The 287,066-nt window shown below is 47.2% G+C and overlaps 4 protein-coding genes across 7 annotated transcripts; 2 read left to right on the top strand and 2 right to left on the bottom strand.

The window, feature by feature from the left end:
- The first annotated feature begins 68,038 nt into the window (after positions 1 to 68,038).
- RGMA (repulsive guidance molecule BMP co-receptor a) lies at positions 68,039 to 93,330 on the top strand. Its single transcript, XM_066558811.1, has 4 exons — positions 68,039 to 68,264; positions 75,236 to 75,351; positions 87,440 to 87,951; positions 90,160 to 93,330. Exons 1-4 carry the CDS (start codon positions 68,251 to 68,253, stop codon positions 90,853 to 90,855), a joined length of 1,338 nt encoding a protein of 445 aa, XP_066414908.1. The 5' UTR covers positions 68,039 to 68,250; the 3' UTR covers positions 90,856 to 93,330.
- A 2,228-nt stretch (positions 93,331 to 95,558) lies between these two features.
- CHD2 (chromodomain helicase DNA binding protein 2) lies at positions 95,559 to 195,777 on the bottom strand. Of its 4 annotated transcripts, XM_066559007.1 has the most exons (43): positions 166,685 to 167,063; positions 164,009 to 164,081; positions 163,259 to 163,345; positions 159,083 to 159,143; positions 150,599 to 153,771; positions 150,130 to 150,263; positions 137,014 to 137,221; positions 134,139 to 134,225; positions 128,406 to 128,467; positions 127,005 to 127,127; positions 126,549 to 126,695; positions 125,577 to 125,710; positions 124,734 to 124,959; positions 123,906 to 124,006; positions 123,186 to 123,230; positions 122,856 to 123,031; positions 122,038 to 122,162; positions 120,828 to 121,044; positions 120,132 to 120,221; positions 119,082 to 119,272; positions 117,899 to 118,087; positions 117,237 to 117,399; positions 116,712 to 116,864; positions 116,164 to 116,235; positions 114,945 to 115,094; positions 114,204 to 114,352; positions 113,602 to 113,698; positions 112,779 to 112,871; positions 112,130 to 112,303; positions 111,022 to 111,197; positions 109,519 to 109,560; positions 108,419 to 108,558; positions 107,565 to 107,703; positions 107,276 to 107,426; positions 105,869 to 105,991; positions 105,417 to 105,545; positions 104,530 to 104,670; positions 103,261 to 103,395; positions 102,215 to 102,393; positions 101,565 to 101,664; positions 100,883 to 101,099; positions 99,820 to 100,069; positions 95,559 to 99,052 (listed from the first exon to the last, which is right to left on the bottom strand). In XM_066559007.1, exons 6-43 carry the CDS (start codon positions 150,189 to 150,191, stop codon positions 98,719 to 98,721), a joined length of 5,490 nt encoding a protein of 1,829 aa, XP_066415104.1. In that variant the 5' UTR covers positions 150,192 to 150,263; positions 150,599 to 153,771; positions 159,083 to 159,143; positions 163,259 to 163,345; positions 164,009 to 164,081; positions 166,685 to 167,063; the 3' UTR covers positions 95,559 to 98,718. The 4 variants fall into 4 exon arrangements, with proteins under 4 accessions (XP_066415104.1, XP_066415102.1, XP_066415100.1 ...); XM_066559005.1 differs by lacking the exon at positions 166,685 to 167,063 and adding an exon at positions 195,560 to 195,777 and having other exon boundaries at positions 150,130 to 153,771; XM_066559003.1 differs by having other exon boundaries at positions 150,130 to 153,771.
- Positions 195,778 to 210,268: 14,491 nt separating this feature from the next.
- Positions 210,269 to 226,614, top strand: FAM174B (family with sequence similarity 174 member B). Its single transcript, XM_066559008.1, has 3 exons — positions 210,269 to 210,543; positions 217,531 to 217,662; positions 222,814 to 226,614. The coding sequence occupies exons 1-3, from the start codon at positions 210,269 to 210,271 to the stop codon at positions 222,815 to 222,817; spliced, it is 411 nt and encodes a 136-aa protein (XP_066415105.1). The 3' UTR covers positions 222,818 to 226,614.
- A 23,069-nt stretch (positions 226,615 to 249,683) lies between these two features.
- On the bottom strand, positions 249,684 to 279,892 carry ST8SIA2 (ST8 alpha-N-acetyl-neuraminide alpha-2,8-sialyltransferase 2). The gene is made up of 6 exons (XM_066558748.1): positions 279,732 to 279,892; positions 266,134 to 266,196; positions 264,095 to 264,223; positions 263,321 to 263,578; positions 260,372 to 260,665; positions 249,684 to 250,101 (listed from the first exon to the last, which is right to left on the bottom strand). The coding sequence occupies exons 1-6, from the start codon at positions 279,827 to 279,829 to the stop codon at positions 249,816 to 249,818; spliced, it is 1,128 nt and encodes a 375-aa protein (XP_066414845.1). The 5' UTR covers positions 279,830 to 279,892; the 3' UTR covers positions 249,684 to 249,815.
- Between the last annotated feature and the right edge of the window lie 7,174 nt (positions 279,893 to 287,066).

Raw genomic sequence — 287,066 nt, 5'->3', positions numbered from 1 at the left:
TCTGGCAGTTTTGCTGCAGTGAAAGGGCTGTGAGGGAAAAGAAAAAAGAGAGAAAAACTACATGATGTATTAAGATGCTTCATTAGAGAGCAGGTACTCAAACTTTCCCTGGAAGAAACAAATCCCCCGAGGTGAAGGGACCAGATTTTTTGTCAGTTATGCCAAAGTGCTTTCTTTAAAATTAATGTAAGCTCTGGGAAGTTCACAGAGTTAAAGGAGAGCAGAAGTGCTGTCCCTGCAGGATGCCTCCTCCCAGCTCTGCTGTTCCCCCTCTCTGCAGATGTTTGGGGAGGGGGAGAGGCTCAGGCTGTGGTTGCACATCTATTAATATCACATCTGCTGTGCTCTGAGGTTTTGTGGCAGGACAGATTCGATCTGGATCAAGCACAAACACATTTTTGCTGAATTAGCCCGAGCACATGATGTGATGTGCTGCAGCTTTGAGTTAGCTGGCCACATTATGTCAATCTGACACACAGCTCTGGACTTGGCAAGAAGGTTCCCAGGATCAAGGTATGTCACAGAGCTGCCAAATGCATTTGAACCAGGTGCTGAATTTGTACCAGATCAGGAGTTCCCATCACAGGGATCAAGCTCCTTTGATCCACTGCTGGGCACCTTAAATCCAGGCGTGTCAGCTTGTGAGAGCAGCCTCTAAATCCCAAACCCATGTGTGTGAGATGGTCACCATTCCCCAAAACCCAGAGCCCAGAAGTTAAAGGAAACAAACTGGGGCTAGATCTAAGTTTTATAAGTCTTCCTTTTGCTTTTCCTTGCTGCAACAGGGGCTGGTTCCCTGTGGGCACAGGTCAGGGCAGGGATGCTGATGCCTTCACTGTGCATCTCCCCACGAGCCTCTGGCTCAAGGGCTGTCTCAGGGTAGGGGCAGCACACCAGAGCAGTGAGAAATGAATAAATATTATATTTTGTCGGAAGGATTTGGGGTTTTAAATTATATATTTAGCGAAAACACAAATAATTCATGAGTGTTTTCAAAGACATGAATAATTCAAGCTGGAACCGAAATAGCTAAATCATCAGGGCCATCATCCTCATAGAGGCATCTAGGATAGGTTATTTCAAGTACATTTCACTGCAGACTGGCACGTGCACAAATTCACTAATAAGCAGCTGCATCCCTGCCTTTCAGCTCCCACAAACCCCAGCTAGTCCCAAATCCCTGACTCAGGGTGCCAGCCCGAGAGCTCAGATGCATCTGAGCCCTAATTGAGCCATGGCTTTAAGAGCAGGGACAGAACCAGTTTGAAATCCCATTTTATAGCTCCTCAAACCACATCTGAACCGTGTGGTACATGTGTGGCATTTAAAGAACAAATTATCTGAGCACCATACAAATGTTTCACTAACAGCTAACTCCAAGCTCTAGAAACCAGCATTCTTGCCTGCATATTTGTGGCTGACATTGTGTAGACTTTGAGGCATGTATATTTGTTAATTTGAATTCTGTGTATTTTGTGGGCATTGAGGGTGCAATACTGAAACCATAACTTCATTGTGAAAAAGTTTGCACTTTTGTAAATATATGGAAATGTGGTATGAGCTGGACAGCCAGATACCTTAGCAAGAATTCTCAGAACAAGAAAAATCTCGGGTTTTTAAGTAATTTTGTGGCATTGAGGGACACGGTTTAGTGGTGGACTTGGCAGTGCTGGGTTAACAGTGGGCCTTGATGACCCTAGAGGTCTTTTCCAAATTTAATGATTCTATAAGTCTAAATATCTTTTAATGACAGTTGCCTTTACCTTTATCTTGACACCAAGAGATTTAACATTTTTTATTACTACTTCTCAAATTTTGTTTTCCAAATTAACATTTAACTTCAAATCCATTTCAATTAAAAGCTGCACTTTAAATTTTCACAGATCCTAGCCCATCCAACAGCATCACTTAAGGTCTCTCCTAATTTACTGATATAAATTGAAATCCTATGGTTGTGTTATCAGGCAATCAAAGAAATGTTTGGCCTGCTAAAAGTGCAGTAGTTTATAATTAAGGTTTTAAGGTTAAAATGTTTGCCAAAAAACAATCCTGGCTTTGACATTTCACTTATTACTCATTAATGTGTAACACCAGAAGTTTATTCCAGTGCATCCATCATCCCAGCTCCAGCCTCCCTCCTGCCCTGGCCTTTACACCACACCTGGTCATCCTCCTGCCAGGGAGAAATTCAAACCCCAGCCCTGGAGAGCTGGGAATTCAGCAGCAGGCTGAGAGTCAGTAGCTGTTGTCACCTCAAGCTCTGCAAACTCTAATCCCAGAGAAAACCCCCACCCCCTGGCAGGGGGGTGGAACTGGATGACTCAAAGGTCCTTTCCAACTCAAATCATTCTAGGAGTCCACAATTCTGGGAAAAGCCAGCCACATTTACCAGGAGCTCTGAGCAGGACCATGATGTCAGCTCACCCAAAGTGCTGAGGCAGGACCTGGATGTCAGCAGCCACCACAGTGCATAACCCAGTGAAAATGGGGCTGAGCATTGCTGGCTGTAAGCATTTTGACAAAGAGCATCATTCTGGTTCTTGCAGTCCCAGTGCATCACCAAGAAACCCCCGTGGCAACGGGGACATGGTGACAATGGTGACATTGGTGCACCCCATGGGCAGCACCCCCAACCCCCCTGTGTGGCTACAGCCAGAGCCCTGAACAATTACCAGGGAGCACAGGCAGCTTTTAGAGAGCAATAATTCAGTGAACAGCTGTCCCATGTGCCCTCCTGCATCCCACTGCAGCAGAAAGTTATCTGGCATGGGTTACACAGCTGCTCTTTGGCCAGAGACAACAGGGACAGCAAGAAAGAGTTTTTGGAAGGAAGTTGTAAGTCTAATATTTCATTGAGAGGAAATGAAGGAGCTACATTGTGGTATTGACTTATATCTGATGGCATTTCACATTCTCTGCTTGTCACCCCAGCTGTGTCTCTGCTTTGGGAAAACCTGGGGCTCAGAACCACCAAGAGAAAAGCATTACATGGCAAATGCCTGACACTGAGTGTGCTGGAGGCACTTCTCTAACCCTCTGATCTTGGGACACATAACAGCTCATTCATTCTCTCTCTGCAGGAATTTGCAGGAATTCCCCCATTGTAAGGAGCACTTGACCTTACCCCCATTCCTTCTGCTACTGCCTGACATCTTCCCATCACATGTTCACAGTGTGTGTGTGTCTTCAGTGAAAAGCAAACCATTGCTGCTGCTCTTGGGCCCCAGAGAAAACCTGGAGGAGAGAAGAAAGAAAGAGAAACCTCAGCCTCACTGGTTCTTCCCAGAGATGTGTTGCTCCAGCAACTGGAAGTCAAACAATGATGTCAAGAAGACAGAGCCAGGCACTTTGAGTGCAGCGTCCAGTTGCCACAGCAACTCCTTCTTAAAGCAAGTGATGCAGGGAGGTTTTCTTTTCTCAGTAGTAGAAAAATATGGGCGAGTAAATGAGTGTAAAGGATGTTTACCTGGGGCTGGGGGTGTTAATTTAGGGGGTTGGGATGCAGCACCCTGCCAAAGGGCCAGGGCAGGGAGGAGGAGGAGGATGCAGTTCCCTCCCAGAGGAGCGGAGCAGCTGCTTGGAAAGGAATTGCTTTGCTCTTCCTTTCACCAAAGGAAATGCCAGAGAAGCAAACTCTGCTGCCAGATGCCACATGGACACCAAATGTTCCCCACTGGCTCCCCCCAGCCCGTGCTGCTCCGAGGGGAGGGCTCCTGCTCTCGCTTTCCTCCCTGAGCTCCCTCAGCTGTTGCAGACCCATCTGTCCCACACTGGGCAGCTCCAGGCTTCAGAGAGGGAGGACAGGTGCTGGGGGGGTGGGGGGACCCTCGGGCCACCCCTGAGCTTAAGCCCTTTCCCAGCTTCCTGCATGGATCTTTTGTTTGGGACCATCACTTTGTGGCTCCCCAAGAACTGAAATCTGTGGCAAAGAAATAAAAGAAATGCAGCTTTTCAATTTCACTGCAAATAAAAAAAACCTCCCCCAACCTCTGCCCCACAAAGGGCTAAGAGAGGAGGTGGAGTGAGAGCTGTTGGTGTTTCTGGGGGACAGGACATGGCAATTTTGGAGGTGACAGCCAAGGTTTTTGTTGACAGAGCATTTGCTCATATGGTTTATGCACATTGCTTCCCAGAGCTGCCATCCATCCGTGTGGATCTGGGAGACAGGGGACACCTCCAGCTCTGGTCCCTGCTTGAAAGACACCACAGATCTCCTGAGGAGCTGCTTTATCCCCACGTGCCTGTGAGGAACAACCTGATTAACTCTTACACTAATTCATCCTTATCCATTTATCTAACACAAACCATTCCTTACTCCATTAGGCCCTTGCTCTCACTGAGTAATCCCCGGTTGTATCATGCTTTGGAATTAGCCTGCAAGGTCCTCAGGGCAGGGATCATGCCTTGGAAGGTGCCTCACAGACTTTAGGGCCATTGCTAAATTAATAAGAATGTAATAAAAGTATTAGAGCTCTACTGAGGGAAGCATTGTTATGCCCCAGAGGCAGCATATCTGGTTAACAACCCTGAAAAGAAATGCCAACAACATTAGCCTCTGCCCCTACATCCCTCCACCTAATGTAAAATTAAATAGCTACAAATTACCTATCTATTTTTCTATCTGCCTAGGCAATTAGCCCATGCTCATTACTGGACATATGGGGATACATCCAAGCTCACCAAGATGGGAGGCACGACACACAACGAGGCAAGAGGAGATGCTTTGAGGCTTCTGCTGCCTTGTAAAACACACCATTAAACCACAGCACGTTGGACCATCAGCAGAGGTCAGAAAAAACCTGCAAAGTCTGGCAGGAAAAGTGTCCAAAGAGCAAACTGAGAGCCAAGGGCAGCAAACAGGCTGTGAAAGTTTTCTCAAGGGTGTGGGCAGGATGGAGAGGAGCAGCCAGGGATGTTTATTCATATGGGAAAGGCAAACACCAAGCTATAAGCAAATGTGGCATTTATTTGCAGTTAAACTGGTGCATACATCTCCATGAATTTGAGGTGCACCCCACTGACAGGGAGCCTGCTGCCAGTGGGGCATTGTCAAGGATAAATCCATGGAATTGCAGCCAGGGCACAGCTGAGCATCAAACAAAACACCCTGGAAGGAAATTCAGGGTGAAGTTTTTTCAGTCAGCAGCACAGACAGGACTCCCCTAGGCCTGAGCTGAATTTGGGAGCAGAGGAGCCCCCACACCTCCCTCCATGAGCCAAGAACTCTGCCTCTCCAGTGCTTTAATCCAGTTAAGTTCAAGCCCTCTGCTCTGCTTGACAGCAATGCCATATTTTTATTCAGGGCAGGGTCAGAGGTCTGATGAAACCTCATGTTGCCAGCATAAAAGTGGAAGGAGCTTTAGGTAATCCCAAGGAAAATGAAGCCCACCTCTTTCACCCCACACCCCTCCTGGAAAGAGAGAAAATGCACACACCCCACATTGGACTCTCTTGGAAGAGAAAATTTCCTGCTGTCCTCAGATGGTTAAAGCATGCAGCTTTAGTGGGCTGCAGAAGGAACAGCAATTACACACCCTTCACCTCCTGCCAGCTTGGGCTCTTTTTTTTTTTATTTTTTTGGGGGGGGGGGGTGTTTTGTTCTAAATCTTTAAACTGTTTTTGTTTGGTTGGGTTTTTTTCCAACCCTTCTTGTGGGGGGAAACATTCTCACCCTTCATGAGAAAGGGTGGTTTAGAAGTGGAAGAAAACAAGAGAAGGGAGTTCACAGGCTGCTTCAATGTCATTTAACAAATAAAATAAGAGAGAAAAGGAAAGGAAGAAAGAGAGGGAAGGAGGAAGGGAGGGAGGGAGGGAGGGAGGGAGGGAGGGAGGGAGGGAGGGAGGAAGGGAGGAAGGAAGGAAGGAAGGAAGGAAGGAAGGAAGGAAGGAAGGAAGGAAGGAAGGAAGGAAGGAAGGAAGGAAGGAAGGAAGGAAGGAAGGAAGGAAGGAAGGAAGGAAGGAAGGAAGGAAGGAAGGAAGGAAGGAAGGAAGGAAGGAAGGAAGGAAGGAAGGAAGGAAGGAAGGAAGGAAGGAAGGAAGGAAGGAAGGAAGGAAGGAAGGAAGGAAGGAAGGAAGGAAGGAAGGAAGGAAGGAAGGAAGGATCTTCAGTGGAGTTAGCCTGGCCATATTAAAGGAGCAGGTGTTGTACTGAGTTAATTTATCTGGGAGGGGACCTAGCAAATCCCAGCAGCCCTGCTGAGAAAAAAGCTTTGTGTGCTGACACAAAGCCCTCCCTGCTGCAGCTCTGCTCTTGCTGTCTTCCCTTCCCTCCTCCCCAGCTTCTCCTAATTGCAGGGCTAATGTCCTCTGACAAGTGCCTCAGATGGTCTGACAACAGCCCTATCACCCATTCCCCATCCCTGATTATTATTATTATTGTTATTTTCACAGCCCGAATCCCTGCCGACCTCAGGCTGCTGCTCTTGATTATTCTCCAGCACAACCCTGTCAGCTGAGGAGCTGCAAAATCCTCCCTGTGCCACGCTGAGCACCCAATTGCTTGGCTGTGTGACGCTGCTGCAATTTCTGGCATGAGGAACTAGTGCAAAGGGGGTTCCAGAGATTCCTCTTTTGAGGCTGCAGGCCCAGGAGCCACATCAAAGCTGGGTGTTTGTCTGATGTTTGCTTGGAATGATGGTGTTGGAGGGAGGGGGCCTATCTGCCTGCCATGCCTGGAATATGTGAGTTATTGGCACAGCCCCCAGCCACACCACAAGCTGTGTGTCAATTAAAAAGGGGATCTGGAGAGCAGCAAGCCCAGGCAAGCAGAGATGGGGAGCAAGTTTATTTATGAAGTGATTAAAATAGGTAGATGGTCTTCATATGAGGTCAAGAGGAACAACCTGACAAAATATTCTGTTGACAATGAAAAGGGAATTGCATAGTCTTGGCATTTCTCACTCCCAAATCCATGCCCAAAAACCAGCATTGCCCTGAGATCTCTGGTTTTTACACAAAAATCACAAATTTCCACCAGGGCCACACCATCCACCCTTGATGCAGACCACTTTTACAAAGCCCAAAACACAGAGCAAATATCTCCAGCAGCTCCACTGTGCTTTGAGGCTTCTCTTCTTCTACTTGGAGGACTTTCCTCTGGGAACAGAGGCAATCATGGCAGCAGAAGGGAAGCCAACACCTTCAGGAGCTGAGCATTGAGATGTGCCACAGCTTCTCTGCTGCTTGGCACCACAGTGAAATGGATGCTGTGGGAAGAGAGAGGGAGCAGACTCTTATCCCTGCTCCCAATACCTCCAGAAGACGCATGGAGTGTTGCTGGAATAACCTCATATCCACAGCAGCCACGGGAGGGGACAAACAGGGTGGGAATGGGGTCCCCTGGCCATCCCCAGCTGCACACACCCCTTCATGCTGCAGGGACAGGAAATTTATCACTGTGCTTTGCAGGGAGAGAAGGTGCCCATCAGGCAAGAGGAAATCATGCCCTTGCATCAAAGGATTCCTTCAATGGGAAGGAGAGAGGGAATCTGGGCAGGGAAAGATTTCAGGACACCAGCAAGCAGCAAAGGGCATCTCACTCAAAAAGCGCTCAGGGGTTTGATTGCACAAAGCTAAAATAAAAGGCACCCTTTTAAAGTACAGTGAAAGGAAAATCTTGTTGGGGAGGAAAAGGAGGGGCTGTGGAAAGGGATGAGAGCAGCTGGAGAGGAATTCCAGCGGGACAGATAGACAGGCAGTCACACAGCCTCTTAATTATTTAAAAAATAAACTAACACAGAAAAGGACGTCCTGGGGAGGAGGGGGAGGCAGAACCTCAGGGTACCCATCAATTATGCACAAACCAGCTCAGGGGCACTGTGAAAAAGGGTCCTGTGGGCACCATCAGGGCAATGTCACCAGGAGCTGGCCCCAGCCCAGTGCCCGTGACACAGCACAGCACCTTGGTGACCCTTGGTCACCCCTGCCTTATTGTGCTGTGTAACTCGAGTTGGTGTCCACAAGAGGAAACAAAGGAACACAAAGGCTTGGCAGAGGTTTGTGTTTCTAATTGCAGCGCAGCCACGATCTCACCTGGCACTCCCCTGGCACGGCAGGACCGGGACAGCCTGGAGCCCTCCTGCTTTTTGAAACTGTGACCACAACAAACAGTTGGGTGTTGAATGGGAGCCAACTGCATCCAGGTTGGTGCTGCCAGATCAAGGTAAGCAAAGCTACACAGGAAATAAATCTGTCCTAACTGATCATTTCTCCTGACTGGAGCATCTCCTCCAGAGCTGCAGGTTCCAAGTTCTTAACAGGATCATGTCACACACACTGCTCCTGGGGACTACACAACATGATTTTTCTTGGCTGAACAGCCACCTACACTGCTGGATTTCAGATCTTTCTTTTTCCAAGAGTTGCATTAACAGAAAACCACCAAAATATGACAAAGTGGAAAAAGAATTTCTTCCCAGTTTTAATATTTTTCTTATAACCTGAGCCTTGAAATGATATCCCAATATCTTTTATAAAGCTCTGGCCCAGAAAGTCTGAAGCTTAAGAGGGGAAGAACCATGTCAGGTTCAGAGTAGTAATCCTGCATCCTGTGTACACTGCTATTGTTTCTTGCTATGATGAGAAAATACAAATTATTTCCAAGAAACCAAAAGCATTAACTTGCCTCATGCACACCATCAAATAGACATTGAACAGTAAGAGTTTGGCTTACAAATGGGTGCTTCTAGAATTCCAGTTTTCATCCTTGTCCTGGTTTTAAACCACAACAAGCTTGTAAGTATGAAGACCCGAAACCTTACAAAATCTTAACCCACCCAGGTGGTCCTGATTCCTCCTATTCCTCCAGCCTTTGTTTATCCATGGACAAAATAGCTTTTCTTTGCATTGATCTACTCCTTAAATCCTACAGAAACTTGCAGCTTGCAAGCAAGAGGGGTGATGTGTGTTTGATAGAAACCACCCATAGAAATGAAACCACAATTTTTACGATAAATCAGCAGATGGGCAAGCACGCAGAAACTGTATCTGCCATAATGATTTATTTAAAATAAACAAATCCAGCTGTGGAAAAATAACGACTTCTCTGCAAATGCACACACAAATTCTGGCTATTTCATTATGAACATATTAAATCTAGTCCCTCAACTCCAGCTCTTGATGATAATTAAATACACATAGATGTACTGCAGTGGATTTGCTCCTGGTAATTTGCATAGCAGAAAATAATTACTCTGGCAATTAGATACAGTGCAACGTGCTGCTCCTTTATGTGCACCACAAATTTCTTCTGATGTTTTGGCATCACCATTTAAGAAATTAATGAAGGCCCCCTTCCTATTAATAGCATGCTACAGTGGGTTCATGGTGGCTTTGCCTCATGTGTTTGGAATAACTTTTGTCCTTGTTGCTAGGGCTGGTGCTGCAAACCTCTTGCTGCCTTTAAATAGCCAGCTCCTTTGCTGGCAGCAGTGCTTTCCATTTGTTAGCTATTAGATTGGTCATTTGTCCAATTGTGCTGCTCTTGTCCACTGATCAACCACACAGGGCCAGGGCATCCTTCAGTTCAAGGGAAATAATCAGTTTGTTCCCCTCCTGTCCAGGCTATTTGTCCTGTCATACACAGGGATGATGAGTCTCTGACCGAGGAGAAAAGACTTGAATCTGTTTAGGTGAGATTCCTCATCCCAGGCTAAGCTTTAAAGCCCCCAGGTTGAGAAAAGAAGTCCCCAGCCATCAGCAGGAGCAAAGGGAAGGATTAGGCAGAAGAGAAGCATCAGGGAAAACAAAGCCACAGAGCAGATTTGCAGGTCTGAGTTTTGTACAGCCAGAAAGCCCAGCCTTTTCTTCTCTAAAGGCATCTCCCTTTGAACATTGGTCATAAAAGCCTGTGAGAAAGCCTTCTCTCCCTCTGGAGGCTGCTGCCTGAGCTACAGCTGGTCCTGCCTGCAGCCTTCCCTGCACTTCAACCTGAGCCTGTGCTGAGAGGAGGGGATGCCTTAGGTTACTTCCAGTAGCTCCGGGTCTCCAGAGGGTATCACAGCTTCATTGTTTAAAAATGGGAGGCATATATAATAAATTTTCATTAATCAAGTCAAAAATTTTGATATTTTGAGAACAAAATTTTGATATTTTGATGCTGCCAGTGCACATCTAAAAATAAAGGGAGAACAGGGAAACATAAAAGGCAAAACAGACAACAAGAAATGTGTGTGAGAGGTGAGACCATCACCGTGGGGAACTTCTCTCCTCACCCAGACAGCTCCTGGTCCTGCTTCCTTACAGCCTCAGAGCATTTTCCACTGGTGCTGCCACTGCTCTTGCCCTGCTGCCCTGTGCTGTCCCAGCTCCTCTCAGCTCTTGCCCAAAGCCATTTCTCTCTCCCCTGAGCAACACCTCCTCCTTTCTGTTGCCCTTCACACTTTGATTTTGAGTGAGGTTTAGTCTACTTGCACAAGAAAAGATGGCCCAGAAGTGAGGGTGACAGCCTGGGCAGGGGAGAGCCACGTTCAATTCTCTCTGCCACCGACTCCTCCCCTAACCCTGGGCATCCTATTTCACACCTCCTTTTGTCCACGACCGCCTTCTTCAAAGTACTGCTCAGAGATATTCATGTTTTATTTATGAACATCTATTAAACATTCCAAACACTCTGAACTTGATGTTGGCCACCAGCCACTTCAAAAAAAAAAAAAAAAAAAAAAACCAAATCCTGTCAATTTTGGCTGGATGCTTATCCTTAGGTGAAACTGCAATTCTGCCATCACCCACAGCCAGACTCTGCCCTTCAGCAGACTGGGGCAGGTTTCACCCTGCCTTCCTAAGGGCCAGCGCTGCAGTCTGAGCCAGCCCCCAGGGCACAGAGTGGGAGATGAACATGAGAGATGCCCCAAAGCCACCTGGAGGCCAGGCAGAGCTGGAAGGGTGGGACACGGCCACCCAGCACTTCCCAGAGACCCCCAGGCTGCTGCTGCTGGGGCGTGAAAAGGAAGAGGAAAAATGCAACAAAAGGCAAGAATAAAAAGACTTCCATTCCAGAGCACAAATAGGAAGAATGCACCCCTTTTTCTCTGGGTTAGGCTTTTTTTCCTTTTTCTCTCTTTGGCCTGGCTCATGGCTGCCTGCAGATCCCTTTCCTGGTTGCCTAGCAGGGCTAGCATTCATGGCAAGCTGAGGTACACCATGGATGCTCCCTGGAAGCAGGCTGCTATTTCCTACCCAGATGCCTTTTATTTCAGTCAGTGTCATTGCTTGAAGAGCAACAATAGCACTTTATTTCCATGGCACTCATCTTTGGATAGTCTAGTAACAACCTTGCCTTACCTTCAGGTCTGTTGTACCCTCCATGAATAGCTCATACAGAATAATTCAAAACAAATCAAGAAGGCTAAACCTGTAAATCCTGCCATTCTGCAGGGCCAAATGGTTGTTTTACAAAGCACAAGCACTCAGGCTACACAGTTCTGCTGAAGGGCCCTGTAACAGTCAAGAACAGCTGAAGCAATTATCAATGCCCCATCTCCTCCAAAAGGAACAAACTCCAGGGAAGGAATCAATAGGAAAACTTTACAATAGAGAGCCCTTAACTCAAGACACATTTTAGGGATAAAGCCTTTAAAAGGCAGGGGATAAGATGCTAGACTAGAACTTAGGAAAAGACTGAACTCCATCCTTGAATATCTGACTGTGCCACAGGCCCGTGGGTTCCCCCATCCAAAATGTAAGATACTGATATTTGTTTCCTTAATCAAATGATTTGGACTCTGCTGACAGAACAGGCTGAATAAGAACTAAACCTCTGAGCTATTTATACCTTCCTATTATTTAACAGAATAGTTTTAATGCTGAGATGTGCCAGAGCAGACACAGGGATAAAAGCTTCTGCAAACTTCTAACCACATTTGCAGGTCTCTGGCAGGAGATGATCCATCTCCTCCTGATCAGTTTTGGAATGGGATTTGTGACATGTCCACTTGTCCAGGCAGGAGAATCAGTTTGCTGATTCTCACATTCCCATGTCTCTAAAAACTGCACTTTTTACAAACTAGAAAGGGGAAATGTTCTCCTGCACCTGCTGGCTACATGATGGATGGAGAGGCAGTTCAACCTCTCAAAATGAGTTGTCATTAACAGAATTGGAGTGCAGGTTTCCAAAATACTGCCTGAAAGGTGAAGCTTACCCAAAGCTTTCAAATTTAGAAATTTCACCTTAGCCTGTATTTCACCTGAGATGTTTGTGATTTGTCTGTGCCTTTCATCATCATACAAGCACTAACACCTCTGCCACATAAGGCACTAAGAACGGGACGTAGAGAAATATTGTGATTATAAAACTGATTTATTGTTTACTCTCACAGGGCCTGGTTGTTACTTCCACTGAATTCAATGGGAGTTTTGCCATCGACTTCAACAGGGTGGAGCAGAGCCAGGGATTTTTGTCTGTTAATTCCTTGTGGATAATTTACAGCTTTCCAAGCACCACTGCGAAAATAAACTTCAGATTTTTAAAAAACCACACGCACACACAACAAAAAACCAACTGGAGTTAAAATGTGTATAAAGACCAAAAGAGAACCACTGGCATAATATCCCTACAGTATTTCAGAATAATTCATTATTTACTCATTAAATCAGCAAGCAACAGCTCCATTCCTCAGGATCAGCAGCGTGTGCATTTCTCACGCTGGCAATCAAATCACTCACAAGCCATGTGCATAATTTGCTCTTGAATATATATAAACTTTAGATATAATGAGTTGGGCACAGAGACATGGCCAAAAGTGAGCTGGATAAGTGACAGTGCTCTGAAGGAGCCAAGCAAAGACATCCAAAGCAAGGGAGGGAAAGTCTCCTCTGGGTACCTTTCTGGTGTGGTTCAACGGACCAGCTCTAAAATGCCCAAGGTCCTGGTAAAGGACAGAAAGCTGCAAAAAACAACCAGCCACATTAAACAGATAAACAGGGAGCCAAAAAAAGGGGGAAAAGTTGAAAACTCATGCAGCCCTTATTTCTTTCACCTTTAAGGTGCCTCTCCAATCTTAAGTGACAAAACTCAACGTTAGGATTGAATTTGTGCATTTTGCACACTGTTGTCACGTGTTTTCAGACAGAGCTCATCTGAAACTAAATAATTTGCTCACAGAAGCATGGGAAAAGTCACTCTTTTCCAAATTTCCACCAAAGAGTCAAATACTGCAGCCCTGGACTAAAATGGGGCAATGGTCCTGGATGAACCTCCACCATCTTTCTGAACTAATTCTCATGTCAACTGCTTGGGAAAAGTAGGACCTAAGACAAAGGGGAGCTGAAAGCCTGGGGCTTGAATGGAAACTATAAAAGGAACAAAAGTAGCAGCAACAAAACTCCAAGGACTCCTTTGGCACCCAAGGAGGGAGCTTAAAATACAGCCAGCATCTCTCAGCCTTTTTTCCCCTATCTTGGTCTAAAAAAAAAAAAAAAAAAAAAAAAAAGAAAGAAAGAAAAGAGACAGCTCTTCGAAACAATCTCTTTCTGTGTAAGCTGTTGCCAGAGTCTGAGAGAATAAGCCAGGGTTTCTGTGCCAGCCCATTCACATGGCCAGGTGAAAAGAAACTCATTCCTTTAGAGCCTGTGCTGCCCCACACAACATCTTCTGAGAAAGTGGGATGGGAAACACCAAAAAGGGGAGAAGAGAACAGCCGAGGCCTTCAGGTTAGAAGGGCAGCCCGTTCCCACCAGGGAGTCCCTCTTTCACTCGCAGACAACTGCTGCATTTGACATTTCAATGGGAACTGAGGCAGAGCAGGAGGGAGGGCACGGAGGAGGGGGCGGCGGGAGAGCACATAAAGGGACCGGAGTGAGAAAGGCAAGGAGACAAAAATTCTGCATTTTCTCTTTCATTTCTGCTTTCAGGGCATTTCTTCTATAACATGACAGCCAAGAGAAAGAGGAGAGTTTGTTTTAAAATCACACAGATAGGCAGAGAGGGTTGGTCCTGCTAAAAACTTCTTCAAGATGAATCAATTTTATGGGGCTTACAGAGCAAAACTTTTTTCTTTCTTTTTTTTTTTTTCTTTTGGTCATCCCTTTTTTGTTTGTGTTTTCAATGAGAAGGAAAAAGGATTTACATAAAACAAACAAAAAGAATGAATAGCAGCAAACCCTGCCATGGGCACCAACAGTGGATGCTTTTAGAAGAGTTACATGAATATAGTTTCAGTGTTCAGCATTGTCTGAGGGTTCAACACAGACACATTCATCCTGGGAAGTAATTCTGGGGTCCTGATCACTCCATACAAACCCCTCAATGAGAGCTGCATGCTTTTTTAAATCTGCTTTAGAGAAACTTTCATCCAAACACATCAGAGTAATTCTGTACAGGCTTCAAAGCAGCCCTGTGCCATGAAAGGGTATTATCTCCATTTTACAGAACAGGAAACTGAGGCCCAGAGGGAATCACGCAGGCAGCATCCAGAAATGAATCACTGGCAAGGCCTGGAATAAAACTGGTTCCCTGGAGCACCACGCTCATCTGCAGTGAGTGCAGCAGTGGCCTTGGCCAAGGAAGAGTCTCTCTGCTGGGTTTTATGTCAAGCCCAAATATGCAAACCAAAAACAATACAAACGAGGCTCAAACCAAAACAAGGCTTTCACATCTACAATCAGTGGATGTGGATTCACAGAGAACACCAGTCCATGTGCTAGAAAGAACAGAGGAACCTTTCAGGATCTGGAGAGGGGATACCTGAATGGCCAGGTGTGACAGTGTCCACAGGGACCTTAGGATGAGGGAAGAGACGAGGATCTGACTCCATGTTGCAGAAGGCTTGATTTATTATTTTATGAGATATATTACATTAAAACTATACTAAAAGAATAGAAGAAAGGATTTCATCAGAAGGCTAGATAAGAATAGAAAAAGAAGGAATGATAACAAAAGTTTCTGTCTCAGACAGAGTGTCCAAGCCAGCTGACTGTGATTGGCCATTAATTAGAAACAACCAGCATGGGCCCAATCCCAGATGCACCTGTTGCATTCCACAGCAGCAGATAACCATTGTTTACATTTTGTTCCTGAGGCCTCTCAGCTTCTCAGGAAGAAAAAATCCTAAGGAAAGGATTTTTCATAAAAGATGTCTGTGACAGCCAGGGAGGGAAAATGACAGAGGAGAGCCCAGGAACAGCTTCTCTGATGGGAAACTCAGGGAGGTTAGGGCTGTCCTCAGGACAGTGAGGTGAAACTGGGGTTCTGCTTCCACAAATCCAAATGGGAAATGAGAGATTACATCCATAGTTCATAGATCACAGAAAGTGGTTTGGGTTTGAAGTAACCTTCAAGATCATCTTGTTCCAACCTCTCTGCCATGGGCAGAGGCACTTTCCACTATTCCAGGTTGCTCCAAGCCCCATCCAACCTGATTGCTTTTCTCTGTCAGAATTCCCACGGATTCCACTTATGGTCAGTGAGGGAGGCAAGAAAACCCCAGAGTTTGCAGGATTAGCACCATGCTCAGCACTCAGCACATGCTGTGCAGCAGCCAGGGGTGTGTTTTTATTTGCCTGGGACAAGGGTCACACGCAGCAGAGGATCTCCAGAAAGCCACAAAGCCCTCAGTGTGGGGGCTATAACTCAGAAGTGAGGATTAAGAGGTTAAAATGCTTTGTGTTCAGCTGTAATCAGTCTAGAGGGAGTTCAGCATCACTTACCCTTTTGTGTGTCAAAAATAGCCAATCTTTGATCCTTCTTGACTGCTGTGACTCAATATTACTTCCTTTCTGTCTCTGCTCCCCTCTAGACACACGGCAGTGGGTTCCTGTTAAAGGGCCAGCTTGCTCTGGGGCAGGTTTAAGGGTGATGGAACAAAGCCATGGGTGCTTCTCAGCCACCCTGGTCAGTGTGGGATGTGTCACATCTCAGAGAGCAAGGGCAACCTGGACCTTCTTCCTACCAGCCTCACGGCTCTACCCATGGCTCTCCAACCTCTGCAGTGACCATTTTCACTTTCATGCATCACAAGCGTCCATAAAAATAATCCATAAGGTCCATCAGAAGGCATGGAGAGAACTTGACAAGTTATTTTGGAGCAGTTTGAGGGTTTTGTTTCAAGGCAGAAGACTCCCTACAAACACCTCTGAACTGCATGTCTCTATTTTCCGTCTGCAAAACAGAAAAAGAAAAAAATTCCCACAGAAGCTACCCACATTGAAACCCTGTGGGGAAAACAAAGCTGCAAAGTACCAGTAAGAGGTTAAATTTCTCCCTGGTGCCTCACCACCAGCTGTCAGGGAGAAGACAGCAGGAGATAGGAAAAAATGAAAGTCCTTCTCTAGCTATAAATAAAGTTTCCCATATCATTATTGCAGTTTATAAGGCAAGTTAGGAAAGTTTCCTATCTCACAGCACATCCCCTCCCCAGAAGAAGTAAATAATTGAGTGAGAACAGAGCAGAGCCACCGAGGGTCTCTCAATTCAGGTGATGAGGACAAGCCCAGAGGACAAATCCATCCAGCTCTTACCAGGTGGGGCTGAAGCCACTTTTCTGTGCCCAGCACTGAGAGGTCTCAGTGCTCTGTTCTGTAACACACACTCAGACACCAGATATCCATGGGGTAAGGCTGAGTAATGTGCTGGCTGCTATCTGCCTCGCTGAAAGGGTGATAAGAGCCGGCCAGAGATAGTCCTGCTTCCCAAATTAGATAGCTAAATGATCAGGCCCTTAGAAAAGTAACACCAGCAGCCCTTCCCCACCATTGCCTTTCTACTCACAGATAAATACTGAGCATTGCTAAGGCAATGTTAACTGCAGCCTCAGCCCCCAGTCTTTAAAAAGTCATGACTCAAGATAATGAAATTGGTTTAGATTTAATGTGACTTTTTCCATTAAAAAGCTCATTTGAATGAGCTTTGGGGTTTTTTCTCCTCGCTGCTGGACTAGAAATGGGTTTTAAAACTGAAAACGTGCTCAAGAGGCAAGTTGCTGTTCCTGCAGCTGTTGGGCTTCAGAGAAATATTTCCATTTGCAGGAAAGGTACAACTTATTCCCAGCCAAGAGATGTGGCGACAACGAGTCTCTGTCAAAAGCATTCCTCAGGCTAAGTGAGCTGCCTTCTCTGCATATATATATATATATATATATATATATATATATATATATATATATATTCCCCCCAAAATAACTGCCTCAGAGACACACAAGTGTGTCAGCTCAAAGCACTGCTTGATGATAAATTTGCTTTGCTGCAGCAGTTGATGCACGTATTCATATTCACACCCACAGCTTGGGGGTCCCTTCCAGCTCAGGATATTCTGTGGTCCTGGCCAATGATTTCTGGCAGAGGCAGGGCAGGTGCCTGTGTGGGCACTGAGGAGAGGCAATGACACCTGCACCCATCACTGCTGGCTGATCCAGGGCACAATCAGGGAGGGACCCTCAGATGGTTCAGGCTGTTTGAAATCTTGTTTGTGTCCAAGGTCCTGTCCCCACTGACCTCTTCCACAGCAAGGAACACAGACATGCCTCGAGAAAGCACTGAAATAGGGTGAAGGGTTTGTTTGGGGGAAAAAAAGGAAAAAAAGGAAAAAAAGGAAAAAAAGGAAAAAAAGGAAAAAAAGGAAAAAAAGGAAAAAAAGGAAAAAAAGGAAAAAAAGGAAAAAAAAGGAAAAAAAGGAAAAAAAGGAAAAAAAAGGAAAAAAGGAAAAAAAGGAAAAAAGAAAAAAAAGGAAAACAAGGAAAAAAAGGGAAAAAAAGGAAAACAAGGAAAAAACAAGGAAAAAACAAGGAAAAAACAAGGAAAAAACAAGGAAAAAACAAGGAAAAAACAAGGAAAAAACAAGGAAAAAACAAGGAAAAAACAAGGAAAAAACAAGGAAAAACAAGGAAAAACAAGGAAAAAACAAGGAAAAAACAAGGAAAAAACAAGGAAAAAAAAAGAAAAAAAAGGAAAATATCACCCCCACACATCCAATTTGAAAATCATTAAGAATTTGACAATAAAAAACCCCTGGATGTGGACTTCTTGTGACACTCATCAGCTTTACTTGCCCTGGATATAAAATACTGTAGATGCACAACTCCTAAAAGCAATGAGATGAAAGATCTGGGGTTCATCACTCACTGAGGACCACGTTGATCACAAAGCTGAGATCAGACTTCAGCCAAACCTTCCTGTGGGCACAGGAACATTCATGCACTGCACCAGTGCTGGTACCAGCAGCTCCTGGAGCAAGGACCATTTTTGCACAGCTCTCAACAGCAGCTGAGCACCATTCCCATTCTCCCATCCCAAAAGGAAAGCTCAGGTTTGCCAGGTTAGTTCTGGGCAGTGCTGCACCACTGGGAGCCCTGTGAGCTGCAAGCACTGAATTTGGAGCCCTCTCTCCCTATGGCTCCTTATTCACACACTGAGCAATCAAAGAGTGGGAAGAAAAAAAAAAAAAAAAAAAAAGAGAAAAAATTTTAAATAAAAATGTAAAGTCACCTGTAAGATGTACATGGGTACCTTGCCTGCTTGCTCCTACAAGTAGCAATATTTTCAACTGAACTTAAAGCAGATGAAAGCCCTGAAGGGTAAAGCCTGCTAACTTTGCCTCCCACCTACCCACCAGCTCCAGAAATAAATCTTGTGGGTTTGGAAACAGCTCTTTCCCCACCTCTAACCACAGCCTTGACAGTCCCCGCCAAGCCTCTCTATTTCATTAGTCTCTGGATCTCTCACACACACACAAGTATTCCCACATGCTCCCAGAGCTGCCCACTTCCAAACCTGACAGGTAAAATTATTCCCTCCCTCTCCAGCCCTCCTAATTGCCTCCCTTGGGTTCCCATGGAGTGCAAACGTCACTGCTCAATATGAACTTCATGCAGTGGCACCGGGAGCCTTTCCTTGGAGCACTCTGTGTCTCACAGCTCAGCCTCCACACTGCCCCCCATCCCACTGCCAGCACCCACAGGCAGCCTGCAACCTCCAGCCCAACTTTAAATCATTACACCAATTGCCCTCTGCCATTTAAAGATAATTTTCTCAGGGAATAGTTTGAAATTGGATGGTGATTTTTTTTTTTTAACGGTATTTTTTTCTAGAGCCCGTTTTGTTTTTTTTCTCTTGGCAGCTTTCTCAGAAATTATCGGTAATTCAAGACCAAATTCTTTCAATATCATCAAAACAGAGTCATGATATATGGGTTATTAAGAGCTTTGCAATATTTACCATCTTAAATCTTCACTGCTGGAGGCTTGTGATAGCTCCACAGTCTCTGCATTTCTTTTCCTTTTTTTTTTTTGGAACAAAAGTGAATTTCATGGTGAATTTTCAAAAGTGAATTTACCCTTCACAGAAGCGTTGTCTTCACAAGCTGCTGCTGTTTATGAAAATCCAAATGAAGATCCATGCCACCTGCAAGGAACAGCAATGATTTTAATTGGATTGGAGGAACTATCAAGAGATAAACAAGCAACAAAAATAATTAGTATCAGCAGCTCCTTTTTTCAAACTGGGACCTGCAATACTTGCTCCTGAGTTCAGGACACAAACAAGGTCTCCCTGAAGACCTTTTGAACCTTGGGATCTTAAAAATCAAAGAATCAGCAGAGAGACAGAAGAAACTGCCCAAGAATTAGACTTAACCAGAGAAAATGGAAAAAATAAATGAATCTGACTTCTGCTGGCTGTGGGTTACTCAGAAAACAGCAGGAACAAATTAAGATTTATTGTGTTAATGTACAGAAAATTTCTTCAGCCTGATATTTTGCAACAGAGTGAATTAACAAACAGAATTAATTGACTAATTAATAACAAAATAAACTAACTTCAAGTTGCTTGGATTAATGATAGTGTTGAGCAGCAATTGTATTTGTTTTCCTATCTTAAAGGTGCAGATAATAAAAACAAAGTATGCAAACCCAGGTGCTTAAACCTGGGCTCCTGAGGATATATTTGGGAACCCAAAGTCCTTATTTTAATTTTCAAAATGTTCTTAACAGCTCAGCAGCTTTGAAAACCAGACCATACTGTTTGTAGCCAACCAGGAATTTTTGAAGTTCATGATGTAAAAGGACATGACAAAAAGCACTGAAAATGAACAGCTAAAATATCAAAGCACCCACTGACTTCCCAACTGATTTCTTTCAGCAGTTGAAATCTGTTGGTTGCAGATTGAACAGGGAGTCAAGAATTCCCATTTCTATTTCCAGCTCTGTCAGCAATGATGTTTGGCAGTGTTTCTTCTGGGAAAGATCATCTTCAAATCCTTCCATAGTGGATATCAATTGGTCAGTGCTGGTTTGTGGCAGTGCAGCCTTTGCATGAACAATCATAGAATCATTTAGGCTGGAAAAGACCTCCAGGATCACCGAGTCCAACCAGCTCTCACCACTCACACTCCCAAGCACCACATCTGCATGGGTTTCACACACTGCCAGGGATGGTGATTGCCCCAACTCACCCTAAGGTAAAGGCAGAACCAACCTCTGGAGCTCAGAGCGTGGACTGGGTGTAGGGACAGGCGTCACAGACATCTTTCAGGAAAAATCCGTTCCTTAGGATCTTTCCTCCTGAGAAGCTGAGAGGCCTCAGGAACAAAATGTAACCAATGGTTATCTGCTGCTGTGGAATGCAACAGGTGCATCTGTGATTGGTCCATGTTGGTTGTTTCTAATTAATGGCCAATCACAGCCCAGCTGGCTCGGACACAGAGTCCAAGCCACAAACCTTTGTTATCATTCCTTCTTATTCTTTTCTTAGCCAGCCTTCTGAAGAAATCCTTTCTTCTATTCTTTTAGTATAGTTTTAATGTAATATATCTCATAAAATAATAAATCAAGCCTTCTGCAACATGGAGTCAGATCCTCATCTCTTCCCTCACCCTGAGACCCCTGTGGACACAGTCACACACAGGAATTTTCCAGCCCCACCACCCCAAAGCTTGGCCATAGGGGATTTTTATAGCCCACCTGTGCTCCTGCTGCCAGCATCCTCTCTCAGACTCTAAACCAGCACCTTGGTGACTGCACCAGACCATTTAGGATACAAGCAGGTCTAATAAAACCAGCTGCTACTGCTGTAGTAGGTAGCTATGAATTTATATTCTTCCTCTGCATAAAATGCACGACCCTTCTCCAAGAATATGGAAGCACTTTTGCTCCCCCAGACAAATACCTAAAGCTAGTCAAAGGTGCAGGAATGCATACATTTATCCCAGCTGTGGGCTGTATCTGCACATTAAACACCATTTGTTCTGGGCCTGACAGAAAAGTGAGCTGGAGAAAAACGTGTCAAAGACAAGAAAAAACCCAAACCAGTCAGGCAATGGCTAGTAGCTAAAAGCTGATTCCCACCACAGGTGTTTTATTTCCCCTCAGGGCCAGCTCTTGCTCAGGGTACCCCTCACCCCAGATGCAGCAGGATGGATGATGCACAGACTGGAGCAAGCCATGCTCCCCTTCCTTTCCCCCTCCTCCTGCTAGCAGAGGCAGAGCAGCCACAAAGCCACTTTCCTCCACCACACCTCACTTCTTTCCCCCATCCCAGCTGTATAATGGTGCTTAAAACACCCCCAGAAGATGCTTTTCAGTGGGCAGTGATGGACACATGCAGGACACTGCAATTAGCAGCTGACTCCCCACCAAGGGTAATGAATGAAAGAGAAAAAGAAGAAGAAGAAGAAAAAAAAAATCCTTGTCCTATGTGTCTGAAAGGTTGGAGAAGGTACAATTTGTGCAGACACAAAGGGAGCCACAGCTGGATCCAACGTGTCTGTACTCATCCCTTTCTTGTAAGCACCAGGGGAGCAGAAACCTTTCTGCAGGCTTGTTCCCACCCCCCAGCACAGGTTTTTCCTTCCCTCCTTGCTGCAGTCACACCTTGGCCACCCTATTATGTGATGCTCAGCCCCACCAAACTGGGATGAGCTGCTGCCATACCTCCACAGAGGCTCTGGAGCACATCCTTCCCTTTTCTGAAGGGAGAGACACAGCCATGCAGTGATTTGGAAAAGCAGAGGCACCCAAAGAAACCCTCTAACTGCTTTTGGTTAGTAATGTGGAAACAGGAGCCTGGCCAGCTCTTACAAAATCCACTTTTGACACTGATCTCCCAAACAGGAACAGACTTGTTCTGGCTGCCTCTACGTGTACACACACCCACACGCACAGATGGGAGAGGAGAGCTCAGCTGCACTAACCCAGCCTCCATCCATCACCCACCACTGCAGCTGGCACAGAGCCCTCTCTGGATAACTCCTGGGAGGCCAAACTGCTGCTCCTGCCACCAGCCTGGGGTGGGACCTGTCCCCATGGCTGGCAAAGGCTGGCAGCACCAGGAAAAGCAGGGAGGAAGGGATGAGATCTACATCCATCCAGCAAGGCAGATGAATGAATTGCCCTTCTGGAGAGCTCTGAGTGCTCCAAGTGCAAATCCTTCAGAGTTTGTGACAATAATTTCCCCCCCCCCCCTCCTTCCTATTAATAAAATATAATAGCAACTCTGAGAATAATGGCCTATTATCTGAAGGCTTAAATGACAGAGCCATCAAAAGGAAGGTGAAATATAGGGCTGGGGAATCAGCTTGGGTGGGGAGTTACAACATCCCTGCGTGGCACGTGGGCAGAGCACGACAGATTTAGTGGTTTCTCAGAGAAAAAACAGCACAAAACATCAGTGTCTTATAATTTAAAATCTATCAAGTGCACATTTTGAAGTTGTTCTCAATGCACATATGTCAGTTGTTTGCTCAGCTCAGAGAAATGCCCGTGACCTGCCATCCAAGCCTGTGGAATAATCAGGTTGGATGGATCCAACTCCTGCCCCTCCTGCACTGCAGCTGTCACGAGGTTTGCAGGATCTGCCACCTGGAAACCATGGCACAGGTGGCAGCAAGGACAGCAAGGATCATGGAGCACAGTTTGGTCTCTGCCACTGCTAGAGCAGGTGCAAAATGCTATTTTTAAAGATTTTTGCCTCCTAGAAATTGATAGAAAACTAAATTCAGCTTAAAAGGTTAAGTGCACTTAGAGGCTTAAACTCAACCAGGACTTAAAAGTCTTAAAGTTTTGAGACCAAAAATTCTGTCTGACCTTTTTTTTTTTGCCATTGAGGGGGTGGAAGTTTGGAACTAAACTATGACTAGTCTACATTTTACTTTCCATTTTTGCTACTTTTGCAAGAATTTGAAATTTAAGAAATGTTGTCCAAAAAGTTAATCCTTTTACCCTTTTCCTTTTTCTTCTAATGATGTCATCATTCTTTCTTCTCCTCTTTTGTCTGCCTCTCCTTTTCACTCATCCAAAGGTTGAATTCTCTAGAACAGTCGCTCAGTTACACAAAAAAGCAAAAAAAAAACCCAACAGATCCTTCCTTGCATCCAGTCTCAAATGCAAAAACTGCTTATGGCTTAATGATGCTCTTTCATGCTTCATTAGCTTTTATCAGTGTGGAAATCAGGTTTCAGAGCTGTCACTGGAGTTGGGTACAGGAGAGCAGGGTGTGTTCCTGGTTTCCTCAGTGTCTAAATTCCCTCCAAGCTGGGCTCTTTGCCATTGATTTTGGAGGTGTCAGAAACATCACCCACGGAGATTTTCAGTGATAGGAGGCTGCTGATTTTCTGACCCAGCCCCCAATTAGCAGCTGCCTGATAATTGTTGACATTGGAGAGCTATGAAGCAAATTGGGGAACCTTGATCCAATGAACCATAAAAATAAATAATAACCATAAAACTACATCTGTGCTGTGAAACCTCCCAGGGCGACTGCCATAACAACCATGGTGACTTGGGACTCTACCTGGAAGGGAGAGCTCTGCACCTTGACAGGGACCAGAAGCTTTTTGGCCATCTCTGTGGGAGGGTGAGGGGTTGAGCACCCCATTATCCTGCCTGGCCCCAAGAATAACCCAAATCAGGGCTGGGATGCCGTGGGTGGATCAGCCATTGTATCTCTGCCCATGGGGTCTCTCATAAAAGCAGGTTTTAAGCCTTTCTACAAAGTTCCAGGAATCCTCTCCTCAAGCCTGAAATGAGCTATTAAATGTGGTGGCAAATCCAGGGAATATCTCTGCATTTTCTTTGAGCACATCTCTGAAACAAAACATGACCCCACACAAAGAGATTTTTTTGCTTTGATTCACCTTTCCCATCACCTTATCTTCCCTATTGCTTTTGCATGCATAAACTATTAAAAAAAGAACATATCTGCCAAAATAATTTTCACATCAGAACTTCCTGAGTTATAATTGCCTTTTCCCAGAAAAGCAGACTGTGACAACTCACTTGAGTCAATCTCTGCTTGTAAAACCAATCTTGATCTTTGCCATCCCCTGGCTGTGGCCGGTTCTTAATCAGCCACCAGGCAGGGAGCAACTCAACATTCATCTAAAATCTCCAGTGCTGAATAACATGGAAATCTGGTCTTTTCTTTCCATCTCTGAGGCCAATCCTGTGCAAGTTGGTGGCGACCAGAAAGGCTTTCAGGGGCTTATTTAGGGTCCAGTCCTCCACACCCCTAACAAATTCCCATTGCTTTGAACTGCAGAGGAAAAGCCTGAAAGTTCTCTTAGTGCTGCTCTAGCTTGTGCAAAAGGGAAATTTTAATGATTTCACTGCCTCTACACCAAGCTTAACAGACCAGAAGTTGCAAGGAGCTGTGAGATGCTAGGCAGAAGCTGACAGAGTATGAAGCTGTCATCCACAAACAGCCTATTGATGTTTTCTCCAGAGCAGCCAAATTAATACAATACCAAGTCCTTGCCCATGTTCTACGTAATTAATTCAACACTGAGATGACATTTCATTTAATCAAGACATATCATATCTTCTGTTTCAGCTGAAAGAAACACTGAAGTTATAATGAAAACTGGTCAATATATCAGCTATCAGCAATTTTCCTCTGTATTTCTGCTGGTCCCTAAAAGCCAAAAAAGAGCTGATGCTTTTCCTTCTTGATCTCCTTACTCCTCATTTCATACTCCTATTGATACAGCATTCAAACAGGCAGGGAGTTTGTCAGAATAGAGGAGCTTTTCATTTTTGTTACATTTCTTCACAGCAGAATTGGCTACATTTTCTCCCCACAACAAAAAGTGTGTTTTCATGTAAATAAAAAATAGAATTTTCACAGGAGAGATGACCATCTGGTCCTGCATCCTGACTCTGATGGGGATCAGCCCCAGATGTTTCAGGGAAGCTTTGTTCCCAATCCCTTTCTGTAACAAACCAGTTTGCATCCCAAAACAGGAGGGCTTTCCCTCCTCTTTGAGGTTTAAAAGGGAATTTGCAGCTTTCCAAATGGTTTGGGGGTTTTTTTGCATTTTACAAATAATTTTACAAATAATTCCTAAATATTTAGCACTGTGCTCCCAGAAGGGGACTGCAGTGAACAAGGGTCAGCCAGCTTTAGTGGATAGCAAAAGAGCTGACTCTGGCACCCCCAAAGTTTTTCCAGCCTCCTGGAAATATTTAACAAAAGCTTCATGCTATAGCAGATACATCAATATTTGCCACATCTCAGCCAAGTCTTGATAAGTTCATGTGCCTTCATGTCACACGTGAAACACCCCAGCCCATTTCCCAAATGAACAAATTTGTTGCTGGAATTGCCATTCTGGTCCCCTGATGAGGGAAGGAACTGGAACACTGCAAACTTGCATCTTTGCTTTGTGTAAATCAAATCACAGCTGCAAAATTTGGGAACAGAAAGAAAGTGAAGATGGGAAAAAAAAAACAAACCAAAAAAACCCCAAAAAAATCCCCAAAAAATTCCCACCACACACATCCAAAATATAAATATTCCTGCTGGCCTCCTCCCACTAGTAAAGTCACTCTCACATCAAACCTGTCATCAGCTTGAGCATTTAAAGAAAAGCACTGCTGGGGTTGGCCTAACAAATCTGTCCCCAGCACCAATTTACAAGTAACCCCTCTATATTAATTATTCCTAAGTATGCCACAATGACACATTAAATTTGCATGCTGAAACCTAGTTAAAGCCTGAACAAGCCAAGACCTCTGAGAAAGCACTGCACAGAAGAGAAATGTATTGTTTTAAATAACTACCTACTGCTGAGCAAGGGCACAGAACATATTTGGAAGCAGTAAAACCGCTGGAGAGAAAAGCAAGGATGTTTTGAAAACAATACATTTGGGTCCTGCTAACACTGGAGCAAATGAACAAACATCCATTGAGGTTGCTGTGAGGTGGTTGCATGCAGATATTTGCACAGTCTGGTGGTCCCTGGAGGGGGGAGCTCTCTCTGCCTTGGTCTCAGCAAACCTGTGCAAAATGCAGGTAGCAGGAACCATCCCAGCCCCCAGAGGCTGAGCAGCTGCAGAGGCTTTCCAAAGCTCAGTGAAGCTCTGAATCAAGTGAGCAAGGGCTGGCCCTGCTTGGCTTTGCACGGACCTGGGACCGTGTTCACAGGGGTCTCAGGCTGAGGGAAGAGATGAGGATCTGACTCCATGTTGCAGAAGGCTGATTTATTATTTTATTATATGTATTACAATAAAACTATACTAAAAGAAGGACTTTCTCAGAAGGCTAGCAAAGAAAAGAATAAGAAAATGATAACAAAGGCTTTGTCTCAGACTCTGTGTCCGAGCCAGCTGGGCTGTGATTGGCCATTAATTAGAAACAACCAACATGGACCAATCACAGATCCCCCTGTTGCATTCCACAGCAGCAGATAACCACTGTTTACATTTTGTTCCTGAGGCCTCTCAGCTTCTCAGGAGGAAAAATCCTAAGGAAAGGATTTTTCATAAAGGATGTCTGTGACACAGACCTTCCCACAGTGCTCCAGGATGATTTTACCTCATAGCAGACACCATCAATGCTAAGCAAATCACTTGCATAATTATGTGTGCTTGCACAGTGCCATCCATTGCAGCTGAGGTCACTTGCTAATCATCATTTTCCAATTTTTTCATCAATGGAAGCTTGTGTTTTTATTTGTGACTCATTTTGAGGCAGTTGTTAAATGCAGTGCCATGCCAGGTGTATTTTTAACACGTGCTTTATTGCCTCAACATGTTTCAGACAGGGTGGGAAAGGTGTCTGCCTGCCTTCACCCTTCCCATCACATGGGATGTTGTTATTAATTATAACTTCTGTGTCATTAATCACGTGATATTATTATTTATAAAGCAGTCCTCCACATACCAGTTATAAAAGGATCAAATCTTATCATGCCCTGATGAATCAGAGTTCAGTATATTTTAGGTTCCTCATAATCAGCTGGCAAAGGCTTGCTTCTAAGCAAGATGCTGTTTATTTTTAGGTTAGTAATGAACAAACACCAGGAGTCCATAGGAGAAATAAAGAGCCACTTCTCTGGGAAACAGAGTGACCCTGGAAGCAGCAGTGTGGGCACAACACCTGCTCGCCACATCACACCATCCAGCCAAAAAATGGAATTCCATACAAGTTTGGCCTCACTGCCCACCCCCCTTTGGGCATGGTGTCACCAAGATTCTTCCTCAGGGCACAAAATCACAGGCTCATAGGTTGTAGCTACAGAAGGAAAGGCTGGCAGGGAACGGAGAGGATCCATGGTCTCTATTTCATGAGGTGATCTCTGAGAGGAGCTGATGGGCTGATCCACCACTGGGTAGAGCTTTACACAAGCCACAACAATTTGGGAAGAAGGTGAGAGAGGAAAGAACCATAGATGCCGCTTTGTTAGCCTCAAAAACCACAGTGTGAAAAGCTGAAGTGTGACAGGGAGGGGACACTGAGGAGCTGCACACTTGGCTCCCAAAGCAGCAGTCACTGCAAAATATGTGAGGCTGCAGCTCAATGTCCCCAAATCTCCAGGGACTGCACAGGGCACAAAGCTTTTGACCTGCAGGTCACTGCCCCCAGACCCAGACAGATTTTGTGAATGATCCAGAGTGATTCCCATCTGTGCCTTTAAGTAAAATAAATAGGAAATTACACTCTTAGCTGACAACAGCCACCCTCCAGTGCTCAGCTGCAGGATTTCCAGCAGCAGCCCTGCACCTTGGAGAAGAACAGATCCTGCAGTCCAAGTGAGACACAGTGGGGTCACCAAACCCAGCTCTCTGTCAGCAGCCACAGCCATGAAATACTTCCCTGCAACCAGCCCTGGTATCTACAGGAGTCTGAAATCCATCATTAAAATCATAATTGAAATAAATCCAGGGAAAGACCCCATTTAGTCAAGCTGGAGCAGGACTGGGAAGGTCCTTCCTCCTGGGAATGGGATGTTTGCACACTCCCAGCCCACAGCACATCAGCCTTTATCCTGCAACATCACCAGGTCAGATCCTCCAGCACCTGCCTGAATGAATCATTGCAGTTGGAAAAGACCTTTAACATCATTAAGTCCAATCTTTAAAAAGGGAGGTAAGGTAATAGCCATGTCCCAGGAACCTGGCTCCTCCAAGAGCATCCTAAATTTAGGGCTTCTTGCAATAATCATGTCCATCAAAGCTACTCTGGAACCTCTTGCTGCTCCCAGCAGCCCATGACTCATCCCTCAGAGAAAGACACACACAATTAGGAGCATCTGTCAGTAAAGCCACTGAAAATGACTCCCACAGCCCTCAGCACACACACTCTGGTCCAGAGCCTTGGCAGCTCTGGAGTGTTTGGGAATTACCCCCAGCAGGCTCCCCCCAGCTTGTTTATCCATAGGAACATTTAATAAGGAGCCTGTTAAAAAGGCCACAGTCACAGAGCACTCCTTGTCTGTCAGGCAATCAGGTTGGATTATGGTGTTGATCATTAATTATTGGGGAGGAGAGGGGGGAAGAAGGGCTGGCTTAAATTAAAAGCAAAACCAGAGCTCATTAGGTCCACAATAAACATGGAATAAAGACAAAGGCACACATCTCCCCCCTGTAACCATACCTGGCACCAAGGGATCAGGGCTCCCCTGCCAATTCACAGTGCTGCTGTCTTGGAATAGTATTCCAAATTCAATTGCTTGAGAAATTTATCCACCCCTTTTTACCATCCTTAATGTTGCCTTCAAGACCTCCTTGATTCCAGAGATTTAGCATGGGATTAGCAGAGTTCTGGGCTTGGCATGGTCTCTGGAGCCTAAGCCAAGAGTTCTCATCCTTTTTCCTCCCCCCATTCCAGCACCCTCTCCTCCAAACAAACTTGCCACCACTCACTTGTTTCCAGCCTGCACAGGTGCAATGCAGGAAATCCCCTGGTAACAAAAATAAATTAAACTTTTTTTTTTTTCCCCCAAAGCCTCCCAGGAGGAAGCACTGCAGAGCACAGCAAACTTTTGGCACGCCCAGGCCTTTCAGTGACCAGTCCAGCAAGGACATTTGGCCAAAGAGTGAGTTCAAGCTCACCTCTGGACAACCCTTGCACAGATGGAAACCTCTGACTCAGCCCCAGGTTCCCTGGCTGCTCTCCCCAACCCAGCCACTTTGTCATCCCCCTGGAGCCCTTCAGGACTCATTTCAAGCCTCCCACCCTGTTCTCCACACTAAGATGGGATCCTCCTGGCTAATTCCAACAACAAGAACAGCAAAATTCTTCAGCACAAGTCCCAATATCTTGGCGTGTGAAGCCAAATCTCACTCAGTACATGTGCACACCTCAGGGAGATCTCAAGGGAGATCTTTGCTGCCCAAGCCCAGGAGGAGCTGCAGCATTGCTCAGGTCAGTGCAGAATCCCTTTCTATCATACCACCTTCTCCCAGGGCTGCAGGGAAAGGAAAAAAAAATTAAAAATCAACAAGAGCAAAATCACAGACAGGTCTTTTGTCTCTGAGCTGCCTGTCCCTGTGCAGCCAGAGGCGAGCAGAGTTTAAAGGGAAGGATTTCTGTGACTGCCTTGCCAGACAAAGCTGAGATACTTTTGCCAAGGTAAGACATAAGAAAGATCCGTTTTTCTGCTCTACTTTTACTCACAAAAGAAAAATCAGGTTGGTTTTAATAAATTTTGCTCATGAACGAGCTGCACTCCCTGGGTAAAGCTCATAGAAATTTATCATAAGGTTAACAGAAGCAAACCTGTGAGTAGCTCAAGTACAACAGAGCTGACACCACTGTTTCTTATGGGCTCTCACTTGAAAAATAACCACAATTCACTGCCCACCATCAGCTTGAAGGGATCACTTTCCTCCTAGACACCACTGCCTCCTGCCCTGACCATACACAAGTGTCAGCAGAGACAAATCTGAACTGAAATTTAATGAATCTGGCTAATTCATTATCTGAAAGACTCATGTGTTTCAGTTTTCTTTCATCCTGATCTTTTTTTTTTTCCCTTCCAAGCCGAGCACACCAGATGGCCAATACCACTCTCATTGCTAGCTACTAATCAGCCACTTCCATATGATATTTGCCATGAAGAATTAATACAATTAGGTCAGGATGTAAAGACATCATATTATTCATGGCAACAAGCCCAGATTCACTTTTTATTCCTCCTGCAACTGCCTGCAGCCCGGGTGAGGTCAGAATCCAGGTCCATTTGCACTGCAGGAAGCTGGGCTGCTCCAGGTCCCCTTGCACAGCACTTCTGCAGATGCAGCTCTGGCTTCCCTTCCTTGAGAAATGCAGTCAAATTCAGTTTCAAAAGGAATCCTTGCTAAAATATCTCCAAGCACACACCTAACCAAAAAAAGCGTCACCAAAAATACAGGTGACTACACATCTGACCAAGTACACACCTAACCAAAAATACAGATGAGAAATGTTACAAGAACATAATTTTTAATATTTCCCGTCTGTGTTTTTCAAGACTTAGTTTCCCTTTCTTTCCAGCCGCTACAATGAATGCAAGAAAAAAATGAGAACAAGAACGAGAGCGCAAGAACGAGAGCGCAAGAACGAGAGCGCAAGAACGAGAGCGCAAGAACGAGCGCAAGAACGAGCGCAAGAACGAGCGCAAGAACGAGAGCGCAAGAACGAGAGCGCAAGAACGAGAGCGCAAGAAATGCACTCCTAAAAAGCGATGGACAGAATTCTGCTGGCCAAACCCTCAGAGCTGGGAGCTCACAGAGCAGAGGAGGGAGAACTTTGCCATGTCCTTACAGCCCATCATGGTGCTCCTCCCAGACAGGAGCAAGTAGATCAGCTATTTGTCACAGATTTGTTATTTTTCTTTTTAAACAATTGCTGCTTTTTCCTTCCTTTTGTTTCCCATATCTAGGTAACTGAAATGTAAATAATTTTTCCTCCAGCAGAGGTTATCTCAGTGGCAGGACCCAGATTTGTCTGGGAAGGATAATTCCTCTCTGTTCCCTTCTCAGAGCACATTGCCAGTTCTCACCCACAATGCATTTGATTTTCAGGGTCCTCTTTCTCATGGTTTAAAGCTGTGAGCAAAAGTGGGATTGCCCAGTGACACGTGAGGTATCAAATCTTGACTCCACTCTGATAAAAACACCCAACAATGACTCTGGCCAAGTTGGTGGCTTTTTTCCCCCATTCCCTAAATTCCCTGCCCCTAACCAAAACTCAAGCAGCCAAGAGGCCAGGACAGGAGAGACCCAGGCAGGGCTGCCATGCCTGTCCCAGAGCTCATCCCTTTGCAGGGATTTGCTGTCTCACCCTGCAGCATCCCCCACGCAAACCCTCCCAGCACACCAGGATGGCTCTGCTCCTTGCAATTCCAGACATCTGTGTTTACTCCACAACCCATAACAGAGTTGTTTTCCCTGGAAAGGCTCCATCACTGCCTTTTTCCTGCTGCCTACCATGTGTCCATTTCTTTATATTTATTTATTTATTTAATTTTTTCCCCCAAAGAAAGTCTGGATGCTGCTATTTTCAGCACCCTCACCATGTGCTGGAGGCAATTCATGCTTTGGGACACATGGCAAAGACTGCAGAAATATTTCCTGTTGGTCCTGGGAGAGGCTTCCCTAGCAAAAACACATTATAGTGCTTCAAAGACCCCATTCCCCACGCACAGCCCAGCACATGCAGTGCTCAGAGCTTGCTTTTGACACTGCACAAACCAAAAGCCCTGTGGAGACCCAGAAAGCAGAACAAGGTCATCATATCCTCTGCAACACGATTTCTGAGGCAAAATACTCTCCTTGTTACCATATTCATGCTGCTACAAAAGGGGAATGTGACCTTCCTGATCCCTCAGAGAGCGCAGTAGCCAAAATTCACTGGGAATGGACCTAAAGCCCACACTTGCACCTGAAGAGGAGTTCAGTCACAGCCTCCATAGCTGGCTGCCAAGCAGTTTAGGGAAGGCATGGACCTTCCCAGGACTGCCAGCCTTCACTCCTGCCCCAAATACACTCATTTTTCTCCCATATGACAGCAGGATGACCGAGCTGTCATCTCATCACCTCCCTGTAGCAAGACACCAAGGGGCACTAATTCACTGAGCAGGACCAACCTCCTGAACTAACGTCCTTCACATTCACATAAATCCTTCCTTGTGCTCTCCCATTTCACTTCCTGACCCTGGAGGGACACAAAGGTTAGTTTAAAGTGTTTGTTATTATTATCATTATTACACAGCAGGGGAGAGGAGGAGACTGAGGCAGCAGTGGGGGCTGAGTGGAACATCCCAGCTGGGTGGGTGGGGGGTGGCAGGGGGGATTAGGGGTCTGCAGGGAGATTGCAGAGGGGGACAGTGGTGGATCCCAATGAGCCTTTGTGGAAACAGCAGCTTTTGCTCTTTCTAAGGGATGAGATTCCTTCTGGCCTGCACTGAGATTCCCCCAGTGCCCTGGGTGAACTGGGAGCTGCTTGGCTGGGACTGGAGGGGCCAAGCCCCAGAGCAGCACGTGTGTGCACCACTCCCCTTCCCTGTCCCAGGAGAGGGGCTTTGAAGGCTGACAGCCTCAGGTGTGAGCCTGTGACTGAGACATTCCTGCACAGCAGGGGCAAAAGATTTGTTACCTGGAGAGGGCTGATGCTTGACGAGTGATATCTTCATCCAGCTGTCCAAAAGCTGCCTGCAGGCAGCTTCTGCTTCATCAGGGCCAAGAGCCTGAATGTGAGACTTAGTAAGGTCCTTAAGACATCTGTGAAAGAGGGAGAGGACAGAGGGGAAAAAAAATATTATCTGGGGAAAGGGTGCCTCTTGTGTTTCTGTGTCAGCTGGCGAGGAAGGCTCGCAGAGCTCCTGCTCAGCATGGGACCTGCAGGAACGTGTTCCCCTCCTCAGGAACTGTCACTGATCTGGCAGCCAGCCCTCAAAAGGGGGATGGCCAAGCAGCCACAGCTCTGGAAAACAGAGACAGTGGGACCTATGGAGTCAGCAGCATTTTTCTGATTTCCAGAACTCTTTTTTTTCCTTCACTGGTGAGGAATTCCTGGACAGAGAACTCCAGGTTAACGACAAGCCTGTTTTTCTGAGGAACCTATCCAAGGCTAGCCACAAGTACCCCATGTGCTGCTAGATGAAAATCAGAGGGGGGATTTTGGAAGAGAATACTTGGGTTCATTTTGGCAAGGAGCAAGAGCCTGAAGGAAAGCCCATTGTGCAGGAGAGATGGACTCCTGGGTGTCATCCCACCCACACTGCTGGAGAGCCCTGCAAGCACAGGGAAATGAGCACATTACTCTGTGCCCTGCTCCCCTTATCTGTAAATCCAGGCTGGTTCATTACCACCACGTTTTTAGAGTCAACACATGAGGTTTAATTTATTAGTGCCCATAAAAGCTCTTGCATTCCAGGGTGGGAGCTCTCTGCAGCACAGACCTCACTGCTGCCAGAGCACGCCTTCGCTTCTTGGTGCTCACCAGACCACAGCACGGCTCTTCAGGGCTAGCACCAAATCAGGATATTCCACCAGGGTGTAGTTCACTTTTCCTTCCTTTCACATGGCTTCTAGGCCTCATAAAACACACCTCAGGGAAGCCCCTCTCCCCTCCATGCAACCACAGCGACAAGACTTGGCACTAGGCAGATCCAGCCCAAATTGTGGCACCTCTGCTGCGAGCGGGAACAAGAGCAGTCCCCAGGGCTGAGGGGCTCCTGCTCATCCCAGGGCTGCTGGAGATCACTGGGAATGGGATGGAAGCTGCTGATAATTCACAGTGCTGGGCCATCAGATGGGAACTCCTTTCTGCTTTGCTGCTCATCCAGCCCAGCCAGGAGCCCAGGGCTGAGGGGCTCCTGCTCATCCCAGGGCTGCTGGAGATCACTGGGAATGGGATGGAAGCTGCTGATAATTCACAGTGCTGGGCCATCAGATGGGAACTCCTTTCTGCTTTGCTGCTCATCCAGCCCAGCCAGGAGCCCAGGGACACCAAAAGGAGCCTGGCCAGAGAGAAGCTGAGAGACACCAGACAGGCACTCCCTGCCTGCTCTGCTAAGGTGGAGCTGTTCAGGAATACTTTCAGGTTTGGCTAATCCCCTTTCAGAAATAACATTTCAAGCTCTGTTTCTGAAGGTCCTCGAGGCAAGACAGCTCCAGCCCTCAACCTCTGGCTACAGAGTGAAACTTAACCACGCTCAATTTACCTCCCCACCCGAGGGCATGTCAGTCTTAGACTGCCTTCTGGAGTTTCAGGTTTGTGGCTCAGCAGCACAAAGGACAGGAAAATGGATGATCTTGCATCTTGGCTGAAAGACCCAAGGTCAGAGGGGGTTTCCCACTCTACATCAGGAAGAGGGATTGTAGATGGTGTTATGGGAAAGGGTAATTCCATTTGTTTGCAGCACCAGAGATGCTGGGAATTTGCTTTCCAGTACATCCCACATGGGGACCAGAGCAGGGTAAAGATGCATGAGGATCACATGGAGATGAAAGGAATCAGATGCAGCCTTGTGCTCTTCAACTGGATGCCAGTTACAGGTCTTCTGCTCCTGAACACACCCAACTCTGCCCCAGCAAACACATTTCCACTAGATGCAGTGCCCTGAAAGCCATGTCTGGAGGCTCAAAAAACCCAAAGCATCCCAGGATTTGCACAACTCACCCCCAGCCAGGCTCACCACAGGCCACAGCAGAGGGGTGAAAAGGCTCCACATATGGCTCTCATTGCTCTTCCTTTTATCCTGGTCATGCCCAGCAGGCAGAGGGATGGAGGAGGTGGGGAGAAGGAAGAGGGTTGGGAGAGGGTTAAACCTGAGGGAGGCAGGGAACAGCCTGGCCATGGGGTTTTAGCACAGCCAGGAAGAAAACTGGGGGACTATTAGGGGACTGGGGTGACTTTCAGCTCCAGGTCAGTAGTTCAAATCTGGCCCACAGCAGGGACAGCAAAGGTATGATATGAAATTAATTGCTGCTCTCACATCCAATTCCTCGTACATGTGTGTCCACTTGCACCAGCTAAAGGCCACTGGAGCACAAGGGCAGAGAAGGGAGGGGTGGGAAGCTCCTGCCTCATTCCCAGATGGAAACCCCCCTTTGGTGAAGGTCAGGGTGACCAAACAGGGCTTGTCCTGCTCTCTGCACGCCCAGAGCTGTTGTTCTCACACCACACGTGCTTGTGCAGAGAAATAACTTTGAGATTTCTCAGATTCACATTTATCAAGTCAATAATTCAGAGCCATGAGCATGCCTATCGTGATGCTGCAATCTTTCTTTTCTGAGGAAAACTGCCTGAGATAGCAGGATGGAGTTAGACATGGAGATTTATAGGGCAGGGACAGACTTTTTGCTCCAATTTTTCACTGCCATTAGCACAAAATTCCCTCCCCCATGAGCACAGGACTAAGAACCCATCACTGCTCTGAAGCATGGCCAGGCAGCATCACTGTGCTCCCAGTGAGAACCAGTGCCCACCTTCAAAGAAAGCAAATTAAAACTTCTGAGGGAGAGCCACTCACTAAGATGTTTAAAACAGAAAGTGAAATATCAAAATACTTGAAAAACAAAAATCACATTCATGGAAAAAATGACTCAGCTGTTTTGGCAGAGCAGGAAACTATCGGACACAAATGAAAACAAATTGTCCATGTTTGGCAAACCAGCAGTTCACAGCAATTGTGTTCTAGATGGTTCCTCCATCTCCATCTACCACTTGGGACTAGGAGAAAACACACCAAAACCTGCCTTGGCTGTTTCTGGAGTGTCTTTAGGGTTGCCAGAACCAGCTGTACATTAAAAAAAAAAATAAATAAAAAAAAAATTACATTTTTGTTTTCAATGGCTGAGCAATGACTTCAAGCATTCCCAGCATTTGTTTTCCACCTTTAGACTGGACAGCTCAGAGCTCTGCCCACCTCCCACACCAGGGCAGGGCTGCCCTCAGCCCCCAGGACAGCGTCACCCGCAGCTAAAGCCCCCTATGACACACTCCTCATGCCATCCAGAGCCATCACCATCGCTAATTCCTCTGTCCAAAATGACAGCAGAGGTCTCAGCTGGGAAATGTTCACTGTCCCTGGAGTTCCAGCTGTTCCTCTCCTGGCTGCTGCCTCTCCCAATTAGGGGCAAATCTGCCTCCTGTCAGCAGCAGCTCATTCTGCCCCTGCAGCCCACCCCGTATCGGCTCCCATTTGAAAATAAAAGATTGCCTTTTCTGAGCTGCTCATGGCTGCCTGCACTGACAATAACTCTGTGGAAATTGGTCATTGCCACCGCTGATGGCCATTAGCATGCTGACCTGCTTTGACTTCGCCATCAGCTTTGAATATCAAATCCGTGATTAACGACTTCCAGTAATGACCCTGCCAGGAGCATCCCTGTGTTCCTCCAAGAAGGTACCCTCTGAACTAGATCGTTACAGGAGCTTGTCATTTGTCAGCAATTTAAAAGCTGATAAGTCAGCAGCAGGCACTGGGGGATGAGGCTATGCTGCTTTCCTTAATGTCTGTTGTGCTTTTCCTTTTTCACCAGCAGAGACAGATAAAATTCATATGGTTATGGCCAGCGTTGTTTGCTTAACAGCACCTGAGAGAATAAAATGAGGAGAATCACTCCTTGCTTGCTCCCTTCTGACCCTCTCTGCAAAAGCCTCTAATACTGATCATCTAAGGCTGGGATTCAAAAGAGCCACCTCAAGCCCAAAATTTGTTGTGCAGGTATAGCTCAAAGACACAATAAGAACAAATTAGTGTCATGCATTATTTCAACAGAAATGCATTTTTCCAGCTCCAAAAATATTGGCAGGATAATTCTGAGAGCTTAGGTGTCTATGTTGTGTTAAATATGTTAAATAGCATCCAGCTCCTCTGTGCCTGCTTCCCCCAGCACACAAGGGTAAAACCAGTGCAAGTCCTGCACTTGGCTAAGATGATGCAGCTCAGGTGCCCCACTGACCAGTGCAATGCACAAAGCCAGAACTAATGAGTACAAAACACAGCCTCAGACACAGACACACACCTTTGGTCCGCCCAGGTACCTTGGCTGATCACAGGAAAACAAAACTTTCACAAAACCTGGGCCAGAAAACCCTATCCAAGGGTTTTAAAACATCCACTCATCCCTTTGATACTTTTACAGGGCTTTCTAAAGAGCTCCCTGGAGCTGCATCAAGCCCAAGCACTGCAAAGAGCAGGTGAGCCATGCTTGGAAGCTGCCTTCACATCTGCAAGTGCTTTATGGTCCTAGAGAGGAAGAAAGATGAAGAGGGGATCTTCTAATGAGGTTATTACCAGTGTCTGGCACTGCAGCAAGGCTGTGCAATGCCTGCTGCACTCCTTCCTCCTGCAGGAAAGGAAAACCCTTTGTGGGAAGGATTTAAAGGGCTCTGACTGAGACACCAAAGGTTCCACCTTCTCAGAAGAGAGCCAGGGCTATGGAGCAGTTTGGCAGGCAAAGGAAAAGTTTCAGGTATTCTCAGCAAACCAGCAGCAAAATAAACAGCAGAGAGTGCTTGTGTGATTACAGGCTGAATTTACCTGGCACAGTGGAGCTAATTTAGGTTTGTTGGACTGCACTTGGTGCAGGGCCTCTCCATGCCTCAGTTTCCTTCTCATTTACAAAGGGTTAACTCTGACTCCAAGACAGCCAGAAGTTCCTATTTCCTCCTATTTCCATCTATTCCAAGGGTAATAAGCAGGTCCCAGGAGGAAGGAAACCATCAGGCAAAAGCCATCACTCACATCAGCATTGCCAGCAGACACACAACAAAAAGCTGCTCTGCCTGACCCCTTTTCCCCACACAACACTGACACAAAATCTGATGCAGCAGCGAGTACAGAGCCATCCCAAGCTCCAAGAGGCACCCTCACCTAGCACAGGGATGAGCCAGATCCTCCTGCAGGCCCCCAGAGTCCCACCTTCCATCAGAGCAGCCCCTCAGTCCCTGCACACAGCTCTGCATCTCACAGCTGCCACAGCAAGGGGGGACCAGAGCCACAGAACCATCTCCTGACAGCCTGAGCTTCCACACACTCCTCTCCCAGCCCCACTCCCTTGTTGGGAAAGTGTGGGAATCCACAAAATCAGAGGGTTTTGGGAAAGCTGCAAAAGGCAGGCCTCAGATACAGCAGAACTGTGATTAGAGCTAAGCAGCAGCCATGAGATTGGTCAGCAGAAAAATTATTTAAAAAGTAGAAAAGCAAAGACAAATAGAACAATGGTCTGTGTATTAATGGTTGTCTAGAATAACTCCCTAAGCTACAGAAAAGTTTATCTAGCAAGATATTAGGAAGTTTGAAGCTTAATAATGGAGCTCTGTGCATTGTGTTTTAAGGCTCACAAGCAGGTATTGTATTTGAAATAAGCAAGCATTGTTTTAACCAAAGGTACCTGTGCTTACAGTGGTTGGATAGAACTACTGTCAATGTGCTCTTGCTTTGTGTGATTGGTCAAAAAACTTATAAAGTGAGTTGTAACATTAAGTTCTTAGTCTGCTGCCTGGGATGTGAGCTGGTGGCATCTTCCCATTGTCATAACCATGTAATGAGACTGATGCTGGAAAATCAAACAGCTCCAGGCACGTCCCACAGCAGCCCCGTCCCGTTTGTGATTTGTGCACAGCCCCCAGCCGGTGATAGGAAAGAATCAGAGCAGAAGAAGAAAGATGCAGCTCTGGTTTTTCCTTACAAGTAGCTGAACAAGCAGACACCCATCAGGATGCCCTGCCAAGGCTCCCTTCTCTTACCTGCTTTTGGGAAACCTTCTTCTGGGTATCTTTGCTTGTTTCACTGCAACCTCAACCCACAACACAGCTCTCTTGGTTCTGTTTTTCAATTCTTCCACTTGCCTAATAGCGCAATTCCAAATCACGACCAAAAAACCCAAAACAAACAACACCAAGCAAACAACAACAGAAAAAAAGGAAATCAATAACCAAAGCCTTCCCCCTTTCCAACAGGAGCTATTTCCTTTTCCAGCCTCCCTTTAGTAAGTTCGGTGAGGAGCCAGCTTCCTCCAAGGCTCCCATCAGAGCTTCTTATCAATTAGGGTAATTGGCACCCAGCTGAGCCTATCTCCCAGCTGGGACCCATTAACACTCAATCAAGCCCAGCCCAGGTCCTGCTCTCCTCTCTGTCAGCGCCCAGCTCTGTGCACAAAGCCCTCTCGAGGCACTGGGGCTTTGCATCCATCCATCCATCCATCCCTCTGGAAGGGCAGGATGATGGTAATGAGTGTGATGAGCAGGCAGTGCTCTCGGGGAGCTCTGCTCGTGGCTGCTCTCAGCACCAGGGCCATGCAATTAGCCTTGCCCCCGTGTCACAGGCAGGACAGCACCAGCTTTGTGAGGGGAAGGTGGAGATCTGGGAATTGTGGGCTGCCTTGCTCTTGGTGGCATCAGGTGGGGGATTAGTCCCTGGTGCCCTCTGCTAAGCTCTAGGTCCAGTATCTCGTGCTTGTCAGAACAGCAGCTCTAATTTCCATGGCCCTGAGTACACCTAAGTCACCTTTTCAAGGGCTTTTTTCCTTTTATCTAATCACAAGGGTCAGAAAGCAAATAGCGGCTACCCGACAGGAAACAAAAGAGCTCCATAATCTTCTTTAACCTTGTGCTTTCTTTAAAGTCTGGATTTACTTTGCTTGGCTGTTTGGAACTGATGTCCTGGGACACTTTCAAGTGGTTGTAGGAGGCAGAGGGCTGGCCCAGGTGTTTTCTGTGTCCTCTCCTCTACCACTTCCATAGAGTCCCCCAAGGCTACAGCCACTCTTAAACCTTGTAGCCATGAAAACCAGAGAAACCAGCTTTCTTCTCCCCTCTCCTTGCCATGAACCCTCTCCCCACCTGAAGCTGTCAGCATTGTGCTGACCCCCCCAGCTACTCCCCGAACACCCTTTGAATCTCCTCTCAAACCCACAGGCTCACACGGTTTGATCTGCTGTAGGAATGTGCTTTTTGTTGAAGGAGTGACAAAACCATCTTTTGCCTTTCAAGAATTATTTTTAGTGATTTGTGTGCTCTTTCTACAATAGATTGACTTGTGGAAGAACGTAGAATACTTGCAGTGTGTTTGATACTTTAGGTTTTTAAAAACTCTTGTGGTTTGTTAGAAACGCAAGCCAGTCTATTGTCTGGTTTAACTTCTTAAAGAATGCCTAGAGATGCAAATGCTTGTAAAAAATGTTTAATTACATCTATCTGCATCCACCTGCCTCTTCCAGAGCCTTGTCTTGAGCAAACCCAAGCTGCCAGGCAGCAGCACATGTTCCTCCCTTGCTCTCCTCTGTGCTTTATTCCCGTGCCACACATCTCCAAGCAGCACACCAAGGTCTGGTCTACTTTGAGTACATATAGTCAAAATATCCATGTGTGTACAAAAGCAGGGGGGACAGGGAAAGGGAAATTTGTCACATGGCCTTGCAGCTCAGAGCCAGCCAGAAAGCATTTCTGCTCCCTTGTTTCTGAAAATAACCGGCGCACATTTGACTTCAAAGCAATAAACAGTACAGACATTTCCCAGCCATATTTTTATCACTCTAGGAGAACGCAGCAGGAGACTGGGTTAGTGAACCAGTTTTTCTCTCAGCTGCTCATGTTCTGGATGAATTGAAGCAGTACTTGCAGAAAAATTATCTGTTCCCAGGCAAAAATTGCTTTTCTTTACCCCTTCTCTGCTTTCCAGGAGGCTCAGGGAATTCACATCAAGCAATAGTCCCATCTCCCTGCTGCTCTCCAGCCCACAGGAGAGGGAGGGACTGGCACTGCTCTGGGAGATGGGCTCTCTGCCTGGTGTGTGGATACCATCTGTCTGGAGTGTCTGAAGTAATTTACTTCCCATTTTGAGGTGTTTGAGCTAATGATACTAATTTATGTCCAGCATATTAGACTCCTAGGGATTCTTGTTGGGACTGACCTTCTGATCACTCTGCTATTTAAGCCTGACTGTATTCTGGTCATGTTTTTGAGACCAGCCCTGTGATGCCTGAAGCCCTTAATGACTGTACTGCTGCTCTTGTGAGCAATCTCCTGACTGGTCAGTCACACACAACCCTCCTGTGTGCATCATGCCTGGCATTCCTGGGGGTGCTGTGAAGGGGATGTGGGTATGCTCAGGGTGTCCCAGACCTCCCCAGCACACACAGCAGTCAATCCTTACATCAGGGAGTTCATTCACAGGGAACAGACTCCCCCCTGTAAGAGCTCTCTGAGGAATTCTGCACCAAACCGTGGGTCAGGGAGTGCTAACTCAGCCAAGGAGAAATGCACAACAGATCTGGGACCTCATCTGGGCTGTGTGGGCTCCATTATTTCCATCCCATACAGATAATAACAAGAAAAGATGACTAAAGGTATGGCCACACTGGCCTGGAAGTTAGAATCTCTGGAGATCTATGGCCATCCTCAACACTCATTCTTTCAGCAGCCTCAGGAAAGATATTTAACCAAGCCTCTCTGGTTTCCCTCCTGCAGCACAGCTCTTCTATCACACAAAAAAATTGTGGCAGCTAGGTTGTCCCTCGGGTGACTGTAAGCAATGCACCCCACTTTGCTCCCTCTGAGTTGCCCTCCATCAGCCTGGGAGCCTGAATCTCCCCACAGGGCACATAAACCATGATTTATGGCAAGGCAGCAGCATTTTCTAAGAGTTGTGCCCTAAAATTGAGCCAAACAGTCATCTGTCCCATCCATAAAAACACAGGTTCTACATAAGGTTTCCTTTTAAATGAGTATGGACCAGGGAGGAGCAAGTCTACACTTTTGGATGGAAAGTAAAAAAATTATTTCTATTCTTCTAATTAGATAATTTTGGTATTTTAAAAAAATAAATCATAGCCTCATCTATTGCTGAACTGCAGCGATTTTTAGGAAGAACTTGGCCAAAAAGGCAGGCAAAAATATCTCACCCAGGGGAGGAACATCTCTTCCCAAGGGAAGGAACAGGTGAAGGGGCCATCCAGCACCACATCAAAGCAGAGCTCCCCGCTTTGTAGTGCCATGAATGAGACCCATTTTGTGCTCCTCACAAGTGGGTCCCGTGTGCAAGAGGCTCACACTGATTCTCCAGCCCACTTTTAAGGCTGCGGCAAAACCAATCAACTTGATGTCATCCACGGCTTTTGAGAGGCTGAGCGAGGATCTCCGGAGGGAACAATACAACCTGGAAAGCCCTTCTTCCTTTCAGCCTGCCCTGCACTTCCCCTCTCGCCTTGTTCTCCCTCTCCTCTTTATTAAACCGCTTTTGTGGGGCTTTCACCCATTCTCTCCAATAGTGAAAAAGTCCAAGCGAGCGAATCTCCTCCTCCTTTTTTTTTTTTTTCCTTTTTTTTTTCTTTTTTTCCCCTCCCTTTTCTCTTATCCTTTTTCTAAGTGGGCTTTCAGAGCCCTGGGGTCCCTGCCTCGCTGCTTTGTTGGCATTGTGCTGGCCGGGGCTGTGCAGGTGCAGGGGTTTTGTCCGGCTGTTAAACACGGGATAATTAGCAGGAGGGAGGGGAAGGGGCATTGCAGCGGTGCCATTCATTACACTGAGACATTCAGGTTCTGCAGGATCCGGGATCTGCCCCATCCCGGCTGATTTCTGCCCCTGCTGTAAAACAGGAGAGGTTTTGGGAGGCAGCATCGCACCCGGTGTGGTTCCATCGCCTCCTCTCTGCTGGTGTTTGCCACAATCGGGGAACACATCTCTGGTGGGAAGGATAAATTGCCATCAGCTCTCCCACACCCTGGGAATGGTGAAATGACATATTGGCTCAGGAAAGTCCTGTAAAAGAAACCCTGGCATCAAGGGTTAATGAGTGAGGGTCCGTCCTGACTCTCTGATTGCAGTTTTTCTTTGCAAGCTCTCGTGAAAATAAATCTATAATGCACACCATATGCAGTTGACATGGCATTCGGTATGGATATTTATTTTGAAAGACAAGAGTCTTCACTTGGTTTCATTTGTCACTATAAAGAGAAAGAAGAGGCATAAAACAAGCAAAAACGGGAAAACTTTGACCCAAGCCCAGGAGAGGTTTAGCAGCAATTCCAGAAAGCAGCAGATATAGATTTCATCCCAGGTATTGCTGTGTGCTTGCTGCGAGGTGTTTGGCACCAGCTGCCTCCAGAGCAGCCCTGGAACACTCATGGAGCAAACCCCAGCGATGGCCCGAGCCCAGGAGAGGGGCACAAACCCCCGGGAGCTGCTGGAAACAAAAAGGGAGCTTGTTGGGAGTTGAGGACTCTACATCCCCTCGGGTCCTCCGACCTCATTTCCAGGGTGTGAGCTCCTCCTTATCCACACCTCCCATCTGTAAGCCCAGCCAGGTCAGAGCAAATCCCGTGTTGATTTAGCAGCATTTTACATTTACTTTGGACTCACATTGTGCTGGTGTGAATAACTGCATAAGTGTCAGGCAATCAGGGGAGCAAAGATGTGCAAGTAAAGCAAAATAAACCGTACAAAAATCTGGAAAGGAACAGTTCCAAGAAGTCACTCAAATATTTTTGATCTGAAGAAATTAAGCATCTACATTAGGTCTGTGTCTATGTGACAGCTGCAGATATTTCTCCCGCAGCCCAGGTCAAAATTTAAAATCTCATCTTTTATTTCCCCCATCAAGCAAAGGATAGTTCAGCAGAGTCCATGTTTGTGGAACTTTTCCACAAAGGGTTTCAGGCAACATAAAATGTTCCTGGCACCATTTTCAGCCGTGTGTCCCAGAGACACTTAACTCTGTACTTAATTCAGGTTTAATAGGCTGCGATTATATTAAATAAATACCAGCTGAACTGATTATTTAATACCCGGTTATAGCTGTTTTAACAGCCATGCAATTGACTGTTACATCTCAATAAACGTATGTTTTTCATCGATCACCTAGTATTTTATTTCACATCCCATAATTTTCCTGTATAACTCTATGACTTTGAAAGCATCGCCGGGAGTTGCCCCAGCTCTCCACGCTGGTCCCGTTGGCAGCAGGAGTGAGACCAAGAGCTGCTGCATTTCCAGGGCCTCACTGCAGCTTCGGTGACTCCTTCCCAGCTCCTCCCTGCGTGTTCAGGTGATGTAAAATCCCTCCTTGCATCCCTCCCAGCCTTGTCCAGCTGCTCCAGGCCGGTAACACAGCTGCATCCCTCCACCCCTGCGCTGGCCTCCCCGCAGGAAGTCAGAGATCATTCTGCTCTCAACAGGCTGTAAAGAGTTTAAACCTTCAAGAGCCTCTAGAAACGTATAATCCGGATTTCATCCTTTAAAATTCATAGTTCCTCGCCCACTGATGCTTCCCAACTGATATCTGTGCTCTCCCCTCCTTGCCTGCAGCTCTTCCCAAGGCGTTTACTCAGCTGAGTGGTGTCTCCATCCCGTTGCTGTCAGGCTTTTGGAATGATCATAAGATACATAAATAAGAAATTGTTTCTAAAAGCTGCATCTCTTTGCAGCCCAGGGAGGGGAGTAACAAGCACATTTTATAAAAGCACATTTGCTGAGGTCTGACAACTGCACCACAAAATACACACGGGTTGTGTGCAGGGCTGGTTTACCCCAAGTAATCCCTGCACTTCTCCAAAGACGGTGTCAAAATAAAAATTATTTATGTGCACATTTAATTACCTGCTGGTGTTGCTATAAACAAAATGGGTTTTTTAAGGGATACATTTCACAAAGGCTTTTAGCCGAGCATCCACAGAAACTGCAGGCAAAGCCATTTCCATGTATTATAGCAGTGGAATTTCCATGTTCCAACAGAAATTTCAGGGGGACACAGCAAGTAGCAGGTTGTTTGTCTGATTTGTGTGTGTCACTGTAAGGTCAGTGAGCCTGAAAATACAAATGTGATTCAAAAAGTGTCAAGGAAAAGAATAAAAAGATGTTAGGCACTGTTTAGCACTGCCTGCTCTTTCAGAATAAAAAAGACAAACCCCTCTACATTCCTGGCTGTCACAAGCTGCACTTTCCTATTCAGATCCCAGCCCACCAAAGCCAGTAGTTATAAATGCTCAAGAGCCAATAAACACTCCTCAGGATTTAGCCCTGGAGAAGCACATGATAAGGAATAGACAATTCTTTGTTATTACCATACGTAGCCCCCTCCTTAAAATGCCCTGACACGATTTCTCAGGCAATAAATCAGCTTTCTTCTGCTGATGTGCTAAAGCCCATCTACATACCATAAAAGCTTCTTTTTGCCCTCCACATTCAATATCCCTACGATGGCTTTAATCAAAAGCAAGAGCACGTGCATGAGAAGAGAAAATGCAGATCTTGCATTTCTGAGAAATAATTTTTTTTGCAACTTAATACTCCTCTGAGCAAGTGGAAAAGTCCCATCCTCACCCAGCCAACATGATCTTTATTTGCTTTATATTTTCCTGACACAGTCACAGCTCTGCACCGTTCCATCATATGGTAGAGGTATTAATTCACTATTTCCTGCATTATACAATCCCCACTTCCTTTCCAGTTTTCTCACTATAACGATGCTATAATAAAAAACAGAGGTAATAATGAAGTTGGAAAATAGTGTAATTTCTAGCTGGCTGGAATGGAGCAGAGCTCTGGAAGCTGCCTTGCTACTAACTTATTACATGAGGTTTTGAACAGGGTCTGAATGACTACACGTGAACTGCCTGGAGAATCTGCCAACACAGCATCACTGGATCTGCAGAGCAGCACCAAGGACTGACTCACTGATGGACAGAGCCAGGTAGACCAAAGATTCAGCAGCTGGGGGTTGTGTTCAATTCTGACAGCAAAATTCCCCCAAATGGGGCAGATTTTGGGGTGGGTTATAGCTGCTGTGTGCTCCAACACAGTGAGGAGTCCCAGGGGCGGGGACTGCCTCTGCTCCCAAATTCCTCCTGCTGCACCACCTGGGTACTGCCACATCCCTGGCATGAGCTGTGCTCCTCCTGATTGCACTGGAATAAACAGGATCTGAATCAGGACATTAAAATGAGGTTTTTAATGAGCAATTTGGAGATAACATTTCCTTTCAGCACACCCAGAGACACACCTTTCCCCGTAAGCTCTGCCCCTCATCTGATTTTCAACACTTCATTCATGCATCCATGACAATTCCTTATGCAGTTGCCTTTTCCCAAAATAAGTCCTCATGATATAAAGATGCTGATCTTCTGGCTGCCTGCAGCTTCCTGCCTGCAGGGGAAAATGGCATTTCACAAGCTGGATGCTCCTGGGAAATGCAGAAATACCAAGGAGACAGCTTGGATGCTTTTCTCAACCAAGCAGAAGAAATACCCTCGTGCTCCCACTGCACAGCCACAGGAGCAAATGTGAGGAAGGAAATGCCATCTCCAGAAATCGTGGCAATGACAGCTTCTTGTAATCAGCTGAATCAGGAATGGAGAATTGGCAGGTATCAATGGAGAGCAGGCCATGGAGAAGGCTGTCCTCAGTGCCAAGGATGCAGTTTTCAAGGTCTCTGCTCCGTGGGCCCCTCAAGCTGCACCTCTGGGGTCACTCCCATCTTCCATCATCCCCTTCCAAATGCCTCATTTTATGCCTCACCTTCCACCATGGGAGAGCAGAGTCAATCAGGACAGGCCTGGCCTTACCCTTCCCTAGCAGAACAGTGGGTTTGCAGAGGAAAATTTACCTCTTCAGCTCTGCAGAGAACAGGACAGAAACACAAAATGTGGGATCTCTTTTATGGACACCAGCTGGAGCCTCCCTCCAACGCAAGGGTTACCCCTTCACTACCCATGAGGAAAGGCTGGGCAGAGATGAAGAGGGGCCAGGGGCTCTTGCCAAGCTCTGTGAGCTCACACTGAGCAGCCAGACCTGGATCTCATGCAGAGACACAAAATCCTCATGTGGAAGAAAGCATGAGAGCAAAACTGCTGTTCTCATCTGCCTGCCATGAAACAGGAGCCTGCAGCCCAGCCCTGCCCTGCTCCTGCAATTACAGAGAGCTTTGGGGGCAATAAACAGCACCCAGCTGGTTGCAGCACAGCCCAGAGCACTTGGGTTTCCGTGTCTGGAGTCTCTGCAAGCTTTGCAAGCAGGGATTTAATGGGAAAACACATTTGCACAGGTGAAGTTGAGCTGCAGCTGGGAGGAAGTGGTGGATGGCTGATGGACAGAGTGGGATGGATCCAGGGACACTGAATCTCTCACTGATCAAAATGCTGCTAACCCTGACTGCTAGCACAGCTGGGACTGAGCTCCTGGGGAGCAGGAGGGCTACAGTGCAAAGAAAAGTGGCATCCTGCACCCCCTCCCCACAATAAAGAGGTGCTGAGTGTCCTGCACGGTCAGAACTCAGCACATCCCTCCAGGAGTCTCGGAGACCTTGGCATGCTGCCCTGAGCACCTGGGGATTTGATTTTGACCCCAGTTGCAAGTTGCCAACTTTGTATGAGGACCTGAAAGTCACACAGGTTTGAATAGTGTAATACCAAAATGATCACAGGGTGAAAATGTAGATTTTAGGATTTTTGGTATGGGGGTTATGGGGACAAGATGGAGGAATTTGGGCATGTCCAGCCTTTCTCCTTCTTCTTCTTGTTCTCCATTTTCTGCAGTGATGGTGGCACTTTGGGATTGGTTTAGAGTAGAAGTGCACTGTCTAACTTAGGTGATGGGTATTGGGAATTAAATGTAAATATGTTCTATGTAGTTTGTAGTATAAAAGGACAACACCGCCTCGGGGGCGGTCAGAGTGCCTGTGGCTGCCCTGCTGAGCAGACCTCAGCTGGGCAGAAAGAAAATTTTATAGATAAGAATTAATAAACAACCTCAAGACCGAAAAGTGAAGAGTCCAAACTCATTCTTCAGCCGCGCGGGCCGAAGCAGAGACACCCTGCACATCTTGGGGCAGCAAATATCAACAGCAACCCGAGACTGCACCCCTCACCTGGCTGCCAACACTCTCCACAGGACTGTGCACCTGCAGAGACAGTTCCCCACAGCAGGAGCAGGTCCCAGAGTGCATCAGCTACTCCATGCACTGAACAGAAATGCACACCATCCATCTTCCCTCGGAGGGGGATTTCATGCCACCACTTCTGCTTTTTGATCCAGTGGCTGTCACCTGAAGCAGCCAGTGCTGCCAAACACAGCCACAAAGAGAGAGACACCTGCTTGATGCAGCACTATTCAAAATATGCCCAAACACATGATGGATACAGTGTCTGAGTGTTTTGACCTTCAAACCTCTCCCTCAGCTTTTCCACAGTCTGCAGTCAGATGTGATGGTTGTTTCATTAATTTGGGGTGTGTGGGCAGAGATAGGTGTCTGTTGACTGATGGTATCAGGCTGCATAATTTGCTTTTAATTTATATCTGTCCTCCCCAAGTGTCTAGTGGGGAGAATAAAATAGATCTGAGGATAAAAACAATGGCTTTGGGACGGGAGGGATGCACAGAACACACAGTCCTCCTCTCCCCACACACACCAGCCTCTGCTGAACACCTGAACAGACATTAACAGCTCCTGTGGGCTTCAAACTATCATATGAGCTAGAAAATTATGCCTAAGTGGTTAGAGCCCAACTAGAACTGGTTTTGGAGCAGATGTCAGAACACAATAATCTGGGATTGCACTAAGCTGCAAGCCCATGCTAAAGAGATGCTCAGGTAAGCCCAGAGCCAAAGAGGTAGAGAGAGAGCAGTGTAGCCAAGCAAGAGAGGTCAGAGACAAGCTCAGCCACACCACCTGTGAACTCCTTGGCTTTTGGGAGGCAATGCCAGCCCCTGAGCAATGTCCTGGCCTGGGACAGTGGCTTGGCTGGGAGTAGGGACACGTGGGGAAGCAGAAACTGGCCATGGGGCAAAAGGAGCAGGAACAGGACCCAGCACAGGGCACCTTGGAAAGGTGGGAGCAGCTGCTGGGATTGCCCAGCATCCATGCCAGCCACAGGGACTGGCAGGATTGGTCTGGAACTCATTCTCCAGACAATCTTTTTGAGACTTTGATTAAGACAACAATCTCTTCGTTTGTTGTTTCATTTACAGCCCCTTCTACTCTGCAAACACGAGAGCAGCTTGTGTTTGCAGGGACTGGCAGAATGTGTTAATTAATCCTGAGATGCTGAGAATTCTCTCAGCCTTTGTAGTCACCCCTGACCTCTGCATCTGCAGAAAAGCATTTTAATGCACTTTTCACCAGATTCCATTGCAGTCATACTCAGCCATGCTGGCTGTGGCTTGGCCCTCTGGAAGCAGGCAGATGCCATCTCTGCCCTCCTAACCTACCCACACCCATCAGCAGCTCACTTTTCTCCACATGGGGAGGAGGATACAGGCACTGCCTGCCACCTTCACTGGGTGGCCACCTGTTTGCACTGGCATATGGGTAATGCTAAATGCAAGCACAAGGGCAAAGGATCCCTGTTGGTCCCTGCCAGCCTCCCTGGCTGCTCACAGGAAAAGTATCCATGTCTTTCGCAGCCCAAGACACTTTTATATGACAGTGGTGATTGGCTGACTCTTTACTTTCTCTATAAAACATGTACCCAGATTTAAATTGTCCCTGTGCACAAAGCAGCACTGGTGCATTTAACCCCCCTGGATTCCCCTCTTTGCCATTCGAGGTTTCCCTGGACTCAGGACTCAGTTTATGACAGGCAAGAGCCCTTAATCATTCACACACTGAATTAACTTGTCTGAATCCAGTGAAGATGAGGAGCCAGTATGTAAAAATGCTCCATGGAAGCCAAATGTTCATCCAGTTTGATTTGTTTTTAATGCCTCAGCTCACATCAAGTCTCAGCTGGGATCTGACTGCTTATTTCCACTGACTGGGGTAAACCCAAATATCTCAAAGAGGCAGGGAGAAACATTCAACATCATTTTAATAAGAGCGCTGGTCACTCCCAGCTCCATTGCTCACATTGGAAGGAAGGAACTCTTTTTCTTATCTCCCACTGTTTGCAACCTGGTCCTGCAAGAAAAGCATGGCCAGCAAGGAAAAAATATCCATCCCAACATCTGAACCTCTCCATGCCTTTGATAACTGACTTGACTCACTGCCTCATTACAAAACACAGCAAGACTGTGAGCAAAACTGAAGGGGAGCCTGAGATCAGCAGAGAATTTGAGCTCCAAAAAGTAACAGCTGCTTAGAAAGAAAGCAATTTGGAAGTAAAATAAAATAATTTAGCAGTCAAACCACATAAAGAAAGAAACAGTAAGATCCAGAGTGGGATCAGAACCTTTTGAATGTCCATCAGAATTTGAATCCTGATCCAGCAGGTGAATGAGCCATCCAAGGACGAGGCTCTGTGAGAGGGTGAGCAGTCCCAGGAGCCAGGACAATGCTCAGACAGAGAACAAAGCTGTAATTTCAGCAGAGCTAGACAGAAAGTCACATTTGATCATATAAAAATGATCTCTTTTGCACTTGCTGAGTGTTGGATCCCAGCAGAGGGTGAAGGACCTCCAGGCTTTCAGGTTTGCTCCCTACACAAGTGAGTCTCAGGAGAGCTGGGATGGGGTGAGCCAAGCTCTGTCCCAAATTCACTTGATAGCCAGCATTTGTTATTCAAGGCTGGCAACTGTGGGAAGCCCTTAGAGACTTCTCCCTGGGCTATCTGCTCTAGTTACCTAGAAACCCAGGCTGAGTTTTATAGGCAGAAAATATGTTGGGAGGCATGTTTGCCTCATCTGCTCTAAAAAAGAGCTGTTTTCCCCTTTTCCCTACCCAGCAATTTCATTAGTTGAGAACTATTTATGGGCTTTAACTACCCCTGGATTTCCCAGCCTTAAGAACACCCCATCCCCTTCCACTTCCAGCATTGTGGCCTCACCCAGAAGCAATCTGAGCAAGCTTCCATGGCATCCACAGGACTCTGTGTGAATAACAAACCCTTTATGAGCCTAATACCTCTGCCTGCTGTGCTGAGACCTCAGAGAGAACTCGTGAGACGGGTGGGGAGGGGTGGGTGGCAGTGGTTAGGGCTGAGGGCCGCCAGCCCATGGTTGAACCAGCGAGTTTTCCAGTTGATTATCCTCTCCCTTTGTCCAGGGCGGAGCTGAGATTTCCTTGCGGGCTGTTTGCTGACCATCAGAGAGCAAAGAGCCCGCAGCCAGCGCTGGTTCTCCCCGCGCACCGAGCCATGGGCTGCGCCTCGCAGGAGCGATTTCCCAAAGGCAGAGCATCGCTTTAACAAAGCACAAGGCGGGCTCGGCGGCTGGGAGGGAAGCCGGAGCATTAGCCTTTCACCTCTGGAGGCCGTGGCTCACACCCTGGCTCAGGTTACCAAAGGAAGCGGCCCCGATGCGCTGCTCCCTCCGCAGCGGATGCGCTGCACGCCGCGCTCAGCATCCCGCATCCCTGCAGAGCATCCCCATCCTGGGGCTCCATTCCCGGGAAACCCGGCCAGGCTGGCAGGTCCACGGCTACAAATTGCCACTGCAAAGCCAGCAGCACCCAAGGATGTGAAGGTGAAGGCAGGCTGGGAAATAGTTCCCCATTTATTTTCCTTGGGTTTGCTGATCTTTCTTCTCCAGTCCAACTGGACCAGCTAAAAAATTGCTGACCTTTTCTCTCTTTGGCATTCTAAAACTTTCTGTGGGTAAAAATATAGAAAAAAAAAATAGTTTAACTACAAACGAGCGAGGATCACCACTTTTCTGTGGGGAACTCTGCTTTACATGAGCTGAGCTGCTGCGGGATTCATTTCTTTAATTACATTAGAAAGAAGCAAAAAGAATTGATTCTGGAAAAAAAACCCCAAACCCTGAACTCAAAAAATCATCTCAAGCTCCTCAGACTGTTCCTGGAGATAAGGCTGAGCTTGGCACTCAGAAATGTACTTTCAGAGAGGAAATTTTTTGCTATTCTTCCTTATATTTAACCATAGCCACCAGCTGTGAATTTTTGCAGCAGCCTTCTGGGAACAGTATCAAGGACAAAAATACAGCTTTGGAGATGGAGGTAGAGCAGTTTAATGAAAGTTTAAGAAGTGACTACCAACAAGAGAGATGGGGTTTTAGTTTTATCTGAGATGGGGTCTGACATAAGTTTAAATTATTTGCATCTAGGAAGTGCTCTGGTTTGGTTCAGGAAGAAGTGAAGTTGAGGTGTTCTTCCAAACCAGCTATCTCCTGGCAAAGAGGACATTTTACAGGGACAGTAGACTTCTCAGCACTTCTACATTTCCTGCTTCCTCACTTCAAGAAATGTTGGATTGCTGAGGTTTGATTCATGGTGAGGTAAACATCCAGATGCTTTCAACACCAGGTTGGATGGGACATTAACCTGGCTGGTCCAGTGGGAGGTATCCCTGCCCATGGCAGGACACTGGAAATAGGGGAATTTTAAGGTCCCTTCCAACTGAAACCATGCTGTGATTCTCTGTGCAAGTGTCAGTGAAGGATGGGGCAGGAGGACAGCTGGAAGTGAGCTGCAAATTGAGTTACCAGAGAGTTCACCCATTTTCAAGGCCAGCCTCATTGACCATGCCCAAGATCAGTCCCCACACTTGTGTTCCAGGAGAAGACAATTAATCTCAGGTAGATCAAGCATACCAGAGGCTCATCCCTCCACCAGCACAAACCTCCAGGGGCTTAGTGACCACTGCCTTGATGTCCTGGGCCAGCTCAGACCTTACACAGCCCACTGTGGGTGCTCCCAGCAGACCTGCACGCTGGATACAGACAGCCTAGAGCCAACCAGTGTGAGCACAGATCTGAATTTGGAGCTCTGGGCTTTTGAACCCACCCATGTGTCCATGCAGGCACCCCACAGGGGCTCAGTGAGTTTTCCCTGCTCACAGGAAGCAGGGACCACCATGGCTGTCCAGCAGACACGACCCACTGGTGCTATTTTAACTTTAAGTATTTCTTTTCCCTTCAGGGAAGGAAAAAAACAAATACAAGACCTTTTGCACCTGGTGAGGAAGGGCTGTTTGTTTAGAGAGCCAAATGAAGTCATCGCTGAGACACGATGCCCTCACACCCCCTTCAATACTCACTTGCCAGAAACCATAATGGAGTGAAATGACCCATCACCATCCACAGCTGTCTGATACAGGAATGTTTCTCCTCCAGGAATGTTTCTGCCTCCTCCTCAGTCTCCTCCAGCCACACAAAAGCCAAACTTATCATTGCCACTAAGCACAAACAAAAAAGTCATCTCCCTAGAATGAAAAGGAGGTGGAAATTACTGCACAACCAATTTTTCCTGCAGATTGCCCTGTGAACCTTCTAATGAAGGCAGCAGCACCCGAACCTGCCCTGCTCTGGGGTCTGGCCAAAGAATTACACTAACCCCCAGCCCAAGCAAAATTACCCTAAAGAAGCTCCACTCTCCTCAAGACAAATGGAAAACGAAGCATTTTTAATTTGCATTTTCAAACAAAGGCTGCTAATATCCAGACCATTAACTTGGCTGTGAGGCTTTCACAGCAAAACTTGTTACCCGGTGTGTGCTTTGTTGTCACTAAGGTGTATTAAACACTATTAATTGTGCTGCCTTGCTATTATGCTGTTTGGAGACTTGCCACAAGCCCTCATCCGCCCAACCTGTATTATGCTGTGAACCTTGGAGGCATTTTAAACATCTCCTGCAAAATTCATGAATGTGAAAAGGAGCCTGTCGATGCTTCCAACATCTTGAGGGGCTGGGGAGGCTTCCTGAAACACAGCTCACTTCAGGGCTCGTCCTTAGCAGCCACTACATCTCAATCCCAGCAGCCCAGCCCCATCTCAAGCCCTGATTGTTACCAAGGTCCATATGCACCTTCCTTCTAATGAATCTAGGCTTAGGGACATCTCATGCATTATTTACCAAGGGGTGCTTATTATGATTGCAGTGATTTAAGGCAGTTTGTTACAGGCACAGCTCTGAGTGATTGCGATCAATAGAAGAAACAAGAAGGAGCCAATCTGCATAGAACAACAGCCCCGTCCTCAGGGGCTGTGCCTCCCTGTTAACCCTTCCCAACCTGGCACCAAAGACAGACACAAAGAGTTGCTTCCCTCTCTCTTGCACTCCGTTCAGGGGTTCTGCAGCTCCTCCAGCTGTTTTTTAGGCAGGATCCCACGTGCTGGCACAACATTCCATTGGTATTTGAGGTGCACCGTGGATGTGGCTGTACTCCACTCATTAGCAGAGATCATGCCCCCTCCTTGAGGCCCCACATACAAAACCTCAATCTCTTTTCCCAGACACCAATTCAGAAACAGTGGCTTTTGCTGCCTGCTGGGGAGATCCCAGGTTCAAGCCCTGAGGATGGCTAAGGCAGCAGGTATGAAGCAATTACTGCAGACAGGTAGCTGGACACTGATGCTGCCTGCCTGAAAGGTGGTGGGGGGAGCTTCCTCAGCCAGAATGTAGAGTAGTTTTGTGACTTTCCAAGTTTACAGACTGAGAGGTCAAAACTCTTTGCACCTGATACCTCCTAATGTACAGAATTATGGTTCAGCCTTTGCTCTGTGCACCCTGGGAGATGGAGCAGATCTCTGGGCCAGCCAGGATGCCCCAGTGATGTTGCTGCAATGTCCCAGCACAGCAGCATGAGGTCCCAAATGCCAGAAGCTCCTTCCCTGTAGCACAGGGAACAGGTAACTGTGACCTCTGGGCAGGGCTGGAGTGTGGTTTAAGGACAACCCATAAACACTGCTGTATGTTCACCCAAAGCTGCTCACATGAGGTGACTCTGGAGGTGTCCTTCCCCAATGAGGACAGGACTGGACCCAGCTCTCTTTGCTTCTCCATCGGAGCTTTGGATCGGACCCGGCACAGGGGAAATATATTCATTACTTCCAAGGGGAAGCAAACAGGATGTCTGGACAAAGCACCAAATAAAAGGCTAATGACACAAATGGATATTTAATACAATGACTTCCTCTGATTATCCTATAAGGAAACACTTCAAATGCTGTCCATTTTCTACATCCTGCATCATTGCAACGTGCTTCAGAGGCTGGGAGGGAGTTTTCCACACCACACACTGGTCAGGTGCCCTTACCTGCCTGCTGCAGACAGTTTGGTACATCATGTACAGCCTGCACAAGCAGCTCAGGGCCCTGGGGTGCTCTGCCAAGCAGCAGGATGGGAGCATTTTCCCCCCTCACCATCAGTGCTTGGCATCCCCAGCACAGTGAGCAGGGTGACAAGGCACTGCTTTGGTGGCTGATCACCTCACAAAGACATTCCCAGTGATGCAGAGGAGACCAGAGTTACCTCTCCCCCTGCTCTCCATCCCTGGGATAGCCAGCAGAGCACCAGGAGCTGGGGATAACGCTGCCCTGCCTGGGTTCAGCCCCCAGCCTGGCTCTCCAAAGGTCTGTGCCACAGCCTGAGCCATCCCCAGGGCACCTCTGTGCTGGGGAGTCACTGAACAAACAGAGTTTATCCCAAATCCCTGCTTAGATTAAACCAAGGCAGGATTTCATTAGCACAGCACTTGTTCTGCTGCTGCTGAAATCTCTGGAGAACAGACAATTGAAGCCTTTTGCTTCATAGCAACTGGAAGGAAGAACAAAGTAGTTCAGTTAAAAAAAAAAATTGTTTCCAGAGTCACCATGACCTGATGATTACTTTGGGTTAAACTAAATCCAACCCAATTGGCCAAGAGGCCAGAGACATCAATATGTAGGATTAAGCTTAGATTTCTTTTTGCTGGCGAAAGAAGCCTGAAAAACTTCTCTGTAGAAATTACCTTTCATTTCTCTGTAATTTTTGATGTGAAAAATTCAAGTGAGAGTTGAGCTTTATATGGTTACTAAATAGCAAAATAATGACACCATTAGGAACACAAAGCTGAATGCAGAAAGTTCCTTTCTAGTTTAAACTCATAGGTTTTGTTAACAGTTATTTCATTCCAGTGTCTGGCCAGCACTTTGTTTAAAAGAGGTCTTTGTTAATATTTTGATTAAGTTAATAAACATTATTAGGCAAACTTGCCTCTACACAGCTAAGGAAGACCTAGCAAAACCAGAAGAGAACATTTGACAGTCCTAGAAATTCTAAGATAAGGAAATACACAGGAAAAACAAAAAGGAAATTCCCTCAACATCAGTAGTCTTTAACCATCCCAGCAAAATTAAATACATAAATTAAATGAAGTCTAATTAAACAGCAAATTTTATTACAGGCTATTTTCAAGGCACTGTTCTTCCAATAAAGGAAATCTATCGTCTGGGGAGGAAGAGGAATACTTTCTAATGTCTTTTGAAGTCTGACTTTCTTCCAGCAATTTATACACTGTTTGCTGGGATAATTCCACTGGGAAAAAAATGAAAAGGAAAAACCAAACAAAACTAAAACCCCTTTTTCATTTCTCAGCAACATCCTTGGGATGTAACTTGCTTTCCTGATGCAATGAAGAGACTTGTGACCAATACAGCCATTGCTGGTAGTAATCAGACTCTGGTATCTTTGTACATGGTGTGAATTATAGTTATTTCTGTACCAGTGATGCAATAGCAGCTTTCTACCCATCCTGAGTTGTTCCTAAGCTCAAGGGAAAGAGGTTCATTCAATCCCATCTTTGCTGTACAGCTGCTTTGGGAAAGAAGCAAGTTAATGTTCCATCCCAGGCCAAGAAAAATAATTTTTAAGGATGAGATAAGACAGAATTTGATCCTGTATTTACAGCCCCCATTGCAACAAAGGCCAAGCCAGCAGACCTGTGGGAAAGCCTCTCAGTCTCACAGAGCATCAGTGGCACCGAGAAATGTTTGCCCCAGAGCAATGCTCCTCCCAAACACCTTTCTGGAGCAGCACAAGGGATTAACCAGCCTCATTATTTGATAGCTCAAAGCTCCCTATTGATTCCCAACTGCTGCTGACACTAAGGAATCACAATTAGCTGTGGTCAGTTTTCCTGCTGGGACAAAGCTGCAGGCAGAGCTGTGCTCCCATCTCCCGCTCACACAGCCCGGCACCAACAGAGAAACCAAGATGCAAAATCAGGAAAACACCTTCAATCAGATTCGAGGCCCCCTCTTTTTCTCCCACAGGAGCCCTGGGCTCCATCACCCCCTCCAGCCTGGGAACAAACCCTGCTGGCTCCCAAAGGAGCTGTTTCCCCAGGCAGCAGCTGATGCTCAGCGCGGACTCAGGCACCTCCAGCTGCTGGCGGCTGGCTCGGCACAGGAGGGGAAGTGTCACTGGGGCTCAGCAGCAAGATGGGACCTGCCCTTCTCCAGCTGCATCCGTTGTGCTCTTGGGGCCGGGCCAGGCTCGAGACAGAGGATCTGACGGGGTGGAAAAGGAAATTCTGTGCATTCCTCATCCAGAGCCTACATGCCAAGTGAAATGCAGCCACGGAGCGCTCGCCTGAGGGTTGTGAGAGCTGCACATTGCAGTGGTTTAAAGCACTGCTGTTGAGCTGGGTCCAGAGGAACCAGGCTGCTTGGGGTATGAAATCATTAGCCTTCCAGTTGTGCTGCTGCAACAGGTGAAATATCAGGAGGAATGTAAATCCCGGGATACACCCTTCAAATATTGAATTCTGGCTTAGGAAAAACACCTGCCCCAAAATGTTCTGAGCATGTGATTTTAATTTTCTATGACCTTTTTACGTCTCTCCTTAGCCAGGCACAAAAATATCCTCCTCAGAAAAATTTCTGCCTGGAAATGATGGTCCTTTTTCCCCAAGTCCTTTTAAAGGGAAGAAAATGACTTGTCTTCCAGAAATATGCTGCTATGAACAAGCAGTGCATGAACTGCCTGTTTGGGGGAAGGAAAAAAAAATTCTTGTTCTGCATGGGGAATTCTCTCAATGCTCATCCATGCCCATCCCAGCTATATTCTGAGCAACCTGATCTCATGGAAGGTGGCCCTGCCCATGGAGGTGGGATTGGAACTGGATGGTCTTTAAGGTGCCTTCCAACTCAAATCATTCTGTGATTCTATCCTAACAAACATAACTGTAATGAAATTAAAACACAACAGCAGGAAAATCTAACATAAATGCAGTGTGACCTTGCTAATTAACAGTTGAAAATATCAGCCTTTGTTGCCTTCTGCCTCCTACCAGTGCATTATTAACTTTCTAAATGGAAATGTCCCAGGAGCAGAGCCATGGCATGGTGATAAATGCCCTTTAGTGCCCCATCTGCCTTCAGAGGGTTTTGGGAGGGACTGTACTCATCCCCACAAGAACACCAGCTCCTTTTCATTCCCTAAAGCACTGAGTGGTTTGCTGGGTTGTTCCAGATCCAGTCACATCCCCTCAAGGACTGTTCACCCCAGGAAATTTTGGTCCCATGGTGTAGCTGGGGATCTGTAGGGATGAAGAACATAAAAACCACACAAAATATGTTCCTTTCATAAGAAATGTTGGAGAAGGGTCTGTTCAATATTCATGTCCAGGAGTGCCTGTTCAAGTATCCCATGGACTCAATGATCCTTGTGGGTCCTTTCCAGCTCAGAACATTCTAATATTCTATGTGCACTCAGACCTTTAAAACTTCCAGCATGGGGGAGCTGGAGCCAGCAACACTCATGCCTTGGGGAGAGAAGACTCTTCCCTCCTAAAACATAACCTGTGCCTTCCCACCCCAGCCTGGCAGCCAAAATATCAGCCAGTACCACTTCAGCACCTCACCCACTCCATCCATGGCTGCTGACTTTGATGGGCCAGCAGCTCAGGTCCAGGATGGCTTGGACAGAGCTCCCAGCCAGGTTTGGGTCCAGACATTTCTGGCAAATGTACCTTTGATTCAACAACTACACTGGGTTTGGAGACCTGGCTTTGAAAACACACCAGCTCAGCTGAAATCCCTAGGGAACAGAATGGAGAAGGGTGCCAACAGCCAAAGGGAAACAAATTGCTCAAAGACTCTTCCAGGAAGCTGGATCATGCTCTATTGGCATTGGTCACACAATGTTTTCTTCACCACAAAAACAATGTTCCTGCCACTGCTACCACTTATTTCACTCCAGTACTAGGAAAACACTCCTGTCTTTGTAAATCTGTTTCCTGAAAGGGTCCATAAGCCTCTCACTTGTACCATTCAGTGTGGGACTCATTCCAGGTGTGTGGCCCAGGTGCACTCAGTGGTCACCTCTGGTGGTGGCTGTGTCACATCTGCTTGGAGGAAGGTGCAACCCTCTTTGGACACCTCTCCATTACTGTGAGCCAGGAAGGAGGATGACCTTCAGCATGGAGAAGCCAAGAAAAGCAAAATGTGAGACATCATTATTAGGGAATTCTCCAGAGCTCTTAATACCACACCCACAAAACTTGAAGTGCCTAGAAATATAGATGTATACTTCCACACTTCTTCTGGTGTACTAGAGGTATAAATTACCCCCAAGCAGCTGATCTAAAAGCACTTCTGCTTCCACATGAGGAATAGTTTCAGGCTGAGATGACTCTGACTCAAGCAGGTCAAGCTGGGGGCATTGGCCCCACAAGAGAAATGGGTCACAGATCAAACATGCAGGAGGTTTGTGGTGGGGATGTCACTGACACTTTGTCCATCAAAGGGCTCAGTTAACAGCTGTACCTGAGGCCAGCAGCAATGTACCAAGGCTGCCTAAATGGCTTTTGGTGTTTAAACTTGCTCACATGGATGCTTCTTTCAGCTGGATTTCTTACTCTCAACATCCTTCCTAAACCATGCCATCAGTGCTCTCTACAAACTGAAGAAAGTCTCCTCTCAGGGCTGATTTCTGCCAAAACTGTTTAAACTCAAATTCGCATTCCTCTAGCCAAAATGGCCAATGAAAAACTTTGGGATCAATATCAGCAGCAACTTGTATTTCTTGGGTAGGGCAGAAACCTCCCAAGGCAGGATAAGCTACATGCCTGTAGGTGCAGCAGATGGAGCTTGTGCTGAGCTTGCACAGGGCTTGCTCTCTCGTTGAAGGACAAGTGACACAAGATCCGCAGCTTTTCTTCCACATTTCTTCACAGGAAACAGTTGGGCTCCAGGAACAGCCTTGCAGCACATGTGCTGGGGGTAAACAACTGCACTGCTTCTAAAACAGTGCAAACAGGGCTACAGTAACAGGGCCAAAATCCTTGCCCTAAAAGGGTTTTTCCAGCCCTGTGTCCTGCGGTCCTGTTCCTTTGACCTTGCCTTTCTAACATTAACACATACCACACATTTTTCAAAAAGCAACCAGCAAAATGAGATATTTCACTGCATCTGATCCTCCCAGGGAGAGATGAGAACAAAACCTCCTAATGCACGTTAATCCCATCACCAGAGCACTGCTGAAAGATGGCTGATACTTGGGACAGGAGCACTGGCAAGGGATAGGAAAGCCCAGATCAAGGCTCCCACATCCCACCCCAGCAGTGGCTGCCCATCAGTGGCTGGGGAAAATATTCTCAAATATAATTTTTTTCCAGCATAAATAAGTCTGCAGCAAGGCTCACAAAGCAGGCAGCACCATGGCTCAGGCTCTGCAATCTGCCTGTGTAAGGTGTTGCATCAGGCAAGGGGTGGCCTGGCAGTTTTTGGGTGATGGGAAGCAAACCTCACTGGTTTTTTTTGGGTGATGGGAAGCAAAACCTCACTGCTGTGCATGTTTTGGGTCAAATCCCCTCCTCAGCAGGAACCCTTGTGTGTCCATCTCAGAAAAACCCAGAACAAGACAATTTGCATCCATGGGACTCTCAGCCACTGGTCTGGGGGAGAAGAAAGCCTCTGGCAAATCCATTGAAATACAAAAAGAGCCTGGATGAAGGGTGAGACCTTCAACAGGAGGAAGGGAGAGTCAAGCAGCAATTTCCATCCTGGGGCTGGGGCAGGTGGCAGCAGCAGCAGCCAGGCTGAGCACAGACTTGTTCTCATTTTTGTCCTTTGACCTTCTCCCCTCAGCAGCTGAGCCTTGTTTACTGGCATTTCAGCAGCCCATCTCCTGTTTCCATTAACCCTCGGAGAGGTGGGAGGCACAGAAAGGAACGGGTTTGCACACTGGGTGGTTGGTGCTCGGTGTGAAGGGCAGTGAGCTGCCCTCAGGACACACCACAGGCACAGATTTATCCATGGGGGAAGCACAGGGACAGCAGCCTGGCATGGGCTTGCTGCTTTGCCTGGTCCACAGCACGCTGGGAGAGGCACAGCTGTTATGAGGACTCTGGAGCCACCACCTTTGCCTCTGATGCTGCACATCTGGGGGGCTTCACTCTTCTGACAATTAGACAGACAGTGTCAAAACCAGCCCTGCTTTGCCCTCAGGCTGTGTTTATTCAGCACAGAGATGAGACATTTCCAGCATTCCTCCATCGAGCCTGACCTTGTAAGAGAATAAAATCTGAAGGATCTGTCCCCCGCAAATGACACCGTGGAGACTTCAATGCTCCTGAGCAGCCATGCCCCATGGGTTAAATCCAAGAGTTTAACAGAAAAACAAAGGGAAAATATTGCTCTGCTGACACTGAGAGCCACTGAATGCAACTGATCTGAGCCACTTCTGGCCAAACAGACCAGAGATTAAAGATAGAGGGAGGAAGGTACATCACTCACTCTCCCTCTTGATAACACTGCAGTTACTACAGCATGGCTGGTACCTGGGTTATAGATCAGGATTTTTTTGTGGGGACAGTCCTGAGCCATCCTGGCTCTGAGCCAGGCCAGTTAATGCCCAATTAATTAATGCTTCAGGAGCACACGTCCAGGAAAAGCCCTCCCAGGTATTCACATTTTCAGTGCATAGTGAGAAATAAGCTCTGCTTCCCTGCAAAATGATTGAGGTTTAGTTTTGGGTTATTTATGTTTATGGATTTTTGCTTATCTCTTCTCTTTTCCCTTTATGGAATCTAGTAGTAGCAACAAAGAAGAAATTTCATCTGTGCACCACTGCCAACTGCAGGGCATCAGCCCTTGGTTTGGAGAAACCCCACAACCATTCTCCAAGATAAATCTGATTTTAATCACAAGCTGTTATGCAGTTATTCAGGATGGACAGACAGACAGACAGACTGAACCTCCTTCCACTCCTAAAGTGTTTCAGCCAGGCCACAGTCAGCCAGCCTGGCTTAGCTGTAGGTTTATTTGCCATACAGGGATGGTGAAGGGCACAGATTTATCATTATTCCTGCAAGCACAGGCTCCCCACCCTGTCCCTGGGAATTAACAAATGGCACAAAGAACAAATTGAGGATTACAAGGACCCCTCAGTCCCTGCAATGTCCTGCTCTGCTGCTGGCCCCGGGGACTGAACGCTCCCCTTCCCTTTGTCTGATTCACACTTGGGCAGGTGGCAGCCCCTGGCTGGACTAGACACCCTGCAAGCATCAGGGTGCTGATGAATATCCATCTAATTAGAATTAGGGATTCTCCAGACCAGCCCTTGGACTGCAGAAATTAGCTAGTTTATTCCAATAAAGATGCTAATTCGGGGGGCTTTGTGAAGGGCGAGAAATTCCCATTGTCATTCAGAAGCAATTTGTAGCGGATTTGAAGCCTTTGAAAAGGTGACGTGCTGGTGGCTGGGTTTGTATAATACCCATCCCTGAAACTCACAGCTGAGCATTCTTCCCCTCCATATGCTCCAGTGCTGCCCAATTTGTATTCCCCCTTGTGTTCCCCCGGTGAGGAGGCGCTGGAGCAGAGCAGGGAGTGAGAGGGGGTCACCGGCAGCGGCAGAGGGGAGGGTGGCTGGTCCCAGGGAGGGGGGACATCAGCCCTGCACGGTGGGGCACAAGGGTTTGGGTAACCTCAAACTTGGCTAATCTCCCCACAGTGCATAGCCTGATACAGGGAGAAAGGTCTAAGGTGCCTTCAGACATTTGTATTAATTATTTAATGCTTCTTCGGAGTCTTCGCGCCATTTTGGTGGTATTGAGACTCTCCACATTGCTCCTTTGCTTTTTGGAGCTCAGACCTTCATTAGTCTTTCTTTCTAGTGATTGATGTTGAAGTTAACACTATCTCTCCAGAACAATCCCAAAATCCTTGGCTGAACTTTTCAATTTAATTTAATTTTACCTCACCACTCACTCTCCAGATGCAGCCTTCCGAACTGGAGACTCTTCTGGTGGTGTCCTGCATGAGTCACTTGATGGAACTGAATTATCTGGGGAGGCCTAAGCTCTCCAAATTGCTTGGCAGGTGACTTCTTCCTCACCTTGTAGCCAGACTTGCCTCTAACGCACCAGTGTCTGCAGCAAAACTAATCAGCATTTTAGGAACAAAGCACTTTTGCAAACTGCAACCTAAACTCACATAAAACCCTAATGCCTCCCTAAGCTCCTCTTGGTGGAGGCATACATCATTCTCTAGGAGACATAATGATGTCAAAATGTTTCTCTAACAGCTGCCTGGAAACGGAGGTAGAGCTCTGCAGCACAGCAAAGGACTATTTTTGTGGAGAGGGCATCCTCTTGCCACTGACCTTCCATCCTCTGCTCTTTCCATCTTGTGACATCGAGTCAAGGAATGACAGCAGAAGCCATGAGCAGCTGGGGCTGCTCTCCAGAAGCCCAGATGCACTTGACTCCTGTCCATCTCCCTGTCTCTGTAGCTTTATCCATGCACAGCCTGGCACTGAATCTCACATTTGCTGTGGATTGCATTGCTCTATTAAGTCCATTAAGTGCCAGGGGTTGCTCTACTGTAAATGTCACTCCAAGGCTCTCAGTCAGGTATTTCAACTTGTGCCTAAATTTAAACACAGGATGGCCATGCTGAACCCAGGAGACTACTCCCATGCCTGCTGCAAATTCTTTAAGGTCAGACAGTTCAGAGGCACAGGTGAGGGAGGAGGAATCTTTCCACCTGCTTAGGATCCTGCCTTTGCCCATAGGCCATGGCCCTGCTTAGGACAGGACACAACTGACCAGGTCAGAGCCCGTAAATGCTTAATTTCAGCCACAGTGAAGAGCTTCACATCTCTGGGAATGAGCCCATCAGCAGCTGCAGCTGAACCAGTACCAGTTTTGATGCTTGAAGCAAGCATCATTTTAAAAGTAATAGGTAGAAGAATATTAATAAATAGCTGCCTAGGCAAAAAGGAGGTTTGGTCCCCAGCCAGGGCAGCTGATGCATCTGTGGGATGTTGTTGGCTGTGCAGCCTGGCTTGCCATGAGTCCCTTGTGTGACCAGAGCACAGATGAGGATCATACAGAGTAGGAGAGCAGTCTTGGCTGAGCTCAACTTTGTACTCTGAAATAAGCTAAATTCAGCTCTGAAACCCCCTGAGTAGGGATTACAGAATCTGTTTGTGATCACAAAGCGCTACATAATTGTAACTGAACACTTCTTTTCTTATCTTATTTGCAGTGTTAATATGAACTTTAATTAAAAGGAGGGGAAAAAATGTTTCTCAGACATTTTGGCCAGCACTGAAGCAATGCTCTACATTATCTACCCAGAAATAATAGCTTCACTAGCACAATAAATTTTTTAACCTCTTGAAAAACAGAGCAAAGATAGAATTTTATTTTTGGTTTCCAACTAGCTTCATTTTCCATGTGGGGCTCAGAACTGGGGAATTTTCTCTGGTGCTGGATGAGAATGGGGCCATGGTACCTTCCTCCCAAATGCAACAGGGAAAAGAGAAAGAAACTAATATCACCAAAATGTCCCAAACAGGTCAGTCAGGCTCAAGCCACAGAAAAGTGTAAAGATCAGGACAGAGACCCAGCAGCACATGGTCACAACACTTCCACACTGAAGCTTCTACAGGGAAGAGGGGAAAGGAAAGGTTACATTGCTCCAGGCAGCAACAGCATGGCCTTGCAGTCCATCCCTCACTCCAGTCTGGTGACATCCACACCCTTCCCATGGTGAAGAAACCCCACCAGACACCCCACAAAACACAGGTGTGACCTGTGAGTGTAGGTGTTGGTAGCTTTGTGCACTGGAAGGATGAACACATCCCCGTGCTCCCCAGCTCCTCCTCTCCTCAGTGGCTCCAGCTTTAGCTCTGCAGTTCAGGCTCTTTGGGCCTCCATTTTAGTGCAGCCCACGATGCACTGAATGCAGGAGAGGGGCTGGAAGGAAGAATGCCCTCCCTTGGGGACACAGGTTTCCCAGTGCCACCATCAGCCCTACCAACACAGCTGGGTTGTCACCTCCTGAATGGCGCCATTGTTCCTGCCTCCAAAATAAAACAGACACAGGAGGCGTTTCCACCCAAAGAAAACCAGTTTCCACTGGTGACTCCTTCTCCCCTTGCTCGAGAATCCTCCCTCCCTTCCAGGGCCCCCGCAGCTTTCCTTTGTGCCTCTTCCAGGATGAAAAGAGGTAGTCATTGATTGTATTAATAATTCAGGGCCTAATCTCACAGACGGGTGTTCACAGCCCGTGAGGTGGCAATCTTTCATCTTGAGATCAGGATCAGCCAGATCTTTTAGAGGTCAAGGAAGATAGCTGCAGCATGGAAAATGCCTTCAAAATAATAGGTTTAGGCAATCCTCATGCATGGATGGAAATGGCAGATGAAAAGCTCATATGTCTCACACTCTCAGTTGCACCTGCATGTCAGCCTGGTGATGCCCAAAAAGTATTGAAGATGATTTCCATCAGTGTCAGTGAGCTGTGATCTCTGCCACATATCCCATGGCAGGGGGGCTGGAAGTGGATGATCTTTAAGGTCTCCTCCAGCCCAAACCATTCTATATTCTACGGCATAGCCCACCCCATCAATATTCCCCAGGTCACCTGAGTCCTCCTGCTTCTCAGGACAGCCACCTGCCTCCTGATAATGGGTCTCATGCTCCTCTTCTCCCATGGCCAAGCTCCTCCTTTAACTGCCTGTTCACTTGCGTTGTCTTAATCATATCTGGAAGGACAAACTCTACTGGTGCTGTTTGCTTTGTTTGGTTTGCGGCCAGGAAGGTCCCTATTCATGCTCACAGGCTCTAAACTGGGGATTCACCAGACAAGCAAAGAAATGGGAAATCTGAATATGCTGGATCTAATTTTAACCTGGGGACCAAGTTTACATCAGTACTCTCGGAGTTTCCCTGCAAGGACAATGAAGGCCTTCTCTTGCCCCAGGACCCGCAGTCATCCCCACCCCTGCCCTGCCAGCTGGCTGCTGCTGTCCCCACAGGGGCTGAGCTCCCCAGAAGGTGCCCATGCAGGGCCGTTGCTGCTCTCACACCTCGCAGGGAGTTTATGGAGGAAATGGCAAGGTCAAAGACATGCACCTTGCACCTGGAACTGGAGGTGCCAACTCCTGTTGCGATGCCAAAGATTAACGGGCGCGCCGATAAGAGCCAAGGGGAAGCGGCCAGCGGAGACTTCTGAGAGTTCCCACGAATGCAGCTGTGCCTTGGTGGAGCCTCCCCACTCTGGGGCTCCTGGCTCCCAACAGGAACCGGGCTCAGCACCAATTTGCTGCCGCCGCAATGCTCTGCTGCTGTTACCAAGGCACCTCAGCGCCCCGTGCATTAGCATTCTTCTGTCTTGTGCTTTGTCTTCTGAGGGAAGCCCTTCCCCAGCACAGCCAAAGCTGCTGTGGTGGCGGTGGCAGTGCCCCCCCAGCCAGCAGGGGCACAGTCCTTGAGAGCTGGGATTAGTAACGCTCCAGTGTACAGCATTTTACAGCCTGGGACCCGCGCCCGACCCACTGTGCACACCTGCAGGAAGGCCTGGCCTTGCCATCACTTCTCCCCCCTCCTCTTTGTCTGCTGCATTCACTTGGGCTCCTCTGAACAAGCAGTTTACCTTCTCCCAGGCAGGGTCTGTGCCTGGTTTCCTGTCTGTGCAGCATCCCAAGCCTGACAGAAGCTGCTCTGTCTCTGCTGTGGTGTCCAGACACCAGAGTATCCAGAACTGAGGACTGATTTGCAAATAATTATTACGGAAGGAAGCTGTTCCTTCTATAACTGATAACTTATCTGGTATACATCAGGCTTTCCCCAGTCTTCTCTCTGTTCCTGCTTTAATAACTCACCCCAAACACGTTGTTCCTTTGTCAGGACTATACACTCACTGTGCCCACATTTAAGAGAAAGCCCTCTTTGATGGCAAGGTTTCTGTAGCAGGGCTGTTTAGATTTGTTGTGATTAAATCACATCCATTTTCTAATTTGTACCTTACACACACTCAAATCCCTCCTTAAGCCTGAGCTGTACAGGCACATTTTGTCTTCACTGCTGACTTAATCAAGCAGTGGAGAGCTGCTGTGTGCTCTCTGCAGTCGCTGTCTCTTGCACACAGAGGAGAAAGGGGAGAAAGAAACACTTTGCAAAGAGCTGCTATTATCCACGGGCTACGGCGACAGCATATTTAGTGTTTGTGGCTCTGGGGCTGCAGTAATTAATTGTGTGTCTGACACTTGGATTGGCACAGCCCGGCACCCAGAGCTTTCCCATCGCCCTGGTACCCGTGCCTGCCAAAACCAGCCCCCACAGGCCTCTCACCAGTAGTGCTGGGGAGACTTGAGGGCAAGCTGCCACACTGCCCAGCTCTCGGCAATGCTGGGTGCTGGGGCAGCTGGGGTGGGCAGCTACACCGAGGGGCTCTGAGAGCAGCCTGAGGTCTCCATCCCTTCCCCACCACACAGTCCTGCTGAGGGTCCTCCTCCCGCCCCAGTCCCAATCTTTGTCACCATCCCCCATCAATGTAAAGATGCTCTCAGCACCTACACACACCCCAGGGGCTGGACAGGGGGGGTGCCCCCGAAACCCCACTTCCCCTTCATCTCCTCCTGCTGCAGGTGGAGCATCCCCGCCGCTCCGGGAAAACCCTGAAATCCTCCTCCATGTCCCCCAGCCCTGTCTGCCTGCACACGGAGAGGGGGTGCTGGGGGTCGGGGCTGTTGCAGCGGAGACCCCCAGCCCCCCCCTTTCGCGGGGCTGCGCCTCCCTCCCTCCGTCCCTCGCTCCCTCCCTCCGCCGCTCCTTGCGAACGACGCTGCTCAGCGTGCGCGGAGGGAAGGAGGGAGGAGGGAGAAGGGAAGGAGGGAGGAGGGAGGGGACCTCCCTATCTGGCTCTATCTCCTCGGCTGCCTCTCACATGCTCCGGGAGGGCGATGCGGCTCCCCGCGTCCCGCTGAGCGAGGCCGCCTGCACCCCGCCGGGGCTGCCCGCAGGGCGGGGGGCTGCCCGCGCCCCTCGGCCTCCACCCCCCCGCCACCCCCGCTTCGACCCGTGGGGCCTTTTACTATTTTATTTCCTTTGGGTTTTATTTTATTTCGGTTTTTATTTTTGTTTTATTTACCCCTCTTGGAAAAAAGAATATATTAAAAAAAAATAATAATAAAGCCGCCGCTGCCTGCACCGACCCCCGCGGGGCTGGAGAGGCTGATGCGGCCGCCAAGGTAAGCGGGGAGGGGGCTGGGGACCCCCCGGCCGCATGTCCCCCGGTTCCCTGCATGGCCCTTCCTCCTCCGGACCTGTTGAGGCTCCCGGTCCCCTCCTGGCTCCCCTTTCCCGGCCGTTTTTATAAAGAACCTGGATTCTTCCCGCTTCCCCCTGCCCGGCGCTGCCTGCCCGGCTCGGCGCTAGCTGGCATGCATGAGGTTATTCATTTATCCTCCCTTCTGATGCTTGCCACTAAAGCTGCTCCCTGCTGCGCTAAGTCAGTCGAGTAATTCCTTGCAGACCACTGATGAGAGCTGTAAACATCCTCCCCAATATTTCCCCCTTTCCCTCGGGTTGCTCATCCCGGGGCTGATCGCGGTTATCGAGACCGGAGCGGGGACACAAAGCTCTCCCCTGGTTCCGAAGTGCTTGGGGGGTTTAGGAGCCCCGAGGGGAGGAGGGCGGGAGGGGACAGCTGGACAGATGTGGGACATGGCTGGGACGGGCACATCTGTGCGCAGGGAGAGGATGGGCAGCTGGAGTGCGGCAGGGCAGCGGGAGCGACTTCGTTCCTGATGTCCTGAGCCCGTAAATAGCCCAAAAATCTCTTCCAGGAGACGGGGGGGGACAGAATAAAGCCCCCAGACAGGACAGTTCAAACGCACCAGCCAGAGCAGCCCCTGTCCGAGCTTCCACTCTGGGACATGCACGTTGCCCTTCCTAAAAATTGCATATATTTATGGAAACCGGGCTGCGTTTGCAAGACAGGTGCTTTTTGTTGTGGTGGTGGTTGTGAGGCAGGAGATGAAAGTTTGGTGTTGTTTTGATGTGATTCTTGATTGCTGCCTGTTGGAGTAATTGCATCGCAATTGCTCAGAGGTAGAATCAATTTCCCCAAATTGAGATTTTAATGGGAGCTCGCAAGCTGCTGTTATGTCATGTGGTTTAAGGCGGCGTTGGATTGCATTTATTTTATAAACTGGATACTTTTGCAGGCGGCGCAGGGATAACAGCACCACCCAGTGGGGCCGCAGCCCCGGCCCAGCCCAATCCCAGTCCAGCCCAGTACCAGCCCAGTTTATCCCAGTCCCAGCTCAGCTCCAACCCTGCCTTAGTCCCAGCTCAAACCTCAGCCCCAGTCCCAGCTTTAATCCCAGCCCAACCCTAACCCAGCCCAGCCCAGCCCGAGCCAGGCACGCCCGGGAGGACTCCTGGTGCCAACTCCAAGATGCTCCCCCTTCACAAAAACTCCCATTTTCCTCTGCCAAAATACCCACAGAAGTGCTGGATTAAAGTTGTTTGGGTTTGGGGGTTTTCCCCCCATAAGAAGGAATGTCTGTTTCTCAGATATTCAGGACAAAGTTTTAAATCAGCTGAGGTCACTGTCGCTCAGTGTCTCACAACTGAGAAGGCAGGAAAGGCATCCTGTGTTGGGCTGTATTTCTGGCCACTGCTGCTGCAAATTGACAGAAGGAGACCTGGCAAGGCTGATTGGGTTTCACAGAGCTTTTTCCAGAGGATCCTTCAAACAGCCCTTGCTCAAAGGGCTGCTGCAGATGTAGGCTTGCAAACACTCGATGCCATCTCCCACCTTTAAATAGGATCGAGGAGATGTCCTTAGCTGACCTGTCAGTCAGAGGAGGAGAATTAGTGAGCTATGTTTGCACTTTCTGGATATGTCAGGAGCTTTTAAAAGCAGCAGAGAAAAACTGTCCCATCACACAGATGAGCTTCTGTCTCTGCTGATAAGCACCCAGTTCTCTGCAATTCTTCTGGTGTCCCTGTTCATGGCAGGGGAATCAGAACTGGATGTTCTTTAAGGCCCCTTCCAACTCCAACCATTCTGTGATTCTATGATTCTGATCATTTTTTGGCAGTTCAGACTTATCCATCTTTTCTGCTGAGCTGACATTTGGCCATTTGAACTCGCTCTAGGCAACCTCCCAGCCCATCTTCTATTTTTGCTTAGAGGGGAGCCCAGATGTGAAGAAGATACACTACAGAGATGTTGCTTGATATCTACCCCAAAGAGGAGACTGGGCCAGGCAGACCAGCTCCCTGCAGAGAATGAAATATACAGATGGTGAATTCCAGCCAGCCCTCCAAACGCTGCCTGCCGAACAAGGGATGGTTACATGTTCCCATGTGGAGGAATTAGGCCTCGCCCCCCCAGGGCTTTGCAGGCTAGGGAAAGGGAGAGACACAAATGAGTGTTAACAAGTCCAAAAAAAAAAAAAATAAGTCAATGTGATGAACTCTATTTGCCTTAAAATAACCCTGCTTGTTTTGTTTTCTGTCATGGGTAAGACTGGAAGTTTTCCACCAGCCCATCTTCCCTTCCCCTTTTGCAGCCTGGCTGTTTTTCAGCATTTAGAGGTGATTTTTATGGGGCTCCAAGCTGTGGGCTTGGAGCAGGCAATTTGAGGGGAGAAGGTTACCCACTGTGACTTCAGTGGGGGTTGCTGATAAATAGTTAATCTGCAGATGTAAGGATGCAGGTCAACAAAAGAGTTCTTACATTTCATTTACTGGTGGCACAAAGCTGTATTTTTTTTCCACCTTTCACAACTGGCCTCTTTTTACACAGCCAGGTTGGTGAGGCTGATGTTCACAGGGGCAGCTGTGGGAAGGAGGGTTTAGATAAACCAACAAACCCCTCTCTGCACTTCGCTACGCAGGAGTGGGTCACTCTTCAAAGCCCAGCTCTGTGCCATCCTCTCTGCCTGCCCCATCCAGCTGATGCCAAAGTTCAGTGCAGGGCCCTAAGGAGATCTCAGGGGGACATTTTCCTGCTCTACCTGGTAGGGAAAGGGGTTTAGATGCGGATTTGGCAGCTTGGAATGATGAGTAAAAGGAAGGTCTTTAAATTTAATTGCAGATATCAGAGGTGGCTGTGACTGCATAAGATGTTGGGGTATTTTTGGCTCTTCTTATTCAGAGGGGTTTTTTTCTTTAGTAAGGGAATTGTTCAGGGCACAAATGTTTGCTTGTATTTTCACAAACATTTTGGGATCAGTTGTCAAACCTCTCCAGGCAACAACTTGGGGGTTTCCATTCCAAAATTCCTTTCTTCCTCCTTTAAGAAGCAGCTTGCTTTTTGCTGCTCACCCCAAACACACACATATCCCTGCATAACATTTCAGGATTAGCTTCCTGCAGGAGTGATTATGGCTTATCCCAGACAAGCCATGAATTGAACACTGTGTCCTGAGGCAGAGCAGGAGTGTGGAGATAGTGGTGTGAAAAGTGGCCACACAGAAAGTTCACGGGAGAGTCAGGAGCAGACCAGGAGCCCCGACATCCACTCCTCTAACTACTAGTTGCAGCCCTCAGAAATACCCATGTTTACTATTTTAGCCATATAATTACAGGTAGTGAATGATTCCATTAGGAAGGCTGTAAGGGCAGCCCTCATCTGCAAACCTCTGGCTTCAAATCAGCCACATTCACTCAGCCCCACTGAAGCCCACAGCCACGCAGGGCAGAGAAAAGGAAAGTTCAGCCCAGCTGAGTGTCCCATGAGAACTGTGACTCCTCCAGCATCCTGCAAATACCTCGGAGAAGGCTGTGATTTGCATGTGACACCAAACACAGCAACAAGGTGCAGATGACCACGGAGGTGCCTGTGCCCCAGAGCTGAGCCGCTGCAGTGGTTGCATGTCAGCGGTGGGTGGTTTCCCACATTCTGTTTGCAAGGAGCATCAGGCTCAACCCTGCCTGAACAGGGAGTCCTGCATGGGCTTTGAGAAGGAAAGAAGTTGGGGGAAACGCAGTAGCTCCACATTTCCAAGCCTAGATATGCCCATAAAGCAGGACACAGCTCCGAATTTCACGCAGCCTCTGATTCAGTAGGCGATTTAAAGTCCAAAGCTTTCATTCAGCTGAACAGAAAGGTGAAGTTTATTTCAAAAATGTGTAAGGGGGAGCAGGATTTCAGAAACACACCTTATTTGGGGCCTTTTCCTCCCCGAAGTTATGGTTTGGACACATCTGTTGTTTTCTCCAGCGAAATCCGCTGCTTTGATCAGTGCCAAGAACAGCAATCCCATTTGCAATGCATGATGCAACGGAGCAAAATCAAGGAGAAATTTTTACAAACTGGAGCCAGGGGCATCCGACCGTTGCTTTATGGCAGCACAGTTTTCCCTACAGCAAAGGCAGAATTTCCATCAAGGGTCTTATTTTAACTGTAATGCCTCAGACTGGATTCCAGGCTATCGTTGCAATGTGTCAGCCTGCCCCAAAACGGCGATACCAAAGTGGTGCTTTAGGTCAAACCATCAAAGCAGCCTCGCAGCAGCTATTTAACAGCTGGCTTTTAAAAGTTCGTAATTCAGATGGAGTTTTTTAGTTAAACAGATTGTGTTAGATGTCATCAGCCAGGATAACAGCAGAAATTATGTGTTTTTTATTTTGAAATAAAAGCAAAAGTCGCATTGCAAGAGGAGAGGGTGGGAGAAAGAGGAAAGGATTTGAGGTCTGGAGCCCCATCCCCTGGATCTCCCCCCCCCTTCCCTGGGCTCTCCCCGGCTCACAGCCCCTCTCTCTCCTCCCCCTAGGCCCCTTCCAGCTCCAGCTGCCTACACATCCCATCAGCAGGCATTTCTTCTTGGGTGGTAGGAGCAGCTGGCAGGGTTTGGACATATTTGCCCCTGTTTGACATCCCCCACAAAGAGGTGCTTCGAGTCGGCGTTCCTCCCACACTGCCTCTGCTACAGGTCTGGATCCGGCCTGCCAGCTTTCATCTCCTGCCCAGCTCTGCCCACTCTGGCAGCTCCTCTGCACACAGAGCTCCCTCTGACTTTAGTGGACACCATCTGAGCGCAGCTCTAGGACCAGCAGGACCAAGGCAGATATTCCATTAGGCAGGCAGGGTCACAGGATTTTTGGATCCCATCTGGGTCCCAGATGGAAAAGCTGCAGTGTTTTAATTCCTTTTGCAGCCTGGATAAAGCCCCAGAGGAGCTCCTCCTTCTTTGGAGGCATGGAGGCTCAGTCCCCTCATAGAGAAATAGATAGGTGTTAAAAGATATCTTTGCTTCTTGGATATTTATTCCCATCTCCTCTTCCTTCTTCTATGGAATATTTGTTGAACTGGATCACAGATTCAATCCATGACAGGGAGGAGATCACAAACTCTTATCAGAGATTTTAAGCCACAGTCACTCAAAAAAGCATCCTTAAGGATGTTTATGAGCTAGAAGAGGAGGTTTCCAAGAATAATTAAAAGAAATGTCAAGGAGTATCCCAGTCTATACCAACCTGCAGGAGGAAAGAAGCATGGTCTTACAGAGTTGGGAGAAGGGTGGTGTAAAACAACCAGCATCCTCTTATTCTTTGCATAAGAACCTCAAAAGAAAGGAGATGAAACATCCGGATGGCAAGGGGACACGCCATCAAAGGAGAGCTAATGGTCCAAAACAGGGAAGTCATTAAAGCCTACACCCCTGGGCACCCTCATTCAGAAGTGGTCTTAGTTCACTATGGCTGAAACATCCCTCAAAGGAAATTTTTAAGAGATCCAAGCTAAGTGGATGCTTTCCTCCCAGCCTAGCCCTCTCATGGGTGGCACAGACCCCTGGGATGGTGGGGATGCAGATCCAATCTGCTCACCTCTACACGCTGTGGCATTGCCGGAGGGAGAAAAGAGCAGGATCTTGAAACCCAGCAGGCAAACTCCCGTGTGCTCCAAGCTGCTGTTCCATCTGATGGTCTGTGAGCAGGCAGGGCTCTCCCAGGGCTGGTGCCTGCCTGTGACTGCCCAGAGGGTCTCTAAGGGAGGCTCAAAAGTGAGACCCTACCAACATAATTGGTGAGACTTTCCCCCAGTGAACATCCAGGTCTGTAAGTGCAGAGGAGGCAGTGGTGGTGGCCCTGAGTGAGTTTAGGTATTGTTATTCATCTCCATCAGTCCTTGGTGGGCTGGCAGCTGGATTTGGGCACCTGACAGCCGTGCCCCTATGTAAGGAGTGCCAGTCTAATGATAAGGATCTATGAGAGTTGCTGTTTCTGAGTCACCTGGGGTTACTTCACCGCTGCCAGTGCAGGTGCGGGTGAATGACCTGGAACTGTTGTGAAACTCTCACCTACCATGGTGCCAGGGCTGGGAAGACATGGAGGAGCTCCATGTGCTGGGGGAACACCATCCCCTAGAAGGCTGGAGACCTCAGTGTCGCTGTCACAACCCCTACCCCACACCAGCTGCCTAAAGCCTCCCTGCCTCAGTTTCCCTCCTGTGCTGTACGACAGCCCCTTTACCCCAAACTGCTTAATTTTTTGGACCCAGGATCCCAGGGCCAGGTTACCTTGTTCTTTGAATCAAAGCGCTCTTGGAAGGCCCATGGGAGAGGGGCAGGGAAGGCAGAATGGGCGTTGAGACCCGATGGAGTGGGAAGAAGCCCCTCTCCCGAAGTGCCACCGAGCTGCGATGCCGGCACACATCAAGAGCCCCTCCCGTTACCCATCCTGCGTGAACCAGTGCCACCCCCTTCCCTGGGGGCACACACACAGCAGAGCTTGGTGGCCCCATCGCCATCTCCAGCCCCCTCTCCGGGCTCTCCCCGGCTCTTTCTCCCCGCTCCTCCCAGCCGGGCTCCCATGGCCGCGGCCGCTCCCGCCCCTTCCCGCAGCATGGCCGGGGAGGCGGGCGCGCTCGGAGGAGGAGGCGCAGCGGAGGATGCAGGCATTGGGAGCCAGCGGGATGATTGATGGCTGGGGCTGGGTTGGAATGGGAGGGGACGGAGAGGAGGAGGAGGAGGAGGAGAAGAAGGAGAAAGAGAAAAAGTCTGTGTAATCTTTCAGTGCAGAGCCGGGAGCTGGGGCCGCCCGTGCCTGCCGCGCTCCGCGGAGCCATGCGGGGCTTTTGATTTCATTTTTTTCCCCAAGTTCTTTCGATTGATTTATTTTTCCCTTTTTTTCTCCCCTCTTCCTCTCTCCCCTTCTCCTTTTTTTTTTTTCTTTTTTTTTCCTTTTTAAACTCTTCTTCCAGGGAGAGGATAGTGGTTAAAGCTCGAGCTGGATGGATGGGTATGGGGAGAGGGGCAGGATCCACAGCCCTGGGACTTTTCCAAATCCTCCCTGTCTTTCTCTGCATCTTCCCTTCAGGTAAGGAACAGCCTCTTTATTTTGCAGACTTTTTCCTTGTGTTTCTGGCAGCCCTTGGATCGCCGCCCCCGTTCCCCTGTCCCTGGGCCTCTTTCCCTCTCCCTCTCCTCGCAGCAGTTTGCCACATGTTTAAAATAAGCAAGTGGGGCTCGGTTTTGGTGCGTGCACCCCCAATTCCCCGTTCCCCAAGCAGTTGCGGTGGGTGTTTCTCCTTGACCTCATCTTCTTTGTCTCCCCGCTCCTCATCCCACAAGGAAGGAGATGGTGGAAATCAAAGCGGCGAAGGCAGCCGGGAGGAGGGAGGTGTTCCTGACAGCGCCAGGTTACCTTCTTCTGCCCTTCCCGGCTGCCGCGGAGGGAAGGGGGGACACTGGTGGGGTGACCCACGTATGAACCCCTCCATCGGAAATTTCTGCCGTCAGAGCGGTGTGCTCCACGCTGCGAGCCCCCGCGGAGGGCAGAGCCGGGGAGCGGTCTCGGAGGGGCTCGGGGGGTGTTCGCGGTGGGATTTGGGATCGATGGGGGCCCGGGGGTCGCGCGGCCCCGGCGGGGGAGCGCGGCCGCGGGGCGCACCTGGGCGGGCGGGCGGGGGATGCGCGGGCGCTCCGGGCGGCCGCCCCTGCTCCCTCATCGCCGCACGGCTCTGGGGGCTCGGCAGCCTCGTTTGCTTGGAAAACTTGTCCTGGCTGGGCCGGGAGCTGTTGTGCTGTCCGAGGGCGGGATGGCAACCAAATGGTCCCGCGAGCATCGGCACCCCCGGGCCGGCCGCTCGCACCCGCCGCGGGGCTCGGCCCCCCCGCCGCCCCCGGCCCCGATGTTTGTATTGTGTCAGAAAAGGGGAGAATTTCAGAATTACAGCTGAAAACGCCATCTGTTTCCAATGAATCCCCCATAGTTTTTCACAATGTTTTTGGCAGATCTCTGCCTGCAAATTCCTTCAAGCCCTGAGTGCTTGTTTTTGTTGGGGGAGGGGAAACCCAGTCCACAGAGGCGGATTTGTTCCTTCCAAAACTCTCCAGTTTCTTTACCTCTTTTTTTTTTTTTTTTTTTTACTTGCAAAGGGGGAAAAAATTGAGAGAAAGCAGGAGGGCAAAAGAAAAACTCTAAGGCTTAAATCTCCGTATCTCCCTTTTTATTTTTGTAAAACTTTCATTTGTAAAAAAAAAAAATCTAATTTGTTAATTTTAAAATCTCCTCTGCCTTTCTTTTGCATAACCGTAGGTGAAGTAGTCTTGCACACACATGTAGGAAATAAATAAATAACTGCTTTACGCCCTTCCTCCCATCTTTGCCCTCTTCGCCCTCTTCCAGGAAGACCTTTTCAGCGCTGCCCTTAGCACTGAGGTGTCTCTCTGGACCCCCCTCTTCCCATGAAACTTCCCAGCAGGCTGGAAGCTGAACCCCCTGTTTTTTCTGTTTTTTGTTTTTTTTTTTTTTTCTGGAAACTCTGGAGCTGCTCCCGTATGTGTTGCTTAACGCCCTTTTTGGAGCGGTTGAGTTGCAAAGCGTCGAGGCTGTGAGATTTACGGTGCAAGAAAGAACTTGATAGGAGATCTGGCTGGCTGCTTTGTTTGATTCTCCCTTCAGCAGTCAAATAAGGTGCAAAGAACTGGCAGAACGAGGCGATCCAGAGCCCGCGGGAGCGGGGCGCAGGCGGAGACGGGGCTCCCCGTGCCGTGGGCTGCGAGCAGGCTGGGGGCTTTTAAAAAAGCTTTGTGGGTGGGAAGGTGGGGAAAAAGGGGGATTTATTCCCTGCCATATCCTTTTTGCCCCTTTTTTCCCTATGCTTCCTGGGAATTTGTGGGTTCCCAGCAGGTTCCCAGCACCAAGGAGGCTGGGGGCTTGTTTTGAAAGCTTTGTGGGTGGGATGGTAGGGAAAAATGGTAGGGAATAAATCCCCTATCCTTTTTGCCTATGCTTCCTGGGAATTTGTGGGTTCCCAGCAGGTTTGCAGCACCAAGGAGGCTTCGCAGCCCTCCTGGGAGCCCCAGGTGAGCAGGGCCGCTGGAGGCTGCCCAAGCGGGTGCTCGGCGTGTCAGATCAGTGCCTCGCCGTGTCCTGCCCTATTTATTTATTTGCTTAACCCCCCCTACGCTCGCAGCCCGGGCTGGATTCCCACTTGTGCTGCTCTCACACTGGTGGCTTCGCCCTGCTGCCTCCTGGGCAGCCCCCAGCATCCAGTGCCCTTGGGCTGGGTGCTCTGGCCGTAGGTCAGGGTGACCGCGAGGCAGCTGGGGAAGGATCTCTGGGCAGAGCACGCCACTGGCTCACAGTTTCCTTGGCAGAAATTCTCCTTGGAGCTTGTGCCAAGTCCCAGTGCTGGATGCTCATGGGTGCTCTCCCAGCTGAGACCCTGATCTCCTGGGTGAACCAAACCTGTGCCTCCCAGTACAGGCTGTGCTTAGTTTTCTTGCAAATCCTTTTGTACTTCCAGAATCTGGCCCTGGGTGTTTTTTGCTCCAGGTGTGGCAGGCTCAGGTTTGCTTTGGCTTTCCCTGTTTGTTTCCAGCTTGGCTGTTTTGTCTGTAATACACTTCTGCCTCCATAAAAATTTGGAGCTTTCTGTTCTTGGTCCATCCAGGCAGCACAGTGGATTCCAGATAAGGATCCAACCTTATTGGAGGTGTATCAGGGTAGGCAATAAATGGCTTTTGTCTCAGCGGCAAGAAGGTGATGGCAGCATTAAGCCAAAATTGAGATGCTTTAGAGGCTAAAATATCCCCCACAGTGCTGTGAACATCCTGGGGAAGGTGGAGGCAGGGGAGGAACGCGCCTGTGCGGGATGTTGTCAGGGCAGAGAAGAAGGGAGGGATTCAAACGTAAACCTGGAAATATTTTGGCTTCCCTGTTTTGTTGCAAGCTTGGAGCTGGTCTCGTACTTGGAACGGGGAGTTCTCTGCCATTGCCAGCGAGGCACGTTGTGGGGCTGGAAGGATTTGCCTTGTTTTTGTTGTAGATGGGGTGGATATGTAGCTTTTTTCCACAGAAAATCGTGGAATTCCTGGCCCTTGGTTACTGGGCACAAGGCAATGTTAAGAGTGACTTTGGGTTTATCATGGGAACAGTGGAGGCTTCTTTCTCTGTGGCCTGGACAGCTGTGCTGAGTCGGATGTGCACATGAAAGTGCTCATAGGGCTGGGCAACCATAAAAACTTCCTGACCTGGGGGCTCTTCTTGGGCTCTGTCCTGACCTGCTGTCCCTGGAGAGCCAGGCTGTGGCCCCAGTGACAATGAGTTTTGTGGTCTCTCTTCTGGCTCCCTGATGGGCACATCCCATAAAGCATCCGTAGGCTCTGGCGTGGCAGTGTGTGGCCCAAGCAAGCCCCTCCCCAGCCCGTCAGTCCTTCAGGGGATCCCACAGCCAAGCCCTACTGCTCCCAAGGGATGAGTGTTGGTGAGACAGTGAAAGAGGTCAAAGATGAGGGCTTTTGATCCATCTGGATAAGTTTGATTGGTCTGATTTGCTTTTCCTGTTGGAGCAGACACCAGACTTGGAGTAAGGGGGAGTGTAGGAAGCCAGGACCAAAAGAGCCTCAGGGTCCCAGGTGGTTGGAAGAGGGCTGGGGTGAGCTCAGGGCTGCTGGAATCCAGGAGTGATGTGTGCTGGGGTGATGGAGAAAGGGTTTTGGGGAAAATGGGGCTTGCATGGAGGTGCAGCTGTGGTGGGCAGGTGAGGGGTGCCCTGACCTGTGTCTGGCTGTCCTTGCAAATCCCATCCTGATGCCACAGTTCAGGAGTGAGCTGTTCAGGCAAGGTCCTGCCTGACCGTGCACAGCATCCAGAGTGCACTTGTTAGAGGAGAGCTCCTAAATGCCTTTAAAAAGCTCTGTAGCCTGCACTTGGCAGCTACTGGGATGAAAAGAAGAGGATATTTATTCCCTTGTCTGTGAGCTCTCAAAATAACAGTGCGTTCGATTGTAGCCTCAAGATTGCTTTGCACTCAAGTGCAGCCCGGCTGAGTAAATCACTGCTCCACCAGCTGAAATTCCTGCAGCAAGGGGGAGAATTGAATTATAGCCAACTGCAAAACCAGATGCCATCCCCTTGATGAAGTCATCAGGCTCTCACTGCAGAGAACAAGCTGGCTCCGACACACACACAGCCCTGGTAGGCGCAGACTGAGCCGCTCTGTCTGACGGCCTGGCTGTGGTGTGTGGGGTGGCCAGGGTCTCATGTCCCCACAGCTGCACGGAGAGCAGGTCCTTCAGAAGGGTGTCGAGTCCCACTTTGTACTACATGAGCATCCAGAAGTGCTTGGCCATTCAGTTCCCAGCAAGCAGAGCTGTCCCTGACGTGCAGGTTTTATGGGTCAGGCAGAGAGCAAGCTTCACTTGAGGCCAAAGAATTTTCTCCTCCCTTGGTTTCCTCTCCTTCCTGGACAGCTGTTGACTTTGGTCCCCAAAGCCTTAGTAATGATCTATGGCATTTTGGGTTTTGGACAAGCTACCTTTTTCTCCTGCTGCGTGACACACTCCAGCTGGCCCTTTCTGAGGTGACAAGGGCATATGGCAGGACATGACTCCAAACTTTGCCAGCCCACAGTGATGAGAAAGCATTACTGTGCTGGTATACAAGTGGGGGGAGCAGTGGGACTGGGGGAGTGGATTCCAGTTAGAAAGTTACTTTTTCTTCTTAAATTTAAAACCTGAGTCCAGGAGAGGCAGCATTTAAAAATAAATAAACCACTGAAGGTCTGTGGCCGTGAAAGATGAACAGACTCTGTGGCTTCCATGGGGTATGAGCGATGGGGAGGAAATCTGGTGCTGGGTAGGAGCCCAGCCTGCAGCAATGGATCCACAGGGTCCCCTGCATCCCCAGGTGGGGCTCCAGCATCAGTCAGGTGTCTTGATGGGCTTGTGGGGCTGCCACCTTCCAGCCGGGCAGCTGCCACCCCACGCCCTGCACAAGCCAATGCCTCCGATTGTGATGCCGCAATTTTTTGGCAGACATCTAATTGTATAAATTTGCCTCATCCAGATTTATGTGCTCCGGGCTTTTCTCCATCTCCTCGTTTTGTATCTCATTTACCTCTGCGTTTGAAGGGTTGAAATTTCACAAGAGCACAGCGGGGATGATTATTCCTAGAGGGAATCCACACCTGTGAGCAGAAAGCGTTTCCCTGCCAGCCCTGCCGCGGCCCGGGCGAGGGGGAGGAGGGTGAGGGACCCGCTGCCACACCTGGGGGGCCCCCGGGCACTGGTGGGTGGCAGCGCTGCCTTCAAAGGCAGCCTGGGAAAGCAGCTTTGGCGTGGGGAGAGAGATGTCTGCTGGAAACCTGAAACACTCGGCGGTGAGGGTGGCTGGCAGAGGTGACCTTATCCAGGGACCGCTGCTCCAGAGGGATGGGGACATGAATGGTGGTGGCTGAGGAGCAAGGTGAGGGTGATGCTTCATGCAGGGCATTGGGAGTGCAAATTCACCTCTCTTCCCACGGTGCTCATCTTGGGTGAAAGCCTTAACATCCTTCAGTGTCCTCATCTCTAAACTGGACCATTTGCCTGAGGACATTTACCAGCCCTTGGGAACTGTTGGTGAAAGTGTCCGGGTGCATTCCCAACGGGGAAAGTAGGTGTGCAGCCCCAGTACGGCTTCCTAGCCTACAGCACACTGTGCTGCTGAGAGCCAGCTTTGTTAGTGCCCTTCTGCAGAGGAAGAGCCAGAGATCACTGCCTTATCGTTTCCCTCCCTGCTCATCCTCCATCCGCCAGCTCGTGGAGGAGTAAAACCTGCATCTCCTGAACCACCCACTGGCACCACTTCCTCTGAGCAGGCAAAGCTCAACAGCTGAGGCAAAGGCAGCACTAAGTCCCAAATCCCAGGAGGAAGATTCAAGAACAAAGTCTGTGACTCTGTTGCTGTGTTATCTGTTGCGCTGGTTCCCCCTCTCAGCCCATCCTGCCGACTGAACTCCCCAAGGTTTGCTGGTAGTTCTCAGAGCAGCACGGCCCTGGCTGGCAGCTCCATGGGTGGTGCCCTCTCCCATGGTGTCTGCTCACCCTTCTCCCTGCACATGGATGCTGAGGTGAGCCTGGAGGAGCAGTGCTGGCTGGGGGCTGGGGAGAGCTGCCTTGGCTGGCGCGGAGCATGCCGGGTCAGCCGTAAGCTGAGTCTGGAGCCAAAAGAGCTGACTAAGTGACAGCAGTGATCAAGAGCTCGCTCCTTCGGCAGCGTGCAGCAGTTTGTGCTGGAGCTGGTGAAGACACTGACTCTGCTGGTTTCCTGCCTGTACTTGCCCCGTGTCTCTGTGATGCCTGCAGAGGAGAGATGGGGGGCTGTGAACTCGGGGCTGAGGACAGAAAGGAGGTGGCCATGGCAGGTCCTCCGGATGATTTAGTGATTGACATGGGCTGAAACGAGAAAAATCCTTCTGTGTCCCTCTTCTGACTTCAAGGAACTGGTTTCTCCTTCCCCCAGCATCCTCTTGAGCAAGACTGGGTTAAAGGAAGCTGCATGGTTTGAGGTGTGCTCTGAGGTACATCTAAAATCACTCTATTGTACACAAAGTAGGGCCTTTGCCTGGATTTAATGCATTTGCTGCTTTTGCCAGTGGAAATGAGCACATAACCCCGGCCCCAGCGTGGAAGGTGGCCCCTCCGCCCCAACTTCCCCATGCACACCCTTGCAAAATATGAGCCCCAGCTCTTTAAGAGAGTCAGGTTTATTTTTCTCCTTCAGTCCCCTCCTCCTGGTCCTCCCCCCACTTCAGTGCAACTGAAACCTGATCTAATCCCTTTGCACATGGGTAATTTATTGGTCTATTGGGCTTTTCTTGATGGCAAATTGCATTGTCTTTCTTCCTGGGTTGAGGCTTTGGAGCAGTTTGCTGCATTCCTGCAGCTCTTTTCTCAGGGCTGATCTTTCACACCCCCTCTGAGCACAGTCAAATCAGTTTTATTGGGCCTCTTTGTTATGCAAACAAGGCAATAATAACCAGGCTATTATTCTGCAAGATTGTGCTTGATTAACAGTTCAAAGGAGGTCTCTGGAAGAGCCCGGCGCTGCCTTCCCGCACAAATCCTTTCACCGAGGCTGGGTCAGGTGGCCCTTGGGTCTCGCTCGCCCCACGGTGCCCCGTGGGGTGCGGGAGAGCTGTCCCTGCCCGTGACATCCCATCCATCAGGGCTGCACCGAATCGCTCCTTTCTCTCCCTGGTGTGACAAGGCGCTGGCTGATCCGTGTCATAAAATAGAATCACACAATGATTTGGGTTGGAAGGGGCCTTTAAAGGTCACCCCGTCCAACCCCCCTTCCATGGGCAAGGACTTCTTGAATGTCTCTGAGGATGGGGCACCCACCGCCTCTCTGGGCAAGCTGTGCCAGTGTCTCAGCACCCTAATTGTAAAAAAATTCCTTCTTTGTATCTAATCTCATGACTCTCATGGGCATCAAGATGTGGGTCCAGCATTGCCATGAGGAATGGCTCATGGGGACACCCCTTGGGACAGGAGCAGCATGAGGGGCTGGATACAAAGCACAGTGTTCATTCCCTCAGTTTTTGCTTGGGACTCCTGATACCTTGCTGGAAGCAATCTCTTGTGCCGTGTTTTTAAGGAGCAATGTGATTTTTTTTTTAATTTTTCTTTAACACTTTTGGGGTCGTTTTCATGCTGGTGGTGACTGCTGTCTGCCTGTGAGCAGAGCAGCCCACATCTCCTTGAAGCTGGCAGATGTTGCTGGTATTTAGCACCTTGGAGAATCGTGCCTTTCCTATTGAGGTGTCAGCATAAATATGTTTATTTAGATTACTTAAATAAATATGTGTTTAGGAGCCTAAGTCTGGGTGCTCAGATCTGAGGCCAAAGGTAATTACGTTTTACTGTGTTCTCCAAAAAGGCCCTTTACTGCATGTGTGAGGCTTGCACATCTACACTTCAATCCATGTATTTGGAAAAACGCGGGATGATGTATTTGCATCACATGTGGGTGATGAAATACTTTCCAGCCCGTTAGGAACCAAGAGGATATTAAAAAACATTGCTTAGCAGTGAACGCTTTAAAATTAACAGGTCTGGTGAATGTGCATTCAGGAGTTTTAAAAGAATTGGCTTTTGCTTACAGAAATTAATTTCCAGTAATTCTCTTTGTTACAGGAATTACAGGAGAACAGATGAAATGTTGGTTTTGTGCTAGTTTTCTGTAAGAGCCTGATTTGGGTAAATGAAACCCAGGTTACTTGACACCCGCTGAAGGGAGAATAGGGGGGGGGCACTGATAATTAAATGCTGTTAAAGTTAGATGTGTGCATATGTTTGAACACTTAATTTGACATCAGGTAATGCAATGTACTGATGATGAGGGCATCTGGTACCCCAGAGCCCTGAGTGTGTGTTTGGTGGTCCATGGGATGTTGTTGAATGGAGGACCTGGGCTTTCCAAACCAGGAGCTCAGGAAAAGGTCACAATTCATTCATTGCCTGCTCAATGGGATGTCCTGGTTAAAGGGCTGACCTCGGGAGAGTTGTGAGTGTGTCTTTGTCCTCGTGTCCTGTCAGGGTGGTAGGTTGTGCAGGAAACAAGGCTGCTGGAGGGAGATCTGATGGTGGGGCTGGGCAAACACCTTCCAGCGAGAACTTAAAAGTGCAAACCATTTAGCTTATCTGGAGGATTGACAAGGGACTTGCTTGCAGTGTGTAAATATCTTTGTGGGAAACACACTCGTCACTAACGGACGTTTTACTGCTTTGGAGAAAATCGCTGGTTCTTTTTATGTCCTTACAATGAAGTCAGATAAAATCCACTTAGAACCAAGACCCGTGTTTTGTAAAGGTGATAAACTCCTGAAACAGCCTGCCCAGGAACAGGGTGGCTTTTCAGTGGGCACAGACCTTACAGGAAATGTATGTCCCTGAACAGATGGGGGATATGGGAGGGGGCTGTCCTGGTCCCGGTGGTTTTCTGATTTTTTTTTTCCCCCCTGGCTTTAGCTTTCTGAAACCGTTGGTTTCAAGATAACAAAGGAAATTTTGTTCGTTGGTTTGAGTGGCACCTTTCAAGGCCTTGAAAGAAGATCATGGGGAGGGTTGGGAGGTGGCTTGGAGGGGTTAAAGTCACCTCTGTGTGAGATGAAGGCTGCTCTGCCATGGACGAGAAATCACCCAGACCTGGGGATGTCTCACAGATCCCAGGAGAGCCTTGCTAGGTTCCTGCTTGAGAGGGATTTGTTTCCATGCTAAGTCATCTGTGGTTGAAAAACAGAACCATTGTGAGTCGATGGAAAATAGATTATGCGAAATTGAATAAACATCGTTTCTTGGCCAGGGTACAAATGAGCCTGCACCACTGTGCCAAAGCTGCTGCCAGAGGGGACGAGGCAAGGCTGCTTGGGAGGGGTGAGGGTCGTGTTTGCTTTTCTCTACAGCCTTTGTCAGCTGTGGTCCCTCCCCAGCAGCATGAGGGGTTTGCCGTGAGGGTGGCTGGGGAGGTGTCCGTGGGAAGGCCAGGCACGCACAGGCCCCTCTCGCACAGGGCCGGGGCACCTGGATTGGGAGATCTGGCCTTATATGGGGCCCTGAGCGAAACAGCCAGAAGGGGCTCGGTGCCAAAAGTGCAGCGATAACATCGCAGAGCAGAACGCTCCCCCTTCAGGCACAGGGAGGAAAGAGATGGGCTTCCCTGCCCTCCCTTCGGTTGGGATTTTTTTAATTCAGGACCTTATAAAGTCATGTGTGACCCCGGGCAGGGCAGCAGTGGGGGATGCTCAGCAGCAGGGTGTGCCCAGCACTGGGTGTTGGGGGGCTGTTCAGCAGGGCACTCTCTGTCCCTACGCAGCCTGCATCTCCGAATCCAAGTGAGTGAACCAAATCCTTAAAGAACAAGAGGCAGTGGGTTTGTTCCTACTGAAAAATCCTCTCCACACAGCAGCTGAAGGGCTGGAGCAGGCCAAGTGCTCTGCAAGCTGCTCCCTGGATGGGATACTTTGTGTAGTGCATCCTGGTGCCTCGCTGAGCTGTGGGGTGTGTGATGCTTTGTGTAGTGCATCCTGGTGCCTTGCTGAGCTGTGGGGTGTGTGATGCTTTGTGTAGTGCATCCTGGTGCCTTGCTGAGCTGTGGGGTGTGTGATGCTTTGTGTAGTGAATCCTGGTGCCTTGCTGAGCTGTGGGGTGTGTGGCTCCTTCGTGTCCAGGGATGTGTCCTCCAGCTTGTCCTGGGGCTGCAGTGACAGCACCTTCTGCCACACGGAACCCCAAGGCATCCTCAAGCTGCACATTAACATAACAACTAGGAGAGCAATGACTTTAATTGCCTGATGCCACAAGGGTTTGGGATAACCAGCAGTGGTGGCACTGGTCACACTCCTGCCGTGCTGTTTTGACTCGGACCTTCCATTATGACAGTCCTGGAAAACCACACTCCTGGGATGAACAAGAGAGGGGTGTGAAATAATAAATATCTTTAAATTTGACCCCTGTATGCAGAAATATGAGCCCTTGTCCCAGGTCAGAACCTTATTGTTGAGTCATCTCTGGTCAATGATGAGTTAAAGGCTTTCCACAGAGCTTCTTGCAGGTTTAAGTGGGATGCTGCCAAGACCAAACAGCTCCCGGGTTCTCAGTGCTGTTTGCTAGCATCTGAGTTTATTAAACATGAATTTTAAAACTGTGAGGAACCTGTCACCGTTTCCTATTTGCACTTCAGTCTTCTTCAAAACAGAGAGGAGACTGGCTTGTTTCTCACAGCTGAACTGCTCAGTGTTTTATAGTCTTAAGTCTCCCTTTCTGATTTTCCAGCACCAACTCTGTTTAGGTTTCCAGCACTGTGATGTTTAAAACTCAAACATACTGTTTTCCCTGAAACAATACTGGCTTTTGTAACTTTCTTTCTAAACAAATCTGAGATACTTTTGGCACGGATGCCCTGCCAAGCTCCTTCTAAACAAGCCCCAAGACAGGAATATATGGGTTCGCCTCCAAAAGGCACCATGAAAGCATCTGGAAATGGTGGGGCTTGTCTTCTCCTCCTCCTGCTGCATTTTCTGCCTGAACCCATCCTGTTTCCAAGCGCTCCAAGGGGGTCGATTAAGAGGAGAGGAAGGAAAATGCCATGAATTTTAAGTAGTATGAGCCTGGGTTCACCCAGCAAGACTCCAAATTGGCAGGGGCAGAGCAGCGTCTCCGACATTCAGCAATGGCCGTGTGCTTTTCGCACAGCTGCTTTCAAGTCTGCTCCAGGGAAGCCACACTGCCCCAGGGAGCAGACGTTGTGTGTGGGGGGAAGAAGCAGGATCTGAATTTTCTTTGCCTTCCTCTGCCTTGCCAGGAAGCACCAGGGCTGTGGCTGAGCCCGGCAAAGGCCCTGCAGCCTCTGGCTTTGCCTCCGCCTGGGCAGCACACGGCGGGTGGGAAGGGAAGGGAAGGCAAGGCGGGGGCTCGCTGGCATCCCTGCACCTGCTGTGCCGGTTTTTCTCCTCCACCTCTTCTCTCTCAGCGGGCCGTGGTGGGGAACGGGCTCCCAGGGCTGGGCAGAGCCGCACAGATGTCAAGGAAGAGGTGGTTTGGTTCCTGTTTCTTTACAGAGGCACAGGGACAAGCGCTGCAGCGTCACTGCTGTGGCGCTGGTGATGGTGGATGGCCTCTGGCTGTGCTGCAGGGTCCTGGCACTGCTCTAACCTGGGCAACAGGGCTTGTGATGCTGCTGTTTTCCCAAGCCCATGAAGGAGGAAAAGGGAGAGAGCTTTGTGCTGGTAGAGATCAGTCTGGACACAGTGCCCAGTAACTCACGCAGCACAGAGCTTAGAATGTCAAACCCTAAAAGGGCATTAGAAACCCCATTGCATTAATGATCCTCCCTCATCACTGCTTATGAATATATCCCATTCTTCCACACCACGGTTTCCCCCCATGATCATTCATCTAAAGGCTGCATGTTCTTTCCCTTTTTGGCTTCAATTGGGGCAGATCCTGTTGGTTTCTTTGGCTTTGATGCATGAGAGTTGGGTCATGTGAGAGGGTCACGTCTGGTGAGCGAGGCCCCGTCACGCGGCCGGGCCGGTGTCATGAGTTTGGGCAGCGGGAGGAGGACGCGGCCTCAGGACGGGCTGGAGTTGGGCAAGCCAGCACTGACCCCCTTGTGTTCTCCTGCCCTCCCACAGTGACATCTCCATGCAAGATCCTCAAGTGCAACTCTGAGTTCTGGGCGGCCACGTCGGGCTCGCACCACCTGGGCGCGGAGGAGGCGCCCGAGTTCTGCACGGCGCTGCGGGCCTACGCGCACTGCACGCGCCGCACCGCCCGCACCTGCAGGGGAGACCTGGCCTACCACTCGGCCGTGCATGGCATAGACGATCTCATGGTGCAGCACAACTGCTCCAAGGATGGCCCCACGTCCCAGCCCCGCCTCCGGACATTGCCCCCCGGGGACAGCCAGGAGCGCTCCGACAGCCCTGAGATCTGCCACTACGAGAAGAGCTTCCACAAGCACTCGGCCACCCCCAACTACACCCACTGCGGGCTCTTTGGGGACCCCCACCTCAGGACTTTCACGGACACTTTCCAGACCTGCAAGGTGCAGGGGGCTTGGCCGCTCATAGACAATAACTACCTGAACGTGCAGGTCACCAACACGCCAGTGCTGCCCGGCTCCTCGGCCACCGCCACCAGCAAGGTGAGCCTTGTCCCCCTGGGCAGAAAGGCTTCAGAGCAGCCTTTCTTTCCTCTGTGTCTTCCTCCATTTCCACATCTCCTTGGGGAGGGTAAGACAGAGCATAAGCTCCTCTGAATTTGAATGTCTGTCCCTCAATATCCATCCTTTTTTTGTCTCCAGCCTTCACTGAAATGTGGTTCTTGTTGAGCACATCCAGCCCCATCACAGCGAGCAGGCTGAGGTGCTGCACCTCAGTGGGCCTTCATGGCCAAGCCAGGTATTGCAAATTAAGAAGACTCCCACCTCAGGATTGCTGTGAACAGCCAGGTCAGGAATGATGCTGGCACCTCTTGGGGACCCCCAAGGCCTAAACAAACCCAGAACTGCCCTCCAGTTCTGGGAGGCTCCAGCTTGCAGGAAAAGCCTGGAGAGAGCTGAGCTCCTCACACTGCCTTCTCCTCTACCCAGGCTTGTAATTGTGTGGTTTGCAGCCAAGTGAAGACATATTGTGGGGAACAGTCTGTTCTGGAGGTTCTTTGACAGACTAAATAAACATCCACAAGGTACAAGGCAAACACAGAGAGCCCAAGAGAAAATGTGCTGCTGTGATACAGCAGGACCTGTGTGTCACAGGCTCAGCTTCAGGAGGGACCTGGAGCTGAGGAACTGGTGTGCTGCCCCTGGTGCACAAGCTCTGAAGCTAACAGGGCACTTTTTGTGCTAAAGAAAAAGGGACGCTCAGCAGGAGGCATGCTCTTGCTTTTGGGAAATGTCCTGTCCCACCATGTCTGGGAGTTCTGCTTCTCCCTGTGTGTGGGGAGAGGAGAGAGAGAAGCACATGTAGGACAGGGGCTGCTTCTCTGCTCTGGATGTCACCCCTTTATCCTGAGCTGGAACTGGCAGTGAGGTTCTGACCTGTCCCAGATAAACCCCCTAAAAGATATTCAATGATACTCTGATGTCCTTATCTGCTAAAACACATCAAAACCTGCTGAAGGTTGCAAGGAAGTCTGGCTTGAGGAAGGTCCTTAAGGATCCCAGGACCTGCTGGGATCGCAGGATCACCATCTTAATTGAGCCTTTTCTCTTCTTATCTGCCTCAGAGGCTTGTGGTGAGGAGGGATTAGTCATGAGATCTGCAGCGTGAGCTGTGGGAAGCGCTGCTGTGGGCACTGCGCTGCTGGAAACGATGGGAGCACTCAGTCCTTGGGGCTCTGTGTGTTCTCTGCTCTCTTCTCCAGCCCACCCCACTCTGGCCAGATCTCAGTCTCCCCCTTCACAGGGCCCAATGTGGCTGGAAGTCCCCTTTGCCACTTCTCCCTCATGGGCAGAAAGGTGCGAGAGCAACTCTGCAAGAGCTGGGAGAGGAAATGTAGTTTGTACTGTTTGTACATGCAAATTCTACTCATTTTCCTCCCCGGGTCTTCCCTCCAAAAGCCAGGCCAGCAAGGGAAGAGCAAGCACAGTGAGGTCCTCCCTCTGGAAGGGGCCTGTGTTTGAGCCCAGCCAGGGGTGAGGAGGCATGTTGGGCTATGTTTGTGTCATAGAATCACAGAATCATTAAGGCTGGGAAAAACCTCTTAAGATCAAGTCCAACCATTAACCCAGCAGTGCCAAGGCCACCACAAAGTCACCCCTTGAAGGGCCACCCCACTGGAGCAGGCTGAGCACGTGTGCCTGTGGGGTTGAGATGGAGCAGGATGTGTTTGAGGGCCCATGGGAGAAATCCTGTTGGTCTGCAATTGGTTAGGGAAACAAATTGGTCCAGCCCTTGGGATGTAAATGTCATGGGAGTCAGAAGAGAAGCTCCACCGCCTCCAAGGGAGTCAGGGCTCATCCCTGCTGCCATCTGCCAGCCCTGGAGGCGAGGCAGTGCTGCGTGCACGGGCATGCTGCCACAGGCCTGTGAGCAGGGATACTCCACCCAGCTCCAGCTGCAAGGAAGCTCCTCTGCTGGGCCTGGAGATAACAGGCAGATCCAGGTGGTGCATTCAGTCAAGCCTCTGGGTCTTGTATCCCTACACAATGTTCTCACCCTTTGGCTGGTGCAGGATCCCCATGTCTGGGGGGGCTGAAAGTCAGGGCCACTTCTTAGGATGAAGGACTGTGAGAATGAAGGTCATGCTCCTGTCTGGAGTGAGCATCCAGCCCTTCCACCTCCCACCCTACTGCTGGGTGCTCTCAGGTGGTCATCACTGGCTGTAACCATGCTCCTTTCCTCCCCCACAGCTCACCATCATTTTCAAGAGCTTCCAGGAGTGTGTGGATCAGAAAGTGTACCAGGCAGAGATGGACGAGCTCCCCGCCGCCTTCGTCGACGGCTCCAAGAACGGAGGGGACAAGCACGGAGCCAACAGCCTGAAGATCACGGAGAAGGTGTCGGGCCAGCACATCGAGATCCAGGCCAAGTACATCGGCACCACCATCGTGGTGAGGCAGGTGGGCCGCTACCTCACCTTCGCCGTGCGCATGCCGGAGGAGGTGGTCAACGCCGTGGAGGACAGGGACAGCCAGGGCCTCTACCTGTGCCTCCGTGGCTGCCCAGCCAACCAGCAGATTGACTTCCAGGCCGTCCGCTCGGCCCAGGCCACGGAGGGCCGTGCCCGGAGGAAGGGGCCCAGCCTGCCCGCCCCGCCCGAGGCCTTCACCTACGAGACGGCCACGGCCAAGTGCAGGGAGAAGCTGCCCGTGGAGGACCTCTACTTCCAGTCCTGTGTCTTTGACCTCCTCACCACGGGGGATGTCAACTTCATGCTGGCTGCTTACTATGCCTTTGAGGACGTGAAGATGCTTCACTCCAACAAAGACAAGCTGCACCTCTATGAAAGGACACGGGTGCTGAGCCCGGGCAACACGGCGCCCACGGGAACGCATCCCACCCTCTGGGTAGCACTGCTGTGTTTGTGTTGGTTGTGCTTGTTATAGAGGTTTGCTCCTTCACACCTTGGAGAGAAGGGAAAGGGGAGCAGGAGGCAACCAGAGATGAGATGCAGGTGTTGGAAAACAAGAGGTTGGACATCAGAGCCACATGGGTTGTCCTCAACTCAGTCTCTCTCTTGGTGCAAGTCCTCCACCTTCCCAGCTCCTGCCTGGGAGGAATGTGCTGCCAGTGGGACCAGACAGGAGTTTTTGCTGGACTGTACCTTGTGTGGACCTTGCTCACTTCCCCCTCCTCCTGCTGCCATTTGAGGGGGTGCTGGGGAGCCCTTGTAGCTACTCTGCTTGTAGCACTCCCCTGGTCCCAGCCGTGCACGTGGTGACTGTGACACTGGCGTGTGTGAACATGGCTTTGTCTTCAGAGAGCAAAGCCCACGAGGAGGGCACAGAGCAGTGAGACAGGACCAGCACAGCAGGGCAGGATGTCCTGCTCACCAGGGCTGGGCTCTGCTTTTCCTGCTCTGCCCCACAGCCCTGCTGTTGCATAGGGTGGTGCAAGGGGCCGAAATGGTGGGCAATGATCCCACACTTGCTTGGCTGCTGGCACCTTCTGGGTGGAAGGAGGACAGGTTTCTCAAGCCTTGGCCTGCATTTTTTTGTGGTTCAAAGGCGTCCCCTATTTTAGCCAGTTCACCTGGCTGATTCACTCAGTAGTTTGACTCCTGTCTCCCTTGTCTCTGCCTGGACCCACTGTGGACTCTTGATGGCAATGGGAGAAACCTGGCCAGTATTCAAGGGGTTTCTGCTACTTCTGCCCAGCATTGGATGAGTTCCTCACACCGTTCACTCCCTGGTCCCCTGAAACTGGCAGCAGGGTGGCTGCTCAGTGGGAGACCCAACTGCACCTCCCTCCAGCCCTTCCCTGCCTGGCCCAGCCCTGGGATGGAGCAGGAGCATGGTGCTCTTTATTTTTGCTGCTAGGTCTCTGCTCTGCTCCCCATCCTGGGGCCACGACTTGCAACCCCATTGCAGACCAGTTGCACCTTAAGCCCTTTAGGGCTTGAATCAGAAATGGGGCAATGTCAGAATTCAGCCAGGAGATGGGATGCAGCAGAGGACCCCCCCCAGCTGCCTCCAGCTGTCTGTTCCCTGCCTTGAAACCATCCGTAATCTCCTTCCCCCTCCATGTAGTGCTGCCCATCTCCTCCACTCCGTGCTCCTCTGTGGTTCACCCCATGGCTCACTGAACAAACATCAAGACCACCTTTGGTCTGCGCCTTCACGACTTCCTGGTGGGTTTCCCCCACCTTTCCTCAGGGGGAAGTTCCCAGAAACGAGCCCCAAAACACGTGTCACACTTGGGGGCACCTCCTGCTCTCAAAAGGGAGGTCTCTGGGCGTGATGAGACAAGCTTAGCACCAAAAGAGGTGGGAACAGGCTTGGTTTGGCAGTCTGAACTGGTGCCAAGAGGCAGCCTGGTGTAAATACTGAACATGACTATTCATTGTGTCCTTACAGCTCTAGAGCTCCATTTGTAAAGCAGCAGAGAAATGCAAACTTGTGTCAATTGATGTAATTTATATTGTCTCTTTAATATATAGAGCCCTGGCATTGATCTCGTGTGACTGTACAGATGAAAAGATGTAATTGGTTTTTAAATGTTTAAGGAAAGAAAAGAAACAAAAAGATGTGTTTACTACTTTGCTCCTTGCTTTGTTTGCTAATGCCCCAGATACTCTGTTTAGGGAGATTTTGAAATAAGGATATCACAGTTTGGAGGTGCTGAGGGAGCAGCCACTGGACCACAGCACTGGACAGTTTCATTTCCCAATGCACTAATGCTCAGCCAGGCTGATTTGGACTTTCTGTTCCCTTTGTTCTAGAGAAGACAAATTTTTATCTTCCCTAGGAGTTGAAACACACTTTTTAAAAGCTAAAATCTGTCTCTGGGCAAAGAAGAGGTTTATCCCACAGCTAAATGCAGCTGTGCACAGCCTCCCTCTGAGCACACAGTGCTGCTTGAAAGCTGCCTGAGCTGGCCCAGCCAAAGCATGCCAACAGGTCAATAATTCCCTTAAGAGCTCCCCTTCCTATAAAACAATCACCCCACAGCATGGCACGCTGTGGTTTAGGGACAGTTTCCATCCAAGGAAAGTCTGCTTATGGCTTGGCTCATTCCCTCTGTCCAGGTGGGTGCTCCAGTGGTGGCTGATGGTGTGAGGTGGTTGTTGGGGTATCCCTGTTTTAGAAGCAAACAGTGAAGCACTTTATTTTGGTTGTGTTTGACCCAGTTCTGGTTAAAGGTGAAGTGTGGCCAAGAAGGACCCGATACTTGGAAACAAACAAAACAAAACAAAAAAACATAGGCAAAGGGGGGGCATGCTGAAAATGCCCCCCCAGCTCCTCCCTGTGCTGAGACCCACGGGAGTATCACCGCCTGTAAATACTGTAAATTATTTATTGAGAGGAACACAAGTAAAGTTTGAGGTTTTTTTGACAATAAACGAGTGGGTCTCGCTTTGTTCCCCGTGTGTTGCCTGGTGCTGTTCCCCACTCAGGATGAAGTGTTGCCCCATTTCTGCACTCACTCCAAAGCAGCTTTCTTCCACCTGAAGGACCCTCTGACAGCTCATTTCTGTCCTGAATCCTACTGAGAATTTCACTCTGGAGTTCAATTTATGAGAAAATTAAAAAGGGGATGGGGGTGAAAATGTAGATAATAAACCATTAGAGCCTTGCCTCTCTGGGAAGGGGGATGTGCAGCAATGGGGTCCAGGTGGGTGCCACCACCCTTCCCCTGCTCACCACAGCACATTGGGGTGTGCATCCCAGTAATGGTAATTCCTCCCTTTGTTAGGCAGCTCTCCTGTCCCAGCTGGGTTTGTTGCTGCCCTCTAATGAGGAAAAACAAAATTGCATTTTTTTTTTCTGTTAAATTTTCCGGTTTTGAAGAGAAGGGACTCAATGTCCCAGCAGCTGGGGACAGGGAGATGCTTGAGGGCAGGTGGGACACCCACAGCAGCTCAAAACACACATTATTTGGGTGAAACCATGCAGTGGTGCCCAGCACCAGAGATGTGATTGACATCTGGCCTTCCCCTGTTCAAAGCCCAGAGAACTGGCAGTGTTTGGAAAGATCCAAATCCACTGCCTCTGCCACCCCTTGCATGGGAGAAATGACTAAATCTGAATATTCATCTACAAAGTGCCCAGAGTGGAGGGGCCAGGGGTCTCCCTCACTGTCTGTTCTGCCAGGAGGTCACCAGGAGGTCACTGGCCCTGCTGTCCAGCCTGGGACAGTGAGCTGGCAGCCCCTGCAGGTTCCAGTGGCACAAAGTGCTGATGTGAGGGAATGGTGACCCCTGATGCACACGGATGCCCTGTCCCCATTAACCACACAAGGCAGTAAATCATCCCCAGGAGGTAAGTGGGGATGTGCAGGGACATTGGTGGTGGCAGTGGTGGCCTTGTGGCACCTGGGAGAGGTTCAGATTGCTCTCCAGACCATGTTCAGGGCTGCTGAGGGGGCAGCCCCTGAGGGATCCAGGGTCCCATCCCATCCTCTGTGAAGGGCAGCAGCTCAAGTGCCACCACCTGGGGCCTGGGGTGGGTTTCCAGCCCCACTTTGGCTGTGCCTGCCCATCCCCTGGCCTTTGGCCACTGTCTTGGGCTCTGAGTGCTTGGGGTGAGGCAGGACCAGCTGTGCAGGAGCAGCCACAACTGCAGAGTGATGTTGCTCACCAGAAATGAGCTTTTTGCTAGGAACCGGCTCCCTCTAGAGGGTCTGCCCCTCTGTAAAGCACAGCCCTGTCCCCTCACTGGGGTGGGTGCAAGGCAGGGCTGGGGGAGACACCTGGCATCAGGGTGCTCACATCCTTACCTGCCTGCTTAAATCAAAATAAAAACATTTAAACTTTTAAAAAGTTTAAATGTTTAAAAGTTTAAAAGCCTCAGGTAGATTCCCCCAGGCACGTAACAGGCAGCCCAGCTCCCTGAGCCCCTGTGCCTCCCTGCAGCTGAGCCCCATGGCCAACAGCCAGTCACTCTTTCCATTAGGAAATCCATTTTTCAGGAGCATATAACTCAGCTGTGAAATTTCACTCTTGGCTGAAACTTGGCTCAGCAGCAGAGAGACTGGGAAGGGCTGGACCCAGTGGCCACAGGTGTGAAAAGTGCTTTTCACAATGAGCTTTTATAACTTGGGAGAAATGGCTCCAGTCCCTGCTCTGTGTGGGCCTCAGTGTGAGCAGTGGAGGGTAAAGACCAAACCAAAGCAGCCACTGGATGCCATCACATCCCACCTGGGGAGAGGCACATCCTGCCCAGGAGGGGCTGGGAACAGACAGGGGAACTCACTGATGGCAGCAGGAGCAACACTTCTCCCAGAGAAAGGGGAATTCTCCCCAGAAAATGTAAAAAAGAAAATTTACACATCCTCAGAGATCCATAAAACGTGGAGGTGGGATAAACACATAATCATCAGTATCATCCCAGTGAAATCCTGGTGGGTCTGGGTTAGAGAATGTACAGCTCCTTCTGATCAGGTGGAAATTCCCATCTGAAGAAGCTTCCAAGTCTCTATCACCACAGACTGTGAAACTATGGAAAAACAGCCAAGCAGAACATGCTTATTCCTGCACAGTGAAAATATCCATGGTGACTTGGCTGTGGCTGGCAGGAAAGGGCCCTGTGATCCTAAACCAGCCCCCAGACCTGCCAAAGGACCCCCCAGAGACATCACACTGGGGCCCTTCTGAAAATCTCAGTAACACTTTTTAATATACAAGAATCAAAAGTACAGCAGTTTTACAATGTAGGAAAATTTCATACATACTATATAAACAACATATTTACATCAGAAATCACTAGGACAGTGGCATTTCTTTCACAAATATAAATTAATATTAATTACTGTTTTTAGTCAACAGGTTTAAAAGTCCGTATTTTTACAGTAAGAGTCCTTCTCTCCCCAGAGGGGAGGCAGAGGTGGGGAAGAAATGGGTGAAAGCAGAAAAATATTTTTGTGTGGATCACAAACCATTCACACAAGGACTTCAGCACTCGGTTCCGTGTCCATTTTGGCTGGGACCACGTCGCCTGTCCCCACAGCAAGTTTTGGTCTGCAGGATTTCCACCATGTGAACTCATAACTTTACACCATTTCCAAAGAGGTCAGGTTGAAAAACTCTTTTTTTTTTTTTTTTTTTTAATTGAACCCCAGCAAGTTACTGCTATTTTCTGCAAAGAGGCCGGAGGGAATCCCACAGGTGGTTAGGAAGGAAGAGCTGTACCAATGCTGTCACAAACACCACAGAGAAGTTTATGGCTGTGGATGTGTCCCCTCTGATCCCACTCCTGTCCCCGTGACTGTGTTTGGTTATGGTCCCTATGCTGAGGGGACATTAAATGCATAAGTGTGTGTGTGTGTGTGCTCAGGGAAGACTTTCTCCCAAATCTCCTTCTCCAGCTTCACTAAAGCCAAAGCCAGCAAACATTCACCCATCATGAGTGGACATGATGTGACTTCAACATCAGGCTAAAGTGACAGTGGGGACAGCTCTCCAGTGGATATGGGTAAAGCTTTTGCTGTTGCACAAGAAGGAAATCCCAACCAACCTCATGCCTGGGATGAGCAGAAACCCCCGTATCTCGACACAGAAAATGCCTCTTGCTGGGACTCTCCTGCACCAGCCCTCACATTGGTTGCCAGTATTGCCTTTGCTACACGAGTATGGCACAGACTTCCCACCGTGACAGCACCGTGACAAGAACAGCAATTCTTTTTGCCCCTCTGAGGCTGCCTCCATTTTCACATTAAAAGCTAATACCTCTGAAAAGAAAGGACCTCTTTGTTGAATACCACAGCCTGCAATCACAGCTTAGTGGGAAACACCACGGAAAGGTGCTCTCTCCACACCTCCCACCCCTCCGAGGGGACTGTGGAAGACTCGCCTTCACCTCACCCTGCACAGGTAAACACAAGTGTAACACTTTATCAGGGCAGCAAGTGCCCCTAAGGAAACAAAACTGCCCTGAATTCGGTGGAAATCTTGCAACATAAAAACAAAAGGGGAACAAAACACTTCCAGTGTGTCCCCTTGGAGCAGCGGGATGGGGAGGAGTGATGGCAGCAGATTTCCAGGGACACACACTGCATGGAGGAGTTTTAGTGTCATTTTGCATGCACCTTCCAAGGCACTGCCTGGAGTCAGGAAGCCAGCCCTGAACACCCATCTGCCCTCAGTCCTTTGGGGAAGGGACATCACAGCTTATTAGAGTCAAATACTGGCATCTTAATAGGAGGCCCAGCTTCTGTGCCCTGCCAAACAGGAGTCTGGAACAGCCTGGTCTTTAATACTGAGCTCTGGGTGGTGATGCAGCCCCAGACACCATGCTCAAGGAAGCCTTTGTGGTCTCCAGGGAACTCCAACCTGAAAAATAATCACCCAAGGTGCTTCTGGCCAGCAGGATGTGCACAACCAACCCCTCAACACACCAGTGTCCATGCTGGATGCTGGTTTGCATCAAATACTGTGGTTTGAATACTTGGAGTGTTTGCCCTGAAGTTCACTGAGCTGGGCTGCATATTCCTCTTTTTCCTCTGCCATGCTAGGCTCTAAGACATTTGCTCCAAGGATCTTTACAGATCAGTCCTGAATTCCTCATTCTGTCCCTGCTCACTGAGGTGCTAAGTCCTCAGGTTCATTTCCAATTTAGACAAACAAAAGGTCTGTAATTGCAGGTACTTTTAGCAATTCAGAGTCACTGCTGACTGCTGGAAAGGTGGCAGGAAGGTGACCATGCCCTGAACAGTGATCACTCCACTATATTCCTATTTCACTTTGCTCTACCATCCCTTACCTTTCACTTACAGTAAAGGTTTGTGATCACTGCTTTGTGAAGCACAGAGAGAAATGATTTTCCCAAAGACCAGAGACTTTAGTGGCAGGAAGATTAGGAGTTCCAGTATCCCCAGAGCCATCTTTTGATCTTGCACCTCCCAGCCAGCATCTGTTAGTTCCTGGACCACTCAAGCTGCCCATGACAGAAGAGAAGAGTTTTCTTATGAACTCCTGAGCCCCGTCCACTGGGAAATACTGTTCTCACCTCAATTTCTTTCCTGATGGTTAGAAGTGAACTAAGCCTTTTGTTGGCCTTTTTTTCCCAGCTCCCACTTACTCCCAGAGTCAAGATTTGCCAGTTCCAGCTCTGGAGATGGGAGGAAGATCCCCCCACCTCTTCTGTTGCAGGGGACACAACAGCAATCAAAGCAGAGCCAGTTTCTTGAAATGGATAAAGACATGAAAATGGTAACACGGCCAGGAAAGTGATGAATTGTCACCAGCATGGCTCCAGCTCCTTTGGAGTCATTCTGCAGGGACATCAAGTCCCTCTCTCAACCAAGTTTGGCTGCTGAGGGACTTTCCTGTCCCTCCTTGAACATATCCTCCCATTGCCCCATGCTGGTGACACACAAATCCCAGCCCAACCAGTTTATCCCGACCCTAAAGCAGCATCTGTCACATAACATCAAGTCAGAGCAGGCACACAGCCTTCTTCACCATCCTAAGCAGCATCAATCTGCCTTCTCCTTCTGAGGAAACACTGGCTGGGGAAAAACTCCCTTGGGTCCATTGGACTGAGGAAAACAAAAAACAAAACAACAAACAAGGCAGCAAGGCTGGTTCCATGACAGAACAGTTCAATGGTAAAAAAAGAGAAAGGAAATGGGAATCTAAACCAGAATCAAGAACTAGGGAAAATCTTCCTTCACCCACTCCCCCAAATTCCTCCTTGACCCAGCCAGATGATAGCAGCATGTTCAGAGTTTCTGGTTGCTGGCTTGGAGAAAGCAGCCACCGTCGCACCCATCTCAGTATCTCGGGCGTGCCCTTCGCCCTCTCCGCCGCTTTACGCTTTCCGAATGTTCCAGTTATAATCTGGATTGTTTTTCTGTTCCAATGACCTATCCAGAGGTGACCTGTGATCGAGAGGTGATTTGGAATCGTGGGGGGATTTCTGAGAGGGGGGCGAGCGAGGGTCCGACACCGGAGGGTGAGATGGAGGGAGGGGCTGTTTGTAATCGCCCAGTTTGTCTGTGTGGAAGGACCGGTAGTGGTCCGAGGGTCCTTGGCCGTGGTAGCCCATGGGAGGCCTGTGGTCAGACATCCGCCTGAAATCCTGCTGGTGGTAGTTCTGAGGCCTGAAGTCCTCGGACCGCCGGCGTTTGGAATCGTGGTGGTGCCTGTGCAGAGAAAAATGGACAGAGATCAGCACCCCAAGCCCATTGAGGTGAGGGCAATGTCTTAGGCTGGAAATGGGTGTGTGCATTCTATTCCTATCTGTGGAGCAGTTCCCTTCTTAGTTACCTTCTTAGTTTTTCTTTATCTCTTCCACAACCAATCCTCCCTCTGGGAAATACCTTCTGTTAATGGCCAATGAGTGTCACTGTATGACTGATAAAATTACATCATCCCATTGGGAGAAGCTCTGGCCAGGGGGAGGAGCCATGCATTCCTACCTGGATATAATCAGAGATTTGGAACACCACAGGCAGCCTTTTTCCCTCTGGATTCCCAGAGGGAGCAGCCATTTCCCACTGGATTCCCAGAGGAAGACCAGGCTCATCTATACTACCACTGGAGGTACTACTACCCTCCTTCAGAGGAAGACTACACCCTTCTACAGGATCACTGCTCCAACAGAACCACACCTGGCACTCCAGAAGGGCTGTAGCCACCATTTCACAGGACTGCTGCCAACACCCTGACCCAGAGGGTGTCGGGTCATATTCTGACCCTGTCAGTGTTGTTTTGTATTACTACATTGTTTATTTTACTTTTTTCATTTTCTCCCCTAACAAAAAACTGTTATTCCTGCTCCCGTATCTTTGCCTTAATCTCAAAATTACACCAGTTCGGAGGGAGGGTGTTTACATTTTCCATTTCAGGGGAGGCTCTGCCTTCCTTAGCAGACCCCTGCGCGTCCAGACCCAGTCAGGCCGTCGCTCACCTGTCGTAGTAGTCGCGGTGGCCGCGGTGGTCGCGGTCGCTGTTGTACTGCTCGTAGGGCCTCTTGCGGGACAGGTTGTTTGGTCGGTAGTTGCCGGAGCTGCGGTGGGGGTCCCCGCGCGACCGCCGCTCCCCGTAGTGGTGGTCCTTGTACCAGTGCGGCTCGTACTGGTGGTGCCGCTCCCCGCCCCACATCTGGTTGCTGTTGCCGCCGTAGTTGAACTTTCGATCCCTCTGCCAGTCTCCTCGGTCTGCCGCGAGCAAAGAGCACCTCTGAATCTCTGTCATGATTTGGTTTTACTGCCCTGAATTCTCCAAGAAATAATAGCTATTGACACTCCTTTAACTTTCTCCTCCCTAAACAATGTGGGTCCATTTTATTCTTTGAATTTCTTTATCGCTATTTCTTTATCATCCTCACAAATCTCACTCACATTCTTTTCCTCACCACATCACCACGTTTTCTAGCCCAGCAGTAAGTACAGTGGCAGTGCGTGTTCTCTCCCATCCCCTTTAAACCTGAGCAGTGTTTTGCGGAGATAAAAAAAACTCCACAACTTTTGTGAAAGTTGTAAAGCCGGTACGTTTATTACAGTGCTGGGCACATGTGGGAATCATTCCCCTAAAATGACATGTGTACCTCTGGGAACTTCAGGTCTCTTTTTATACCCCTCTCAAATACATATGCATACAATTTCACAATAGGTTCATACATATTCATTTTTACGAATTTTTTGTGACATTTGCCGCTAGCTCTTCTTTATCAGAAAGAATTCCTAGATCAGGTTGAGCTGCTCTCACAGCAGTCTCTGTCTCTCTCTATCACCTTCTGTCTCCCCCCACCCTTATCTCTGTCCTTCACTGAAGCAGTTTCTCTGAGCCCAGGCTTTTGCAGTCAGACTACACAGCAAGCTACATACTTAAAGATGTACATTCTACCTAAATCAAAATGGATTTCTACCCTGGAAGATTTCCACTCTGCCTCAGCAGCCACACCCAGAAGGATGTGTGTCCAGGAGCATTAGGTCAGAAGGGAAGGTTTCTCCAGGCCTCCCAGTGCTCACCTGTGTTGCTGAAATGTCTCTTGTTTGGGTGGCCATAGTTGTCCCGGGGGTGGCCGTGCATCTGCTGCTGGGTGTGGGAAGGGGGCATGTGGATCTTCTGGGAGTGAGGATTGTGAGGCACGTGGGACTGGGACATCACAGAATCACGGCTGGAGCCGGAAGGCTCTGGGCGGAACGGCTTCTTCATGCTGGACATGTCCTCCTTCTTCTTCTGCTCCTGCAAGGTGGAACAGAGGGATACAGCTCAGCTGCTCTCTCACCAGAAGAGCAGGACTGTGAGCAATGGCCTTGTCTGCCAGGCTCTGGATTCTCCTGCCTCTTTGAGTTGAGCCAACTCTGTGCTCAAGAACGGCACAAACGTGGTGGAGGACAGGCACAGTTTGGCAGCTCTGCTTCTACACCTGATCTCTGCAGGGCAGCACGCCCAGGCTTTTCACTCCACAGGGCAACTGAACATCACATGCCACACCAAACAATGCTTTTGCTTGGTCAGGACACCAGGACAAAGTGACCAGAAATGCCACATGAAAAAGAAGGCAAATGCAATCAGACTGTTTAGATGTTGAGCAAATCACAGTGCCAACAACAAAGAACACCCACAGTAAGAGGCAGAAAGAATTGGTACTTCCAGTGCAGCAACTTTTAAGGACAGAAATCAAAGGGAAAGCACTTCAGGTCTCACCTCCTCTTCCTGTGATCTTTTCTTATGAGCCATCTTGTAGAGTTTGTGTAGTTTTCTGGCATCAAATTCTGTGAATTTTGACACAAATATCCATAGGTTCCTAGAAGGACATGAACGTTTTCTGTTAAGTGCTACAAGCAGCAGTTTAACTGCCAATGACTTCCAAACCAACATCAAATTCCTTCTACCCTTTCTGGAAAACAGTCTCAGCTCAGAACAGGATGATCAGGAGGGCTGGAACCACATTCTTCAAAGTAAAATAAAGAGGTTTGGAGTGGTTTGTGTGATTTAGCTTTGAAATAAATTTTAATGAAACCAGGACAACTTGAAGAGAAAACATTTGCCTGGGACTGGTGATGGAAGACCATCCCTGGAAGTGTTCAAGGTTCAGGCTGAATGGAGCTCTGAGCAACCTGGTCTAGTGACCTGTGTCCCCGCCCATGGCAGGGGGTTTGAACTGGGTGATTTTTAAGGTCCCTCCCAACACAATCCATTCCATGATTCTGTGATTCTGAGTGGACCAGAAAACACAAGATTTCGCAGGTTAAGTAAGAGGCCAATGGCACATCCATCCACAAAAAAAACAGAAGCCTCTGACTACCATTTCAAAATATCCTAGACCAGCTAAGGAAAACAAAATGATCCCTCACCTTCTCCACAGCTTGATGTGGTCCTGGTCAGTGTAGGCTTTAAGGCACTCAGAGATGCGATCACCGATTTTCAGGAGGCAGTTGCGTGTGTGCTCCAGCTGTTCTTGGACTGTCAGTCCCTTATCAGGCTTATCAAGTTGCTTCAGTGCTTTTTTGACTGGTCTCATCCTTTCCTTGCACTTGAAAGAACAACAGAGAGGAGAAAGTGATTAATTTGGTGGAGGGCTCTACATCATTGCCCCGTTAATCGAAAAGAAGCTCGTTTAGCTTTGTCTGGCCATTAGGCAAGGAGAAATCAGCTATAAAATAGCAAATTGTTAGACAAGCTGCAGACAATCATCAGTAAAAGACAAGATTTTCCCCACCTCCACTGCCCCTGCCTTTTAGGAGGGAACAATTTGCTTTGCAAGCAGTAACCACACATGGTCTGCGCCTGCACAGATCCCATGGCAGGCAGGGAAGTGTATCCAAGCCTCCACACACTGAACCAGCCACTCCAGCTGAAAGACTGCTGAATTCAATCCTGTCCAATCCCATCTTTGGTCACTTTAATGCTTGCTTTTACCAAAACTAGCAGACACGAAACGAAAGCACCGTGTTTTTCGGCCTGGGCACATCAACACCACGCAGAGATAAGGAATCAGACAGGGTTTTTGACTGCTTGCCTGGATCTTTTGTGCATCACAGAAGCAAAGTTAAAGACAAAAAACCCCACAGGACCTGCAGCAAATACAGAATTCTCTCAAATTGCATTGAGAGAACTGCTTTTAAGAAGTGATATTTCAGCCAAGGAGAATCTGCCATGACAACTTTGACTAAAAGGCAATTTTTACAATGAGCCTTGTGGGCATGTTTGCTGGGAGAGCATTTACACAGCTCTGCACCTCCAACAAGGTCACCCTCAAAACTCCCCTGCATTTCCTTGCCTGAAAGAGCTTCAGTGGCTCCTTGGCTTCTACAAGAGAGGGAATGTAAGGCTACAGGGTGTTCTGTAACTTCGCTGGGCTCTCAGCACTGCCCTCCCATTTCCCAAGGAAAATACTCACTATGCTGAATGTTTCTTGGTCCAGATCATCATCCTCATCTTCTCCAATGGGGATTGGCTCACTCCCTGCAGTGATGTGGACAGGACCCTGTGATCTCTTCCCTTTACTTCCAGATTTGGCCTCGCCACCTTTAGGCTTTACAAGGACAAATTACACACATCACACGATGAGCCAGGATGGAGGATCCCCAGTGACCCAGCTAACAACCTCCACACTGTTGTTACTGGCACTTGCTAAACCTGGGCACTGTTCCTACAACTTTCCTCCCAAAATCTCCAACTGTTGAGCTGCAATGGCTCTGTTTAGCTTTATGTCATCCATGAGGGAGCAGGGAGAAGTCAGAGCCAAGAGTTTGGACATGAATACGATATTCACACTCATGGGGAGAAACCAATGTTGAAGACTTGGAAGAGAGGTTAAAATAAAGAGTATCTCTCCCCTGCAAAGGACAGAGCTCAGGGTAGTCTCATATCTACAAGCATCTGCAATTTTATGTGATATCACTAGTTCTCAAATCATGGCCTGATCATGTACATTTTTAACTATATTACTTACTTGCAGTCAAAGCCACACCAAAAATCTCTGGAAAGCAAACTTTCCCCTACATAGGCAACAAAACTTCTTGGTTTGCACTTATGACCTCAGTGTCAAAACACACTGGGCATGTAGTACATACCTGTTCCTTGGACAGGTACTTCAGGTCATTATTATGGAAGCTTTTATCCCCCTTCCAATTTGCACCAAGCCTCAGGGCAGTTGTACCCAAAATTCAAGAGACATTTGAGTCTCCAGCATACCAGTGATGTTGAAATACTCATTCTGTTGATTCCTGAACAGTGACAATGACAACTTACAGTCTTGATGGTGTGGACACTTGGGTCATTTGGGTGAGTTTAAATTAAAGGGGAATACAGACAAGGACCTGCCAACCCTGTGATAAATCACAGCTGGACAGAACTTTGATCTGAGTGCTCCAGGCTCTTTCCTTAGCATCAGCTCTGTGGCCATACCCATGTCACAGGGACAGCTGTACTTTAAAGGCAGCCTGACAAAAATCTCTTCTGTTTTGGTCACATTCCATGAAGCTTTAGGACGTATTGCCTTTTCTACTTTTTATGGCCATTCAGAAGGGCTGAAAAAGGGATACCCCCTCACCCCATGGTGCTACACTGATGTCTCTTCACACAGGGCCTTTAATTAATCCAAAGTCTCACAGTTTGTCCTGCTCATGGTCTTCCCTATCATGCTGCTCCTGTAAGTACCACATACCTTCTCTTTCTTGTCTTTTGTCTTCTTTTTCTCTTTATCGCTTTCCTTTTCTTTCTTAGACGATGTCTGTTTTTCCTTGTTCTCTTTGTTCTCTTTCTTCTTCTGTTTCTTTTTCACTGGGCTCTTGTCCAAGCCATCCTCCTAGAATATCAGTCATAGCACAAAGTTGGAGTCCCTCACCTCATGTACATTTTCTTCCATAAAACATCCTTAAAACACAGGCAACTTTTGAGGTCCACCCAGATTTACCCTCACACCTCTTTAAGCAGACATCGGGCCCTGCTCAAGCAGCTGCCATCCCCCCAAAGGTGACAAAAGGGTATGAAAACCAGAGCAGCCCCACTCTGTGACAAGCTGGCAAGCTGCAGAGCAGCCCTGCTCTCCTGTGCCAGCTGCACTCCAGAACGATCAGCCCCTGAGGTAGATACTGATCGGCACACGAACAAAAAGCCTCAGACTGCAAGCCAAACCACTCAAAGTCTGAACATTTTCTAAGCAACAGCATGACCTTGGTAAACTCCAGCTTCACCACGGGCTGACGTGCCCAAAAGGAGAGGGAAACAATTCTTCTTTCTCTCCTTTATAAGGGCAACAGGCTTTGTCCTGAGACAACCTTTCCCCTGAGTCAATGTGTGGATGTTTGTGGCCATTCTGGGATGCCCCAAATCCCTTAAAGCACTGAGCTAAAAGAATAGGTGGGATAGGTCCTTCTTTCACACCAATAGCTGTATGGGTGGTTTTGTGAGTTTGCCAATCCTGTGGGAACTCAATCTTAGTGCCTCTGACTCTGGGGGCTTTGCTGGGAATATTTCCCAAGGTGAGGTGGGGCAGTAACAGCAGAGCCCAAGGAAACCTGGAAAAGCCCCTTCTCACCAAGGCTGACCCACCTTGACTTCACCCTCTTCTGACTGGTTGTCGGAGTGCCGAGGAGAGGAGAGTTCATTCCCATGCTCATCTTTGACTTTGGGAGCCTTGTTCTCTTTCTTCACTCGTGGTTTCCTCTTCTTTAGCTTGCCCTGGTAAAAACAGAACAAGTCAGGGAAAGCAAATAGCTACAGCTACTTCCTGAGGACCATTCCCATCTCCTGAACATTGTGCAAACAGCTGCAGGTCCTGCAGGCTGGCAGGAATCCTGATGAGCCCAAATCCTTCAGTAAGAGCAGTAATAACCTGCCCCTTATTAATTATCATTTAAATGAGAATTATCACAATGTAATCAGATAATAAGTCCATATTCCTTCATAGAAATGATATCTGCTGACCTGGGAACATAGGGTGTCTCCTGCCATCAGCCAACCACTCCCCCTGAAACCCTCACAATCAAGCAGCCACATCTCACCTCTTCCCCATCTTTCATGTTTTCTTTCTTGTCCAGATCTTTTTTCAGCAGTTTCAGTAGATAATCAACTCGGGTCTGGAGCTGTTTTCCCTGAGGTTTCTTATCTGTCTCAACTGGTAGGATCTTTGATAAAGCAGAAAAAGAAAAAAAAAAATATATATATACCTGTAGGCACAAAGCTTGACAAAAGATTTACACATTAGCAGCAGCCCTTCCAGGCCCAGCAAAGGGCAGAAGATGCTGCACCTTCTGGGGGAACAAGAAGGCTCAAGCCTTCCTTTCCCCTGTCCCTGTTTGGCCAAAGGCAAAGCTCCTAGCAAGCAAGCATCCCTCCCCTTGGAATCCTGCACAAGTTAAAGGATACCAAGGCTTGCTCAGCCTTGCAAGCTTGCTAAGTTCTCTTGAAGGAAAAAAACCCTTTACAAGCTATATTTGGGACTTTGAGTTGCAAAACTGAGTCCACTCGCCTTGACACCTCAGATTTGTTTGTGGCAGCTTGGTCACAGCAGCCCAGTCACTCTGGTAACCTGAGACATTGCTACAGCAGGGGCACAGATGCACAATTTTTAGTGGAAAACAAGGCTGAAAGGTGACACTTTGTGGAGGAAATAGCTCAGCTTGCCAGCTAGGTTTACTTCATACTTCACTGGAAAATGGGTGGCGTGTTTCAGGCAGCTGTTTCCATTGCAAAATGCCTTCCGGAGCTCCACACATGGAGAGCTCTCAGGCAGAGCCTGATCTTTGCTAAAAGCACCAGCAGGGATGTCAGGGGAATGCTGCAGGCTGGCAGCAAAGCTGATGTGGAGACTCCCAGTGCTCCTCAGCGCTGTGCTGCAGTTTCCACACTCTTTCCACCACACTGACACAACGGATGGTGGATTATTTTTAACCCAGATCATTTCAACATGGTGCCTGTAAACTGTTCTTGTGGGGATGACTGAGGAACAGAGGAACTAGATGGAGGCTTTCCAGCTGGCTGTGCTGCCATTCCCAGTCGTGTAACCATACCCTCGAAGCTAACATGGACCAGCCTTCACATAAGCAGTGTCAAATCTGTGAAAAATTATTTCCACTCAGAAATTCACACTCAGCTTCTTGTGAGATGCTCAAGGAAACATCAAGTCACACAGCCTCTTCCACCCTGTGCATGGAACCACACATGTCAGCACCGCCACTTTCTGCCTGCATCAGTTCAGTGTGGTTCACCTGGTACTGCCCACCAAACGACACAACTCTGCTTTCCATCCAGCATGCAACATTCCATGAAGGCCACTGTTCTCCTCATTATCATTGATCATGGTTTTTGGAGTAGTTACAAACACAAACATCTGTTTCTGGAATACACGAGGCGTGTTTGCTACGAGCACTGCAATGGACCCAATGGAAGCAGCAAGCAAAGCCACCTACCTTATCAGACAACTTCAGCTCCGGGTCTGTTTTAATCAGCTCCCAGTTTCCATACCCATGCTCGTAAATTCCCACTAACAAGCGAGAATCCTCCTCCACTCCCCAGTCTACATCAAAATGAGCAGCTTTGACACGGCACGTCAGGCGGTACCTAAAGACATTTCAAACACGAGCTGCTTTTAATGCTGTGGAGGACAAAGCAAATCCACACATCCAGGCTATTCTCTTCCCACTACAAAATCCAAATTCCCTGAGCCTCTTTCTGCATTGCCTACTTAGCCAAACTCACTTCTTCCTTTCCTCTGGGTCCGAGGGAATGGACTTGTGCAGCATTTCAAACTCCTCTTCGTGCTGGATGATGGATTTCACATTGACTTGGACACCAGAAATCTTGATGGTAGGACCTCGTCTCTTTCCAGGTCCTTTCCCTGCTCAGCAATAAAACACAGCATTAATTAAGGGAAGGCTTACAGAAGGAAGTGTCTCTGTAAAATGGCTTCACAGACAGCGATCAAGACCTTGCCTGCAACCTCTTATTTAAATATAAGGCCCAAAATATAAGTTTTCTTCCACTAACTCGCTTAGATCTGCAATTTAAACACCTCCCAGTACCATTTTCTTAAAAATACTTCTAAGTACACTGTAGCTGTTGATTCTGCAGTCTTGGTCAGCTGCAACAGGCAGAGACCCAGCAGGAAATCTATCCCTGACTCTGTATGTCCAAACAAACAGCAAAGAGCAGCCAGACAGAGAGTGGGTGGTGATTCCAGCTCTGGGAATTGCTGTGGACCCAGCTTTACTGTGGAGTACACAGCACCAGTTTGATTTCCAGTTAAAATAAGATCTGCTTTGCTTTGTGGCCCAGCATTCAATGAACTGGTCACTGCAGCCTCTCCTCACAAAAACTCATGTCCAGCAGAAGCTGACAGACCCAAGAGGCACTTCCAGGCTGAACAGAAAGCTCAGGGGCTCCTCTCTGAGGGTGAGAGCTGCCTAGCAGAGATGGGGTGGTTTAAGTGTGTTCTTGTTCATTGCTTCACAATGTGGCCTCCCTGTCCAGCACTGGAATGGTTTCCTCACAAGCTCCATGGAACACTCCCAAAACCACCCTAACAGCAGCACCCTAACAACCCCCTTGCCTACCTTCTGCTGGATTTTCCTTCAGCTGCTCCTCATATTCCTGCATTGCTGACACACAGCTGTTGTGGATGAGCTCCCCTAAACGCTTCAGGTCAGCCACAGACTTGTCCACCAGCTCAGCATCCCGGGCAATGCACTCCAGCCTGGGGAACAGGGACAGTTTTGTGTGTGATACAGCAGCTCTTCTCTCAATCATTTCCTATTCCATTGTTTCACAGCTCAGTGCTGTACACATGTGAATGCATAAAACATGCACAAGTTGAGTTCGTGCAGGAAACAACCCAGGTGTTGTCTTTTTTTTTTTTTGTCTAACAGCTGCAGTGCAGATGGAGAAAAACTGATCCAATCCTCTGGATTTTTTAGTACCAAAGCAAAGGTGAGAACTGTCTCTCCTGGGGACAACAGGGACCCTCTGTGACTGTCCAGTACTCCCTCAGGCTTTTCCAGGTCCACATTAACTCCATTTGATGGTCCAAAGCTGCCATCTGCTGTCCCTTTTGCCTGCCTGAAGTCAGTAACATCAAGACTCACATGCAAGCCTTGCATTTCATACCAGGAGAGCAGAACCCAGCTAAAAAGGCACTGAAGTTCTCCTATAATACATTCAGGGAACTCTGCCTCAGCCCTGAGACCTTTCCAGAGCCAGGGCCCTGCAGATCCATGTTTAAGGATGATGCCTCTCTTTGTTTCCCTTCAGGAGGGACAGAGCATGGAAAGATGCTCCAAATCCAGTCCTGAGGCTAACGTGCATAGAGAAGCTTGGCAAGTGTTTTGGGTAGCATTTGTTGTTCTGACAGCTGCTCCCTCTCCTCTCTGGGCAGAGTGGGAATGCCCCAAGGGCAGGACTGTGCCAGCAGGACCCTGCTGTGTCACAGCCTGGCACCACCACTGCTCCAGCTGGTTTTCAGCCAGCATTCATCAGTGCCCATCAACAGAGGCACCAGGGAGTGCGCAGCAGAGCTTGGGGTCTGTGGCAGGACAGCAAGGCTTGTGCTGTCAGTGCAGGTTGTGTCAAACACCCAGAGCAATGTGTGCCTGGAGTGCTCAGGAGTACAATGTGCCTCCATGGCTCCCCTCTGGAGCAGGGCCAGGCTGGGACTCACCTTTCAAGAGGCAATCCAAACTTCTTGTAAGCCTTGATAAACCTAAGGAGGAAAAAAAAAATTAAAAAAACTAAACTAGCTGCCATAAAAAGTAGGTCCAACATCAGAAATATGCTTGAATATATTAATTACAGCCTGTCACGTTATCACCCTTGCATTCCCCACTGATCAGCTCAGCATCCCTCAGCACTGGGAAGCCTCATCCATTGGCCCCCACAAAGAGTTTTGTGACCTTGGCTGAGGAAGAACACAACATTGTCATGAATGTTGAGTGTTTGACAGATGAGGGGTAAAAAAAAAAAAGAGAGTGGTTACTATAGGGCAAAAAACAAAATAGAAGAAAGCATTGGCTCACACCATGTTGGTAATTATTAACTTCATTTTTCCAGGAAGAAAAGAGGCATTAAATCAATGTCATTAGTAATTTTAAAGCTTGGGCTGTAAATGTAGCAACCCATCACAGAAGATCATCACAGAAGAGCCAAATGTGGTTCAATCCATCATAGAGGTTTGCAGATGAGGTTTGCTATTTATTTTCATGTCTTATTTTTATTGTGAAAATCCCTGCTGTGGCTAACACATCTTTAGAGCAAGAGTTGCTGCAATCAAACATTGCCTTGAGCTGGGAGTAGACACAATGGCAACAACTACAGGTTATTTTTAAAATTAATTAATTTTCTGCCTTCTTATTTTCATTTTGTATTCTTTCAGCCCCTTTCTGCTACATCACAATAACCTAAATGGCTGTTATATTGCATATTATAACATGTCCTCCTGCTCCATGGTTTCAAGATGGTTATGGGGCAGCTATCAGAGCCCAAAAACTCTGTTATCTCCTGCTTTAAAATACACCAGCTCAGAGATAGAGAGTTAAGGAAAACTCATAACTCCCTCTCTTCCATCTTTGGCTGAACATCTGGGTAGAGCTGTAAGACAAAGATCTCTGGGAAAGACTCAAGAATTAGAAGATAGGAGAAGAAAACAATGCTCTGAAATGCAGTCTCCAGCTGACATCAGAGACTGACACATTCAGATTAACAGGACCAGTGCTTCTCATGAGGTCATTTTGCCAGAGCCTGCCTTTCACTGAGAGCTTAAATCAGCAGGATGACTGCCAGAAAAATGTCAGGAAGGCCAGAGCCCTTGGCTTCTCCAGCTCTGCAGCTCATGGCACCTAAGACCTCACATGTTATACAGCATTAGCTCCATCCACTTGGCCCACTAAGGGCAGTTACAGAGTGGATTAATTTTAGGAAGGCACCAGCTTCACTGTAGCCTGACTAAAGACAATCCAGTCCATTCTACACTGACCTGAATGTTAAGGTGATCAACTGGGATCAAGCTGAGCTATATAAAGGTGCAGAAGCTGTGCCAGTGAACCAGCTCTGCCTAACCACTGACGTGCTTACAGGTGAACACATCCTGGATTAATCTGGGATTTTCCCCACCTGCATGGGATTTCTATATTTGTCTTCTGAACTGTCCCCTGTGCCCAGCACTGACCTCCTGATTTCAGCATCAGTAAATCCTTCCACAGTGTCTTTTCTGACGCTCCGAGGGCGTCCCCGGCGCTTGGGTCTCTTCTCGTCGTCGGTGTCGTCAGTCTCGCTTTCTGACCCAGACGATCTCTGAAGCCTTCTCTTGGTCTCTGCATCTGATTCACTGTCATTTGTCTGAGCCTGCAGGTACCAGAGAAACAGCAGGACACTTTTAACAACTTCTCATTTAATCAGCTGACAACCTTTTCTGTCCTCAGTGCACTGGCACTATTTAATGGACTGTAAACCACCTGAGCATCCGTTCCTGAAGATGCAGGAGCCCATGTGGCCAGTCCAGAGAGGCTGCACACCCTTGCAGTTCCCAGCTGGCTCAGGCTGTGGTGGTCATCCTCCTTTTACAGCCACCAGTTTCACAATTTGATATACTTTTTTTTTTTTTTTGCATTTTGATCTACTAAGAGATGTGAAAATATTGATTTCCATGGGTTTGTGCCACAGTCCCTCAGACTATTTTGAAAACCAGGACACCTCAGAAATTAATCTGGATTCATCCAACATGAATTATCCTTCTCTGTGTTTTTCACATCAATGTTTTTCCCCAGCTCACGCCATAGAACAGTTCTAACCCCTTAAAGTCCCATGTCCCAGCAGAGCATCCTTGCACAGTCAGCTTTTTTTTTTGGACTGGGGTAGATCCCATTACATAAAGAAGAACTTGGGAAGACACCATCTCTTTTGGTCCTCAGGATCCAGACTTAGGCAAGAGCCACTCAGGAAGCTAGAGAGCCCAAGGAAAAGAGCCAGAAAATGGCAAAATCTGCAGCAAAATCCAATACAATTGGGTACTTTGCTCTGTGGTCACTACAGATTATTTTGATTTTGTCTGCTAAGGTGAGATAAGCTACACCAAGTCCAGTCTGGGCCCTCAGGCTGCATCCCAAACCATTGGTGCAATGCACAGTGCCAACAAGAGATCACTGTGCTACCTCTGTGCTTTATTCCAACCAACTTTGGAGGAGGGAAAGATGCTGAGATGGCAGGGAGGCTTCCCCTGAGCATTCTCTTTGGCAGCTCTCTCCTCCAGCCTCTCATCCCCTCAAGATGGGCTGTACCTTTTTCGTTGAGCTCCGGATTCGAGGCAGCATGTAGATTTCCTCCAATTCTTTCTGCCTTTCTTCCTCCTCCACCTTTTTCCTCTGCTCTTCTGGAATGATATCATCCCAGTCCTTCTGGGACCGCTCATCCAGCTCTGTCTCTTCCTCCTCCATGGTTGCAAAGTTGGCGACCTTTTAAAAGCAAAGGAGAAGTTTTAGCAATTCCCTCTCCTGGCAGGAACACCCCAGAGCTGTCTGCTAAGCCTCAACTCTTTCTCCACAGGAATTCTGCCAACACATCCATAACTACTCTATAATTGATCCCTATGCCACTACATTCCTGGCTCCTTGCCCTTCTTTGGACTAACAGCTTTTGAGGAAGTACGTGCAGTTTAAGGAGTACTGCTGAGTATTTGTAAATTATTGGGTTTGTTTCCAAATTTGGTAAATTCTGCATTTTATTCACAGCCTTCAAAACCACTTTCCTGAAATTAAATTAATACCTACCTCAGGGGGGGGTTGGAACTGGATGATCTCTAAGTTCCCTTCCAACCCAAACCATTCTGTGATTCTGAGATCTCTGCGAGGTGTTCCTGCCTGTTCCTGACCTCAGGGTGTGGGGAGCCATATTCCCACATCCCAGCACAGAGCCTGGGGGTGTCCATACCTTGAACTGTGAGAGCAGCTCATCGGTGGCACTGGTGGACACCTCATTCTCCCGCGTTTCAGCCAGACGCAGAATCTCGTCAATGTCCATCTCCTGCCAGTCAGGGAGAAGGAGGGATAAAGCAGAGGGTGCCAGGCACAGCAGGATGTAAGAGGCTTTGAGAACAGGCTTGTGTGCTGATATGAGCTAAATAAAGTGCAAATATCTGCAGGGTGTCATCCCAGAGGGCAGGGATGAACTGTCTCAAGTGGGACAGTGAAGTACAAATAAGGTGACAACAGAAGGAAAGGACTATCAAGGCTGGAAAATTTGTGGGGAAAATTTCCAGGCAGTGAGATGTATGAACTGTAGACTGTCTCCCTGGGGAGAAGCTCTGCTGCTTGGGCCATTTAGAGAACTGGTCAAAACACTCCATGCTAAACTGTCAAGCAATGCTGCACTCAGGCAGGAGAGAGCGACCTGTTCACTGCACTGTGCTGACTCCTGCCTCGCTCAGAACCACCAAAAAAGGTGCTGAGCAAGTGCTCAGAAGAGGCAGGGAGAGGAGCCTTCAGCAGGCTGTGCTGTCACTAGCTAATGATCCCCAGAAGGCAAGGGACTCCCTGGGTGACCATTACCATTTAATCCCCAACAACAAGGCTCTCCTCATCCCTGATCCCACAATCCCAGACTCTGCTTCCAGCTTCTCCAGACTCCCACATGTCCTATTCACCAACTTGCTCTCGTGCACAAGTCAAGAACAAAGCAGGAGCAACCACACAGAGTCCTTCTTGCAGACCTGGAGAGCACTACAAACTGCTATGTGATTTCAATTTCAAACTACCTGAGGCTCTGACTCTTCCCCTTCCAGTTCCTTGAAAAGATCTTCAGCTCCAAACTTCAAAATAGCTGTCAGCTCCTCTTTGTTGAAAGGATTTGAGCTGCAAGAGGAGAAGAAGGAAAAGATGTTTTGAGCTGTTCAGTCAGAACTGCTACAGCACAAAACCATACCAAAGTTTTTCCCAATTGAAGCAAGGAGTAAGTTTTCTACCCAGCACCATAAAAAGCTTTGTTATTATTCTCTTTCCTGCTCCAGCACAAAGACTGCAATGGGAACCACCTCCATCTGCTGGGGGAAATGAAGAGAATCTGAGGTCACTGCCAAAATGCAGCTGCTCCACAGCCAGGTTCCCTCAAACCAGGATGATCTCTGGGTGAGAGAAAGAAGCAAAAACAAGTCGTGCCCTAAAACTAATTTTAAATTTCTGTTCATCTTTATCCTATGTATCCAAATAAATGGCTGCAGAAGCCAAATCAGTGGAAGCTGCCATGATTCATTAGCCTTCTGCCCTGTACCCTATCAAATAAATACTGGGAAATGCCAGCAGGGGAGGCTGGTTATGCCACGTGTTCCAGACATTTCTGCCTCCTGACACAGCCACGTACTTGGATCTCCCAGAGTTGTTGTCCAGAACAGTCCTGCCAGTGGTGTCCATACGCTGGATAACCAAATGATCCAGCACCATTTTCTTCTTGGCTCTCTCAATGATCTCCTCCTCCACTGTCCCCTTGGTGACCAGGCGGTAAATGTTCACCTGAGAGGCAAAAAGAGACCACAGCTATTTCCTGCACAGGCTCTGCTGATACAGCAATGCATCCCTCAGCTGTTTTCACTGGGCTGCTGACATTGTCTCTTCATGTACAGATGTGCTTTTTCAGAAGAAAAACAAACACATTCTCTCTGTATCCAGTTAAAATAAGGATAATTAACACAGATCCTGTGGTGTGCCAAAGCACAAAGCAAAAATCTTCTGAAACAATCGCTCTAAATTCAAACTAGCACCAAACTAGCTTTTCACATATCTAATAACCCCTGGAAAAGGTGGATGTTCTACTTTTTAAGTTTTTCAGGGCAAGAAAGAACAGAGTCCACTAGGACTAGGCTGAGAAGTGCAATGCCATGGGCTGGGTTCTGGGTATGCCCAAAACCAAGAGAAAGACTTGGCACCTGGCAAATCTGGGCTGCTTTTTGTCTCCTACTTTTTAAATGAGATTCCCTTGGGCAGCACTCTCTGGAGCAAGGACTGGGACAAAAAGCCCATGTTTTCGGAAGCTTTGGTGAGGTGAGAGGATGTTTAGGGGCACACACTGAGGCCACAGTGAAATAACCCAGGCAGCTCTCCTGACCTGCTTCTTTTGTCCAATCCGATGGGCTCGGGCCTGAGCCTGAAGATCATTTTGGGGGTTCCAGTCCGAGTCAAAGATAACAACAGTATCAGCAGAGGCCAAATTAATTCCCAACCCTCCAGCTCTTGTTGACAACAAGAAACAGAAGTCCTGGGAAGGAAAAAATAAAAACATCCGTGAGTTAACCAGCTTGTAACTGTGGGCATAAAATAGCAGTGGTGACTCAAAAGCTGTAAAAGGGAAGGCTCTGTTGCACTCATGCTTCTTAAAGCAGAAAAAGGATTTCCTTCCCATATTTCCTTCCCTTTCCTGTTCACACAGGCTGAGCAGCACCAGTCTTTAAGCCCAGACCCAGGGTGAGGCAGTGCTGGCCCAGTTGAAGGGATGAATCAATATGGGAGAGCAACACAAGCAGCTCAAGGCAGGGGTGCCTTGTTGTCACTTCTGAAGGTCAGACCCCATTGCTCACCAGGCTCCTACAAAGGCAGCAGGCAAACTTGACTTTTGCTGCCTGAATCCTGTTAGGAGTGAGATCAGCAATGAACAGACTGTGCCATTTTAGAGCCAAGATGCCTGAGCCCCCATAGATGTCCTCAAGACAGGGAAAAGGGCAGGTTCTATGGCTTTCTTTCTCTTTCCCCCTCACACTTCCTTTTGTTAACTTTCCCACAACCATGATCTCTCACAATCCCTGTGTGAGCCAAGAATTCCGCTCCAGCCCAGGCTCCTGGAGTGAGGAAAGGTATTTCTCACAGCTGGGCTGACTGACACAAGTGTCTTGCACCAGTCACTGTGAGTCAGCAAGCCCAGATGAGAGGTTTCAGATGCCCTCTCCTATTACACTGGAGACTTTCACCTCCAGCACTGGACTCCAGTGCCTGCCAACACCTAAAATCCTTCTTTTGCCTCTGTCATTTCATATTCAAAACCAGCTTCAGACTGGAATCACTCGGCAACCATCTCATTCTCCAGACCAACAGGGAGAGAATTACTAAATTTTGGCTCTTCCCAGCCTCTTCAGAACTTTCTGGAAACGTGACTTGCCGCCCTGCTTCTTGGATGTGAGAGATTTCAAGCAATATGGCTGGCTGCAAAACCTGCCATATCCATGTCTTTAAAAGTACCCGGGCTCCTGTGAAAAGAACTGTTCTGAACTAACCCCCTGGTGTCAGTGACAAGCTGTGGCTCAGCCACAAACCCTCTGCCCAGCCTGTGGTACCTCGGAGCCGTCGGCGTTGAAGTGATCCAGCGCCTGCTTTCGGATCTCCCCCTTGATCGAGCCGTCCAAGCGCTGCAAAAATCAACAAAAGTGATCAAAGAAAGAAGGTAAAGGAGCCCTGAGGCACTGCTGCACCCGAGTGCTGCCAGCCCTGCAGCCCCCTGTGCTGCCTGCAGTGTTTAATTGTTAAAAATAGCCACCAATTAAAAATAACTGTGCTGTGTCACAAGGGCTGGGGGATGCTCGGGGAGCAGGCACAGGGCGGGTGACACCGCGGCTCCCGTTACAGGCTGCCAGCCAGGCTCTCTGTGCTCACTGTCCTCGGGGTTTATCACATGACACAGCCAAAACAGGGCCTGTCAGAGGAGTTTTGCAGAGATGGGGCCACACTGAAAGGAAGGGACATCCCAGTTCCTTCCAGTAAGTGCCACTTGTAATCCCAGCCACCAGCCTCTGGGGAACTCAGTGACTCCCACTGCTCAAGCTCCCTCCACTTTTGCCCACACTTTCAAGGGGATCCCACTGTTTTCCATGCTGATGTTTCTCACCTGAAAAGGGTAGTGTTTGATAGTCAGGTACTCTGCCAAGATGTCCAGCATCCTCACCATCTGGGAGAAGATCAGCACTCTGTTGCCTCTCTCCCGCAGCCTGGTCAGCAGCTTGTCCAAGAGAATCAGCTTTCCACTGCTCCTGATCAAAGACTGAGGAAATAACCATCATTTCCAATCTTACTCTTATGTACATCACACAGAGACCTGCACAGACCTGCTCCTTTTGGGGTCATTCATCTCTTGTACATCTCTAATCTAATCATCTGGATTTACACAGCAGAGCCCACACTCACAATGAATCACACAAGTCAGATCCTACACTGCCCACAGCTCCTGCTCTAGAAGGCCATAAAATGTTGCCTCCAGTAGAAGTGGAGGGCTGGGGGTTCAAATGGCTTAGCTGTGAGAACTATTTTTGAAGAAGAAGTCACAGAAGATAAAGCTTCACCAGATATTATTTTGTTGGGAGGACAAAAGAATGAAATTTAGGGAGAAAAGGTGGTGACCAAGGACACCACTCACCTGCAGGGTCTCAAGGCCATTCTCTCTCTCATTTTCCTCAGGAGGTTTGATAAGGTAGCAATGGTTACAGCACTTTTTCAATTCCATCACAATATTCAGGAAACCAGACGTGCTTCCCCTTGTTCCCTTTGAAAGAGCTTTGTAGTTTCTTGTCAAAATCCACCTGCAGGCAGGAAAATGAATGTCAGGACCATTACTCAGTGCAGAGCAGAGCCTTGGAGGAACAAAACCTTCAGGAACAGCTCATTCAGGCATCAGTCTACTTCCCTGCCTCCATTTCTTCTCACTTCTCTTACAGGATGCTCTTTCCTCTCTAAAAACCCTGACCTGACCTGACCTTCCTATTGATATTATCACTGTTTAATACTGAACAGCATCTCAACTTTGTGCATATTGTCACTCCCCCAGGAAAGACAGAACCTCTGTCTTGCAAAACTGGCCAGTTGAACTGTATCACTCTACACAAACATCTTCCAGAAGGAAAGATATCAACTCCCCTACCTCATATTCCTGCTGGGAAGCTCCCAGTACTACAGGTGATGGTGTCTCACTGCACTCTGAAGGCCACAGTGATGCACAGAATACTGGAACAGCTTGCCAAGGCCTACAGAGAGTTGTGCCCATTTCCACTGGCACTGCCAGCAGCTCATGCAGTGACTCACTTGTAGTACTGCTTCTGCAGAGCAGACATTTCCACCCGGAGGATCTGCTCCACTTTGGCTGGCAGAGATTTCTCCACATCCTTCTTCACTCTGCGCAGCAGGAACGGCTCCAGCACTTTGTGAAGGCTCTGGTAGCCATTCTCTCTTCCTTTCCCGTGATCCTCCTCAAAATCCTCCCAGAACTCAAACCTGGCAACAGAAAGGAGGAGGAGGGAGGTGTCAGAATGCCTCTTGTCTTATGGCACCAAAAAGCAGCTGTTGGATGCACCCCTGCTGCACCACAAGACAGGAGAGCAGCGGTTTAATGGAAACACAGTGGAAGATAACAGATTCACTCTGCTCTGGTTAACTGAACAGATTGCTGGCAAAGCTAGATCATCTCTGGGCTTAGACACCTTCCTAACATCTTATATTTGAGCTCCACACTGACTCCCAGGACCCAAAATCCCAAGTTTCCCACTATTTTACTCTGCTGGCATTTACCTGGCAGCAGTTTCTGAACTTTCCACGGTGCCTCTCCCAGGCACGGCTTTGACAACTGGACTGATTTACCCTGCTCTGAAGGCTCTTTTGGGATTGTTGCTTCCTCTGACAGCTCCTTTGAAATGTGGAGATCTGCTCTCCACCACCTGGGAGACCTCAAGCCTCTCCTTTACTCTTTCTGTGATCCAACAAAAAGAATTTGGGGGACAGCTCTTCTTGCAGTCAAACGTATTTTCAGTGAGCTTTGGGGTGTGCCTGCCTTAGCCTTAGAGATGCCCATAGCTCATTTTACTTTAAAGGAAACAAAACATTTGTTACACTGTGAACACACAATCAGCCAGACAGCACCCCCAGAGCTGCCATGAAATGGTTGGCAGAGGGGCCTGAACCACAGCGTACTGGAAATGTCAGAAATGGCTGAAATGATTGCTTCAAACAAGTTTAGCTTTTTAGAGATGCCTGGAAGACAGCAGACAGATTTGAAAGGCATGTATCAGGTTTCCCCCTTCAGTTTGCTGCCAGAAATGCTCCTCATGTTAGTTATTTAACCTTTGATTTCCCCACTAAATGTTCTCCTATCATTGCTGTCACACCACTGAGTTTAATTCAGGGATTTCTGCCATTCTGCACTCCCTTGAGCCTACTTAACAGACAAGAATGGAACAGAGACATTTCTTGGAAGGCCTGAAAGGAGACTCACTTCTCTGGCATGATGAAGTGCAGCAGGGACCAGAGCTCCTTGAGTGAGTTCTGAAGTGGGGTGCCAGTGATCAGCAGCCTGTGGTTGGACTTGAAATCAATCAAGGTTTTGTACAGCAAGGAGTCGTCGTTTTTCAACCGATGGGCTTCGTCCACGCCCAGAAAGGCCCAGTTAATGCTTCCCAAAACAGTCTGGAGGGAGAGAAGGAAAAAACACAGGAGATGCTGGGTCAGACAGGCCCCAGCACCTTGCACATGTGTCTCTCTCCAAGCGCTGCAGTGTGGGCTGCCCAAGGTGTCCCTGCGGCTGCACCCTCACAGGATTTTCTTGCTAATTTGGGGACCAGGGTGCCTTCCCAGAAAGGAAAAGGTGAAAATCAGCCATGCTGTACAACACTCTGCTGTATCTGAAGAGTCCTGCAGCAGGCACACCTATCCTAATCCTCCTCTGCTTTACCCAGAAAGCACAGTCCTTCCTCAGCTCTTTATTCTCCCCTTTCTCCATGCCCTTGGGGCCCTGGGTAGCACTGGTCCCACTGGAGCAAGAACAGGAGAGCAGATGAACAAGCCTAAAAAGTTCAGGTAATCCAAGAGTTTTGATTTAAATTATTTTTCTTTTTTTTTTTAAGCTTTTAGTTTTTTGTAGGACTCAGTGATACACTGACAGGGCTGATGAATATTTCCTGAGCAGATTTCTTGTAGATGTAAAAATGTAAATACTGTTAACACTGTGGCCAGTGGTTCAGTCTAACGTTTTGTCCTCTTAACAAGCCTAAATTAAACCAGGTAAAAATTCAGGTACTGCTGGATCCTGCCAGATGTCTTACATGTAAAAAAAATACCACAATTGTGCAGTACAAGAGTGAAGACACTGTAAAATGTGTCCCACATTCCCACATTTGCTTGCATTACTGGGAAGGAAAAGCAAATAGTGGCTGTAGTTGTCCATCGCCACATAGGGAAGAGGTGAAACCCACTAGCTGAGAACTGGCTTGTTCCTTTGGAAATGACAGAAAGTCTAAACAAAAGCATTCTTGGAGTAATGACTCACCTTATCCTTCAGGAGGATCTCATATGTTGTGATAAGTGCATTGAATTTCAATCTTTTAGACTGAGAATGGATCCACTCATATTCACGTATCTGTGAGGGGAGACAAAAGTTAACTTGAATACATGTTATCAAAATGAAAGAGTTAACAGTTGTTATTTTAGTGTAGCTGTAAGCCAGAGAATCCAACCAAGTCCAAACCCTTGCTGTTCTAAGGGTGCCATTTGATGAGCTCAAGGTGCCCAAGGAACAATTTGGTTTAGTGCACACATGGTTCAACTTGCACAGGTAACAAAATAAAGTTAACTTGCTGTTGTGACATTAATGAACACATCACCTCACTGCAGACACCAGTGGAGTCCCCACACTTGTGTGTTCCATTGTCTGAATAATCCCAAATACTGAAGACAAGCATTTTACACTGCTGGACTTCTCACTGCATATTTCACTCCAGATCAGCTCTGAGAGAAGCCAGTGCTCCTGCACTCACTCCAAGAGGCAAAATAAAGCAGAAAATTCCCTGTAGGAAGGAGTTACACCCAGACACTCAGCCACACCAGCTCCAGCTGCCTGCAGTGCTGCCAGCACTATCCACCAGCCTCTCCAGCTGACTGTGTGTCACACACATCACACACGAGCTGCTGCTGTGCACCCAGAGCTTCTCCCTGAGCCCTCACCCTTTGCTCTCTGATTACACACCATGTTCCTGCTCATGAGGTCTCCAATGTAAACCACCACGTTTATCTCAGGTGCCCACACTTCAAACTCCCTCTGCCAGGAGGTGAGGGTGGACAGGGGCACGACCACCAGGAAAGGGCCATACAGCTGGTGCTGATGGAAGAGGTATGACAGGAATGATATTGTCTGAATGGTCTTGCCCAGTCCCATTTCATCAGCCAGGATCACGCTGTTGTTCCTGAGAAAAGAGGAGAACAAACAAAAATGCTGTCTGATTGCATGTTTCTGCCACTACTTGTAGCCCCACATTTTTCTTCACAGAGAAAAGCAAGGCACGATTCTATATTTCTGGGATTCATGCTCTCTCAACCTCAGAGAAAGAAAACACAATTCTTATCACTTGCTGTGCCTGTGTTTGTGCAAAAGTAGAATGCAACATGGAGATTGTTTGCCCAAAGTGGTGGTGTTTTTTTTCCTTGGCCTATCAGGGCCAAGTGTGTGTGTGTGTGTGTGTGTGTGTGTGTCGGGACTGTGGGCTGAGAGTCATGACATTCAGAGCAGTGTGTGCAGAGTTGAGTTTGGCAGATTCAGTTTAGATGTAATGTTATATGGTATAGAATAATATAGTATAATAAAGTAATTAATTAGCCTTCTGATAAGGTGGAGTCAGATGCAATCATTTCTCTCTCCCCTAGTCGGGTCTCACAGCAACCCACGACAAGGACAGAGAGGGGCAGTGCAAAAACAGCTATTTGAACACTTCTAAGTGGATCCCAGGGATAGCCAGACTGACCATGGCACAATAACGTGCAAAAATGAACTATGATGACTCCAAACTGGAGGAAAACAGGTAGAGGGGAATCAGTGGCCTAATTTTAAAAGGACATCTCTCAAAGACTTCAATGAACATATAAGCACATTGAGCCAGAAACCGTTTTTTCCCATTAAGTCAATGGAAATCTAGGGCTTATATGTACCAGGCTCAGCCAAATCCATCATGTGAACAGGCCCAGACAGGGAAAATGCTTTTTGTTTTCACACAAGGTTTCTTAAGTTCATGCTTTAGGTAGCTCCTGCTTGCAGTGTCTGCAATGCAGCTGGGCATGATAACATTTGAAATCCTCCAAGCTGCAGAAGGAGGGCCGGTAAAGACCTCACTTGAAAGGGAGGTGTGCCAGGTCCTTCAGGGACAAAAAAGGCACAGAATGAACATGCCAGGCTGTGTACATACTTGCACCAGGAGTGAGCCAGCCAGTTGAGGCCCTCCAGCTGGTAATCGCGCAGCTCCAGGTTCTCCCCGCCGATGTACGAGGGCTGCTTCTTCAAGGCAACAAACCTCGGCCTCTGCTTCAGCACCTGAAATAAAAACTGCCTTAAGTCCACTGAAGAGAAAGACAGACCTCTCAGTGGCTGAAAGGCTGAAAATTCAGCAATGATATTGATGAATTCAGCAAAGAGTGTGTATCTATTCACTGGTTTGAGTGAAGAGAACTTCACCTCCATCCACATTTTCCTAGCCAGTGCTTGTGTCTGCATTTCTTGTGATTTGCCTGCTGCCCTCTGGTTTATGATCAGGGCTCTGAGTCCCCCAGGAGTGTAGTAAGCTGCACAAAATACACAGGAGTCGGAACAAGCTCCACTTCCTTCTTTGTCCTCTTTTGGTTTTTCTCCCATTATTTCTGTCCCTCTCCTTCCCTGTATCAGCATCTTGCAGGCTTCCTCTTTTCCCAGGTGTGCTGTTTTTTCATCCAACTGATATTAAAACTGCTGCAGCTCCTTCTGAGGAGGAAGCACTTTTCAAGGATTAATTAAGCCTCCCACTCCCCAGGGGGACATAACATTCTCACTGTGCACAGAGTAAATGAAACTCAAAGGGCTTCACATCTCGGCTTGAAGTGCTATACAAGAACAGCAAACAACCCTTCAAATGCAGGTGGGAGGATGGGAAAAATGTTCCCTGACATTTATTCTGACAAAACTTCATGTTCCCACTGCCTGCATCTTCCCCCAGCCTGGAGGAACCCAGCAAAGGAGGGAAAGCCAGCAAACCTTGCAGTCACGGGTGGGAATGGTCTTGGAGTTGTTCCTGCTGTTGAAGCTGTCGATGCAGTGCTGGAATTTCTTGCTGATCAGAGCCTCATCTTCCCAGCTGCACTCAGCATAGGGCAGCCCCATCCACTTGCACAGGTATTCGGGGTCATTCGAGGATGTTTTGCGACTGCTTGCTGTAAAATATGCAAAAAAGCCCAAACCTCAGCACCTGTAGCTGAGCAGCTGAACCACAAGCATGGCTCACAGGCTGAACTGCCCAGGCAGCCACAAAACAGGTCTTGGCTCATAGCAAAAGTGTAGAGAGACCAAAAAAAAATGTGCCTTTACCTGGGAAATCTGAATGTCCCGTGGCAGACTTGCTGGTCTTCACAGCTGTGTTTGGAGAGAGAAGGGAAGGGAGGGTTGGAATGCTGGCAGCCAGCAGAGGGAGCAGGGCAGGCCACCACTGCCTCACGCCCACGTTTTTACAGGAATTGTATTGGAAATAGCTTACACAGCTCTCCATGCTAATTCCCAAAGCAACTGGGCGTTGGCACCTCTGACTGACATGACTGTGATATTACCAGAGTGCTCAGTCAGTTCTGGTTTTATTTTTATCAAATAATCATGAAAATCTCACCCCTGAGCTGCCTTGCAGCCTAACCACATCCTCAACCACACCACAGAAAGGGGACCTCACAAAAGCCAGGCCCATGCTGCTGCTTTGGAAAGAAACATCTTGCATCCAAAGGGCTGGAGACAAAGAAATTCAGCAGCAACAATTTCAGCAACCTGCTGGAAACTAGTGTGTCATCCCATACTCCAGACAAGGACAGTCCCTGATTTTTATCGCTTGTTTACAAGCACAAATACAAATCTGTAAAACTGGATTTCTACTGTCCAAATTCCTAAATTTCACACAATGAAATACAGTAAACACCATGGGGGTTTCTTCAGGGATACTCGAGGACAGGGAAGAAGAGAGAGCTGCACACTCATTCTGCTGTCACATGGAATAAAGTTCCCATTCCTACTTCACCCCTTTACCAAAGTCTTGGCTCCACTTACCTATTACCCTCTCCACTATTTGATATTGTTTGTTTAGCTCTGAAGCCAGCTCTTGTTGGCAGTTGAAATATTCTACGTCTTCAGGTGATACCTTGCCCAGCCTAGATGCAAAATAATTCAAAACAAAACAAAAAACCACTATAATGCTTCTGTCACAGTGCTCATGGATGTTGCATATAGAAAATCTACTTTCCTATATGGTTCTGTCATTCAGACAAGTCACAGGGGCAAATTACTGTTTTATGACATGTTTCTTAAATTTCCTAAAATTGTAAATTATTGCTGAGAAGCAAATGTCATAGATGTTCAGATTGTCTCCCTGTTAAATGCTGCCTTATTCTGATGCAAGAAATCAATCTCAACACAGGAATCAAATAGAGATGGAAGCTGCTACTCCAGCTTTAGCACTTTGGAAAGACACTGTAGCTCCCCTCACAGTTCCTGGGGAAGCTGGATATAAACTGATGCAAAAACGTGCACACAGAGAAGCCCATAATTAACAAGGGTTAACAAGGCTGCAAGCCCTCACAGCACCTCCTGGGCCAGGTAAGTCTGTGCACCCTTCATTGGTTGTCAGCCTTCCAAATTCTTAAGGCTAGGAAGTGGCAATAGTGTGGATTTCATGCCTTGTCCTCTCCATTTTCCAGCCATCCACACCACAAATATCATTTCTGTGGGGGGGATGTTCCTCAGCAGGCAAAGAGAGACCAGAGTGCACATGAAACACACTTTGTAAGAAGAAATCAAACATTTTCAGTCACGACTCCTCAAACCTCAGGCTAAACACAAAGTGCCCAAGGCCAAATCACCGCTTGAAGTGAAGCCTACCATTGCTTGATCTCCTCCTCTTTTTTCTTGAAGTTCTCCAGCTTTTTCAGGCCCTTCACTTTCTGCTGCTGCAAGGACTCCTCGCTCTCCCACGTGCTGTGGATGTATGACCAGCCCTTCCACTTGATCAGGTACTGAACCTCCCCCTCGTCCTTCTCGGGGTCGAAGTCGGCGCTGGGGTTGCCGTTGGCCTCGGTCACGTACACGGTGGTGGAAGCTCCAATGGCTGCAAGAGACACCAGCCTGCATTTGGTACCCTCCTGAGCCACCCCTGGGCATCAGCTGCAGCACAGAAAGTTACTCTTCTAATACACCTTTTGTGGGAGCACAAAGAACACCCAAAAGGTTCTGCAAGCCAATAAGGCAGGCACACAGTTCTCCGTGCAACAGAATCTTTTTAAATCTGTCATAAGTAGCTTTTCTTTAAGTATAATTCAAAGGCCTCTTGAAAGTGTTCACAACCATTCAGTTTTAAAAAAAGCATTTTTGTAAGGCTTTGAGAAGAAAACATTGGATTTATTCTCATTATGGCTTTGTCAATGGGGCTATGAAAACTGACTCTCCTAGATCTGTTTTATATTTCAAAGCAGAGAAAAGCAGGAATTGCAGAACAATGGTTGCATCTTTAAAATGTGTGCAGGCTAAATGAAAGCTGCTGAGCACATAAACTATAGAGATTTTAGGATTTTAAATATTACAAAAGCTATTATATATTACAAGATGCAACTAAGAGGCATAGACGAAAAGAGGAAAAGCACTGAAACAACCCTTGGCCCCACTTTCAAGTTGCAAAAGCATTGCACCAGTTCATGAGAAATAAAGGCTTCTTCCAGAGCCACGCACCTCCCTTTTTTCCAAGCCTGATGTCCAAGACTTTCTCAATAGTTTCACTGTTGTCTTGCTGTTCATCAGCTCCTTCCCCAGTCATCTCTATCAGGTCATCAGAATCCGTCTCAAAATCATCATCCTCTTTGTAGCTGAGTAAGATCAAAACCAAACTGATATAAAACCCTTGACTCTTCCCAGCCCACCAACACAGAGAATGGCTCAGACTGGAGCAGCTTCTCCAGCATTTATGCTGTAGTTCAGTGCACGTTCAGCACAAATGTCTTAAATATTCAGTATTTTTACCCAAGATGCTCAGATAGCTACACTTTACCAGACTAGTCCTCTATCTTGCCCACATAGTTTTTCTGACCATGGCCAACATCAAGTGATTCATAAAGTGGAACAATCCCTGCAGCAGGAGCAAGGCCATAACAGAGAAGGTCTCCACTACTGAGGGAAAGATTATTCTGTGGAGGTTGCAGAGCATTGAAAGGCTGCATGGGTGCCTACCCTAGGAACTGCACTTCTCATCTTTGGTGCATATTTAACCACCACAAAATATAACTTGGATGGCTCTTTGCAAGTCCCTTATTGGGACTGCCTGAAAGGTGAGAAGGTACACTGGGCAATGGAAAAAGCTTTACTCCACCCTGGCTCAGCACACTGTCCCCAGTCACCCTCAGACAATTGGTCCAGTCCAGCACAGCTGTTCCCTTTTGCTCATTTTCATCTAGTATTTGCAATTATCAATCTCATCTGAGAGTCCTTTAGAAATATAATGCAAACCTCCTCATGTTTCTCTTAGGAGGGACTGGTAAACATTCCCTCCTTCACAGATGGCAAAATGAGACAAACGCTGGATGTGCCCAGCAGGAACCTGCCAAAAGAGCCACACCTCAGCCACAGGTCCCTGCAGGACCACACAGGAGTCAGGGCCCCCTTCCCCAGCCAGCTCTCACCCCAAACCAACCCCACACTTCTCCACACCTGACATTTTTGGCTGCTCTTCGCCGAGTTTGTCTCTTGGGGGTCTCATCGTCTTCGTCATCATCATCATCTTCAGATGAGTCTGGTTTCTTCCTCTTCCCACGCTGGATTTTGTGGGGCTTTTTAACACCAGTTTTGGCCACTGTTCTAAAATAAGAGTTAATAAAGCCATAATACAGCATGGTTTATGCAAATATCCACTTTAATAAGTCTTTAAGGAAGCACAGATCTCAAATATTAGACTCCTAAGGGATTTAATCTGCTCTAACTATCATGGAAACCACTCTAGTGCTCACTGGAGCATGAGATGGGGAGATGAGGGAATAACTAAGCCCTAGGTTTACTAAGTCACAAACAAAGGTAGTAACACTACATGAAAAATTCATTAGTGACAAATAGGGATTTCCTCTCCACACAGCACAGGCAGAAAAAGAGAATGAACCAACCATTCCTTACCTCCTCTGGACAGGTCTTCTTGCTTTAATTTTCTTCGGTTCAGGCTCACTCTCTCCACTGGTGCCTTGCTCCCCTCCATCTTCATCCTCTTCTCCAGCAGACACCTCTCTTTTCCATTTAATTCTGTGGTCAGAAATGTAGGTCATGAAGGGCAACAATATTTCTGCACAAACACTTGGCTGAACAAACCATCAGGTCCATAATTGCAGGAAAAAAGTTCAACATTCTATCCTTGGCTGTTCAGTGCAATGCAGGGGGGATGTTGTGCTGTGATTCTCTGCTTTTAGGAGGGGGACCTCAGTCACCTGAGGCTTTGCTCACACAGTGGCAGGAATGCCTTGAGTGAGAGCAGCTCTTACCACGTGTGCTGGTGGCAGAGTTGTACTGCTCAAACCTGGGTGGGCAAGGGCTTTGATTGATGATTTTTTTTTTCCTCTACTTCTGCATTTTGGAGATGGGCTGGAAGGATCTGAAGAAATGTGCAGAGTTACAAGAGCTCCTTGGAGCCCAGAAAATGGAACAAGACTCCTGCCATGGAAATTCTCCTGCCAATTCAAGTTTCCAAGTGTGAAGCCAAGCCCCATTGTACATGAGTGGAAGGAAGCACATTCTCTGGGGACAACTAGGAACAAAGCTGCAGCCCCAAAATGCCTTTTGGAGGAGCCTCTCCTCTCTCCAAGAGGACATGGAGGGCCCACAAGGACGGATCACTACCCTTGTCCAGGAGAGGTCCATACTACCACAGGCCTCCCTGTGCTTTATCACCTTCCCTCCTGCACTGATGAAGAGTTAAAAGACAAGATGCAGGAGAAAGCAAGCAGGATGATGTGGCTCTGTTCAGATTTTCTTCATCAGGCAGCTCATAGCTCCCTACCCCACTTTAGTGTATGGAAAAACTAGGAGGTACTTATTAGATGGGAAAAGGTAATAGAATATGACTGTAAGTGAACTCAAGTTATGGTGCTTAGACATCCAAAGCATTCTTTATGGAAGTTCTTTTGTTTTAACAGCGGGTTATAAAAGATAAAAGAAGATAATAATTTGGTATTTTATTCTCAGATAATCAAAAAGGTGGGAGGAGAAGGGATTAAACTGTTTTAAGTGTCTCTGAAGGAGAATCAGTAATCTGATGGAAAAGGGAAAGACTGACAACAGAAACTAAACCTGACTCATTCAGATTCCATCACAGGCACAGCAGGAACGTACAAAAACAAGGGTTGGAAAATTGCATCCATCTATAGATTATATTCACACTTCAATTTTAGTAATCCAAAGTATTAATAAAATATTTATTTTACAAGATCACCATGTTGACAACTCCCATCAAACACTCCAATGCACTACTGTTCTGAGAAATAAACCAAAGCATCACCACTCAAAATCCTTTCCTTAGAAACTTACTTTCTTTTCAACTGCTTCTGGCGTCTTCTTTTTGGGCTCTCATTTTCAGACTCGCTACTTGCCTTTAATTGAAAAGAAAGAAAATCAAGTTGTAGGCTTCAGTGTGGACTAGCTCCTCAAGGATGCAAGTGAAACACGTGCTGGTGGGTCCCTTCCCTGCAGCCTGAAGGACACTGGTGCAGAGCAGCTGCCTCCCAGCACAGCCACCTCAGCTGCTCAGTCCCGCTGCTCTGCTCTCAGTGTGAAGAAGGAAACCCTGCAGGAAGTCTGGAGAGCTCTACAACATCAGCTATCTTGAAGTGCCTGAGCTCAGGAGCCATCCACCCCTCAGTACCAGCCCTAGTGCCCAGCATCCACCATGGCAGCAGCAGCCAGGCAGACCTGCAGTGTGTGCAACACCCCAGGCATTGCAAACCCACGGGTGAATTTATCCCAACAATTGCACTGTGACCTCTGCCTTCCTCGCACAAACTTCCTACAAGGAATGAAATAAAAATATTGTTGTAAAAAGGCAATAATCTCATCAGAAGTATCCTTGTCTTACTGTTGGGTTTTTTCACCCACAGCAAGTCACCAAGGACCTTACTGGGTCAGAACTGTGTCCTGCTGCTTTCCTTCCTCCCAGTTCTACAGTCTTCACCAGTGAAGTCTCTTTGGCTAAATATATCTAGAGCTATTCTAACTGCTTGCTGTTCTAGTCTAAAAGTGGGTGTCACGAATTCCCACAGACCAAGATAGCTAAAATAATCTCTTTTTGCTGGTTGCACACAGCCCCATTTTCATAAAAACTAGTCAACCATGAAAACAGATCACCACACAGATAACGTGACTTCTCCTTAGCCTCCCCCAGAAAACACAAATAGGCAGGGACAAAACTGAAGAAACCAATGTGAGATTTCTAAAGAAGTATCAAAATGATAGAAGTAGCCTCCAAGATTGCTTGCTGCACACACTTACTGGAAATCTTCCACTTCTAACTGCTTTTTGCCACAGTATTCAGCTTTGGCTCGAGGCACTGTCTGTCCATCACTATGGGTAGCAGAGTTTGCATGCCCTGACACCCCCACTGCCCTCCTGGACAGAGCTCACACAGCTGTGCACACAAGGACCTTGTGGAATGGTGTGAGCTGTAACATGCATCCTTCATTCCCATTCTCCAGCTTTCCTTCCACCCACAGAAATTTCTGCCTCATTTGCATCAGTGTATTCACTAAAATACTGGATGCCATGTCTGACCATGAGCTTTCCTGGATGTGGTGTCAGAGTTGCATGTGGCACAATAACAGCTTTTGCACCATATCTTACTACAAACACGTGTTCATCCACCTGTTTCAGGGCCCTGCATGAAATCCCTGTCTTATTTACCAACCATGAAGCAAGTGCCTGGCAAACACCATGGAGAGCCCTACCTACCCTTGCAACACAAGCCAAGCACTCCACAGGTTTCAGTTTTGACACACAAAATTTAGAAGTCCTCAGTTTTCCTTTTTTAATCTCTTATCCACTTTCTGAAGCTTTTCCACTCCAATCATTGGGCATGATTTTAACAGCTGCCCCTCAGTGCTCATTTACTTTTGCTGTCTTTTGGCAAGCCTCAGGTAAAGAGAGGTGGATTTCTCTTCTGCTCTGTGTCAGAGATCACATTGGGAGAAAACCAAATACAACCTTTAGCTCTTTGAAATTAACTCCACTTCTCTGCCAAAATCCCATTTTCCAAGTTTCTAGTGTCCATTTTCCCAATGCCTGTACTCTCCCCCTGCTCTGTCACTTGTCTCCACAAAGCTGATGATTATCTCTAAATGACTTGACTTTTCCTCCCCTCTTCCACCTTGAGAAACATAACTTGTGACTGCAGCTCAGCCACCTTCTCTTACATATTTCAAAGGCAGCATTGTCTGTTTTGGATGTGTGTCAAGCCCAGCCCTATCTCCTCTGACACAGCCAGTCCCCAGCTTGAGTCATCTGCCTGCCTTGTGCTCCCACATCCTCCCCATCCCAGAATGGAGTGCTGGGAAGTGCCATGCTGCAGCTCCTCAGCCTCTCCTCATGTCTCCTGGTGGTAAATTCCTTGTTTAAGGAAGCACAGAGGACAGCCAGAGAGCCAGGCTATGCCAGGTGCAGAGCGTGCACCTGAGGCCCTGTCTGCCCACCACCACCACCAGAACACACTGGTTGGGAAATCACATGCAACTTGCATTTTTGTAATGCCACCTCCCCGAATGACACAAGCTAGACTGGCAAAGTCCATCCCCAGTCCCAGTGGGGTTTTTGTCAGCCCAGCACGAGATGCTGGGGTCACACTGCTCACACCAGAGCCCAAGTGCCAGTGCTGCCTTGCTGGGTGCTGCCGCTGTGGCCATGGGGAAAGACAAACCTGCTCCCCCTTATCAAAATGTGCCAAACTTATTCCTGCACCACTGCTTTGAGCTGGACTAGGATCTGGCCTCTTACAATTTCCTCATCTCCAGCTGAAGGGATCAGCCTTCCCTCTCCATGTCTCACTGACTCCTCCTATCAATTCCTTCCCTCTCCCAGCACATAAAGTGCACACACTTTTACCAGATTAATTGCACTGTCTTTTGCTGTGGAGCAACACTGAACAAACATAATGATGTTTGCATGTAGCACCAAGCAGAGCAACACAGCAATTCAAAGTTCTGCTCCTATAGATTATCCAGGAGTGTCCTTGCCACTAGCCCAGGCTGGGAGAAATGGAGATTCCAGGCCAGTGGAGAGGAGGTCCAGGTGAGCCTCTGGAGCTCACACTAGGAAAGATAATGACTTGCTTAAACAGAGCCAAAAGTATTTCAGACTAAAGTCAAAGTGAGGATTTGCTCATTTCAGGCTTAACAGAGGCCAAACTCCAGTGCTCCAGAAAAGCTGGAGAATCTCAGCTAACCAGGTTAGTTTTATGCCTGCTGAGCTTCTCTTTCCCAGTGAGACCAGTAGAGTTTAAATTTTCAGCAAATACATGAGGCAAAGCATTGACCAAAATGCAAATGAGCACTTTTTTTTTTCCAATAAGAAAACCAGCTGTATTTTTAGGACACACTGGTGTGTGGCTTCTGGCCTCTCTCTGACAGAAAAAAATACGCTGACATTTGTCACCAATTTCAATCTGAAACTATTCTTTTAATAGTAAAAAGATTGTGTCTGGTTGGGCACATTGATTTCTCAACTGCCCCATAATCACAGAACCATGGAATGATAAAAAGGTTTGAGTTGGAAGGGACCTTAAAGGTCTTTCAGTTCCAACCCTCCACCATGGGCAGGGACACCTTCCACTAGGCCAGGTTGCTCAGTGCCCCATCTCAACCTGGCCTTGGACACTTCCAGGGATGGGGCAGCCACCACAGCTTCTCTGGGCACCTTGTGCCAGGGTCTCACCACCCTCACAGGGCAGAATTTCCTTTATATATCTAACCTAAATCTCCCCCATTTCAATTTAAATACTCTGAAAGGCACCTGGTTCTGCACACCTCACATCCCCTGGCTGCAACCTGAAGCTGATTTATGAACTGCAAAGAAAATGCCTGGGGAAGTAGTGTTTTTACTAAGAAACTCACACCTTCTCTTGTTCCTGGAGACAGCTCTGGGCCTCTGAGCAGATCTGTGCTCCTATGCAAAGCTGCACTTTCGCTTCCCCAATGGCTCAGCCTGGATATTGATCACGAGTTATCCTGATCACACCTCAGACACCTACACAATGAACCCAGAAATCCTCAGAAGGTAACCATGTCTAACACACAAATAACCCTACCCAGAGTGCTGCTCTCAGAGGACACAGTGATTGAGCAGGGCCCCAAAACCCGAATCACCTCCACCTCTGTGCAGGTGAGTCACGGGGCAGTGCAGGGAGAGGGGATGGCTCATCCACCCTTGCTCTGGTCTCTGAGCCTGCCACACTGCCTGCATGATGCTCTTTGCTAACCTGCAGAGAAGCATTAGGGAAGAAGGCAATTACAAGCCCCCAGACACTGTGCTGGAAGTCCCAAGCAGCAAGCAAGAGGTGCAGGTCACTGGAGACAGGATTAACCTGTGAAGGCAAAATGCATCTTCAGATGTTTGATGCTGCCTTGATGCTGTTTGATGCTTTTGATGCTTTTTGAAGATCTTCAGATCTTCAGATGCTGCCTTGGGGTTCTGCCCCCTCCAGCAGCAGCAAGGAGTGCTCAGCACCACACAGGCTTGAGCTATGCTATCTCCTCTTTCTTGGTGGCTTCCAAAAGCAAGACTTTCCGTCTCCTCCTGCTCTCTGCGAGGCCCCAGCACTGTGCTCCTGACAGGTCACACCCTCCAACAGACTCTGCTGCAGATGGGAACTGCCCTCTGGGGACACTGCAGTCAGTGTTGCTTTGGGGAGAGAGGGGTGAGGGCACGCTCCAGTTTTTTAAATTTCAGCTGTTTCACAGAAGTTGCAGTGATGAGGGTCATTTGAAGGACCTTTGGGGTGGTTTTGTTTTTTTGTTTTTTACAATATTTTGTGGTATAGCAAAGTTTTTGCATCTCAGATTTTTGATTTTTTTTTTTTAATTTTTACCTTAAGTAGTAGGAAATAAATATATTGAAAAAGAAAACAACATTTGCAAAACCACATAATATTGTAAAACAAAAAAAGAAGGGACTTACCTGTGCCCCTAAGAGGGGGTGAGTGGAGCTCTGGGGTGGGTGTGAGGTTGCTGGCACAGTGCATGCCAGGGCATCGCACAGAGGGGCCCAGCCTCTGCCAACTTGAAAAGGAAAACAAAAGCTACGTCAGTGGTGCAGCCCGAGCCCCTTCCTGAGCTCTGCTCTGCGGGACAGCCAGCACAGGAGTCTGGGGGACAGCTGGTGGCACTGGGGTGCCAAGGCTCAGCAATAACGCACCAGAGCAAGGAGCTGGAGACCTGTGTGTCACCCCTAGAGCATCTGAACACACATCTTGGCGGTGAAGCACAAACAGCCTGAGTCAGACAGCACCACTGGGCCCCTGCTCTGCTCAAAATCTCCTGCTTATCTTCAGATTTCCAGCCCCAAGCTCTCCATAGATGCCTCTCTCTGGTTCTCCTTCCGCTATGCTATAGCTACTCGACCTTCCTGAGGACCTGCAGATGAAATGCTCCATGCAGAAAACCTGTCAGACGCAAATGAAGGCAGAACCTGATTTCTACATCTTCAGGAAAAAACCCAACAGTGTTCTGAAACAGGAACAATTAGAAGGTTTGGTTGCCAGGCTCTGACCACTGTCACCTTCAACTGAAGCATAAAAGACTCCCCAGTGTTCGACCAAAGAAAAGTGATGGGTCATAAAGCTGCACACACACAAATGCATTTATTAGTGGGATCCATTCCAGGATGGGCAATACTGACTGTTTTGTTGCTATGAGGTGTTTCTGGGAACTTTCCTTTATTCCTGGTTGGATTTGTGTTGCATTTTGGTCTTGTTCTGTTTTTTTAATTACACAGACTCCTCTCCAGATGTTCCTACATCAGAGCAGGACTTGCATTATGCCCCATTGCAGCAATCAGATCAGTGCATGCAGAACTCAGCCCAGGCAGTGTCCGGCTCACTCCAGAGGTCTCAGGCCAAGGATCCAGCTGCAGGACTGGGACCTCAACTGTGAGATCCAACATCCATGCACCAAACTGGGACTCAGTGTTTACAAGGCAATGCAGTTGAGACCTCCCTTTCCTCTTTGGGTTTGGTTGTTTTTTTATGTTCAGTAATCCCTCATCCTTTTTTTTTTTCCTTACCTCATCTTTTATATTAAATCGTGACGGTTCTTGTCTGCTTCGGTTTGACCTCCTAACCCCATAAACATCAGGATATTCTTCCCACATCTGCAAAATAAACAGACCATCAGAAGGCCTGCTTCACCCCAATTATTTTTGACATTTTAGAGAAGCTTGATGGTGGCTTAAAAAAAAATCAACCAAAAACCATTAGGGAATTAGCAACCAGCAGATGGACAGTTTAAAAAACTGGCTGGAAAGATTATTATTATTATTATTATTATTATTATTATTATTATTATTATTATTATTATTATTATTATTATTATTATATATTTGACACCTTTCTAAAGCAGCATGTGTTTATCTCAGTGTTATCTTTACAGTGGTCCATCTTTCCACTGAGGCACAAATCACTCTCAAGCTCGCTCAAGCTGAAGGACAGAGTGTTGAGGTAACCAGCCCTCTGCAGCACTGGTGCCAAAGGAATGCAGGCAACACCTTGGACGTGGAATGAACAGACCTACCAACTCAACAGGGCAATTCTCTGTCACTAACAGCTTCCAGCACAATTCCTTTCCTGGTGGAAAGCCCCACCAGCTGCCTGGAGACATGGCCAGCTGCAGCTTCAAAGGTGAATTCTGTGGCCCAGTCTGGATGGCAAATAGAGCAAGATACCCTGTCATTTGGCAAGGCAAGGCAGTGGCCACTGGATCCTCTCCTGAATACTCTGATGGGAATGTGGTTTGGCAGTGCAGGACACATGGAAGTGCAGAGGTGACTGCTGGCAATGGTTGGTGCTCTTTGCTGTAAAATGAGGCCCTCACCAGTTCAATACACTGTGTATAAGAGCATGCAATTGTTCTTGTGGATGGGCAGGAGAAGGGGACACAAAAATGGATGCCCTGAGGGGGATGAATGCAGAGCTGTGTTGGTGACACAGGACACAAGCGTTACAGGGCAGACACAAACCACCACCATGCCCCTCAAATTCCTACACCAGCAATTCCTCTCTCCCTCAGCAGAGCTCTTAGTTCTCTACATTGATTCATTTCCTTCTGATTCTGTCTCTCCACTCCTCAAATACCTCTGCAAGCCACTGGCAGGAAAAGGAAATCAAACTACGCTGCCAGGTGCAGCAGTGATGGGATTGAGAGTGTGATGGATACAAGGCTGCAGCCCAGCAATTTTTGTGCCTCTGTTAAAGGAGTAATGGGATAAGGGACAGACTGTGACAGTGTGTATCTGTTGGGCATGCAAGTACTGAGGTACATTCTCAAGAAAGAATAAATCCTCAAATTTAATGCTCCCTCCCCAAACCATTTGAAGAACTTGTCTTTTCATCTATTAAATGGCATGGGTTTTCAATGTGGGAGCAACTTCCATGACAAATCTTAATAGCACCTAACACAGATTAACCTCGCCTTCATGGGTGTATCTAGACAAATACCAAATAAACAATAATATAATAATTAATTGCATTGGTTATTCAAGGGGAAGTTGTATCAACATGCCTAGGTTAGACCTAGCTAAGGAAGACACCCATTAACAGAGAAATTAAGGAAGGGAGAGGCTTTCTTATTAAAGGGTGTCCTGACCTTTTCATGTTTCACCCGTGCTAATTATCACACTGGGTATGGATGCACTTCTTCACAGGATAATGTTAAAATTTATTGTTGGGGACATGCTCTTAGAATCCTTCAGAGGGAGAGAAGACTTCCTTTGGTGCCCACTTATCAACAATAAACCACAGATTTTAATATGGTGTTACCACAACTGTCTTATAAACTCATCCTCCCTTGCCAGTCCAAACACTGGAGGATTTAACCACTACCTAAGCCAGCAGCCTGGAGCTTTGTGGAGGGAGAAGGTGGTAACAAAATCCTTCACTTCTTCCTGGCATGTCCATGGGGAGCAGAGGCTGGAAGCACTGTCCTTCCTCCTTATCCTTTACACTCCCAGCACCTTTCTCCATAAAACTCACTCTCAGGAGCAAGCTGTGCCCAGTGCAACCCACGGCTAAGAACAACAGGATGGGTACACACCACAAACAAACAAACAAAGCTGACCTAACCAGAATTTTCTCCTTCCAAGCGAACTCAGTTCACTGAGTTCCTGTCTCCAAATGGTATTTGGGCTCCTCTTTCTCACCACACACTGCCCTGTGTTAGTCAGGTGCCTCCATCCCTCAGGTAAAGCAGGTACCTGAGGTGCAGCTTCTGCCCTGGGGTGCAGAGGGATACCATGAGCAGTAACATCTACAATCCCTTTTCCTGCTGGACAGCAAGTGTAGGGAAAACTTGACTATCTGAGGAATATTGCTAGGGAGGAGCTGGGAAGGTACAGGGGGAAAAAACCCACAACAAAGAAGCACTGTTCTGTTCTGGACTTAATAAATAATGGAAGTTCTTTTTTGTTTGTTTTTCCTATGCTTTTTTGAGAGGAAGAGTGAGGTAAAAAAAACCAAAGTGGTTCAAACTTTAAACCCTAGACAAACTTCAAACCTTCTTCCTGAGTACTTATCACATGGAGAGGCTTTACTGCTTCTGAGGAGAGACAGGATAGAGTGGAAAGACAGAGGGAGAGGATGAAATGACAGGATCATGTACTGATGACAGGCACCTGCCTCTCATTCACACCAGTCAGCCCTGCCACCATCTACTAGGTGACCCAGGGGTTGTTCCACAAACACAGCAGCTCCTGCTCTCAAGGGTGACAGCAGCAGGGCTCCAGCACACAGCCCAAACAGCCCCTGGGGACACTGGAGGTCAGAGGCTGTTTGGTCCATGTGCAAAGTGGCCAGGATGTTGGGCACAGCTTCACTGAGGTCCTGCTGCCTGACCTTCCGTGGTGGGGACAGGAGTAACGTGTCCGTGCAGAGCAGCAGGGGTAATACCTTTTTAACATCTGCTATCCTTTCCTTCTTAGAGGCTGGTTTTTCTTTGGTTTCAGGAGGGGTCTGCTGGGATTTGGAACCCGTTGATTCACTTTCAGATTCAGACTGACTCTCAGAGGACTCGGAGCTGCTGTTTGACTCGCTGCCCTGCTCACTTTCAGACTGGCTTGCAGAGTCAGAGCCAGAGGCTTCTTCGGATGCCGAGTGACTAATGGTAGAGAAAGAAGAGGTTACATTTTAACTGCACTGACACAGCTGTGAAATACGAAGGGAGCAAACCTGAGACACATCCTGAGCCACAACAACAAGTTTGGAAAAGCCTGAATGCAAGTGTGGATCCTGTGTGTACACCCCACACCAGCATTCTGCAGCAGAGGCAATTCCTTCCCAGGACTGGCAGTGAACACGAGTGAGAGTGCAGCCCCAAAAATCCCTGTCCAGGATCTCCTGCTCATCACCAGAACAAAAGCAGTGGTGGTAGGTGAGGAGAAGCATCAGCAGTACCAGCAGCACAGGTTCTCCTGATAGATCTGGGTGTCTTGGAGTGAGGCAGAGAAAGGCACAGTGGGGGCTGCAGCATCCACAGACCATCCTCCAATATTAACGATGAGCAGTTGCTCCAGCACGGCTCTCCACTCCATCCTAGTGAGGCTAGTGGTTCCAAATAAACCAGATATTCGCTTTCTGGAAGAGACCAGTATCAAAAACACTATGCCCATAACACTATGAACAATGCTAAATATAATGCTTTTTGCAAAAATAATTAATTCAGCAACAGGGGAGAAGAAAGAAGCTTATATGGGCTTGTGGTTGGGGCAGCTCCTCTTTAAAGGATTACACCAGTGCTGTGCAGACTGCATTTCTCAAGCCAATAATGGGAGAGCAGAATATTAAGTAGGTGTAGTTCCCCCATTTTTTGTTTTTTTTAAATATCTTTATATAAAAATGGGTTAACACCCAGTGTATCCCCTTAAATGAAAGCTCCTCAACAAAACAATGAGAGGCCAAACTATTTTAGCTGGCCAAAATATTCAAATACCTTTTCCCAATCATTCCCAACATATATATTTTTTATTTTAAGAGCCAAAAAAACCAAACTGAAATCTCAGGACACCTTACCATAGGTGTCATTCAAGTTCTGTCAGGAACACAGGTGTGCTGCAAGGCAGCATTAAAACCCCACTGCCACAAACAAAAACACAATGATGATGCCACAAACTTTTGGAATAAGGAGCACCCCTTTCCCAGTCAGCTTTCCACTGGCAGCCAGATGTGTTTGTGATATTTAAAGATTTGCTTAGGCACAACATTAATGAAAGAAGAGTCAGGAAAACTTTGCAGAGGGATTAAACAGGTTTTTTATTTTTTTTTTCTACTTTTGTACAAAAGTAACAAAGCACATGAAAGGCTTTGCTCAGATTTCATGATTCAAGGGAGAAACAATACAAAGAAAAATTAAAAAAAAAAATAAAACAAAAACAAAAAAACAACCCAAAGAAAGCATGTGCACGTGTACATTTCCATCCGACTCCGCAGGGGTCGTTGTCGTCTGGGGATGCCCGGAGGCAGCCGCGGCCCGCCCCGCTCCCGGCCGGACAAACCCCGGGATCCGCGGCTGTGGGCCGCGAGGCGGGCAGGGGGCAGCACCCGCGCGCCCTCAGGCGCCGCCGCCGCCATTTCGTGATCGCCCCTCCGCCGCCATCTTGCGACCGCGGGGCTGAGCCCGATCCCTGGGATGGGTCCCTGGAATGGAACCCTGGGATGGGTCCCTGGCACTGCCCCGGGGAAGGGGAACCGTGGGGAGCGCGGCCCTCCGAGCCTGAGGGGGCACAAAAGGAGCCCCTTCCGCAAGCAGCAAGGGCAGCCATCACCCGTGGCTGCTGTTTCACTGTCCCAGCCTGGGTTTGAGGGAACAGGGTTATCACATTTGTGTCCTACAAGCAGGCTGGAAATTCAGGTGGAACCACGGCCATCCCAGGCTGCCCAGGCCCTGTCCGTGGATGGAGGTTATCCATGAGAACCAAAAGCACAGTGTCCCAGTACACCCCTTGTTGTGTGGGCTTTACAACAGTCTCCCTCTTTGTCCACCACAGCTCTCCATTGCCACAGCCATGACCTGTGGTGGTGCCACACACATAACCCATGGTGGTGCCACACACATGATCCATGGTGGTGCCACACACATGATCCATGGTGGTGCCACACTGCTCCTGGCAATGGCACTCCAGCAGCTCTGGGGACAGATGGTGTCCATGGGCAGGCCTCAGCAGACAACATCCCACCGGGCCTCCACAAAGGAAGGGGATCCGGGGGTATCCAAACCTCTGCTGTCACAATATAAGTGGCAACATCAGGCTCTGCTTGAGGCATGTTGGTGTCCCGTGTCCCACAGGGACACATGGAAGATGAAGACAGTTTTTCCTTCAGTCAGATTTCTGAGCAATAGCTGGAATAGGAATTTTAACAGCCCAGGCAAGACTGAGGCCAGACAGCTCTGACAGTATTTGTTTAGAGGCAGAACAGTAATTACTGTCCTCCTCCCGCTCTGGAGCTCTTTGTTCCTCAAAGCCTTAAGCTTTACTTCAAGGACACAGGGACACAGGCTCTCTGCACATTAAGAGCCATAATTCATGTGCTTTATCCACAACATTGTCTGAACACTAATTCTTTTTTTCAGGCTGTGAACTGTGTCATCTGAAAAGAGGGAGACTTCTCTGGTGGCATACGCATCTATATGTGCAGGTATTTGCCTGCACACCTGCTTCCCCCACTAAGGAAAGAAACACAGATGAGAAGTGATTATGTCCTTTTGAAGGCTGTAGCAATTTATTTTTTTTTTTTTAATTAAGGAACAACCTGTTATTGAGGCGAAATATGTGTTTATCTTCTTTTCTATGTTGATCAGATAAAAAAAAAAATAACTGAAAGGTCTGTTTTCATAAAAGAATCCTTTCTAACTGTCACTGGTACAATCAGGAAGCATTTCTACCTGCCAACAGAATATAATGTATTAGCAACATTAGATATCAAATCAGGCCTAACACTGTATATACCTAGAGACCTAAGTCCTCTTTTCAGAAGTTATTTCTGGAATTTGTCCTGGTTTAATACCCCTGAGTTAGCATCCAAACAAGACCTACTTCCAATTAAACTAAAAGTAAGAAATAAGCTATAATTATTTATCACAAAAATCACAATTCAGCCAGACCACCCTCCTCCAAAAACACCCATGACCATGAAAAGAGAGCAACAGATGGACCATTGGCAATTTCTTTGAAGAAACTCCTAAAAAAAAGTTGAGATCTGCAAAGACTCAGCCAAATACATTCCTCTGGTTTCTAAGAAATACTTTAGGCTTTAAGTCTGGTTTAATTAAGAGCCTGCTCCTGACTTGAAGGGGAGCAAAACTAAATCATTCCTTACCAAGAAGAACATGATCCTTCTAAGAAATAAGTAGCTGAAAGGCAGTGATAAGACCCTTTACAGTGAGGCATCTGAGTTTAAAAGGCAATTACCACATGCCCGAAGCCTCCAGACTTTGCATTTAATATTTCACATATGACTTCCTTTTATAGGGGATCATCTTTGCAAGCAGCAAATCATTTTGTAAGTTCTCAGTAAGAACTAACAGTAGATCTGCCTCCAGAAGGTGTGAAACAGCTGAAAAAATGACCCCAATATGCATTTGTGAAACCAAGAACAGACTGGGGAATGGCTCTAACTGGGACCATTCTGCCCCAGCATTTAAAATGTGGCTTTTGAGGGACAGAACTTGAATTCAGACAGGGGAATAAAGGAGGATTAATAACCCAACACCCTCCCACAAGCAAAGCTCCTCCCAGCTTTAAGAACTGTTGTGAATGTTTTGAATCTAAACAAGTTTGAATCCCAACAGCAACATTCCACTGGGCTTCGCAATCTCTGCAGGGATTCGGCACCAGCAAACCACCCTGTGAAGGCTGGAGAAGGACCTTGGCAGATTATCCCATGGCTGGATAACATCAGGAGCTGGATGACAGCAGGAACTGTTATATTGAACTCCTGTGCATTGCTGGCCACAGTGTCACCAGTGCTGTGGGTAAGTGACACCCAGGTGCACACCAGCAGCTCACTGGCACCAGAATGCCCCGCACAGGTGGCTGGGACACAGCCCCTCCCTGCTCCCATCCCTGCTCACCATGTTCCCAGCACTGGCTGGACCTGCTGGGCTTCCTGATACCACACCTGGGCAGCCCAGAGAAACAGCAGGTCACTGCCAGCTTAAGCCCAGGCAGGACCAAGCCTGAACAGGAACAGTGGAAATAAACTGCACTTGGCAGGGCAGGCGAGTTGCAGAGTGGACAATGCAACAATAGCTTGGACTCAATGATCTCAGGGGTCTTTTCCAATCTCAATGATCCTGAGAAGGGGGTGAGCAGCCCAGGGTTGGAGGAGCTGCTGGGTCAGTCCGAGGGTGTCTGGCAGAGCCAACTCTACCTGAGAGGGGCTCCTGAGCCTGCACAGCTCTTCAGCTCAGGCTGCCAGCTGCCACTCCCATCCACCAGCAGAACCAACCTGAGATTTACTCCAAAGCACAGAGCAGCAAGGCCTGTGCAGGCCACCAACTTAAAACTATTTAAACAGATCTGTCTTCCTAAAGTGACCTGTACAAACTGTGGGACACACAAGCACTGTGACAAACCACAGAAAGGGCAAACACATCGACTGAGATGAGGACTGGCTGCTGTTAAACATTTCCTTTGAATATCTGATCTACAAATGTGATGTTCCCTATTATGAACAGAAACTATTTACAAGAACATGTAGTGACAGGACACATGGGAATGGCTTCAAACTGAAAGGAAGCAGGTTTAGATTAAATATTAGGAAAAAATTCCTTACTGTGAGCTTGCTAAGGCACTGGAGCAGGTTGCCCAGACAGGTTGTGAATGCCCCATTCCCTGGAAGCATTTGAGGCAGGTTGGATGGAGCTCTGAGCAGCCTGGTCTAGGGGAAGGTGTCATTGCCTATGGCAGGGAGGCTGGAATGAGATGATCTTTGAGGTCCCTTCCAACCCAAACCATTCTCTGTTTCTATATAAACATATATATGAAATGGCTACATATATTGCAAATACAAACAAGCACCATCAATGTTGATATGTGCACTCAAGTCACAGGGTAGCTGTAAAAAGGCACTAAACTAAATTTAACCTTTAGGCTAAACAAGCCAGGGAGAAGAACACAAGATGGGTTCTAGTTACAGATCACTAGATAAAGAGAAGATAATATGAGTAGCACAGAGGACTGAGCAAATACCACAGTAATCATAGACAAGGCCATAGAGACACTGCACATGGAGTGTGCAGGAGAGCCAAGCAAAGGACAGATTGTGACACTGAATATAAATAAATGCATTCCTAGCTTTTTCAGTTCCCTTGATTTTATTCTGAGAGTCTGCTAAAAAGCGATTGGTGCTTGCTTGTCTCCCAAGGCAAAGATTTTCTGAGTGAGAAGCCTTGAAGAAGGGTCATTTGGTGAAAGAGCTTTTCCCAGTTTATTTCCTGCAGGGAAAAGTAGAAATGGGGGGAAGGGAAGGAAGAAAAATACTCCTGCTCCTCTACTCTCCATAACTATGCATGGTACTTTTACACATTGATCTTCGAGCAAGAACTTAAACTAGAATATTCTAAACACAATTAGGCTCCTCATACTGTTTAGGAGTGAGTCTCAAACAACTCTAAATACTCAAAATATGATTTGTCCAAATCTGGGCCAGCTTTAAAGGGGCACAACAAACTGTATAGGGCTGGCCCTTCCAGATTATCAACAAGTTTTTCAAAGCAGCATAAAAATATTTCCCTAACCTCATTTTATGATCAGCAACTTTTTTTTTACTCCCCTTAAACGGGCATGTGAGAAGCTCTCATGGAGAATCCACCTGTGTCTGCAAACTTCCAGCCTGTTCTGGCCACTGCTACTTATCTCAGCACAGGACTCCCAAATGCCAAAGGCAGAGCTAAATATATCCCTCACTGCTCTGCTGCAGCTCAGCAAAGCACGTTGGGCTATCCTGAATGATACAGACCTTCCCAAAGCTGGTGGGGGTTTTTCCTCCACTAGGAAGACGCTGTGTTGTGTTTGCATAAGCAAGCAAAAAGAGCAATTCATTCATGATGGGGAGAGCTGGCCCTCTAGCCCTCTGATCTTTAAGCCAGAGGCTGAAAATGCTTGGGATGTTGAGTGGGGACAGAGAAAAAAAGAAAAAAAAAAACCAGCAGAAGGACAAAAGGAGTCAAAACCTGTCTGGTTGATTAAGGAGCACCATTGATTATCTCCAAGGCAGCATCCTTCCCTTTCCCTGCACAGCAAGGGGAGAACAATTGCAGTTCTCAGGGTTTGAAAGGGCCCATCTCTCCCTCGCCGGGAGGCAGCCAAGCATTTCCGAAGCATTTCCGGGCTCCACATCCCACAGCAGCGGGCGGAGCCCGGCTGCTCCTGGCAGCTCCCAGCTCCTCCTCAGCCCCAGCCAAGGAGAGGAGCAGGAGCCGGGGGTGCGTCCCTTCCTCCGACAGCGGGCAGGGCTGTCCCTGTGCCGCCCTTCCCGTTCCAGCCCCGCTGCGCCATGTCCCCCATGGACAGCCAGCCTGAGGCTCAGTGGCAGCACAAAGGGGACTCTCCACGCTGGTGCAGCCCATTGGCAAAGGACACACGGATGCGTGAGAGGGCAGGAGTTTGCACACACAATTAGTACTGAAAAAGTGGGTGCTTTTTCTCCCTTAACATTTGTAAACTTCCTTTAAAACGTCTCAGATTAAAGACATGGAGTGTATATGGAAATTTAGGACCACGATGGTGCAGAAATTCCTTTATGGTTCCAAGTGACGTGCAGTTCAAAATAAGGGAGCCTGATGTGGCCTGAGGGGGTTATTCCAAGTGACTCTTAAAATCTGTTTTTAACCAAGAGATGTAAGCCTAAAGTTTTACAGACAGCACATGGCATTCAAATCTCAACCGGTGACAACTCTGTAGTGAAGTATAGAGATTCCTACCCATCAGAGAGATGCAAACGACTCCTATAATTAACGTATTAGCAATTCTATTAAGTCATCTATACCTAACAATAACACTTGCAAGAAACATAACTAATTGCAACACAGCTTTTTTCCTAAGGTCGGGTGTTCTGGAGTCAGTGGATTCTTGACATTGCAACACCCTTGTTCATAGCCGGGGTAAAGGTTGGTGAGCAATGAAGTGTTAAGCATCCCACCCCATCCCGTCTGTGGAGCCTGGCAGACACACTGAACTGAGCCCTGCCAAGATCAAACGCCATGCCAGCACTTCCAGCACAGTACCAGAAAGGAATCTGAGATCACTGTTAAAAACTTTTTAATTTTTAACCCCTATCAGTCAAGGTAAGAAAAGCACATGTAGTACAGAGTAGGTTATCTCAGCCCACAGGTAAATATAAAGGAAGGTGAAGATTGAAAATTGTAATTTAGCAGCAGTGCTACACAAGCTGTAATGTAAAATGAGCTGCTGCACATTTGGAAAGAATCAGCCACATTTGGCTCATTATATCCAAAAGATACTCCCTGCTCTAAAAAAATGAGGCACTAACAGTGTGACAGGCTTACAAAAGCTTAACTGCGAGTCACTAGAGGTAAACTTTTTCTCTGGGCTTTTTTTCTTTCATTTCAAGTCTCCTCTACAGGATGTGAAAGTGAGCTTTACATACACACCAGCACCTACTGAAAGAGCATCTTCACATGGCATTTTAGCACATGTCTATTAATAAAAGCACACCAGAAAGATTGATGTAAGACACCATGTCAGTAGAACAGCACATCCTTTGCTGGAAGGCTGCTTCTATCTAATTATGGTAACCCAGGCCTTCCCCTCCCCCAGTGCTGTGCTATTTGTATTTATTTTCCTTGAAGGAGAGGAGAGATAAAGCAGAACAGAAGCTTTCTCCAGTCATTATCAGCTCCTTCCTGAGCTGGATTTCAGCTAGGGGCAAGGAGAGATTTAGAAGCCTTTTCCATCTCCAGAACTTAGCAGCCTAATTTAACATTGCAATTCCTGCTGGGATCGTGGTGTGCAACCTGAAACAAGATGGAGAAGATAACACACACCTCCAGGTTATGTATCAGGAGATGCAATGACAATGTAAGCTGCCAAACTCACCCAAAGCAGGTTTACTTGGGCTGTCTCAAGTTCAAAAGCAGGCAGTCCATGGCATCAGAAGCTTGTTCAGTCCCTAGACTCCTGTTTGCTGTCTCAGGTACTTCACCTGCTCCTCAACACCAGCACTGATAAACCTGAATTAAGAGGTGTCCCAGTATAAAAACTCCTCAGAGACAAGTTTGGCAGCTCAGTAACCTGCTAGTGCCATGAGCAACTTTCTGAGGGGTGAAACACACAAAGACAGGAATTGGTTTATCCCTATACGGAGTTAGGGAGATTGAAATGAAGGATCAGGGCCTTCCTGGCCCTCCTTCCGAGCCCCGTCGAAGCTGCCAGTGGAAGTGTTTGTTTGAACACAGAAATGTGGTTATGGCAGCCCCAGCGCTGCTCCCGAGGCACAGCCGGGATCCGCGTTCTTGGAAACGGCACCACCGAGCCGCAGCTGGCTCCAGCGCTGGAGGAAGTGGGGGAAGGTGCAGATAAGGGCAACTGTGGCCCTCAGAGTGCGGCAGGTGAAACATCAACCCGACAGAAAGGGGAACAGGCTCCAGGCTGCCATCTGAACCACCTTGCCTTGGCTGGAGGCACTCCCGGAGTTGGGAACATGCCTGCACACACGTGCACCCAGCCATGGCAACGCCCCAGCCCCAGCACAGGCTGTGCCACACAAACTGGGTTACACAATTACCCAGGTGAGCTCTTTATTCCCATTTTCCAATTTTTATTCAGCAAAAGCATGCATTTTAGAGAATCTATGCAATTTGATTAATTAGCTTAAGATATTTAACTAAAAAAAAAATACAATCCAGAAGACAATGAACTACAGCTAAATGTAGCTTCTTGCAGTTGGTGAGCTCTTTTTATAGCACTGTATATACTGTATCCATCTCTGGCAGCAATCACAAAACAGGGAACAGAGGAGTTGAAAGCCTCAGGATTGTGCATGCGTAATTAGATGAGACACTTCCTTCACGAGGGTAATGTGAAACAGAAGTAACAAAGCAAAACAAGAACAATCTCCTTTGTGCTGCACACAGATTACATCATGATTCATATGAATTCCTTGCACATTACTCCTTTGTGTCCCGCACTGATCAAGCATTTTTCCTTTTCAAAAAAGGCTCTGGACAGTTTCACAAAGGGTTAAAGCTTAAAAAGGGAGAGAGAGAAAAAAATCCTTGTTGAAGAATGCGGCGGTGCAAATGAAACTGAAAGCCTCGGCACATGCACATGGCCACAACAGATAAAAAATAACTCGGATAAAAACTTGAAACCCACAGTTTGAAGCATTTTAACAAATGTGTTCAATTTTTCTACTCAGCTGAAAGAAAATCAGTTGCAAAATACACACTGAAAGCAAACAGTGAATTTTGGTGATTTAAGGATACTGAAAGCTGTACATTTCTATAAAAAGAAAAAAAAAAGACAAAAAAAAAGACAGATGTTCCGGGAATACTATGGCGTTCTACAATTCCTTTTGAAGTTTAAAAAAAAAAGAAAAAAAAGAAAATAAAAAATCCGCAGCAAAAAATAGCCCTGCTTCTTTTCAAGTGACTGCTGAAAATAGCTGGCAGTATTAAAATGAAAGCCCGTTAAAATGCCAGCAGAGCGAGCCCACGCCCGGCAGAGCAGCGGAAGCGGGGGGAGGCCGCGGCAGCCGCCGCTCCCGGCCCGCTCCGCTCCCGGGGGCCCGCGCGGCGCGCGCAGCCAATGGCGGCGCGGCCGGCGCAGGGCGGCCTTTGAACCCCGCGGCCGCTTCCCGCGGCGCCCGAGCGGTGCGGCACAAAGAACAGCCATTTTGTGGCAGCGCCGGCCAACGCCGCCCGCCCCGGCCCCGCCGCTGCCCCAGCCACAACGGGCTGCCCCCCTGCTCCCGGCGCCACGCACCGGGGGCAGTTTGTGCCTAACGCGATCGTTTCCCTCCTCTCCCCCCCCCCCCCCCCGGCCAAAATGCTGGTTCGTGTGCTCCGACATCTCCATAAAATGGCTGCCACGTCAGGCGAGGGTGTTGTGCTGCGCAAAGCCCTGCGCTGGGAGGTGGCTGCTGAGCAAAAACAGCCATTTCAGACCTCGGAGCTCCAGCCCTGCACAGAAAATGGCCTTGGAACTAGACCACTGCAACCTACTTTTCCCCCCAAAAAATACGTTTTAATGCTAGAGAAGCCCAGAGCTGGACACAGACACAAGGGCCGGCCCAGCCTTGCAGGGTCTGCAGCTCAAACCGTTCCCACGCAGGGTATTTCTGAGGTGGGAGAACAACTGCAACAGATACAGGCCAAGGGAAAGGAAAACTACGTATCCCACGCCTGTTACTTGCTATCCCTGCAAAACTCACTCCTGCGCTTCAGGGGGGGCCCAGCCTGCCTCTGGCCTCTGCACTTCCCACGAGGGCAGACCATGGATGATGTACCTTCACACTACCTGCCTTTCAGACATGCAGCACAGAAGATGCTAGAAAATACAGCAGATTGTGTTCAATTACTTGTGCAAATCTCAGGCACACAGGTGGGGGTCAGCAGGAACTGCAGCAGACCCAGAGCAACTTTTACCTTGGGCAAAGTTGCATGAAATCACTCAGCTCCAAGTTGGATTTACTGTCCAAGCTCAAAGGACAAGGTTGCTGGGCACCTGGAGAGGCAGGAGTACAAGCCTCAGCTTACAAACTGTAAAGAGTTAACACCATCTCTCTCTCCAAGAATAAATCATCTGCTTTGGGACAATTCTCAGGCATTTCTGTTTATTCCACACAGGCCTTTGTATTCCCTTAGAACTGGAAAAGAAGGAGTCAATTCCTCAGTTAGGGCACTACAGTGGTGTGCAAGAACTGTATTTTCTTCCACTCTAACACCCTTCTCCAGCCCAGGTGAATGGCACTGGCCATATCCACCTCCTCCACCACCCAGGGTTCCCACCAGGACCGTGCAGCTTCCATGTTCAGGTACTTCCATGGATACCAAGCAGGTCTCAGCAGCATGAGAAGTGCAGACACCGGTGCATTTCAGGGTTACAATACAGCAAAGTGGTGGCTTTACTTCCTAGAAATCATTTCCCCTACTTCAGGTCAACCTCAGGAAGTAAAGCCCATTTTATGACATTGAGCTGACTCACACCTCACAAATAAGCTCAACAGGGTTCACTTGCAAATATCCTGTGCTCAATTGTTCCCACACTTCAGGTGTGCTGGTGTCACACACAGCAGGTTAATTCAGAGAAAAAAAAGATGTGAAGGGGGAGAAGGGTAACCTCACACAACAGGTGTTAAATGTAAATGATCAATTATGATAAAAAACCTTTCAATGAAAACCCCAAAAGCACACGAGACGTTATGCAAATCTCATACCCCTAAGGACAAAACCCCCTATGGGACTCCTGCTACATGGCTCAGATTTTAGCTCCTATTCCTTTCCAACACTGGTAAAATACTTTCAATTTCCTCAACAAATTATGTCAATTGCTGCTCCTGTTGATAATATCAACTTCAAAAAAGCATAAAAATGTATATAATCTGAAAAATAATTTTTATAAATGGTGACTTTTTACATAATATTTTGTGTGCAGCATTTACAGTAAAGAAAGCACAGTATGAAAATCTGATGTGTTTTTAAACTGCATTATTAGAAAAGCTCTGTTTAAGTGCTTCAACAATCCCTGAGGCTAATTTAGTTATTAATAATTTCAAATTAAACAATCTTACCCACATTTATTTTAGAATTCAAAATTTGACTGCATTTTAAATACACCCAGAACACCATCCAAGTTTATATTAGAAGGTTACAATAATTTGATAATGTATATAGCCACACTATTTCAAGTTCGTGTGCTTAAGGAAGGTTGAATACTGGACATCAAGAATACTATTCAAACACCTGAACATCACATAGAGCACATGTGATACAACAGACAGTTCAGAGTTCTTTTTTATTAATGTCGGTTAAAAATGCAGCAAGACAACACCAGAGAAAAAGAAACAGACCAAGATTCAACTGAAATTAACAAAATGCAAAACTCAGTGATATTTACAAACCAAACCCAAAAATGCATATAGTTCAATTTCCAATTTTTGGAAGAGCCGACCTTTTAAATATAAAATGAGCTATTTGGTAATTGTGCTTCTGCATTCCCAGCAAACAAACATTTTCAGTATTTCATACTTTTCCCACATCAAGGTTAAGTTTCTAAAAATCTGTAAATAATCTCATTACTTGACAAAAGTAAATAAAAATACTCTGAGCAAAAATACGTTAAACAAAACAAGCAAATTATTTGGTGCCTCTTGTTAACAGTCGCAGTGTATATTTTATGATACAAAATGCCATCATCAGCAGGACAAAGTCTGGTTAAATTGTATAAAAATATTCTAAAATACCTCCACAGAATCAAAGTTCAACAAGCTCAAATAAAATTTGAAGTAAGAGGTATCCGACAAACAGGCTCTTTCCAGTTTATATTTTAAAATAAGCTTTTTTTCATTCATGTAACTTTTTCTTGTGCCTATTTACTATAATTTACTACTACACCAGGCTTCTGTATGGCCCTCAGTTAAAGTTTAGACTTCTGAGATTCTTCAAAGAAAAATTTGCCTTGTATGTAAAATGGTGCAATGCAGCAATGGCTAAACCGACAAGGTCATTTTTCACAGCACAAAAAACCTAAAAACTGAAATTCAAAAGCTGGAAAAACATCATACAGGGGCAAGGGCTGCCCTGAATAAAGGTACAGTACCTTTTGCCTAGGACATGGGCCCTTAAGTCACAACACAAGTTTCAGAAATTGCTACCAAAAAAAATTAGGGTGTGGCATGCTAACAATCTCAAGGTCATTCCTTAAAAAGGAAGCAAAATCAGTAAAATGTTTTCTATTAAGCACTGACAGTAACCCAAGGCTGTCAAAGTAAACAGGGTATTCACAGGTTTTACAAAAAAAAAAAAAAAAGAAAGTTGATAGGTCATACCTCGATGCATTGCTGTGGACTGAACCCTCCTCTCCTTGGCTTTTGTCCTTATTTCTCATCATCTTTTTATTCTTAAATATTAAAAGGGGGTCAGGGGTGTCTGTTTGCTTTGAAGTCCTGTGCCCAGGTATTTACTGTCAAAAGTTGAAAGAAAGGTAAGGTCCCAGTTCGTTTCACTGGCTTTCATTATCAGGAACAAAGTCCTGACGCTGCAATGATATTGTTATAACAATACACAGCACTGATCAACACGGCAAACCGGAGATTTAAAACAAATAATCATTTTTACAAGAAAAATCCGAGAATAAACACAGGAGAGGAGCATCCTGCAAACTTTCCCAAAGTAACACTGGATGCAAATAATCTCTGTATCTTATTGCGTCATCCCAATACAGCACAAATCGGTCGAAAATCAAAGTACTCAAAACGGCAGAAATCTAAAAATTATTATTATTAATTGCTCACCTACCTGATCCATGCACCGCCGCCAGGACCAAGTCGATATTAGTTTCGGGTAGTGGAAAAACATCAGATCCAAAATATTTGTAATTATACCGATAAAATACAAATTTCAGAAAATGAAAAAAAAAATATTCTAATCCCAAAAATATGCTGCCGATAAAGCAAAAGAAGCGATAATTAGTACAAAAATGTCCGGGGGAAAAAGCTCATTAGGAGAGCGCACAAAAATGGAGGTACGCCATGGCTTCTAAGCTGGAAAAACAACGACCTGGGCTCTCTCCACGGCTTCTTCTTTCCAGCAAGGCACGAAAAGGGAGCCCTCAAAAGCTGCTTTTCTGCCCGAAAAAGGTCCGCTCGGCCCCCGATTAGTGCCTAGGAGAGGCAAGGGGCTGTGGGGGCCCCCTGAGGCTGCCTGAAAGTTAGGGAAAGTTGCGTAAAGTGTTGGGGAAGGCACGGAGCTGAGCGCGCTCTCTCTAAGGCACAGCCGCCATCTAGAGCTCCTTCCCAGCTCTGAGCTCTGCCTTTGATTGACACTCTCTACATTTACCCCACAACTCAGGTGATGTACCATAGACCCACCCCTTCATTTCTACCAAAAAAAGAGAGAGCCTCCACCTAAAGGGTGCCTGCTACCCCACAGCCCTGGCTCCTTCCAACTACCCCAGCTCAAGGGGCACCTTAACCCCATGTGGCTCAGGCACCCTTTGGAAGCCAGAAAGAAATGGAATTTGTGCCTTTTGTTTTAAAGATTTGTTAAATATTTCAGTGCCTGGGCTAAAATTACTTCCTCCCTGGACAGGAAGTGGTGCTGTTACAAGCCATTTTGAAGGCATGGAAGTGGAGCTCACAGCCATGCAGGCAGCAGCAGCCCACCCTGGGGGTCACCCCACCCAAGGGGCAGCTTCCCCCCAGTTTGGTGGCAGAATCCCCAGACAAGAGCTCTTCCCTTTGCCCCCCAGTGCTGGCACTGGCAGGGGGGGACAGGAGCATCACCCGCTCCCAAGCCAAGCCCACAGAGCTGAGATTGCCCTGCAGCTCCACAGCGCCTCCCTAGTGGTTCCCCCAACAACTCAAATCCAGCAGCCACAGCACTTCCATCAGCTACACCAAGGAACTGCGCTCAAGCCAGTCCAACACCATCAAACTGCTCATTTCTAATGCACTTTCTTAACCCATTCATGCTCATTAACAGATTTTAACACAACAAATTAATTTTAAAGCTGCACAATAGCCAAGCTGCAGAATTGCAAATCAATCAATGGACATCTCCAACACGACATCCTGGAATTGAGAGGATGTATCACCAAGGGAATGGAGTGATCCAAGTATCCCCTGACCACTCGATTCTGACTACCAGTTGTCTTCCACGACCAAAACCAACCCCTTAAAGCACAAGAACATCTTGGATATTCATAAGCATCACAACAAGACAGAGCCATCAGCCACTGGGGGACCACTGGAGGACAAAGGGGCAATGGGCTAGTTGGGGGTTCTATAGGAACACCCCATGGCTCAGCCTCCCAACAGCCCAAAACCATTGGCTTCGACCAGTAGAACCAACACCATATCCCCTTTAACTCCTCCAGGGACCTGCCATTTATCTCCTACAACCATCCATCCATCCTCTTTCTCAAGAGGCTTCATTAGGAACTCCCCAATGCCACAAGCCATTAAAAAAATTTCCACTTTACCAATTATTCACAGAAGACTCCTTGCACCTCAACTGCAAGAATTGAAAAACCACAATGCAAGACCATTCCAAACATTTTCTGGTAACACTAAGGAAATCCACTCATTTGAATGAGAAACCCTTTGGGGTGGTCCCAGAATCCAACCCCACCATAAAAACACATGGCAAAACCAAACTGGGGCAAGCATGTACCACCAAAATGACTGGATGGAACAGGTATGAGCAACTCATCATGGCAAAAATGGGTCTTTCCAAAAAAGTCTGAGCAAGGCAAATGTGGTTAAACACAGACAATGAACAGGATTTTGTTTGGGTTTTCAAATACAATTTCAAGGTTCTCTCAGCACCAGGTTTACCATCTTGACCCTCCAGCACAAAACAAAGACAACTTCGAGTTTCATGTGAAACATACAGAAAAGAAATGCCTACAGGTAAATTATCAGATCCACTGGAAACCTATAAGGAAATCGTGACTTCAAATATTAGAACCATTTTAGAATTAATTTGCAAAGGTTAATATGTCATCTGTAGCCATATCAAAAATAACTCATTTTCTCTCACCAAACACATGGCACAGTATTGTGACACTAAGGCTACATGCAAGAGCAGTGAAGCAGATTGGACACTTGCACAGAACAATTTTAAGACCAAAGAGACTGTTCAGGAAGTCTGTAGTCCAGGAAATCTGTTGAAAAGTTTCTGTACCCACACACAACCCAAGAACATACCTAAAAAAGTTACACAAAACATTCAAGTACTCTTTTATTGTTGTATTTTCTCAGCCTTCAATTGGTATCAATTCCATCTTAAAATAACTTCACAAAGTTCAGCAGCAGTGCCCTGACAATAGGCCAAGTACTGAAAACCCCTCATATTAAGCACCTGAATGAACAAGCCAGGGAATAAAAATTCATTGGAAGTCATGGCAAAGTGAACATAATTTGCAAATGAAAACCACATTTGATACCAAGTATAGCACAAAATTTTACCTTGCCTCCAGTACTTAGCTAAAGTATTTCTCAGTTTAATAGCAACCAAAAATGTAACCCACTTCAATATCAACTCAATAAAAAATATTCAGCCAGAAAGGACAAACACAAAGTGTGAAATAAACCAAAACCTTTTATTTAAAGTCACTTTATAAATTACATTTTCTCAAAAGCAGTAGCAACAGATCTTTTACCAAATTAATTTGCCTGTCATGCAAAAACAACCCAAAAGGAAAATTTTGCCACCCAGTTCTCAAACAGATCCATCATTGGATAGTCACTGATTAATTCAAATGCAAAGTCCATTTTGATAGGATGATCACAACCCAGATCTTCTCTGGTTTAATAACATGAGAGTCCACGTTTTAACATCCTTTTCTTGGACAGACATCCCAGCACTCATGCATTAGTCCATTTCCTCAACCTCTCACTCCCCAGTGGAACTGCCATCTTGGTGTCTCATTCGTAGACTCCTTTTGACACTCTTCATCTGAATGGATTCTTTATGAAAAATTAGAAGAAAAATGCTGTTGGAATACACATCATTGCTTTAAACTAAGACATTCAACTACTGTACCTTGAAGATAATTTAAACACGTAACTGATGCTTCATTCCATGTTACATAGACCACAATATCTACTTTTATCAGAAACAGTGTCAAATAATCAATTTGAGAATTAAAAGAAAATTTAACCAAAACTATAAAAAAGTGGGAGAAAATATTACAAGTCCAAGAACCCTTTCAGGATCTATGAGTTCCATTTGAAATTTTTAAACCACTAGAGAAATCTGTGGTGGGAAATCAAAGAAATTTCCTCTTGCAACCATTTTCATTGCACTGGCCCATCTCCTGAAACTGACACTGCTTAGTAGAACACCAAGGTTCTTGTAACAAACCTCAATTTTTAAATAAGTACTATTCAAGCTCCTTTCTTCAAAAACAAAGATCCATCAAAACCAATGAAAACTGGTTTCTTATAGACAGATGGTGACTGGACACAAGACATTCCACCATCTTAACCCAGTTTTCCAGCTCATGAAAGATGTACAGTGCAACAGCACACACACAAGCAAATGGAACGACTGGTTTGGTTACTGGTGGGAAAGGACACACCAGAAATCAGACAAAAATGGTCACAAGTCACACTAGCTACCTTCAGCAAGGCTCCTGAGCCATATTCCAACTGTACTCATCATGGAACTGCAACCAAGCTCACAGGTGAGTGACAAACCAAACTGAACAAACAGCATCCACATGGATGAATACAAACCCAATGTTCCCATCTTCCTATCTTCTTCCAAGAAATATAACTTCAATTTACTTCAAGTAAAACCTTACTCCTCCTCACATGCAAAACTTAGGCACAGGAAGTTACTAAGTGTTAGGAACATCATTTTGAAACCAATGCTGACTGTAGGCTGACATGCAAAAAGGGTTTGAAAATGCCTTCATGATTTTGAGTATCTGCACTCCAACATCAATTTATTTTTTTGAATATGTATAGGTTTAACCTCATTTTAGCCTGAAAGCCAACTTCACCACCACTCTGCTCCCTGATAATCCTGGGCAGATTCTGACAAGGGATGCAGAAATTACCCACAGCCCAGCAAAAAAACAGTGGGGCCATCTAGTGGTCTCTGCCTCAGCATCCCAGCTTCCCCAGTCTCACCTCAAAATAACCAGTTACAGCAAGGCAAAGAGCACTGGAAGCAGTGCAACAAGCCCCAGTCTGACTTTCACAAGTGCCCATATGTCCTGTTTTATGTTCTTCTATAGACTTCCTTGTTTTAAATAGAACAGGAAAGTCGTGCACATAGAAGTGGAATATGGCATCTAGTAATTTCACTTTGCACTGTGAAACATGCATAGCTGCAGGAGTATTCAACCCCAGGACACTCATGCTTTCAGAAACAACAACTTTCAAGTGTAAAGAAATGCTCTGTTTCAAACATTCAACTCATCCTCAGTTAAAACAATGTATTAAGTAAAGGTGTTTTTCCCTCACACTAAGCTGGTTTTGGGGTTGCTTTGGGTTTGGTTTTTTTCTTCCAGTTCTCACCAAATTAATTTCAAATCTATTTAGGCATTTGAAGATTAATTAAAATTTGGAATGTTTTTTCATGGTAATGCCTTGACTGAAGTATCAAAACATGAAAAAAAACCCCACAAAGTTGTCCATTATTGACACTATCAAACACTCTGAAGTACTAACATATGTACAATGGAAATCCCATAAATAATAAGATCATTAAAATTATTTTTAGTTATTTTTAATAAGCTTAATATATAGAAATCCAATTACTGACATCAACTTTCCCCACCTCTAAAAAAGGTAATTTAGTTATGTATTAGTCACCCTTTAAAAGGCTCTTTTCAGTTGGGTTAGCCTGCCAAAAGCAATTTCAGGGCAAATTTCCCTGCTCAGTTCACCTACGTTGGGTTGGACCAAGAACTTCATAAGTAACCCCATGACCTTCATCTTAAATGCTTCTCTAAACCTTGTAAAATAATTAGCAGTAAACAGAACTGATGAGGTATTATAACTAAGAACACATTCTTGTTCTCCAAGTTATTACACATCAAAAAGATGCCACAGGAATGGCCAAAATATTAATAGCAGCCTCTACACTTGTGAAATTTACATTTGCTTTAAAAGATTTCACAGTGTTTGTTTACTTATGAATTAAGGCATATTTTACTAAGAAATTTCAATAATGTTACAAAAATACACTCCTCCATGAAGACATATGCAGTGATCCTACACTTGAGGTAGATACTGAAAAACCCATTTTTTTCCTAGATGACATGAGTCTACCATACCTTCTGTAAAATGAATTAGGCATCTGCCCATTTTTCAAGCTTCTGTTTTCTACTAGCTGCTGGTTTGGTTTCCAAGCACTGTTATTTTGGTCATGATCAATCAGGGACCTGGGTAGTCCTGTAATCCTGACAAAGTTTCCTTCAAAACCACTGGTAACATGTTGGCACTCCATGCCATCCATTCCCAACCTGCCTAAAGGTTCAAGGCAACAATTACAAAACACCCGTGTTTACAAAGTTTTTCTCTTCAGCTTTTTTTGCCATTATTTGTTGCTGTATTAAAAGATCACAGCAACAATAGACATTGCTTATGGCCAAACCCAGGGCTTCAGCCATTTCAGGTCCACTGTGACCCTGCATTCCTTAAAGGATGAGACTGAAGCCCAACATGTACAATTCTCATGCATTAGACACCAACACATTTACAAACTATTCCAGAATGAAATCTGATGTTTAGACTCTTAACCGAGGTAACCTACTTGGGAAAGGGAATTCACTCCAACAGAGGGAGCTGAATGGACAAAATGAGGTTCTGAGCAAACCAAACCTCAAGTTTCTACACTTCAAAAGTTCATTAAAGCAAGGTTTTACTCTCAACAACACCCCTGGTAACTTTTACACAGGAGGAAAGGAGTATCCTCTATTGGCAGCTAAGTCCATTATTTTATTCTGTACCATCTTTAGCAGGAACTAAGTGCTCTGGACAGCCCTAAATCTGCTTTTACCACCATCAGATGTTCCTTAAGCAGAGCAGTAAAAGCACAACTCATGTAGGTTTGGGTATTTTTAGGTAAGAAAGGCTATTTGCCAGGTTTGTCAGTATCAAGGTTAATTCCAGATAACACATGGCTTTATTCACAAATGCCCTCTTTTGTATTATTTTTAAATAATAAATTTTATTGCATTAAGCAAAGTATGCCAACTTTATTAGAGCCCCTGCTGTTTTTGAGTATTTTCTCTCTTGTCTTAAAAAAGAGTGTTAAAAATAAAAATCAGTGCTTCAACTAAACACCATGTTAACCAGAGAATCCAACACCAGACCTTTTACATTGCAATACTTTCAACAACTGCTTTTTGAAACAACTTCTTTTGTAGACAACTATTTCAACAAAATCATTAAAGGGTTTCACATTCACCTCTTCCTTCAGGTAAGGATTGTAAACCAGAAAAGGATGGAATAATTACTCAGTGTGTAACTGAAAAGCCAAGTTCTACAAAAAGAGCCAGATCTGACAATAGCTAATTTAAAACCCAATGAAAAAAACAAAAATGCACACAGAAAGATGTAGCAATCACACAAAGATTAATATTAAAATGGAACATGAGTCACATGTTTAGAGATTCTAGCAGGTGACTGGGGCTAGGAAGGCATCAGTGGATAGCATAGGAAGAGTTTTGAGGAATAGCTGGAGAAGAAACATATCAAGAAATATACTGCTCAACACACACCTGCAGTGGGAAAAGCAGCTTAAGATTTCTGAAAGAACAAAGTAATAAAACTTACAGACAACAGTAGTAGAAGAAATTAAATACTTAGCAAAACTGAGTTTGTGTACACACATTAAAACTTAATTCTTTCAAGTCCATGATCTCTTTTGCTACATCTTTTTCTACTTCTTTTGCTTCAGGACTGAAAACTCAAATGGTAAAATTGGTCCAAAATCAAATGGGCCCAGAAGCAGCAGGAGGCCAGACTAAGACAGTTTGGCAAGGCTTGCAGCACCATCTCCCACAAATTCCTTTTCCTTTTCGGAAGGGCTCTGTGTTAGTCTCCACACCATGGAGTGGAGAGAAGCACAGGACTCTGGAGTACAAAACCAGCTTCTCTCCAGCACCTGAGGCAGGGCAGAAGGCAGTGGCTGCTGGAGGGCTCTGCTAACAACCACAGCCATGGGACAGCTAAAATTCACTGCCATCCAGCCACTAAAATGAGTGGATTTGCATCTTGGAACATTTTCCCAAGCTATTTGAAGCCTGAGGAAGGCCTTGCTCAATCAGGTAGCATGTCAGACTAAAAGAAACTGGCTCTTAAAGAATAGCATATATTCCAGAGCACAGTGCTACAGGAATAGAGCTTCACATAAAAAAGTTAACCCATGTACACAAAATGCAATGGATGCCCTAATTAAATATGCAGAGTCAAGAAGTCTGAATTTTAAGCAGTGAGAAAGACAAAAAGACTTGAGTCTTTCCACAAGCAACTCCCAAGAAAGTCACGAAATTTGCCAGAGACAACAAAAGGTCAAGACCAAATCCCTTTAAGGAAATGGAAAAAAATTCTGTCCCTCTATTCATCCAGTATAGAACTGAATTAATTTACCTACTCAAGCCTGCCAACTTTATGTTTTGACTATATGAGGAATGATTTCAAGTCTATCAGCTAGCAGTTTAAGTTAAAAAAAATACAGGAAACTGTACTGGCATTTATTATTTTGTGCAAAGCCAAAGTTTTATGAAGGAAGAACAGAAACAGAACACTTGTAGAACAGGAGACAGTTACTGTCTGCTCAAAGGCTCCCACTGATCCTGACAGAAGCATAAGGACAACACAAGATGCTTGTACAGCAAGTTCTTCCTGCTATACTTTCCACACCATTTGTTATCCAAATTGTGTGTAGTACCTCTCTAGAGACAGACATCTGCATACCAAAAACCCTTCTGAACAAGCACAACTATGATATCAAAGTTCTCAGTGAAATCTGGAGTCAAATCACGGAAGCCCCCAGAACTACAATCGGCTCTGAAAGCTGTTCTGCAGCCAGCCAGGGAGAGAGCACTATCCAAGTACTGCTCACTTCCCCAGGGCCCAGCAGGAATGATCCAGGCTCCTTTTCAGCTTTTCTGAAACACACATGCACACATGGCCACACACTAATGACTTTTAGAATGTGTTCAGCCAAAGCCTTCAGCCATTTAAACATTATAGCCATGTGTGGTTGCTGGGGTTTTTTAAAGCTAAAAAGTAAATGTTATTAGGAATAACAACTTACCAGTGCTTCAACCAACAGCAGCTATTTTGCTTAGAGTGAGTAAATCAATTCCTCAACACATCTGTAGGGAAAATGGAATATTAAAACACTTGAATTAAAATAAATTTAAAAATAAAAGAGATCTAGACCTTAAGGTCTACAAGACCAAGCATTAGCCTTTATTACAAAAGCCCTCATTAAAAAACAAACAAAAAACCCCCCCACAAACACAAAAAACCCAACCATTTCCAGCTCACAGCATGTGCTACAGAATTTTTTTATAAAAAAAATTAAAGTATCACTAAGGAACCTGTTATTAAAGAACCTGGAAACAACCCAAGAAATTCAGACCCAATCTACAAATTCATTGAGAAAAAACAACAAAAAAGATATTATTTGAAGTTTTTCAAAAAGATCAATCAGGCATCAAGTGTAAGTATGCTCAAGCAAACAGACTTGCCCTTCACAATAGAAAATAAAATGCTCTTTTTACTGAGAGGAGGTATCTGCTGGATGCAGGGCAATTATGTAACATTTATGTAGAACAAATTATCTACACTACCTTAAAGTTACTCATGTATGGGCAAGGTCCAAATGTGGAAATCTGACTCTGAAAATGCCAACTGGCAATCTGTATCAATAAATTCTTAATCATAGTTACCTTAAGCAAAGGCAGAAAGACCTAGAACTCTGAAACAACTCATGAACCTCCTTTTCAGGGTGAATTTCAACTCCATGAAACAAGGCGTTCAAGTTTATCCTCCTGACACATAAAAGAAAACCACTTCCCTTGTAATCTCTCAGAATCTACTTATATTGAAATATAGCCTCAAATACATAAAAATTAATGAACCTATTCCAGTGACAGCATACTGTGCAATCCTCTAAATTCTTCTCTTCCATTTCTGACAGCTACTCAGAGGTGTAGAAAGAAACATGGGATGAGAAGGATTGTAATTTCTTTGTTGATGTAATTTACTTGAAACTCTTATTATAGAAAAAGGCTTTAAAAAGGGAAACAACCAAAAAAAATAGCAGTAGGCTGGCAGAAACACATAGAATATCCTAATGCACGTGAAATTCAGAGGTTTAAAAATGCATTAATGATATTTTAAAATGTATTTGAATGTGCACAAGCAGCTGCTACTAAATGGAAGCACAGAACTTCTGTGAAGTGCCCATCCACCATTTTAGAAGAAACACAACATGGCTGCTGGACCCTGATCAGCCATGAGGCATCCACCAGTCATCCAAGGCATGAAAAATGAACCAGGAAAGCAAGTGTTACTTGGGCCCTTTGAATCATTTCACTCAAAAAAGGCCACTTAGAAACTACAGTCTATATGAAGGCAGGTGAAGTTAATGACTGGAGGACTCTCAGTTTACAGCTCTCAGCCATTTTTATTAATTCTTGGCACAGCTACACAGCCATCATCGCTTCCAAGTTGGCTCTTGTTTTCTTTAGTTCTAGAGCAGGCACACAGCTATGGTAGTTTGACAGAAACTTTAATGAGGGTAATATTTAACATGGCTGTCACCACAAAGCACCTTCCCCTAATGACAGTGTTATGAAGACTCCACCAGAGTTTTGTTCTTCTGACCTCAGCACACTTGTGCAAAAGGAATCTTTGGTGTGTCAGAGTGGTAGCATGTAGTAGTAGTGACACTTCTCTTCTTGGAAATGAGTGGAGAAACCAAACAATGAGTTTTGTAAAAACAGCATGAGGATGTTGATAATATATTACATTTCATTCACATTAGTTATTTTTCACTATTATAGAATATACCCCTTGTATTTTGAGTCTCAAATTTTTACATCTGAAACACATTCACTCTTCAACTACAGAATAAATCACCAAAGCTACAGGTTTATGCCATGAGCCAGAAACCAGAGCTTGGAAATACAAGTCTTGGCTCAAAGAAATTAACTTTTCATGTTAACAGCTATATTTCCTGTATCTAATATCAAATTCTTTTAATCAGACTGCCTGCTATAATTGTTGTAGCCTGGATAATTAAAAAAATCCATCCCCTATTTAAAAATAAACGTGAATTTACTTTTTCTAGGTTACCTAACAGCTGTGGCTTATTTTTGTATTAAAATTACAGACACTCGAAGTACAGTACAGCCTATCACAGAGAACATGCCCGGCATCACAGGTATATGGCTTCCTCCCCCAAAGACTGGCACTAACCATCACACAGTGCATCTCCTTTTTCAGCAAGAGGTGAGGTCAGACATCCAAAAGCTATGACCTGCTATCACATTTTCTAGTTTCTCTTGTATTATTTAATTAACAAAGTATTTTGGCAAAGACGATGTGTATCACCGCAGCAATGTTCTTCCACGTACGCTGTCAGTGCTACCAGAATCTATTCTATGAGAATATTTAACAGGGGTTTGTATCCCCACAGAGGAACAGCTTCCTCTACCAAGAAGGCTTGGACTCAAGCTGAGAAATTCACCTTGACCGCCCCTCAATCCTCACGAGCACGCTGTAGCGTAGCCATGAACTTGGAACTCCCCTCAAGTCCCAGTAGTGTGCATCTAACACACTGAGGTCTACTTTTCCTAGAGGGGAGTCCACTGTTAGCTGAAAACAAGTTGTTCTTGCAAGAAAAGGCAGCTCTGAAGAGCTCACAAAAGTTAAAGCTGTTTTTATTGTAATGTCTATTCAGCACTATCAGCATTAGGACAATACTGGAAAGATGCAAGACCATTAAGATCAAAGTACTGAATTTCATCATTACCATAAACACCAAGGTCAGGCAAGATCTGCTCTTGAGCACCGTGATTTTCTAATTTTTACTTTGCTACTTTTTTTTTGTTAAGAGCAGGTGAGATAGAAATTGCAGATTCAGACATTTCAGGATTTAATACCAGGAATGTAAGTCAAGTCTGACAGGTTCAATCCCATCAGCGTTATCAGACTTTTGTGTGACCCAGGCTGGGCTTGCCTTTATCGTAACAGACTGTGCAGTATCTGTGATTTTTGACCCTCTAAACTGAAAACTTACGTGGGATTTCAGATATGCCCGGTTGTTCTTAAGGTATGAGATAATTTCTAACACAAACTTCTAGTTCTCACACTTCCCATCACACAGTCACACGATGTAGTTGCAGGAACATTCTGACATATCACCTTGCTCGTTAGCTGTGTTTGCTGCAGGACATCCATGATGGTGGCACATGTCCAATATCTATAAATATAATTTGAACTCTACCTTGAACATCAGCAGTGACTCACTGCAGATAAAGCTTTATTACAACCTGAAGAGGCATTTTTGTAAAGCTTATGGAAAACTGTGTACAATCTCTTTTCTGTGAGCAGACTGAAGGCTCATCCAAGCCAAAAAAAAAAACCGGCTGCACTCAGGTGGGGGCTCACAATTGTATTTTTTGGTTATGATGATTCATTATGTAACTTGAAAAAGCAAATCATCAAAAGTATTTTTGGGAATCCTGATACATGTGTCCTCATGAAGACGCCTTACGCTTTGAGGTCCTGAGTATGCACAGAAGTACACGAGCACGGGAAGCTGTGAAAAGGAACCAGTTAAGACAGGCAAACAGGATCCCCCACTTTTAATTACAGAGTGGTAAAAGCCTGACTCAAAGGTTACTCTGATCCTAAATGCAGAATTTGAAGTGTAAAAAGAAAAATTAACATTAAAAAGATGCTTTGTTTACACTGCAAGGAGAGCAAGATACCTCGGAACAAGTGGGTACCACTTTAGGCTTTTAGAATAAAATTTACACCAAAACCAGAATTTTAAAGTTTATTGTATAAGCAATTTCTGGAAAAGGAAAAGTTTATGAGCATCCCTTGCTAATAAACCAATACCTTAAACTAAGGAAAAGTATTCCTGAAGTTTGATTAGACAATATCCTTAGGAGATGACAATCCTTTGGCTTCACCACATGTCAACATGGTCATAGCAGACTGTTAAAAAGTTGTACTTGTGAGTGAACATAAAATCTTCAATGATGCAGGAGACATTAACATTGCTGTAGTATGTACATACTAACAATTTCCAAATGCACAAAGCTCAAAAGAAAATAAATTCAACAAGGTAAAACACTTAAACTTAAACATTTAATGTTTATTTTGAAAAAAAAAAAACAAAACTGTTTCCAGGATGATTAAATAAACAAAAACCACAAAACAAACAAAACCCCACAACAGTGTAACATACCTGGCATGCACAGTACAGAATTTTGCTCAAGGTCTTTTGCCCAACCAGTCATCAGAATCTTTGGAAGAACCATATCCAGTAATAGCCCTTAAAGATAAAAAACAACAAAACCAGGTTTGTCTGAAAACAAGGTACACACAAGCTCTTCAAGTCCTAACATTCTGACTGACAAACTTTCTGAAAACACGTAAAGGAAATGTCTTTGAATAAACGAAAGAATATTGGTTTTGTACTGTTGGTAAAACTTTCGTTTTTAAGCATTAGTCCTCCAAAACACAAAACAGGCCCCCAAAAATCTCCTTCTCTATGAATTCCTGAAATCTTGGGTTACTACCTTCAAATAGAAATTCTACAATTTCCCCAAACATTACTGCTACAAACTCATTAAGTAAAATAGGACCTACAGAACTTCAGTTTATATGCAAATACTGTCCCTTTCCACCAAATACAATACATATATATAGTACCCATATATTATAAAAATAAACAGTCCACTTATTAAATAGCCTTAGTAAACTGAAATTTATACCCAAGCAGCACATAAGCGTGACATTATATGAAGACAATCTACCTGTAACCGCAAAGGAAAGCTTTTCAGAAGTCAAGACAATTTATAAAATGTGTCCCCTCCCTATAAAAATGAGATTTCTTTCTTCTTTCCACATCTGCACAGTAGCAAAAAGGCAAATTCCAGTTTCAAAAAAATAACAAGGAAATGAACATACTAACACAAGGTATAACCATTCTTACCTAAGAAAAATAAGGCATGAACGAATCCTCTGGAAGCTTATCAGGAAATAAGGTTCTGTTCACGAAATCCTACCTGAAAAAACAAAGTATGGAAATTTTCAGTTATTTTGCTTTAGAAAGGCAGCATTAGTCATATGTCTGAAATCTATCCATCTTTAGATAATTATTAAGTTGAGAAAAACTTATGATCACAGTAACTGCCTTTTGAACTGAACTCTGAAAAATAAAAGTATGAGTGGCTGTGCATTCCTGGCTGAAGAAAAACCCACTGGAGATGAGTGACTGACATATAACATGCACGATCTGTGTTCTTCATGAAGAACTGCAGTCAGCTCTTCTGTCTCCCATTACTTTAATTTTGAAAAACTTAAAAGTTAAAATTCCAATTTAAGATTTTTTTTTTTACTGAGTAAAAAATTTATCACACAATATCCCTCAGCCCTTTTACTTTTTTTTTCCACATTAAAATCTTTAGCAGTAGACTATACAAAATTAAATAAAACCTTTGCTGATAGCAAGGTTATTTGAAAATGGCTTCTGTCATCAGCTTCTCTGAATTTTAAGTCCTAAGTTATTTCATCTCCCCAAAAATCCATCTTTTTTGCCCTTTAGAATACAGTTTTAAAGCCTTCAGCTTCTTTAACCTTTAATCAGATCTCAAGCTATGTTCTTTTAACACAAGGAACACCATATTTGCACAACCTCTAGCCAACTTTTCTTGCCTTTTGTGAAAAGCCATATCATTTTATTTTGCAGCAATTATATCTATCACCAGCATTACTTCATACTCTAGAAGTGTAGAATCATTCTGTAAATATACAATTTTAAAAACCATTTTTATGCTGGATTAAAAGATATATAAATTCAAACCTACACCTTAAATATAAAAAACCCGCCGCAGAAGTATTAAATAAAACACGTTATGAATTGCAAGTAATTTATTTTCTGGACAATTACCTGCTAATTTATTTTATTAAAATAAACCAGTCAAAAGTGTTTAAAAATTATCCTGTAATATACTTAAGACAAATCCAGAAGACACCCACCTAAAGCTAGAACTTTCTTTAGGGCAAAGTGTGTATGCCAGAACCTGTTCTACACTGCAGAACTGTTGCTGGGGTTATAAAACCACCATAATCCAAATCTAAAATAAAGACACCAAACAGTTTGCATAAAGGTGACAGAAGTCCAGTGCTTGCTAAAACTTGTATTTCTATTTCCAAAAAAAGGGCTAACTTCAATTGTTGCAATGACAGATTCTTATTTGCAGAAGAAGTGCCGAAAAATGTAGATTTACCTCCAACTGCAGTATTTAAAATCTGCACAGGAGTTTTATAACCTTGCACAAGCGTACACCATTAAAATCCAACAAATATGGCTATACACAACCTCCAATTAAAACTAAAGTTTTTAGTATTTACCTCTTGCTCTTCTACAGGGACTTTTTATATATTTAAAATTACAATTTTACCCTTAAATTGATAATTGCTGAAAGCAAGCCAACCCAAAACAAACGTCAGCCATTACATTTAAACTTGCATTTTTAGAAAGTCTTGCAATAGGTCTTGTACAACTTCTAAATTATCAGAACACCGAAAGGATGATTAAAATGTTTTGTAAAGAGAAGTAACAGTGAGATCTCGGAAAAACCTATAAACTGAATAATAAAAACAAACGTGATACCCATTAAATGTTTTTTAAAAGCTTTTCATGTCAGACGCAAACTCATCCGTTTCCTTATCGTGTAATTCGTATTTAAGTAACTCTTTTCTTTTTGTAGTGTCGCCTAAATCACAACTGTAGTATTTTGCCAACTTTAAACGGTAGACTTGGCATGACCGAGCTTTGTTTTTCTCAAGCTTTTAAGTTTCTACACTGCCGTTTTAATTGCAAAATCAAATTTGCACGTAATTCCTAGGAGTTTTCTTTTAAACTTCTGCACCTGAATTGCTGTTTCTCCAGTGAAAGCAATTTCCCTCTATTGTTTCATAAAGTACCAATCGGTCTCATCTGCAGCCCGTTTCTCTTACTGGTTTACAAAGAGTTAAAAGCCAACACCCCACAGAAAAACCACTCCAAGTTTTATTTTTAAGAGAAAAGGACATGGCGTCTTTGTTCTTAGAAACTACAAAAACATATCCCCATCCGAGCAGCGACGGGCAAGAAACGCTCTTTACATAGACACGGGGCTAAACATTTCAGTGATGCTGTCGTACAGCCTTCACCTCTCCCCCCTCCCTGCACTGCTGCATTGGAGTTCCAAGCTGGTTTGCAGATACCCCCCCTTGAACGCGGCGCTGGGGGGAACCGGTCTGCAGCCCCCCCTGTGCTCGGTGCTGCACAGGGGAGCCAAAACCCGCCACGGCTCCCCCCGGGGCTGCATCGGGGACAGGGCGTGCGGAGCCTCCCGGGTGCTGCAGGAGAGCGAAGGGAGCGCCCGCAGCCGCCGAGGGTCACCGGGGCTCCCCGTGTCCCGCCGCTGCCCCTCAGCCCAGCCCGGTCTCGGGCACGGACGGGGGTCCCCGAGGGTACCCGCAGGTCCCCTCAGTGAGCGGCGGGGGGGGAAGGAGGGGGCAGGGGAAGGCAGCGCCCCCTCCCCCTCCCGGCTCCAAGGACATTTTGTTTTTCCTCCCAAGGACAAAGGACAATGAGGAGCCCGGAGACTCCGGCACTTACCCGGCGAAGAGCAGCCCGCTGACAGGCACCCGGGGCCCCGAGGACGGGGCGCTGCTCCCGGCTCTCCCTGCCCGCGGCCAAGGGCGGCCCCGCGCCCGCCCGGCGAGGGAGCGGCGCGGGCAGCGCTCGGCAGCCCGGCGCCATTGCTGCCCGACCGTCGGCAGCCCCGCTCGGCAGCCCGGCTCGCCGCCCTCCGAAGCCCCGGAGCCCACAGAGCGCCGGGCCCGATTTGGCGCCCGGGAGCGGCACCGAGAGCGCCCGCCGGGCGTCTCCGGCGCGAGCGGCGGGGACAGCGCCGGGAGACGGGCGGGAGCTGCGGCTGCTTCCCGGCCATCTTGTGCCGTGTGTGTGAGGGAGCCTCCGCCGTCTCCTCTCAACTCCTTGCTCCCCTCCCCCCGCACAACATGGCCGCCCGGTCGCTCCTCACTGCGGCGGGGAAGGGGCGGCACCGCGCGCGCGCCCCGCCTCTCCCCGCCCTCGGCTGCGCGCGCGCCGCGCGCCGCTCCCCATTGGCCTCCCCCCGCCCGGGCCCCGCGCGCTCCGGCGCCGCGGCCTCCCATTGGTCCGCGCTCCCCGCCTCGGCCGCCCCCCATTGGCTCCCGCCGCCTCCTCGCGCGCCGGCCGCAGCAGCCGCCCCTCAGGGGGAGGCGGGAGCGGGAGCAGGAGCGGCCGCCGCCCCCTCCCAGCCCCACCTGGCCGGGCCGTCCCACCTGAACTGCCCAGCACAGCCCTGACCCCGCCGGGCCCGAGCGCTGCCAGACCCCGCTGCAGAGATCTCCCCATGCCACTGCCTGCCTGCACTGACACACAGCGGGGTTCAGCCCCCTGAGCTGGCTGCTGGCGCCCCGCATCTCACGGCCCCGTTTGCCGCCATTCCACAAACACCACCTCTGTTATCAGCCTTTGACATGAGCCAGGGACAGCTCATCCGCCGGAGTCCCCAGGGAGAAGGGGGGCCACGAATCCCTCTATTCCTATGGGATACACCCCGATGTTGTGCACCCTCAGCTCCAGAGCCGGGCTGGGGCACAGAGCCAGCACAAGCCAGTCACCTGCCCGTCTGCCACATCAATCCACCGTTAATGCTGCTCAGAAACAGACACACAAATAAAACTAGATATCCTGCTTTTTTCAGCCAACACCATAGAAACTCTGGTGTGCCAGCCTCACCCGGACACTGTCTCCTGTTTTGACTAGAGCCATGGAAACCACTTCAGATATCAGCAAGATGGAAAGACATCCCTCACATTCCTGGTCACTGCCATGAATCCTGTGCCAGCCCCAGTTATGGTGCCCCTCTGCAAGAAGCACACACAGCAAGCATGACAGAACTGATATTTATATCGGTTTTACTAATATAAAGTTTCACTTCAGCAGTCACTTTGAATATTATGCACACCTTTCACCTCTTTCATTTGTCCAGTGACTCCATTAAAAGCAGAAAGAAGTTGTCTACATCTTCCTTTTTCATATTAATGAACCTGGGTTATTATGACAGAATTAAACTAACAATACTTCAAATTATTATGGAAGGCCTCAGGATCCAGTCTGGCACTAGAGATCACACAGTTGGACTTTGGCAGCTCTCTCCTGAGCTGAGTCCTGGAAAAACCACAAGGAAGTGGCCAGCTGACAAGAATGATTTTGAGCCAAGAGTTGTATTTCCTTTCAAAATACAGAGCAAAGATGACCTTGTGTATAAGATAGCAGAGGATATCTACTACTTGTAGACAGTGGGATAAGGTGTTACCATCTTCAGAGAAGGGATGGTGGTGACCCACATAAAGGTACCACAGCATGGGAACCTCCAGTCAAGGAATCAGTGGTGGTACTAAAGAGCCAACACAGCTTCTCACTGAAAAGGGGCAAAATGCCTTCTTTTTCCCCTCTCACAAGAAGAATTACTGAAGTTCTAGTCTACGGAGACTATGGATAGCGGAAAGCCTGCTCTGCAACTTCTTTCCCATTTAGATTCCTGCAAAAGCCAATGCTCTTGCTCTCAGTGGAACTGCTCAGATATAACTGTATCTAAAGGTGCCTGCATGGACAGAACTCAGACGTTGTCCTCCTTGGAAAACCACCAGCAGTGAAAAAAGGGGGAAGGATGAGGCAGGATCCAGATGAAAGCAGGGTGTAGCAACAGCACTTCTCCTTATGTCAGCATTTTCAGCCAATCCTGCATGGTAAAACTTCACAGCAAAGACCAAGATTAGAAATTCCATTGTTTCTTTCTCTTGTTTCTTCCCAAAACACAAGAACGTTTCTAGCAGAATATATGTGTGATCACTTGCAATAACCAGATGAAAGGGAGAAAAGAGATCAGAGATTCTAGACATAACAGTGCCTCGTAAGAGTAGTGTGATTCCAGCCAGGAGAGTTGAGATTGTGCCTGAACAAGACCTAACCTGTGTGCTCAGACTGTTATCTGATTTTCTCTAGCTGTACCAGACTGTCTAGTCTAGTAGACTGTTCCTCTTAAAAAAAAAAAAAATAACCCTATGTACATTTATAGATAAATGTTTCTGGAAGTCTGTTACTCTACTGCTGCTATGTGTGACCAAAAAATTACTCAAAGTCTAATATCTTCATTAAATATGTGCAGCACTGCTCTTTTCCTTCCTGGGCACCAAGATGTGAAGCAGCTCTGAAAATCCTTCCATGAGTATCCATGACCTCCTCTCCTCCTTGGCCCTGAGTAGTTGCATGGAGGTGAACACAAGTACAGTCACTCTGCAGAGCCATGCTGTTGCTGTTCCTTACCAGGAACAGACTGTTTGCATTCTTCTTCCTAATGAAACAGTGGAACAAAATTCTCATTCCTACTGCCTCTGCAGTTACCCCATTTTTTCCTCCTAAATTCAGCATTTCTACACTGCAATTTCCTCTATAAAGTTCATTCCTTCTTTTTCAGATAACACATTTTCTTCCTTTGTGTATCATTAGACCAAACACTTCAGCCATATTTTATGAACCACATGTCTGAAAATAACGACAAGTTAATGTTTCCATTACTAATTTGGGAACTATTTCCTGAGATTGCGTCTATGGCTGGAATTCTAGATGGAGGCACAGAACCTGACTTTCTGCTACTCTATTTTCTTCTAGAACCTTTCTTCCTTCCCCCAGCCCCATGTTATTATCCCTTAGGGACAACATACAAAGGCACACTGTGATCCCACAGGGCAGTGTCCCTTCCCCACCTGTCCCAAACTGCCCTCTGTAACAGAGGACACCAAAAGGTTGGTGAAGCAGTTTATTCTTTGTTATGGCCCATAGATCTTTGGAGACACAAATATAACGGAAAGACAAATACTGGACAAAATGGTTGGAAAGGCAAATACTGGACAAAATGGTCAAGTATTATATCTGCCTTTTGAAGTAGAAAACAGGAGTCTGAACAAGAAGAAAAGTCACCAAACTTTTCTTCAACCAAAACTCTCACTTTTCAGAAGAAATCAATGCCAATTTCCTAGGCGCTAGGCCAAACAGAATAGTTTAGATTGCTCGGACAGAGAATATGCAAACAGGATATGGAATGCCCTTTGAGCACAGCAAGCTGTTTGTGGGAGGCATTTGACTTCCTGTGAACTGGGTGTTTATTGAAGTTATCACTTTGTCCTGAATCAGGCAGGGGCTCTATTTTCAGATTTTGTATGTAACCTGGAACATGTTGGTCAAACAAACATTATGCATTTTTTTTTCTCCCCCCTTCTGTTTCCTTCCTCAGTAATTGACCATTAAAATCACAGTAACTGCTCAAGTAGGTACAAATTCACCTTCTAAGCATGGAACCACATTCCCCGTGTGACTGGTGAAGATGATTACGGTATATTGATCCCAGCTAAAGCTTTTTGCTATTGTCACAAGACAAGCAATAAACCCACTAGCAGCAAGGATAAAACTCAGTTCTAGCAATGAACTCGTGCTGCTCATTCTGCTCCGAGTCTGGGACTGGAGCTGAAATCCAGACTTTTGCTCCAGCCGGTAATGAATAATTGCAAACACATCGACGCACATAAAGAGAACTTTTACATATGCCCTTTTTGTTCCTAGGCTTTAACACCAAAAACTGAGATTATGTTAATATGGGGGGTTTGCTGGCACTTCTATGGGGCTCCTCTTCAGAACGATGAACCTTGTGAGCAGCAAAAAAAAGATTTATTACTATGAATAATTAGAAACAAATTCTTATCAGTGTTATAAACATATGGTAAAGAAAAAATCTTTCGATCTAAGCCAAACCCCAGTGTTTTTTTCAATTTCTTCAAAATGAAGCCATTTTAACCAAGATTCAGCTTTCTCTATTCCTGCTTTCAAAGAAAAGTAAGTTATTAATAAAAAGTAGAAAGATTAAATGGAAGTCATTAATGGGTCCAACATATTTTTTGGGACTTAATGGTCTCTTCTAAGCAAATTTTTAGCTTGTTGGTCACAATGTATCAAAGAGTCAGGACCGTTACTGTACACATGATCTTGTGGCCTGAGCTCAAAGTTTAGATCTAAGAGCTCCTTAACAACCGACACACCTCACTGTTTCAGTTTTGCATGTGTTCCTGTATCCAATAAAGCAAATTGCAGACCAGCAATTGTTGTCTAGTGAGAGGATTAATTATTATGCTTTATATAAATTCCACCAGGGAATATACACACATTTTTCTTGGGAAATCAAATCCACTTTTCTTAAGGAGGTTTGAGACTTGAAATTCTTCGTTTTTATTATAGATCATCTTCAAACTAACCCTTGTTGCCATCTTAAATGGATGTGAGAAATAGAGACCATCTCAGTCAAGGTATTTAGGCTGTATTTGGTCAATGTCTAACACACAGCTATTGCCTTAAATGGCAGCCTTAGATGTATAAGAAAGTCAGAAAGAAGCAGTAGTCCTTATTCTGATGAAATATTAAGAGAGTTTAAAACTCTAGGCAGTTTCAAACTTAAATAATACGGGTGATAGGATAATAATATGTTTAATTGCTTCTTAAAGCAAACCACTGGAGCTTGGAACAACAAATCTGTTTCTTTCCCCCCCTTTTTAGCCCCTACTTCTTGTATGGAAGGTTCTGTTTCTTCAAGGTTGCCTTTTAGGTAACAAACCTATTCTGCTTGGCTTGGAAAACTTTTATAAGAGGACTGGGACATGGTAGAAAAATACTGACCATTTTACTTGTCTCCACTTAGACACTGGCATTTATAAAAGTGTTAACAAGGTATTACATGTCTCCTTACATGAAAAAAATTATTGCTTACTGCTGACATCACCTTTGAAAGCAAATAAGAAACTAAAGTGCACCTTCCCAGGGACTGTAATGCCAGAGGCACAGCACACCAAGGCAGGTGCTGTGACCTGGCTTACACACTTGAACTGATCAAGTTCCCTGCCTGCAAACTTGCAGGACTGGAACCATACAAGGATTAGACGTGCTGATAGGGTTTAAAATCACTTTAAAAGGTAGAAGCTGCAAGCAGTATTCTTTATCTCACCATTCTGGCTGGAAACAGAGTCTGCAGAGTCACGAGAGTGTTTTGTGGTCATCGTTTTATCAAGAGTTTGTTTAAAAAAAAAACACCAAAAACATCAGCACAATTAAGAAAGACTAATCCCATCTTACATTTCAAAATAGATACCGTTCTCACATTTTCCAATATGTTATGGAATTGTTACATAATAAATCAGAACATTTTATAACTTTTAAGCCAAATCTTCAGAATATCTGACTTTAAATGTCATTGCAAAATTTTTAGAAGATCTAGACAATGAAATTAATTTTTTTGTAAGTTCAGATATTTTGAAATTCTAGCATGATTACTTCCTTATGCACATTTAAAGCTCATTTTCCAAAGGCATTTACCTGACCATCCTTGAAACTTATTTCCTGCAAAAGCCAGTAAAGCTTGATTGCTTAAGTGTTTAAGGAATACGATCAGAAAAGGAAAAACAGGATTAGCACAAATATGTGTTTACACAACAAAATCGAGGACAAAATAAAATTCCAACTATAAGCTCTAATTTTTATTTTTACACACTCTCCATTTGAGTTCTAGTGGAGACTTTGGAAAGTTATGATGATGCTTGTAACAACAACTATATTTTCTTGGTACATCTCCTTGGAGTTTTGGAGGCAAAGGGTTTCATACTGGCCTTGCAAACATGAGGAATTTCACTCAGACTGAACAAGATAAATTACAGCTACTCTAGAATGAAAAGAAAAACAGCCCAGGTCTCCAAAACCGCAAGTATAGAACTGGGATTTTTATTTCAAGCAAGTTTCAAGCCTGTTTCTATAATGATCTTCATTCTTGTCTCCCGTGTGCAGGTGGCACCGTAGGGCATTTATTGATTGGTATATAAAAGTTGACAAAATGATGCATTATTCAGTAAATTGCCACATGCAGGGAAAAGAAATGGTACCTTTTTTTCCACAATCTTACAAGCATATACTTTTTTTATTTCATAGACAGTGTGACAAAGCACTGAATCACCCTGTTGTAGTGCACCATATATATAAAAGACCACTTATGTAGTAGCTCAAAACAAACTTTTTTGTATTTGTCAATACTTGCTGGATGTGGAGTCCAATTTTTGCTGTAGTGAGGCACCGACACACTTGGATTAGAATGTCACCTGAACAGAAACAGCTCCTGTGTCAGGCTGATGTTTCCCATGAGCTTTTCTATTTTCTTCTTACAGTCAATTTATTATAAACTGGCTCCTGCCAGAACTTTACCCAACTCAGAAAGCTCATCAGCCCAGGGACTAGAGCAGCTCTGGGCATGTCAGGCACACAAACTCCAGAATTACCAGCTGTAACTGTTGCGGACAAGAGATTTTCACGCTGAAACAAATACTCCCCTTCCCTCCAACCAACCCAGTTAGGGTGACAATCTTGTCTCAGCTGAAAACCATTCACAGTGCACTTTTTTTTAAATTTTCAACGTTTTATATTAGGTGGTGAGCTGTGACAAAACATAAGCAGCCCTAGAAAACACGGCTGGTACAATCCTGTCACAAAATTAGGTCAATGGCTTTTTGTGCAATTAAAGCAGCAGAGCAAACACAAGACATCTTGTCTGAGACACACACAGTGCTTGATCACCACCTGAAAAATCTGACTGTCACCTTCATTGCCATTTCACCCAGAGGAAGATCCCAACAAGGTTCTATATGCCCAAAACAAGATTTATTTTCTTCAAGATTTAATCATGCATCTAACCAGAATCCATCACTTCTCTCTACAAATGTGTCTTAAGTGTAGAAACATTTACTTTAATGACAAAAGCTGAGAATTTGATATCTTCTTGTTACTCTAAACACATGGAACATAAGTTATGTGCCTGTGCCTTTAACTCAGGGCTGAGTAATTACATTTAGGCCCGTGGAATCACTCCAGTTTTTTCTTGGTGTCTAAACCGAATGTTGTCCTAAGGATTTGGAAGCACATGAAGTGAATTAGGGATGAACATGTACAGCAGTACTTGGAAATGCAACTGAAGTGAACTAATCCAGTCTGTAGAAGGGAAAGAAAACCTGAAGCAGAGGTCTGAATTTCAAGAGTAAGAGCAAGCACATTGTAGCTTTGTACATACAGATACAATTGCAACACCATTATTTTAATTTTTCCCAACACTTCTTTTTCATTCATATTTTTATTAATAATGGCAAAACAAAGAATATAAATTGTGCAAGGTACTTCACCTCTTATTCCTCTCCTTCAGTACGCCTTTAAAAACCTTCCCTAAAACAGACTATTGGCTATGAAGAGACCAAATGTGAGACAGAAGTAGAAACAAACAGGTCAAAATAAAATGTTTTTAATTTAGAAACTATCTCAGATTTTCTTGTAACGAGGCACACATGCTACTGATATTAAATAGTACATTTGAATACTCCAACTTAGGGTGTAAGACAAAGGAAACCATAGAACACTGGGGAAAAAATGTGTGGAGAGCATAAGTTCATATGTGTAGGAGCTAAAGACAAATGCTTGAATAATTTACAATTATAACATGCATGAAAATGAAACACTGACTTTAATAACGAGCTTTTTTCCCCCCCTTAAACTCCAATTATTAAGCTATTGTGCTCCAGGCTAGCATATCAGGTGCTGATAATGAACATTCAGGCACAGGACCTCTCCTGCACAAACGAAAACTGTCCTGCTCAAAAGATTAACAAAGGATTATCTTCTTGTATATACATACACACACACACACTAAACAGAACTAAAATTGTAACCAAAATTGGAATGTTGAAGTCTACTCAAGTCCTGTTAATAATGTGGAATTAGGTTTAGGGGAAAACATAACCTAATTAAGAGGTTCCAAAAGGCACATTAGTTTGTGCTGTAAAAGTGATTTTTATATATGGAAACTATTTTATGCTTTTTGTTATCATTATAAGGCACAGTCTTAGACAAACAAACCAAGGATATACACAAATGTCATGCTAGAGTTCTTCTACATTTATTGCTGGTCATCAGTGCACTGCACCCAGGTTATGTTTGAACTGCAGATGGAATGTAACCTTAGAAAAGTAAAAAAGGGCAATCAAGAAAAATAATAGTCGTGAGATGGCAAAGAGGCTTTTCTGTAATAAAGGAGTCATCGTCTGAAAGAAATCTTTGCAGGTGACAAGCTTGAAAAGGAACCTTTAGACCCAGAGTGAGGAGATCAAAGACCTTGCAAAATTCAGCTGCACATAACATGGAGGAGTCTTAAATATGACTAATACTCCTTGAAAACCTCGCTGGGGTTTGAATACTGTGGCTGGAAGTTTTCAAGTCTTTTGTGAGCAGCTGAAATGACGACGGCTGTGTTCCTGGGAGCCCCACACCCAAGTGTGCTGCACTGCTGCAGCATCCCCAATCCCACACCATATTCCCACAGAGGCTGCAACATTTCTGAGCTACACATTATGGACCGGTCAGCTGGCAACGGGATGGTCATTGATGGGTCACCAAGGAAAGTAAACAGAGACCCTCTGCACTCATTTTGTAGCTCTTCTTTTAGAAGATGCACTGATTTATCTCTATACATGCAGCCTTCCCCAAAGTGCAGAACCTCTAGAACAGAAATTTGTTGAAACTGAACGTCAGATCAAAAGCTCCAGGCCTTTAACAGCACCATTTCATGAGCTCTGCCTCCTTAAGAAGCCAGGAGAAAAAATACAGCTACATGAAAAATAAATGAGCAGCTTTTCCTGACTCTGAAAGCAGAAAATAATGACATGAAACCAAAATCAAATGCAGCACTATCAGTTGTATTCCCAAATGCCAGCATTAATTCTCCCTCTTCCAGCTCCCAGAGACTTGTTAAACAAATGAGCCTTATAATGCATTTTGCAAGTGAAAGGTCCCGGAGTGGTAAAAAGTCAACTCCCATACCACGAGCCCTTAATGAAAATGCTGCAGCTTATTCCAGGAGTTCTGCACTGAAGGGCATCAGCCTGAGCTCACTCCTGCCACGATTCCTATTTTCTCCTTTGATCAAAAGAGCACTTCTGCAGCACTAGCAATAGTCTGGGCTCTTAGATCAAAACTAGCATCTCAAAACCTGGAAGTCAAGTCAGCTCGTGTAAATCACAAAAGTCCGGTTTCGTGTGTGCACAGACCAGTCAGACTTTTTATTTTTGTAGCAGAAAAAAATCCTCTATTTAAAACATTCCTGATATACCACATTTTCCCTGCACACCTGGGCTGGGTGTACAGCGACGCTGTCATCTTGGTTATCCTCCCCACACAGTTCGTAGCATTTTTGGAACCATGTAAGATTTTTTTGTCTGCTAGAGAGAGACCTGATTTTGCTTGCATACTGTGATACCCTCAGAATTTTCCCCCTTTTCCCTGGTTTTCCTCGCTTGTCGTAACTTTTTTCCTTCAAGTTTAAAAAACAAAAGCCTTTGGACTGAACTAGGATGAATAAGCCTCTTGCTTCAAACCAAGGGGAAAAACCTTAAACCCGAACTGCACGAACGAACACAACATGTCTCCTCTCGCTGCATTAATGCCGCCTCACGAAATGGCGCCTGCCTCTGCAGACAGCTGCCTCAAAACGCCCACGGCTCCTCGGGAAAACAGAAACGCAACTTCTTTTTTGTTTGTTTGTTTGTTTGTTTTTTCCCCGCAAAGCTTTTATTTTTCTCTCTTCACATTCAGCCTCTCGCCCCCCCCCCCCGCAAAGCCGAAACCTGTCGGGGAGAGTTCTCCTTCATAAAACGGCCTTTCCCCTCCGCTTTCGGAGGCCCCCCGGGACTGCTCCCCACACGGGCGTGGGTGTGTGGGGCTGTGGGCTCCAGCCCCTGCACACTGTAAATAAATGTGCCGATTCAGCCGCTATCGCCACGATCTTGCCTTTCCAGAATTTTCTCCCTCCGCTTCCCAAATATAAAAGGAGTTTTTGTGCTGAACACGGAGCGGGAGCGGTGACGGGCTCGGCGCAGGGCGCCATGTGGTATTTGGTTTCTCTACAGTACATGTTTTTATAATGAAGGGGGAAGGGAAGGAAGGGAGCTGCTCCTACCAGCATGCCAATAATCTGTTGCAAAGGGCTGGAGCGCTCAGAGCCAATTAGTGCTCCTGTTAACCATTTAACTGCGGAAACAAAGCCAGTCCCGGGCACGCAGTCCGCGGGATTCGAGACAGAAAAGACCGTGTGAGTTCCCAGGGCATCGTGTTCGTACAGATTTTTTCATAGATGCATTTTTCCTATACTTTAAAAAAGAAATACTTTCGATAGACAAACAGCTATATCCTGCACACGTACACCACTCAGTTTTAATAGAAGCTGGATGTGTTTCGGGATCAGGGCTGGCCTGTGGTGGAACGATAAAAGCCACCCACAGGAGGTGCATTTCCGATACGGATATCAGGTCCCTGCCACAGGAATAGCAAATCCATGCTGTCCATGGTGGGCTGGGAAGGGTCAGAGTGCTGCTCTACCCAAGAACAGATGTGTCACTGCAACATCTCCCAGCAATGCTGCTGTGGGTGGAAAAACACTGTAAGGTGGGATGAGCTCTAGGAAAGCAATGGCAGAGTCTGTCTCTCTCCCTCTAAATGTGATGTCTCCACCATCCAGACAGCACTACCCTGCACCAGTCTTGTTTTTTCAACCCCTTAACCACATCAGAACAAGACCAAAAAAAAAAAAATTATTTTTACATGCTGCAGTATGATTTGTTATAAACCTTTAAAGCCTGAGGCAGGCCAGCTCGTGGCTTGTTATGTGTCACTGAACAAGCCAGGGAAGAGGCTGCACAGGGAATTCTCAGCCTCGATCTTTTTCTCTGGGGGCAAGTCTGAACATTGCCAGAGAGCACAGACAAATTAGTCCTAAAGCACAGCCACAGTAACCTGCTCCCACTGGACCCAGAGGGTCAGTAAACCTATTTTTGTCCTCCTTTTTTATCCCATGACATAGCAGTGAATATTGGATCAGACTCCCAGGGATGCCAGGAGGAGCAGCAGAGTTTGTACAGCTCATTGAAGTGCCCAGGGTGCCAAAAGCGGGCTCTGCACCACAGCTCAGCAGCCCTGGCAAGAAGCAGACTTTATTTGCTTGGGAGGGGCTGCAGCAGTGCTGCAGGTCTGCTCCCACCCCAGGCAAGCTCTGCAGTGCACATGAAAGGCATATTTGAACATCACTATCTTCTCTAAAAGATGAAGTTAAATTTTCCTAGTTGCCATGGAGAAAGTCCAGTGTCCTTGAAAGTTGCAGGTTGCCCCGTCTGAAGTGCTGTACCAAGGCTAACACTGTAACACATCCCACTTTTAAGCTCTAGGAAGGATTTTGTTTAAAGTATAACTTTACATTCAAATTAAAAACACTGGGGATCAGGGGGAGGAAACGTATGGGTAAGAAACTAGCAGATTATTTAGGCATGTGAGCTGTGAGAGCACAGGCAATACAAAAGCTCTCTTGTTCCTGCTGCCTCCCACAGCTGCATTCACTAAATATATCCCGGGCTGAGAGCTGCATTTCTCCACCCCTTCCTCAGCCCGGTTGCGTTTGCACAAACACCACCCAGGTCCCTTCGGACAGGCAGTGAGGCAGCAGCGATGCCCTAGTTACAGAACGGCATGAAGAACACCAGTGACTAATCGTGTCTGCAACAGGGTGAAATTGTTACGTCCACACCTTTTTTGGAGAGGGAGTCCATGCAGCTGATCTATATTTAACTTAAACTCAGGGTGGTTTGTCCTCTATAAGGATACACCCCATTTGTATGACAGAATCAGTTACTGGAAGTTATTCCCATCAGATGATTTTCAATAGTTTATGGAGAAAAAAAAAAAAAAAAAAAAAAAAAAAGAATAGCCACCTCAGTAAAAAAAGAATTCACTGAATCCACCTCCTGGCAGATGTGGAGGAGAGCAATGGTCTTGGGGACTGGCTGTTCCCCAGAGAGTTTTACCCAGTTTTACCTTCCATCAAGTCTCTATGGTGTACTGACTGATAATATATACACTGAATTCCCATAGGACTGAGGTGCTTCCCCCACGACCTCCATTCTGCTCCTCACATTTCTCCCATCCACACTTTGCATCCTTTACCCTCAAGGACCCATCCTTTGGCCTGGCACAACAGAACCTTGGTCCCAAGTGCAGCCTTGAGACACTGCTGCAATCACATCAACAGAGGGAAGAGCTGCCCCCTCTCATATAGTGAATTCTATAGTAGATCAAATTGTGGCAGGAAAAAAAAAATATCTTGGTGTCTTTCCTCACTTCCAAGCTGTGAACCAGCAGGGATTTTGACCCTCCTGGTCTCTGCTTCTTCCTTTCCTCACAGTTCCCCATTTCTTCAACACCTCCAGTTCCACTAGCAGCGCAGCAAATTTGACAGAATCTGGTCAATTTTTCAAGCTTTCTCATTTTAAGAAGTCAGTGGGAGCACACTATCTTGCAATCAAACCTCACAGGAGGGAGAATTAAATATCTCATGCATGACCTTAATCCATAGGATTTTGCAGATAGTTTCTCTTGTAATCTCAATACCCAGGGTTTATTATGCATTCAAAACGTATCTGTAGCCTCAGAACGTTTTGCAACAAAAGAAACTCAAATTCATTTTGATATAATTATGCAGTCACACCAGTCACATGCTTGCTATGGAATAAATATAAATACTGGGCTTTGGGGAATAACTTGCAGATTTACAGTGTTAAAAAAATACAAAACAACCAAAACCAACACAAGAATGAAACCATCTATTATATATGGAAAAAAGATCAGGTTTAGATGTCAAATTTCAGCCGAGAAAAATGGCACAATTGTGAAGTCTTTTATATATTTTTTTTCAATCTGCAAAACATAAAAGAAAGAACTGAAACTGATACTTAAGCCTCTCCATAAAATAAGGACCTCATTTTCTAAAGCAGGAATATCATTCAAGGCATTTAAAAACCTTTGAAATCAGATAATTAATTCACAAAATGGCCACAGGTCCCTAAGCTTAAATCGCTGAAAGCTAGAAAAGTTAGAAAACTGTGCTCTGGGGTTTGTATCTTTCTAGCACGTTTTTTCTTTCTCTGCTTTTCTTGCCTTCCTAAAGCGAAATTTAATTTCGTTCTAATTTTGTCGTTGGAAATTGACTCTTTTAATTAGGGCCGTTGTTATTCAAGAGCCACACCCCGCTGCCCTGGTGGTGCTGGAAACCAGCCTCGCTCACTGGGGACCAGCTGCATGCTCTGATCTCCTACGATCTTCAGGATCCTATGGATTTTGGACCACATGTGGGAAGATGTAGTCCCATTTCTGTGCTTTTAAAAAGGGAATACAAAACGTGAAACCAGATGTTAAACCTGAGCCCCAGAGAAACCACAGGAGTGTGAGTTACCTTAACAGCACTGCAGTTCTAAAAGCAAATAAAGGCATCAGGGGTTGGGATGGAAGATTTCATCCCTCAAAGAAAGAAGTGACTCACCCACATTCCTAACTGCACAAACAAGGGAGGCAAACCCTCCTCTGGCAGTCAGGATCCTCTACATTCTCCTGTGGAACAAATCTCAAGCAAAGGTGAGTGTGGTGGTGTGTTAGAGCAGACACAGCACAGGGCAGATGTATTTTGGAAATGGACCCTCTTTTGCACACCTCTGTGTTTATGTGCCTTCTTGAAAAAATAAAGAGTTCCCAAGTACTGCTTTTCACTTCTGAAAACACACTGAAAAGGAAAAGGGCTATTACTCACTACTGGTTTTCAAGAGCCAAACCCGTCTTTTCTTAGATACTTTTTTTTTTTAATACTGAGACAGTAGTTTCCTTTAAAAATCCAAACAAACAAACAAAAACCCATCCAAAGACAGATAAAACAAGTCCAAAAGTTCACTGAGCAGAGAGCCAAGCAGTGTGTAACATGGATAAGGTGCTGATTCTAACTATCAAATTACCCATATGGGAAATTTTGACCTAGGGATGTGGAAACTCACCCTCCCAAACGTCTGCTCAGTCGTTCCCATCAGACAAGGCACACTTCAATGATGGAGGACCAGCATATTCCAGGTGATGGATGGCATGTAGCCAAGCTGCCAAACATGCCCTGCTCCACCCTTCCTGCATGGCTCTCCCAGAGGTGGGGAACACTGTGCAGGTCCCCAGATGGCCGGGGCATCAGTGGAGTTGCTGGGTGGTAGCAACAGAGCCCTCAGCAGCAGGGATGAAGAAGAGGTGGTGGAAAGGCTGGGTGTGAGGAAATAGGACTGAAAAGGAGCCCAGAAAGCACAGAACGTTGCTAATTTGCGAGAAAAACTGCAGGAAACCAACATCTCTTAACTGTAAACCTCAGAGAGGTTGTGGTTAGGAGACAGGTGACAGGGTGACAAGGCTGCAGGACGGGCTGTGCCTGTGCCCAGGAGAGATGCCTCAAAGCCATGATCCAAGTGGAGCTCCCCGACGAGTGGGGCTGGGTGGGTGGTCCCCTGTGTCGCTGTGCCAGGGCTCTGTAGGGTGAGGTTTGTTCCTCTGTGCAATGCAGGAGGCCAGAATGCAAGCACACAACTCCCCTCTGGCTGCATACTCCATGAAGCAGAATTAAGGCTGATGCTCAGTGTGCTCCACTATATATCAAATTTTTAAATTCTCAGGTTTCCAGTGGTAGACAGACACCCCAAAGCAATCTTCATTCCTTCCTCCTGGGGAGCAACTCCTGAGGGTTCTTGGAGCTGCTGCAGGAAGGAAGTGGCAGCATTACCTAAGTAGGGGGGACTTGTGAGGGGGCACGCTTGCTTGTGTGACAACTACCAGTGTAGTTTGTCTGTTGATGCTACGAGAGACCTTGGCAGCATGGGCTGCTAGCAGGAACACAGAAATCTTGTTAATGACAAGTATCAAGCCTCAAACACATGAAATAACCTACCCTGGAGCTGAACCCATGCTGAGGTATCATGGAAATGCCTGTTGCACTGACGCTGCTGCCATACTTAAACCTAAGCCCCAGCAAGCAGGGACAGCACACCGACCAGCTCCTCCTGCTGCTGCAGATTCTGCTGGCAGCATTTGAAATATTTTGAGGCATTTCAGACTACTCTCCTATCAGGACTCCAGAGCTTACATAAAATACAAAAAAATAACCTGTTTATCAAGTTGCAGAACAACAGCGATCCGTCTGGTTTATTTGATGGAAAGGACAAGAGCAGGGGAGGATTTTGCTAACAGTATTTCTACCTTGATTAAGCGACTGCTATGATCAGAGCAACAGCAAACAAACATTACAAGATATTTCCTTGTGCAAAGGAAGAGAAACTGTCACAAGATATGGACTCCATGTTTTATTATTATTATTATTATTATTATTATTATTATTATTATTATTATTATTATTATTATTATTACTACTACTACTACTGAGCATTTTGGCTGGCTTGCGCTGTTTGGAAAGCCCAGTTCTGCCAGGCTGCTTGAGAAAAGCAGCATTTGTCCCCAGCTTTCGGCATGAAAACACAACTCAAATCCCTTTTCGGGAACAAAGGTGCTTCCCAGGAGCCTGGCGTGCTGCCGGCATGCCGAGCGCGTAGCCAGGCAACGGCAGCCGGATTGGGGCTTGCGCCTCACCCGCGATGCTCCAGCCTCCACAAACAATTCTTGCCACGTAGACAGGACCGTGCAGGGTAATGGAAAATTACTGCAGGCTTTTTCTTAAAGGGCGAGCACCGCCGCTGGCGGAGGAGGCTGATCCGCATCGCGCTTGCCAGCGCGCCCCGGGCTCAGCCCGTGCTTCCTGCGGGGAGGCTGCAGTGCGTCACCGCGCACCGGGGCATTCATGCACTGAAATATCATTTACATGCCATTCCGGCCGGCTGCGGCCATCAGGAGGGTACAGCAGCGAGGGAAAGGGGAGCAGAGCAGCCGGAGCTGAACAGCCGAGGGCTGCCGTTCTCGAGCTGCTCTCTCGAACACGGCAACCTTGGTGCGGTGCAGTTCGTAGGGGCTGCGGGCTGATGCCAAAATGACCCTCCTGCGCTTGGCAGGAGCAGCTTTTTAACAACTGCCTGGCACATTCCTGCAAGGCTGCAGGAAGAAAAAAAATACCCTTAAAGAAAGAGCAAACTTTGGCAGTGGTTAAGCTGCTATCAGGACAACAGCAATAATAATAGTAATAATAAAATTATGGCTATATTTACCTCCATTTCTGGTGTAAAAGAGAATTTAGTTAATAAGACAGCATTGTGCTTACCTAGCTTTTAATACCAAGCCAAAAAGCCACGCAAATAGCTACAGAAGCACCCAACAGCCAGCTCGAGGCACTGCACCTCTGAAAACCAGAGATATGCAGACTTACTGGTTGGGCAGGGCAGGATCTGCCCCCGAGCACACAGGAGCTGCCCAGCAAGACAGCACAGCACCAAAAGGTGCTTTCCCCAGAAGTCTTCCAAAATAGCTCCTGTATCCCTTACAAGTTTCATTTCTTTCCTGCAGGAGCAGACCACGCTGCCTATTCTTGGGGTATCTATGGGGAACTGTGTCCAGCCTGCAGCAAAAATAGAAACGCAGACGTGCTGCTCTTGCTTTTCCTTTTTTGCTCACTGCATGCAGCTCCCGGTGGCCCTGGTGTGAGTCAGGATCACATGTTGCATGCCAGACTGGTTCTAGGTCAGCTCCTGCAGCAACAGCGCTTTTGTTCTTCCCTATCTTAGTGTGTTAATTTGCCTGTTTTGTCTCAGATAAGCACTGGTTAAAGCCTCAACCCAAATCTTTTTTCACTCTGTTGTAGCCAGCAAATGAAAACAAAGCCCCTACACCAAGTTAGGGGACTACTTTGTAATAGAAACTTTCTCTCCCTTAAATAGAAGCCTTTGTTGTGAAGCTGTTTTCATTGCAAGCTCCACAGGGAAAGTCATTATATTTAATAGAGGTTGACCTCATTTTGTAGTCCTCGATATTAAACCTTAGAAGAGGGACACATAATTAGAAGTGGCGAGTTCTCAACAAAGATACACAGTCCTTGTTGCTGTTTCCTTCTTACCTAAGGATTAATTTAACGTGCTTCGGAAAGAGTAACTTGAAACAGCTTTTGGCAGATAAGTGAACTCTAAGTAAAACGCAAAGATCTGGTTTCCAAGAAGCTTTTTACAAGCTGTACAGAGAAGTGAAATAAAACCCTCCAGCAGCACACAAGGCTTCCTGCAGAGCCTCCCTGGAAGAGCTGCAAACCTGCATTTCGTTGAAAGCTAATCTGGCTCCGAGGCTGGGGTTACATAAAGACATCTTGCATAGAGGCACAGAGGACCCGTGGTCAGGCATGGACCTGCCCCTGTGGCAGCCTCTGCTCGGCTGGAGGGAATCAAAGGAATTTTCTACTGCAGTTCCAAGGCTGTGCTCTGAGACAAAGAAAGCATAAAGGGGTTTCATCTCAGTCAACACAGACAAGGGAGGGAATGCAAAGATGCCCCAGCTTTGTTAGGTTTGCTAACGCAACCTGGGTTTCCACACAGTGGACACTGTTGTCGCTGCATAATGGGTAAACACAGCACTGGCCACCACTAAATAAACACATTTTCCACAGAAAGGGAGGGCAAGGAGTGCATGATGTGCTGTGCTGCACCGTGCTGGGGCCTCACTGAGCACAAGCCTGTGTTGGGGCTCTTCACCTTAACGTGGTTTGAGTTTAAAACATCTCTTCCCAGCCTGCTTTTCAAGTAACCCCATCACTTTTCCAAACTATAGAAGTTCACTTTGAAATACACATTTTCAATTCATTTTCCCAGCTCTTGTGATAGCCCCACTGCTCTCCCACCTTCTGAGCGTCCCTTGCATTCCCAGTGCTCTGAGTCCTGCTGACGAAGTGTCACCTCCCTGCTGAAACACTCATTATGAAAAAAGGACAATTTCTTGTTGAAAGGCCCAGGCTCCCTTAAATTTCCCTTTAGATTCTGTGGTTTGAATGAGTGTTTCTGCTTCAGCAACCCTGAGAACTTCCTGATTTCTGCACAGTTCTCCCCTCTGAAAACAGCTCACTGCTTTACACTCAGTTTTCAACTTGCTTTCCTGAAAAATCAGATAAATAGTGTCCCCAGCTGAAGCACTTTCACATATTGTTAAACAGCAGCTTCTCTTCTGTAGCCCAGCTCTCCTGGCTCTGTGCTGTGTGGAGCAGGGTGGTTGCTGCCCACACCTGCAGTGGGGCTGCTCTGCCCTGTGGTTTGTGGCACAACATGCATTCCAACAGGAGGAAAGAGAAAGGCAGCTTCTCCAAAAACATCACCAGAAACTCCCCAAAGCCCACAGCATGGTGCCTTAAAGGACCCAGCCTTTGTTCCTCCTCCCTGGGGACAGATTGCCACTCCACACAAGCAAAAGGGATCACAGTCATGAGAAATATGTGAGGAAGCCAAGGGTGGGACCACAGCAGCCTGGGACAGTGCTGGATGGGTGAGCTGTGGGGCTGGGAGGACATTTGGTGGCCAGCAGCTCTCCTTGGGGACAGAAGGACATGACATAGCTAAGACACCTTTACCCTTTCACCCCGCTTGGCCTCCACCCTCAGCAAGGCCAGGGCTGTTCCAGCCTGGCTGGTTTTTCCTCCCTCCTATTTTAGAGTGTTATTAAATCATACCCAACAATTCCCACCACACCTCAAGCAATTAACCCTATCCCATGGCAGTGCTGGCTGGGGAAAGCCCTGGACAATGTCCTGGGACTCCCATAAAGCTGAGAGAGCAATTTTGCCACCCATTCCGTGTGAAGAAGGTTGGGCTTTCTGCGTTTATTTTTGGAGCAGTAAGTTATTTTCAAAGAGCTTTTCTGTCAGGCTTAGGCGGGTGTGAGCTGCCAAGTGAGCTCCTCCAGCTCTGTGGGCACCATTAGCAGGGCTGCCCTGTGCTGAGGTGATGTCAGCACTTCCATTACAGCACCTTTCCCCTGCTCCAGCTCCCTTATAAGTGGACATAAAAATCCACTTTTGGCAGAAACACTCGAGCCAACAAGGAAAACAGTCACCACTTTAACCTGATCTTTGCTAAACTTATCTGGCTGGGCGGAGAAAGCAGGGGTTTAAAATATATCTTCTCCCTCCCACGCCTAAATCATGAATTTTAAAATCCAGCTGTATTGCACTCAGATTACTCATGGGGAATTTTTTTTAGGTTGGGTTGTTTTTTTTTCTCGTAACTCACCCGTGATAAATGGAGAAGTGATCCTTTCTCTCCTCCGCCTCTTTGCAAGCCAAACACTTGCTTAAAAGTTTCCATTGTCAGTCCTACTAATGAAGGCCACAGTTAATAGTCATTTTAATTGGGCACAAATCCATTGTAGTGTTAAGGGAAGAGACTGATGTCCTTCTCATCACCCTTGGTGACACACAGCCACCCAGGGTGCTGGGGCAGGAATTAATTTAGCTGACGACTCACCAGGGGCACTGCTGGGTTGGGACACAACATATGGGGCTGGAGGGAAGCAGGAGTGCTCATGGAACGTGTTTTTCAATAGCTGGCTTCTAGATCAGCTGCTGCTCAAGGACAAAGCAGCCCCTTCTCTGGTGGAAACACTTGCTATCGAGTGGCTGTGCTGTCAGCCAGACTGATGGATTCACCCACGCTCAAACTCCATCTTTTTCCTTTTTTCTTGATTTTTCAGCTGGACCAGTTCCATGAGCACAAGAGCCAGCACACGCAGAGTGGAGGTAGGGGAGTGAGACAGAGGAGTGCAAGATGCCTGCAGCGAGCAGCACCAAGGACTGGGGGAAGTTTGTCTCTCTGAACCCAGCACACAGCACACAGCATGTGCACCATGAAATCAGCAGGCAAGGAGAAAGAGAGAGCCCCTGGCCTTCTCTGCATTGCCACCCCAGATGTTAGAGGAACTGCAGGAAGATAACCTGTAAGAGGGAGCCTACCAACTCTTTCACTCTTAGAAAGAAGTTACCCCACTTGTGGTTTCAGTATTTACACATTTTCTAAGCACAGTATTCCTGTGTTACCCCAAAAAAGGCAAAGCCTGCAAACAGCTCAGGCTCCAGCCAACAGGATCTTGTTCTGGTGTGATGACATCTGCAGCTCCAGACCTGCTGAGGATGTTTGGGAGATGCTGTGGAGTTTGGTCGAGGTTCTGTGGAGTCAGGTGAGACAGCAGCCAGCCCAGCCCAGCCCAGCCCAGCCCTGCCATGCTGCTTTCCTGGGAGGGGAATGCTGTGCTGCACGTTCTGCCAGTGCCTGCTGAAACACTTCAAGCTCCAATGCCACATCCAACTGCCCCTGAAATACATGTTTTAGAACTGAAGAGAAGTTTCTACGCGTCTCCTGAAAACTCCTTCTGCCACTTGACCTCCAGACAGTCGGGGTAGGAAGCCTGTGAGCGTGGCCATCTGCCATCCTGCTCAGAGGCAGCTGTCTTTCAGCTGACATGCTCATTAGTGTGCACGACAACACATCACACACTCTCTGCTTGCTGTGGGGAGGGATTCTAGTAATACAGGACACAGATTTACAGGAAATGAGGCTTCACTTCCTGCTCATGGAGAACCACGTCCCACGTGTCTGATTAATTCTGGAGGAATATGCTAATGGGTGCACATTCCACTGCAGGACACACATAATGCCAAACTAGCACCCCTGAGAACACTTGAAAGGGGAAACTGCTGTTTTGGCTGCTGTGCTCCATCTCAAGCCCCCAGCAGGCTGGGTCAAACATTGTTAGACAGTGCTGATGAATGCCAGCACCAGGGCTTGTCCTTTTCCACCCAGGAACTGCAGTTTTCCCTGTGCCACCCACTGCAGTGCATGGGGCATTTGGCAAAGCTTTGCTATGACTTGCACCTGGCTAAAATTCCAGCTCCCCAGGGAAGAATGACACATTATCCCAAGTAAACAAAAACCCCTTCATGGAGAAATAAATGTCAATACCAAAGGTGGGTGAGAGATTAAAATAGTGCTCAGAGGATACTGGCTTTCCCTGAGGACTTTGATTTCACCTCTGATGCTGTGGTTTGGCTCAGCACTGGAATCTATTCCTGTTAAACATGTACCTAATGAGACCAGTGACCTCCTGGGAGAGTTGCATCAGTTTTCATGCCAGCTGTTCCAGCTTCTGTTAGAGTTTCCATTAAAGAACTGGTTAATATGTGACCCACTGGTCCCATTTCCTTCTTCTAGCTGGGTCTGGGACTGTTCCAGCCCCTAAACCTTTACCTGCTACCGGCTGGGGAGATTTGCACAGGCAGGTCCACAACTCAGTCCTGTTGTCACTGTGAAATGCTGAGGTCCCCTGTGTGCCTCATGGAAATAACTATGAAATACAGAGAGATTAAATCAAAATGAAATGCCATTTCTCTGCCATGAACTTTGTGCCCAAAGCTGAGAGGTGAATATGGCTCTGCTACACTGAGAAACAAAACAAGCCCAATGGTTTTCCAAATCTGTTTATGGGATTGAAATGTAAGTCATGGCTTTAAGGTATGTATTGCAGGCTTTCTTCTTTAAACACATAAATATTTTATCAGTGAATATTCCGTTTCAGCAGTCAGGCATGAGCTCACTCCAAAGGCGGTGGCAATTGTGAGTTGTTGCAATTTTGAGTTAAGCAGTCATTCAAATTGTGCAATTTCCTAGTGTATGAGGATATCCCAACAGGAAAGAAACAACAGAAAATGAAAAATGTTGTTTTCTTAATCAAATCTATACCAGTAGACTTAAATCCCTCCTGTTCTGAGCCAAGGATAAGGATTTTTTTCAAGGATTTTCTTCTTAAAAAGGAGTAAAAAGAAGATCTGCTTGTCTGGTAATGTTTTCTGTCCAGCACAACCACAACAGGGCACAAACATCTGGTATATAGGGAGAGGTCAGACCTGAAACCCAGCCAAAACCAACACAGAGTCTGAAAAGGAAATACATCTTTGTCATATAACTGCTTTGTCCACAGCAGTAAATTGGAAATGAGACTTTCCTATTGTGAAGAAAAAAAAAAAAAAAAAAAACCAGAAAAAATCACAAGAAAAATAAAGTAATGAAAGGGCTGCTAAAATCTGCCTTATTCAGTGTGTTAACAGCCAGGAGAATTGAACTACATCAGATATTTAAATTAAATATTCAGGATGAAATAAAGCAAAAAATATGAGAGAAAATCCAACTAAGCTCCCACAGATCCATTTGGGGATCCCAGAGGACAAAGGTAGGAGAGCCTTATTTTACCATTCACCAGCAGCAGCATGGACTCCTTAAATCTGGGGCCTGCTACATCGAACCCTAATCTACTTTAACACCCCTAAATCAAACCCTAATCCACTCTAATGACCCTAAATGAAACTCTAATCCACTTTAACACCCTGCCAGTTGCCTGGCATTGCCCTTATCAGTGACTGGAGCTAAATCCCACCCACACCCACAGCCATTCCCAGCAAAGCGCATCCCAGGGGCCTCATGGAGCACATGGAGGGTGACAAAGGGCAGCACCCTGGAGTGGCTGGAGAGCAGCTCTGCCACAAGGGCTGGCGGGTGCTGGTGGGTGTGAGACTGGCCATGAGAGGCTGGACGTGACCTGGCCATGTGTGCTGGCAGCACACAGAGCCAAACACGGCCTGGGCTGCATCCAGAGGAGGGTGGGCAGCAGGGGAGGGAGGGGATTCTGCCCGTCTCTGCAATCCCCACCTGCAGAGCTGCCTCCAGCGCTGGGAGCCCAGCACAGAAAGGAATGGAGCTGCCTGGGGCAAGTCCAGAGCAGGGGATAGAGATGCTGACAGGGCTGAAGAACCTCTGCTCTGGAGACAGGGAGAGAGAGTAGGGGATGTTCCGCCTGGAGGAGCTTCAGGGAGACCTTAGAGCTCCCTGAAGGGAGCTCTATATAATATTTTATCAGTGAATATTCCGTTTCAGCAGTCAGGCATGAGCTCACTCCAAAGGCTGTTGCAATTTTGAGTTAAGCAGTCATTAGAATTGTGCAATTTCCTAGTGTATGAGGATATCCCAACAGGGAAGAAACAACAGAAAATGAAAAATGTTGTTTTCTTAATCAAATCTATACCAGTAGAAAGGTAAAGGGGCTCACAAGAAAGATGGGAACCAACCTTTCAGTAGAAAGGTAAAGGGGCTCACAAGAAAGATGGGAACCAACCTTTCAGCAGGGCTTGTCGGGATGGGACAAGGGACAATGGTTTTCAACTGCAGGAAGGTCGATTTACATTAGATATAAGGAAAACGTTTTTGTATAACGAGGGTGGAGAAACTGCTGTAGAGGTGGTGCATGCCCCATCCCTGGAAACATTAAAGGCCAGGTTGGAAGGGGTTTTGAGCAACCTGATGTAGTGGAAGGTGTCCCAGCCCATGAAAGGTTCCTTCCAACGCAAACCATCCGTGATTCCATGGCTGAGAGAAGGGGCAGCTCCGCGGGAGCCGCGGCATTCCCGGGATGCGGCGCCTCCCTCTCCCGTCCCGCTGGAGACCGGCTGGAGACCGGCTAGAAACCGGCTGGAGACCGGCTAGAAACCGGCTGGAGACCGGCTGGAGACCGGCTAGAAACCGGCTGGAGACCGGCTAGAAACCGGCTGGAAACCGGCTGGAGACCGGCTAGAAACCGGCTGGAAACCGGATGGGGACCGGCTAGAAACCGGCTGGAGACCGGCTGGAGACCGGCTAGAAACCGGCTGGAGACCGGCTGGAGACCGGCTAGAAACCGGCTGGAAACCGGCTAGAAACCGGCTAGAAACCGGCTAGAAACCGGCTGGAGACCGGCTAGAAACCGGCTGGAGACCGGCTGGAGACCGGCTAGAAACCGGCTGGAGACCGGCTGGAGACCGGCTGGAGACCGGCTGGGGACCGGCTGCTGCTGCCCCCGCGCGGCGGGACCGACCGGGACCGACCGGAGAGCCGAGCCCCGGCCCGGAGAGCCGAGCACCCCCGCTCCCCTCCGGGACTGGCGGGGCCAGGGGAGAGCCCAGTGAGAGCTGTGCCTGTAAGCTCCAGCCTCAGAGAGCTCAAGGGTGTAAGGATCTATCCATCCAGCCGTCTGTCGAGCTGTCTATCCAACTCTTTATCCAGCTATCTATCTATTTCCTGCCTCCCTGACCACCAGAGCAGGATGCCAGGCAGCCTGGGTCCTTCCCTTCCCTTCCCTTCCCTTCCCTTCCCTTCCCTTCCCTTCCCTTCCCTTCCCTTCCCTTCCCTTCCCTTCCCTTCCCTTCCCTTCCCTTCCCTTCCCTTCCCTTCCCTTCCCTTCCCTTCCCTTCCCTTCCCTTCCCTTCCCTTCCCTTCCCTTCCCATATTTTCATCTGATCTAGTTGTTTTTTGGTTTTTTTTAATAGGAATTTCAGTATCACTGTGGCTCTGTCTTGCACAGCTTTTTAGCATTCTGTAAGCTTCTTGAAACAAGGGAAATTTTCCCACCTGCAGCTCCCTAAGGGATGTGACAAGTGTGCTCTCCCTGTCCAATGCCAAGCTCCTCCAAAAGCTTGTGTGTGTGTGTTATTTCTTCTTGGACCAAATGAATGCACACCCCACATGGAAGCTCTTTTAACTATTAGATTTATAGAGCGTCGCTAGATATATTTCCCCAAATCACTGCAGTTAAACAGCCTGTGAAATTCCTGCAAGCATATGAGAGAACACACGAGGACAAAATGGTGAGCACAGCTTTTCCCTGGCATTTTAACGCCCGCAGCAGGCGTTGGTTCCCCAGCAGTTGGTGCAGAGAGAGCTCCCTCTCCTGCTGAAAAATCTCTTTAGCCCCTGTCCACCCGTGGGAGATGTTCTATTGCCCAGCATTTACAGGGATCAGATCCGTGGCAATGGGACATACCATTAAAAAACCACATTTAAACGGACATAGACACACAGCACTGACAATTTTGTACATCTCCTGTATTATTTGCAAGAGAAAAAGTCAGTTTTTGATTTTTTTTCCTACTGCAGAAGGACTATCCCTGTCAACAGAAATCATCCAGCATGCAAACAATTCATCTGAGAGCCTGTCACTTCACTAAAAAAGCCAGAATACCCTGGAATAATCATATTGTCTGCTGCAAGGGATCAGTGATTTGACATTTTTAAGCAGGTGAGATGCTCCTGTCTGCAGGCAGGTGACCCGAGCAGTGCTGAGGCACCAGGTTTGCACTGCAAGCTGCAGCTGACACAGGGAGGATTTTCCAGGAGCATCCACGTCCAATCTCATCCAGAGTTTCACTGTTACAATGTCTCCTATAAATAGGGCAAATGCTCCTAATAGGTAGCAAAGAGAGGGGTATTTCAGAGCAGCTGGAGAAATAATTGAGCCTGCCTGGAATGGCTGTGTTATACCAGGCTGCACAAGCAATTTCCACTGGCTATTTATACTCCTCTGAAGACTTTGCTATTTCCCACTTTTTTTTTCTTTTCATTTGACCTGATTTGTAACTAATAATCCTCGTTTTATAAAACAGGAGGTGTTGACGTATGGTACATTTTAAAAAGCTCTCTTTTCCAAGTGTCAGAAACCCCTCCAGCTTGCCAAAACATGGCCATGGGTGTAAATCTTCCTCAATAAAAAGGAGGAGGAGTTCAGAACAGCAACTTGGGGGTAGCAAGAGAGCTGATTGTAATTACAAGGTTTTCACTTCCTAGGGACATTAATAAGGAAAAGAAGGAGCCAGTGACAGTAACTGAATCAGGCTGGAAGGAAAATTGGTTGATTTTTTGGTGTGAATCAGCAATCCAAGAAGAGAATGCTCCAGGGCAGAGCTGGCAGCAGCCCTCTGCCTCCAGGATGCAGCTCAACCCTCCAGGCTGTCTCTGCTGCGATGTACAACAAAACACAGAGATTTGAGAGTCCTTGGGCAGGCCTGAATGCTCAGGGGGTGCAAACAGTGAGGGTTCCATTGCTGTAGTGCAGAGTGAGATGCAATCCCCCAGATCCTTCTACCCCCACTCATCTGAACCTCATTTAAAAAATCCAGAGCTCTCAGCTCCCTCAAGGCCTCTGCCACCCTGTTCTGTACCCATAGCCAGCTTGCCCTCTGGGTGAATCTGTGCTGTAGGAAGTGTTTTCCATGGATTTGACAGATGGGTGAGCTGAGATGGGGGTGAAGTGTGTCATTTGGGGCAGAAGTGGAAAGGTAGGTTTGTTGTCCCACTCCTCCATCATGATCACCCTCTCCATCTGTTGACACTTCAGCACATGATGCCAATTCCAGTGTGACTCCCATTAGTCTGCAGAGTGCTGCATGTTGATGTTGTGGTTTGTTACTTGGAGAGCTCTGTGAAGATATTTAATTAGACAAAATTAATTCCTTTGAGAGCAACCTTCTGGCATCATTTTGGAAAGTGCTAGGAAGCTTCTTTTGTTCTGACACTTGTTAAAATTGGCATTAGCCATTTCCTAATTTATTTTTGAAAGGACAATCAAGCCACATTGCTTCCCAGGTCAAATGGGAGCTGTGACTTGCCTGCCAGGAGTGCTATGAGAAAATGAGGTGCCAGACCTCCTCACCAAAAGTCACTTCCCACAGCTGTTGTCACCCTGAAAGGTTTCCCTTCTGCTTGAGTGGTCAAGCCCTCCTGTCCCTTTTTTGACACCTTCACAGTGATTGTGGGTTCTGATGATGACAAGACAGACACAGTGGGAAGGGGAGCATCAGTGGTGTTCTTGCTGGCCAGCTCTGCAAGGTGACATCCCTTACAGCCACCTGATGGGGAGTGGGAGGTGAATGGGCGCCCCTCTCCCTCTCTGCCTTCTCCTGCAGTCACACTGGGATACCAGAATTTCTTGTGGGACCATCTGCTGCTAATTCTACAAACCTCTTACACATAAGGGCCCAGGAGGGCAAAGTCTCAATATGATTAAACTCCAGGAGCTGCAGAGGTCTGTGGCTGCACCTGGTTTGGAGTGAGGAAGGAACTGGTACAGGCTGGAAGTACTGTGCAAAACACACTTTAACCTGGAACAATCCCTGTAAGCCTCTTCCCTTTCACACTGCACCCATGAGGCTCTGGCTGCTTGGGCACAGTTACAGAGCCCTTTGGGGTCAGTGCTTGGCAGAAGGGCTGTGTCAAACTGCACATCCTCTCACCAGAGGTCGTTTCTTGGATACTCATTTTCTGTCCCAGCTTCCAGTCCCTCCTCTTCTCCCTCCAGGCATCCACATGGGTTTCTCAGCATCTTGTCCATCAATGTCTGTGCAAAATAAAATTGTTATTTTGAGTGTTTGCTGTGGGTCCGTGTGCTTACACTGGGACAGAACATTCCATGGCTGCCTTGTAGGAAGTGAAGGGCTGCAGCAGCACCAGAAGGGATGGTGCTTAGCCCTCTCCTGACATAGCCTGAGCAATGCAGCACAAATGATGTCCATTTTAGTTCCTCTCCTCACTTCCTTTAAATTTCCTCCTTTAAAAGTCCATTCATATCACACTATAAAGGAAGAAGGAACCTATAGTTAAACACTTCATTAGGGGATGTGTGCAGAGTGCTCTGCAAATGGGATGGCACCAGAGTGTGCTGTGCATTTGCCATTTAAATATAGCTGTATACACACCCCCGGCCTCCTGAAAGGCTGAAACCCTCCTCCTAGCAGGTGATCACAAGCCTTTCTATAATTGAAATGAATTTAATCCTGACAAAAACGTAGCAGCAGCTGCTGGGAAAGCTGTGGCTGCTCTCCAAGTATTTCTTACATTCCCCTGATCTGTATATTAAAGCGAGACTGATTGCTGTGCTGCACAATCCTGCCACAGAGCGTCTCTTACAAGGGAGCTGCTGTGGTTTAGATTTAAGGGCTTTGTTGTCTTTTTCATAAGAATGCTTTCCTCTTGTGTGATGATTGTCACACCAGGATCTGAGCTGCTCAGATATTAATTACTTAAGGCCTGCAACAACACACTAAAGTTAAATACAGATATTGTCTCTCCTTCTCCTGTACACACTGTAGAGATGTACATGGGTGTTGCCTGAGTGGTGGGATGAAGAAGCAGAGCTGATTTTGGAGGTAAAGTGAGCTGCCAGCCCAGAGGATGTGTGCAGGATGCTGAGGAGACAGCAGCCAGCTGGAACATATGAGAAATGACTGTAGCTGCCCTCCTAATTTAACCTTCATGCCACAAATCTCTGCCTGAATCCCAATGTGCTGTGGAGGAGTGGGACAAGGAGCAGCTCTTTCTGTAATTCCCGATTTCTCACCGTTGCTGATTTTTCATTGTCTGCCTTGGCTCCTTTGAGTCCTTCCTCCTCTCCTGTCCCTGGATCTCCCTGGGCTTTGCTGAGTGGGACCTGGCATTCAAGCAGCACAAGCAAGGAGCAACCATCCAGCAACTTCATGACCTCAAAGCTGAGCAAACCCAGCAGCAAAAACCCAGGGAAAGCGTGGCTCAGCCAGTGTGAGACGGATTGTGCTGAGCAGCACCGAGCCCCTGCTCCCTCCAAAGCAGCGAGGGGGTCACAGCCCGTGATAAATCCCCTGAGCATGAGAACAGCCCCAGAGCCAAGGTACCTCACCCCGAAAGCCTTGCCTGGGAGAGATCCGATTCCAGGGCTGGCCGGTCCCTGCAGAGCTGGACTCGGGCTTTCCATCTGCTGTGCTATCGCTGCATTATGGCTTCGACTCCCAGCACGGAAAACATTGACTCGATCTTCTTCAAACTGTTCTTTAGCCCCGAGCTAGCCCAGGCACACGCTCCCGTTCGCAGCGTGACATCCCAGGCTGTTTGAAGGGCAGGACAGAAGATGGTGCTGCCGAGCCAACATATTTTAACAAGAAAACTTCCTGGAGCTGCTGGGTTTTTTGACAGCTCCTGTTCCAAAATAATCTTTGTTTAAACTAAAGAGTTGTCAAGGAGATAAGTTTAAGCAGCTACACGAGCTACAGAGAAACATCCCACAGCAAGATCAGGAGCAGATGTGGTGAAATATTGATGGACCAGGATCCCTAATTACAGCTCCTACTGAGGAGCTGGCTTGAAATCTGGAGCCTTCCTGCTTTGTATGCGGCACCGTTGGGATAAAGCGATGGGATCCCTCGCAGAGCTGCATGGGCAATTGGGCTGGGATGTCTGTGCCTAATGAACAGGCGTCAGCCTTGTGGGAGCTAATGAAATGTTCAGTACAAAATGTGTCACCTCCAGGTACCGTCTGTGCCTCGCTCCTGGAGTTTGATCCTCCTCCCCGCACGCTCCCCATGCTCCCTATTTACTGAATCTTCTCGGTGTAAAACAACAGGGGCAGCAGAAACAACAAAAAGCACCTTTGATCATCAAACTGGGAGAAATGGTGTGAAGCTCTTAGGCTTCGCTTTTTGGTTTTTTTTTTTTTTTTTTTTTTTTTTATTAAGACTTATGTTACCCAAAAAAGACAAATTATTTCCATCCATAGTGCTGGCTGCTTATTTTTAAGAGGGAAACTTTAGCTCAAACTGAGAGCAGGTACAGGAAACTGGTTTATGTTTCACATCCAGGGTACCCTCATGCTTCACAGTTCATCTGCCTGGGAATTTCAGCGGTTTGGTGGAAAGAAACATCCTAAATTCAGATGCCTTTTCTAAAACCAATTTACTTGGCAGCTGTAAATAAAGTGTCTATAAAAGAAGGGGCTGTCTCACAGTATTTAATTTCTAACTCACACGGTACCTGTAAATGCAGCTGACACAAAGTGCTGAGCATTGAATGCACAGTGGGACCGTGTTCTGCTTTGTCCCTTCTAGCAGCCCCATGCCTGGGGAAGCATGTGTGGCTGACAGGGCTGGAAACCAGAATTCATGCTGCCCCTCAGCACATCTCGATGCTGACAAATGAGGCCTGTGCTGTGAATTCCTCTAGGAAAGGTGCCGCACCCAGGCACACCCATGGCAGCACAGATGGTGATGGCCATCAACAGTCAGGAGCCTTCACTTCTGGCCTTAACACCAATTTTCTGGGCGAGCTCCATGGGGCCACTGTGTCTTCTTGTTTTCACGTCTCTGGCTCTAGAGCAAGAATAATATTTACCAATTTTACAGGCCACACTGGAAAGATTGATTAGCCATTGCTCATTGAGTAGTTTGAAGACACAAAGCAAGAAATGCATATTATAAAATAAATAAGAGCAGTGAAATCCTCATGCATCTTTCTTCAATAAATGCTTATATGCCATTCTCCTACATCTTCTATCAATGCAAACTCTGGCACTCAATATAGAATGGTCTGGAATTGCCTCATTTTCCCCATTGTGTCTCCAGAGCAGCATTAACTGGGACAATCACAAGCTTTCTTATTATTTTGTCCCAGCATTCCTGAACAGGATGGGAATGTGTGTATGCAGATCAAACACAGAGACACCAGGCTCAGGGACTGGCCCTTGAGCCTGTAATCCAAAACCACTTAACAGGAGCCTACATTTGTTAAACGAGACCATCAGTCTTCAGCTATTCCTAGAAAAGCTGAAAGGAGAGGAAAAGACTGTGAATCTTTCAAAACATGACAGCATTAGAGGCCATCTTTTCCTGAAGCTCCTGTATTTCTCTCAGCATTTTCTGTGCAGCAGATCATTATAAATTACTAATTACCAGAGCAGGCCAGGTGGGTCTGTCTCGCTGCCCTGCTGTGTAAGCTGGGCAAAAAAATGGGTCTGTCCCCTCTGCATTGACTCCCTGTAAAATATGTGCTCTGAAGAGGCTTGAAGCTTAATACAGGTCTTGTTAAGTGTTCATAAAAGACAGTGAAACCCTTAGATTAAGAGGTACACCAGAGGAGAATGATAGGGTTATAAAATCTATTTCTGCACATAACTCATATTTATATAGGGCCTTTCAATCTAACAGATCCCAAAGTTTTTTTTCAGCATAACACCCTGATATACTGTGTTCACTTCACCTACCAGTTCAAGGCAACCTCCTCTGAAGTGAAATGTGGCAGCTGTTTAAAAGCCCTGAGCAGTAGTAAGTTTAATAATAGGAAGGCATTTATATGGTCTGACAAACTTCAAAGAGTTAATTCTCTGCCCCTTCAGGAGGCAGACAAGGTTTATTATTCCCATTTCACAAAGGCAATATAACAAGAGTGAACAAGAGTGGACAAGAGTGGAGGAAATCTGCACTCCCACAGATTTATAAAGCAAAATTCCATGCATGAGCCTGAAGTGCTTTTAATCCCACATAGAGAAAACATATCAACATGTCTTATTAAAAAAAGAAATCCTTTTCTAAAAATAATGATGTGGAGAGAGCTCTGATCTGGATTCTAACACCTGCCACTTCTGGTGAAAGAAAACCCTCCTCAAGCACGTGTTGACATAGAAACATCATGGTCCACAAATGCTTCTGTGCCATGAAACAAATTGGGCGCTCAAAATACGCTGCCAGGAATCAGACAATCTGTTTTAAGAGGTCCCAAGAGTTACTAAAACCCTCTTGACATATAGCAGGAGAGAAAGCTGCAGCAGCCCCAGTCCCAGAGGCAGGCTGGCATTGTTCTTCCACCACATGTGGCTCCTCAGTTCTCCCCAGCTGGCCTCCATCACATGGCAATGGTGCTTCCAATGAGCAGGAAAAATTCCTTCTGTTATCCCCAGAGGTTCTGCAAGATGGTCCTGACCTTGGGAAAAGAAAGTCACAAAATTGCATGGGTTTAACCACTTGCTTATGGGGAACTGGAGTCCCATCCCAGGTGATATCACTGTTCTCAAACTGTTTTTTGAGTGCAGTCCTGATGCAGGATGAAGTAGGAGCTAAAAAGGAACATCTGATCCCTGGATCCCAAACATCTTTTCACGTGGTAGTACAGAAGTATCCAGCTTTCATTCTTCCTAATGTTTGCCAGCAAGGATTTCCCCTCTTGTAACTTCCACTCTTATTTGCAGGCCAAAGTGAGAAACACCCTCTTTTAGACCACTTTGATCCCTCAAAATCTGCTTGTCTCCCCCAGACTGCATAGCCTGTGTCATAGTTTCTGCAGCCTCCCTGCAGCCCTGGGCAGCTTTCAGTTGGGGCTGCAAAGCTGTTTTCAGCTGTGCTGCCCAAGCTCCCAACAAATGGATCTGGAAAATCTTCCATGCAAAAAGCCAATCCCCTTGGTGCCTTGAGTCAGTCCTAGAGCATGAGCGATGCTCGGGGCTGCTGCAGGGTGAGCTGGGCTCTCTGTGTCTGGCAGGATCTAGGACAGGGAACTGGGAGAGATGAACTGACCCATGCTGAGCATCATCAATCCTGCAGCAAAGTGATTTCCATCACGGGAGCACATTTGCTACATGAATCACATCCCATTCATCACTGCTACTGTCTGGATGTAACTCTGCCAGCCAGGGCTTGGCTTCTCTCTCCAAAAAGCCCCTGATGTGCTGTACAGCAGCTTCACCCTGCAGGACCTGGAGCAGTGCTCCTGCCTGACTCACTGCCCCCTTCCTCACTTCTCAGGAGCTGTGGGAGCTGCTCCCTTTCACCCCTCTGGCTTCACAGTCCTGGATAAACCTGAACCTCCACAGTCCCACTGCAGCCTCTGCTGTGGAAGGGTGGCCAGGGAAGGAAGGGAGGATAGTCAGGGGAACAAGGATAACTTTAGCACTGTTGGCATCATGCTGCAGGCAGGTAACTGTGCCCTCCATCACCTCCCTGGAGCCCTGCAGCTGAGGAAGCTGGTCTGAGAGCAGCATGTTACAAAAAGCTGCTGCAGGGCCCTGCCAAACCACCTGGCCTGAATTCACAGCCTGAGGCTGACATTCCTTTAGGGGATGTAGAGCTCTGGAGCTCAGACATAAAGTGTGGGCCTTTCTGACACTGTGAAACTCAAACCCAAGAGCGAAATCATTCCTTACTGCTCACCTTCACTACCATGCAAGTCAAACATGTCACCAATCTAGATGATGGCCCAGGAGAGGAATCTCCTTGGCAGATTTGATTTGGAATCTCCTTGGCTGATTTGATGCCTTATGAGACAACACAGATGTCATGGAGGAGATGCTGTGACTTTGCTTCCCTGGCAGTGCCAGGAGCCTGAACATGCCACTGGCTCTGTATGGCATCTGGCCACGTTCATCCAGTGCTCCAGCCCTGGAGAGGAAGCAGCCCAGCTCTGCTGGTGGTGGTGACAGCAGCTCTGCATGGGTCTGTGCTGTCCCTGTTCCATGTGCTCTGTGATGTCCCAGCTCTGCAGGCAGTGCTGGTTTTGCTCTCAGCCCTGAGGAATGAGGGTTATGAAATGTGTTCTGCTGGCTCTGGCTGACGACATCAGTTGATTTCTCAGGCTGACAGGGAGATCTGCAAGCTTAAGATGGTTTACAGGTCCTTATTTACAGCTCACAGGATGAAGCCCAGACCTGGGCACCCATATATTTGTGCTCAGAGGTTGAGCAAGTAAAGGAAATGTTTAAATATCTCTCCCTCCTCTTGATTCCCTGCCTGTGGGATGACTGTCCATCACAGGTACGAGTGTGAGGATGGAGCTCCCATCTCTCCTTCACTGATGGCTCCAGGGAATCCCTGAATCCACAGCATAGTGGGTGACTCCCTGTCCCTCCCGTGGAGAAAGGCATGGCACAGCCCTAGCTGGCTGAAATGAGGGGACACAGGGAAGCCTGTGTGATTCTGGTCACAATTTATGGCATGAGACAGTGGAGCACAGGCACAGGATGCTCCTAGTCTGCAACTGGTGTCAGGTCAGCCACCTGTCCCCACCTGAGAAGTAGGATTTTTCCATTAAATAAAACCTTGCAGCTCTTTCTTTCTCTTTCTCCCCTTCCCTCTTTAAATCTGAAAGAATCTCATTTAATCTGTAGGGAGCTTTTCCTGAACAAAAATCCCCACCAGGCTTGACCCCCTGACCTTTGAAAATGGAAATATGATGTAGTAAGAATTGAGAACTGAGAGTCAACTGGCATCTTTGCTTTTGCTGCTGAAATAGAGGAGGTCGTTTCACATTTCTATTATGAGCCTCAGATAATGGGGAAGAAAATTAGGTAATTCCATTTTTTGGATTAGTTGGTTTTCTTGTCAGCTGGGATGAGATCTGCTGTGTGTGGAGAATGACTGGAGGCACAGGATGAACAGAACAGCTGGTCACAGATATTGTTTGGGATTCTATTTCTGCATGACCTGCTCCAGAGATATCAAAAGAGATTGTGGCTGTCTCCCCTGACAGTTATACCTGTATTCCAATGCTGACTTCAAAGCAGTTGCTCTGCATTTGCCCACATTTGAACAAGTTGAGAATCTGGACCGTTGTTTAAAGATAGTTTTGAAACTTACCTAAGCTTTGAAATGCTTGAAAATGAGTTATGCATGGACACGTGAAAATTAAAGTACATCAGGGAACCCACAGGCAATAGCAAGATGTGCAGGACAGGGAGCCTTGCCAGACTGACAGGTATTTGTTTATGGGGAGAATGTGAAGCTCTGGTTCAAAGTCTGCAAATTGCTCCATGAAAGCAGGGCCTCCTCATCACAGAGACTGAATTCTCCACACAGGCACATGTCAAAAGAAAAGTTTGTAGAATCAAGAGCAGTGTTAATAAAAAAAAAAGAAAAAAAAACCCAAAGATCACTGCATGAAACATCAACAAGCACAGCAAGAAACAACAGGATACCAGGCAATCTTTAATCTGAGAAAAAAAAGACACAAACCCAATGCCTAGAAAGCAAAGACTGATTAAATTTAACAATAAGTATTTTAAAACAAAACAACAACAAAAAAGCAATATGTGTGATTAATGAAGCAAAGTGTCTGATTTTTCATCTCATGGGATCTTCAACTCTGGACATTCTGGAAGAGATGCTTTAGTGGTATCTTAGCAAGCTCACTCAAGGATTGAAAGGAGCAGGTTTGATGTTCTCATGCTTCTTTCTGATCTTAAAAATCAGTGAGCCTTTTTGGATTTGGTAAAGCACTTGATAGCATATCACAAAACTTAGCTCTTTGGATGATCTGAATACAATAATCCATGGACCAAATCACAGCTGAGTGGCCACAAAAAAGAATACTAAACAGAGAGTGATTCTGTTACAGAATTATGTTTATTAGAGCATCACAGAGATCAGGTCTTTGGTCTTTTCTGACATTTTTATTGATGACTCTAAGGAAGGATTAAACAAAAGGATGACAGGCATTCACACAGTGACATGAAGTTGAAAGGGATCAAAAACACCAGGGTAAGCTGAAAGATAATGCAAAGGAATCTGGATAGACTAGACACTTGGGGCAAAAATATCCCAGTGCAGTGAATCTCAGACCTGAGCAGATTGAAAGTTTCATCTCTACAGATGCCTATAAGCTTTAAAGGTGATGCTCATTAGGATCATCCATGGGGTGAAAAGCCTAAAAAGTGCAGTGTGTGGGGAGATGCTCCATGGGAAGCCCTAGAGATGTGATACAGCGAGCCAGAAGGAAAACAGAGAGTCCTTTAGCATTTCTGGCAGGCAGGTCATTTAATAAACATGTCCACCAAGAATCTTCTCTAATAAAACTCCATGTGTCATTTCCATTCATTGAGATGGTGTCATGTCTGCAAACTGCACACAGCTTTGTCTCCTCCATGCATTAATTTCCATCCAAATGCCCAGGAAGAACCTCTATTAGCCACCTCTGCTGACAGGAGTGGGTTATTCAGGGGAGCATAACTAACTCTCTCTTATTTCCCTGAAATCTACACTCAGCTCCTCTGCTGGCAGATGAAAATTTACAAGTTAAAAATTCTACTGTATTTCCTTTGGTTTAGGTGTTTGGAGTTGGATTTAAGGAGGGATTCTAGAGATTCCAAACAAGGTTTAGGCCTTGGAACCTGCCGTGGTGTGCAGGCAGTCTTGAGTTCCCTTAAACCATCTCCCAGCAGCTCTTGCTTGGAAGAGCAGAGGGCCAGGACAGGGACAGGACTCCAAGGGACACTCTGAACTGAAAATAAATCCTTGATCTGTAAGCCCTGGGCAAACTGGGCAGATTTAGCCAGCTGGAGCATCTCTTCTGTGCAAGTGTCCCTGCCATGCTGTGGCATCCTTCCCTTCAGGACACTGCCAGCAGCCAGGGAAGGACATTCTGGAGGAGAGGCAGGATGGAGCAGTGCAGCCAGGGAACTGAGACAAGAGCATCCACTGCCAGACTGCTTGAGATGGCTCCAGAGCACCCAGTGCTAAAGGATTTGGAGTAGGTGGGAGCAGAGGAATGAGGATTGCCTGCAGGTTCACACCACCCTGCCTGGCATTAGCTAAAGTCCTCTTGCCTGTGGAAAGGCTGTCTGCATGATTTCACTGCTCTGTGACCCACAGGCCTGTCCCACCTTGCCTCTGACTGAAGCTGGTACAAACCCATGTGCAGAGCATCCTGTGCCATGTCTCCATCCTGCCCTGGCTGGCACTGCTGCCCAGTGTGCCTTTATCTCTGTGAAATAAAGGTCATTTTGGTGTTCTGCAGGTAGGGAAGGCTTTGAAGAGAGGCTTTGAAGTACACTATAGAAGTAGACATTATTACTCACTGGCCAGGGATTTGGAGAATGTTTAGTCTGATTAAAAAGACTTTGCATTCTGCCGGCAGGAAGCATGACACAAAGTGGAAAATTTTTCTGAGCTGAATTCAAATGAGTTGATTTTTCTATCAGCCCTTCTCCTAGAGAATGGGTATGCTGTTCCCTGCACTGGATGAGGCTTCATGCTCTAGCAAGGTTCACTCTACCAGTAAGGATTTGAATTTTGGACTGAAGTTTTAAGGGGTTTGATTTGAAATGAAGTTTATGGTACACTGGAAGACAGTAAGTATATCTGGCTCAGGGGAAGGGCTCATAGGGCTTTTGGTGCTCAGGATTTAGAGGCATGGCAGATTTGGCAGGGACAGGAGTTGGAGTAGGGACTAAATTAGCAAATCTTCCTAGCTAGAACCCCAGTGCATCCTTAGGGAGGATTATATGTTCTGTTTGGCTCCAAATAGTGCTATCAGACTCCAACTTCATAAACACCACATTCTTTCGCAGGTGTTTGGGTTGGGGAAAGAAAATTGGGAGAAACAGGATAGGCTTATGGACTAGACATCTTTCATCTGAACTGCAGGAAACCTCTTAGCATCCCACAGGTGAGGAAGGGTTTGTGGCACTCAGCTGATAACAGCACTGACAGCAGATGTTTAGTGCCAGGCTAATTCTTCACAGCCAACATCATTTCAAGTGCTGCTTCCAAAAATCATCAGCTGTATTTGGGGTGATGCTGAAAATATTTTAAATGGTGTTTCAGGAAGCAAAACAAGAGATGGGTAGAAATCGCAGCTCACAAAGGCTGCTTTAAGTGACAATTTGTGTGGTAGGAAGCGACACTTATTTAGTTGGTTTTGAAGGGAAACAAATATATTTTACACCCACTCCTCTTGTGTCAAAATTCAGTTGAAAAAAACAGGTTTGCTGCTGAAGAACTATCAAGACATTTTCCCTTTCTGCTTTGCTTTTTAAAGGGAGTGGAAAATAGGTGTAAGGTTTTTTTCACAGGGATGAGATACCTGAATCTTCTGAGCAGCTCAATTCCTATCCCAGGTGTCTTTCTGATATTTTAATTAAATAGATTATAACAAACAACAGTGAATTTTTGGCAATTTAAGAAATAATCCTTCCTTTCCTGATTGCTTATCTTTCATTTTTGGATCTAGTAAAGTCAAAATCCTACTATTTCCTCACTCATCCATAGAGACCCTCCAGCCACACAAAGATAAGGCTTCATGATGCTAAAGTAAAACCAGAAAAATCCTTCTCTGGAAATCACAACAGAAACAAGTAAACAAAAACCCCACTAACAAACCACAGGGTTCAGCCCTTTTAGAAAGCAACAAACTGCAGTGAGAGCTCACAGATTTCCTGCTGTCAGCACACCTTTTGGTCAGCACACCTTCCTCCTGATATCCATCTTGCCACAGGACAGTCTGAGGGCTGGCTCTCACTGGCGATTTGGGAGCCTGGCTGCAGATGTTAACAGATGTTTTCCCACTTTCCCCAGAGAGCGGGTGCCACTTGCACATCCATAATCCTCTATGAGCTGATCCCTGTAACAAGATGCTACAAGGATTTAATCTCACAGCTTCCAGGGGAGCTGCTTCACACAGAGAATTATTCCAGGCAACTCAAGATCACTGTCATTCCAGGGAGAAGGCTGGTGCAGGGATGACACTTACAGGCAGTGCTCGGTTAAACCAGGATTTAAAGGGGGATGTGTTGGAGGGCCAGTGTGCCTCACCCCTGCTCCCTGCTCTGCTGGGTGTTGGCATTCCTGGGACCTGCAAACAGATGTTTGGCCACATGTGTGACTCCCAACAACTCCCTCTTCTGTAGCCCTTTGGGGTGGTTCATGATTTACAGAAGAGCACCCAGCAGCTCCAAATCACAGCACAGTGTGGGACGGGGAGTGTGATCCCCTCTCCAGAGGCACTGCCAGGGTGAGGGGCTCCATGTGGGATGGACACGAGAGTGACAGGGCCCTTCTGTGCCCTGCAGCCCTTCTGGAGCCTGGCTGCACTCTCCAGAGAGATGAGTGCTGGTGAGGGCTGCTCTCACAGCAGCAATGGCCACCATGTGTTAGAGCAGCATCCTGCAAGGGCTCAGCTGGATTTCCTGCTTCTTCTGCCAGAGCAGACTTCTGAGACGTGGGTAAGTAGGTTCTGATGGATGAGAAGCACTATCACAGCACAGATATTTCCCCTTTGAGCCGGTCTGACTGATTTTCCTGCAATGGCAAAATAAGTGCCATGTCTGACGATGGTTCAGCTGCACTGGGAGATAGTGTAGAGGTTAAATCCAATTCTGTTTATTCCATATCCTGGTCACTTGCAATTCTGGATGGAGTCCTGCTACTTGGCAATCACTTTAACATCATCAATGAACCTCTAAAACCATATCTGAGGCTGCAAGATTAGCCGCTACCACCCTGACAAGTTTATTCCATGCAGCTGAAATGAAGAAAACCAGTCTAAGGACATCATTTGCAAGTTATCTTAAAAAAAAAAAAGACAAAAGAAAAAAAGAAGGCTTGAATTATTTGTCAGTTTCCTTCAGGTTGCACTTCAGCAGGCCAGCCAGGACAGACTGCATGAATAGGCAGTGAAGCAGTGGGAGGCAAAGTCATAATCGGCTTTTGTGTTCTTTGATTATTGTTATCCAAACTAAACAAAGATTTGTGGTTTATTGCTGTCCTTCCTTTCCCTGTTTTCTTTAGATTAACTGCTGCACTGCAACATTCTGTGTATTAGCAATATTGTAGAACCTGCTCAAGAGATAATCTCTGCACCCCAGCTTAATGACTGCACCAACCTCGTTTAAAAGGAATCTGCTGCTTATCACAGACTTAAATTACAAGCCTTTTGCAGCAGTAACACTGGCTTTTAATGTCTGCAAAAAGCCATAAATGTTTTAGAGGGTTATAGAAATAACAGGCTAATGTAATGTGCTAACTAGGAATGTGCAAAGACTTGTCCAAGTATATCTGAAGCTCCTGCTTGCTCTACACCACTGCTCTACCTATTCACTTAGCAATAGGACATATTTGCAGCCCTTGGACCACTCGTGATAGATGAGGCATTGCAGTTTTACTGCACTGCTGGTTGAGGTTATCTAGAAACAGTCACTGGAAGAATGATTAAATCTTGCAATTACCCTGTGCTCTCTTGTCTGACATCCAAGCTCAAGCACTCTCTGATGGAGAGATGATTGCTTCTTGAATTTATATCTCTGCTGGTAGCCTGGCTTTTTTGGTTTTGAGATGTCAGAGGTGGGCTCATGGAGCACAGGTATCTTACCAGCTCCATTTTATTTCGTTCCTTACTGGAGCCTGGTCTTTTCCAGAAGGTGTATTACTTCTGCAGCAAATCCTTGGGAATGTAGTTTGCCTCATTTTGCACACATTTCATTTCTCTCACAGTAACGCTTATTTATTCCTGCAAATCCAGCCTGCCCAAATCTGACGACTGAGCAAGCTTCCACTCCTTTGCTTATTTCTTCTCTGCACAATTTCTTGCAAATTTCTCCCTATTCTGAGAGCTAAAAATACATCTGGGTGCTGCCTGGAGGCCATCTGAGAGCACAAAGAAAGGGACAGCCCGAGCTTCATATGCATTGCTAAGCAGTGCATGAAGAGCCTTCCCCACAAACAGGGCTGCTCCTGTATCAGGCATCCATAAATACAGAAATCTGCCATTCCCAGAAGCAATTGCATACAGAAATGCTCACTCCTTCTATTTAGCCAGCACAGACTCTTCTACAGAAAGTGCAATTGCTACTGAGAGCTCCAACTTGTAATGACACCGAGCAGGTGTAAATGGGAAGAAAACTCAGCAGGGAGAAAAGCTACACCAACTCCCAGCCCTGCAACCCGCAGAGCCTTCTCCTCCAGGAGTGTGTTTGTGTCAGGAATGAAACACAAGCTTCATCAGAGGGGAAACCAAATACTTTCTGCATTTTTTACTGTCTGAACTTCCTCTTGATTTCTCAAAGTCGTGTTCTTCTACCAAAGCTCTCGGGAGCTCTGGCTTTCACAGCCACCACTGCTAAGGAGGAGATGAAACCAAAATCCTTCCTTGTTATCCAAGTGGGACTCTTTGTCCTACATACATGGAAAACATGACTTACTAGGTAAAATCTAAACCCCACAAATTAGTTCAGATCCCCAAAAGATCATGGTTCAGATAAAATGTTTATTATAGAAGGGCTGGTAAGTTCCCCTTGCTCTCATTTATTACTGCTGTGTTCAGAACAAACCACATGATGTCATTGAAGAACAGAGTTGCGAAATCCCACATTCCAGACCGGGACCCAGGAATGATTCCCAAATTAGGCAAATGACATGGGAAATATCAGTAAAGATCTGAGGAGAAAAAAAAAATAAACCTACAAAAAAGCCAAACCAAAACAAGAAATCATTAAGCCACTTGAAACAAATTAGGCTCTCCAAAATTGTGTTGTTAATGGCTCTTCACCTCCGATATATTCACTCAAACTGCAGGAGGTAGTTCTTGTTTTGGAAGTCCTTTACACATCTTCCCTCATCCTCATCTTCCCCCTCCTGCTCTGCCAGGATGAATGCCAGAGGGATCTGCCAGAGGCCGGGCAGCAGCTGGCAAACATCTCAGAACAGGCAGGGCCAGCAACAGGGTCAGTGTTTACAAATGATAACTCATGTGAGCAGCGCTCACACCAGTGTTTGGGAAATAGCCCACACCACCAATTTGACCTCCTGCCCAGATGGAATTTTTACTGATTTATTTATTTTATTTTTTTTTCTGAACAGAAATAAACCAAGGCCCCATGTTGGAAACTGGGAAACTGCACAAAAGTCAGCAATGAAATAAACTCGGAACAATGCCCAATTCAGACGGTCTAGGGGGCCTTCTGCACAGTGTCCATGTCAAAATTTCCTCATGCAAAGAATTTCCTGCAAAACACACAGGATGCTTTTATTACTGAGTGGGTGGCATTTGATACAGCATCCCAATTGGCCAGGGAGGCCAATGAACCAGGCATTATTCCACTGCCACCTCTCTGGGGGACACTGCCTGCAGAAATACACCTCTGTCATCTCCTGCACAGCTTAGCCACACATATAATATCGATCATACCCTGCCCTGCCAGCCGTGAAATGCAGAGCTTAATAGGACAGAAATCAGCTCTTTCATCTTTCCCCTTTGTTTCACATAATATCAGTGCCTACATGCCCTTCTCTCCACGTACAATTATTTAGCAGCAATGAAGCTCTTGCTAATACTGAACACTGAAAGCAAAAGTTGTTTTTGGCTGTATTATGGCACAGGCACTTTGCTCCCTTATTTACTCCTCACCTCGCACACTGTCTGCAGTTTTGGGTGCTACAACACAAGAAGGACATAAAGCCTTTATTAGGTATTAGAGAGTGTTTTATTAATATAGATATTTAAAGAAACTTTAGATCTTTTAGATAGAATTTTACATATTTAGAATTTTAGATATTTAAAGATATTTTAGACATCTTTATTAGATATTAGAAAGTGTTCAAAGGAGGGTTATGAAGATGGTGGAGGATCTAGAGAAGGGTGGTTGATCACTGGAACAGGGCAGTGGTCACAGCACCAAGCCTGACAGAGTTCCAGCAGCATTTGGACAACGCTCTCAGGCACCAGGTGGGATTTTGGGGGCTGTCCTCTGCAGGACCAGGAGTTGGGTGATCCTTGTGATTCCCTTCCAGCCCAGGATGTTCTGTGATTCCTATAATTCTATGATTTATGCTCCCTGCCTGGCTTGGCTGATGGCACCACTCACATGCTCAGTGCCCCAGGACGGTTTGCAGAAGATGGCTGAGATTTTCTCACAACTTAGATTTTTAAAGATGGGAAAGATCTGAAATACACTACCCTGGAAGCAGAGCCCTGGTGATCAGCGAAAAGGCAAAAAGACATAAATCTGTTGTAGGAATTGTTTGATGTAGCAGCTGGGCCGTGCTGACCCAGCAGCTCGGGAGGTCTGTGCCCTGTTTGATGGCAGCATGAACCCTGTGATTGTTTTGCAGCTGGACCCATGTTGTGCGTTGTAATTAAAAGTGGCCACAGAATCACAGAAACAGAGAATTGTGTGGAGGGGACCCGCTATGATCATCGAAGTCCAACTCCCGGCTCTGCACAGGAGATGCAAACTGTCCCACCCTGTGCCTGAGACTGTTGTCCAAATGATGCTTGAACTCTGTCAGGCTCGGTGCTGTGATTCCTTCTCTGGGCAGCCTGTTCCAGTGCTCACTACCCTCTGGGTGAAGAACCTTTTCCCAATATCCATCCTAAGCCTCCCGGGACCCAGTTTCAGCGTTCACTCGGGTCCTGTCTCTGGTCACACAGAGCAGAGATCGGAGCTGCCCCTCCGGAGAAGCTGCAGCCCGCGGTGAGCTCTGTCTTCACTCTCCTCTCTGTTTACATCACTCTCCTCCAGGCTGAACAACCAAGTGCCCTCGTATGGCCCCTCCAGACCCTTCCCCACCATCGCATTCCCCTTGGATCCCCTCTGAGAAGAGCTGTTCGTGCGGAGCGAGGGAGCAGCGCCGGCCCCGGCAGCAGCGGGGCCCGAGGCAGCGGCGAGGCCGCGGGAAGCTCCGGGAGCGGAGTCTGCGGAGGCCCCGGCCCGGCGCCGGCTGTGCCCGGCCGCGGGGCCCCGGCGGCGGCTGCGGCGGGAGGCGGCGCCTCTCGGGGGGCGGGGGCCGGGCCGGGCCGGCCGGCGCTGCCTTCCGGGGCTCGGTGCAGCGCGGCCGGAGCCGGGGCAGCCGGAGCGGGCAGGATGCGCTCCGCCGCCGCCCCGCTGCCGCTGCTCGCGGCCTCGCTGCTGCTGCCGCTGCTCCTGCCCGCCGCGCCCGCCGCCCGCGGCAGCCTGGAGCCGCCGGCGGGCAACGGCAGCCGCCCGCCCGCCGCGCCGGGCCCCGGCAACCACAGCGGGGCCCGGCTGAGCCCCGTGCCCGCGATGCTTCGCGACCTCTCCGCGCTCAAAGCCGCCGTCATCGGGGCCTGCGCGCTCACGGCCGCGCTCATCGCCTGCCTCCTGCTCCGCGTCTTCAGGTGGGCACCGCCCGCGGCAGCCGGGACCCGCCATCGGGGGCACCCGCCGAGGGGCCGGAGGGGGGAAACCCCTCCTGGTTGATTGTTTTATTACTTATAAATATAATACGTATATTACAGATGATCACGTATTATATAACCTGCTAGTGATGTGCTCTGAGCTCGGTGCGTGTGGCTGGCCCTGGGGAGCCGTGCGGGGGTGCCGGCCTGGCACGGCCTCGCCTCGCTCCGCTCCTGCAGAAACCCGGGGCAGGAGCTGGGCTCCGGGTGGGATTCTCCAGCGGGGCTGCACCCGCTGTGTGCGGCTGGGGTGGGCACGGAGGGAACGCGGGAGACTCCGCTGGAACATGTGGGAATACGCGGGGCTGTTGGCGGAGGCGGTGGTGGGACACTGGCGTGGGTGCCCGAGGAGCCATGGGGAGCCTGGCCATGGTGTGCAGGCAGTCTTGAGTTCCTTAAACCTGGCCACGGAGACACACAAAGCCCAGGCGGAGATGAGGCCCAGATGGCGAAGTGTCACAGCTCGGTGTCACAGCTCGGTGTCACAGCTCGGTGTCCGGCTGCTGGGCAGGGACAGCCGGAAGGAGACGGGAGCAGCTGGCGCTCGGCGGCGAAGCCATGGCTCAGGTGACAGAGGCAGTTAAACAAGTGGAGTTGGCGCATTCTTCCTTGTTCTGTCTTCAGGCAGCTCCTTTGTGCATGGCTGAGTGCTCTGCCTCTCCTACTTTGAGCTCATTCCGTGCAGGAAGGGCAGCGTTCACGGTGGTAGTATTCCAAAGCGTGGTCTATAAACTGAAATGATCAGGGCTGGTACTTTCTGAAGAAATTGACATTTAACTGTATTCTGCTTAAGTGTCTGCAGCAGCTGGCACAGGCAATGCAAATAAATGTGCTCATAAAGTGATGTGGTTTGGGAGAGCCCAATAAAATGTTGAAGAGGTGGTTTTTTGGTTTTTTTTTTTTAATCAATATGTCTGCTTTGCAGCTGTACAGAGTTGTCACATACAAACAGCAGAATTGGTAGAGATTATATGAGCTAGAATTAGGAAGTCTATAACTAAGGCTTTTCATTCTGCACTAAGTTTCCACTCCTAGTTGTGCATGATCTTAGAGAGTTTATTTTCTTTGCCATAGTTTCTTCTGAGTATAAAGCAATATCTTGTGTCAAGGAGACCTGGCTGAATATTGGTAGCCAAAGAAGGCAAACTGATAACATTAAAAGGCCTTCCCTATACCATTATCAGCAAAAACAGGTCCAAGTTAAAGTCACCTTGGGAAAGATGGATTTATTCTCCCATGCCAGAGTCGTCATTATACAGCTGATCAGAGTTAATGCAGCATTAAAGATATGTTAAACACCCTCTGAGATGTCATGTGTATCTTTGGTAGAGCCTGCTGGGGAAGTGGAAAATGAAGCTATTGGCTTCTGAGTATGTTTCTTTATCTGACAGAGCACTTGTTTGTAAACAGTTATCCCAGTTGCAAACGAGACAAGAATACCAACAGGTATGTTTGTACAGCGTCACACTTGTAGCTGACAACACAGATCAGTGGAGATTCTGTTGCAGAAGAGATAAGGGATTTACCCTCAATAAATGTAAAGCTTTTCTCCATCAGAATACAAGCTTTGTTCACACTTAGTCAAAAACATTGTGATTTTTTTTTTTCTGAAGAGTCATGGATTCCTATTAAAGAGATTTTGCTGAAATCCAGTCTTTGCTTAAACTTTCACTGTGAAATTATTCTGTATTGCTGGAAGTAAATTATACTTTTATATGAGTTGTAGAGATAAAATAAACCACTGATTGGCCAGATCAGATCGTCACAGGCATCGGATTAATATTTTATACATTTTATTTTTTATATACATCTCATTTTTACATATTTTTCTGTTGATATTATTTCCCTTTTATGTTTGACTAGGAATAGATGTATTTATCCCGCTTTCAGCTCAGTTCTTAAGGCAGCACTCAGAGATTCCTTTTCATTCCTTTTGGAAATGTTATGTTCTGAGTTCATCTGATGGTTGTGTGGTTCAGAATGTGGTGTCACCCGAAGTGGTCTGAATTTCCTTTCTCTCTGTGGCTGCTGGGGTCTGTGAAGGCCAGCCAAGACTTTGCTATTTGTCTGCATGTGGCAAGCTCTAATTTGCTATAGTATTTATTTATTTATTCTTTTTTGCAAGCTCAGTCCTGGGTTTGCTTTCTTTCCTACACCCGTGGGCTCTGCATGCTCCCAACCCAAAACCATTTCCACAACAAACCAAATTCCATGTTATTCTCAAGCAAATAGTTGGGTAGTTTGCATTACCGAGAAGCACAGTGTCTGCAACAGATTGTGTGTGCCTAAACTCACTCTTTGATCTGAGTTTTGGATCTTGCCTTTTTACCCCCATGTTCTGCCCTGTTTCTCTCCCCTGGTGCAGCTCAGTTCATTCCATTGCAATGCAATTTTTGGGATCAGCTCACAGGAAACAGAATTTTTCAGATATGGCCAACTGTGCTGGTGGACCATGTGCATTCTAGGGAAATCTGATAAGTTACTTTTGCTCCAATGGGCCAGCTGAGAGCAACCCAAAGTTTTAGTTGCAGAAAACTCTGCTCTGTAAGTGTTTGCATCATGTCTTAACCTGCCCTTGAACAAACAGAATCCAGGCTGGAAAGGCTGCTGTATATCTAGATTTTTAGAGAAAAACTATCTGCTTCTTTTGCATCTCCTTGTGTTTTTTTTTCTTCTTGTTCAATTTTGATTTCTTCATCAAATACCACTTTAAGCTTAGTTTTCCACTAATAGCAAAAGTGGTATAAATGAGATGGAGGAGAGAGGTTCAAGCATATGACCATAAGATACAGGACCCTTTGTTCTATGAGCTGGACAATTGCTCCAGGCCATCCAAGGCTTAACCCCAGAGAGTTTTACTGCTTTAAAATTAATTGTATTATAGCCAGTTACAGTCCTCCAGCAAAGACAAGGCTTTATGTTCCTGCCAGCAACAGGGAAGAAAAACTCAAATTATATTAAATGGAGAGGAAAAAACCCCCAAAATCAACCAAATATCCAACCTTAAAATATATATATGTGTGACCTATGTTGAAAGCCATGGGCAGGCGGCAGCATTGATCATGGAATCACAGTTGGGGTTGGAAGGGACCTCAAAGTTTGCCTCATTTCAACCCCCCTGCATGGGCAGGAACACTTTCCACTAGACCAGGTTGCTCCAAGCCCCATCCAACCTGGCCTTGAACACTTCCAGGGTTGGGGCAGCCACAGATTTTCTTGGCAGCCTGTGCCAGGGCTCACCACCACCCTCACAGTAAAGAATTTCTTCCTAATATCTAATTTAGACCTGCTGTCTTTTAGTTGGAAACCATTCCTCCTTGGCCTGTCACTACATGTCCCATCTCCAGAAAACACATGAGCACTTAGCTTAGTGCTTCAACTTTGTTGTACACAGCAGCATCCAGAGAGCAGAGATACCCAGAGAGATCAACAGGAATGGAATATTGCTGATCTAATTCATCAGCTGGTAGGAAGCCTGGAGTTTCCTGAGGTTTTTAGTCCCATTTTTTTTTTTAACTCCTAAGGGAGTTCATTAACAGGAAATAAACTGGTCCTGATTCCATTCTGCATAGAACATTGCTGCAGTTCTAGGAGGGACTGGCTTAATCAGACTTCCAGTAAGCACTCTACTTAGAAGGGATAAGTGGTTTTTTTGAGTTTGGGGGTTTTTGTTGGTTTTTTTTTATTTTTCCTTTCCAGGGGATGGTCCCCTCAGTCTACATCTCTTAGCAGGAGGTAAAAAATGCAGAGACCTCTCTCTCTCTCTGGGTCAGGAAAAGAATAATCTTTGAATGTCAGGGTTGTGGACTAAAATAGATTAGAGGCGTAAATAATACAAAGAGCCAGTGAGTTGATTTGAGCACTTACCCCACCACATGATGCCTCAGAAAGGAGGATGAAGTGCTGCATATGACTGGTGCTTGATCAAAATAGCCTCTGGTCAAAGTACAGCCACAAAGGCAGCGTTCTGCTCTCTGTGTGTCATTCCCTGCTGTCTGGAGAGGGATATCGATGGGGTGGAGCAGGCAGACCCTGGTGTGGTGCCTCAGCGCTGGGTCTGCAGTGAAAGGTTCATATCCCCCCAGTTAGCCTGGATTTTCTTTTTTCCTCATAATTCTGGGCAAGACCTGTAGCACTCCCTCCTAATTATGGGGGGGTGGCTGAATCAGCAGAAGCAACAGCATTTTTTTAAGTGGAAGATGGTTTTCTGTGCTAAACTACTCAGAACCACTTCTACCCTGGGGAGTGCATTGTCATTGTGCAAGGGCCACACTCTGCCCACAGCTTCCAGCATGCTTCTTGTTTGTTTTTAGAAAAACCCCACAAAAAGAATGTGGCTGGAAAGGAGATGCTCTGTTTGCCCAAGAGGTCTAATGTGTCCTGATCCTGTCCAGGAGGTCTCCAAAGTTCATGAAACATTTGTGTTCTGTAGTTCCTGCCCTGTGCTGCTCTGCTGCCTCATCCCACCTGCTGAATAAAGTGCTTTTCCTTTTTGTGCTGTCATTGCTGATGGTTACAGGGATCCCACTGAGGTTCAGGAGTTTTAATGTGAAACAGTTTCCTGACAGGCATGTAGGGAAACTCCCAAGGCTTTCCTGCAAAGTTAACTCGGGTAATTCTGGTATTTATGAAGCCTGGGGGAGTTGTGCAAATGAGCAAATGAGAAAACTGACTTCTGGAAAGCAGATTAATGACAAATTACCTAGATAATCTGGGGTGGAATGGATTGAGAAAAGGGTGAGAGGGAAAGACCTTTTTGCCTTATCAATGGCAAACAACTGGTTGTAGCAGCTTAGCCAAAAACCAGCAGCAAAATGAGCTTCCTTCCTATCCTAGATGAGCACCGTCATTAAATGAGGTTGTGGGGATTAATAGGTCACTGTACAGTGAGTTCTGCTCCAGGTCCTCTTAAAAATGCAGCCCAAATAGACTAATTAATGGCTGGAGGCAAAAGGATTCTAGTTTCCCATTTCTAAAAATATCTGTTCTGCAGTAATTTCTTCAACCACTACATTATTAACAGTTTTATGATGAACTCTGGGGAACAAGTTACATTTTCTGATGGGAAGGAATGAGAGAGGAAGGGTCTCTGTAAAGTGGGCCTGATACTTGGGTAGGATCTTAAATGGAAGCCATGGAAACCCCCTGTAGCCTGTATGTGAGTGCAAAGTGGTAAGGCTGTGCTTGGTTAGTTCTGACAGGTTAGTCTTGGTCTATGTTTAGGCTTCCCAGCATGAGTAAATATTTCATGTAAAAACAATGTTTTACTTGCAAGAGGAGACCTCCCTCCATCACTTTGCTACTAGTTTTTAGCAGGGAAGCAGAGTAACAGAGAAGTGGTTTCAAAAGGATTTTGAAGTGGTTGGGGTAAGAGTCCTCCTGTACTGGATATAAAATCACTTGTTTCAACAACAGCAGTAAAAGAGCAAACCACCCTGTGCTCTGCGTGACACAGCAGCACAGATAGCTCTAAAGATTAGACCAGGAGGTGACTTTCTCCTCACTCCTGATGCAACCCCAGCCTTTAGAACAGGGAGGAAATGCAAACTGCTTCATCCCAAGGGCTGGGACCTGTTTGTTCAGCCTTGGACTACTGCCCAAAAGCAGTGCTTTGGCAGAGGTACTGAGATTTCCACATCAGAGCTGGTCGCTGCTTTAAATTTCCTTAACTTTAAGCTTCGAAGGGACCACTGTGGTGGAGATGCACACTCAGGGCTGGAGTCCCAGTGTCTCTGCAGTGCTCATACCCCAGTTCCTGTTGCTGTGTAACTGTTTTAAAGACTTCTCGAGGCAAAAGCTGTGCTTTTGAATCTGGCACACCTTGCATGATGTGCCAGGGCAAGGCTTCTTGATGGTGAAAGTGCAATTGGGATGTGCTCAGAGCACTAGCTGTGATTACCAAAACTCTGCTGGGCTGCTTGCTTGTGCCTGCACCAGCTCTCTTGTCATGCTTGGCAGGTAGCAGTTTTGTTTGCTAAGAGGTGTAAGGGAAAGTTCTGCATTTTGTTAACCAAAACCATCCACTTTTCTCCCTGAAGGCTGGCCGAGTACACATCAACACGTTCCTGAATGTATAATCACAAAAATGCATTCATGCATGAGCAGTGTGACCTTCCTAGTATACATGAAAACAGTAGGTGAAGTAAATAAAAAGGACCCACACAATTCAAGGTGGAGGCAGAGAATAAGTTGAAAAGCCACACACGAAGTGTTTATTAATTGAAAGTAAGTGTTAGAAAATGGATCTGTCAAAACCATGGGATGTGCAGGTGTGTGAGTATGTCCATTTACAAAGGAAGGTAAGGCTGGCATCTGTGGGAGGAGAGGTAGGTACAGTTAGCTTTGAACAGTGGTTGGTTATTTTTCATAGCACCTGCACAGATGGAGCCTGAAACTGCTTCAGGTGAGACCCAGGGTTGTTGCTGTGAGAGTCCTGAGCTTGGCCTGACTGCAAGGAAAGCAGGCAATTTCGTACCCAGAGAGCATCACCTCCTTGCTCCTAATCCTGCCTAGAACATTCCCATGGCTCAGCAGGGCTTAACCTGTGGTTTCTCATCTGAACATGTTCACTAAACCTGTGGCTGCTTCAGCTGATTAAGCCCATGTCTCACTTACTGAGTGTGGCAGCAGGAGCACGTGGTGGCTGCAGCATTCGTGTGCCTGCCGTGGGTGCCAGAGCATCTCTGGTTTGTCAGCAGTGGAAAGGCTGACATTGACCTGGATTGCAGCTGGCGAGGAACTGCTCCACACACAGGCACCAAGAGTGGCCTTGGGAAGGCAGCAGGAGGAGACAGAGGCTGGTTCTGCAACCTTCCTGTCAGGGGGTCTGAATCCAGCAGGGTCAGAGCTGCTGAGAGCAGCTTCAGCCTCTCCAAGGAATGCTGTATAAAAGCATTTTATACAGAGTGTTTCCCACCTCTGTTTCAGGTCTGGCAAGAGGATTAAGAAGACCAGGAAGTACGACATAATCACCACCCCGGCCGAGAGGGTGGAAATGGCTCCTCTGAACGAAGAAGACGATGAGGACGAAGACTCAACAGTGTTTGATGTGAAATACAGGTACTGCTGCCATCCATCCAGTTAGACTTGCTCGCTGAGAACTTGTTAGTGAAAACAGCTCTTTTATTTCTCTGCTGGGCTAACTTGGCAGGGATGAGGCAGTCACAGTCTCCCTCTTTGCCCAAGCATTATCCCTTTCTTTTACACTCCTCGGCCTATTCCCAGCGCACACAGCTCTGTCCTCCCCTGCTCCTGCAATAACCCTGCCCCTGCCCCAGGCTGTCTGCACTCCTCTTTCCCCTGCAGAGCAGCACAACGGGGTACACGTGTCCCAGATAGCTGACAGGGTTTGACAGACTGAACTTCCCCTCTCGGGCAGCTGCTGGCAGTCGTTCCTGTGTGCTCACACTGGATGGAGGGCTGTGGATCAAGGGTCGTGCATCCAGGGCTTCTTTCCCAGGCTGTGAGCCTGGGAGGGAAATCAGAATGAATCTCCACAAGATTTGTACCAGAGTGCTCCTGTGTTGGTCTGTGACACAGAGGACTGTGGGCCTTCACTGATGCTGTTAGCAGTTACCCCTTAGCAACAAACTTTCCTTAAATATGTTTGTCTTTTTGAGATGGAAGTGGTGTGACAACCCCAAAGTTCTGCTGCCTATTCTGGGCCTGAAGATTTATGGCAACAACTCAGCACATAAAGATGCTGCTTCTTGATTTATGGCATCAGGGTATCTGCATCTTTTATTTTTGTTTGCATCAAGCCATCCACACTATTCAAGTTGTGTTCTCATCCAAATAAGGCCTACTCTAAAATCTGTCCTACTTTGGCTGAAATAAGCTCTCCTAGTTATAAAAATGCAGATCTTGACAACTTCTAACTGGTGATTTTACAGACTTTACTCAGTGCCCATCTCCTAACTTTGGAAAAGGGGGAACACTGCATCTGCTCTGAGCACATGTGTGCCAACATCTGAACCACACCCCACCATATGCTCCGCTGCTTGTTTCCCAGATCACTGCATTAGTTCTCTCTAAAAATCAGGAAATAGTTGAGAGCCATGAAACAATGAAGGGTGTGAGTCAAGCCTTAGTGTAAACAATTAGTTCTTGATTTAGAAGACTCCTATCAGTCCTTACCTGACTTTTGCCATTCCCTGTAGCTGCCCTGGGTTTGCTCTAATAATTTCGGCTTGTGCAGTTTGTACTTTGGGATGAAGCTTTGTTAAACCCAGAGTGCAGAGATCTGAGTTGCCATGACTGTTTAAACAGCTCCCATGTCCCACCCTTTTCCTTTTAACTCCATACTTTCTCTGTGAACTTTTGGAAATGGGATCTGATGGTTTTTTCCCCAAAGAGTGAGAACAGAATAATCTCAATCATGGCAGTGCTTCAGGACAAGATGTTTAAAAGTGAAATAGTGGATGAACAAAGAGAGATTGCTGGAGACCATTTGTCTCTTGAGAGCTGTGTTTGTGTTATCTGATGTTGCTTCCCTGGAGCAGGAGCTCTGCTGCTGTCACTGAAGGTATCAGCTCATGCTGGGTCCCTGTTCTTGGCCAGCCAGTCCTCTTTTCAGCTGTGGGAATTCCTCCTTTCTGCCACAGTGCAACAGCTATTAGATTGCACATTTTCTGCAGTCCTTGCTGTTTCAGGCATACTTTTGTTTAGCTTAAACAGAGCTGCTCATTTTGGAGGGGAAGATCATCTTACAGACAGCCCCTTAGCAGTGCTGGTTTTGGGAAAGCTTCTTTGAGGATACATTTGTTGTGGAAGGTGTCAAGCTCTCTGGTTCCTTTGTGCAGCTTGGAGAGTATATCCCACACAGTTCACAAATCCTGTCACCAGTAAAGAGACTCCTTGGCAAATTTGAGTTGCTGAGATTGACCATTGAACTATTCAGGTCTTTTTTCATAGGTGCTTGTGTTCAGATGGGAAGAGAGGGATAGAGCTGCAGAAAGAACAGCTCAGACTTGCCCGCAGGGATTCTAACTTCTAACAGGTCTTCTCTTGGTATCTCTGCCTCAGTCCTCCCCTGCCCCCCAAGCTGGTATTCATAGTGTGGGAGGCCCTGAGCTGATTTATTTGAGATCCCCTCCCATTGCTGAAAGATCCATGCTGGCACTTGCACGGAGTGGGGGGGGCACTTTGGGGGAGTAATTGAGATTCTGAGCTCTCTCCCCATGTAATGCAAACAGCTCTCTAATTAAAAGGCAGTTGGTATGGAGCAGCAACAGGGGAGAAGCGACATTTACCTCTCCAATTGGTTCTCATGCAGTTAATTTTCTTTCCTTTAATGCTCTGTCCTTGTGCAGATTCGTTTCCAGTCTTACACGAGGCATCAAAGAACAGCAGACAGTGTAAATTGGGCTGTTGGATGAAGGTCGTTGCTATTTTTTTCCATTTTTTTTCCAGGAGGCTTTAAAGTTTTAGGCTTCCCAGTAGTTCCCCCCCCCCAGCTTCCCCTGGGCAGTGGAGCAACAAGAAATAACCACCTTTCTCCAGTAAGGCAGACTAATGAGACCACTTCAAAATCTTACCCAAACAGAGCCCTTTCTGTGGATGCAAAAACCACTCAGTGCTGCCTCTGTCAAATGTGTGCTGGATCAGATCCCCTCTTTGCAACCTCATTCCAGTAGCAGGGAAGCAGCTCTGTCAATGGCCTCTAATCCTGCAGGCACCATTTCTGTGTGAAAAGAGGTGGAAAGTATGAAACAAAGATTGTCACAGAGTAAAAGTGCCAGATCACTTGGACATTGATACCTCCTTAAAAAGCTTTGTGGAAACCACTGTTTTAATATGTGTGTTTCTCTATATATTTGCTCTGCTGTTGAGAGAGGCATTTGAATAAATAGCTCAGGAATTGTTCTGAAATTGCTATAAAGCTACACAAGGAAAGCAAACAGAGCAATGGAAAGAGTGTTTGCTTCTTGATCATCGGTCCAGTCTGTGCTGAAGGCCAAAAAGTATTCTTGTCCAGTTGATTCCTGGATCATATGAACTATATTGGTCATCATTTCCCAGATGTCAGGTAGTTTTTCAAGTTTTATGATGGGATTTGCTGCACATCTTCAAAAATGAGTTAGTGGAAAGCTAGATCCCACTCTCCATATGTGCTTTTTCTCATCCTACAAATAGATTTTGATTGGAAGATTTCCCTCTCCTCTTTGCTCCTTTAGCTCTTTCTTTCAGGAGGGCAGGGGGAATTTGCCCGGGTTCTGTGATCTCTGGGATGGAGCTAAGCCATCAATTCATCAGGCATTTGGCACTCAGGGATACTTGAGTAGAGAGCAGGGAAGTAAAGTAGGTTACAGGCAAACATCCCCAACAAACTGGTGTCCATCCCCCACCACAGAGCACTCTGCTTATTTTGTGTAATAAGAGGAAAGAGATTAAAACAGCTGCAAAAAGAACCAGTTTCTGAAAAGGTAAATAAAATTGTTAGCTTGTTAAGCTTATTAACTCTAGCGAGGCTCATTGGGGGATTTCTTGTCAGCTTCAATAGGAAACTGAAAACAGGTTCTGAATAAATTCCGTGGTGCCTTGCACATGAAAGGTTTTGAAAGCACTTCAGTAATCTGGGATATCAGCAGTGGCTCCTCTCCCTGCTGATTTGCAGCTGTTGGAGGCAGCGAGTTCTGCTCCTGAGTTCTGCTCCTGCTTCGCTTGCTGGGCCCAGCTGGGGGAATTTCACAACTGTCCAGGGCCACATGTGCCATGTGACAGCCCAGAGCTGGGGAAAGAACCTGGAATTTAAATGCCAGTCCTGGTGTCAGGCTCCTAAATAAATACTGATAGAAAGTTTTTCTTGGGGCAGATTGAAGCCTCTGTCCTTCCTGTCGGCTGAGTAAAATTCCTCAGTTTATTTTCCCTGTGGATTGTCATTTTTCCTCTAACAGCAGCAGCAGCACTGGCAGAACACAGAAGTGGTTTAGGAATGCATCTTCCAAAGTGCTCTTGAAAGGAGAAGGATTTATGTGTAAGGAGAAGTGGCAGGCTGAGGGAAGAGGACAGGAATATTTATTCTACCATTGTGGGTCTAAAGGGCTTTTGAGAGCTTGCAGGATGTTTTAGAGGAAAGATACACCACAAGGGGTGGTGTAAGGGCTGGATCCTGGATTCATCCCTTTTCCAGGCACTGATAGCCTTGAACTGTAGAGAAACATCTTCAGCACAGTTGCAGGGCTCAGCCTTTGATGTACCCAAGTCTTGGGAGTCTCTGTAAAATATGGGTTACACTCCTGGTGCCTTCTCTAGGACTACATCCTTTCCAGATCCTGGCTGTGTGTGCAGCTCTGAATGGAGCATGGGATTGTTCCGTTTGTTACTGTGAGGTGTTCACTCTCAAGGGAGCAGCTCTAATGGATTTTTTTCCAGTGAAAGCTGCAGGCAATTCTAGATGATGCCAGGTGAATTGTACTGGGGTTTATAGCAGCTTATTTTTTTTTTTCCCTAGCAGGCAGCAATGATAAGTTGTGTGTAAATGGAGGGGTATCATTTATCCTCATCTGAAGGGGGTGCAAATCACCAACACAGGCAGCAGCTCACTATAAATACAACAAATTGCCAAAGCTTTGGTGCTGCTGTCAAGGATTTCCCATAGGTCCACAGCAGGGGAGAAAAAGCGATAGTCAAAATGCAATTTTTGCTGGGTTTTGAAGGCCAGTTCTTTCCTGATGCTATTTGACAGTTGTTGCAGAGCACACCATGTTCTGCTGCTCTTGCAGTCCTATGGGAGGGCTCTCGCCTTATTCCTGCAGTGTAACAGGTTCCTGTTAAGATTTTTTTTGAGCCCTGAAGCAGTTAGGATGTCAGGAGGAAGGTCCAAGGAGGATGGTCCATGTGTGTTGATGGGTAAGGGGTGCACTGGTGTGTAAAAGCTGTGAGGTGCAGAATGTGGTTTCATGTGCACATTCCCTTCTCTGCTCTGCACAGGGACTGGCCACAGGACCTTCCAGCATCTGGCCTTTCCCTCATCTAACTCTGCTTTTGTCTTGCCTTGGTATCTCTTCTCTGGCATGGCACTAAGATCCCATCACTGCCACCAGATACACAAACTGCTGGGATCAGTGGCAATCCCAGTGAATGATGCTGCCTTTTCCTTTGTGGCCGTTGGGATTTTTTTTTTCTCCACTTCACACGTGGGTTCTCATCTCTGCCTGTGAGTAATTTGAATTGCAAATCTCCAGCTGTATTAATTCTTCTGCTTTCCAGGTAAAGCAGCTCCATGGAGCATCAGTGCCCTGCCAGACGTCACTCTGCTGTCAAGGGACCTGCTGAACCCATAACTGTGAAAGAAAGGGGAGGCTTTCATCTCTGCACCTCCTCGAGGTGCTGTTTGTGCAGCAGGCTGTGGATCTTCTGACTCAAACAGCACCATTTGGTTCCCTGGTGTCCCAGCTCCTGTGTTGGAATGACCAGAGTTCCTCTTTGCAAACTGGGCTCTCTTGCTTTAGGAGGGCTGCAGTGTCACCAAAGCATTACAAGGTGCAGCTCCTTACACTCTAAATAAGTTTTGCAGAAGGAGGAAGACAAGGAAGACAAGCTGCCCCAAGGACTTATTTTCTAAAATCCTAATTCAACACTTCAGTCACTGTTAAACTTCAGTCATTGTTAAACGGATCATGTGTTTAAAAAAAAATCAAGAAGTATTTTTGGGCCTTACAGAGGTGACCTAGGACTTAAGTTGGTAAAAATGTAAGCCATGCTGAAATGCCACACTATGTTTGGTGTAGGGTTTGGGTGGGAGGGGGTTGGAGGTTGACTCATGTAGGAAATTTTCTTGACTTGCTACTGATTTTTTTTTTAAACAACAATTGCACTAAGTTTTCACGATGACACTCTCATTGTCCCAAGGAGCTCTGATCAGATCAACTTCAGTAAGTGAGACCACAGGGAAATAGGAAGAATCAGGCATGCTCTAAACTACAACAATCTTGGATTAAAGAAGATATATTTTTGTAATTTTCTGCCCTTCCACTGGGAGTAAAACCAGTGTTTTGTACTGTCCTGTGCTGACTGTAACTTGTCTACAATTCATTACCTTTTTCTAAGCAAAGTAAGTCCTCATGTGGAATGATTGGATTGCAGAGAGAACATGTCTTATTTTTCATGGAAGCTTCATGTAAATGATCCTATTCTGTCAAACTGGAAATTTTCCATTACTACCTGCTTGACAAAGCTCATTTAACTCAAGGACAATTTTTAGCTGTTGTTCCCAGCTGTGCTTTGTGCTGCAGAGGTCAGAGCTGTGGGATGACACTGTGGGAATTGGATTGCAGCATCTGGAAAGGTTGGGTTTGGGAGACCACAGGCATCCAGGCATTCCAGGCCAGCGGTAGAAAGGGCAAACCTAACTGGGTTACTTTCTTCACTTTGTGGTTTTCCTTTAGAGCAACCACGGATGAAGTTCAGATTTTACTGTTTACTGCACTCCTTAACACCTTCTATTTTGGGTTTTTAAGCTGGCTGAAACCTTGCTTTTCTTGGGGAATGCATATTTTCCAATTGTTTTAGGATTGTCCCACTGTTTGCTTGACCCTCTCCCAGCCTTGCAGTTGCAATCCCTCAAGGAGACTGCAGTTTCTGGCAAAGCACCAGCCTTGCAGCAGGCTGCCACTTTTGGGATTTTTATCTGTTTTTTAAAGCCCTATTGAGATTTGAGGCTTGTTGAGAAACCAAACTGCTTTGTCATGATACCACGACCTGCGCCAGTTCTGTGTGGTTCCCCTTGGCCCTTCAGCCAGTAAAAAGAGGTGAAGGGGAATTTTTCTTCCTTTCCAGCAGCCTTGTGCATTCATCCCAGCAGCTGCCATACCACAGCTTGCTTTCCCCTAGCTGTGACTCAGCAAAGGCTTTGCAGACAGCCAACTCAGCCTGGATGGAAAAATCCCAAAGCAGACTGTTGTGTTAATATTAGTCATCAAGGCACTATAAAATGCTCTGTTATTTTCATTCATGGAATAGTTTGAGTCATTCTGTGCCTCTGTTACCAAGCAATATTTGACATGTCAGCTGTGAGGTGAGGATGGGCTGGGCAGGTTGTTCTGGCTGGCAGGAACCACAGGGAGCAGAGAGTGGAACGATGCTGCAGGTTCAGGTGAGGTCTGGAGCTCTTTCCTCACCTCAGTAAAGCAGGTTTCAGGCTCTAGGCTGGATGCTCCAGAAGGAAATACTGAGTTTATTCAGGGCTGCAAGAATGAAGGCTGGCAATTGAACTTTGTGGGCAGAGCAAGCCCTTTTGAAGTCAGAGAAGTGGCAATGCTGTGAGGAGAGAGGGAGGTTAAAAGCTTCTGTTGGCATTTGGGGAAGGAGGGGATGGGATCAGCTGGCTGCCCTGTCTGTGCAGGCACCATGGCAACATGTTCATGCCCACTCTCCTGCCACACTCATTAAGCTGAGCATCAGGCACTCTCAGAGTGGAGACAGGGAATGAAACCATCTCTTTGCACAAAAGAAAGGCAAGACCAAGTTATGTAGGACAGAGATGAGAAGAAAATAAGCATGAAGGGCACTTCTGCCTTCTGAGCAAGTCGGTTCTTGAAATCAGTTTTTCCAGCAGCTTCAGGTCACTTGCTGAGTTAGGCTGGCAAAGGCCCTCTGCTCCCCTTGCTTGTAGCTTAAAAAACCAAAAATATCCCACTGTTTTCACAACATGGCCAAATCTCAATGGTGGACAGGGATCAGGTATTTTAAGATGTTGAAGATGGAGGTGCTCAACAGCAGCTGGGATTTCCTGGCTCCTTGAGGAAGTCCCAAACTGTGTGCCATAAGCTAAAAAGTGCTTGTAGGGAAGCAGCAGCTGCTTGGTGGAAATAAAAGGTCAACCTGACCAGTTGCTCACAGTCATGAAAATAATCCAAATGCTTTGTCTGATACTCAGTTGCTGTTGCAAATGTGAGGCAATGTTTACCTCTACAAAACTTGCTGTATGTGATTTAAAGTGTCTGGTTAAATATTCTATAGCTATATTTAGTTAAGATTTTAAGAGCACTTGACGTGACTCATCTAATAGTATATATATGAATATTTTTTTAATTGTAGAAATCAGTTTAAAACATAGTTTTAATAATTTTAACTGTTTGGTTCAGGTAGTTCTAGGAGTTCATCAGAGAAGAAATAGCCATTAACCACTACATGAGTTTTTTACCTTAATGTTCTGTGTATCTTACACTGCAGATTTAATCTGATTGTGACTGTAACGTGTCTTAGTATCTGCTGCTATTTTGTGTTGCATAGTCAAACCTGCTTTGTTCAAGAGCATTTTAAAAGGCATATTTTTTTGTTACAGAAAATGAAAACAGAAATGTTATTACAGCTGTCTTGTCTGTAGCTCTCTTACTGCTTACAGAATCCTCCAACTCCTGGCTGAGGCAAACCAAGTATGTGAGTCAGAGGCTTTTCTCTTTGTGCATGTGGAGGGAAAACCCTGCACAGAATTGCAGCTGCTTTGCTCCAGCCACAGCCCTGTCACCAGAGATTACACTTGAGAAGCCAGAAGTCAGTGTGCCATGCTTACCTGCAGAACTAAGTACACAGATAACTTTGTATTTGCATTTTCCCCCCTTTTGTTCCCTGGAAGCTGCAGAGATGACTGCAAACACTTGTTTAGCACACTGACTCTGTGATCCCCTGGTGTTTATCTTAAGACCAAACTTACTTGTAACAGTCTACGGGCACTAATGAAGCTTGAACACATGGACACTAATTAAGCCAAACGTTTTGTTCATAACTGTTCCCTCTAATTCCATGTACATGGTATAATCTCTGCAGGGTGGAGGGCTGTGGTTTTTGTTAAAGATTTTTTCCTTGTTAGATGAGTTTCTGCTGCTGCAGTTTGTGTGTGAGGAGGTATCAGGACCATGTGTTCAGTTTTGTGCAATTGCTTTGAAGTTTTTTTAAAAAGAATTTGTCATTGTGACCAAAGCTTCTTTTTAAGGAAAAATTGGTTGTGTTTGAATGGACTTCATGTGTTTCAGTAGAAACTGCCATCATTAAACATGTTCTTGAAATCCCTGTGCTGTGTGTTATGTTTCAGGCAGGAATAGGAAAGGGCTGATGCTTTTTGGAATGAGGTGGATGTCAGATCTCCTGTGTGCTCCATTGTTAGAGGGTTGCAAGTCCCTTTGTCCTGTGACTCTGAATCAGGGCATGACAAGGGGGAAACCTGGTTTTAGCAGCATGGTGGAGGAATATGTTTAATCATAAAAGGTCCCCATCAACCATCAGGAAGCTGGGCTTACTGCTGGGATCCAAAGGCAAAATCCTCTGCAATAGGGAAGGGATCTGAGTGCCTTTGACTTTATGAGGTGTTTGGTACCTCAGAGCCCACAAAGTGTATCCACACTTGTTGTCCCAGACTCTGAGCACCACTGGGCCAAGCCCTGTCCCCTCCCTGGGGTGGCCAGGTCACACCACAGCTGTTCAGGAGACTTCCTTCCCCTCCAGACTTGCTTGATGAAGTTGCCCATCTCTGAAGCAGTTTTGCCTTGTGGCTCTCAGGGCATGGCAAGATGCTGCAGTGCTGGTGATGAGGATCAGGGCAGTCTGAGGCTGCTTCACACTTTTGGCAGCTCTCAGGGGACCTTTTTCCTCCTGGATATGGAGAGCAGACACTCCTGGCCTCTGGAGCAGCTACAGGACAGACTGGTCCAGCACCCTGTGCATGGATTAGCTCTGCCTCTCTCCTCTGCCATGATTTCTCTGCCTTGATGTCTTCATCTCCTCAGGAACAGTTGAAGAGTAATTCAGTGCTACAGACAAGAGGCAGCTGCTGTCCCACCTCTGCTTTTTGAATTATGTCCTGCCAGCAAAGTGAAGCTCAATCTAATTCAGAATACCCAAAAAACTGCTGCTGTCAGCCTTGAGCCAGCTGCTGAGCAGCTAAGCTGGTTTGTTTAGGAAGGTGTAAAACCCCTCAAGGTAATCCCTAGCCTAACTCTGGGTAAGCAGGACAGGCTGCAGGAGTGAGGATGGGACAGAACAAAAGGCAAAAGCTGCAATGCTGGTGTACTTACCTTTCTGAAGGGGTCTCAAGTGGAAGATGAGCAAATGACCTGTGGAAATTATTACCTAAGTAAGAGCTGAGTTTGAGGAAGGTGACTGCAGCTGAGGCTGTGTGAGGAAAGGGCAAGGCTCATCTTAGCCCTTCCTGAATTTTGACATGGGAAAGCCCAAAGCTGCAACAAAGATTTTCTCAGGCAAGTCTTAATGTATTTTTTTTCTAAATAAATCCTGTTAAGGGAATGTTTCTGCAGTTTCTAGAAGAGTTCTGCATGGGCCAAAGTACAGCACAGCTTCCCCTCTGCCGTGGGTGGCTGGTACCACCCTCGTACAAGCTGCTGGTCCTCTTGGTAAGTCTGTGTGCAGGAGTGAGGGTGAGTGCACAGAGCTAATTCACATTTACAACCCTGGAAAAGGTGTGGGGATGATGTCTTCCTTGTGTCTCAGTGTCAGTGATCTTTGGATGCCTTGATACTGATAACTGCAAAATTGTCAGTGATGTGTGGCAAATGCTATCAGAGACAGGAGCTGAGCACTGAGATTACTGGAATCATGCCTGACAACAAGCTCTATTAAGAGAGTGAAACAGGAACAGCTCTAATTGCTTAAGACTGAGTAGTGTGTAACTAGGCTGCACAGAAGCCTTGAGGATAGTTAATCTCCCTATCAGCTGGCAATTACCGATTTTGAACAGGCCAGGAACTCTTCTAGCTCTGGTTCCAGACAGACACCCACTCCAGGCTGGCTCACTTCTTCCCTGGCCATTTGCTCACAGCATGCTAGATGAGCCAAATAAATTTCAAAACAGTACTTCTAATTCATGGAAAACAACTCTTCAGCTGAAGAAAGCAGCATGGAAGGCGTGGCCATTGCTTTTAAAGCTAAGAAGCAAAGGGTGTTAAAGATCCAGATGCCGTTTTTGATGGCTCAGGAGGCATAAAGCTGGTTTCTAGGCTTCTCTGTCCCCTCATGCTGGTGTCTCCAGCCACCTTGTTCCCTCACTTGTCTCCATGCTGGGGGACCAGCAGCACAGGGGAGCCCAGCTCCCTCCAATTCCATGGGGAGAACCCATTTAGGCTGCAGATGGACAAGGAAGGAGAAGGCAGGTCCTGAGGAGCTTGAGCAGCTGCTCCAAAGCTTCCACCAGCATCTTTAATCTCTATCTTGGAAGGTGTTCCAATCCTAATTGCCAGCTTCAAAGGCTGCCAGCCCTGGCTTGAGAACACTCTCCTGGTTGTTGTCTGTGTGCCCAGTGGTGGAGGGAACCCACTGGTCTGAGTGGGAAGCAAGGACAGGGACTCCCCTGGCCAGGGTTTCAGCTCTGTCCCGTGCAGATGGGGACTGTTGTTTGAAGGATGAGGAGGGATAAGGATTAGGTGACCTACTGCAGCACCTCAGCCAGGACAATTTATTTTAAGGCTTTTCTGTGAAGAGTAACACGTCACCTGCTTAAAGCTCCTCTGAGCTTCTTGCAGTGGCTCTTTGGAGATAATTTAATTCAATGTACATGTTGTTATTCTGTTTTATCAACAGTCTAGCACTAGTTACCTGCCCAGGACCTTTACCAATTCCAAAAGCCAAATAAACCAATTTAAACATCTTCTCTGACCTGTGCTGAGCAGCACAGAACATCCCTAGGGGGCTCCTCTGCCAAGTCTAAATGCCAGTGAAATAACTGTGGCACAATTCCCTCTTACATCCAGACTGGAAAGAGACTTAGAGACTTTCCTTGGGCTATGGGATCACAGAAGCCAACCTCCCCTCCAGTGAATCCTCAGCTGTGAGTTTCAGATGTGCATTTCTTGCCAGGGAATAAGTCTGTTAAAAGGGCCTGTGTTGATGTAGCTGGTTCTCCTCAGTTCTGATGCCAGCCCAGAATAGCCACTGCACTGCTGATGAGCAAAAATAAACTCTTTGTCATCAATTTCTTGAAGCATCACTTCCAAATCCTTTGCCTCCCCCCGATGTTTCCCCTCCATGGATTTCCAGGCTGCCTGTGCCTTGATACAAACATATTTATCTGAAGAGAAGCTCTTCTTTACAGACACATTTCTCTCCCTCTGCCCTCAATTCATAAAAGTTTAAGCTCAGGTCAAGAACATTTGACATTTCCCCACTTCATTTTTGCCTGGCTGTCAGCAGAGCTGTCTCAGTACTGCCTTTTGGACAGTGTCTGAAATTACCTGGCTCTCTCCATCTCCTTGCATAAGGACTCAGCACAGATCCCAGTGGCACTGAGATGATTCTCAGGTAAACAGAAAAAAGCCAAACCAGTCTGTTTAGGCAATGTCTCCTGTTTCCTTTTCTGTGTGTAACCTTTTTTGGGTCAGAGCAGTTCCTCCTGCTGGTGGTGCAGCAATGCTTTCAGAGCTCAGCAGTGAATGCAGTGGTCCCTGCTCTTCTTCCCCTCCTGCCCCTTTTGCCATCCAGCTTCCCATGGTATTTCTGCCACCAAGTTCCCAGTTTCCTGACTCCCACCTCCAACCTCTGTGTGTTACAGATTAACAACACCCTTGTGGATAAAGCTGTGGCAAAGGAGAAATGAATCTCTTTATTTTGGACTAATGAGGCAAAACATTGCTGCAACAACCTCCTGATGAGGATGGGTGCTGCTAGAAGGGCAGGGGTTACCCAGAGCAATGCTGAGATCCTCAGGAACTTTCCCATGTCTGACTCCATGGGCAGATTTAGATGCTCTTAGCACTCCTGAAGCTTGCTAAGCTTGAATAAAAGAATGGTCCTGCTCAGGGTGCTCACAGACAGGGTGCTTTCAATGAGGAGCTTCTATTTAATGAGCTGCTCAAATGGAGGACATACTCTGTCCCTCTGCTTGTACATAATATTTTTAAAATCACATATTTGCAGTGCATTGTTCATTGCTCTTCAAGGAAACAAATGATTTGCTTTTAACATAATCATTATCAGAAATAAGTTATTCAGCGTTTACTGCTTGGAAGTTAAAAAGGGAATCTGAATTTCTTTTTAGTTCTTCCTCTTTTTTTTTTTATAATAGATATACAAGCTGCAGGGCACACTTTTATGCTCCTGTAGCCAAGATTTTATAGAATTGACTAATAATCTATTTTGCATATTTATAAACACTTTATTATTTATTAATGGTGCATTTCAGGAGTAAATTTATAATCCTGCCATGTGATCTCAGCCTTTTAGAGAAAAATGGTTGCTGTGTCAAAGAGCTGGAAATTAGAGCTGGCATAACAAAGAAATGAGTGAGAATATCTCATTAGTGTGAGAGCAAAGAGGCAGGAGCCTGTTTGGAGGATGAGTACACACGCACACGAGGTGCACGCTCGGTGTCAAATGCAGAACACAGCACTCCAGATGTTTCAATCCCTGCTCTGTTTGCTCTAAACCCACAAGAACACAGCACAACCCCTCAGTCTTGTGAAAGCACAGGCTCAATACACCCAGTGCTCACTCCCCAAGCTGGCATTACTACCCTTGGCCAGCTCCAGGCATTTTAAGCGTCAGGATTTTGAAGAGTCCTGATGTCCACCTGGGTGGGTTCAAGCCTGAAGATCAGGTACAGGTGACCAATCACCTCACTGCTGCTGGAAGGAAGTCACAGATCCCTCACCCTTTTCCAGGCTCAAATCTGGATGTCTCAGGCATCCCCTCTCCACCCTGAGCATTATCAAACCACTTGGAGAGGGGTGCCAGGAGCAAACAAGCAGATGTACAAATGTAGCTTCTGACACCAGCATTATTTCACTTTAAACCAAAACACCTCTGTGTGCTCAGAACAAATCCTCTGAGCTACTTTTCCTACCTTACCTGTCTCGAGGAGGCCTCTGGAGATCTCTCTGGTCAGGTGTGGAGCTCTGCTGATCTCCATGAGCCTGTAGCTAACAAAACACTTCCCAACCACCTTGTACCACGTGCAGTGATTGCTCCACTTCACGTGCCCTTTATCATTTTCTGGTCCTGACCCTTCTTTTCTTCAGTCTCATCAAGCAACCAAACACCTGCCAAGTTCTGTCCTCTCTAAAGCTGCTGCTCTCACCCCATCCCTTTCCATGAGGCCCAGGTGGAGGAGGAAGTCTGGTGAAGATCCAAACAGAGCTGGCATCTTGTGTAGAAATTGGGCCGAAAGTTTCTTATTCAGATTCACCAAATCACATCCCTTTAAGTGCAAGGATGCAAGCACTGGTTGCCCCAGTGCTTGGCCTGTGGCACCATGGCTGTGCTTCTGGGGAAATGCCATTTTTGGAGCTCCTGCATGCAGAACTTCACAATACAAAATCCTCCAACAGCTTCCTCTTGGTGCTGTGAGCTTTTCTTACCCCTCCAAGATGCTTTCTCCTGGCTCCTTCCAGCCATAAAGTGAGTGACACTCCCTTCCCCAGTGCCAGGGCAGAGTTATTCAGCTGTTTAACTCTGTGGCTGGCCTTGGAATCACTGCATGGCTGGCTGGCTGGCTTTCCATCACGCTGGGCTTGCAGCTCGTGCCAGCCTGGGCATCCTGAGCCACAGGAAAGACCTCTCAGAGCTCCAGCCCTTCACCAGGACTTCACAAGTCAGCTGGGGCATCACCACCGTGCACACAGGGCTGCAGAACCTAAAGCTCCCACAGGCGCAGGTCAAAAGCCTGGGAGCCCCATCTGCCTCTTCTCACTCCAAAGCTGGCGAGCAGGGAGTGTGCACTGAGGTCTCTCCTGGTAAGGGAGAGGTGATTGATGAGTCTGGCTCATAAAAGCTGGGAAGGAGAACTGAGGAGACCTGCCAGGCTCTTCACCAGCAGAGCAGGCAGCCGGGCACGGGGTGGGGCTGCCCCTGCCAGGGGCAGCTGCTCTGCAATCTGCCCTGGGCTGCAGGCATCAAGGTGCTGCTGCTGCTGCTGCTCTGGGGCAGAAGCCTCGGAAAGGCGATGCTTCCTCGACTTCGTTTTGTTTTTCTGAAAGGAACTCGGAGCCTTTGGAGTTCTCTTTGATGGGATTTTCAGAGGAAGCAGGGCAAGCTGGCTGTGCCTCGCCCTCTGATGGGGAGCAGCTGGGGAAGAGCAGAAGGGGAAGGGAGAAGGTGAATGGAGCTGCAGCTTGGCAGATCTGAGTGTAGCAACATTTCATTAATGCCACCTAATTGTTCCCTGCACCTCGAATAATGGGAAAAGCATTAGCAGTAATAGCAGCTCCATTATGTTCCTGTTTTGATGTGCTGTCTAAAAAGGTGAAATCTGAGGAAGGACTTGAGGAATGTGTAATTTTAGGCTTCCATTGGCATTTTGTTTTTGTGCAGGACCTGAAAATGCTTTATTTCAGCCTATTAAGGGCTAATAAAGATGTGTGCAAACAGAGAAAATGTTCATGGAGCTCACAAATATGGAGTGTTCAGCAGGTGTGGGGTTAGGCAGTGGTGTCAGTGCTGCACTGAGCTTTTGTACACCACGTCTGTGACCCTCCAAAAAACCATGAACTGCTAGGTCAGACACCAGGAGCCTTGTTTGGAGCTACTTTTATTTAACAGTAATAACTCTGCTGGCTTAGAAGCCTTGCTGGGATGGAGGCAGAAGGTGCAGGGGAAACAGCCTGGCTTGAAGCACTGGGGGAAGAATCTGGAATTGCTGCTGTTGAGGAGGTCAGCTCAGCCCCATGTGTAACACGGCCAACACATTGAATCATCTGGCTCAATGGCTCCAGCTCTCTCCACTGGCTGGCTCTCATCACTGGGTTCCCTGGAGATGTGCTGTGGCACCTCCAAGCACACAGAGGATGTCACAGCTTGGTGTCACTCAGCTTGCATTGGCCTTTGGTGCAGCACATACTGACCACGAGTGCAGGAGGGAGGAAGGGTTCCTGCCAGAGATGCAGCTGGGTCAGCTGTGCCTCTGCTGAGATGGCACAAAGGTGGATTTCCTGTGCTGCCAGCTCCCAGCCAGCCAGCCCTTATTCTTATTTTGTTCTCAGTACATGGACATGTTGTTTCAGTTCTTTGACTTTGCCCACCCAGCGGTAAAAAGCCAGAAGGACGGACCCTGCTCCTGCTGCCACCAACACAAAGGTGGAGCCCCCCCCTGCTTGCAAGAATTCAGTGCCTTGTGTGTGCAAAACAAACTGATTTCCTTTCACCCCAGTGCACAGAGGGGAGGCACACCTGGGAGGGGTCTCCGTGGGGGTGGTGGATGGGTGGTTGCACTGAAGATATTCAGGTGAGAGGCTGGAGTTTGTCACACCTCACCCTCTTTTCACCCTGTCACAGGGCATCTGCCATTGCTGCTGCCAGCAGATTTCCTGGCCCTGGCTGGGGAGCAGGGGCTCTGAGAAGGAAGAGCTCAGTGTGGCAGCAGCCTGGGGCCATGGGAGGTGAGAAAAGCTGAGATTCCACAGTGTGCTGAGACATGGTCTTAGCAATGACCTACATTTGTGCATGAAATATGGGATGCAAACGTGCACAGGGTGTGATGGAAGAGCTGGGGAAGGGCAGCAGGGGGATACAGACATGCACAGGGCATGGTGGAAAGGCTGGGGAAGGGCAGCAGGGGATGCAGACGTGCACAGGGCATGGTGGAAGGGCAGCAGGGGATGCAGACATGCACAGGGCATGGTGGAAGGGCAGCAGGGGATGCAGGCATGCACAGGGCATGGTGGAAGGGCTGGGAAAGGGCAGGAGGGGATGCAGGCATGCACAGGGCATGGTGGAAGGGCAGCAGGGCTGTGTGGCTCTGGGGAGGCTCTGGGAGGCTGCACTGGTCCGAGCCAGCCCCTCAGCTTTGGAATCAGTGCTGCACCAAGTGTGCTGGGCTCGAACCAAGCCTGCCCTGTTTTCCATCAGCCAAAACCAGCCTGGAACCAGTGCCAGCCATGGCTCTCCCTGGGCAGCCTCAGGAAGCTGCTGTGGGAGGCAGGAAGAGAAGAGGAGCATCGATAGTGATTTGTGCAAAGCACCTCAGTCTTGAAATAAACAGTTCAGGAGAGAATTTGGGCTATTTCTGTTCCCCCAGCTGTTCAAGCTGTGCTGTGTCCTTGATGTCAGGCTGTCCAGGATTTGGAGGCATTCCCAGGGTGAGCATCATTGCCCTTTCAGATGTTTTTGTGCCACTGAAAGGCCCCCAAGCACAGCTAGGTGACCTGGTGGCTGCTGTGAGCTATCACAAGCCTTCCCCAGGGCATGTAGGCACCAGCAATGATGGGGTTTTTTCCCATTCCTTGTCTCCAGAGCATACAAGGATGCTGCTGCTTCTTCTTTCTCTCTTTTCTCATGCCATTCCTCCTCCTTCAGATTCTTTTGTCTTTCATCTTTAGCTTGTGGAAGGAATTGCTAATAATAATCTAGGGCCATTTTAAATATCCTCCCAAACTTAGAGGAAGTACCAGGCATTTTCCTTGCTCTCTGTGCACAAGATCCAGTCAGTATGACTCACATTTCCTGGGTGTCCTGGGTGATGTGATGGATGGTGACAAGGTCTGAAAGGATCAGTGAAAGCGGCACTTTTGTAAAAGACAGGTGAAGCACACAAAGAATTCCCTTATGCACAAAAAGCACCTGACAGGTTTGTTTTCCCTCACCTGTGTGAAGAAAGAAGAAACCTGGATGAACAACTTGCCTCCAGTGAAGAGAACAGCAGGAGTGCTGCCAGTGGCAACCAAGGCAGGACGTTTTTGGGTGCACAAAGATGATCTGAGGGTTGGAGCAACTCTCCTACAAATACAGGCTGGGAGAGCTGGGGTTGTTCAGCTTGGAGAAGAGAAGGCTCTGTGGAGACCTCATTGTGACCTTCCATACCTAACAGGGGCTTCCAAAACAGAGCAAGACTTTTACAGAAGCAGATAGTGATAGGACAAGGGAGAACAGTTTTAAATTTTAGGAGGAGAACTATAGATTAGATATTAGGGACAAATTCTTTATTGTGAGGCTGCTGAGGCCCTGGCACAGGGTTGTCCAGGGCAGGTTGGATGGGGCTCTGAGCAACCTGGAGTAGGGGAAGGTGTCTCTGCCCATGGCAGGGGGTTGGAATGAGATGATCTTTAAGGTCCTTCCCAACCCAACCCATCCTGTGATTCTGGGATTCTACAGTCAGTGCTGGTGCTGCCTCTCCTCAGGCTCTCAAGCATCCAATAGTCAAAGCCTGAAAGGGTTTGAAAAGATCCCAAATGAGGCTTGTTTGTTCATTCATTAGTCCTTTATTGTGTTTTATATTATGCTGTCTCCTAATTAACTTGATCATCTCAGTGGGCAGCTATTTACACACTTCTCTGCACACCCTGTCACCTGCAAGGTCTTCTGGTTTGGGGTTTGGAAGTGAAAAATGAGCACGGACTCAGACTCAGGAGCTGGAGCTGCAGAAAAAAAATCCCTCTTTGAAGGCATGTGAGGCTCAGAGGAGGATCACAGCCTTCTGAAGAGGTGTGCTCACATTGTAAGGGCATCACACGAGAGCCAGAGCTATCCTGCCTGCTGCAAATGCATCCTCCTGGGCTGTGTTTGATGCTGGAGAGCAGGAGCATGCTGGATTTCAGGCTGTGTGTGTGGAGGTCAGGAGCCAGGGCACAAACAGTGTGTGCTGGCAGATTTGGGCAATCAGCAGCCCTTCCTGAGCTGCTGCCTCTGTGCATCCTGTGTAGTCTCACAGGGGCTTTTCAGCATTTGCAATGGCCAAAACCTTAGCAGGGGATCAAGTGTTAGATCCCCTGCTCACCTAGCTTGATGTTAACTGAAGAATTATTAGCATAATAAACATTTAACTTGTTTTTTAAGCCTTTGGTGCGGAACATTTTGCAGAATTTGACTGCAAATCCAGACCCCGTGGCTTCTGTCAAAATACTAAAGACTGAATTCTCTGCTTGCCTCCTTTCTGACATCATTAATGATAATAATCATCCCCCACAGCTGCTAATCCTCTTTGCAGAACGCTCTGCTGAGAGCTGAGCTGAGTCTCTTCTGCCCTGCATATTCTGCAGTCATCTGTATCCATTTGATATGACCATGGAAACGACCTGGTGGGACTTGAGGCTGATGGAGAGGGCCATGGAGGTGGAGGGCAGCAGAGATGAGCACTCATTGGTCAGGGATGGCTGAACCAGCTCGTGGAGCTCCTTCAGTGGGGGGATGGCACAGCCACGTCCTGTTGGGAAGGATGAAAGTTTGGCAAGAATGTCTCTCACAGGTTTGTGTGCTTGGCAGAAAGATTTTTGAATGTAGAGTCTGATGGAGGAATAGAGATGGAAGCAAGTTTTGATATAGAAGAAAAGAATTGCTGAGCCAGTTTCACTGTCTAACCAAGGAGGCAAAGGGTCTGTTAGTTAGAAGGGGTTTGTATGACTTAGAGCAAAGGATAAACCCACCCCAAACATGAAGATGTTTTTACCAAGCAGGAAGATAGCACAGGCAAACAAGGCAGCAAAGTTGCAAGTAGAAAAAAGGTCTCAGAATTTTCCACTGCAAGAAAACTGAAAAACATCTTCTAGCTTAAACTGTAATGTACTAACTTTTAGTGATTGGAGAACAGTAACATGAATATGGTAATTATAGTAGTTATGATAGTCAATAGGTAATAGTTAAGGTATAGATTGGTTCTACTGCATGAAGATGCTCAGCAAAGAAAAGTCTATAATGCACTGTAACCAAAACCAAAGGGTCTCCAGGCCTGCCTGCAGCTGGAGCTGACAGCTGTGGGCACAGCTCTGTCACCCACAACCCTGGACTGCTGTAATGTATTGGATGGAATAAACTGCATTTTGGAGAGCCCCTGGAGTCCCACATCCCTCATTTCGGCTCTTACCATGTCCTGCTCCTCATGTGAGGAGAACCATGGCAGAAAACCCAGAGCAAGGGTTTCCCTGAGCCCCATCCCAAAGTTCCAGGTGTCCTAACTTGCTTTTATTCTTAACAAGGGCAAAAATCGAGTCCGGCTGCCGTGTCAGGAACACACCCAAGCAAACAGAACCTGCAGGTGATTAGCCTGACCCCCTGCCTGAGAAACCCATTTATTTTTTACATCTATCTCCTCTTGATGTGCAGGTGTAAAGTCTCAGCTCATTTCATGCTCCCCTTTAAAATCACCTCTGAAGTGATGGGTCCCCTCAGACCAGCACTTGAAGTGGTGATTGCAGATCTCTGGGACAGCCTCTGCCACAGGCTCACATCCATCAAGCACCAGTTTTGGTGCAAATTCAGCCTCACAGGAGAGCAGCAGGACCTCAAATACTCCCTTGTTCAATGGTAACAGGGAGCTTTTATTTAATGTTCGACAATCTGTCTCCAAGAGCTTTAACAAGGTGGGCTACTGTTTCTCTCTCCCTTTGGAAAATCAAGAGCTGCAGCAGATACTAAATTATATCCTCAAGTTCACACATTTTAAGGGCTGCCCAGCACCACCAGGGAAATAATTCCCATTAAATATACCTCTGATGAAATTTTCAGTTCTGCGAGCCTGGAGTTTTCTATGGGAATGATATGATTTTTTGCAGATGTTCTTGACTGGGGAAAAAAAATCAAGATGACCCAAGCTGCAGATTTCAGGCATGTTTATCCAACCTGTGAGATGTATTGTGGAGCCCACAGCCCCACAGAGCAGGAGAAGAGAACCCAGGGTATGTTTGATCCAAGCTCTGATGCCAATGGGGCTTTTCTTCTACCTGTGGGTGGATGTTGGACAGGCTGGAACCTTTTTGGCCATTCCAAATTCCCCCTGCCTTATGTGTATTTGTGTCACTTTCTCATCTTTGAAATGTGTCCCTTTTGTCTCCATTCCCCAAAAAGGCAAATGCTGAGATGCTGCAGTGGAAATGCTCTTCTGCCTGATGGATGGGATGAAATTGTTAAAAGGATGGGACACATGGATTTTCCTGCTTGTATGAGGTCCCCTGCCTCCTGCAACAAGTCTGTGCTCTAAAAAAATGCAAATTTGTGCCCTGTCTCAAAGTTTTGCACTGCCCACTCACTCAATTTATGGTAATTACTGAGGTGTCCACAGAGAAATAGCTCTTCCTTGTGGCCTGTGGAAGATTCCCAGTCTTAATCCTTTCTTTGGCACGGCCTTTCCCCATTTCTCCCTCCTGGTTTATCACAGCCTTGAGACAAGGTCTAAAAGGCACTTTTTTATTTTTTTAATTTTTTTTTTGTTTTGTTTTGTCTTCTTTATGAAATGCCTCGCGGTCCTTTTACCAGCACACTGTAAAACCTAACCATGAATAATTAAAACTACAGCTGTCAAAATAAACGGCTGAAGTCCATTTTGGCACTGCTGTGAGCTGTTATCCTAGCAGGCTTTGCGGGGGCAGTTGGATTTTTGTGTGCTGGCAGCCAGAGCCTGGCAGTGCCCTGTGATCAGCACTGAGCTCCCCAGTCATTAGTTCAAATTAGAGCAGCTCTGATGACAAGTGCATGGCAACTCCAAAGGCTGAGCAAGGTGCAGGCTGACCCTCCTTGAGAGCAGAGCAGAATGGTTCATTCTGTCCCCATTTCAGAGCAGAGGAAGGGCACAAAGCACTTGTGTAACTCTGTGTTCAGATGGGTTGGCAGCCAGGAAGGCTGGGGCCAGCAGTGAGCATGTGGCTTTGGTCAGAGAAGCAGAAATTTCAACAGGAGCCAACAAACTCCTGGCATCTGGACAGGGCTGGAGCCCCCACGTGTTCTGCAGACCATGGTCCCACTGTGCCCTTTCTTTGGGCTTCACTTCAGATCCACCTTGTCCTCACCTTCTCCTTCCAAAACAAAGCTAGAGAGGCATTTTTCCTGCAAGTTGATTTGGGCAGATCCAGTGCAGCAGAGTTTGCAATGTGAGCATCCAGCTTAGAGACCACAGGGCAGGGTGGGGCAGAAGTTCCCACTTGGGTCTTGCTTAAAACTGTGTGGGAAGCTCTGTCTGTCAGGCTCCCACCAGCACAGCAGCAAGAACAAGCTCTTAAGATCTCCTGAACCTTTGGTTTCTCTCCCAGCCATCAGCCTTAGCCCCTGGCTTCAAACAGTGAAAGTCCTGACCCAGGAGCTGCAGTCTTGCAGGAGATGAAAATAAGCTCTGGGTGAGAGTGGGATGTGAGCTCCAGGTAAAAGAATAAGGGAAAGGGTGCTGTGAGCTTCAACTACTTTTTTTTTACTTTTTTTACCTTTTTTTTTTTTTTTTCTCTTTTTTTTCCCACAGGGCATGCTATCTGTGGGGGTTTTTGAAGTCACAGCTCTTGAACCTGAGATTATTTGGGATGCTCAGCTTTCATTAATGCAACGAAAGCTGTGAGTTTATAGCCTTCAGGGTTACAGGGGGAAACCTTGAAAAGAGACCCTGAGAACCAGAAAAAAAACCCCACAGTAAAATGAAAAATAGATGGCATACAGGAAGATTCCCACAGATATTACTCCAAAAGCATTCCCTTGCTGCCTGATCTGTGTTGGGTCACTCAAACCAAGCCACCCCAAGCCTGTAATGCCCAAAATGTCGTGTGCCAGCACTTGGCCAAACTACAGAGCAGCTGCTATCACTGGACTCCAAGCTGCATTTTTAAATGCCTGGATTTGGCTGTGGAGATGACAGCACCCTCCTCCATGCCTCTGTTTTCCCTCTCTGTGGAGTGAGGATAACAGCATTGGCTCATTGTCACAAGTCACACTGAGCCCTTCCTCTGAGGTGGGAGAGGATATTTCTCAAAGGCCCTCAGGCATTTTGGAAGCTTAAGTCCCGGTGAAAATCAGTTTGCAATTAGCCTTAGATGATTTTTGAAATTATTATTTCTCTGCTGGGGGGTGAGGTCTCATCCTTTACACGGAGTTGCTGCTTTCACTCCAGAACAGGAGCTTTTCTTGCAAAGGTTTTGCCCAGATCCTACCCAGCTGCTAAACAAGCCCACCAAGGCCTTCTCCAGGTCCTGGGCACCTGAGGCTGGACACCTCATGGGTCCAGGGCCCTCCTGGGAGTGCCCTCTGAGCGCTGCTGATGCAGCTGCCTGCTCAGCCAGGAGCTTTCCAATCACTGCTGCTCTTGGATTTCTCTCCCCTCGTGGATCTGGCTGAGCCCTTTGAGTGGCTTTTAAATGCCACCTCCCCTGGGACTTGTTAAAGTGCTTTATCAGTGCCCATCTTCCTCTGCAGAGATGACCTTTAACTCATCCCTGCTGTTGCTACCTGACTCAGATCACCTTGGAAGAAAGGTTGCCATGGCGATTTCATATTCAGCTCAGCCAAAAAACCCCAGCTTCTGTATCTTATTAAATGCTGCCTTTTGAGGGCCCTGCACATGGAGAGCCAATGCCATGGGTTGTCTGAATTCACTACAGCCAGGACTTTGGTCACCAGGAATTTCCCTGCCAGCCTGCCTGGCTGCTCCTTACCCCTTTGCCGAGCCAAATGGATTGTTTTGGGTTTTGGGGTTTTTTTGGTTTTGGTGGTTTTTTTTTTTTTTTTTTCATGTTAGGTTATAAGCTGGGGGTTTGAAGCCATTAGTATTACTATGAAAACACTCCTCTGCAAAATGTCAGTCTGCCTTTTCAAGGGGATTTTTCACTGCTCTAATCTAAACCACTCTGTCAAATGTCAGGAATGGTGTTTAATGAGGATCAGTTGGAAGAATTAATTGGATGGGTATTCAATGGGCTTCCTTTTTTTTTTTTTGGTTGTTGTTTCCTCCTTGGGACGCTGTTTTCACAGAGATCCTCGTTAAATCTTAGAAGCAAATCTCCATTTAAACGAGAAACTCAGGGAACTGTGGTCCTTGGGGGCTGCTGGGAGCCATGGCTCTTGGGGACTTTCATTGAATTCTGGAAGGCAGAGAGAAAACCCATCCAGAATGCTTCTGTGGGAGCAGCAAGGACCAGCTGGGGGCACAGGCAGGTCTCTTCTTGCAAAAAACCAAAGTAACATACACAGAGAAAACTGTCTGAAGGCATCAGGGTCATGGAAGAGATGGAGAAGGAGCCCAGGAGTGCTGTGGGGGCTGGCCCAGGGTCCCTTTCTCCACTGAAAATGTGAACACAGAGACAGGAGGAAGGGGGCCAGCTCACAGGCATATCCAGATGGATTCATCTCCATCTGGATGGGCACCCCAGCAGCAGGCAGCAAACCCCTGATCCTATCCAAGGCCATGGACAAACCCAAACCCTCACAATCCTCAAAACCAGCCAGAGATGATGCCTGCATGGCCTGCAGCTCCCTCTCTGGGCCTCATTAACTCCCTTCCATCCTGTTCCAGTGTTTCCCTACTGTCACCTCTGTCAGAGGCAACAGGTGCTGCACAAAATGATTTTAGTGTGCCTGTCACCAAGCACAAAATGCATCGTGCTCTGCAATCTCAGGAATTACAGCTGAAACTCCTCAGAGCCATCCAAAGATCATCCCAGCCCAAATCCAACATCCTCCTCATCCCACCTCCTGGCATGTGATCCTGCTCCCAATGCTCTGGCATGTGCCATGTTTCTGGCAGACTGATGTACCTGATGGGGGCACAGCCAGCTGGCAGAGCCCCACAGCAGCATGACAGCCCCCCTGCACTTTCCTGCCTGTGCAGCACGTGCTTCCTGACAGCAAAACCTTTCCCAGAGGATTTATCTCTCCGTGTGAACTCAGTGTCCTGAACTCCTTTACACCAACAATCGTTCTTTGATTTTCTTTCCCCTCCTACAAAACAATTTATAACAGCTGATTGTTAAAACATCCTGGTTTCTGCTTGTCGTGCTTTTATTGCCTTTTTAATTAAAACCTTGGGAAGGCCATAAAAGACACATCACAGATGTGAGTGTTTCCATGCCCTGTTTCACATTAAACACCCAAAAATACCCACACACCCTTCCCTGCCCCCTTTGGCCTGTGGCACATTCAGGGGTCCACGTTTTTAACAGGCCCTGTGGCTTGGAACTGGCTCCTGCTCCAACACACATGCAACACCTTCCCTCCATCCCTAATTGCCTTTCATTTAACGCATGCAATTACCAAAATTGCTTCTTCCAAAAATAAACCACAGAATGTTCAGAGCTGCCTGGCTTCTCGGATGGGTTTCAGCCAAGAAATTTGTGCCCTCCTGGTCCCTCCTGGGAAGCCCAGGAGGAGGCTGGCATGCTTGTAAATCTGCCCCTTCCATAAAATCCCCAAAAAGGAGCCGTGAAAGCCGTGCTGGAGGCAGGTGAGACGCACAGGTTACAAATCACAGCTCCTGCCCGGTCATTTCCAGCCATTTGTTATGGTGTCTTAAGTCAGCAACCTCAACAACTCCTCTGGTCTCCAGCCAGGAATAAAAGTGCTGAAGGAAATCAGGCCATGGTAATTTCCCCAAACCCCAGAGCTAACATGCATGGCAATTAATTAATTTAGTAGAGAGAGGGGTTTTTTTTTCTGCTATGAGCTCTCCCAGGGGCTGCCACAATAGCCCATCTCCTTGGCGGTCATCCCATGGCTTTAATCATGTGTCCCACACAGCTCGGCAGGAAAATTCAGCAGAAATGTTTCCAGCATGGTGCCTGAAATTCAGCCTCTGAGGCCCATCTTTCAAAGCAGAAATGTGACCTGAAGAAGGATGAAGCTGTGGTGCTGCTGGGCTGCAGTGCCTCCTGATTTCAGCGAGGTCAGGACCAGTCCCACCACACACTGGCTTCTCAGTGCAAGAAACAGCACAGCATGCTAAGACTTGGAGTCTTTTGGGGCTAATTATTTGTTTTAAAAGAAAAGAAAACATCCAAGTCTGGAGCTTGTGGTTAATAAAGAGCTTGTAGGAGCAAAGTTCATTTTCCCTAGAGTTGTTTTAGTCGTGGAAGAACTTCAAGAGTTTTCTCCAGCTTCCTTGAATTTGTCATTGAAAGTTGCCTGAATTATGCCTGCAAACATCTTTAAATCTGATCACAGATGGAGCATAAATGCCATGTTATTGAAGGTGAAGGACACAGCTTACTTTCTGGGGAATAATACACAGGAGGAAGCTGATACAGAGTTACTAGGATGATTCTTGTTTTGTTTTCTTTTAGCCATGTTTCCTTCAAAGCTTCCATCTGCAGCACAATACTCACCCACCCCCGTAACTAATTCATTATTTTACAGCAAGTAAAATCAAACAGGAGACAAATGATTGTTGTTTAGTGCCATCAGTTTCAATGGCTTTGCACAATATTTGAGTCATTGGCTCTCGCCTTGCTTTGGAGGAATCCCAAATCTGGATGAATCTACGCGCATTATAAACCATCCATGGGGCCAGACCAGGCCTGCCTGACAGATGGAGGTCCATATGCTTTGGCTCTGCACCCATATGGAACACTAATATGCAGTCCAGGAATAGAGCATGGCTCTTCTCCTCTTCCTAGCAATCTCCAGCCCAAAGTTGTTCCAGGCACAACCGAGTTGAGCAAGTTCATCTGGAAGAGTTGCGGCAGGACACCACAGGACTGACGGTCCAAGCACAACATTTTCCTTGCTCTGTGCTTCCTCCACGGCCTAAATTGCAACGTTTTCTAGAGAGTGGCAGGTGAGGCTTTCCAGAGCACTGGTTAAAAAGCTCATTATGCTGCTCTAATGTGCTTTAACCTCTGCTGCCTGGGCTGTGTGAGAACACTGAGTGCTCCTCCCAGCCCTCCACTTTGGAGCGGCTTCTCCAGGCAACCAAGCCAGCAAATGGCTGAGGATATTTCACAGTGCCTCAGAGGCTTTGTTTGCTGGAGGCACAGGATTAGTGTCAGATGGCCTGCCACCATCTCAGCACAGAGGGACTTAACTTTTATTGCTGGCAGTGCTCCTCCAGCAGAGCCATGGGTTTGTTCTGGCTGGGCACTCTGAGAGGGGACAACGGTCCCAGCTGCTTTTTGGCATTCAAGGACAGTGTTTTTTCCTAATCCATGCTCAAACTGTGCTTTTCTCCTGGATACAATCAACAGATACTGCTCAATTCTATTTTTGAGCATGAGAGCAGTAAATTCAGTGCCTGCCCTGTGCAGCCTTCAGCCTGGAGAGTTTGGTATCTCCTTTAGGATGACATCTCCCAGACCATCCCTCGGGTGTGTTCCTCCTCTCTTCAGGGCTTGAAGATGGCTGAAGGTTCCTTCATTAACCAAACAGGAGATATTTCCATCCATGTTGTTGCTTCACATCTGCTCTCAGCTCATGCACGAGGTCTTGAGGGCATCTGAAGGGTCAATGAGTGCTGACCGTGGTTTTTTGTAGGGGCAAGGGTGGATTTGCTTGGGGATGATGTTAAGCAGCAAAATGCATCTGCCTGCAGCTGGGCTGTGAAGGGAACCGGCCTGTGACAGCTTTGCTCATGCACTGGGTAGGTTTGATGAGCAGGAGTTCCTCAAACAGGAGTTATTCCAGCTGGAAAAGGAGCTTACTCCTTGATGTTGCCAGTACAGGGAGACAAGTCCATCCTCTTGGGTGGGTGATGGTTTTTTTGGTTATCATTCAGGCCCCTGTCCAAGGCCTTCCTCAGTAATTTCCTTGCTTCATGGGTGATGTGCAGCCATCTGGGGGGAACAGGTAAGACATGGAGTCCTTTCCCTGCTGCTGGTGGTGTCCACAGTGAGAAGATGACCCAGTGCAGAACCTGGACATGAGCACTCCTGCAGCTGCAGACAAGATTTGCCAGCTCAGAGGTGCTCAGTTGTTTTCACAGAGAAAAATAAGATTAAGTAGTAGTGAAGAAGAGGAAGGCTAGAAAGCATTTGATGTGGTTAAAAGGTGAACCCCAAAATGAAATTCTGCTGTCTGGTGCTGAGGGTGATAGAGGTATAACACACAGAAATGAAAATATATGCTAATGAACCATTCATAAACATGAGAAACCTAAAAATTAAAGCAACCAAAAGACCAAAAGAGCTGAAAAATGTATGGTTTGACAAAGCATTACATTGGAGACCATGGTTATGTGCCTGGTTTTACCTCCTGACATTGGGGGACACTCTGGAGGAAACCAAGCCACTTTCCTGCTGTCCCCTGTGGGTCTCTCAAAGCTTTAAGCTTTAATCTCCATAGTTTCAAGCTTCTCTAGCATGAAATTGGATTGTTTAAATTTTGAAAAGGAGTGGTGTATAAAAAAAAAAGTCTATGTTATGATTTGTAGATGGTGCAACCTTTTTGAGACTATTTTGCACAAAATTAAAAATGAATTTGTTTTGGGATCTACATAAATAATTTGTATTGTTTGAGACTGTCTGAAGTGCTCAGTGTTATTCCCAAGAAGTATCCAAAATGCAGTGTAAAAATGAGAACAACTTTCATTACACCTTGAATACAAAATATTGTGTCTTCCTGGTTTGCAAGATTTGTGTCTCAAAAAAAAAAAAAAAAAAATTTTTTTTTTTCATAGGACTAAAGAAACCCCTCAGGCACCTTGAAAAGAAATTAAAAGGTAATTTGAATCACAGTGACTATTTGCACTTCACTGGGCTGGGAGTGAAGCAGAGGGTTGGTTATTGACCTGCAGCACGTCCTGGCTGGAGGAGAGTTTGGGGGAAGGGGACAAACTCCATCCCTGTGCTGTGGGGCTGGGAGGGGCTGGGCAGAGTGGGAAGCAGCCAGGGGATGCTGTGCTGCAGTTCAGAGGAGCTGCTGCAACCCCAATCACCCCAGTCAGCTCTAAAGAAGGCAGTGCAGGTATTAATGATAAAGGATGTTGGCAGTGGAGCCTGCAGGCTCTGCAGTCTGACCAGAGGAGATGTGCTTGGTGTCAGGGCAGATATGGCATGATGTCCCCCAGGAGAGCAAGAGCCATGCCACTAGATAGATATTTATACATATATAGAGGCCAAGGCTGTGGCAGACTCCAAGGGTGGGATGCAACCCAACAAAACATGGATAAAATGAAGACAGCTGGGCTTCTCCCTGTGGTGTGGGGAGCAGGGAACACACAGCCCTTACCCCCAAGCTGTTGGACCTGAAAGATGCCCCAGGGGCACAGGGTGAGGAGAACACTTGGCCAGCAGCACCTTTTAGAGCATTGCCCCAAAAAGCCCCAGACTCTGGGCTTAGCCAGTTGGAGAGTCAAGTTTTCCTCTATTTTTCAAGTTTAGGTCACTTCTTACCATCCAGGGGCCTTTTGGCACAAACCCATGGGAGGGAGCTCCTCAAACCAGAGCCACCAGCAGCACCAGTTTGGAGCAGCCCCAGGGCTGGAGGCAGTGCTGGGATGGAGGAGGGAAGAGCAAGGGGAGGTGCTGCTGCCTTCCAGGGCAGTCAGCCACATCCATGGTGCAACACTGTGCACCTGCATCTCTGCCTAAGGAGCATCAATGCTCTCCTCTGTTTCACTCCCGATGACACAAGAGCCTTAATTGGGCATGAAGAAATCCATCAAGCAGCAGCTTGGTGCAGCTGCTGGGACCCCACAGCATCTGGCAGCTGCTGTGCTGCCCCAAAACAGCCCCAAAATCATCCACCCACACCCCAAGCACTGCTGCAGGAGGTGAATCTGGATCTCTGCTCCTGCTGCTCATGAACAGCACAGGGGTTTTGTGGCACTCTGGGGCTCGGTGGAGCCAGGTCCCACCTATTTGCTGGAAACTGAGATGATAAATTGTGTTTTCAACCTGAGGAGAAGCTCAGAGAACCAGACCAGAGGGCTTGACACAAAACAGTAAAGCAAGGGGAAATTGTTAGTTGTTTTTTGTGCATATAAACACAGCAGAGACCAGCCTGCATGGCAGCAAGGTGAAATGGGAGCTCAGCCAGGGATTTCAATAGCTGCAGGGTCTTGCTCATGGTTTAATACATTTTTACAACGGGGGTGGAACAGGACCCATTCTGGGAATAGAAACATCACCAGCAATTTCATCCCCCTGAATAATTTGCTTATAACTTGCCTGTGCTTTGATGCAGCAGCTGCTTCAAGAGCAGCAGAAAGAAAAATCCCTTCTCCCATCCCCGTTTCACCCCCCGGCACACCCTTTTTGTGCTGCTGTAGCTTCAGCTCAAAAACCCCTGTAGGCACAGCAAGAACATCCTGATGGCTCTGGATGTCTCCCTGGCACAGCCCTGACACCCACCCCACGTGGGCAAACAAGCCCAGCCTTCCCCTCTCCTGCACCAGCCAAAGGGGTTCCAGGGTCTCCTGGAATTGATCCCATGGTACTCCATGGTCCTGGCTCCCCTCTGGCCCTTCAATGAAAATACAGAATAAAAATAAAACCCCTGCACATTGATTTCATTTCCTCTACTTTTATTTAAAAAGAAGGTTTGCTAACAGCAATCAGTACCATGGCCCAGGCCCCTCAATACAACAGTTGGCTTTAGCAGTCCCTGCAGCTCCAGCCCTGCCCTGTCCCTCCCCCTGTGCTGGGGACAAACCTGGGAATTATCTGGCTTTAAAAACCACTCCTGAATCGTGGGAAGCTCCCTGGCATTGCAGATTACTTCCATCCTGCAGTTTTACTCTCTGTCTCCTTCTGTCTCAGGTTAAGCTGAGGTTCACAGCCAGGTTTAGCTTTATTGTGAAACTAAAGTCATGTAAAAATAATATGCAGGGGGGGAAAAAAAAAAGGCACCAGGTTTAAAAAAATTTAAAAAAAGACATGAAAGAAACGATTTTCTGGTGCTGGAAAGAAACATCCCCTCAGTGGCAGATTAGCCCACATTTATCCACTATAATGTTGCTTATACCTTAATCTTAGCCATCTTCATCTGACACTAATTAGCAGGCTGGAGGCTCCTATGGGTACAGTAGCTTTTACAGCCCAAAACATGAAAGTGAGCTCTTCTTTTTACCACTCAAAGCATTCAGCTTTTAAAGAGACAATGTCAAGTATTTCAGCCCCAAACTGTGCACTTTTTAACTTAAAAAACACAGCAGCAGGAGGACGCCCAAAGGTGACGATACCCAGCCATGGCAGCAGTGGAGTGCATGCCTGAGGTCTGCCTGTGCAGTGTTATTTACTCTGCCACAAATTAAACCCAAACAGCCCTTGCTGAACCCTGGACTCACCTGCATTCTGGCACTGAGTGCTAATTAGGAGACAAACAGAATAGGCTACAGAGGCAGAAAATGAAACAGAATCATCAGATCAATCTAGTTGCTTCCTTCAAAACCCCCAAAAATCAGAGAAAAAGCAAATGTGGTTATAGAAATTCTTTATATTTTGGCTTCTGTCTGGGAGGAAAAAAACCCAAAAAGATTATTTCTATGATGTTCATCACTAGGCAAGCATCCCATCCAGATCCATCTGACATCCTATTTAACTGTTGGGAGTGAGAGATAATTAGGGCTTGAAAGGACTGACAGAGTGGGACTCCAGGAATTCAGCACTGTGTGCTGGCTCTTTGGGGAGAAACTGAAAATAAATTATTTAGACTTGAAAAAGTCCCTTGAAGTCCTGTGGTCTTTCTGCTTGGCTGGGTCTAGGCCTATCATCCATATTTTGGCAGTTTTTGGAGGAGGAAAGAAGGCAGGCTGCTTAGAGGGAACAGTTGGGAATTTGAGGAATTAGAGCTGGATATACTTATGGTTTTCACAAGCCCTGACAGATGCTGGGTGTCCTTGTGACACGGTGAGACTACTCAACACTAATGGTGCTGCTTTGTGGCAGCAAAGCTCCTTCCTGTGACATTCCAGCATCTCTGCTCCTCAGAAAAGGAAGAGAAATATTCAACATTCAGCAGAAACATTCAGCATCCTCCTCACCATCCCCCTGCCCAGCGCCTCTCTGGAGCCCCTCACATGCGTGAGTGTCACTGGGATCAGCTCAGCTCTGCTCCCTGCCACCTCCCGCAGCCCCAGAGGCTTCCCCCGCTCCCAAGGCTGTGCCCACCCCGCGTTTGGATGGATCTGGGCACTGGTCCCTGCGGAGCAGGACCCGGCTCCCGCTCGGAGCCACGGGACCCTGGGCTGTGAGAGCCACCAACAAACCTTCCCTGCCCACCCCCTCCCTGCCCCTTCCCCTTCCCCTCCCCGCCACGAGCACGGGGCCAAGGGTGCACCTCGCTGCCCTTGGCCAAACAAACTAACTACCAACCTGGCACCAGTCACAACAAACGGCTCACGGTCACCATCCCCAACACACCCGCAGAACCAAGGCCACCTCCACACCTCTCCCGTGGAAGGCAAACACCCTTCGAGTCCAGCAAGCCCCACAGCAAAGGGGGTCTTGCCCAGGCCAGTCCTGTGAGACACCCCTGCATCTCTCCTGCCCTTCCCTTGGTGAACACCAAACAGTTATAACACTCAGGTCAATATATATAGGTACCATGTAGATATATTTGTGTCGCTGTGCTGCGCCTTAACGGAGACCAACCCCAGCGGGCACCACTCGTCCTTTCTGCCCCCTCCCTCCTCCTGTGGCTGTGCAGGAACGTGCCTGGGGACCAGCCTACGTGGCCCCATCACACTCCCCCACAGTCAGCTTCAAGGCTCCTTGCTGGTGCAGCGTCTTTAAGGCTTTGAACTCCAGGGGCATGGTGTGCGGGCTGGCCTGCGAGGTGTAGCCGTACTTGAGGCTGTCGTAGTAGTGGTACTTGACTGGGTTCTGGTTCTGGTCCAGGGGGAAGGGCCAGAAGCCATAGAGATAGATCTGGTTGCAGAAGCGGGTGGCCAGGGTGTACATGAGCAGGCCGGTGGTGGGGCGCTTGATGTGCACCTTGTTGGTCAGCCAGTACCTGCAAAGGGACATGGAGCCTGTTATTCACACAGCACACCCTGCTCTGCACCTTTTTTCCCCTCTCCAGCCCCTCACTGAGATGTATTGGTGATGCAAAGTGAGAGGATTCTGACTGGCAGAGCTCTCCATGCCAAGGAAAAGCCTCTCCAGGGACTGCATGCTCCTGCTCTCTGCCTGCTGGTTACATCACACTTGTTGCCATGGCACTGAAGCATCTCGTGCCTCGACAATCCTTTATGAAAAACAAATTGCTTGCAACAGTGGCCTTCGGTACTTCAGCCTACAATTATCTTCCAATCAACCCTGGAGATCAATACCACAGACCAAAGCATCCACGTGTCAAGTAGACTCCAACAACCCCTCGAAGCAGACACAGTCAAACACATGCTGATGGCTTTCACTGATGAATGGAGATTTTACTCTGACAGCAAACACGACAGGGCTAGAAAAACATCTGCCTTGGAACAAAGGGTCACCAGGCTGAAAGAGCTAAAATGCACTGCTGAGTTCCCATTACACCCAGCCACTGCTGCTGTGATCCTGGACCAGGATTCATCACCACCCTCGGCAGCATGAGCCCATCAGACACACAATATGGCACACTGCAACAGAAAATGTGAGATATGGAGGTCAGCTGTGCTCACTGCTGGGAAGCACGTTAGTTTTTATGAGGGATGGCAAAAAGAACAGGGCAAGCATGGAGGGATGGAGTGATGCAACAGCAGAAATGGTATCAGTATTCTGGGCTGCTGATAAAAATTATTGCAGAATCAACATCCTGTAAGAAAATGTTTCCAGCACCCCGTATTTATTGCAAAAGCAACTTATCTGGTTCGCTCAGGAAAACACTGTCAGAGGAGCAAAATCAGAAAGCAAAAGCTTTGGGGAGGTAGAGAATATCCCCATCAGGCACATTCCCTCCTCCCCCAGCATGTCTGATGGCAGCACTGCCCCAGAGCAGGCAGGGCTGGTGCAGGCCGCCCATCCTGCTGTGCACAGCCTCTCTGAGCCCCTGGATTACTTTTAAAGGTGAGTGACTGGCAGCCCCTTGGACAAACAGAGCACCTGGCACTTCTGTGCCCTCTCCAGATGTGTGGGATCCTGAGGCAGGTCCTGCAGTCACAGTGGAGCCCCAGGAAGTGCCTTGCTCCTCATTTGCACTTTCTGCTGGGCTCCTGAGGGTCTGGTGCTCAGACAGCAGGAACCCTTGGGAGAGCTGAGCCTTAATCCTGCAAATTAGCTTTTCAAGAAAGCTATTAAAATTTAGCAACCGAGGCACAAAACGTGCTTGCTTGTTCTCAGCCAGATAAGAGAAAAAAATTGACTTTTCTGGTGAATCAAATTCTGGAAGCAGAGTGACCTCCTCAGCATATGCAAGAAGGGCACAGGGACAGTTTTTTGGGGTGGCACGTCCAGGGCTGTTCAAGCAAAGGATGAGTATGATGTTTTGGGAAGGAGATCTTTGCCTGGCTCATGCTGGCATCCAGCACAAAACCAGAGCAAGAAACAGGGGAAAAAGCAGTATCATCAGCATTTTCTGTGCTTGCCCAGCCATGGGGCTGTGCTGGGGACCCAGCAGAGCTCACTGCAGTGCCACAGCCACCTGCTCCCACAGGTAACCATAAAGCAGCCTCCTTGATGAGTTTATGGGTAAGCACATTAGCCCCCCAGTGTGCAGAGGGAAATGGGAGATTATCACAACCATTTAACACCGTGAATTAGGATCTCCTCATGCAGCAGGGAAGCCACCTGGGAAGAACTGTCAAGTCATATTAAGCAGCTGGTTTTGAGTGAGGACAACTGTCTGGGTTTGTCCTGCAGCTGCTTTAGCCTCAAAACTCTCCTTTCTATCAATTTACCAGCTGGGGTACACAGAAAAATACTGGTGACCTTTTGCCCTCCCAAAATATTACCTTTTGTGTTTTGTTGAGAGGCTGTAAATACTCCATGAACATCCAAGGACCCTGGCAGCAAGATGGAGTGATGCTTGTACAGAGGCACAGGGCATGCACATCACCATGAGGCTTCATGCATATTTACAGTGAGAAAAATGACGTGGGTCAGGCTCTGAGGCACCCTATGGACACATGCTGACCTCTGCAGCCCAGCACACACAAAAAGCCTTACCAAACCCAACAAGTGTCCACAAACCACCACCCAAAACCAGCTCTACCACCACCAACCCAGTGTATCCAGCTCACCAACGGCAGCTAGTGAGCACTCACTTGATAATACTGGGGTAGGGAACACTGACAAGTCATTTTTTTAATAATGAAAATTAAAACCTGGCTCTTTTGTCTGAGTTTCCCTTTGTTGCAGGCAGGGCATTGCAAAAACCTCACTCATGCAGCATGATAAATTCTCAATGCAGCTTTGAGAGGGGGTGAGGGACTCCAGGCTGTCCCAAACCACCCACATGGATGACATAACATAACACATAATGCCCAATCCATAAAACTGGCCATGCCACAGCTCCTGCAATTTGTTTCCTGCACGGTGAAGGTGGGAAATCCTCTGCTGAGGTCTGGGAAATACTTTTTAATGACTGCTTTGTGATGGGAAATATGCAAGACCTTCCTCTTATCTCTCCCACCACTGTCCAGCTGAGACAGCAGCCACAGCCCTGGTGCAGGAGAGAACAGCTGGGGATGGAAATAAACCCTAATTAATTCTGTAAATCCAAATGAGGTTGTCTGGGCGCACATGGGATGCTGTGTCAACAGCACACCTTTAATATGTGAGGTCCAGGATTTTAATTAGGAGGAAAGATAATCTCGAAGCAGGCAGTAATTATTTTTCAAACTGGCTACACCAATCACCATAACTATTAACTGCAACATTTTATGGAAAGAGACAGCAATTAAAAGAGAAGAGCAAAGAGCAGTCCTGAAACCCAATACCTCTGTTCTAAGAGCTGTTCTCCCAGTGAGGAGCTGGTGCTGTGTCTGTAAATAAACCCTCAGGGATGGGATGCAGCTCCTGAGATTGGCAGGAGCCTGAGCAGGATGTGGCTCAGAAGAGGAACCATGATTCTGTCAGGGAAACATTGCCTGAGACAGCTCTGGTTTCAGATCATGGTGGTGACAGATGGAAAATGCCATCAGATCTTCAAGGCCATCTTCTGTAAGGAGGCAGCCTAGACACAAGCCCTGACACCTTCTTGAACTGAGCCTTCAGAAGAGCAGCTCAGAGAGTCTCATCCCACAGCTGGGAGATGGTTCTGGCTGCTCCTCATCTCCTCATCCTCCACTGGAGATGATCAGAAGGTTCCTAAGGCAGAACCTCTGCCAGGTGCCTTTTCTCAGGGAAAGAAACTGCTGTGCTGGGACCTCACAGCCCAGAGGGAATCCTGCAGGAGGCAACACCGCCACTGCCCTAGGCTGCCACAGCAGCCACACGAGCCAGGGAAGGTGGCACCTCCCCACTGCACACCTGGGGCACCTGCCCCACCACTCTGAGAGTGCTCATCCTCCCCAGCATCACTGAATGGGGGAGAAGAGCCTGGCCTGGACCTGGGCTGGGATGCTGGGTGCAGAACTCCTCCCGGCAGGCAGCATTCACGCTAGACAGGGCAGGGGTCTGCTCTCTGCTGACCAACCTGAGAAAAACCTGAAACGACTTGTACCCTCCTGGTAAGGGTTAACCCACAGGATAAAGTTAACGGAAAATCCATTGCCCTGATGAAATGAATAAAAGACATAGGTCAATGAAGAAATCAAATTTCAGCAGTATCAGCTGCATTACTTCATGATACAAATCAGAATAGCTGAAATAATGGAATTTCCGACTCTTTTAAAAAAGCTAATTCCTAAAAGAGTGATATAAACACAGGCTGCTGTGGAGGTGCTGGTCCTTGAGTGGCAGCAGTGTTTTATCAGCCTGCCACACACACCCTGCTCCAGTAATAGCCAGGAAAACCAGGCACAGATAACCAGAGTGAGCGCCCTGGCTGAGGTGGTGCAGGGGGGGACAGGAGCTGCTGCCAGGAGACAGAACCCAGAGCTAGGTGGATGGAGATGAAGTGCTGGAGCCCAGGGAGCAGCTGATGTCCCCATTCAGCTTCTCCCAGCCCCTTTTCTGTCCAGCCCTTTCCTCTGTCGTGTCCACCAGAAGAGCCAAGAGCCACGAGCAGTGATGAGAGCTGTGCTGGACAAGCAGGAATGGGCATGTCCCCATCCAGATGCTGACACTGACTCCAAAAACTGCATCTGGTGTCACCTGGGCTCTATCCAGAGGCTGGGCAAAGCCCAAACACCAAACCCAGCCTCCTGGTCTAGACTGGATCCAGACCATGTAGCCTGGTTCTGCTTTTGGTAATTTGGCACAAGGAAATCAGCTCTGAGCCACAGATAAAAAACTCTCCTCCAGATCTTGAGCTGTGATGTTTTTTTCAAACACATATGGTACTTAATACCCTCAAGTTAAAGCTTTTCTAAACAGACAAAAAGGGAAAATAATTGAGAATAACCTTATATTTTTCACCTTTCCTTTCTATGCCCCTTCACTTCTTTTGAAAAAGAAAAGACTGAATCTTCCAGATTAACAAATTGACTCTCTTGGGCCCCCATTGCAGACACATCACAGCTCGGGTTCAAGGTGCCTCAAGTGCAGAAGAGGAGAGGATAATAGCTCACACAAGGACTTTTTCTGCAGGATTTCCACTGATCTATCCCACACAAGGCTTTGTGGGTGTTCACAGTTGCCCCTCACACCCCACTCCACTCACACACTTGTGAATGGCTGTTTTCTTTCCCTACCCCTTTTGAACATCTTTTTCCCTCACCTGAGTGCAGGACCACAGCCCTAAAACCATTTGTTTAATGTTTAGGGGAAGAGCTTTAAGGCACAAGACCCCAGGGCAGGTATTTCAGAGGAACCCCAGTGAGCATGGAACTCCATCAGGGAGGGAGCATGAAGGAGCTGCTCTGGAAAACCCACAAGTGATTGATGCTGGCCCCACACTGCTGGACACAGCAGAACCAACCCTGAGACAGAGGCTGAGAGAAACAGAGCTGGGAGGGCTCTGAGAAGGAAAAGCAGAGGCTTAGTGATGTGCTAGAGAAAAGCAGAGGCTGTGGAGGGATGCAGTGAAAGGAACAGATCAGAACCACCTGCACCTGTCCTGTGTGAGGCAAAGGGGGCTGGGATGGGGGTGGCATGATGGGGACACGAGGAGAGGAGGGAGCAAGCAGGGCTCCCACCACAGCTGATGGATGGCAAAGGCAGCCCTGGAACCCTGCAAAGGCAGCCCTGGAGCCCTGCAAAGGTGAAGGCTCAGCCCCTGTTTGGGTGTGAGGGGCCAGGCACACACCCCAGGCAAAGATGAATGCACCCTGTGGCTGTGAGGATGCAGCTCTGGGTGCACCATTGTCCTGAAGAGCACACAACAGCTGTCACAGCTGCTTGGATTTAAACCTAATGGGAGAGCAAGCCAAGGAGCTGGAAGGTTTATTGATTTTTAATTTTTTTTTTTCCTCTCAAGAAGCCCTTAACAAAATCTTATGGGACTGGAATTGGTTACTGCCAAGAGCCCCTTGTGATGGACACAGTGAGAAATGCTAGAGCAGATTAGACAAAGTGAAATGTGTCCCTGAATTCCCTGCAAGGAGGGACAGACAAACCTCCCAACACAATTATTTTCCCTCTCTGCCTGCATTCCATGTTATTTCTCTAATGAAAGCTGCTTGGCAATAGGGATTACAAGGATTTTTGGAGACACTAACAGGCAACTTGTAAGGGGTTTGCTTGCTCCCCTCGGCCAGAGGAACTGCTCAGGGGACATTTTATGGAACCACTGCAAAGTAAGGATGCACACACCCCGAAACACACAGCAGTGCCTCCCTGCCACCAAACTGCCCCCTCTGCAGCCCTGGGGGCGAGCTGGCTCCTTTCTGAGCTCCTGCACTGGAATGCTGGAGGCTCTCTCCCCTCCTGGTGAGGGCTGAACTGTGTGAGAAAAGCCTGCCACTATCAGCAAACATTTAAAGCACCCCCACAGCTTGAAAGGTGATGTTCTCAAATGATGCTGTTAAGGACAACAAAACCAAATGCTTTTTACTTATCTCGGCAATGCACCCTCTACAAATGCCCCAAAATGCACTGAAAATTATAGGAAAAAGGCTCAATTGCCACTTGAAATGAGTTTTGGTTTGAGGGAAAGCAGAGCAGGGCAATAAATACTGTGGTTCAAGGAGAAGTCAAGGGCTCACAAATGTATTTTGCTGGTAGTGGAGAAAAAAAAGGCAACACTTTTGTGGCCAAATTGAAGTTGGCTGAGATGTCAGCCTTAGTAGGAAGTGCTATTCCTTGGAAAAAAAATAAATAAATAAAGGGGTGCCTTGGCTGAAAAACTTCCCCCATTTCTCATTTCTTTGTGAGTTCCAAATCAACTCAGGGTAGATGATAAAAGGTAGTTTTATGCAAAAAGGGAGAATATGGGGCCTCTCTGCAACAGCAGCCCACTGCAGCACAGAGGGATGTGCTGAGGGGATTTGTGGGTTGTTCATTCTCTGCTGCACACCACTAGCCACAAAATGTATTTGTTTCACAAATCTCAGATCTATCAAATAAAAACACAGTGCTATGAACCAGCACAGAGAGAGCTGCAGAGACAGAGGATGCTGTTGGAGACCCTTCATAAGCAAAAAAACATGGGATGATGACAGGGACTGGACAGTGACACAGAAGATGAATGAGTAAATTCCTAGTGATTCTGGTCCTGAGGAAGGACTCCTTCACCCCAAACCACATCATATCAATTACCCTGAGCAGATGGTCAAGATAACCCCATTGGTACCTGAGAGATTTCCTACACAGCCCCAAGAGCATCACCCACCTCCCTCAGCTGTGCCCAGTTCATTCAGTTCTGCCTGGATCACTCTCAAATCCACCCCAAGGAAAGGGTTAACACTGACTCAGAACAGCACAGCCCTTCACCCCCAGCCTGGCTGAACCCTCTGTGAGCTCCTGGGTCAGTGCTGAATGCTCCCATCAGCTCTGCCTTTCTGAGGGGGCTGCACTTCTCATTAGACTAATTGCTAATCAGCAGGCATCCTTGTTTTGCTGCTGATCAGTGTGAGAGCAGCAGGGCAGGTCAGGCAGCAGCGCCCTTGGCTTGGAGGGCGATCCCTGCCGAGGATCAGCGCTGGCCTCTGTGGTTATCATTGAATTAGTGCTGCCCCTGTGCTGCCAGGAGCCACCTGGCACTGCCCCCAGCACGGTGACCAGCCCAGGGCACAGCAGGGAGGGCGTGGATGCATTTCCAACCTGGACCTTGGGATCTGACACCAGCCACAGCCAGGGGCTGCTGCCATCCCCAGCACCCCCAGCTCACTTCAGGTGCCTGCTGCCCTCACTGGCTGCACCCCTGAGCCCCTGGGGGCTCTGAGAGGCCCAAAACCACATCCCTTGCATGAGAGCTCAGTGGAGTTACACTAAAAGGAGGAAGGATTCCAGGAAGGAAGGATGGATTTCAGGAAGGATTCCAGGAAGGAAGGATGGATTTCAGGAAGGAAGGATTCCAGGAAGGATGGATTCCAGGAATGATTCTAGGATTCCAGGAAGGAAGGATTCCATGAAGGATTCCAGGAAGGAAGGATGGATTTCAGGAAGGAAGAATTCCAGGATTCCAGGAATGATTCTAGGATTCCAGGAACGATTCCAGGAAGGAAGGATTCCAAGAAGGATTCCAGGATTCCAAGAAAGAAGGATTCCAAGAAGGATTCCAGGAAGGGAGTATTCCAGGAAGGAAGGATTCCAAGAAGGATTCCAGGATTCCACGAAGGATTCCAGGAAGGAAGGATTCCAGGATTCCATGAAGGATTCCAGGATTCCAAGAAGGAAGGATTCCAGGAAGGAAGGAATTGCTCCAAGGCACAGCTGCATTGCTCCCTGCATGAGACAGCACCGAGTCCCTGGGCTTCTCCCAGAATCCCTGCACCTCCTGCAGCCAGGCAGCTCCTGCCAGGCACAGGTGGTGGCTCCAGCCCTGCTGTGCTGGAGCTGCACAGGGACAGCCAGTGTGCCAGCCAGCCCAGCTGGAGCACAGGGACACAGAGAGGCCAGGGAGATGCTGTGAGGTGGAAGATAAGCCCAGCAGCTGAGCTTGTGGAGGCATCCTCCTCTCCCATGGGAAAGGGATGCCTAACCCTTGCCAACTCCTCTGCAAAGCTTCCTATGGGAAGTTTCTGGCACTGGGAATGGTTGCCAGCACAGGATTAGCACCCTGTTGATTTAGAGGGCTTATTACAGGAGCTTAATTCTATTTTGACAGATGAAAGTAAGTCAATTATGGCTAGAAATAGCTCTGAATTTGGGTTGTGGGATTTTTTTTTCCTTCCTGTCTTCCCCTTCTGTGACTTGTGGCATCATTTCCTTCCCTTTCCTTACCTCAAAGCCAGTGTTTTCTCTGAGATGCCTCTCTGGCCCAGGGAAGCCTCTAACACTAGGGGCAGATGTGGCACTTGCTCATTATTGCTGCCTGTGAGGCACCATGGGGCCCCTCCACCCCTCCCAGGCTGCCCTAGAGCCCCTCCTTGCCCTGCTCCTGGCAGAAATGACCCCAAAACCTGTCCCCTACCCACCCCCAGCACTGACACAACCTGAGCTGGGACAGGAAACACCCAGCAGGGGCCAGCTGACTGCAGAGCTCAGACTCAGAGAGTGCAGGAGTGCAGGAGAAGGGCTCACAGAAATCAAGGAACATTAATGCTGAGGCTTTTTAGAAGCTACAGAAGGAAATTGCCATCCTGTGAGATTAACAGGGTCTAGTCAGGATCAGAGGACAACTGCTGCCATAAGTCATCTCCAGCAAAAGTCACTGTCTGCCTCAACTCCCTAAATGCCTAAAGAATCATGATCCTCCTAGAGAAATAAAGCACAAAAGCAAGAGCCTACCCCATTCCCAAGTCATTTACATGAAAATCTCACCCCTGGGGCTCTCTTTCTTTTATAGCCTCCTCATTCCCACCATTCCCAGCTGTGTCTCCTGTACACCTGAAGATCAGGCAGAGAACAGAAAGACCTTTTCCTTCCCTCAGAGTAACCCCAGTCACCACCACCTGGCCCTGTTTATGTGAGCAGCAGGACCAGAACACATCACTCCCCTCCCAACCAGGCTCACACAGGAGCTCCCTGACTTGAGGAGCTGTGTCAGACCTGTGTCTCTGAAGCACAAGGTGACAAATCTCATTGCCAGCTCAGTGCTCACCCATTTCTCCATGGAAAGCCCTAACCACAGGCTTGGGAGTTATGGTGATGCCCCAGGAAAGCCCTGGAGGTTTGGATATTGCTAAAAGCCCTCACACTCAAAGAGCACAGTGGGGAGCCCCTGCTCAGAAGTTCTTATCTGTCACTCTCACATTTTCTGAAAAATCCTCTTTGCCCAGCATTCTTCTCCTGGGAAGCTGAGAAGCCTCAGAGAGGGATGAAAACAACAATTATCTGATTACTTCTCCTGTGTTTTGCTGCTTTGGAATGTGGTTGGAGATTGTTTATCCAACACGTGAATTGTTTTAACTTAACGACCAATCACAGTCCAGCTGTGTCGGGACTCTGGAAGCAGTCACCAGTCTATTAAAAACTTCTGTATTTTTTCTCTACTCTTTAGTATAGTTTTAGTATAATATAATATAATATAATATAATATAATATAATATAATATAATATAATATAATATAAATATTATAGAATATAGATCTATATAGATTATAGATTATTATAGAATATAGCATTCTATAATATAATGTAATTAAAATATAATATAATATAATATATATGATATATTATAGAATATTATAGAATATAGATTATAGATTATAGATCTATCTAGATTATAGATTATTATAGAATATAGAATTCTATAATATAATATAATTAAAATATAATACAATATAATATAATATATAGATTATAGAATGCTATACTAAAACCATACTAAAGATACCTATAAAAGTTTTTAATAAAGTCTGGTGACTGCTTCCAGAGTCCCAGAGTCCATATGATATGATATGGTATGATATGATATGATAATAAATCAGCCTTCTGAGAACACGGAGTCAGATTCTCAATTCCTCCTCCAGCCTGGTGACCTCACAAACACCACGCTTATCTAGGGACCATCCACCACCCCCCATCCTCATGGTCTGCAGAAGGGAACAACTGGTTCCTGCTGTTTTCCTGCAGGAAAACAATCTGTGGATCCCAGAAGCTCAGGGGTCCCTTTGCAGCCCAGGGGCTGCGGGCTGGGAGCTCAGCAGAGCGGCGCTCACCCTCGGACCGCGTGCAGCAGGCGCAGCGAGGGGTAGGCAGTCCTGACGTTGATGTGGTGCTTCAGGATGAGCTCGTTCACCCACTCCACCCTCTCCTTGCCCCCCTTGGCCATGAAGGCTGGGATCCAGAGGATGCTGCCGTTGAGGCTGTGCAGGCGCTGCAGCAGCTTCTCCCGCCACGTCTCGTTCACCAGGTCCTCGAAGGCGCGCTGGATCACCGAGGGGTTCATGGTCACCAGGTCTGTCTTCATGCCCACGTCCTGGGAGTACTCCTGCACGGGGGCCAGGTTGCACCTGCAAAGGGGAACACCCAGCAGCCCTGTTTAATGCACTGAGAGAGGGCAGCGACGGGCAGGAGTGGGGTGGGGTGCCAAAAGCCAGGGCTGGTGATGTTGCGCCCGTTCGCCCGTGCTTTTGGGAGGAAGAGGAGGGAGAATGACCCTCTGCAGTAAATTAGTGATGATGAGCCATCTCCATCTCAGCCACCATCACTCAGCACGATGGCATGTGCACACATCTCCCCCTGGGACAAGGCTAATATCAGCCACAACTGTGGTGTCACCTGGGTGGTTTGCAGGGAGTGGCAGCTCTTCTGGTGCCTCTCCAAGATAACATCAGCAACAAAGCTCCTGTCTCTGCTCTCATGGCAGGTTTTAGACAAAACAGCCTTTTCTACTCAAGGAAAGCATTTCCCTCTTAATTCCAGCCCTGCTGGAGTAACACACTCCCAAAGGCCTTTTCTCCCCTGGTGAGTCTCTGCCAACAGCAGACCTGGTGGCACCGTGGTGATACTGACACCAGCAGGAGGGGGATGCCAGGACATGGTCTCCACAGGGTCTGCCTGTCTGGAGGCTCTGACCCTCAAAAAACACCTTTTTCTGTAGTGTTCATTGGTGCCTCCTCTCAAATTGTACATGTGGGCATGGGCCATGTGTCTTGATCTCCTGTGCCACAGCAGCGTGAGGGCTGAGGGCCTGTGGGACAAAGTGCCAAGGAATTGCATCCTAAGCATCTGCCTTGATAATCAGATATTATTACTGTTTTCCCTACTTACAGATGGGAAAACTAAAGGAAAATCTAGCTACTGGCATGGGGGCCTTTTGATTGACTCATTACAGGAATGAATTGAGTAAAAATAAACATTGGAGCTGTATCCTGGACACAGACCCAATCACTGGTCACTGCCAACCCTACTGAAAAGGCTGCCTGGATGGAGCAAACCATCCTCAGGAAGATGCAGGTTCCAGCAGTGGCTCAAACAACCTACAATGGGAAGTGTGTCTGTGCCAGACCTGCACCAGCAAATGGCTGGGGAGAAGCTGCTCAAAATCCCCATCCTCACATCCAGAAGAGCTTTTCTCCAGCAGTTTTGCTGCCTGACATGAATGCCCCTCACTGAACTTTGCCAGAAGCACAGTAAGCAGTTTTTCCCTCTGCTCACTTGTGTTCCAGTGGAGGATGATGCTCTTATCCCCTGTGGGCAGGCTGGAGCTGCCAGCAGCCAGGCAGCTGGAGCAGCAGGGCTTGAGAGGGGGACAGAGGTGACATTATCCTCATTCCCACGTCACACCAGCACCGCCTCTGTGAGCTGCTGATGGATTGGGCTGTCCTTGTAATAGACTCACCAGAAAACAAATGTCTGCATGTACATAAATCATCTGTGGATTTCACAGCCTCTCAGCTAACAGGGGCATGGGGCTGGGAGGGCAGGAGCTCCTCCTCTCCACTTCAGACACCTCCAGAAGTGAATTTGGTGTGTCCCAGCAGGGCTCAGGATGTGCTGCTGCAGGTCCCTAGGGCAGTGCAGCACTGGGGACAGAGGGGACACAGGGGACAGTCACACCTGGGCATGTGGTGCCAGGGCATTGTGTGGTGCACTCTCGTGCTCAAGGGCAGAAGTGAATCAGGTTTGTGAGAGCCCAGGATGGGGTTTGTTTGCAAGAGGACAAACCTGAGAGAAGAGGAGGTTGAGGGGGTGAATGGTGCCCCATGAGAAGAGACAAGGTGCACTTACAAGAACACGTGGGGAGCACTTGGAGATGTGTGGAAGGGTTTCCAGCAGAACTCTGAGTGCACATGGAGCTGTGAGGCTGTGCTGCCCCAGCTGACCTGGATTCCAGCCCCCAGCACTGCTCTCAAAGCCCCTCTGTGTCACCATCACATTTTCTGAAAAATCCCTTCACCAGGATTTCTTCTCCTGGGAAGCTAAGAAGCCTCAGAGAGAAATGAAAACAACAATTATCTGGTTGCTTCTCCTGTGTTTGCTGCTTTGGAACGTGGCTGGAGATTGTTTATCCAACAGGTGGCTGTTTGATTGGTTTCATGTGAATTCTTTTTATTTAATGACCATTCACCATCCAGCTGTGTCGGGACTGGAAGCAGTTCAGGAGCTTTAATTAGAATCTTGTTAAGCCTTCTGTAAGTATCCTTTCTCTATTCTTTAGTATAGTTTTTGTATAGTATAATGTAACGTAGTGGAATATAATATAATATAATATAATATAATATAATATAATATAATATAATATAATATAATATAATATAATATAATATAATATAATATAATATAATATAATATAATATAATATAATATAATATCATATGTGATATAATAATATAAATAAATATATAAATAATATAGAATATAGAATATATTATATAATAAAAATATATTAATGTAATTAATTATTCAATTATTAAATCAATGAATCATTATAATTATTAATTATAAATAATGAAATCAAGAATTATATCAATATAAATAGAATATAAACAATAAATAAATTAAAAAGAAATAAAAATAATATGTAAAAATAAATAAAATCAAATAAAATAATATGTAAAAATAAAACAGCCTTCTAAGAACATGGAGTCAGATTCATTTCCTTCCTGCCACGGGGGACCACAAAAACTCCACGCCCTGTGCTTTAGGAGCAGTGCCCTCCCTACCTTATGACGAAGCTGTGAGCGTCGATCTCGGGGCCGCAGCCACTGCTGAGCAGCACCCCCGAGTTGCCCACGATGGCACAGCTGGGGAACTGCTTGCCCTTGAGGGGAGAGGTGCGGGGCAGCAGCTCGTACAGGTTCTGGGACACGTTCATGGTGCTGTCCCTGTCAAAGACATAGTGGATGATGTCCCCCGGCTTCAGCGTCCCCTTCAGCACTGAAATGTCCTTCTCTGCATCCAGGAACTTCAAGATCTGTTTTCTGAGCACAGGGAAGAAAAGAGCCTTGTCAGGTGAGGTGCAGAGATAAGCTGGGTCAGGTGTGAGATGAGCTCTTGCCTCCTGGCTGCCCTGACTCTCTGGCCAGTCCATCTGACCATGCTCTCCAGGCACAGCTCACTAAAGGACATCTCCATCTCAATGCCTGCTCCCTCTCCACTCATCCCTGCCCGGGGCAGGCCACCACCGTCACCCCACCATTAGTGAGGGTCCCTGAGTTGACTCAGGGTCTCCTTCCCTCTGTGACCCATCACCTGCACACACAAATTCCACTTGGCCTGAAAAACAGGGGCTCAAGTGCTCCTTGTTTTGTTGTTGCCAGGCCAGCTGGCTTAGCTGAGAACTCATTTCCAAGCAATCATTTACAGATATGAAGCCTATCTCAGCAGGAGGTAAGTCTTTTTATTTCTTCCTTGACTTCTTTAGATGATACACAATTTGCCAGCTTGCACTGGAGAGGACCAAATCTGTCTCTTGTCCTACAGGTAATTACCAGTACCTGATCTTCAAAGAGAGTGTCTGGTTGTGTCTCCATTTGGATGAGGCTGGTTTAATGTTGTGCTTAATGCTTTCATTACTTCTGTCAACAACAGCTGGAGATGAGGAGTCATTTATTACTACTTCAGCTCTAGAGAAAAGAAAGTCAGGGAGAGGGAGACAGAATCCGTTAGCATCCCAATGGCACTTCTAATCACCATCTTCAGCTCTGGCTGCTGGAATTCAAACTTCATCAGAACAGCCAAATTGTAGTTATTAGCTAAACAAGAAGTGAAAGCCTGTTCCTATTCTGCTGCACTCAAGCAGACAGACAGAGATCCTTAAATACCCGCTCGCTTCCACGAGCACAGACTGACAGCCAGGCACAGCTCCACAGCAAACACACCATTACGCACTGAGCTGCAGGGAGGCATGCACAGAAAAACACACTGGGACAGGCTGGCAGATGGGCACTTGCAGACAAGACACCCCAAAGCCCCCAGAATTCACTAAGAAACTTCCTAGCCAAGGTGGCTGCCCTGTTGCCTCGTGGTCACACATCAACATCCCAAAGTGGAGCCATCTCAGCTCCTGGAGAAGATTAAAATCCTCACCAGAGAGGAGCAACCCTCTCTTCACCCAATGGAGAAATTAAATTAATTCAGCTGAGCTGCTGGGTGCTGCTTGTGTGACTGGGCTGTGAGCATCCTGTACTAAGAGGGGCAGGCTGGCTCATTGGAAACTTTTTTCCTCTTTAGAATTGGGCACAAGGATTTCAGCACCCATATCACCTGTTCCAGACCAAGAAATGAGCAGCTTCCAGAGATCACTGGGAGACCCCAGTGTTTAATCCCTGCTCAGAGAAGCAAATCGGCCCCAGAACTTTTGTGACATTAAAATCAAACTGCTTGAATTGAAGGAGCTTCCAAATATTTGGTTCCAGCCAGCTGCCCTCCAAAAAGAAAAGCCAAGCATCTCATCAAGAAGCTGCGTATGTATCTGCAGACCCAAAAAAGCCTTCACACTTCAGAGCACTCTGAAAAATACACACAGCCAAAGCACTTGCTATCAGCTAAAGGGAATCTCCCTCTCCACTGCAAAGGGCTTCTTCCAGCTGGGAAATGCTTTGTAAATAAATACATTTATATAAAGCATATAAACCCCAAGGAGGGAGCAGAGTGAGAGATGGGGCAGAGGTGGTGGCCCAGGTTCAGGGACAAACATCCAGCTCCTGGGAAGGTATCTCCAGCTCAGGGAAAGAGCTCCCCAGGACACACTGTGGCTCACACTGTATAATGTGTCGAAATGGCAAGGAAATGTGTTTATAAATGCTGGCTGCCAGTGTCCTGATGTGTGTGTGTACAGTACCTCTCCAGAGGCTGCCAGTCTGTTGGATTTGTTTGCTTCTTGCATTTTGCAGCATCACTCATGTCTTGGAAACCTTACCTAGAAGGTGTCAAAAATCGTGACTGAAGTAGTGTAAAGCAATCCTGGGAATAACTCTGGGGTTTTTGTTTTATCCATTTTCTGTGTTTTGGTCATGGGTGGTGACATCATCACAGAACGATATCACTCCTCCTTGCATGCTGTCACAGAGCTTTTCAAACATGCCACTTGGCAAGGCTGGGCTGGCAGGGAATCTTTGTAAAAATGACACAGAGAGACACTGAATGGGGCTGGGAATGACTCTGCCACAAAGGGATGTTATGGGAGTGCACTGCAACAGAACTGGAGCTCTGATCCCAAACACAGTGATCGCTCCTCTAATAGCACTTAAAACTATGGAAAATAGCAACTCTATCACTGACTTATTTTCACAATAAGTAAACTCTTTCTCATTCTCTCAATCACCACAACTTCCAGATCCTTGGTTATTTGCAAATGATTATTGCACTGAGCTGGAAGAAGGAAGGGGGGGAATGATTAGGAAAATGCAAAGCAGAAGTGAAAAGGAACAGATACATTTGCTAAATAAGAACAGCACTATCCAGCGAAGAGGAGAAGCAGATTAATAGCTGCCTTACAGCAAAAACAAATGAACACAAAATCTAATTTACAAACCTATTAGATTTGCTATGTAAGCTGTTCACAGCTGATCTGATTGTACCTCTGCCTCCAGAACTCCTGCAAGACAAAGGAAATGCATTATTTATAATTCCAGCTCCTTTCTGCCAAGCATTGTTCAACAGTCAAGAGATCCTGCTCTGAAGGGCTCTGAGCAGAGACACTGCCACGCTGCCCATGTCCCACCCCATCCAGAAGGGACACATCCTGATGCCTCTGAAGGGCTTTTCCTCCCTTGTCACCGCTGCCCTGCTGTGACCATGAAGCCATTCTGACAAAGAACGCCCCGAGCCACCCCAATTAATAATTCCTGTGTGATCTAACCAGCCATCACAGACATCTGGTCCTGCTGCCACGGCAGAGTGCGCCCTACAGCTGCATTAAATACATCTCCCCTTCTCTTTACCAGCCAGGTGTTAGCAGTGCACACAGAAGCTCTCCTCCATCTCCAGCTGCCAATGGACTTGCCCTGTCCTTTTCAGGTAAGGACTGAATGATCTGGACAGATCCCACTGCTGTCTTCACCTGGGCTTTTAGCTGAGGACATCCAATATCTCTATTTTACACAGATTGAACGACTTGTGGAGACCTCACACTCCCAGTGTACCCTCTCCCAGCTCCCAGGGACCCAGTCCAGACCCAGAGCTCCACTCCAGCCCACTCCAATCCTGTGAGTGCCTTCCAAGCCCTTCTCCCCACCTTTGGTGGGACTTGGCTGAAGCTCCAAGGCCAGCTCACCACAGTCATTCACACGCTGGAGCTGAGACCTGAAGTGACAGCAGTGTCACTCCCATGGCCTGACACCACCCCACAAGGACAGACATCAGACCAGGCTGACCAAGACCTGTGGGAATGAGCAGCCAAAGTTTCCAGCACCTCCATGAAGATATAATGAAGAACAGGTTGGACCAAGCTCCTTCAGAGAACCACACCATTCACAGGAGCTGTGAATCCTCACTTAAATACACACAAGTGTTGGTCTGCATCTAGCTGGCTGCAGAGCTCCTTCTTGCTTTAGCTTGCTGTTTTCAGAGGGGTCACAAAGAACAAACCACCCACCTTGTGATGCTCAAGGGAGCTGGGCTCCCATTCAGACACACTTTAACCTCCATGTACTCATTGCTCTGTTTTATTGTTCCCGTTGCACAGATATCCCAATGAGCACACTCATAAAGAGAACCAAATTCTCTTCCAGCAGAAATATTGTTACCCAGAAATATACACCTTAATGAAAATGTATCTCAGGAGAATGTATTTCTACCAGTTCTGAAAAAAAAAAAAAATCCCAAATGCATTAGACAAAAATGAAAGAGGAAAAGCGCGTGTGAGTGTGCTTGGTGCCATTAAAAAGGATTTTCAGACTTGCAGGATGCCACATAAATCCCCTCATTAGGCTGAGCACAGCCCTCAGCACCACATAACATCAAACCCTTGGAAATGCCACCATGGTTTTCCCTTTTCTCCCTCATGCCAGAGACCATCCATGGCCAGGTCAGAGCGATTCCTGCTCTCCTCTGTCCTATGGCAGACCCGAGAGCCTGCGAGCTGTTTCATTTTTTGGTGCATCAAGGGAACAGCAGGGCTGGCTCATTCCTGGAGCCTCGTGGCATTTAACAAGGCTCCACATTAATGGGGTTCACTGCAGGGTGTGGGAGCAGGCTGGATTAGTGTGCAAACCATGCACCTGCTCAGAGACATCTCCTCTGAAGGAGCTTCCAAATGGGATTCACACTCCTTCACACTCGCTGTAGGACAGACAAAGCTTAGAGAAAGAAATGGGTTTTTTTTTTCCCCTGAATACATGCTGATTCACATGTGAAAGGAAAAAAGGTAAATTAGGAAGTAGAGAAGACTGTTCCCTAGGTGTTAGTTCCTACCTCATCCATGTTTTGTGGCTACAGCAGGAAGGATTCAGAGCATCACAACGTATTATTCAAATGCATTTACCCAGCCTGGCTTCACATGCCCCCAGTGACAGCTCTGTGGTGCTTCCTCCTGGAATTAAGGCAGGTGTAGGGGCTGGAGATGCTGGATGTGAGGAAGACAAGTTGAGAGCACCTCTGCCTGTGTGCAGCCTGGTGGGGAAGGGGACTGGCTGCCAGCTGAGAGTGCCTCAGGGACAGTGTCAGGGGTTACCCTCTCCTCCTCACACACTGTGAAAAGCAAAAATATTGCAATGCAGACAGAGGCATAAAGGGTTCTGCTGTCATAAATGAACAGGGAGGGGGCAGCTCAGTGGTGGAGGAGAGCAAGGCTCTGCTAACCACCTGCCCATGGCACTGGGATCACTGCTCTGCTGGCCACGACGCTCTCATGGATACTGAGATGCTGGCAGAGACACTGCACCCTATGCCAGGCTTGGCTTCTCTCTCCAGGACAGGGAGACTGCCCAAAGCTGAGACATGGTACTTGGCTGAAGGTCTGAGCTGCTTTAGTGGATCTTAAAATGCTCCAAACTGTCAGTCCTTGGTGCTTTGTGTGCCACTCTACAACCTCAGGACGTTTTCCCTGCAATCTCCCTTTGTACAGTGGAAGGCAACGTGTGCTGTAGGATGCTCTGGCCCTGTCCAGCCACCCTGCTCAGCTCAGCCCTCTGGTGGGTCCCAGCCAGACAAACCAGCTGCCCAAAACACTGAAACTGAGCCAAGCACAGTATTCTCCAAGGTCTGCCACACTTCACTGCCAACACAGGCAAGCCAGTACCCCTGTATGCCTTCACTTCCCCCACCTGGAAGAGGAAAATATTTAGAAATGGAGGGTACTAATTAGGAAGCACATGTTAAAAAAAAAACCCCAACAAACCACAACAAAGAAACCCAAAAAACCCAGTCCATTTTATTACACCTTCCTGACCTGGAGTTTCAAATCTCTTTGCTTCAAAAGGCAAAGACCAACCTCGATTAAAATAGCACAGATAGCATTGATTTTGAAAAGCTTTCTAGTGCTACACTGTGTTTGGACTGAATTGCCTTATTAATCTAGTTGTTATCAGTTTCATTGTATAGCCAGCTCCACAAAGTACCAACCTGCTTCCTAATCCTATTATTTACAAAACATTTTTCTTTGGGCTTCTGTTGGGATGTTTTCCAGTGATAAGTTGCATCTATATGTGCTAATGCCATCTTACTGACTTATGCCATCTTTTCTCATTTTCTCTGAGATTTTCAAGCTGCATTTCAACTATCTAAGATATTATATAGGTCAAAACGTTCTGTGCTCAGATCTAAAGTGACACTGATTCATATATCAGAGGATGCAAAAGAAAAATTGTCATATGGTTCAGGTCCTAATTTTCTTGGATGAACAATTTGTGACAAAATCAGGTATGCAAAGACTCTTCTATTCACCCCCTGTGAATGGGCCTGTTTAGGGGTTTTATTTCCCTTTTCATCGTTTCCTGCTCCTTAAATGCTTCTCTTAATTGTTGCTAGGTAAGTTTGGTCTCGCTCGGAGCCACTCGGACACGTGAAATCAAAGCTGCTTTGACTGAGCAAGTAGGTCACAGAGCCTGGTTGGGAGAGCAGATCTCCACCAGCAGACTCCACATGTCCACGTTCCCAGGCTCACCAACTAGAAAATGTCTTTTCCATTGGCTATTTTACAATGCCCAGCCCCAAGTCCTGCTCCCTCCCCAAGCGTTTGTGGCAGGTGATACGCATGGGAAGTGGGCACCAGAAACAGGAACTGTAACTGGAAATTTCAGCCACACCCAACCACACATTTCATAGCTCACAGAATAATTTGGGTTGGAAAGGACCTTAAAGATCATCTCCTTCCAACCCTCCCGCATTTAACCACATTTGTGAAGCTCATTTCTGGTGGAACAAAACCCCTGCCTCTTCCTTGGGTAACTCAAGTCCTCCTCTTCTCTCTCCTCCACATAAAAGTTAAGTAATAGTCCCTTGGGGGATTATTAAACTGAATTTATCCACCTGAATTCCCCAGGAAGAGAGTTCAGAGTGCCACAATTTTTACCTGAGGGGTTCAAAAGACTAACACCTACTAATTAAGTTTTCACAACCTGCTTTTATGTTAGGTGCATTTTATGATCCTTGTTTTACAGCTGGGACACTGGGGGTGAAGTGGCTTCGCCCTTAACACCAAAAAAGGAGTTCCACAAGCCAGGAGCAGGCACTGTGAGCTTCCAGCAGACCTGTCCCCTTGAAAATGCTGCTCTTTACCTGCTGGGTGTGGCTCTTGCTGGGTGAGAGGACCCAGAGGACCACAGGAATTAATCTGCAAAGGTTTCACTGGCCCAAAAAGCAGCCAACAGTCTCCTGAGATGGCTGCAGACTGTGCCCATTAAGGCAGTCTGTATCTATTTTGTATTTTATATTTTGTGCACTTTCCTGGCACTGTCCCCTCCAGGAATGCTGCTCCTTCCAGGCTCCAGCATCATCTCCCCTTCCTGCAACCCATCTCATTAAATTCTGGGGGAAGCTGGCACATCAGACCCTTGCAGGCCACTCCTGTGACATGTCACCAGTTCTTTTGGAGGCTCCCTCACCCTGGGATGTGGAGGAGACTGTGCTGAAGAGAAGTGGTGGTTGCTGGGTGGTGGATGTGTACCCACACTCCCCAGGCAAGCAAGGGATTAATTGAGAAGATATTTCCAAAGCAGCTGTCTGCTAGGATAGAAGGTCCTGCAAAAACTCTTGATGAGATATTTGAATTCACACTTCCATGTGTTTAAAAAATCTCACTTGATTATATTGTCACAGCTTGGCAAGCCCAAGTGTCAAAAATTTCCTAAATATCAGGTGCTACTTTTAGTGTTCCAAGCTTAATTCTAGCAAGTCATACAATCACATTTGGGAAAGTGTGCCTGTATTATGGCTTTCAGAAACATCACCTGGGCTCCCAGTGCAGGGCTGGTACATGAGGAGCAGCCAGGCTGGCAGAACAGCATCTTCCAGCAAGCACCAGGGAGGCACCAGGCAATGGACCCACTGCTGCTCATGGCACTTGTCATGGGGATTAATGTCTCTGCCCCCCTGACATTAGCTATGAGCTGTCTCCTTGGTTATTCCAGTGCTTTAATACCTTTCTTACCCCACCTTCCCTGCCAGTATGGGTTCCTAGATGGTTCTGTTTGGATTTTTCTTTAGAGAAAGGAAGAAAAATAATCACTGTCAGGGTAAGATGGAATCAAATGAATCTGAGACAAATGGGAGAAGTCAATGAAGGAATAGTCTTATACCTGATGGAACTGGACATAACCCATAAATGGGAAATGCAGATCTGTCAGTCCCATGCAAAGCAGCCTTGTTAATTTGGTCACCTCTTCCCACACCTCAATCCCACCTCCACAACATCACCCACCCTGCAGGCTCCTTCCCAGAGACCACAAGAGGATGGGAAGGTTGGGAGCGCTCAGTGTCCCTGCCTGGCACTGGCTCCACATCAGCTCTGCAGTAAATGTGAGCAGGGTTTGAGCCCTGTCTGGCTGAGAGCCACGCTGAGCAACCACTGCAGGTGTCTGCTGAGGACACGATGGGATAGACACACATGAGTTTGCAAAGCAGACATCTGTTGCTTAGTAAGGAACATGCCAATGAGTCTGAGACACTTCTGAGACAACAGCAGTGACAAATCAGCAGGAATGGTGCAGCTCTGACAGCAGATGGACATGGGGCAATGGGAGATGCAGTGGCAGCCTCTCACCAGGGCACTGCTGGGGATCACTGGGGTAACCAAACCCCTGTCCCTGCCTTCAGCTCTGGGCACAACCCAGGATCAGCTTTTCCTGAGCCACAAAAGCCTCTCTGGCACCTGTGGAGTGTCAGCTCTCACATCCACGTGCATTTGCCACAACATCAGCATGGCCTGACTCAATCACCTCAAGATGCTCTGGTTCCATCACTGCTCTAAAGGCAGACACTTCCCCCCCTCCCCATCCTGAGTACTGGCAGGACCTTATTCCCTCCCTCATCTTTAAAACATTATTCCTGGCATCAGCTCTTATTCTCTGGCTGTGTTAATGAAACATCCAGCAAAGAAACAGACATTGAAAGGGGCAAAAAACATCCAGAGGGGCTTGGGACCAGGCAGGGTGTGCTTTCTAAATTTCGTGTATGTTTGTGTCATTTAGTTTCTTTCTCTGTTTTTTTTTTTCCTTCTGGAAGGGAGAAGGTAAAAAAAAAGTTCAGAGAAGATAGAGAAAGTAGCTGAGACAAAAGCCTCCCTGCTTACAAAACACGTCTACACCATACATTTGTCCTGAGATAATTTTTTGTGCTAACAGAGCAAAGCTCTCAGGGAGCACAAGCAGCAGAGCATCAGGCTTGCAGCAGAACCTGTCACCCTGAGCATCTGTGCCCCAGAAACCAGAAATCCCAGTGGCTCCTGCAGCATCTTGGGTGCCACATACCTCGGGAGATGGTACAACATGAACCATTCTCATGTGGGGCTGGGGGTCCCTGAGCTCATCCTCCTACCCCCCTCTCATCCCTCTTCCCAGTGCTCTGTGCAGCACTCTGGAATACTGAAGGCCTCATGTGGTTTCCTCTTTCCCTGCTGATGCAGATGCTGAGGGACCTCTCCTGAGCAGAGACACCCTCCTGGGGAAGCTCTTCTGTATGAGCATCCCCAAAATAACATAAATAACATCTGGTGCCTACACAAAGAGGGCTGTGAGTGCTTGGGTGAGAGCTACACCCCACAACCAGCAACTGAGCCATCCCAGGACCTTCACAGTGATGTAGATCCCAGATCACAATGTTAAGTTGTCAAATACTGAAAAGTCCGTGATGGTTTCAGAGCTGGACTTCCTCTCAGCACCACTGCTCACAAAGCTACCATGGAAATCCAGGCAGCAGTAAGAAGTTTAATTACCCACTGAGCAGCTGCTGGTTGCCAGCTGAATGTGCTTCTGGGTGGCTGAAAAGGTGCTGGAGATGCCTCAGGATGATGTTTAACCTTTTCAGGGGAAACATGGCCACTGTTGTAGCTGCTGGCCAAGAGCTGACTGATACCCCTGAGGGTGCTGGCAAAGCCTGGCTGTAAGAACCACCCTTGGATTCAGAGCTGCCAGACACATGGGTGATACCTGGAGCCCACTGGATGCCTCGAGACAGCACCCCAAAACTGTGACAAAATGTGCTTTTCAAGGCAGCCCTGCCTATGGAGAGCGCTGCATGAGGAGGGACAGTGTGCTCAGCACGAGGTCAGCGAGCCTGGGCTGGGCTTTGTGCATGTTTGGGATGTCCCAGGGGGTTTCTGCATGCTATAACAAGCACCTGATTTGCAATGGCAAGAAGCATTCAGACCTAAGTTTGGAAAGGGCTCTCACCCCACAGGGCTGTCACTGCTCAGGCAGGTTTCAGCAGTGCTGTGCCCATTCCCTTGGATCAGTCCTTCCACTTCCCAATCAGGGCCAATTCTGCTGCTGCTGAAGATGCATCTCCCAAGGCCACCACCACCATCAAGGCTGCTGCCAGCCAACACAAGGATTTACAGTGGAAATGTGAAGAAAAAGGAGCTGTAAAGATACTCTCCTTTTTTTCCTCTTTCTTTTTTCTTTCTTTTTTACTGCATTGCAAGGGACTGAGAAGCTGACACCTGTCTGCTCTGCAGTGGTGTTTGTTGAAGGACACCTGGAACTCTGCACCTCCAGTGAATTTACTTTGCCAGGGAACTTGCTTGTTTCCTGAGGCCACTGGAGATGGAAGCCAGAGAAGCAGCAAAATAATTATTGTCTAATCTTGTACTTTGGGCTTATTTCTTGCTGCTGAGGATGACCCAGGCCCAGGGGAAACAAATGTGGGAGGCAATTAGAAGAAGTCCAATTTTAGTTTGGTTTTGGAAGAGCTGGTTTTTGCAGGAACTGTGCCTGATGTATTTAAGGGTTGCTATTCTCAGGGATGAAAAAGCAAGATACCTGTAGAATCACAGAATCATATAGATTAAAAATATCCTTGAAGATCACTGAGTCCAACAGTCGTCCCAAGACCACAAAGTCCAGCATGAAACCATGTCCTAAGAGATCTTTTAAACTCCTCCAGGGATCATGACTCCACCACTTCCCTGGGCAGCCTGTGCCAATTGCTTGTCAGACCTCTCAGTGAAGAACTTTTTCCTACTATCCAATCTAAAACTCCTCTGGTGCTAGTTAAGGCCATTTCCTCATCTTATCATTAGGACAGCCTGAAAGCCCAAGGAAAGATAAAGGCACTCCTGTTAAATGCTTTTCCTGGAAGATCAAAAGCCCATCTGCCATGTGAGAGGAAACCAACCCCTTGAGTTCATCCGTGCTGGGGGAAGGCTGGGAGGGGTGGAGATGCCTGGGAAAGGCTGGGAGGGGTGGTGGCAGCAGCAGGATCTGCTGTGTCACTGCTGGCCCTGGTCCCAGAGGATGCTGAATCTCTGAATTCACCGTGAGCTGCTCAACAAACCTTCCCTAAGGGAGCCAGCACTCGCAGCTCCGTGCTCTCTGCTGGACAGAAAGGGTTCCTCTGCACTCCCAGCTGCAATTCTGCACTTGCAGGGTTAGAGGTGGTTCACAAAAAGCCCACCTGGGCAAAAAGGAAACCTGAAGCCCTGCTGGGAACTGCTTTATTGTCTCCATTGCTCTGGTCACATGAACTGGCCTGGCTACAGCAATAGTGCATGCAAGAAAGGCTGGCTGGTGATTTGCATCCTCCTACCACAGCTCTCCTCACCAGCAAGGTCAGAACTTTCCTCCTTGGGGGTCCTGTAAGCTGCTGGCAATCAGTACTGGGCTGAGGAGTAACTTTTCAACAGACTGGAAATCCCTTAGCACTTTTGGCTTTTCCTTTTTGTTTCACTTGGGGGTCTGTGAGTGCTTCCCATCCTGCTGATCCCAGCCCTCTACTACTCCACCATTCCCTCAGAGCTCAGCTTAATGTGGACAATCACTTCCCAAACCTGCTCCAGGCAGGAGCACAGGGCTTTGGATGTGTTTTTGGCAGGAGGTGAGGGAGAGTTTCACGGGGAGGAGAGGGAGCTCTGCAGCCAGCCTGGAATCGGCTGCTTGTACTTCAGGTTATTGTCAGAAGAGCTGCAATCAAAGCCTACCCTGAGCATTTTCTTACTCAAATCAGTGCTCCAACACTGCTTTTCTTTTCCAGCCTGATGTGTCACGGAGCTTTTATTAGAGCCCTGCCATGCCCAAGGAGCACAAAGGCTTCCTCTGGCTCCATACACATGAGCACTTCCAGGATGTCTATGGGCTCCTCTCCTGCCGAGAGCCATTCCTCCTCCAGCCCAACCTGGATAATTGCTGCCCACTGTGTGAGGGCACAAAACGCTTGTTGGGAGAATGCAGCACTTTCTCCAGCAAAACTTTCTGCTGGAGAGCAAGCCTTAGACTAACTCTGGGCTGGGTGCAGTAAATCACAGCCTGGAGGATGCAAGCAGGACATTTATACCTCATGGACCAACCCTGACAAGAGGCGTTATGACTGCAGCCCGCTCACAGCAAGTGCAGCAGCCTCCATAAAGGACACAAAATCTCTCTTCCCGAGCCTTTGAAAGGCAGCTGTTAGAAAAGGGCACACGAGGAAAAAGTGGCAATTTACTGACAAGCTCCCAGGCAGGCAGGCCAGCAATATCAGAGACTCCTATCCGTCACCGACAGCGAGCAGAACATAATTCCTCCTGTAATCAGGATGGAAAGGCATGTGGTCTGGGCTAGCAGGGAAAAGGTTGCCTCATATTAAGACCAAGTGTCAAGTGCTCCCTAAGATGGCTCAGACGCTAATTCGAGAAGTCACCTGGTGGCAGCGGGTCACCAGCTCCCTCTACAGACAACCAGGACACAGCCGGACCCCTGCAGAACTGCAACAGCAGGCGCACACTAACAAAGAGAGTCCCCTTAAACCAGAGCGGAATTCTCCTCCTCACCGGCGACAACAGTGACCCCAGTGGATGCCAAATCCTTTGTTTTGCTCTGCGGGGACAGGTGTGCGGCGCTGCCCCATCCCGGCGCGGATGCAGGAATGGCTGCGATGCCATCAGCGCTCCCCAAGGCAGACGGAGCGCGTCTTTTGTTCCCTGCCAGCCAAACAAAGAGCGGGAGCGCTGCATGGAAACGCAGGCGCCACCGGGCTGCAGGAAAAGTTCAGCAGCCCGGAACCAGCTGCCTGTTCGGAAACAAAGTGCCAAGACCACTCAGCACAGCAATACCTCACGGAGCAGCACACACCGGCCAGCGTGTCCCTGCCCGCCAGCATCCCGCCAGCATCCCACCGGCATCCCACCAGCATCCCACAGCCCCGCCACACAAGCGGTGACACGTCCAGACAGTGACAAGGATGTAGCAGGGGGAAAACCCGCACAGGGGTGGCTGCAGGGTGGGAGGAACGGGCTGAGCAAGAGCGACGCAGCATCAGGAGCGAGAAACTGCTGAATTCTCATCCTTGCCCCAACACCTCTTTGTTTCAGCATCTCCCGGCTGTGGGAGGTGGTCTAAGGATGTCTAGAGGAGTGAGATGGGACTGCTTAAGGCACGAACATCTTTCTCAGAAGCCTGTGACAGGCAGAGCAGCTCCAGCTGCCCTCGGCTCCTACCTCCCTTCACCTGCGAGGCGGGGAACTTATTGTCCAGACAAACAGCATGGCTTTGGGCTTTTTGTCCTTTTGCCAGTAGTGTTATATTCTCTCTTAACCTAATGAACGTTTTGTGTTTTCTTTCTGAAATTTCTCAGTGTCTGCAGGTGAGAGAAATCTGCTCCCCCCCTCTCCCACCCGTGCGAGGAACGTTCTTCCAAAGACAATCCAAATCACAGGCAGGGGGCAGGGTACATGTAAAAGTGGGCAAGCTGTTCACTCCTCACAATAATTAGAGAGTGTTTCCATGCCAAGGGAAAAGAAGAAAAGAGTTGCACCTGCCCGTGTTTCCCAGCTCCCCCTCAGTGCCACCAGCCTGCCAGGGGACAGCTGGGCAGCGCCTTCCTTCCCTGCTGCACTGACCAAAGCAAGGGGGGTCTGGGGGGTGTCAGGGAGGATGCTGAGCCACACAATACAACAGCCAAACATTCCTGATGTGGGGGAAAGCTGCACAAATGTACAGCACCTCCCAAACCTCTCACAGAGAGGAGCTGCTCCCTCCTGGACACACAGAGAGCTCCTGGAAAACTTTGGAAGGGTCTCTTCTCTACACTGCTGTGCACTTTTGCTGTCACACAGTTCCCTTTACCTACAGGACCTGTTAACAAAAACACTATTATGTGGCTCCCACAGTTGAAAACCCTCTATCATCCCCTGACCTGCTGCAGACCAGGCACTCTGCTCTTCCATGTCACCAGAGCAATACATTTCAGCCAGGTCAGAGCACTGTGCTCACCACTCCTGGCACCATGGCAGCACACAGGGATGGAGTGCCCATTGTGCCAGGCTTCTGTGCTTCTCTTACTGTGTTTGGGATGCAGGAGCTCATCAAACCCAAAACACTCCAGAGATCCAATGGAGAAAAGTGGGTGGGTGAGGACAAAGCAAGAGAAAGGCTCGGTTTGCCCAACTTCATGATTAAATAATAGATAATTAACACAGCAGGGTCCCACCTTTGCTCTGTTTATCCCCCTGTGGGAAGCACAGCTGATGTGGGCACTGATCTGCAAAAGGTTTGGTGATCATGTGCATCAGAGGGCTTGGGACCCAGCACCCTCCTTCACCCCCTGGATGCAGGGGGCTCCTCTCCTCTGCCAGTTCCCTGCTGCCCTGCCATTTCTGAGGCTGTGTGGAACGAGCTGCTTGCTGTTCCTACAGAACTCATCTGACCCTGCTGCTGTCCCTGCCGCCGCACAGCTTGGCAGAACTTCCTCGGAGGAACTACAGCAACAAACTCAGATGCCAGGGTTTGGAGATAAGCAGCCAGCAAACAGCCAATTTCCATACAATGTATAGAAAAGAGGGGAGAAAAAATACACAATACTGGGAATCCCTAATGAACTGGAGTGAAAAACAGGACAAGTAAGTAACAAAACAGAATAGATTTTCAATAAGGGCACAGCAAGTTCTAGTGGGTAGATCTAGCAGATAGGGGAGGAGAGAGAAGAAAGAACAGAAGCCGGAAAAGGAGATGAGAAGAAAGCAAGGGGATCAGAGCAGCCTGTCCAATGGGGAGGATGCATCAGAAAATTTTAATTTCCTTTATTATTATATAGATAGTGCCAGCTCATTGCAGAGCAACAATTCATCTACCCTGGTAACCCACAGTCTGGTGCTGGATGTTTCTGGACAAGGCTACTGACCTTTAAGCACTTCTTGCCTGTGGCACTCAGCATAACATAACAATGAAACAATAAACAAAAATCCCTGCATTTCATTTATCATCTCATAAAGGTGCTTGTTTCAGTGTAAAAGCTGACAAAGCCAGCTGGTCCCAAACAGAAAGACCTTTGTGTCATTTGGGCGCCCCGAGTGCACACCTCATTACTAAAATTATTTGGTTTTCCACATTGCTGTAGCAAGTTCCTCAAGTTAATGCAAACCCTCCTCTTTGCATTTGTTCCTCTCATACCCTAAATTTCCAAGCAGACCTCAGAGATGGGGTTTATGGGGTGGGGAGGGTGTTGCTCCACAGACTGAGGGGCTGCTTTAGCCCCTGCCATACATGGCACCTGCAGGTAAACACCAACCATCACAGTGATCAATAAGGGGTGATCATGAAGCATCCCACAGGGACACATCAGTGGGTTAAGCTCTCTGCTCCATCACCCCCACCCAACTGATCCCTGCTCAGTCTCTTCTATCCCACAGGCTGGTCCCTTATCCACCTGCAGACTGCTCCGTTATCCACCACTCCCATCAGCTGGTGCCCTCTCCACCACACCCATCTGGACCAGCAGTGGCACCTAAGCCCCCTGGGCTGCAATTTGCCCCAGCATCCCTGTCCAGCAGAACACTCACACCCATACCCCACTTAGGGACCTGCTCCATCCGTCCATCAGCACCTGAGCACTGCCCGTGCCAAAATCCCTCTCTCCAGACCAGGATCTGCTCCAACATTTCTAATCAGACTGGTACCCACTTCAGCATCCTTATCCAGACCTGTACCTGATAGAGCATCCCTGGACCGGTACCTCAGCCTCTCTAAAAGGACCTCCACATCTCTAACGGGAGCGGTACCTGCTCCAGCATCTCTGCCCGGACCGGTACCTCAGCATCTGTAACGGGGCGGTACCTGCCCCGGCATCCCTATCCGGACAGGTAGCTCAGCATCCGTAAAGGGACCGGAACCTGCTCCGGCATCCCCACCCGGACAGGTAGCTCAGCATCCCTAAAGGGACCGGTACCTGCTCCGGCATCCCTGCTCGGACCGGTACCACCGCGTCTCTAGCGGGAGAGGCACCGGCTCCCGCAGCCCTGCCCGGCCCGGCGCGGCTGTCCCCGGCCCCGAGCCCCATCGTCCTGCCCGGCGGGCCGGTCCCGCCCGGGGCTGTCCCCGGCCCCGCGGAGCCGCGCGGGAGCGCAGCGCGCTCCCTTCCCACTTGGGCACGGCAAAACCCGGGAGAGCCGGAGACAAAGAAACTGTCCGGGCTCCCGCCCCCTCCTCCGCCGCCGCCACCGCCTCCTCCCCGGTGCCCAGCACCGCTCCGCGCCCCTTCCCCCGCGCGGGGACGGGGGGGATTTACCCGCTCTCCTCCTCGATCTCCGAGATATCGGCGAAGATGAGGAAACCGACGAGCAGCGTGAGCAGCGCCAGCGTCCAGCCCCGGCACGGCAGCGGCATGGCTCCGGGGCTGGGCCGGGCTGGGCCGCTCCGCGCCGCTCCGCGGGGTGCGGAGCCCGGCGCCGCGTCCCGGCTCGGCGCCGCCGCCGCCGCCGCCGCCCGGCGGGGCCGCTCCGCCCCTCGGCGCCCCCGGCCCGCCCCGCCGGCGCGGGGAGGCTGCGGAGGGGCGGGGAGGGGGCGCTCGGGGCGGGCTCGGCCCCGCCGCCCCCCGCCGCTAAAGTTTGCGGCGCGGCCCCGCGGCCCGCGCGTCCCGCACACCGCGGCCCGGGCTGAGCCGCCGCCGCCGCCGCCGCGCCCTGCGAGCCCCCCGCAGCCCCGGCCGGCTCCTGTCAGCCCTCGTCAGCTCCTGCAGCCCCTCCAGCCCCGGCCAGCGGGCTGCGCTCCTCGCCGCTCCGCCGTCTCCTCCCCTGCGCCCACCGCGCGGTGCGGCGGGGTCGGTCCTGGCCGGGGAGGGGGTGGGCGCCGCGCAGGCGGGGCGGCTTCTCCGCGAAAGGACAAAAAACTGTGATAAAATCAGACAGCGGGAACTCCCGCGCGCGGTGCCTTCTCCTCCTTAAAAAGAGAGAGAAAAAAAAGCTGAATAACTTATCACACCCAGTTCTATTACTATCAATTGCTGTTTTAGCAAGAATGATTTCTTGCACTCCTATAAATACTGACCGTCATAACCGCGCTAGTCCTGCCATGACTCTAGATCCCGCTGGAGTTTGTGCGGGCAGAATTTATTTAAGAACAAAACTGCAAGGTAGGTGTTCTGCTTCAGAGATGCTTGGCTGCATCTCAACCACCTTGCAACCCCTGCAAACATCCTCCTGCAGGCTACAAGGCGTCCTTGGGTTTTGTTACGGAGAGAAAAAACTGCAGTTCCTACACAGAAAGTGTGTGAAAGCTGGGAAAAACACAGAAGTACTGGCTGGACCAAAGAACTGCCAAAAAAAACCACCCAGAGGTGCTTTCCCTACATCCCTGTTATCTGTTAGTCCAGTGGCAGGCATGGAGAAGAGAGGCTCAGGCGATGCCAGCCTGGCACAGCCACACCAAATCCAAGCACAACTCTTTCAGACCAGAAAGTTGCTGAAAATCAGAATATCTGGTGATATATGCACTGCCGAGCTGGAGAGGCACGCGATAGATTTATAATGCAGCAGAGAGAAGCAGCACAGATGTGTTGAGAGCGAGAGATACTAATTGCTTACATATTTAAAACAGCATCTTTAGTCTGAATGGGAGGCACCATTAAGCAAAACAGAGCTATTAACTGGGGCCACTTGGAAAGCTGCCATTTTCCCTTCTGTGCACGGCTTTTTGCATCAATTCAGAAGTACAGTGTGGTACACTGTCAGTGTTGTGTGATTCCTGCCGAGGTGCCTTGCACCAGGATAAAGCTGTCCATATGTACAGGGATGCTAACACCAGTATAGTGTATGGGGAGGCACACTCAGCACAAGACTTCTCTCTTTATCTGGATTAAATGGTGGAAGGAGCGTGTTATGGCCCACGTGCTTTCCTGGGGATTCTGAAACTCTTGTAGAAAGAGGAGACAAACAAATCACCATTACATTTATAGGTGAAAAATACGACACAGGTGAGTCTGGTACAATTATATTGTAGTGTGTATGTGGCAAATTTACACTCCGGTATACAGCTTTCATAATGGAGCATATCCAGGACCCTGGGGAAAAAGTGATTTTAGGTGGCATAAGTAGCCCCATAATTTACCTTCTGCGTAAATCTGAGAAAAGCCTAATTTTCCTCCTGCTTTATTCATCTTGGACTCCTTTTGCCCACCCTGTTCTGGAGTTCCCCAGCAGTGTGACTGGCCTGAGGATGAGGAAGCAGGCTCTGAGGTGACCTTGCTGGTGCAGGGATGACATTGGGGTTTCCCGAGATGCAGCGGGCAGAGCACCAGTCCCCTGTGATTCGGGAGCACCACACCGCAGCTGCCTTCTCCTCCTGCACATCCTCGAGAATGCAGATGGAGATATCTGCTCCTGCATCTTTTTCAGCTCCATCCCAGGTGGTGTTCCAGCCTCTTTTGTCTGATCTTTGTGTTTCAGTTGCCAATCACAGTGTCAATGTGCAAGAGCAGAAATCTCAATGGAGGCTGAGGAATAAGAGAAGGGATCATTCAGGGCAGGGTGGGAGTTGGTTTGCCTGGACAAGGACTCTCAGGGGCAAGGGCATCCTCTCTGCTGAGATGCTGCTTCTGCTGAGGGGTAGCTTTTCTTAAAAGACATGCTGGGATTTGGCTCTGCTCCTGTGTAAGTCAATGGAAATGCTGCTATTAAATGAAATTGAAAAAAAATCCTCCTTGCAGGGTGAGCTGAGAGTTAAGCTTGATGCCCTTCACTGGAGAACTCCATTGCTAGGGGCTCACACAAAGAGCTCTCTGAATCCTCTACTTGGTGTCATCTGTTGCTTTCTTCCTCTGAAACATGTAGGTCAAAAAAAAAAGGTCATTCTTTAGCTGATTTGGCTTCAGACACAGGGACCAGGACCTTGAACTGCAGCTGGTTTGAGGTGAGGAGGCAGCAAGCTGGATAGAAAATGCAGGAACAGTGCAGCTTGCTGAATTATTTTGTAATCAATTAACAAAGCTGTGTAACACCACCAAGTGTGACTCTGCGATGAAAACCTCGAGATCTCGATGCACTGCTGAGGGCTAAATTCTGCACGGTCAGGAGTCTCACTGCAGTGATAAGAGGAACTAATATAATAATACTGACTACAGAGAGGACAGTTTACTCTGCATTCACCCCAAGTCCATCCTTTCCAGCATCCTGGCCAGATTTGAGGGAGGAGCAGATAATCCACCCTGATAATGCACCAGTTTCATGCATTGCTCATTATCCTGAAGAACTGCGGACTGCTTTGGAGCAACTGCCATAGTTCCTCAAGTGTTAGTCATTCTGCACATTCAATCCACCATGAATCTTTACATGATTCAGCTTAAACAGGTGTATAAATGTTGCAGGATTGGGTCCATAAGCATCCACAGCCTCAATTTTATGTCTCATTTGTAAGATGGGTTGCAGGAAGATGAGAGCAAACTGTCGCAAATAGACTGTTGTGGTAGAGTAATATCTTCTAAAACAGAATAAAAGCTGATTATATCTTCTAGTTCCTAATAATTTGAGGAAGTAATTCTGTATCCGGAACATTTGCAGTAAATACAATAAGGTCTACTTAAAAAAAAAATAAAATGTTAGCATTGCAGCTAAAGTAACTACTCCAGAACAATATTGCATTTTCTGCTTTGTAAGGAGAAGAGAAAAGAAATGGCATTTTTACGTTTTCTTTTGACCTTTGAGAAATATCAGGAATATGTAATAGCCACACTCACCAGCAATAGCTCAGAGGATTCCGAGAATAAGAGTTAAACACCCGGGGACATTTACAAACAACTGGCAGCGAGGTGATGAATTTAAGATGTGCGTATGAAAGGCACAGATACACAAAGAGTGCAAAAATAATACATAATTAAAATGCTTCTAATCTGTGTGAGAAGCATCACTGAGGTGGGTAGTGACTCCTGAACAAGCACAGGAGGGGCAGGGAACATGACCCATGAGGTGCCTGCTACACTGTGCCAAATGCTGGGACCTGGTGCAGCGAGAGGTCTCAGGGGACCTTTCTCCATCAAATTCGTAATGCTGTAAAGCACACATAACCTTTATCGTATCTGTCAGCCAAAATGAGCAAAGTTTACAGCCCATTTTATACAGCTGAGCACTGCTCTGATGTGACAGAAGGGCACGGGAGCCTGGGCTAGCCAGGGTTGTCGTGTTCCATCGTGTCACTGCTGACACCCAAGCTGCCTCTCGCTGCTTTCGCCAGCAAAACCCTCCCACGAAGGAGAGGTGACTCCCCAAGGGCCATGGAGTGTCTTCGCCTCCCCAGCAGGCTCACTGGCAGGAGGGAAGGATGCTGATTCAGTAGGTTTGATGCCCTTCATCTTCTCCTCAATGCTCTTGCTGGTCTCCATGCTGAGCAAGGGACAGGACAGTCAGCAGCTCTGCTCATGGATGGAGGCTGCTGGTAACAGCCCAGCAGCTTCCAGAGCTGTCTCCTCTCCTGGTTTCATCTACCCTTGGGTCAATGGTTTCCAGGTGGATCCTGAGGTGGCTGTGTCCATCACTGAAGTGCATTCACCTGGCTCCTGAAGGACAAGCTGTTTGTCCTAGGCTGGGGAATATGAATAGGGCTCTTTCTTTTTTCTTTTTTTTTTTTTTTTTTTTTTAATCAGTAGAGAATACTGAGTTGCAGCCCAAGCAGAGGAATTTAGACCTGTCCTAAAATCAGTGAACCTGAATTTTGCCACATTACAGGGCTCCATAACTTTCTGTGAACCATCCCCTATTGATATGGGTAAAGAAGCATCCCCTGCTCCTCATCTTCTAGACAGGGAGAGCCTTCATATCCTTGGATAAAGAGCCAAAACCCTCCTGATTTTCTCTTTTCAAGGATTTTTGCCAGTGGAAGGAGAATGCCAAGTCTGTCATCTTCTTTGTACCCAGACTTGTGTGGCAGCAATAAGAAAGCTTTGTTGGTTCACAAGAAAGGGAGAAGAAAATTAAACGGTATTAATTTCAAGCTCTATTAGGATTTTAAGAAAGTAAAATCAATAGAAAAGGATGGACTCGGTAGGGAATGTGACCTTATTTTCCCAGTGTCTGAAGGGGAAGTGCACACAATAGAGAGATAAAAATACATCTATAAAACCAGATCAGTTTCTTTGATGTTGAAGAAAAGAAGTTAAAATGTTTATGTGAACTTGCATCACTTGACTGGCATTTAGGAGAAGCGTCTTAAAGATAAAAAGAGCAAAACAAAAAAATCCCAACCCCAAATCCATCAAAAAATCCCCAAACCCCACCCCATCCATTAGTCCTTTTTATTTCTTTCTCTCTTGCACTAAATTGTAAAAAATGGTGCGATCCATGCAATATTTCATCAAATATGACTCGCCGTTGTCAGAGCAAAATGTTTGATATAAAACAAGAATGATATTTCTTTTCTTTTTGGTCAGATAAGCTGGTTTGGATTAATAAAAATGCCACATTCACAATGATATCGATAATTTGCATGTGAAAAGCCTTCCACCTGGTAATGAAAACAATTTTTCAGTTTTGCCACCACTAGTCAGGAGAGATAAGGTCTGCCGTCCTCCCCCTTGCAATTAACCACTGACACACAAAAAACGGAAAAGGGAGGAAAAAGGGAAAAGGCAGAATATGTGTGACAATTGCAAATTGCCTGTTACCTGAACCTGATGCCAAGGAATTGATATTTCCACCTGCAGCTGCACAGCTGGCTCACTCCTACAGCCTGGCCCTGCGTGCCTGCCAAGCTGGGCACCTCCAGGTTGGGAAGGCAGAGCTGGGGATGTGCTTGTATTAAATTTGTACACCACGTTAATGGCATTTAGGGGAGAAAACCCCACCCTAAACCAAGTTTGCAGCCCCCCTTTGTGGTCAGCAAGCCACTGGGTGGCAGTGCTGTGTGTGCACGGGTGTTTATACACACACACATAATGGGGGGGCCCCTCTTTTTGGGGCTGTTGTGACCCTGGGTACGTTTTGCCCATTGTGTGAAGCCACTGTGATGCCCAGGGCAGAAGGCAGGAGGAGAAAGGAGTTTCAGCTTTGAAGAACGTGGACAATTGCATCTCCACGGACCTGTGCAAAGCTCCACAGCTCAAGGAGGTGTGAGTGCCCAAATGTCACCCCAGTGCTGGCATTCCACACTCTCCAAGCTGTCCCAGCCTTTTCCTCAAACTTTCACTTGCAGTGTTTGTCTTGCACGGTCACCAGAAGAACAAAGAAGCCTTTTGCTGACAGCCATGGAACAGAAATGACACAGGACTCCTCCCTGTTCCCTGCTTCTACCCTAACCCCCATGTTTCACCCTTTTTTCCTCACCTCACAGAGAAATAATTAACCCAGCAAGGCCATGTTTTCAGTGACTCAGAAGATGCCCACGTTCTCAGTGTGTATGAGAGATGCACATTTTTTTGCACACAACCAGCAATGATTTGAACTTAACAACACATCCCCCCGAGATAAGTCCAATGTGATGTGTAATTCTCACTTATAATTGTAGATTTGAAGTGGCTGATAAACAGATGTAGGGTTCAGATGCCAAACAGAGACCTCAGCGAATTTCACATTTTGTGTTTTATCTCTGATTAAAGCTGCTAAGACATGACATTTCTTTCAGGTTTGTTTCTGCAGCACCTCCAGCACGGTATTCCTGCATTTCATGGCCCTTGAAGCACAGGTCATATTTGACTCTAGTTTTGACCTGTTTCAGACTGACAGGTTTGATTAGTCTTGTTCTATACCTGGCAGAAAACCAATTACTCTCTACAGCCACGTTGAGGGGGTAAATCTACCTAGTTTGGATAAACAATCTCACATATAGGATGAAGGAAAAAGCTGTGTATGAGCACTGCAAGGTGTGAGAGGGAGTTTCTTGCAAGAATAATTTGAGATTTCAGATTGTTCCCACCTGTGAGAAGTCAGAGTGAAAAAGAAGGCTGAAGGTGACAACAAAGGAATAGATAAAGAAGGAGAAATCTTCATAACCCTCCTTTGGGCCATCCAAGGCAGTACTGTTAACCATTCAAAAATCTATCACCTTAGTGATGAGCACACCTGAAAACACCGGAAGGCTGTTTTACAGGAAGGCTCTCTTGCTTTTTCCTCGTCTTCTTAGGGTGCTTTGAAAAAAAATTTTGACTGAAATATTTGCAAAATGTGCAGGTTACAACAGCAATTAAAACAACCAAAAAAAGAAAAGGAACAAAAAAAAAAAAATCACATGCACACATGGTCCTTTGCAAATGAGAGCTCTTCTGCCAGGAAAACACGAGATCTGACAATATGTTCCATTTAGCAAAGATGACAAAACCTAAAAGGGTAACATTAAGAATGTAACTTTTTCTTCTCTCCACCTTTTGCTAACAGCTAAAAAACTGCTGTGCAAAAGGCCTTTAATGTGAAGCCTCATTTCAGCTCTAGAAAGGCACTTGATTTCTGTAACTACAGCGACTGTCGTTCTGCCCCCCATCAATAATAAATGCTTTTTCCCTTCTCTTTTCTGCTAATATTTCTCATCCTTCTTTTCCTTTGTGGTGGGCAGAGCTGCCGAGGGAATTGCTTGGGCTTTGAAATGAAGGGAATTTTGAAAGAGCAAAGTGGGGCAAAAGGATTTCCCCTGGAGAGCTCCAGCCAGA

The sequence above is a fragment of the Molothrus aeneus genome, chromosome 13 (assembly GCF_037042795.1).
Source record: "Molothrus aeneus isolate 106 chromosome 13, BPBGC_Maene_1.0, whole genome shotgun sequence".
Taxonomy (NCBI): domain Eukaryota; kingdom Metazoa; phylum Chordata; class Aves; order Passeriformes; family Icteridae; genus Molothrus; species Molothrus aeneus.
This window is presented reverse-complemented; position numbering and strand designations above follow the sequence as displayed.

Bases quoted from the DNA above. Each gene is read 5' to 3' on its own strand.
- FAM174B (XM_066559008.1), top strand. From the start codon at position 210,269: ATGCGCTCCGCCGCCGCCCCGCTGCCGCTGCTCGCGGCCTCGCTGCTG. The intron at 210,544-217,530 runs GTGGGCACCGCC...CCTCTGTTTCAG, and splicing joins CTCCTGCTCCGCGTCTTCAG to GTCTGGCAAGAGGATTAAGA.
- ST8SIA2 (XM_066558748.1), bottom strand. From the start codon at position 279,829: ATGCCGCTGCCGTGCCGGGGCTGGACGCTGGCGCTGCTCACGCTGCTC. The intron at 263,579-264,094 runs GTACTGGTAATT...CCCTGTGCTCAG, and splicing joins ACACTCTCTTTGAAGATCAG to AAAACAGATCTTGAAGTTCC. The intron at 260,666-263,320 runs GTAGGGAGGGCA...TCCCCTTTGCAG, and splicing joins GCTCACAGCTTCGTCATAAG to GTGCAACCTGGCCCCCGTGC.
- CHD2 (XM_066559005.1), bottom strand. From the start codon at position 150,191: ATGATGAGAAATAAGGACAAAAGCCAAGGAGAGGAGGGTTCAGTCCAC. The intron at 101,665-102,214 runs GTGAGGGATCAT...ATGTCCTTCTAG, and splicing joins CACATCAAGCTGTGGAGAAG to GAACCTATGGATATTTGTGT. The intron at 101,100-101,564 runs GTGAGACCTGAA...TCCACCTTGCAG, and splicing joins AAAGATCACAGGAAGAGGAG to GAGCAGAAGAAGAAGGAGGA.
- RGMA (XM_066558811.1), top strand. The intron at 75,352-87,439 runs GTAAGGAACAGC...GCCCTCCCACAG, and splicing joins TCTCTGCATCTTCCCTTCAG to TGACATCTCCATGCAAGATC. The intron at 87,952-90,159 runs GTGAGCCTTGTC...CCTCCCCCACAG, and splicing joins CGGCCACCGCCACCAGCAAG to CTCACCATCATTTTCAAGAG.